The sequence below is a fragment of the Crotalus tigris genome, unplaced genomic scaffold, assembly GCF_016545835.1.
Source record: "Crotalus tigris isolate CLP2741 ecotype Arizona unplaced genomic scaffold, ASM1654583v1 scf7180000023598.3388751, whole genome shotgun sequence".
Lineage (NCBI taxonomy): Eukaryota > Metazoa > Chordata > Lepidosauria > Squamata > Viperidae > Crotalus > Crotalus tigris.
Window position 1 is genome coordinate 1550877 of NW_024100068.1, and position 243334 is coordinate 1794210.

A 243334-nucleotide genomic window follows, 5' to 3' on the forward strand; every position below is an offset into this window, starting at 1 on the left:
GGACAGACTTGAACACTGGGCACTAACTAACAAAATGAAATTCAATGGTGAAAAAAGCAAGGTTCTACATTTAGGCAAGAAAAACCAAATGCACCAGTACAGCATAGGTGGCACCATGCTCAATAGTAGTAACTGTGAGAGGGACCTCGGAGTCCTAGTAGACAATCACTTAAATATGAGCCAGCAGTGTGCTGCAGCTGCCAAAAAGGCCAACACAGTGCTAGGCTGCATTAACAGAGGGATAGAATCAAGATCACGTGAAGTATTAATCCCACTCTTCAATGCCTTGGTAAGGCCACACTTGGAATACTGCATCCAGTTTTGGTCACCACGATGTAAAAAAGATGTTGAGACTCTAGAAAGAGTACAGAGAAGATCAACAAAGATGATTAGGGGACTGGAGGCTAAAACATATAAGGAATGGTTGCTAGAATTGGGTATGTCTAGTTTAACGAAGAGAAGGACAAGGGGGGACATGATAGCAGTATTCCAATATCTCAGGGGCTGCCATAAAGAAGAGGAATTAAGCTATTTTCCAAAGCACCTGAAGGCAGGACAAGAAGCAACGGGTGGAAACTAATCAAGGAGAGAAGCAACCTATAACTAAGGAGAAACTTCCTGACAGTGAGAACAATTAATCAGTGGAACAGCTTGCCTCCAGAAGCAGTAAATGCTCCAACACTGGAAGTTTTTAAGAAGAGACTGGACAGCCATTTGTCCGAAATGGTATAGGGTTTCCTGCCCGAGCAGGGGGTTGGACTAGATGACCTCCAAGGTCCCTTCCAACTTTACTACTATTACTATTACTATTACATTCTAGCGCAGATCTGGCCATTTTATGGCCCATGGGCTACGTCTGGCCCTTTGTCCCTGTCTGGCCCACAGAGGAGGTTGCAGGGGGCTGCAGCCATGGTGGCCCTCCACAACAGTCCCCGTTTCTCATGTGGCCCCTTGGTAAAATTAATTGCCCATCCTGCTCTAGTCAATAGCTCCATTTAATATTTAAAAAAATGAACTGCAGCTGGCAGCACCACCAGAAATAGAAAGAGAGGGGGAGAGAAGAAGAAAAGAAAAAAGTACATCCACATTAATGTACCCATCTTTTTTACCCTGTCACTTCCTACTTTTCCACACTTACTTCTTGGATACTGATTCCCATTACATCCAACTAACTTTTATAATTCTCCTGACATACCCAAATTTCATGAATGAAGTGGGCAGAGCAATACTCTTAGACACAATCATTTTTATTTCTTTCAACAAACATTCATTCTTCACAACAGACAATGTACTTCCTGCAACATTCACCTAGCACATTTTAAAATTTCTCCATCCATTTTTCCATATTTAGTAAACGTTCTATCAAAATACACAAATTCATCTAATTTGTCTTGCTATTCGTGAATAATTTGCAATTGTTTAGTTCATTTTCTGCATTAAGCACAACTACTATTGCAAATCATTTGGGTTCTAAACTGACAACATGGCATTGCATTCAGAGAAAAAAGTATGCATGTTCTTTATTTCCACCATATGCCAAACTTAGGGCATTCAGAAATCACATTCAACTCCATCTTCATGCAAACATGCTGTAATTCAGGCTCTTGACGTTATCATATTCTTCATCTGAACCAACAAAGGAACAATAAATTTTCTCGTATTCATTCATTTCCCATTGATTTACTGTTCTGCACACATTCCTTCTGGCATAAACCCAGACAGTACTTCCACATTGTGCTCTTTGTCACCTCTCATATCCTTTCAGTCAGATTTCTGCCAAATACCTTCACGGCTACACTTAATAAACTAATCCACCTGTAGTTCCTTCACTCATTCTTGTTACTTTTCTCTTTGTATAAGGGAACAATAATGGCATCCTTTCAATCAACAGGTACAGATTCAGTATTCACAAACATTCAACAAAGTAGCATACTGTAACTACCTCATTAGTAAACTACACCCATATTTTAACATAAGTCTTTAACACGACAGATCTATGCCTTGTAGTTTCTCGCCCATTTTTGATTTCCATCTAAATCAATCTTCATTTGAACTCTTTTCATCTAACTATTCCTTGTTTTCAACTACATAGTTTGCAAGTAAGTTTTTTTCTTTCTGCCTTATATATAATCTCTTATATCATTTAAATAAATCATTATATGATTTTTGTCCTAGTCCACAGCATCGTTACACTGCATCATTTCACCAAATTCATTCCAAGAAGAAATTAATCTATCTTCTAATAACTTTTTCCTTGCAGTAAGAAATATGGCAGTCATTCTGTTTTCATTCCAGTTTTTCTCCCACTTCTTTCTTTTTTTGCCCTATCAATTTTTCCTTTATCCATTTTGACAGTACCAAAACCTTAAATTCAAAAAGTTTCATCACTTTTTCAACCTTCAAATTGTCTCATTGTTTTATTATTAAGCAAATTAATAAGGTTTTATTTTTACTGATTCCTTTTCCATGTGTATATATGAACAGACCTGTGCTCCAGCCATGTATTCAAAACTAGAGTTTTTCTAAGATACTCAAGAAAACCTCACCATCTTTATCTATTTGGGGGTCTTCAAATGTCCTTGTTGATTTTTCTATATTTCTATATTTTCTCCTGACACTGAGAACAATTAACCAATGAAACACCTTGTCTTCAGAAGTTGTGGGTTCTCCAACATTGGAGGTTTTTAAGAATAGACTGAACAGCCATTTGTCTGAAATAATACAGGGTCTCCTGCTTGAGCAGAGGGTTTGGATAGAAAACCTCAAAGGTCCTTTCCAATTCTGTTGTTCTGTTATCTTATCTTTATCTCATGGGTCCTCAACCTTGGCAACTTTAAGACTTGTGGACTTCAACTCCCAGAATTCCTCAGCCAGCAAAGCTGGCTGAGGAATTCTGGAAATTGAAGTCCACAAGTCTTAAAGTCGCCAAGGTTGAGGAAGCCTGCTTTATCTTGTTCCTGGCCACCCAGTTATATCATTTACCAGTATATTTTTTCCCCTGGATCACAGATATCTTACTCAAAATCCTGCACAAATTTTCTAAAAACTGATCCATGGTTCTTCTTACATCATTGTTTACTAGAGCACCAATAGGGAGCTCTTATGAATTCTTACTTTCATATGCACCAACAACAACCAAAATGATACCAAGCAATACTTTGATTTATACTTTACCCTTTCAATCCTAATCAAACTTTCACTTTCTCTTCAAGTATTTATCTATCTTACTCTATGCAGATCATCTTTATTCATATATATTGCATCCTTCCCTGTTCTCTTAATTTCACAAGAGCATAAAATATTTTTTATTTATTAAATTTATTGACAATTGTCAGAAGTAAAGTCTTCATCCTGGTTCATCCAAGCCGGGGATAAATAAGCAACATGGTGACTGCTTTGGGAAGAAGGTTACAGTTTATTGAAGAAACAGAAAGATGGTCCTTGCAAGAAAGAGCAGAGGAGAAGAAAGAGGAGTTGAGCACATGGGCAGTAGGTTTTTATACCCCCCTCTAGCCTTTTTGGAATAGTTTCCTGTTCCTATGGCATGAACCTTGAGGCTATTTCTGAGTGTTTTTCTAGGCCTTGATATCTGCGGTTTAATCCTATTATCATATCCTGCTTCCCAGGTGATGGGGCTAATGACTCCTAGAGTTTGGGTGGGGCATGCAGATTTTCTCTTTGTCTTATTGAGTGCTCTGGCTTCAACTTTCTGATGGTTTTACATCTGCATTTGTATGGGGCTAGCTCTTGCTTGGGGCAGAGAGATAGATTTGGCCAGGTTTGGTTTTAAAAAATCCTTTTGAGGAAAAATATATTTTTCTGCCCTTTTAATATTTCCTTCTCTGGGCTAACTTCCCTCACTACCCACCTTACTACAGGGTAACTTTGGGCAGCTTTCCTTAATTTCTTCATTTTATTTAATTTCTTCAATCCATTCATGCTTAATTTTCTTACATTCCAAGTTGCAATCATTTATGTGTATCATGGTTATCATAAAATGGACCCATCAATCATATTTTTGGCCAAATGAAGGCTATCATATTACATTTTCAGATAGTAATGACAATGTGTAGACTACACAGGTATAATTATACCTGTGTTTACATGCAACATTCTCTGCTAACAGTAAGTGCAATACCAACTCGGATTTGAGCTAAAGCCCTGCTTTAGTCCAAGCATATTCATGCTATTCTGTACAAATCGAGCTCTCTGTTTAGAGATCACTTTGCAAGCCAACATACTATTGCTTTACATCTCACCAACCAGGAAGTACAAGCTGGATGTGAAAAAAAATGTACAAACTATTTTTCCAGAATACTTTATACTCAGAAAATCACTTATTTACTTCATGTCCTCATATACAGAAGACTTCCCTGGGGGCCTGCTAGGAATTGCAGTTCAAGAGCTGGAAAGCTACAGTTTCCCCACTGTAATAATGGCAAACAGAAGGACTATTGGTTGAGGGGAATGCTTAAACATATTGTTCAGAGTCATTCCTGGCAGAAACAAAACTATGAATAGAAGCAGTGGCGAATTGGTTTCCTCTTCTGGTGCTTGTCTTCCCCATCGAGTAATATATCATTGTAATAATGGAAGCAAAAGCCTTGGTGTAATGCACTCTGAAGCAGTCGTTGGATAAAATGTCATCTTTGATATTGATTTGCCATTTGATCCATTATCTTTCACTCACCCTGGGATTTATGAAAGTGCCGCTGCCGGAAATCTCTTCATGTCTCTCTTGATCAATGGTCGATAAACTCCAATCCTAACATTAATTTATTGTACTTAATATCCAAGGATAGCAAGGGATAATGGGCGCTCCTACAACTCCACTTGTCCCACAACTCTGAGTGACAGAAGATGCCTCTAATACCAGTATTAAGATCTTTGCTGTTCTCGTTTATTTTGACACCTCTTTGTACCCTCCCAAACAAATTTATGTAGTGCTGAGCCTATTAGAACCAGGACATTTTAACCAACAAATCAAGCCAGAGTTACTAAATCTTGCAAAGCCAAAATGTGGAAATTTGGCTCAGTGCTAAGTGAACTCAATATCTAAAATTGGATTTGGAAATCTGAATCAACTTGTCCAATCAGACTGAATATTTGCACCATCCTTAATAGTAATAAAATAGTAAAAATGGGATTTTGCTATGGTGCTGTGTTCTGGCCAGTGTCAGAAACCAGAGGAGAGACTGGAGCAGATGTGACCCAGGATGACTCCCTTTACCCTTCATGTTTGATATAATCTTTAGACTATAATACTAAATGTGAGCTTTTTCGGCCAGCTATCTTCTGTTGACGTTGGGCTTCAGCAGTCCCAAATTCACCTTCCATTTCTGCCATACAGGCTGAAGTGTGAGAGTTGAGCCTGAGTATAGCTGAAAGACACCTTGATGCAGAAAGCTACTCTAATTGACTTCTCTTGGCTCCCACGTGTACATATAGATCTCTAACCTTGACCTCCATTTTATCCAGGGGGAATGTGCTCAGCAAGGTGTTAGATGCAGGTTTCATCTACAAGCCACTGGGCCAAACGGTGTGAAGGAGAAAAATCAAAGAACTTGGATACATGAGAATACAAGGATAGAATCATTTAAATATGAGGTTGGTGGAGAGTCCTTCTCCAAGGCATTGCTGCACATGGACTAGATTTTTCTTGGACAAATTAGCTCTTCTTCTTTTGAACTTTACCCTTTTGATACTTTTACTGACATCTGGGACTAATGGATGCACTGTTAAGCAAGTGGTTACCAACTCACATTTCATGAAAAATACCTTCAAAAGCAGAAATGTACCATATTGACATGTTGCAAAAGATTCTTGTAATAATTAGCCTAGTCCAGAAAGATGGGGTAAGAAAGACTTTCCATTTCCCACTCACTACTGTTTCCTTCACCCAACCATACATGCATTAAAAACAGTATCACTCAGAAGCACACAAATTGAAATTCTCAAAAGCTCTGGGTGCAGCTCCTAGACAGCTTCGAAACTATTGGCAAATTGTAAACTTTAATGGGACAGAAGAAAAAAAGTATTAAAATCTGATTTAAGTGTAATTATCTTAAATCAAGCAACTTTTAATCAAATTTAATTAAGTAAAGGCAGTTCTATTTTTTTTGTCCTGACCTGACTTACAGTATTTTGGAGTATAGCCTGATAGATCATTCAGTGTCCAAAGCTGGTCGAGGATGTTGAGGAGAATGGAAAGGAAGAAGTTAAAAGTCAAGATTTGACCACAGTTACATAACTGAAGTGCCACTTTTTTTTTTACAATGTAAAATTGTGTACTCCTAACTTTAGCTCAGTCCTTTTTACCTTGCTACACATAGCTAAGTAATGTTGAAGGAAAAGTCTTCATCATGGTTCAATCCAAACCGGGAATAAACAACATGGCAACTATTTTAGAAAGAAGGTTGCAGTTTATTGAAGAAGAGAGCCAGACAGAAAGATGGCTCTGGAAGAAAAGAGAGAGAGCACATGTAGGGAGTGGGTTTTTATACCCTCTGGAACCTTGTTTGGAGTTGTTTCCTGTTCTTGTTTGAGGCTTTGTATTTCCTGTGTCATGTATTCTGACCTGAGTCTGGGTGTGCCCTTTGGCATCTATGAATTAATCCTATTATGTCCTTTGGGTGGGGTATTTAGATTTTAGGTTTCTTTGCCTTTTTAATCTTCTAGCTGGGGGCTTCCAACCTTCCTGGATTATTTACATCTGCATTTGTACAGAGCTGGTTTCTGCTTGGAGGAGGTAACTTGGGACTATTAAGAAAACTGAGCATGCTTTTCTGCCTCTTTAAGATCCTTTGAGGAAATATATGTTTCTGTCCTTTTAATATTTCTTTCTCTGGGGGGGGGATGACTTCCCACAGTAACAAGCAGGTTTATTTCAGAGTTGTTAACATCTGATTTCCAGGATAACACATGCACTGTCATAATTCCTGAATTTAATTCAGGCTTGATTCAGGCATTTTTAAATTTACTAAAACATAGAAGGGAGAATCAGAAGAGCAATCTCCTTCATCTAGTTCCTATCTCTGCCCTGCTGAGCCCGCCAAAAGTCCCATTCTGCAAATGGTGCTGCACCAGTTGAGTAGTCCTCAACTTACGACCAGTTGAGTAGTCTTCAACTTACGACCGGTTGAGTAGTCCTAGACTTACGACCGGTTGGGGGTTGCGGCATTAAAAAGGTTGAGAACCACTGGTCTAAACGTTGCAACATTTTAGGTCCATGCGTAATAATTTCTTGTAATTTTTGTAACCGTTAATAAAGCTTATAGATCTTGCAAGGTTTCCATTTTTTGAGATCGTAAGATACTCATTTTGCATTTCCATAAGACAGGCTGGATAATGTGAATAAATTAATGGATTTAATTGTGGAAAAAAGATATACATTTGGGGGAGAAATAATATTAGGGAGAGAAAGAGGGCAAGCATTTAAAAAGTTAAACTGAGCAATCTTTCCCATCCAAGGACTCAGATCTTGATTGTTGTCTGCCCTGCCTGGTTTGTGGTTTATTTTTGGTTTGTTGAGGTTTTTCTTTTTCAAAAAGGAAACATCTGGAAAAAGTTACACAGGACGGTGTGTAATATGTTATTTAGCCCTCGGGCAGTCTTCCATGTCTGACTACTGGCCAGATCCAAACCTGTTTAGCTGGATTTTCTCCAGATGCTGCACAGAAGACTTGAATGTGCAGATGATACCAAATTCTGCCTCCCCCTCGAGGAACTTTGAGCAGAAACAAATGGAGAATAGAAAGCAAAGAGGCACAGCAGGGAGGAAACCAGTCCTGGTGCTAACGTTACAGCCCATGGAAGAACTCACAAGGAGGGAAGCATCACAACCAGATGCCACCAGGAAACCACAATTAATTGGCCCTGCTTTGTGTTATCTCTACAGATGTGAGGAAATGGGAGAATAAAAACAACTCATACTGTTGACAACTCTATCTGTAGTGTAATCCTTGAAAGAACTCATCCATCATGCGGGTCTCCTGTGGCAAAACGGGGGTGTGATCCTGTTTTTCAGCTGTGGAAATCAACCATTGGCTTGCAGAAATAATTGGTCATTATGGCTGTGTGTGTGTGTGTGTGTGTGTGTGTGTGTGTGTGTGTGTGTTCATCCACACATATAAACATAGACATAAAAGGCCAGTAGAACTCTGAAGAATCTCTCTTTGCTTTTAGAAGGTCCACTGCCATCAGGAAGACTGACCTACTGTTCTAACCAATCCATCTTGACTGTCTTCAACAATGAAGAGAAATGCACTAGCTCTTCTAGTTTATGGCAGCCTTCCTCAACTTAAGGGTGATCACTACTGATCTGCCTTTACAGCAGATCGACACTTACTTTTCCCTTATTCTATGCTGCAGTTATAAGCTCTGGTAGACAGATTTTGTATATCCAGGAGCTCCAAAGGCCCAGCTGGCCAAGTATTTCAGACTTCTTTTCCTTTGCCAAATTTGTGAACAGAAGTAAGTCCAGTTAAGGAGCATTTTTGTGGAGACAATCAGTGGAGAAGAGAAAGGCAAAGCAGTCCTTCCTCCTACAACTCAAAGCTTACTTCTCTATTTAGAAGTTGTTCTTTGACCTGAGGATGAAGGTCATCTAACAGAATTTCCCTGTTGTTATAGAGGCTCCAGCACAAAATTTGTATCTCTGTCCTCACAAAAACAGTGAGGGTTAAATGAGTTTCTAAAAAAAATATATGCAAACTATAATTGCAAAATATTCCAGAGAAAGATAAAAACAGACAACAGAATGCAATTGTAAACAAGCAGTGAAAACAAAGGAGGGTGCAGACAGCAAGTCACCAAGGATCATTACAAACAGGTAGCCGTGGGATATAGAATTTGTGTCAGAAATGGTCAGAATCAGCTGCTTCAATTTGTTTTAAAGAAAAGAAAGAGGGGAAAAAGTCAGTACCACAATTGTTCCATGGAAAAGGCAAAATGTTAACATAGCTTCAACAATTTACACTTCCTACCATTGCCTGAACAAGGTTGTAAAGATGGAAACGTTCTGAGGCTATGCATTATGGTCAATGTTCCTGTAGGTATTGATATTCACATTTATTCATTTATTTAAAGCAGGTTCTACCTAATTTGGGGGTTGGTAGCTACATTTGAGAAGGTGAAAATGAAGGCTCTCCTAGTGCAGGTGCTCCCCAAGTAAAAAGCACAGTTAAGCAGTAAATTGCTCCTCTAGCTTTCCAGGAGACTTCTAAACTTGGCTAATTGTTGTTGATGGGAGGGGGCAGATGACAGTTCTAACAAAGTACTGTAGGATGTGGCCATCCACCATTTTATTTCCACGTATGTCCCAGGGACCCAGAGGTCTTGAAGCATTGTTGGAAAAACAGGCTTGCAACTGGTATTTGCCAACTTCCCATTTTATTTTCTCAAAGCAATCTAAAAAAGATAAAATCAGTCTGTAGGCATATGGTATTTGATCCTGGAAAGCAGGATCAATGGATATAAATTAGAAATGCACATCTTCTGTTTATCTCATTTTTATCCGGAGTGCATGTGTGATGGATAAGTGGTCACCTTAACAAGTCCTGAAGTCTTGTTGATCATACTGTGAGATTAGATCATACCCCATTAGATCATACTGTTTGCGAGAATGCCTTGAAACCAAAAATGAGTTATCCAGAAGGTTGTGTTTTGATGATTTCTAGGGGAATAGATGGTCCTTGGTTTTAAAAAAAGATGCCTGCCTACCCTGTGTTTCTAGTTGAGTAACTCTATCACTTATGTATCCATGATAGAGGCATGGGGACCAGGAGCTGTTGATAGGATAGGTGGAAATCCAAAGCAAATCAACCCATGGCTCACTGGGGAGCTGATCATTCTAATGTGAAAAATAAAGGCTATCTTGGAAACAAGAACATTCCTGCTGTTCCTTAGCTAACAGCTGCAGAAAGAAGGGGAAAACCTGCCGAATTGCATAGTCAGTCACCAAAGGGCCATCTTGTGTCCATCTGAGATAAATCCAGCACTCGTAGCCTGACTTCCCCAATCACCCTTGTAAAAATGGCTTTGCAATCAGAAAACTGAGGGGTGGGACAGGGAGCAAAGATACAAGCAACTGACCGGAGATGCTCACTGACAGTTGTGGCCATGCAATCAGCTGTTATGCAAAGTTCAGCAGGTGCTGGAGACACTGCAGAAGCAGCCTGCTAATCCTACAAGGAAGAAAAATGCTTTCTGGAATGCAAAGGCGGATGAAACCTATTAGGGTCATAGTTTGCCCAGCTGGCAAGCCCAGAAGCATTCCCTACATTCTACTTTCAATTAATCCTAACTGAATCAGAAGGCAGCCTCCTTTGCCAAAAAGGAAGGAGGAGGAGGAGGGTTCTTGATTTGCATATACTGTATAGCTGGGTTGACAAAAACTCCCATGAAGAAGTGATAATAGGGTTTGGGACCATCTACACATTTCTCCTGAAACTGAGGCTGGAACCAACCGTGATCAGGAAAAGTGATTCCATTGTCTGAAGGGATTCATACCTTTTCCCATAAGCCCAGGCACAGTCTGTGAATATATGGACACAAATGTGAGGTGGGGCTACTGTGCTAGATGGCATTGTGAGCTTCAGTATTTGAGCTTCAAAGGAAATGACACTTCCTGGATTTGTTAGGCTGGGGCTCAAATTTTAAAAATTAGCTCTGAGTGGGAGGCAGAATGATCCCTGCAGGACTAGACTAATACAGTAAGTAGTGCATCTCATTTGCCTTCCATGGTAGCCCATACAATTTGTCTCAGGAATCTCACAGGGTAAAATATTTACTAGCACAGAGATTCTGAACATGAAGGCAATCGTAAATGTCATGACTAGATCACACTGATGTCATGCTTCCCCTCTGTTCTTTTCCCTCTAATAGCAGACAAGCAGAGAACTTTTTGTTTTGCATATCTTAAATTGTAAAGCATATGTTCATTGGGTGGGAACTTAGAGCTCCCTAAGCTGCTCTGAATATTGGTGAGTCCCCTCACTGCTGGTCATGATGAGAGGGCTGCTGAAGGTTGTCATTCAGCAAGATCTCTTATAGTTGAAGGCGTGCTAAGTTCAAATTTTAAAACATCTGGAGGACTAGCGGTTGCTTACTCTAAGCTACGCTCACAGAGCTCTATTGAAAATACAATAATAGTTTAAAATAGTCATATGTGGTTGGAGATGTATTGGGATTTTGGTGATAAACTCTAGTTCTCCTAGACATGGGTAATATCAGACTTTTCTCAGAGGAAAAAAAGAGGTCAGTATACAATCCTGTTGACTATTAGTAAACCTTGACTTGTAGTAAACCCAGACTTCGAGTCAGTCTCCAATCCAATACTGATCCACTGGGAAATACAAGTCTGAATGTTGGCTTGTAAAGAAATAGTATATATTTTGAGTCCAGATTTGAATTCTTGAGAGTAGAGGGCAGCCAGCAAAAGACCATGGGAAGAGTGCCAGAGGAGCCCAATTTAAAAAAAAAAAAAAAAGAATCACCTGTCTGTTCTTCAGGCATTCCAAGCACGTCACGGGGGAAATACAAGACTTTCAGAATGTCCCTCTGTTGAGCAGTAACAGCCCACAGGACCGAAGAGGACATTTTCTTCCTTAATCCTAGCAGGTGACTGAATTGTGCAAGGGGAACACTTGCCCTTGTAACTTTATCCCAATAGCAGATACTATTCTTGTTCTCAGCAAGGCCTATGCCTTTTCAGCATCTGCCACTACCATCTATCCCAAGCAGTAAATTGCCAAATAATTACTCTGTTTACACTTGCAGCTCTTTCAATGATTGTGAGCAGCAGGCTAATCCAATGCCTACTCAGGCTATATTTGCATAGCATTTGTTGACCACAACATATCTGATCAGTAAAGGAATGTTGTCAATGGTTTCTGATCACTAAGGCAAACAGTCCTTATTTACTGAGGTATTGCTCTTCCAATACTGGGCCTCACGAAGTGCCTAGTAATAGTCTTCTCAGGTCATCTCAATCCAAACCTGCTGGATTACAACTCCCATCATCACTGCCATGATTGTGTTAGCCATAGATCAGAATAGACTGGCACACCTGGAAGCTGGCAGCTTGCAGAAGCTGGAGTTATATCCTTTTGCCAAGAGTAGCAGGAAAAGAGAAAGTCTCCTAAACATGCCAGCAAAGATTTTGCACTTGCTCTGGTTTTCATTTATATGCCCTCCCTGGTAGATGAGTGAGCATATTGATCTTCACCGCCTGCCAATTCAAGCCAAAATATCCTGCTGTAATAAAAATTTGGACCACTATAACTAACAAATATTTATATTCAATAACAGAGCTCTATTTTCTCAGGTAGGGTACTGCATCGAAGCATTATAGGAATTTGCCAAAAATACAATCCTAATCCTAATTGTGCAAAAATATTATATTTCTGACCTATGGTAGCTGGGTTCATGCACTTCATTAGGCTATATTAATTGGTTTGGTCTTCTCTTTAGATTTGTAAGTCCATGGTTCATGGCTTAGTGCACAGGTCGGCAACCTGCGGCTCCGGAGCCGCATGCGGCTCTTTGAGCCTTCCCCTGTGGCTCCCAGCCTCCTCTGCCTTTGCAGAGAGAGACAGAGACAGAGAGAGGCAATTGCACTTCCCTGCTTCCCTCTCTCTCTCTCTCTCTCTCTCTCTCTCTCTGTGTCTGGGTGTGTGTGTGTGTGTTTTGTGTGTGTGTGTGTAAAAGAGAGTGCACTCACAGTGTTCTCCGAGGAGCTGAAAAGCTTTCTGGACGGAGCTCCTCCCTTTGCTGCATCTCTGAAGGAAGCAGGAAGCAGGAAGGGCAGGAGAGAGCTAGCTAGCCCAGCTAGGCTGACTCAGGAATTCTGGGAGTTGAAGTCCATGAGTCATAAAAGAGACGAGGTTGCCTTCCCCGGAGGTTGTTGGACAACAGTTTGAAGCTTGCCAGGTGAGCAGCAGATAGGAGGGGGGGGGGAGAAAGAGAGAGAGAGAGAGAGGGAGAGAGAGAGAGTGGGGGAAGAGGAGTGGCAGATCAAGGGCAGATAGAAAGGGAGGGAGAGAGAGACCCTTTTGACATCTAAAATGAAGATAACACTGCATATATCCTTTTTTTACCTGTGTGTGTATGTAATTTTATTCTCTTAAAGCATTCTCTTGGTGATCATTGTTTTAATAGTATGGGTATTCCCAAGAGTCATATTTTTTACTTTTATTTTTAATGTGTATATGTGTGTGTGTGTGTGTGTGTGTGTGTATACACACACACACACACATACACACACACATACACACACCTATAATAAAGGTAAAAAAGGATATATGCAGTATTATCTTCATTTTAGATATCAAAAGGGTTTTGCGGCTCCCAGTGTTTTGTTTTTGGTGGGAAACGGGTCCAAGTGGCTCTTTGAGTGTTTTGGGTTGCCTACCCCTGGCTTAGTGTAAAGTGTAATCTCAGGCAATATGGTTCAGTCAAAAACCACCATTTAAAAATAGTTTGGCACCATCCACAAACCTACCACTTAGATGCCAGGCCTAAGCCCAGTTTATTGTGTATAGAGACTGTATCCTAGCATAAGTATTCTTTAGAACTTTTCTCGTCTTTGTAGATACTGGCTAGTAAAAAAAGATTCCAGAGTTTGGCATTAGTTTCCTAACATTTCTCAATTTCATCTTAATTTTTGATGATAAACACAAACAAAAGAACTAAGTTGTTTTAAACAGGCGCTAGCATTATCTGTAACAAAAGTTACTCTGGCCCTGAACAAGCAAAGCTACCAGAGCAAACTTATGACAACATATTTTCAAAAGAAACATTAGCTAGAATTTCCTTCTCCTTTCCAAGAGTAACCATACTATTTTTGCATTTAATGGATTTCTTAGTTAATCCAATTTACCATTTGCAAAATACACTGAATCATATGAGCAAGGCCCATAGTCACATTTGATTAAAATGTAATTGGCCAATTTACAATTCAATGTGGATATTACCAAGTGAGATTGCCTCTAACTCCTGAACTCCATCTAGGTTAGACTGTGCAGCTGCTTTCAAAAAGCTCTTATTACCTGACTATCCTGAACTCTGTTCAAAGAGTCCCCTTTCTCCCATGACAAGAGAATCCTATTTAAAACTTTGATCAGCCATAAAATTGATTGACATACATTCTTTGCCCAACATGCAGGTGTGAGAGAAACATTTGCATCACCTTTGGAGCCCATTCCACTCCTAGTATAGTATGCCCATGCAGTTTTCATGGTGACCAAATTGAAGCAGTTTGCCTTTTTCTGGTATATATTTTTGACTTCCCAGTCCAATCTACAGTCTTGAGATTTTCGGTAATTACCTATCCACACAATCTCAAAAGCCAGGCCAATGGTACTGGCTTTTGAAATTGGCCAGGGGCCAGCTTGGTGCTGCTATCTAGTTGGGTAGATCTCTCTCTGGCCCAGATTCCTACCCTGGCTTTCAAGAAATCAGTGATTTTGGTTGCCGATTTAGTTTAGTGGGTTCTTAGTGCTATCTGAGCTTGGTTGGTTTTCTGTGATCACTTTGTTAGCAAGGTAGATGAGTCATCTCAACAGTGCTTGGGGGGATGGAGTTTACTGGTTGTTTATATCTAGTAGCTTACCCTGCCAGTCTTGATTGGGGTGTGGTTTGTTCCTTGATGGTTCCTTGATTGTTTATCTGATGCTGTTTCCTGCTTATCAGGAGGTTGGCTGCTAGGGAACATGTGGATCTGAAAATATTTTTCTTTCCTTGAAATTTTTTTTTTTAAGTTGCTGCCTGCCCCCTCCCCCCCCAAAAAAGAGGATACAGAAAGAAGGAGTAAAACAAAGCATGCACAGGTACCAGTTCTAAAATTTACTATGTTTCTTGTCTATATCAGCTTGAATGGAAAGATATTCAGAGTGAGAAGGAGCCAAAAGAAATGGTCTTTTCACTCAGCTGTAATTTCTGTTGCCCTGATAGTATGGCTTCATACTTCCCTTTTCAGCATTACTATCTCACCAATAGATTGATGTTGCTTTATGCACACATATTTTGCTGCATCCGACAACTGATTCTGACCTGGTTTAGAAAAGAGAGACAATTCTCTTTCAAACTTCTGGAATATTTATCCAGTGAAAGTAAATCCTGGAACTTCAAAAGGGCTGCTCACCATGACTTAGCATATTTATTTGTTCGGGTTATATTTTATTTCTATTCCTCCAGGTTGCATGATTGAGAATTGGCTAGGTTGATTTATAACCTCCGCTGCCACAAATACAGGAAGCTGACTTGGGCAAGGCTAAGTCCCTTTGGATGTCTGATCCAGCATTTTTTACCTGACCAACAGACGTTCTTCATGAGTTCAGGTGAAAGTCTTCCACTGTTAAATGCTCCCAGAGCTAGATCATACTGTCTTACACAAGGATATAAGAGAGGGAGGATTTCTGCTTGAAATGGTTTATTTTGCCTACCTTCTGACTGAAATCATGTATCAAATGAAATAGATCCTTCAGACTGTAATGGGAGAACATTTTTACCTTCATTTTTAAAATTTCCCTGTAAGTAGAAAACTGTCACACAAGGAAAAGGCAAGTACTTGTCACACTTTTATTTTTATTTGCAAGAATGATATAAACATCATTAAAGAACATGAAAATGAAGCCGACATTTATTGAATGAATGATATATCCCTTTCTCTTGTCTTACCCCTATATATTATCTTTCCACACACATAGAATGTAAGTGCCTTAGTGCATACATATGAATGGGTGTGCATCCACCCTCACACACATATGTATATTTGGGTAGTGAATTCATATAATTTCAGGGGAGGTAACAATATCCACCAGAACTTGATTTCATCATAGATATGATTGCAATTCCCTGCAAATACAGAAAACATTAAATCCAGCTTTCTGCCTACTGGCTGCTCATAATCTCTCCCAGTATCCCTCAGCACCTGCTTTGCCTTTAAAGCTCACTTGAACATGATGTCACTTTTTTGCTATCCTATTCCAGGAAATATTGCCATGTCTCATCTGGGGAAGTTTGCATTGCTGAGCCTCTAAAGGACTGCTCCTGATTCCTTTACCATCTGACTGTTTCAGTTCTCTGGCATGATGTAATTGGAGGCACACAATTTATAATAAACTGAACAGGGAGCTACCTGCCCAGAGGCTAATCAACTTGGCTTTGTAGGTCTGCCTATCTGGGAAACAGATTAGAAAATTACAACAAATCAAATTAATGGTGAAAAGTTTCCATAGCCTGAAAGTTCTGTGGTTGCTTCACAGGATTGAGAGTTTCGGAAAGAGGAGGGAAGCAAATATGATACCATTCAGTGGTGTTTTGAGGGGAGATCCAAGGCTTGACTCAGCATAAGGGACAGGAGTTCCCAAATGGAAATGGCTTGGGAGTGTAAGATTAGACTCATACATCACCAACTGGCTGTAATACATAAGGAAGAAAGGGCAACTTATTTGTGTACTTTAGCAGCCAGTATTGTGCTGTGAAAATGACTTACTTCAAATACAAAGGTTGAATGAAGAGTAATTCGGCCAATGTAATAAATTGACAACAGATGGCAGTACTGATGCACTAGAAATTCTGATATATTCTTTAGCTTCTCCTTTCATTACAATTGGTGGGATATTGCTGAGAAAAGGTTGTATTGCTATTGTTTGTAGTATAGAAGTCTACAGTGAGTACTCATCAGTGATTTAATTGTATTTTGTTTGATAAAGGTGTCCCTCCAATTGAAATTAATTGCCAAATGCAGGTTGTTTAAGGTGACTGTCATGGTTCCGACAGATAGAGATGAATAAAGCAGAACTCCGAGGCTTGCAAATTCCCCAAAGAACATGTTTATTAGTTACAAAATATCAGCATGTCAAAAGTGAAACCAAGTCTGGAGACACACATAACAATTCCCCAGTGCAAAATTAAAAAATCCCACCCATAGAACTATGCAAGCAACTACATTCCCCAATACATCTTCTCAACAGGACGCCCAGCCTACAGTCTTGGGAGCAGCCGATGACCTTGGTTCCCACGGGACAAAAGATTATTTTGACTAGTAAAGCACTTGAGCAACCCCCTCCCTGTTCTATGTGGTAACCAAAAACGAGTAGGAAAAATGGCTGCAGCCATGCTCATTTGTAGAGTTGACAGTGACTTGTGTTAGCATGAGTACTGTGCATCACTAGACCAAAAATGTGGTGAACAGAAAATAACTTATTTGTGAAATAGGAATAAGGTGGATAATCTATACAGCAAGCCCCAAGTTTCAAATGAGAAAGATTTATAAACAAATTAGGGACAATCTGTGGATCAAAGAAATTGCTGTCAAACATGGCATTTCACAAGAACACATGGGTCATATTTTTGATGTTCTCAAATATTTTATCCATTTGTGTGAAATGGATTCCTCAAAAGCTGATGGCAGCAAAGAAATCTTTGAGCATTGAACTTTGACAATTATTATCACATTACATGAATGAAGGCAAGGATTTCTCCAATGCATTGGGTCAGCTCAAAAAACATGGCTTACCATTGCAATGAAGCACAGAATATCATCACAAAGTATCACCTGTGGGAGAAACTACTTAAGCTTTAGCACAAAATCTCATGGATAGTTATTTTTTGAGGGTGCAAATGGTGATAATCACACGTATCTCCTTCAACCTGCACCATTGTGAAGATGGATCTCACCATCTTACACCATCTACCATACTTGGCACTTTGCAACTTCTACCTTTTCCCCAAATTGAAATACATTTGTGGACATTTGTTTGACTCAATTGAAGAGGTGGAAAAGATTATCTGAACTCATTGATGAGATAAAATGTAGAGTTCTTTCATGACAGTATTAAGAAATTTGTCCTTCATTTCAGAAATAGTGAATGGAGGTGCATTGAAACAGCCAAAGACCTATGACTCGTTATTATGATGAAGCATCAGCACAGAATATAGGGAGGACTAGAATATGGGTCTTCCCTCTCCGAGTGAGATTACACTTCAGAATAAGATTGAACAGAATTACACTATAGGTTTAATCACCACATCTCATTCTCATTAGTTTAGCTTATAGTGGCAGTAGCAAATCATTCACTTACGTTAAATTATAAACATTCTTAACAACATTAGAGTCTAACACAGGGGTCCCCAACCCTGGACTGTGGCCCACTACGGGGCCGTGGCCTATTTGGAAATGGACCATACGAGAAGCAGGTTGGTGCACATACATCCGTGCAGCTCCATCCATGCGAGCAGCAGGCCAGTTCCCCTCTTTCCCCCAGCCAGGCTGCCAAGCCGCAAAGGTTGGGACCACTGGTTTAACATACAATTCAGAGATCAGCAAATAATCTTCAGCATTCCTGGAAAGCTTACAAGCTGTAAGAGCCCTCAAGTCTTCATCTGAACCAAATCAAACAAGTTATTCTTATAGAGTTTATGGTTTAATGAATTAATGGGATCCATGAAATAGGGTACTTTCTTCAATAATACCTTTCCCAGGAAAGTACAGATAAGATTGCAACTTTGAAAATGGGGACAAGTTCAGCTTTCGGTTTCTGCCTCTCATTTCTCAATTAAAGACAAATCAAAGAAAAAAAAATAGTTCAGTGTCACCCATGCTGCATCCAAAATTTCCATTGTTAAGCAAGACAGTTGTTTTGTCCCATTTTACAACCTTTCTTGCCACAATTAAGTGAATCACTGCAGTTAATAACATGGTTGGTTTCCTCATTGATTTTGCTTGTCCGAAGTTTAGAAAAGGTGATCATAAGACCCCAGAGTACTGCGACTATCATAAACAACATGCCAATTGCCAAGCGTCCAAATTTTGATCATGTGACCCCAGGGATCCTGCAACAGTTGCATGAAAAATGGTCATAAGTCACTTTTTTCAATGCTGTTGTAACTTCAAAGAGTCACTAAATTAGCATTGAGGACTACTTGTATTTTGTAATCAACCCAGCCAATTTTGTATGACCATCACAAATTTAAAAATTGTCCCTATCCATGAATTTTCTCTGGTTTCTACATGTGTAACTGTTTGTACTGTCAAATCTTGTTTGATCACAGTTGAGGAGCCATTATACTATAGTAATGCAAGCAATACTCCTGATAACCAAATTTCAAGATTGCTTGATAAAGGATATTTTAAACTCATAATGCACACAGAACTCCAGTGTTTGTTTTTTCCCTCCTAGATTACCGTAAATGCCGGCGTATAAGACGACTTCTGCGAGCGCTGAAATCGGCGCCAAAGACAGGGGTCGTCTTATACGCCGAGTCGTCTTATATGCCGGAAATACTGGTAGTTTCCGGCGTATAAGACAACGTTCTAGGAATACGGCCCGGCTATAAAGACGGGGGTCGTCTTATACGCCGGGTCGCCTAATACGCCAGCATATATGGTAATTAAGTCCCAGAAGACAAAGTTAAAAAAAAAGCAATAGCTGATTTACAGCTATCTTTGCTTTTTGCATAAGGTGTGTTCTTCTTCCCATCTGTTATCTGTTTAGGATTTTTATCCTACAGATTCAGACAGCTGGGTATTAACTGCATAACTAAGCTCATGAATCTGGAGAATTAAGAGATCCTGGGAAAGGAAGGCAGTGATGATGATCACTTGTCATGTGTTTATATACTGAGCAATTTTATTCTGGATCAAGAATGCAGCTCATACTCTCTGGCTTCTATATTGGCAAAAGTATTTTAACAAGAAAACCAAGAACCACGGCAATGGAATATATTTTAATGCTTTATTTAAATACAGTCAATTGGAGTCAGACTTAACCATGTTTAAAACAGGTCCTTGAAAATTAAAGACTCAAAATTTCAACTGCCGAATTCACATACTGTGTTTGACTTACTGCAGTGTGTGGGAACTCAGCCAGTTTTAAGACACTGTTTAACAATTGTGCTTCAGGGTGGTGCATTAATTTCTCCAATAAGTCTTCTTTTAAAATATGTCTGGCTCCAACAAAATTATACAGGAGAAAATTGGATTGTTGAATATTTCCAATAGCAGATGGATTTGTTCTGGTGTAAACAGTATGCTGATCATTCTCTGTTATTGGGTTAGCTACTGTGATGTTACAAAAAGACTGAGTTCACACCATATACTAAACAAGATGTTAAAGCAGGGGTCCCCAACCCCCGTCTGTGGACCAGTATCGGTCTGCGGCATGCCAGCAACTGATCCGAACAAACAAGGAAAGCCCCATCCATGAGATGCAGGCAACACACAAAATCATGCACCTCTGGTCTATGGAAAAACGTCACTCCACGGAATTGGTCCCTGGTGCCCAAAAGGTTGGGGACCTCTGTGTAAAAGAATACTCAGGGAACAAACCTACCATACAAATAACTATATTAACTTTTTTATAAGAGGCTTACATCCTCTGAACATACATTATAAAAGGGTTTGGGGGGGGGGAAGGATAGTACAAAGAAAAAACACAAATATCAGATCGGAAAGAAATATAAAAAGAAACAGTAGGAATACAAGGGTATCTATGCAGCAAACGGAAACTAAATAGGCAAAAGGCAACAAAGGACTGAAATACTGATTTGAACTAGACTGCCATATAGTTAGCAGTTCTTTTGCATATATTTTTAGTATTTTAGGCCAAATGCTGATAGACAATATAAACTCTATGGGGAAATGGGTCAATCCGTTTGGAAATGAACAATGCTGGAGCAGACATGGGGCAGGAAAGGTTTCTGCTCTTGATTAGAAGCTTAGGTTCTTCTATTGGTACATGCTTATCCTATCTAAAATCAAGGCATTTTCTACAAAGGGAAGTTCTTCAACTACTTCATATCCAGCCTTCCAAGAAACATTGAAAATATGCATTTTTAAAGATTAAAACTCTATATAGAGAGAGGATTTTTTTTTCTTTTTATCACTTTACAGTTCAGTTCTTTCTGCTTTGCTACTCTTAATTATTGCATTTCTTTTCATTAACTCCGGTGAAGATTTTTCAATATAAAGGGAGGCTTATTATTAACAATTCATTTTCCAACATGTTTCTCCTATTGTCCTGCTTTAAGCATCAGGATAATTGGCACATTCACATTAGATTTTCTCAGATGGCTTCTGTGCGCCCTGATTCTTCCTTAACCCAGTTCCTACCATTGTCAGCAGTATTTATTCCATGATGAATTATGTGGTTCAATCATTTTAATTTTAGTGTACACTGATATTAATTTTGGATTAGGTGCATGTGAGCATCAGTGTCTATGGACACTTTGACATCTGCATAGCTCCCCGTTCCATAGCTCCCTTCCAATTCTTAAAGTATTTTTTAATTGTTTTATATTATTCTAACTTAATACAAAAATAAGCAAATGGAAAGCCTATGATTATACAATTATTCTTACAAATTTAAAAAATGGCAGTTATCTACCTTCTTGCTGATTAAAGTCCTAGCTCAGGGGTGTCAAACTGCCAGCCCATGAGCTGGATGCATCATAGTGAAACCACGCCCACCCCATTGCCGGCAATGGCAAAAAGTTGCAATATGTCGCAACATGTCATGTGACGTTGCGAGTTTGACACCCCTGACCTACCTGTTCCCCAGGCATTTGAATCAGTGTGGAGGAGTTCTCTTGTGATTTTACAGTTTCCTGGGCTCCAGACTTTGCCAAGTGGGTTGTGAGTGGCCATGTACTCTGTGATAGCCATTTTGGAAATGGCAACACTGCCTCCACATGACAACAATTCAGCAATCAGGGTCAAAAAATGCTCTGAACATTTCAGATGTTCATAACTTTGGATAACATGGCAGTCCTAACATGACCCATGATTCTTTTTTTAAAGCACCTAATGTCAAAACAGACCAGGGTGGCTACTTTTCTGCTTCCAGGCACAATTTATTTGAAGAGTTTTTGTATAGAAACCTCTGTTACGACAGGGACTCCACACACCACAGAGAAAATGTCTAAATTCCATCTTATTTCTTTAAAAAAAAAAAAAGATTTTCAGAAAGCAGCAGTGGTACTAACTAGTAACATTCCCTTCTCCAAACACAATCACATTTAGATTTTTAAGAAGATACAGCTTTATGAAATGAGTTTACCAAGTTATAGTCATATGGTTTAAATTAGGTTCTTGTAGACATTACAAAACCCTCTTACAATGAAGATTTCTTAATGCACAATTGTACTTGAAGGGAACTTAACTTTACCATACTATTAATTCATTATTTTTATCTTTAAATATGATAACATATAAAGTATAAAAATGATGGATGTCTTGGAGTTCAGTTTGCAAAATCAGAACATGTTGACAGGAACAGTAACTATTTCTTACTTCTTTACTGAAGTGTAAATTGTCGTGAATGGCAGCTTTAATTAAACTTAGATTGGGCAAGGCGTCATTTTGCAAATCCAAATTTTCTGCAAGTAAGGAGGATGGAGAGGCTCTGCAAGCTTTTTCTGTAAAACTGACAGGAGCAGGTGCAGCAACATTTCAATCAGTTTCAACAAAATGTTCTCAAAAGGCCACCTGTCTTGTTGGATTTTAGCCATAACCTTTCCACATTTGTTCCCCAATAGAGGATTATTCACTAATGCAGAGCAACAATACACAAACTATTTCTCCATGCTGCAATTTTATTTTACTTATCTATTAGATTTATTGGATTTGCTTTTTATTTACTTTTTATTGGATTTCTAAGGTTGTCAAATCATCAGATGACTTAAAGCAGCATGTAGGACAAATTAAAAATACAATATAACAGTAAAAGAAGAACCAGGTAATAAATAGCACTTAGACTTATATACCGCTCCATAGTGATTTACAGCACTATCTGAATGGTTTACAACATCACAATATAACCCCCAGCAATCTGGACCCTTATTTTACTGAACTTGGAAGGATGGAAGGCTGAGTCAATCTTGAGCCAGTCAGGATCGAACTCCAGACTGTGGGCAGAGTTAGCCTGCAGTACTGCATTCTTACTATTGTGCCACCAGGGCACCTGCCCCCAAAATTAAACCAATCATAGCATACCACTGGCCCCATGGCCCAGCCAGCTGGAGGAACCAGGCCTTTATGGTTTCACTAAAGGACAACAGGATTGGGCCATGTGGACCTTGGAGCAGCAACAAAGACATTCCAGGGTCCCATAACATGACATTTCTTTAGCAGGAATCTGGAACAGATCAAGCTTGTTGAATCTTAATGGATGAGCAGAAACAATTAGAGAGACGGTCCTACAAGTAACTAGGCCCTAAGTCATGAAGGGTTTTAAATCATCAACACTTTGAATTGCAACCAGAAGCTAACAGGCAGCTAATGTAGCTCACACAATAGCAGTCTCACATGGGCATACCAAAGTGAGCCCGTAAGTACAAGTGCAACCATATTCTGGATCAGCTGCAGCTCTCAAAGATAGTCCCTTCTATTGTATGTTGCAGTAATGATATACAGGCTATATGACTATGGGAGACAGAGGAAAGAGATGCTGCTTAGGGGACTGTCAGATAAGAGAAGTCATAGCCTGCAGATGAACAACAAGCAAAGAAAGAAACCTCTCTAATTTCTTGGGCTATTAAAAAGATGGCAGGAGGTTTGTATGCAAGATTCTGTTAATGTGACTTTATAATAAAGTAGAATAAGCTCACATGGTTATGATTCCTGTCTAATCTAGCAGGAAGGCAGGCAGTTGCAATAGTACAAACTGTGACTGAGCTATGAGAGACCTTCAATCTCTGGTTAATTGTATTATGACACCAAAGACTTGAAATAAACAACCTAATGTGATATTATGTGCTGTGCATCCCCATACAATTGCACTAGCTCCTGCTTGCAGGGCAAAGAAATACAGGAGATTAATAATGCCAAAAGATAGTGACTGGCCCCAGGTCACCCACCCAGCTTTGTGCTTACAACAGAATTAGAACTCATGATCTACTGATTTCTAGTCTGGCGCCTTAACTACTATATCATTCATTAGAAAGTCAAGCAATGACAACAGCAGCCAGATCAACACTACCTTGGGACCAGAAAGGATTAATTCCCAATTCATGTACATTAATCAAGGATAAATAAGTTAGTTTGTACAGTAGCTGCTTTCTGAGAATATAATGGGAACTTCTCTCACACAGCCCTAAAATACAGCTCCATCAGGGCTATAAACTGAAATAATCTCCTCCAATGGATCAATATTGATACTAAACCAGAGAAAGTTCTGTGAATGCAGCTAGATCTCAGTGCTGCACCCTGTGCTAGATATATTCTGAATTCTAGTAACACTAACATCTTAAATTATATCTTGTAGGCAAAGGTAGCCAAGAGAAATATTCAGTACAGGTATCATATGATTCTGAACCTTGCTGCAATCAGCAGCCTGATTGCTGCATTTTACAAATTGCCATTTCTGGACATTTTTCATGGGTAGCTCCACAGAACCAAGACATGGATCATTCTCATTAAGGCTAACTGGCTCAGGAAGGATTGCATTTGGCACAATGGATCTGCAAATCCAGTAATGTGTGTGTGTGTGTGTGTGTGTGTGTGTGTGTGTGTGTGTGTGTGTGTAAATGTCAGTTCAAAATTTCAAATCTGCTCACTTTAAAGGAGCACAAGCCTATTCAGAACCAGCTTCATTTTAATCACCTTTATGTTTACCTTACCAATATAACCTCCATCTTGTATGGATTGAATTTCAGCTTTGTATTCCTCATCCAGGCAATGACCAATGATTAGACAACAGCACGGTTCTTTTAGAACTAGATGGTAAGATGTAGTAGAGCAGAATGTCCATCAAATAACAAGAGCATTTCATTCCAAAGCTCTGAATTAATTTCTCCAGCTATTTCAAGTAGTTGTTAGGATGCAAAGAGCAGAGTTCTATAGAACACTATCACTCAACTTTCTTCAGCACTTGGCAGAATAATTTTATTTAAGACATTGTGAAAAATTATTCATTTTACTAGTTCTTCTTATGTACAATTCTAGATTTTAGAAGGCAGGAATACTTTCAATGGTGGACCCAACTGTACACGATTACTGATAAACTGAGAAGACCAACAAGGAGGCCAAAAATTAGCAGTGCACAGGCCTGTGAATAAAAGTGAGACAAACAGATGAACCCTAAAAACAGAAATCAATTAATCCTTTGTTAATCAAAGCAATGGTTGTAATGGTATCATTTTGCTTCTTAGATGGTGGCAAAGTTTCATTTACAACACAAATATCAAGATGTTTTCATATGGATATGTGGGTATCATTGAGACGAGGACAACAACCTGCAATAAACAAGTTAGATTTGTGGCTTAGGAAATGATTTTAGCAGATCTGCCCTTGTCAACTGACTGTAGCTACAGCAAGCAGAGCTGTGCAAAACAACTGGCCAAATGCCAAACCAAACTGGACTGATTCCTGCAGATGAAAATCAAAGCAAGCCTCCTCCTCCCCCCAAAAAAGACTCATTCCAAATCTGAAACATGCTGAAGTTTCATTAGCATTTCAAAATTTGAAGCAATCCAGACATGCAGAAAAGCATCTGCCAAAAATTCATAGATACCCAGACAGAACAGCAGCCAAATATTGATACATTTCTCCCTAAACGCTTCATATAAGGAAAACTCCACTACTGGGGTGGGGAAGGCAGCGCACTTTTGTGCCTGACAGTATTGACTTCAAACCAAATGAATAGATTTACTAGGCGTCTCCAGTAACAATGTCTGGGTGAGGAATGATGAAATTATTTATTGCAGAATTATGGCAGATAATTGTTGAACTTCGTGGTCTGAATTTTCTGAATGGTGACATTTTAGGATATAAATTTGACTGTATTTATGTTGGGACAGGAAGAAAATGAATTACAGATTATTGAATGTGCAGGAAGAGAGTCCAGACAAATGCAAATATCTTTCACACAACAAAATTATGTCCCTTTGCACGTTTCTTATAAGTATTTTAGCGCATTTAGCAGAAAGCATACTCCAAATGTAAATTTATGTCAGACCTTAGGTGAAAAGGATTTCAGAAAGAGCAATAGAAAATAGTTTGTCTACAGGCCAAGAATTGTTGTAAATTAGAATAGACAGTATTAGATGTAGAAGTGCATGTTATTATTCTGACTTACAGTACATCAAGCCTTGTTATATCATTAGCACTACCAACATTAATGTAGTTCCACGGCAGCATACACCATATTTTTAAGGTATTCACCAACCAGAAATGAGTTTATTAATTTGTACATGCAACCTAAAACAATGACAAACTTTTTTTTTTAAAAAAAAGAAAAAGTAGATTACCCCAAGTTTTTGCCATGATATAAAGTCCTCTGTACTAATCTTAAGATAAAATAGGCCAGGGTACACAAAGAGCAAGCATGTTGAAGTGGTGGACCCTGGAAAAAGACAGGACGAAAGTCTTTTAGTCTTTGTAAGCTCTATTATGAACAGATCTCAAAATGCAGGAATAGGAAGAAAATCACATAATCTTACCAACTACTCCAAAAAGCTGTCTGATATCAGGCACATACATTGCGAGCAAGACCACAATTGTATTTAGTACTAAAGTGATGAAAATGTGGTGGATTAGGGAGAAAGGAAGATGTGAAAAAAATATCATCATTACAGCTTTTCTTGCCTGTAGAATTCAAAAGATTTAAAAAGCATGTCAATGCAATAATAAAAAAGCAATAGCACAAATAACATTTAATGATTTACTGTGACCCAAAGCAACTGGACTTTGTTTTCCCTTGAAGACGTTTCGCTTCTCATCCAAGAAGCTTCTTCCGTTCAGAACTAGTCTTAATAGTCTTAATTCAGAACGGAAGAAGCTTCTTGGATGAGATGTGAAATGTCTCCAAGTGAAAACCAAGAAAGTCCAGTTGCCTTTTGAAAAAACGTATTTGGGACAACCATGACCTGGATGACTGAGAATCTCCACAGATATTTACTGTGATTGTAACTCCATTTGCATTACTAACTAAACTTACTGATTGACAGCAGGGGTCAACACATTGGAAGAAATCCAACTCTGTATGAATAAAAACTTTCTTGTATGTTAGGTTCTCTCTCTCTCTCTCATGCTTCAAAACAGATTGTATAAATGGGAAAGCGGCCATAGGAAAATGTTCTCAATACCATTTCTGCCTACTGAGCAACCATAACAAATGTTTTACTGGGTTAATATATTGCTTAGTTCCCAAACAGCAAAAACTTCAGGATGAGAATTTGGAAAAGGCCAAGACCAGCAGCAGTTTTGTGGTTTTGTATTAACCCCTGTTAAAAATAAGCTTGCAGAATATCATTAAAACTTCTTTTTGCTGGCTTTCATTTGCTTATTACACTGCATGCTTACTTAAAAACCAAATGAAAAGAAAACACACACAGATGTGCATACCAAATCTATTTTAAGAATATCATATTCTGCAAATTGCAATGCTATAAGTCAGCTCAAATTTAAAACTATTTCTTTTTCAAACAAGCACAAAACAAATTAGTATACTGGTTTAGGTCTCATTCCTCTGTTGCTGTTAATGATCACAAAAGACATGAACACTCTGATCTATTTGAAGTATAAATAAGGAAGCCAAACTGTTTGTAGGGCCTGCAAATAATTAAGAATGACTTCGGCTAGACCAGCAAATCAAATATTTTGTAATACGTACAGGGAAATGAATTAGAGGCACTGTCAACAGCACAGCAAATAAGATTCCCAGTTCTACTGTCAGGATGACTGTATCATGGGGTAAGTACTTGCTGTATCCTTGAAGCAATTCTGAATCCACGTGGTCTGAAATTATTTAAAATATATTAAGTAGCAACACCTAATTCTCACATTGTAAATTGGGGGGGGGAAGGGTGTCAGTCTATTATGCAATATTTTTCTTTGTTTTAGAAGTAGATTTAAAGAAACATCGGAAGACTAAATTTATGCATGATTGTTTTTGACTAGAAAAAAATATTTGAATGACTTCTGCTTGAACAGTTGTTTTATTTAAAAGCAATTATAGCCAAATAATAGCCATGAAATGAAAAACTATTTAAAATCCAGAGATTTATCTGGTCTTACTTAGGTTTAGCTATCACAAATATTTGCAGGCTTTTGTGTTTCCATGATCTCTTCATCATATAAGATGGTTCAAAGTTAAAAAAAAGAAGGGGCCGAGGTTCAAGAATTTAAGAATATAAACTGAAACAGACATGGCTCAAATATCAGTTCTGTATCTGCCACATTCTTCCCCTGACCACCCTGTCAATTTTTTTTCCTGGCTTTTAATCAACTTGTCTAATTAAGAGTTCATGGAAACTCAAAGCTTACCATTATTCTAGAAAATTTTAGTTGGCTTAATAAAAATATCCCTGTATGGATTTTGGAATGTTCTATATAAGCAGCAATAAGTTAATTAAGTGTGTTTGATTGTTTTATTTTTGTGAAAACTGGCTTGATTTAATATATATGATGAAAAAGGTGGTATATATAAACATCATAAAAACATAAACACTTATGTGTGAATGTTGTAGATCAATATATATTTGGATGCCAATTTTCAGGAATGTTTGAGGCTGCCATCAGCCACTAGCCAAGCTCATCCCTTCAAAATCAATTATACTTTGTTAAGATTAACAATGGCTTCGTTGTTATAATGTTTACAATTATAGTATTTCAAATTTTCTACCCTCCCTTGCCACATGAACCCAAACTATCTAAATATTCTATATTATCTTGGCATGCTCAAGATGAGAAACAAAAATAGTTTTGCAGTCAAAGAAAGCGTATGCTGGTGATTGAACTTGTAGCTTAGAGACTAAATGTCTAGAAATTGTTTCTGTTGGTAAATTTAAAAAGTGTGGAGCTACAACATTAGGGTTTTTTTCAATGTTCATTACTGTTATGCTTGTTACTTGACAAATGTTACTTGGAAACCCACTTTAGGGCACTTATATATTTAAGCATCCTTTATATACTGAGAGAAATTCTCTGTGGGAACCTCTTGAAGTGAATTTGCATAAGTAGTTGTTCTAGGTAAAGACTGGTACCCCACTTCTAGTAGACTATGCGATGTAAAAAGCAGGGATAGCTTTTTTTGATTCAATAGGATTGCAGACAATATTGGGCAGAAAGCTAGGGAAGTTGCATCTTCTACCCCAATGTTGTCATAGCCCTAAGAAGGCAATCCAAAAGCCAGCTGATAGCTGCTGGGAACCCAATCATGCTGGGAATCACATTGGGAAATCAATTAAGAGGATCTACCTTTGCATTCCTCATTGAAACTGCAATGCCAGCAAGGCAAAGTAAGCACTTGAGGCAGGAGACCATTAGAAAGGAACCAAAGTGCCTGCATGCTGCCCACTCTGGTATATTGGATCACCATATTGGGGTGTTCTGCTTTATCTCCTATTAATAAACAGAAATTAATATTTGATAACATACTGTAAAAAGTGAGGTATCCAAATAGCGCTGACAGAAAATAAACTAGAAAGCTGAGAGCAATTCCTGTGTTGGCAACCTTTTGCATCCTGCTTTTGGATGGACTACAAAAAGAGAAAAAAGTGGCATTATTAAAGGAATTCACTGAAACACAATTCTCTGCAGATGAATGTTTAATCTCTTAACCAATGGATAACAGTTTCCTTCAACACACACCCCCTTACATCCCACCCCAAGGAACAAATTCTTGGATGGAATATTATAGAGACTTGGAGAACAGCTTTTTGGAACTTTCAGAAATATCACAGAAGTATGTCCTAAGAAGGCTATGGTTTTCTTAGGTATAACTTGTGGCTATGAAAGCTAAATCCTCAAAAAGGATAAACAAAGAAAATTGCCACCTTTCAATTGTGGTTCTATAGAAAATTGCTGAAACTAACTTAGACTGATAGAACACACACTTTCTTTCTAGATGAAGGAAAACATACTGCTCACTGGCTGCAATAATGAAATTAAAACTTAAGTACTTTGGACAAACAATGCAAAGACCAAAGTCAATGAAGAAGTTGGCCCAAGTTGCATGAACGTGGGGAGGGGGGGTGTTTGCAGAGCTAGTCAATCCCTTCTGTCAACTCTGGAGTAGGACTAGTCCATACAGGCAAGTGTTCATAATCCTGCAGGAGCAAGAGACAGAGGATGGAGTCTCTACTATTGATTAAGATAAACTAGTGTTAAGGTTAACTCTATGAGCGTCATTGAGGGAGTCAGGCTGGGACTCCATTACCAGTTCATGGTAATGGAGGGAAATAATTGTTTTAGGTTGTCAATTTAACCACTGGTTCCCAATCAGAACAAACCAACTAGCATTGGAACTAGCATTCCTTATAAATTTACAAATTTAGCCATAAATACACTAAACAACCAAGATTATCATAGATCTATGCCTTATTCTCTGCTTAATGAACCATTCCCTAAATATTTAGTGTAAACTGCCCAAGTAATTTTGGAATCAGGTACTTCCAAACCTCATACAAACATATACACAAATATATTCCATTTTTTACCCATTCAGGCTTGCCCTTACAACTTCAAACAAAATATTCCAGAATTGAAGCCCATTCATAGGCTTTTCCTAAAGCACCAAACATTCAGTGTACTTTCTTTCTCATATTCATATTTTTCTCAATGGTCTGCTGAAAAACAACCATTTATTCTGAATAACTTTGCTCACTATCTCCTATTTATTTACTACTACTACTAATAATTTAATAAATATAAATCTCATAATTTATATACTGTCGATTCCCAGCAACTCTGGGCAATTTATAAATTGTTAAAAACATTTAAAACAAGAAAACAATAGAAAACAAAAAAAAAGCAAAGATGGCAGGAATAACAAGCCTGGGTCAGAACAAAAATACGGTAACTATAAAAAAGAAAGAAATGGGGGCTTCAATTAAGTTTGCCAAAGGCCTGAGCAAAGAGTCAACTCTTTGCGGCCCTTCGAAACACCAACAGGGTGAGAGAGACCTTGGGAGAAACCTCATTCCAGAGGGCAGGTCCTGCCACAGAGAAGGCACACTTCTGGGGTCTCAATAGAGGGTTTAATGCTCTTTGATCATAAACAATCAAATCAATCATAAATTTAGATTCTTTGCATGAATAGAATTATGCTTAAACCATGTATCCTGAAACAGACATTTTTTTTACTAAGCATATAGTCATCAAACAATTTTTTTTTCATTCAATTCTTAGGTCTTTGAGTTGGCCAATCACTTTCTGTATTTTTCTTATTTCACCCTCACCTTTCCAATAATTTTTTCCTTCTAATCACATACATTTAGAATATTGCACAATTTTTTACAATTCAATTTATTCAGCCTTCTTCAACGATTTATCTGAGTTGAAATAAACCTTTGCCTCCATTTCTGCAAGGCAGGTATAATCTATCAATATCACTATGGGGAAGTATTGCATAGTGAATAATCATTAGCTTTTATTTTTTTTTTGTACAAACTATCCAGTTTGGCTTGTGTCTGGTTAAGAATTCCAACAGTGTGTCATAGGGTTGGCCCAGATATTGATGACTTTGATGGTGTTTCCAGAATTCTATATTGTCTTTAGCACTTTTCTCACTTTTTGGATGTATTCTTTATTCATCACATGTTTACTTTTCCATGCTTGATGTTATCAAATTGTAAAATGCCTGAACACTTGTGTTTGCTAATTCAAGGAGCTTCAGCTCCAAGCATGTGGCCCCCCAAAAAGGAAAGATATGGATCTTTTAGCAAGATGAATGGAACACTAGCAGATCCTTAGCTGGAAGCGCCTCCCTTTAATGATATAGAGGGAGATTCAGTACATTAAAAGAAGCAATTAATATTGTCTCATTTTTTAATCACATGGAGGTGGGAGGATCCCCTTCATTTATCTGTAAAGTTCCCTTTCAAGGGGTGCTCCTTAAGTCCAAGAAAACTTGACTTTGCTCCCAAGCTGGGGATTAGGGAGGTTGCTGAGCTCCTATTTTGTTGTGCTGTTCTGTTTGGGGGGAGGGAGGCTATTGTGTTATTCCAGACATTCATTTTCTTTTTATTATGAATGTTAATATGTAAGTGGCCCAGGGTTGTTTTGAGTCAAGCGGCCTCTTAAATTAAATAAATAGGACGTGATCAAATTGAGGTTAGACCATCACCTATCTGGGATGGTTAACTTGGAATCCTGCAAACCAGGGGTTGCACTTAAGAGCCTAAATGGCCTCTTTCAATATTATTCACACTAGATGAAACAGGAAACGATTTTTTTCCAAATGTCAATAGTCCTGCTTTTTAAATTGTTTGCACTTACAAATTAAATGTTACCTTTGGAGCTCACAATAAATTGGCAATACTGATGTATGGCAGAGAAATGAGAAAGCCATAGTTGGAATGGCATAAGCACTCTAATAAAAAATAAAAAAGAAAGATTGTTGAAATAAAGTCTGTAAATATTTGATACTTATTTTTAAACCCTTGCAAAAAAGTCAAGAATTAAGTTGTACTGATTCCACTATGTTTTACTGGCTGCACATTATTAATAAGACAGCAACAGTGGACAATTTTCAGCAGGCAACAATTTCTGAGAATATGTTATGTTCTCTCTTACAGATAGGATGCAAGGACATTTAACTGTGCATTACATGGCTAGATGAGAAATGTTATGCGTTACAAAGCACCCATTTACCAAAATGTTGTGGGGCAGTCTGTTGTCCAGTGAGCCCTATTATCTCTGCTTTTATCTTTTTTTCTGGGCAGGTAAATACAGTTTCAAATAAAATACTAGGCTGCAGTTTCCCACAATTTTTATTTTCTAAGAAAATAAAAGGGCTCAAAGACATTATTGGAAATAATAACAGTTATGAAGACTGTATAGCTTGCAAAGCATCCATTTGAAAAAATAAACTAGAATTCTTTATCAATGTAAAAGATCAGGGGGAAGGGAGCACTAGCTGATATTAAAGAGTATTAGGACACAATTCAAATTATCATCCTTAGGAAGTACTATACACAAAGACAGTCATACTGAGAAGCTTTGGCTAATTTTAATGCTAATTCTAATATGATAATTCTAAGGAACTCCACAGTTCAAGCCTGAACTACAAAATATTCTTTTTTATCAGTAATTCTAATGCTTCAACACATTTTTGTAAACTCTTTTAAACTGTTAAAAGGAAATTTTACATTACCTCTTTGGAGAAATTAAAAAGTTGTGCATTACAGTCTCTAGTAGAATTTGAAACCTATGTAAAAACAAAACCAAAAAAACACACCAGCTGGGTTCAAATTACATAATTTAAAAACTATTTCAAATTCCTACCAGTGAACTTACAAAGAAGATAAAGGCCACATTTATACTAATCACTAGTTTAAAGTAATCCTCAATTACTTTCAAAACCATGTAGCAGCCTACTGCAACTGTCAACAAAACAGAAATGGTTTAAGATATAGGGGAAAACTCATCTTATTCAGTAATAAATTATTCCAGATAATATCCAGATTATTCCAAATGATTCCTTTCCAGATTCTCTCTTTCTTTGTAGTCCAATGCATCCACATAAATTAATGAGGAAAAGACATAGGTATGTTGCATGCAATACCTATAATCTTGAATAGTGTAATTCTAGTGATACAATAATATATACTGTATCTCTAGTTCAGCAAACCATCTGTGCTATTTCAAGGTATTATAAATTATTGTTCAAGTAATCATTTTACTGCATAACAGTTGGTACTATAGAAATAAAAGGCCTGTAGAAAATACAAGAACAATTAATTTAAGATTTAAAGCAGCTTAATACCTGGCAAAATCCTGTAGCAAAGTTTAGTGGCAGAGGACAAGGAATGGACCACTTTTTAATTATTATCTATAAAAAGAAAAAAGTAAGAGTTCAGTTAATGGTGACCATACTGCATCCAATCAAAAATTAAGGCGTATCATGCTAATCAGCATAGTTATTAAATATCTAACCAGAAATGATAAGAATAGTAGATCAACATATCTGGAGAACCCCATTGTAAACATGACTGTTATATTTAAAAATAATGATTTACTCATACAGAATTTTCTTTGGCACTGGAGCACTTGTGATTTGATAGAGTAAGTAAGAATAGTGGGAAATAGCCCTTATGCTCAAAAACTGATTGAGAAGGTCACAAAGGATCGAGCGCTCACCTTTGCTTGCATTCAACTCTTTTCTCCTCAGACTGAGCACAGAAGTCAAATAGGGAAATCCTATGGTGATTTATATATAAAGTCTCCTTCACATCAAGCTCAACTTCTGATAACTACATGGAGACATCCCCATAATTTTCAGTTTGGGAGTGCTATTCTTCCATATCTGAAATACTTTTTCTATCTTTCTACTAATCAGATCTTGTTTACTTTGTTTTGTTCAGACAAGCTCATGAAAGTACTATCTCAAGGGCTATCTCCGAAACGGCAACATGTGCCAGACCAAGCTACAGGACACTGATCCTTGTTTCTACCTTCTCAGAAGTACCAAATAGTGGGGAATGGTGTCCTAAAAGGTCAATATTGCCTTCGATAATCAACATCAATCCAATAGTGGCAAATGGTTTTTATCCAGAGAAGTGAACATAGTTAAGTCTGCATGTTTGCAAATTTCCTTTCAGTGCCCACCTAATTATGAGCACTATACTAACTCTCTTAAGGCACTCTGATGAAGAAGAGACTAAATAATTATTGGGAAGCATTCCTTTCACTTTTAACACTCTTGCAGTTGGCTGAACTTATGTGTAGGTTTAGGTAAAAATCAATACATTTTATGTGTATAATGCAAGTGTAGTCCTTCCTATCATGAACCCAAAATTATATAACGGTTGCTGGAATTGGGTATGTCTAGTTTTATGAAGAGAAGGATGAGGAGTGACATGATGGCAGTTTCCAATATTTGAAGGGGCTGCCACAAAGAAGAGGGAGTCAAGCTATTCTCCAAAGCTCCTGAAGGCAGGACAAGAAGCAACGGACGGAAACTAACCAAAGAAAGAAGCAACCTAGAACTAAGGAGAAACTTCCTGACAGTTAGAACAATTAATCAGCGGAACAATCTGTCTCCAGAAGCTGTGAATGCTCCAACACTGGAAGTTTTTAAGAAGAGACTAGACACCATTTGTCTGAAATGGTATAGGGTTTCCTGCCTGAGCAGGGGGGTGGACTAGAAGACCTCCAAGGTCCCTTTCAACTCTGTTATTCTGTTATAATAACTGTACTCAAACCCAGTAGAGTTCCCACAATAAGAACATGTTCCTGGGCTGTACCATGACAAGCGGTGATGGCTTATATAAGTGCTATTCTATATAAACAATTCCTAAGCACAAAAACCAAACATGTCATGAAGGAAACGTGCTATATTTCTATAGGTAAAGACATTTCTTTTTTTCAGAGAAGAGCAATTTGTCAAGCGAACCTTGAACCTCTGAAATGCTATAAATCCAAAATTCTATTTACTATCCATTGGATGTTTAAGAACTAGATTCCACCTAATTGAAATCATTGGACAACAAAGCAAATCAAAGATCACAATAAACATTGAGAAATGAATATAAAGCCCTTACAACATTATATTTTATTAATTTAGAGTAATCATAGTACATTAACTGATTTGAAAGAGATCCATCATTTGTCAAGTCAAAGTCATCTTATCAGGGGATGGGAAGTATATAAATTTAATAAATAATAATAGCAGTTTGTACTTTTAGAGCATAATAGACTGTGAAGCTTTATTAAGAATTGCAAAGGAAGTGTACTAAGAAAACTTAATAAATTTCTGTAATGTCAAAGAATCCCTAATGGTTGCTTACCCAACGCTGAAAGGCAATGAGGAAGGGGGGGGGGAGAGAGAAAACTGAATACTGAAAAACTAAAAAAATGTTCCATTATAGGACAAAATTCCACACTCCATTCATTATTCTTAGATCACCATTTTAGAGCAGTTTCAGAGAATAGTTTTCTTTCCTCAGATCACTCATTCTCATAATATCCCTATGAGGCAAGCTGTTAATAATGATAAAAAAGAAGGAAAACAGATCAAGATCACCCAGGGAGTCTCTAGCTGAGGCAGAATTTCAATTCTTGGGTCCAAGCCCGTATCTGTAGCCAATATTAACATTTGCCCTCAAAGGCAATAACCTGAGTAGACGCTTTGCCCAAAAACCAAAAGGAGAAAATTATACTACTATAAAAATATTGCTTCCATATGCCCAGGTCAGATTTTGGATTCCTGGAACATATTAAAGGGTATGTACTTAAGATAGCAAGAAAATGATATGCAAACTAAAGTACAGCAGGTATCACCGTGCATTATATTTTCACCTTTCAAGACCCCCCAAAAATAGATTAGGGAAATATAATTGGATTTAATAGATCTCTGAAAATTTCCTTTAGCTAAATAATATGTTTAAACTGAATAATACGCACACACAAACATTTTCAGCTTTATGTGAAACCTTTTCCTTACAAAGAGTAAAGCTAACACTAGAGCTAGTACTAGAACTAGAACTAGTTCTAGTACTAGAAGAGAAACTTAGCACTTTCTCATAATGGGACGGGAGGCCAGCCATGGAAGCAGCCAGAGTGGCCCCCATCCGAACCCAGTGAATACAGGAGCCCCAAGGCTTTGGCCTACTGCTCCAGCTGGGCCGAGGCTCTTGGAGTCTCGGCCTTTCCCTGCCCCAGGCCTTTTCCCTGCTTCCTTCACAGCCCTGTCCACCCCATGTGAGTTCCTCGGAGTTACAACCTGCAGTAGGAGGGCAGCCACCGCTGGGTAGACCTTCAAGGGGTCCTTCCTGGTCTTGGGGCCTAGAAATGTGGGAGTCCTCCCTCTCTGTGAACTCCCTATGAAAGGTCTGCTGCCCTCTGTCTCCCTCTATGAGCAGGGGGCTGGACTAGAAGACCTCTAAGTGCCTTCCAACTCTATTATTCTATGAATTGATCATTACCAAATCAGAAGGCTACAGGAACTAATAGAATTAATTTAATAGATTAAACTATGCCAGCAAATCTGAAGAATGACAAAATGAACAAGAGATTGGAAGACTTCAGTTCACATACCAAAACCAGAAAAAGAAGAAATCATTGTATGCAAACATTGCATAATATCTTTATCCCTGCTAGCAAAATAATACTTAGGATCATCCAACACAGATCAGAGCCCTTAAGAGAAAGGGAAATCCTAGTTATTCAGGCTGGCTTTAGAAAAGGTCAAGGAAGAAGATATATTATTGCTGATGCACAATGGATAATTGAGAAAGGCAAAAAATGACAAAAAGAGGTTAATACGGGTAGTCCTCAACTTACAACAGTTCATTTAGTGATCATTCAAAATTACAATGGCATTGAATAAAGTGACTTATGACCATTTTTCAGTTATAACTTTTGCAGCATCTCCATGGTCCTGTGATTAAAATTCAGATGCTTGGCAACTGCTCATATTTATGATGGTTGTTGTGTCCAATGGTCATGTGATCTTCTGACAAGCAAAAGTCATTGGGGAAGCCAGATTTACTTAACAACTGGGTTACTAACTTAACTTCAGTAATTCACTTAACAACTGTGGCAAGAAATATCATAAAAGAGGGCAAAACTCACTTAATTAATGTCTCAGTTAACAATTCTGGGCTCAATTGTGCCCAGTCAATTGTGTAAGTTGAGGACTTGAGCATTGCTGGCTGTGGACTTCTGGGAGTTGAAGTCCACATGCCTTAAAATTGTCAAGGTTGAGAAACACTGGTGTAAAGGCTTTTGATTATCATGTTTGATTGTCATAAGGTGTGGAATATGCTCAGGAAAATAGGGATCTCAGGCCATTTCACTGTCTTCATGCAAAACCTACACATGAGTCAGGAAGTCATAATCCAGAAAAGACTGAAACAGACTGGCTTCAGTTTAGCAATGAAGTAAGTCAAGGCTATGTACTCCCCCTCCCTTTTTATTCAACGTTTATGCTGAATGTATATTATGGAAGATGTATTGGAAGATGATCAGCATGGTTTTAAAACTGGAGGAAGAAATATCAATGACTTGTGCAATGCAGATGATGTGACTCTGATAGCTGAAAATACAAATGATCTGGAAACTGTAGTAAATCAAGAAGTCAAGGAGCAGAGGTAAAAAAACAACAACAGGACTACAATTATATTTAAGACCAAACTAATGAGATCAGATACAGCAACTGGCTTTAGAACTGATAGTGAAAATATTGGGTAGTGGGTAGATTCTAACTTTTAATATTGATTATCAGAAGTAAATAAATCAGCAGTTAAGAAATATGCAGTAGACAAGCACTTGGCAGAGTAACAATAAAGGGCCTTTAAAGGTTATTCAGGTGCCAAGATGTATTTAGATACCTGTACTTAAAAAGATGAGATTTATTCTTGCAGATGCTATATTAGAATAACATGCTGAAAAGAAGCTATAAATTATTTTTCTTTGGTAAATGCTTTTTACTATTTTACCTGGAATGAATAAGCTCACTTGACTATGATTTTCTATGTTTGGAGTCTTGTTGGCTTTCTTCCTGTCTTTGGGAGCAAATGCTTTTCTTAAAGAAAAATTGCCCATTTCTATCAAAAAACTTGCAATTTCACATTTTAATTTTTAAACAGCCTCCTGACAGATACCATCTGGAGCCAAGGATTTATTTGTTTTTAATTTGTCAATTACATTTATCTCTTGTTACCTTGCGTAGTTTACCCATCCCTTTCCTGAAAAATGCAGTTCAGACACAGTATCTGGCCTGCATCTTCAGAAGTGAAAACAGGGATGAAGAATTCATACAATCCATGGTAATTTCCTCCACTTCCTAAATGCCACTGTTATTCAATGGCCAAACAATTTCTCTGATTATTTACTTCTTTGAAATTCATTTAAATATTTTTGTTGCTTGTCTTAATATTCTTCACTCTTAAGTTCTTCAAAAAAATTTATTGGCATATTTTGACTATATATTTTATTTTATTATATGAACCGAGGTGGTGCAGCAGTTAGAGTGCAGTACTACAGGCCACTTTAGCTGACTGTGTTCAGCAGGTCAGCGGTTCAAATCTCACCGGCTCAAGGTTGACTCAGCCTTCCATCCTTCCGGGGTAGGTAAAATGAGGACCCAGATTGTTGGGGGCAGTGTAAATATATATATATATACATTGCTTACTGGTGTACACCGCTTAGAGAGTGCTTGCACTTAAAGCAGTATATAAGTCTCATAAATAAATAAATAAATAAATAAATATATTATATTCTCCATCAGATTTCCAAAGATTCTGGACTGCTTACAACCCAAAAGCAACGTATTAAAATCCAACTGACCAGAAGAGCAAAATACCAAACCACAATAAAAACAATCCTTAGTGACAACAACTAGTGAGATTTATTTCCTACTAAATGCAGAGAATAATTGTTTTGAATAATCCCTGATTGGTCATCAGTTGGGCACTGAGAGAACATATAGTTCTAGTATTATCAAGCTCACGCAAAATCATTAAATAACTGGGACTTTTACTTGGGAACAGAACTCGGCAAACAAACCAGAATCAAGTAAAATGTGTGTTACAACAAAAATAACTATGGTGAAGACATCATTTAGATACAATGTACACGGCCATCTCCCTCCCAGACTATCTGGTTAAAATCCTTTTACAACAGACAGGATGGTGAATAAGTGATCTGTCACTGGACCTGCCAAGGAACTGAGACATACTGGATGCAGGTAAGCCCAAGTAAGTATTAATGAATGGCAATTTAGCTCACAGAAGGTTGCTGAGCTTGCAGAAGATTATCATCTCCTAGACTTGGCAAAAATATTTTGGAGATCTTGAAAGATGCTGCCCTTAGGGAGAGATTTTGACAGCTTTGAAGTCTGATTTTTATCCTATAGTTCAACTCCTTAATGGACTTGTTGTCTTGCACTCTGGATGGCATTTTTGCAGGACAGCCTTTATGTGATTTTTATCTTCTTAAAAACACAGGAAAAGTAAGGTCTGCCTGCAAGTCAACACAAGACAAGAGAGTCAAGGGGCACTGCTTATTATTCTACAGGGAAAGCACCGAACTTCAGCAAAGCATGCCTACTCAGGTGGAAGGCAGAGAGGGAATAATAATGTTTAAGCATGGCTGTTATTGCTATTTCATTTGCTTTAATGTTTTCTTCCATCAATCTATCCTAGGTCAAAGAGCAACCATTTAAAATAAAATAGGGGTGATGTGAGCATAATGAAATATATAAATTCACACATATATAAATAATTATTATCACTCTATTCTGGTTTTACTTGTACCTATTTGATGCCCTCTCCCAGTTTTCTTTACACATCAATGTGACTGAAAATTAAAACAGCATCAGCATGCATGGCACTCAATTATTACTCTAGTGATTAACATGAGCCATTGAAAGCCAATCTTTGCACTCAAAGGAAGATAAATAGGTACAGCGATAACCTCTTACTAACAGTTAAGTAGTAAAGTAATCTTACCCAGGCCCATGGGTTAACTACCCAAAGAAAAGAGGGGGGGGGTAATAATTTCTTTCAGAGTTGCTTGCTTTGGAAGGACAGTATCACAGAATAATGGGGGACAACCTACCAAGAAGGAACATAGGTGCAATGGTACTCCTGAATATATATGATAGTGGAAGGGAAAGGGAGCAGAAGAACAATTCACTAGTCCTTATTCACTCTCCTCCAGAGACCATGTGAGCATATCTGTGGATTTAGCTCTTAGGGTTTACGGATTCCCTTTTCAATTGAATAGAAGGTACTTTTTTGCACCCAAGGATCAGCAACCTTTCTGAATTATGGAAGTATCTGTAATTTTGACAGCATATGTAGTGGGTTCATGTAGTGGGCCACATTAAAATAGCCTAAGAAAAGGGGAACAGTGACAAAAAAGGAAGACAGTGATTTTTTTTTACATCTCAATGTTCTTCTAATTAAAATTATTCCCTATAATATAACGTATTATAAAGTTTCTATTTTCTCCTCCTTCCCTACCTCCAATATACGTTCTCAAATTGGGTTCAAGATTTTTTTTTTACCAGCTGACCTTTTTGTTAGGCATTTTGCCAATATACTTGCTTGCATTTATTCATATTCCGAAATCTGATGCACAAAATCTCATGAGATGATAGTGGTCATACCTTGTGAGATCATCGGAGATTTTTCTGAACCTGTGAATTCTGAGGAATTGGAGTTCTGTGTGGAATGAGATCTAGGTGGTGAGATAGGGAACAAGGGATTGGATGTAAAAGATAGTGAACTCTTCCTTAAGGAAGAGCGTGATGCCACAAACCTAGCAAGAGGCAATGATACACCAACTCAAGAGACCGTCTCTCAACTTGGCCAATGTGTATAAATATGTCCTATCCCCAAAGCCCCTAACACTAAAAAGTTTTGGCTGGCAGGGCCAAGGAAAAGAGTCTTCTCTGTTGTGGCCCATACCCTATGGAACATCTTGCCCCCAGAGGTCAGGTAAGACCTATTCTCCCACGCTTCCAGAACAGCATCAAGATCAGGCTCTGCCAACTGGTATGGGGGTCTAAGAATGGTATGTATTCCATGGGGGTGGTTGGTGTCTTAAGGGCATTCCCTCTGCCTTTTTATTTTTTTTTAATCTCTGTAACTCTTATCTCTTTAACTCTGTTTTTAATACTGTTTTGAACTATATCACTTTTCATGGTTTTTATTTGTGAACCGCCCTGAGTCACTTAAATGAGATGGGTGGTATATAAATTTGATTAAATAAATAAATACCTCCAAGATATAGATTGCACAGTTGTTGCCAGCATATGCTGGAACTTTTAAAACATATCAATTGCTTGAATACACATAGAGATGTTGGTTTTGAAGATAATTCATTTCTAAACCTATCCTGGAATGTATCCATTTCTACATATTCTTTACTATTGCAGAAATCACAGTAGAAGTAAATCTAAACCAAATGCACACCCTTACTGTTTTCCATAGATCACAAAAGAAGCGATGAATGTAAACATCAGCACTGAATGACCTATTTGACACAGAGACAGACTAGGAAGAAAGTGTTTCTTTCAGTCTGAAAGAATAAGACCTTGATATATTAATATGGATGTTAAATTTCTCAGAAGAGTTCTGCTGCTTTTTGTGCTTTGTGCTCTTAAACTAACACGTAAATTCAATTTATTTGGAAAAGATTATATTTTCTTCTGCGCAAGTTGCAGTAAATGGTGGTTTGAAGTAAGGATGAAAAATTCCATCCCACGCAGACTAATATTTTTCATTGCCCTGTCAGCAAAAACAAATACACTGTACTGCATTTTACAGTCCAAAAATATTAACAATGGTGTTTTTTTCATATTCCTGATTTTTTAAGCCAAAAAACTTACCTACACACACATACACTGCATGTAAAAGACAGGAGAAGGAATACTTTGGTTTTAAAGACAAATTTTTTAAAGACAGACATCTGTTTCAAAGGAATTCTGAAATCGATCAAAATAAAAAGAAAATATAAGCTATGATCTGGATTCTTTTTACTTACCACAAGAGCAAAGTACACCATAAAGAAAAATGATAAACTACTTGTGTAGCCAAGAAAGCCTGTAAAATAACAGTAAAAATAAGAGACAATTTATAAAGAAAGTGATCCTGGTATAAGGTTAAAAGAATTTCACATTGTAGTATGTTTTTCATTATAGAGTTTGGTGTCTGGGGCTTAAATCTCCATCAAAAACATTCCTACTTGCCTGTCACAGACCATTTATGTAGCTTTACAGCATTGAATTAGAACTGGTCTACCAGTAATGACATACAATAAGTAAATGCAGTTCTTTAATGTTTTTCTGTAAATGTTTTATTTTAGTAGAGCAGACAAAATACTGGGCAATCTAACTAATAGGTTAACTAGTCTGGAAGGCAGACTAAGTTGCAAATAAATCTACCCTGCTCAATCTTTCATTAATTTATTTAAACTCATATTAAGAGCCTCTCTGACGTCTCTCAATCAAGCTGCTATTAGAAAGAAAAGTTGGCTGCCAACAGTAAATTACACAATAGGAATATCCTCTTTAAAATTACTCACCAATTTTAGGAAGAAGTGCTAGAGGGAAGATGATACAAACTGAGGTAATCAGCAGCAGTAATCTTCCATCAAGATACCAAGAACTAGTAGAAGATATAATGCAAACAGTTTCAATATGTCTTCACCTACATACTGAGATTGTATAGAGGATAAACATTAAAATCCATATTAAGACGTATTTATCAAGCTAGTTTATGTTTTATAAAGCAGTATGAAGCATCTGAGTTTTCAAGAATACCAAACAAAATAATATAAAGAGGCGAGAGGTATGTGCTTGTGTTATTCCTAAGCTGACAGACAGACAGACAAACATTAGAAAATTCTTGCTATCAATTTTTGATAATGTCAGTCCCTGAGAAATCCTTTCCCTGGATGCCTATCAGCCTCTTTTCCACCTTAAAAAGTAGTTTAGTAAAAAAGCAAATAAATAAGAAACTGGGATGCTGTAAATTTCGTGCAACATATTTATTTGCAGTAATTGCTTTGGAGCTCACTAAAACATTTGGATAATAAGGAGCACCCCAAATAGCTAATTTGTCTCTTTCATTTTGTGAAACTCTACTTTTATGAATAGGGAGATATCCTATGATAGCCATTTTGTGAGTGGGCCCTCAGCATGCTCTCAAAACGTGTTCTTGGCACAGAAATGTTGCTTAACCAATTCAAATTAAGAGCCCACATTTGATTGCAAGCATGATCTTTTGGAGCAGAAGGTATTTTACGCACACAGTGGAGCAGGGATAAAATATCTCCTACGTGAGGTGGTGTATTAACAAGAATATTATTAAAATAGAGGTCTCCAAATTTCTTAGAAAATAACACATCACATATCTCCTACCACCTTGAAACCAAACATTTTCTTTCCTTCCTTGATTTGGCATGCAACTATCTGTTTTTCACTTATAAGCATTTCTTTTATTTTAAAAATCCATTGCAAAAAGGTATATGTGAAAGTTCTGCTCCATCACAGATTAATTTAAGGAAATATAAAGCTCATGGGAACAAGAATCTCTTTTTAAAATGTTATTTAGGCAATTGGGAATTCTGCCCTATCAGCACTTAAGTCTTTGGCTGATGTTGACAAAAGCAAGAAAGATGCTTCTTGCTTATACAGCAATTTAAAAATATTTGTTATGGAAAAAAAACAGTATAATCAGAGAAGGTAGCAACTCTCAAGGTTAGAACTATGCTCTCAAACTCTCTCTAAAAACTGTCCATAAATAATAAAAAAAGATTCCCTCTAAAACAATGATGGACTGATATGATAATTTAATATACAATTATTCTGTTCAATTATATTAGATCCTATATACATGGCATCTAATATATTTATCCTATATGCTTAAAGAATGAGCCATGAACATTTTTTAATCTGTTTCGGTGATAGTTCTTTTTCTTTACAAGGATTTCAACACCATGTCTCCAAAACATTTTCTTTGGCTATTCAGGCCAACTGGTATAGACGATTCTCCAATAAAGAGTTTATTCTTCAGTGTATAACTTTTGGCACAGCCAGATGTCTTCAGCAGACTTGGCACATTCTGTTGAAAATGTCAGATGGGCTAATATTTAGACTTCAGTTCTTATTCTATATAAATCTGTATGTATGCTTTTTGCCTGAGGTCCCAAATATTTGTGAGCCAATGGAACTGCAAGAGCACATTATGAGTATTCTTAAAACAGTTGCCATGGTGGGAAAAATGCAAGATTCCCTCTCACCAATAATGCTTCTGGTTCCCCTGCTCTCCTTGGTTAAAGTTAAGGCCACAGGAGTATTGTTTTCCATTGATGCACACAGGGGAGCTGGCTATTCCTTTTCATGATAAAGAAAGAATTATTACTGGAATCAGTAATCCATTTCTGTGTGCATGAATTTTTTAGCCATAATCCCTTGCAAATTGCTACACCTGATATTGTGTTCTTTGAATGAAAAAAAATATCTTTCCTAGGATGAATTGAACATGAATGCTAACACTTTTTACAATTTATTTAGATTTTCTTTAAAGTTAATTCCTCTGTAACAGGCTTCTTGGAGCCTGGGAGGATGACAGTTTCCAAAATTACAACCACATAACATCTACATATTCTTCCTTCATCATGAAAATAGTCAAGCTCCTTTGTGCATTAACATTTTATTAGTAAGATGGTTAAGAAACCACCTTAATCAACATGGGAATAAGTTGGACACTAAAATAAGCATATCCAGGTACTATGTTTTCTGTAACATAAACAGTTTCCCCTTTCTTTAAATCTACTTAAGGAAGACTCAGAATCCTGCCAATACGTGGCTGCTAAGGCTTGAGAATTTCCTCTGAAAAATAAGGATCTGTCTATAAAACAAAAGACCTAATTATAAGCAAACTCACTGATGCTACTTTCATTATCAGGTCTTCTGCAGAGATCTAAACATCATCTAAGTTCATCTCTCACTACCACCAGCCTGGAGTCAAAATCATTACTTGCTCATCCTCAATATCTGGGAAATCTCACACCTTAAATCCATTGGAAGATTGGAATCCTTAAATCCATTGGAAGATATAATTTAGAGTTCAGAATAAAAAACAAAATTTAGTGCTGCCTTCCTTGCTCTCTGATAATATGTTATCAAAGAACTGTAACAATGGGACTCTTATCTCAAAGAAAAATACTATATATAGCAGGTTGGGCATTGATTAGGTAGTAGATAATGTTGTGCCTATTTGCTGCCTTGCCCAGCAGAGTTGGTACACCTGCACAGGGATATTTTCATCTTGACATTCTTATGGTACGCTTAAACTTTACTCATAATCCCCAGAGCCATGGAGTCCTTTCTGATCATTTAACAAGTAGGCTAATGTTGCTCCTGTGCTTATAGAAACCACTGCTTGAGCTGTATTGTCATTTGTATTCTCCACTTCCATTGTTTTATCCTAAGGTTTTGGCTTTCTCTCCCCTCTTCATCCCTGTAATGTAACGATGTTACAAGGGTAAGAGGAGGATGCTGGAATTTCTCATTGAAGTGGAGCTGGGATTCATGTATTATCTCACCAACAAATAGTCCCTTTCTTTCTTAACAGTATTTGGGGAGGGCCTTTTTGTCTTGTCACACTCTTCTTTTTAATTTCTCTGTTAAGAATTGGTTGAGTAAGTCCAGCATTTTCCTCTACATCTGGCTTCTATTTTGAGGTAGCTCACTTTCTCCTCACACCTTTGTCCCTAGAACAGGAAACAGTTGGCCCTGATGTGCTCACCTGACCTCTGAGAGCCAATAGAAGAAATTCATATTATTCAAAAGAGACAATAAAAAACCTAGGAAGGAAACAAAAAGACTAGAACACATTCTCTCCAGCAGCCACTATTCAGATAAGCAAAGATCAATACCAAATAACTATCAGACAGAAAATAATACTCTAATCCAGGAAAACCAAGGAAGAAGCCATATCCTCACAAAACTGGCAAGGCAAGCTACTATATATAAACAACAGCAAAACAGCAAACCCCATGGTCACTTGCATTGATGATGCTACCTAGTTAGGTAATGACACATCTGCAAGGAAATAACCATGCTGAGAGACCACTAAGGACTCTACAGTTCAATCCTGAATTACATATATTCTCTTCTAGAGGCATAAAAGAATCTGTTGTAGCCTTTCTGGTTGCTGGAGTAAGCTGCCACTTCATACTGAGCCATGATGATGCAGTGGTTAGAATGCAGTATTGCAAACTAATTCTGCCTACAGCCAGCACTTCAATCCTGACCAGCTCAAGGTTGACTTAGCCTTCTATCTTTCCGAGTTTGGTAAAATGAGGACCTAGGTTGTTGGGGGCAATATGCTGACTCTGTAAACTGTTAGAGAGAGCCGTAAAGCACTATGCAACTATTGCTGTTGCTACTGTCTCAGTCTCTTCTGTGGTAGAGCTGAGTTGCTGTATCAGTTGCTGAGTTGCTGTAAAGGGTATCTACAGTAATGGTATTAAACTGACAGTTTTGAGCTTCCTTTTTGTTCAGTTCAGGCCATCACCCAGCAACTTTGCTGCTGTTTCTACTGCCCTAATGAGAAAGGGATCTGGTTGTGCTGGAACAGCATATCCATAATTCTTGAAGGACTACTGATATTAGAATCACCTGCTCACCTCTTAGAGGTTGCTTATCTATTTGATTGATTGACTGATTAATATATATGGCCTCCTATTTTGTGACATATAACTCTGGGCAGCTAACAGTAATACAAATACAAGTAATAAAAAACATGGTGTCTTCCATTTTATCTGTGAAGTGCTGGTGACATTTGATTGCATTCACTAGAGAGATGCAGGACCTTGCATTGCCTAGTTTTCCCAATCTTGGGAATCTTTTGGTTCTGTTTGCTATGTGGCAAGGAGAGGAGATAATTACTTTCTTGTGGTAGACTGTATAATCATTCACTCTTTTATTTCTTTTTTCAGAGTTTGGGGTGGAGGAGGGTTGAGAAGGTTAATTCTGATGCTTCTTCCAGGAAAATGGGAAGGAACCCTTTCATGGCCTTGCCTTCTCATGAATAGGGAGTCATCACATAGTATTAGTTCTCTCAGTCCAAGGACGGACAATGAAAATACTTCTGCTGCTGTTGCCTTTAAAAAAGAAACCTAAAATATTTTTAATTGACTTACCATTCAAAAAGTATATTTTTAATGTTAAAAGTTCAAATTCATGAAACCAGAACACTAGAAAAGTAACCAAATGATAGCCTTAAGATATTTAATTGTACAAGCAGGAACAAAGGCAGCTTATTCAAAACAAGAGCAACATTGGAACATTTTTGTCAGAAAACTAAGCCGCACTATATGTGTGTTTATATATGTGTTCTTCTGTGTGTGTGTGTTTGATTTTGAGTTAATAGTAAAGATATAGTGAACATAGCTACACAGCCAAATTGGAAGAATTTTAAATAAATATGAAACTGGAACAATTCCTGAAGGCAACACTAGGAACTACTCATCAAAAGCAAAAATATTTAAAAATTTTGCTTAGATGATTTTAAAAAAGGTTAATGCGGTAAAATGAAAAGAGTAATTTAAAAGGTTCAAGCTGAAGCACAGGTTCAGTTCTTATGTTTTATGCCTAGTGTGATTCCTTTGGCAAGTGACAAAATCCAATAGAAATTAGGTTTCATTTTGGTAGTATTTTATTTTGCAAAGGGAAAAATATTCATGTCAAATTCTCTCTGTGTGAAATGTATGGGATAAGGTCACCTTGTGAAGCCAGCAGTAAGGAAAACAGAAATACAACTTGGGGCTGTTTCTACAAGAAAAAAAGAATCTATTGGTTTCTTTTACATAAAGTTCCACAGTTGATCTAAAAGACAATTAAATAAGACTTGCATACATCAGACCTTGAGTTAGAAAATTGAATTTTCCAATCAGAAAGGGAAACAATGGAATTCTGTCCAGCTGAACAGGAAGAGCAAGGTAATGGAAAAAGCACTCGATGTAGCCCCAGAAAAAGGTTTTCAATATATTTCAACCTCAGTTTATATAACTATTAGACCCAATCTATTCTTCAGATAGTTTTACCAGTAAGAATTCTGGAATCTTTGCTCGAACTATATGGAAGACCCTAAGTTGGGAGGAATGTAATAGCCATACTACTTCAAAGAATATATGCATGTTTCAATGCTTGTCTACTGAAATATAAAAAGTGACACGTTAGCTATGCTTCTTGCCTTATTACCCTGATTTCCTAATGTACAAGGACTTTTTAAAATATGCAGGTGGAAAGATGAACACATCTAATCATCTATTTTCAGCCTGAAACAGTCCAGTTTGGGAAAAATTGTTGTCACATAGTCCTGCTGAATTTGCAAGCTCACTCCAAGAATTCCTCATTTGGCACAAATAAGAACAAAATATTTTTATAAGAGTTGCAGATATAAAAGATGCTGACAGCAAGCTATAACTTGCAGGCTCCTATTAATCACTATGGACTAAGTCAGCAAGGAATTACACTTGTGAAGAACAGATCACATTCAGACTGCAAACTGGTAAGCACAGGTGTGGACATCTGCAAATTCCCATCTATCTTTTTTTTTCCAGAGGCATGCAAAGGAAATGACTGTATTTCCCCTCATGGAATAATTTTAAATATCTCCTTACCCACTATGGTCTCCATTCAGAAGTCCTGCAATAGCGCCAGGAAGTTCGGATTTAAGAATATAAAGATAAGAAGACATAGCTGCAAATATAGAACCAAGCATTAGTCAAGTGAGATACTGGCCATTCTACATTTGAACCTATTGGTTCAAAGTAAAGGGGAAGAAAAAGGTCTAAAGGTTTCATTGTGTGGCACCACCAAAATAACCCAATTGTTATCCGTCACATATTTCTGATGAAAGTTCAGATGTGCTTATAACATGAACATATTTGTTTAAGAAGCAACTGAACCATGAATTGCTCTACCTTTGAATTAAGTCCTAAAACAATCTTTTCTAACTTAATGTCTGACAAGTTGACTTGGACAAGAAGTTCTGCTGGAGATGCCTGGAATTTCAGATGCACACATAAAGAGGCATCAGATTGGGGAAGGTTACTTTATGTCATTTTATTTTATTTTATTATTTATTTACTTGATTTCTATAGCTGCCCATCTCAGTAAATGATTCTGGGCAACTTACAATTCAAAACATGTATTACTAGAAAAAAAATAAAAAACATTTTAAAACAATAAAAGCAGTAAAAAAATTAAAAACAGTAGAGAACATTAAAACATCTAATTCTTCACTGCTTATACCATATAGATAAAGTAATGCCATTTATTCCTACAAGAGGTAGGGAAATTAAAGGTGCAGCTAAAATCAGCTTGTGACATTGATTATTTACCACTGAGGCTCATGAGTTATTGCAACAGATTCTCTCTCTACCTTCTTTGTCATAATGATGGACATTTTACAAGTACATCAATAACATTTGAGTTTTGTGACCATCAAGATTTATAGTCTTCATTTAATGCCAAGTTTTGTTTTGTCATTTGCACTGGAAAACCAAGGCATTTGAAATCCTTTGGAAAATACTACCCAGATATAAACCAGCTTATTCGTTAAGGAATTTTTCATGGTTTGTGATAATAAAATCATACATATTTATGCTTTGTTATTAGATTAAAACAATAAATGGCAGCTATAAAATTTTGCAGACTTGAAATAGTTGAAGATTATATATTTTGAAATTGCATGAATATAAAAAATGGATTGCATTAAACCAGAATATCATGTACTACAACAAAGTGAAATTAAAAATCGTTGTGAGGTCACTAAATAAGGAAATATTTATTTACTGAATCATAGAGGTTCTCCAAATCAAGCTGACTTTCCCAACTGACAAATTCTTAAGAAGACCTTTTATTTAATTTTGCAATTTGATCCTTTTTTTCAAAAATGAAAATATAATTAGGTGTTATAAAGGTACATAATCTGAAAATTATGAGGATATCTAAAGATAAAACTGCTATTTTCTGATAGTGTGACTAAAAGGCACCAACTAATGCAAAGAGGATTTTTTTAAAAAAAAAATAACAGCAAATAAATGTGAAATACTTTTGTTGCAAAATACCTTTCTCTAATTTCCATTAAGTAGCTATATTGTGCATATCTTGAACTGAAAGATCAAATACACCACAAATATTTTTTTAAATCACATCAGCTTTTTTTAAAGCCTTCAACTGATTTCCAGATCAAATTTCCTGCTAATATACAATCTGTCACTCTTTCCCATGCATGTATTTTAGCCTCTGGCTAGGCATTTGATCATTTTTATCCTTTGTTGTGTGATTGACCCTTTTGTTTCCTAAACAACAGAGCTACTCCTTTGAATACCTCTAAAAAAAAACCTTCATCTGTCATTATATAAACTAAAAAGTATGTGTCTACCTCTCATATACAGTTTTTTATAGACAATAAAGGAAATTAATGCCAAATTAATGAATATAATTTTGCCCTTAGGCTTCCTTAAGGAGATATTCCTTTTTTTGGCTGCTCATGAGCAAATGATATTATTTGGATGAGTGTGTTTTATCCACAAAAGGAAGGAAGGAAGGAAGGAAGGAAGGAAGGAAGGAAGGAAGGAAGGAAGGAAGGAAGGAAGGAAGGAAGGAAGGAAGGAAGGAAGGAAAGCTACTGGGTTGTTGATACTGTTTCTTCCATGCCTTCACATCAAGGGAAAGCTTTTACATATAAAGATCACCTTCAAATAATACTAATAAATATTGGAAGGCCACCATTCAATAATTTGAAACAACATATTCAGAAATAAAAAGTGTAATGAAATGCAAACATTACATGCTCATTAACGTTTACTATCCTAAATCATAATATTCACAGCTGCCCTGTCATTTGCAGAAAGAAGATTCAAAAAATAGTGCAGTCCTAATCTATATGAACTTATTATTCTAACTGCCAGCTGAGAAGTAGTCAGAAATTAACTTCCTTTTATGTGTAATTTTAAATAATTATCAATGTATTATTGAAGATGGAATGTTAACCTATAAACTGCACAAATTAGCTTTTGTTTAAGTTTTCAGATGAAAGTTTTATAGGCAAATGTTGGACTGGTTCTTACTGATGACGAATGCTGGATCAAATTGTTTGCTTTTATGTATCTGTCCTCTAAGTCTGATTTATATATGATCTTAAATTTGCTTTGTTTGCCCTCGTGTTAGCATGATAATGTAAATCCTTTTACATGCTAATTAGGTCACTTTAATTTGCTCAACAAATTTAAGTTTAAAATATATTTGCATAATGCTTAATTCTGCTCCACTCTGTAGATTTATGGTATCTTTTACTCTATTTGCACATGAGGGTTATCAGTGCTTCTTTATTAGCTTTTAGGACCAGCACATTCCATCCTTATATTTTTTTAATTCAGCTTTCATTATACAATTACTTTCCATGTTGCACAGTTGTCACTGAAACCAGGTAATAGTCTAAGTCCTTTTGATGCAAGGTGTGCAAATGAGTCAAAGATGAGTTTGTAGCCTATATTTTCAGTGAGCTTGGTGAAAGCAGAAATCCTACAGTTCCCTCATCTCCAAATTCTACAGCTGAGACATGGGAATGTTAAGCCTGCTGCACTTTGCTCCTGGCAATTTTGAATACATTCACCATCTCTCTAATGCTTAGGATCAGTATGTCAAATATGGTATCAATTATGTTTGTTTCCCAACATGGCTCAAGGTCAGAATGTCTGCTTTTCCATATACTATTTAGAATTCTAAACTGGTAAAAGTGGATGAAGTTTGAGCTTTCTGTGCAACTCCTACTAAACTGCCCTAAACGGATTTCACATATAGTACCACAATCCTGCTATATATCTCCTGGAGAGCCAGACAACCCTAAAGCAACTTAGTGTGCAATGATTTTTTTCCAGTAATAGAATTGGTGGGGGGATCTTAAGGCTGCAGTAATAAGCTTATTTTTATAGATCAGAAACTGACATGTAGACACAGGTTGTAATTCTGTTTCTGATCCTATGAGCTACCAATATATAGCTATACCTACCATATATAACTATACCAACTATAACAAGAAACTTCCATTAATTGACCTGGGTACTCCAGAGAGAAAGTGTAATAAAGCATCTATTATGATTTAAATAACAGCAAACTTGAATCCAATTTTGAAGGACTATTCTCTTGGACTACTAAGCCAACTTAACATTTGTTAATGTTTGTTATTTATTTATCAAGCAGTGATGGTTTTACTTACAATTTCCTCTTTTGAGCATGAAAAATTGTGTCATTGTTTAAGAGCCATTTTAATGACTAGATAACAGAATAACAGAGTTGGAAGTGACCTTGGAGGTGTTCTAGTCCAAGCACTTGCTCCAGCAGGAACCCGTATACTATTTCAGACAAATTGTTGTTCAATCTCTTCCAGTGTTGATATGTAGATGAGTAGAGAGTATGAGCAGAGATGAGTCTAATGTAGATGAGCAGAGGCACCATTTTTTCAGACTAATGGAGAATACCATCTCCATGGTTCTTCCAGGAGATTCCTACCTTATTTTCTGATAACTTCCTCTTTTAGAGATTAACATACAAGAGAATCTACTGTGCTTGATTAAACAGTAAGGAAGACTTAATAAATAAAATGGGAATAGTAAATACATAGGAGAAAACATAAACTAAAGCCGAATGAAGTCAAATATTCATTTTGGACTTCAAAAGAAAATTTCACTAAACTCAGAACAATGATAAACAAAATCCATAATACAGAAGTTAATGGAAAAGAGATTTTCTAAAAAAGAAGATAGATAATGGCAACTACAAATGGAAGGAATAAACGGAAGACAGGAGAAGCTAATATGACTGGGAAAAGCTTGATCAAAATCAGAAAACAAAGCAGCAAAAAAGAAGATATGGGAGGCTGAAAGAGAGACAAGTCACAAACTAAGAGTAGCCTGGAAGAGAAGAGAATCAGCAAAGTTCAGGTTTAGAACCACTAAGGCCTGCAAAACATGCTAAGAACAGCAAAAACGTTTTGTTTTTGCTGATATGTGCAAAAAAAGGAACAAAAAAGAAGTTAAATATAACTCAGCAGTGTGATGTGGTTGCAAAAATATAATTACAAAAGCATGGATCCAAGTCATAGGATATAACAATTTTATCCTGTATTGGTCAAATCTGTGCACCACTCTTTCAGAAGGATTCAGACAAACTAGAACAGGTTTGAAGAAGGGCAATGAGGATGGTCAGGGGATTAAAAGACCTGGGATTGCTTAGTCTTGACAAGAGAAGATGAGGGAATTTAGGGGAGCATTCTTCAAATACCTGAAAGAATATTAGGCACAACATGATTGAGATCTGTTCTCTGCTGTGCCAGAATTTGAGACACAAAATAATGGTCCAATGCGACAAGAAGGGAAATTCCAACCAAATGTTAGAAAAAAAAAGTAGGAGATGACCAGGCTGAGCCCAAGGGAGGGGTCAAACATGTCATTAATCTTGAGTCCCTTCGTGCCCACAAGAGATTTAAGTCCAGCCCACCTTGAATTCTGTTAACTCTTATCCATCACCAATTTGCTTTGACTGTTAATTGTTCAGTAGGACAAAGACCAAGTTTTTTATCAGAGTAAGGATCAGAATGATGTCAATTACATTCATTCATCTTCACTACAGAAATTGTAATCTAGATTTCATTGGTGGAGTTTATGCATGTACATAAGAGGAAATATTGCAAAATGACTGGAATCACATAAGTTGGCTTGTTTGTAATAAGTTATGGGGTCAGTGTTCTTCAACATCTTCATAAATGATCTAGATGAGGGGATAGGAGAGTTCGTCAAATTTGCAGATGATACCAAGTTGGGGGAATTGCTAACACTTTGGAAGGCAGATTCAAGATTCAAAAGGATTTTTACAAATCTGAGCACTGGGTTCTAGCTAACAAGATGCAGTTCAGTGGTGAGAAAAGTAACATCCTACATCTATGCAAAATCAAATGCACAGGTGTAAAATATGTGGTACCTGGCCCAACAGTAGTAACTGGGAGAGGGATCCAGGTGTCCTCATAGATCACAAGGCTAAGTATGAGCCAACAGTGTGCTGCAACTGCCAAAAAAGTCAATGCAGTCCTAGGCTATATCAACAGAGGGATAAAATCAAGATCACAAGAAATGATAATAGTGCTTTATGCTATACTAGTGAGGCCACATTTAAAATTATGGTCACTACGACAGAAAAAAAGATGCTGGACCCTGAGAGAGCAGTGAAGAGCTACTAAGTTGATAAGAAGTCTGCAGTATAAATCACATGAGGAACAGTTAAGTGAACTAGATATGTCTGGCCTAACAAAGAAAAGAATTAGGGATGACATAGCTGTTTTCCGGTACATGAGGGGCTTCCACAGAGAGTTGGGGGTTGTTGACTTATTCTCCAAAGCTCCTGAGGACAAGACAAGAAGCAATGGATGGAAGCCTGTTAAAGAGAGCTCTTTTTACTCCATCCTGGAGCTAAAAAGAAACTTCCTGACAGTGAGAAATATTAAGCAATGGAACAGCTTGCCTCTTGGAGTCATAGTTGTTCTATTGCTGGAGGTTTTCAAGGAAAGATTGAGCAGCCACTTGCCCAGGATGGAATAAGAATTCCTGCACTGGCAGGGGGATGGACTGGAAGACTTCTATGGTCCCTTTCAGTCCTATGATTTTATGATTCTATGATTTTATGTAAGAATAGTGAAAACAAATATAAACTTCAGAAGATGCATTACTTTGCCCTCAGTTTGCACAGTGCTGACACACACAAAGCAATTTTTGTTTTTAAAGCTTCACAATCATACAGTCAGTCTTGGCTCCAGTTTTCCACAAATAAAAGATCAATGCCAACATTTCAATTTGGTGACAAAAGGAGGGTATGTGTCAAACACTTAAGGAGTTGTCAGAGAGTTCATGTGATTCTCTTTCTTTACTGAAGTGTTTTCAAGACACCTTTAAAAACATCTGATGTGTGGAAAGAATGAACTGCATTCCCTCTGACTAGTTGTTCCTACCAATTAGTTTGGTTTATGATGTTGTGTGGAAGTTTATGAAACAAACTAAGAAAGCACAACATAGAATTTTATTTCAGCAAGTATCTATACAAACATTTAGACTCTAATACTCCTATTATCAATCATATGGATATTTAATTTGCAAAGTGATTTGCCCTCTGTGATTGCTCCAATGACTCTGTGAAAAAGAGAGTTCTATTCTTTGACACCTATAAAGTTGAACTATATTTATTTTTTTCAACTCACTGATCAAACAAATGAGATTCTCTACCTTAAGATCCTCTTGTAATGCCAAATAAAATCCATGAAGCGGAACCTAGATAGAAATGTTCTTTACATGGACAAACTAACAAACAATCTTGACTCCACAGGATTTGGAATGTTATATCCTTTGCATTATTCCAAATAATACTCAAAATATTACCAGTTAGTTCCCAAATTCAGAAATATCTGTAATTAAATCATCTAACCTTAGTCTACATAATTTATATAGGTTGAATAATGCAGCCTATAACCAAGTTTTTAAAAAATTCTGAACCCCTCCTTAAAATACAATTCTAAAAACATCCTGGACTATTTACTACATTACAAAAAAAATTCAACAGATCTTAATGGTTCCAAATTGTTCAACTAGCAGATGTCAAACTTGCCTCAATAAAAAGAGAGCTGGAAATCCTCAATTTAAAACAGTAAGGTAATTAGCTTTCTGGCCAAACATAGCTTCTGCTGATGGGGTAAGCACTCAAATTAGTCTAAATCTCTCTGTAAACATTCAATAGTTGTGGAAAATACAGAAGGTATTTCAAAGACTAAATCAGGCCGACCTCTACCAAGAAACGGATGTCTCATGGCAGAGATTGGTGATGTTTGCTCTTAAGTGCCTGTTTATTTCATATGCACTTGCAATTATGTACTGTGGAGAGAAAAAAAAAGTCTACTTCCAATTTTCATCAGCGTTTGTCTAATTTTTTGGACTAGCCTTTTAAAAAATGTGTTACATGAAAAAAAATGTCTTTTAAGAACTGAGGAGTTAGATTCATTTCAATATTATTCCACACCATGCTTTGTTGGTCTCCCAGTCTTAGTATTTAAGTGAAGTAGTTTAAATCTACAATGTTAATTAATTCCAATGTTTCTCTTCTCTTCTCCTATTCTAACTTATCATATTTTACCAAACTTACTAAATTTTGTCTCCCCCCCCCCCAAAAAAATGTAAGCCATTCTAATAGCAAACTGGATGAGCAAAAAGTCAATATCCTTCAATTTACAAAAGCTTTTTCTGTTATCCTAAGGCCAATTTTCTTTGTCTGTACAATCTGGCAAAGTTTATCTGCATGAACAAGATCAAAAAATCAAGATGGTGGACACAATGCAACTGAAGCCCCACCTATATTATTGGCATCTTGGCAAAGCAATAAAGTATGTTCTGCATTATTTTTATACAGAACAAAAGAAGACTTTAGCCATAAAGTAAGCCAGTGTTTCTCAACCTGGGTAACTATAACAAGTGTGAACTTCAACTCCCAGAATTTGCTAGCAGCTGTCTGACAAGGCAGCACTCTGTTTGTCAAGATGAAATATGATCTGCCTTCAAACTTGTTCATGTCCTTCCACCCCAGCCCCCCACTCTCCCTGGGGATTATGACTCATCATTTTCAGAATAATTAACTCAGAGCAAAGTTTCTAAAAACATTCTGCAATTGTGGACTAATTTGATTGGAAATTATAAGGACCATCAGTTAAATAAATGCCCTTTCCCAACACTTTTTGTGAGAGACATTTATGGGAATGCTTTTTCCAATTTATGAGATAATATTGATAGCTGCAATTGTATATGCCTTCCTATCACATCCATTTTAAAGGCCTTTTTGAACTAAAATGTTAACACAAAATTAAATATTTGATGCACCTCATGCCATAAACCAACGGCTCCCAACCTTTTCTAAATCCCACACCCTAGAACGCTTCTGATATATTCTCGCACCACTTACAAAAGTTTAAAACAACAGCAACGAAATATGCATATACACTATAATTTTGAAAACCAAGTTTTCGCACCCCCTGGAATATCGTCTCGCACCCCCAGGAGGTGCAAGCACCCCCAGTTGGGAACCCCTGCCATTTACTAATAACTTTTATGAAAAACTTTCTGATCAAAGTTATTTTTTCAATACAATCTCTGAATACTAAACTTTTCAGACCAGAAATTGAACAACTCACTAGTGATGGATACAAAGAGGAAGAAGCTGGTAGTAAGTAGGCTCTGAATGCTAATTATGGGGATACTACCTGATAGATCTCTATAGGCTGGCAAAGGTTCATAGTTTGAGAATCCCTGGCTTAGAGGTCTATTGAAACCAGCTTGATTCCCTGAAGTATATTTAGATTTAAAAAGCTATCATTCATTCCTCTTCTTGTTCGATAGTTCTAATTAGTCCATTTTATTTTCTTCTTTTTAAAAGAGGAATTTGCTTTAGCCCTTTCGCTTCATGTGATTACTGAACAAACATCACACACAGCAAGAGATCTATTAAATAGCTGATACATCTTTAAATATTCTTATATATGAGCACAAGCTTCCTCTCCAACCTCCCATTACAAATCTGTCAGCTTTGTAATGGCTTCCGCAGACCGGCCAGCTGAATCTAGCTTCATTTCAAGTAAAACACTGAAGTCCATAATTATGCAGGAGCAAATTAGTATGCCGAACTTTCTACGCTTCCTTGCACATACATATTTACAAGAACATCTGCAGGACATTTTACATGAGAAAGGCCAAGGGGGACAGACTATGCCACTTCCTTTTCCTTTAGAAAACACCAGTAGGATGTAAATATATTTGCAGTCATAAATATGAATGTAGCAATCTATTTTCATTTAATTACCAAAACTTTTAATGTTTTCAACATTATTTGAAATAAAAAGTTAATGAAATAAAAGGTCTAATTTTCATATTCCAAGTAATTGTTCTACAGTTCAGATTGGAAATATGCTAAATAGAGTTACTACTGCTTTATCATTTATATATATTATATAACCGCATTAAGTTTTAATGTACATTCTCTCTGAAGGACATTCAGCATTTTAATGTCTGGAAGGGTTTTCCTTACCTCCCATGTTCTGTATAATGATTGTACTGGCCACAATAACCTGCCAAAAAAGTAGATTAGTTTAAGAAAAAAAGAAACATTCTTTTAAACATGTGTTTAAAAACTCATAAGAAATTGCCGAACTAAGAAATAAGGTAGATATCTATACAGCATGGATTTTTAAATTTATTTTAGAACTATAATTTTAAAAAATGGAAGGATAAATCAAGATAATTTTTAAAATATTGTATAACTATGATCAGAAGAGTAACTGCTATAGATTTATATATTTTACATCCACTAGAATGAAAGAGATATTTGCATGCACTACTAATGACAACTTTCAATTTTCTTTTATGCTGAACAAGTCACTAACAATCTCTATAATTACATGGGAAAGTGATGTAAGAAAATTCTATTCTTTCTAAGGGTGAAAGAACAAAAACAGGGGAGGGTTGGGGGAGACATAAACAAAGACATTTCTTCTCTTACATGTACAAAATTCCATGTAAATACAGGAGCTTTGTAGAACTCTAGAGTATGCTCTAATGTAATAAAACTTTATCTTTATTTTCTTGGATTTCAGCATATTAATTGCAAGAGGAGTTTGGAAATTACCTTCCCAGGTGAACCAAAGGCGAAGAGACCAAGGTCTTCATAAGACGTGACAGCTATAAAAAGGGAACAAATAATTAACAATACACATTTAGTGGTAAATTATATATAGTTAAGGGATTCCTACAAAGTATAAACTTTAACTTTCATAGATCTAACTAATATGCTTCTTCTTTAAAAAAAACACCATTGTACCAGACCCAGTGTGTTTTTTCTACTTATTATACATTTGGAACAAATGTATATTTAAAACATGATATTTTATTTATATTTAACATGATAAAAGACCACTGTTTTGCATGTAGACTACCTTATATCAATATATCACTTCACAACCATTATTAAAGTCATATCAATATTCAATCATTAACAATGATACCTGTATTATTAAATAATAACATCTGCCTATTCCAGATCCTTCGGAAGGACTCAATAAGTGATCAAAAATGCCAAATTCAGTTTAAACATCTCATTGGGTGATCAGCTATAATAATAATAATAATGCCTTTCATCCTTTCTATATCCAAGTAAGATATATAACAAATTCCCAAATAAAAAATAACCATTCTATTTACTCATATTGTAATTTTTTGGGGGGGGGGGGGCGGGGGGAAATCTGGGAAATGATCTGGTAAAAAGATTTTGGTAAGTATAACATATGAAGAAAATTCCAATTTTTGCTAACTTAGAATGTTAGGAGCTATATTTGTAAGTTTTTTCAATGCAAAATATAGTTTTATAAAATTTGTGTGTGTGTGTGTGTGTGTGTGTATTTTGTGAAGCTAACAGCCATTTTATTGACCATTTCATTTATTCCAGAAAAAGGAAACCTTTTGCCAAATTGATTTTTTTATGCCACACCAAATCACTTCTTATGTGATGCACAGCCATATGAATGTGATTAACAAATAAATATTATTATTTTTTTAGAAAAATGGTTAAAATGTTCAGAACTTCACATCTTGGGTACAATTCTTTGAGAATGTATTGCAGAGATAGCCTTTTCAATGTAAAACTGCTATTTATTTTGTCATTTTTTTTTTCTTGTATTGTCGCCTGTTAGGTATCCTCAGAAGCAAATAAATCAGAAGTAAATCTTCTGGCATCCATTGGGACTTGTTCCCAAGTTTAGCATGCTCACTGCAAAATCAAGGAAATAAATATATGGGATTTAATATGCCTATTTTTTATCCAAGAGGCCTATTTCACAGACAATTTTTATCAGTCTCCACTATTTGCTGGGTTTTACTTCTAAAAGCATTCTCAGACTGATCCACCAGACACAGTTAAGCTGTGATAGCTTTCATCATAATTGTTTTACTGCTGCTTTTATTGATTAGCTATAATTTTAAAATGTGTTTATTGTACATTAACTGCAGGCTCACTTTACTAAATATTGCAGAGGGAAATATTTACTGAAAAGCAATTGATTGAAGAAATAATAATTTACACATAACAATAGGATCTTACCTCTTGAATATATAAAAGTGCAGATCAAATGGAGAATAGGAGGAACAGCCTTTGAGAAGAACCAAGGAAAGTTGACTAGTCAGAGATAGCTACAGAGAACCAGAAGTATGAAGAAGAGAAGAAAACCCAACTTGAAAAAAAATTCTGTTCCATAAAAAGTAAAGGCACAGAAGTCCAGAAATTAAAATTGAAACAGGAAAGAACAGTATGATAAGATAGCCAGTAACAACTGGGAAAGCTGAATGGGTGAGTTGCAACCATAAAATAATGAAAAAAGCTGAAATAATCCCAGACTGTTTTATCTCTCCTATCACTGACACAGGGATAGGTAAAAGAAAAGAAAAGGACTTGGGTGAAGAAAAGCTAAAGTTCAAAATGTCATCCAAACTTAACCAGTGGCTTGGTATGACTGTGAGTTTTGATGTTTTTAAGCTATGCTTGTCGTGTCATGGCAGTTGTGATAATTTCCCTCCAACATTGGGAGGTAAGGGCAGAAAAGGATATCGTGGGATAGTTTGCACATTCTGTTGAATCACCTTTCTTTGGTATTGGTATGAAGATTAGCCACTTCAATTTATTGGTCACTCTATTGTTTACCAATTTCCTGTCATAGTTTGGTTAGAACATTTAAGGATTCTTCTTCTGTTGCTTACTATTTTTTCATAAATGTTCCACAAATTCCTCTAACCTTCTGATTTCAAAATAATCAAAGTGCTGATTAACTTAATCTTCAAATACTATGGTAGAGGTTCTTGTAAATAAGCAGTATCTTTTATTTCTACACTGAGTTCTCTGTTGTACAGTATTTCAGTATACTCCTTCCATCTAATTTAAATCAGTTAGCGTGTGTCCATTGGAATCTTTTAGCATACCAATTTGAGGTGGCTGTCCTCCTGAGTTTAGAGATACTTTGTAAACAATTGTCATGTTTCTCTGTTTCTTTCTTTGATATTTTTATAGATGTTGAAAAACTGCTTCTTGTCTTTTCTAATAACTTTTCTGATATAGTATTCTTCATGAAATTCCTTCTTGAGCGTTTTGTCTTTCTTGGCTTTGGATTCATTTCTTCTGATATCAAGTTTGTTTTCTTCTGATTATGAACTTTAGAAATCTTTTTTCATAGTCTTCTTTAACAACTCTCTTTATTTCATTGCAGTTCTTGGGTACTTTCTCAGTGAGATTCAGGATTTCCTAGTGATTCCATATTTTGTAGCTTATGCACATGGAAGCATATGGAAATTGTTTTTGCTCTAGCTTGATTTAGAACTTGCCCATGAGCAGTTCATGATCTATTCTATAATCAGCCTCACACAATTTGTTTGCTAACATACCTGAGTTTTTCCACCTCCTTGTACCAATAACATATCCAGTTTAATTTCTGTGTGCTCCATATGGCAATGTTCACTACAGGGGTCATTTTGAAGAACATGTTATCAATGAAGAAATATTTGGATGGACAGAAACTGATTGTCATTCTTAACTTCTGTTTTCTAGGCCATACAATCCAACTTTATTTTCCTGCCCACAATTTCCAACTTTGGTAGTACTATCATTAACTACAACATGGCACGTCTTGTTTGAATGTTCTGCTGCATCAGTGGTTAGGCATAAACATGGATAACCATCATATTAAATTATCATACCCATCCTATTGGATAACTAGTCCAAAATGTGTAATTAATATTATCAGCTCATTAACTGCATTGTACCCAGGTATTTTCTTTGCTATATACAGTATATAGCAAATACTGTAACTGAAAACAACTGTTTATTTTTGTGTCCTGAATAAATAACAATATGACCTTTTGACTGAAAATGTCAAAATTCTATCCATTTTAATTCTTTGATGCATAAATTACCACGTACAGCTGATTCATTTCAGTTTTCAACTTTATTGAGCTTTCATGCTTCTTACATTCCATGTTCCTGTTTCATTTTGTCTTTGCAACTTCAGATTTTCTTTTCTTGCATGTCAACATCAACTAAATATTCAGAAGGCTTTAATGTAGCTTGTCATAAACACATTATTTTATTTCGAAAGATTCTTCACTCTTCTTCAGCAGCACTGAATGCTATTTGATGGGGGGGGAGCTATCATTTGGTACTAAGTAGCAAGTAACGTTTGTATTTCTGATTATTACCTGTCCCCTAAAAATGTATAAGCACAGATTTCAGATGGGCTTCTAGTAGAGGCTAATTATAAAACTAGCAAAGACCCAATGAATAATCAGTTAAAGATATAGGAAGACAATTTGGAAGGGATTGTCAACTGGCTCAGAGTTCAGATAAAAAGAGACACTTTAAAAAAAGACCTAAGTTTTCTGGAGTTTATTCTATAACATCGCATTCATACTTCCACAAAAGATGTGCCCCTCTATGTCTTTTCTTCATATTTCAATTTTTTTCAACATATCTCCGTTTATATGTCTATAAATTTCTGAAATTTGGGTGAAAAATTGCCCAACACAGAGATTATGGGCAGGTTTTGCAAGGTACATGGTATGTAGCAAGTATGTTTAGCTCCTTTCTAACCCAGAGCAGCAAATATAGTTTCTAATTAAATTCTTTAAAAAAGATGTGATAAGTGTATTTTCAAAATGTAGCAAATCCTCTTTTAAGGATCATCCACGTTAAAAGAGCTCTAAAGCATGTACATAATATCACCTCACTGAATGAATACATTAAATAAGAACAAAATTCAGAACTTATTCTTGAAAATATTCCAGAAATAGACTTAATTATCTTGATTTATAAATTACAAAGATAAAGTATTTTTCATCAGATTTATAATCAGCATTAATAATTTATAGTTCTGGTAATCAACAATTGAGACAAACTATGTAGATTTTTAAAATATTTAAATATTTTTAACAACTTTTTAAAGTATAATTTTCAAATTATATCTGTGGGGGAGTACAGGTAAAGAATCTATCAATCAATTTATCTCCTATCAACTATAAAGTTTTGGAGGATGTGGAGAGACCTGGCCTATAGAACTGCCAAGAGTTGGACATGACTGAATAACATGATTATCAACTACACAGATATATCCATACAGTTTTGTTGGCAACAATAATGATGCAATTTGCCTTTTGTGTGTGCGTATGTATGTATATATGTATGTATGTATGTATATATGTATATATGTATATGTATATTTTTAACCTTTTTAATCGTGAATATGTATATGACTATATAGGTGTATGTACATATAAATATACATATATGCATAGCCAGATTTTTGCAACAGTGTCACCATCTAAAAAAGCTGCTGACCCTCGTAGTAATTTTATAAGGTTAAAAATTATTTGCCTGCATTGCACAGACTATTCTAGGAATGGGACTTGTAAAATGCAGTTTGCAAAATCTATTTCTACTTTGCCCCCACTAAAGTCTTACGAAGTTTTATACATAGCTCCTTAAAACTCTATAGCTTTTTTACTTACCAGTATAAATGCACATACTAAGCAACAGAAATATAGAATAAGATGCAAGGGTAGCAACAATTAACAGCAGCATACTAGGACAAAAAGAGAAATAATGAACATCAATGTCATCAATCATTGTTTCCCATTAAAATGGAGAGTTCAGAAACTACATTTTCCCCCAAACAACGAACAAAAAAAATAAATCATAAGACATATTTCCTCGTTTTGTATTTTAAACAGATAAAATATGATGCACATGACTGCTGATTCTTTTTTCCATGTTCTGCTTTTTCTGACTTTTCTCTAATACTGAATTTAGCAACTTTCATGACTCATCCCAATCTAGCAAAAATAACAAACCTTTTATTACAACATACACTTTGGTAACATTTAAAGTATTTTAAATGATTGTATTGTATCTTTGTATCGGTATCAGTAGATACCGATGAGAAGAGGAATAATAAATATCAACTATATGTTTGCTCACTAGTCATCACAGTATCTGGCTCTGGCTGTATAAACCTTGAACTGCAAAGTGAATCGTAATTCCCAAACCAAAAAAAAAAGTATTTCCAATATGCACCCATCAAAATAAATATTTGTGTTATTTGGACACATAACTGAAAACTGATATGTCAAAACCTGTTTTGTTACATAGGTAATTATAGAACTTTAACTCTGAATATTTTTAGTGAATTAGAATAAGAAGAGGGACTTTTCTACATTAAGGCCCCAGACACAATGTTTAGCATTTCTAATTAAAAGAGTGATGGCCTCCTTCAGTCACATAGAAGAGTACCTGGGCTAGCACTGCCAAATCAGACTGGACTGGGTTTATTCATTATACTAAAATATAATTTGATTGATTTGCTACTATTGTAGGGGAAAAGTTATGATTATTAGATATATCTGCAAGGCTGAATTGGCTCATTCAATAAACCATATTTGAACAATGTGAATATAATACTATATTCTGTTGCAGAATATAGGCCTCCTGATAAAATAAATCCCTACACCAATTCAGACAGCAGGTAAGAGATTTATTTCACTGTACTGATTTAATTATTTTCCATTCTATATACATAGGAAAATAGAACACTACTTTATCTGTATCAGAACATCTTGCTCAGTATTGTCTGCAAAGACATGCTCTCTGGAGTTAGATAAGTCTTTCCCATTTCTGGCTATAGATGCTGAGGACTAAACCTCATGGAAAGCATCACAATGCAACTTTCTCCACACTAGTTTCTTCTGATTTTGTAGAGACATCAAAAATAGCATTTATTTATTAAAATTAAGTGCCTGATTTTTGTACCTGAAATCATAATTAGTAATTTCCAATAGTATACCAATAGAGACTAAGTTAAAGAGAGGAGGGATCTGGAATTCAACATTCTCTCGATCTGTTTGTTCAGTTTTAGTTACTTTTATTCTTAAAATAATCAGTTTTATTTAAGTTTTTTAAAAATCCCAACTCTTAAAGTAAACATAAATATAGACCACAATGAAATTTTCAAACTACTCAAAAATAGAAGTGATAATAAAAACATACCTAAATCCAATGATTCCTGTCTTGGACATGACATATGCCAAACCAAGAATCCCACTTCCCATGATAGCATTCATTAAATTAAACACAGAAAAGCCAAAGGAGGTGCCAGTTGATACATGATTCAAGGATGCCTGCAAATGTTAGAACCAAATGCATTGTTACATTCAAACCTCTTAATTAGTTTTTCAAGGCCAAACCAACTATGAAAGAAACCAAGTACTTCACAGGCAGAGATTCTCAGTAATCTGAAATCATGTGTTTGACATACAGATATTTTGCTACAGTTGTTCTAATGGGAGCTGATTTAAAATACCATATGCATTTATATTAAACATACCCTGAAGATTCAAAATAGCTAATAAGAGTTTTGAATGAAATAATTTCAAAAAGTCTATACATTTGGGATATTCATGGAGCAAATCTTTATTGCAAAAGGTATGTCTACTATTACCATGTGTCTACAAGAACATCTACCCATTCTATAGATTGTACAGGCTTGGAAAGTTCTAGGACACCTAACACATAACCCATTTGGACAGGTGGACAGGACATTTGGAAAATTATAAAGGGTGGGGAGGATCTCTGTTGCATGATGTTCTTCTCTAGGGTAACAGGGCATTTCCAGTGAGGCTTTAAGAAGCTGTGAAATAATATACATTTGGTGGCAACAAGGGATGCTATTTTTTTCTCTATAAGACGGTAAGTTTTCCAATGTCTCATTTTTTTTAATATCTTTAAATCAGTCTTGATTTCTGGCACCTTCTTGGAAAAATCCATGTACTTTTGCTTCATGTTTTCAGAAGTGATTTGCCCCTGCCTTCTCCTTCTTAGGGCCAAGAGAGAGCAAACTAGCCCAACGACCTCCAGCTGTCTTCATGACTAAACAGGACTTTAACTCAATCTCCCCATTTCTAGTCTGGTGCCTTTTCCACCAACTGGCTCACCTAGATTAAACGTTTTCAATTGGGAGGACCACTAGAACTGTAGTCCAACACATTTGAAAGGGAGCTCACTGTGAAGACTTAAGGGCAAAGAGGCTTGAGGCAATGAGGTAGTGTGATTTCACATAGGAACCAGGTTATATAGTAATGGCAATCATATCATGTGACTTCTTCACCCTGACTCACCCTGGATGTTTTTCATCTTCTGTTCAAACACATGTTTTTAGCTGTGTCTGTACATTTCTAGAAATTAAGCTTGGTAAGACTTAACCCTTGTTTCTAATGGTTCAGCATTGTTGTGCACACCCAGCCGATTTGCTTAACCTTAAGATGTGTGGACCTCCCAAAATTCCCCCGCTAGGACTTTAGGAGCTGGGGTCCGCACAATCTTAGAATTGCAAAGTTTGCAAACGCTGAGATAGCCCGTGGCTCGGAGCATTAAGCGAACCCAGAAAATGAGTTAATTCAGGACTGGGTTAAAGTGCGGTTCTTGCCGGTCAGTCAGCGAGAGAGGGAGAAAGAGAAAGCCTTCAGGGCTGCCTGCGAAAGTCGCGTCCCGGCGTCCCGAGAGCCCCCAAGCAAGACACGCACCGTGTCCGGGGGCGAGAGGAGCGGGGCTCCATCTTCCAGGTCCTGAGCCGACAAATACCATCCCGGCTCGGAATTGATTGTGCAGATTCGCGGCTGCTCCATGGTGCGCTGGGCGAGCAAAGGCTGCAACAACAGCAGCCACCGCCGCTTCTCAGTCAGCCGGTTCTTACGATCGATCGGCCGGGCGAGGTAGAGAAGGCGGCGCTCGGCCCTACCCAGAGCCAGTCTGTGGGCTGGAAGGCCGGGCCGCTCCGCCCCCTTCCGCTCTTGGCCGCGGCGACGGGTGATGATGAGGCCGGGAAGGCCGGGCTCCTCTGGGGGAAGGAGCGAAGGGAACGCGGCGCCAGGCCGGCATGAGGTGAGGTCGGGAGGAGTGGGAAGGGCCTCTTTCAATAGGGGGCACGAGAGGGGGGGGTCCTGGGTACTCCCCAACGAGGAAACCCTCTGCAGATTGTCCCTTTCTCTCTTTGGATGGTCGCTTTTCTCCGCAGTAAGGCAGCCGCACGTTGCACATGCTGCAAGAGACAGTCCAAAGGATCAGATTTGGAGGGAGCATTGAAACTAACCCCTGCCCGATGGGAGAAATCAGTGGTTGAAACAGCGTTCTTCACTCTGGCTTATAATGCATAGACGGGGCACCAGATTTGTAGAAGGCTCTTTGGAAAAGCACTAACCGCCTACCTTGTGAAAAATCTCCAATAACAGGAAACTACACAACCTTCGATTGTGGATAAATAACAAGACAATCCTAATATTCAGTAACATTATTATGGCTCGTATGCCTTTTGGTATATTTCATTAAGCCGCCCAAAGTCACCTTATAGGGGACATGGGTGGCATAAAAATTTAATAAATAAAAATATTTTTTTAAAAAAAGATGGTGGCTAGCAACAATACAATAAATGAAAAACAAATTTCAATGTGGTAAAATGTTAAAATGCATCATATTTGATCCCATGATGTCCATAAATTTTCTTTTGAAGCCAGCCAAAGTGGTAGCTGGCAGCACATCTCATAATAGTGAATCCAAAAGTTTAATAATGGCAACCACTTCTAAAAATGTGGCTAAGAAAACTGCATAGATTTGTTGGGAATCGTCAGGAGTTAAGACTGACTCAAAAGCATGCATAGACGCATTAACACAAAGTAATGTATGATGCCAACATAATTTAAGAACAGTAATTTAAAAATTTGCCAAGATATAAACAAATTGTTAAGTGAGTTTTGCCCCATTTTACGACCTTTCTTGCCACAGTTGTTAAGTGCATCGCTGCAGTTGTTACATTAGTAACATGATTGTTCAGTGAATCCGGCTTCTCCATTGACTTTGCTTGTCAGAAGGTCGCAAAAGGTGATCACATGACCTTGGGACATAGCAACTGTTATAAATATGAACTAGTTGCCCAGCATCTGAATTTTGATCACATGACCTTAGGGATGCTGCAATGGTCATAAGTGTGAAAAGCGGTCATAGGTCAATTTTTTTCAGTGCCATTCTAACTTTGGTCATTAAACAAGTGGTTTAGTGGACTAACTCCACTTTATAGTATTCTATGCTATAGATAAGTTATAGTTTGTCTGATTTCAGGTACACCCACATGTTTTAGTATGTGATCATGAAACATGGTTATTGAGCTTTTCATTGTCTTTTTTATGCAAGATAACTGGACTATGCTAAGAGCGAGATGAGAAATCTGCGACAGTTTGATCGGCTTTTGGCGTTTCATTTGCAAATTTGTTATTATTTGATTATATATGTATATTTAAATGTATTCTGCTTATACTAAGAGAAACTAATCCAGTCTGACATGTATACAGGTAGTCCTCACTTAAATGACCCTAACTGGGATTGGCAACTCTGTCTTTAAATGATGCATTTGTTACGCTGAACATTAAATGACCACTCTGCTTAGCATTGGCAGTTCCAGTTACTGTCATTGAGCAAATCCCACATGGTTATTAGATGAGGATCCACCAGAATCCAAGCCATTACTGGAAAAAGTTAAGGAACTGTCTCTATTTCAACTCACCTCATTAACCTCTTTTAGCCCTTTGGGTCACCTGCCTACCTGATGTTGCTAGTCCTCCCCACAACACATGCCACTACTCTTTATGCCATCATCTTTTGCACCGATGCAGGTGGGGCTTCTCTCGTACCCTTCCCAGGAGCCTCATTTGCACCCGGCCAGGGCCTCCTTTCCTGAAAGAGGGTCCTGGGCCAGGTGCAGACACTTTGCCTAGCACGTGAATGGAGGTCCTGGCCAGCACACATGAGAAGCCTTGGTCAGTGTGTGAGAGAAGCTCTGACTGAATTGGTGCAAAAAAAAGTGACATAAAGAAGACCCAGCCAGTACAGTAGTGTGCCCAGGTTCGATGGAGGTAGATAGGGCCATGTTGCAGGGGTAGCTGGTGGCAGCAAGTAGCCAAAAGTCAGTTGTAAATGTGAGTAGGCCCATGTTCGCCTGAATTTATTCATGTGACTATGGGGTGCTACAATGGCCAGAAATTTGAGGACTGGTTATAAGTCTGTTCATTCAGCATCATTTTAACGTCAGTCACTGAACAAATGGATGTTAAGCAAAAACTACATTTATTTTAACTGCAAAATGTTTATGAAGTCAATATGTGCAAATTTTTTTGTTTGGGTACAGAATGCTTTATTTTTACCTTTTCTTGGAGTAGATATGCAGTAGATAAACCCAGAAATCCTTTAATAATTGTAATTTTGGGATTACAGAAATTATGACTATTGTGACTATGAGATCTAGAACAAGATTTTAAACCAGTGGTTCTCAACCTTTTTAATGCCGCGACCCCCAACCGGTCGTAAGTCGAGGACTACTCAACTGGTGCAGCACCGTTTGCAGAATGGGACTTTTGGCGGGCTCAGCAGGGCAGAGACAGCCTAGACAATTCCTATTGGCTTTTGAAAGCCAATAGAATTAGACTCTGTTCAAGAGAGTCTATTCTATTGGCTTTCAAAAGCCAATAGAATAAAAGGGAGTAGCACAGCTGAGGAAAAGGGGGGGAAAATGGCAGACTGCGTTGTTTGGCGACCCCCGTGAAATGGTCGTTTGACCCCAAATGGGGTCCCGACCCACAGGTTGAGAACCACTGTTTTAAACCATCCTTCAAACTTGGTTTAGAAATTTGGCTTGTTCTCAACTTGGTAATCATGATTTGCCACTTTGGATAAAAAAAACTATGGTTAGCAGGGAACTTTCAAGAGAATAGAAGAGAATATTTTTAGCTCAGTGTAGAATTGTGGGGTCCTTGGTGTTCTCTGAGCTTGGTGGTTTTCTTGCAGATGTTTTAGTACCAAACTAGCTAGCATCATCAGTGCTAATGATCTCTGCAAGAAGACCACCAAGCTCAGAGAGCACCAAGGACCCTAAAATAAGTAAGCATGATTAGTAGATCAATCTTCTGTGAAGCTTGTTATTATACAAATCTTGCATAACCCAAAGTTTGGTTTAGACTTTCTCATATGAATAGTTTATGACTACCGTACAGACATGCAAACTTGTACCTTTTCTCTGAGTAATATCTAAAAAATGAATACTTTTTCCTTTAGATTTTTAAGGCAATTAAAAAGCGTATTCCCTTGCCTCCTGAAAGTGAAGTATTTTGGATCAGAAACATTATTTCCAAAGGTGTGGATGCTTTGGAACCAGTCTCTGCTTGAACATCTTCCAGGAATTCAGAGACCAAGTTTCTTCACCATGCAGGAGATGGCTGATAAGAAACCTGATCTTGATGGGTTCTTGCCGCATCCCAGAGTACGTGGAATGACCACCCTTGACAAAGCTGCTTTCAAAAATGATGTTATCATCCCAGCTCTTCTAGTTAACAAAGACATAACAAACAATCTGCTGAAGTCTCTTAAAGGAGTACTACTCCAGCGACCGGGTCTCAAGAGAGTCGTTGAAGACCCTGACGATGAAAACAGAAAGTACATTTTGTTAGACCCACATAAAATATCTGCTGACGGTTCCTTGGGTGAATCTGGACAACAGATCTTGAAAAGCTTTGGTATTAAACCTGAAACAGTCAAGTATAACATGAAACTTACTTATGATAATTTCAAGACAGAAGAAATTCTGAAAGCGGTGCTTCCTGAAGGCCAGGAGATCATCACAGCCTTTAGCAGAATTGGCCATATTGCTCACATGAATCTGAGAAGCCATCAGCTGCCTTATAAACATTTAATTGGTAGGTTGTGGTCAGGAATTACTGTGTAATCCTGTGCATCAAAAAACTGTAGAAACGTTTTTAATGGTTTCTAAAGAGATAATTGGGCTAATATTTTAAAACTAGATGTGAAAAATCATTTGAGCTTTTCAGTGCCTAAAATAAGGTGAGTTGTTTCATATAGTTTAGCAGCAATAAATCTTTTGTAAAGATGATGTATAACCTAGTGCATAAATTAGCACGATATGTGATACAGAATTTAATTTAAGCAAGGTCAGTTTCAATGGTTTATGTGTTTTTTAAATGAAGAAAAGAGGAAAATACTTTGTATCAGCTCAGACTGTCAATCTAGCCTTGGCAGTGGCTTTCTAAAATTGGAAGCAGAGATCTTTTCCCGTCAGCTGCTAACCAATCCTTTTAAATAAAGATGCTGGGGAAATCGAAATTTGTGACCTTCTGCTTGAACAGTATGAGTGCAACTGCTGAGCTGTTACATTCCTGCAGTTGCGTATTCAGGGAAGCAGTAGAATGCAATAGAACCTGGAAGAATAAATGAAATATTCAATTTCCCTGAGTTTAAATATGAAGTCATAGAATTGCATATTTTGCTTGACTTTTGGCTATGGTTGAAAGCAACAATGCATCTCTTTCTGTCTGCAATCTTAGGCACGATTGATCTGAATAAAATATTTCCATCAGTTTTGTCATCTTAAAAGCACTGAAAGCAACTTTATTTCTGCGTTGTCATGTGGTTCAGTCCCCTATTTCTCAGCAGCCAGTGAAGGGGTGAGGGAATGGAATGGTGTATGGAATGGCAGAAGTATGGTGTATGGAAGTCACATAGTGCAGTGATTTCATGGCACAGTAAGCTCAGAACGATGATCCTAGCAGCATCCACAGCACGCCAACCATAAAATCCCCTCCCCATCCCTTCAGAAGGTGCAGATAACCTGAGAGATGGTCTCTGCATAATATAAAATAAAAGCATTAATATGTTTGCGTAATGTAAAAAAAAAGAGGTAGTGTATTATATTTATCAAATTTTGTGAACCATTAAGATTCTGGGTGGCATGCAATATTACAGATGGCAGGAGCCAAGATAAAAGATATACGTCTGTCCAGAGGAAAAGACATTCAAATTAACATGTAAAATCCCCCCTCTCCCCCAAAAGGCTCACCACTTATTCTAAACCAACCTCTGGGGAAAAGCCAGGATTTCAAAGACTTGTACATTGGAGATCTGCTCTGATGTTTTTACATCCTAATTCTTGTTAATATCCAAAATTGTCAGTTGGCGAAATGCCAGCTTCCTCCTCTCAGCAGTCCCAGTGGCTGTATACTGGCAATAATCACAGGTCTCTGTTCAATGTCTCTCTGTTTTTTCCTTTGATCATTCCAGTCTCACTGTTGTTGGTTGATGTTTGCTATACTGAGTCAAGAATAGTTTGGCAGTTCTTTCTGTGCTATGGATTGATAGGACAAAAGAATAGATCCTGTATGGGAAAAGTCCCTCCCTCTTCCCTTTAATGAAGTTTTACGTGGAGTAAAAACGCATTTGGATAATATAAATTCTTGAATTCAAATGCTTGAATAATTCATTCAAATATTTAAGAGGATATTCAGGTTTGTTTTATAAAAATATTAGAGACCAAGGTTCCCATCTTCTCTAGCCATTTTTCTTTGTCCATTTTTGCTGCCTTTTTAAAATTGCGTCTTCCTCTCTAATATCTCTTTAAAATAAAGGAATATTGTGTGCCATTTTGCCCCTTAGCCATTCAACAAACTTCCCAAAATGAGGAAAAATGGGTGTTAAATTTTAAGTTTTTTCTGTATAGGGGAGAATATGATGTTAAAAGGTTTCAGAAGCAAGCATTATGGCAGTTCCACAGGAGGATAAGATTACCTTTCTTTGTTAAGAAATGAAGCATTCATTTTATGGAAGAGATTTTCTATGCTTTGCTTACCACTTTTATCTTTGTGGTGTTTTTTGCATATTTGACTTTCAGGACAAGTTATCATTGACAAAAATCAAGGAATAACCTGTGCTGTAAATAAAATCAATATTATAGATAATATGTATCGAAACTTTGAAATGGAGCTACTAGCTGGAGATGGTGCCAACATGATAACAAAGGTACTGAGACTTTCAATTGTTTTTTATCCTAGCAGAAAGAAACTTACCAAGGAGATATAAGCAGAGCAAGAAATAGACATTATTGAATGTTGGACTATGATTTCTTGTCTGCGTCTCAATTCTATAGAGTTTGAAATCTGTGTTTTCAGATATGCTTGTCTAGGCTAAATAAAATTGCAGCTCTGATTAAAAGATTCTAGTAAGAGGAATATAGTTTACCAGTGGCTGAATTTATGTAATATGCATGCACACACACACGTATACTGTAACTGTTACTGTCTGGATTGTTGTTGATTAGCAAGGTAGTCACAGATTGTTGCATTTGATAACTACATCACTTAGTGATAAAAATTACAGCCTCAATTGCCATTGTAACCCGAGGACTACTTGTAAAGCAAATGAGCGAAGTGGATCACTTCAATAAGATTTAGGACTCATGTATACAAAGCTGATCTTGTATATAGGATTCTTGAAAAGGTGTATGTACTGTATTGTTTTAGTATATTATTCTCATTTATCTCAGCTTTTGCCTTCCAAATATATTATAGATATTTCTAACTCCCTGATAGGGACAGTTGATACAATATTATTGTAAATATATGATAAATGTATGTTCTCTTTAAAGATAAGAATTTGTTTAAAATATATATTACTGAAGAAGGTGTAAACCAAACAGTAATATTTAATTTTAAGATACTGATTGAATTATTTTATTTGTATTTTTTTTTCTTTTAAGTAAGACAAAATTAAAAAAAAAACATCTTGAACCTCTGAATTGGAAAGACATTGGTGCTTTAGAGTGTAAAACTGTTTCTTTCAACTGATGAAAACTAGATCTCACATTGATGTAAAATGCTAGTGTTATAAACCTTATTTGTAGCTATGTAGTTCTAAGGATCTGTCCCTTCTTGCACCATAAATGCTTAAGGTTGATATATAGAGAGCTATGGAGTTATGTGTCCTGTCTCTTTTAATTAATTAATCAATCACTTTTATATAAACATGACAACATATTTATTCATTCATTCAATATAAACATCATTGTTGCTCTAGAATTTAGTTACATAACACCGTGTTAGGATGGTTGAAACATAATGATTGGGCCAAAATCATCCAGTGAACTTCCATATTTGAGGATGAATCTTAATTTGGGTCACTTTATTCCCAATCTGATCTTTTGCAAGGACATGGTGCTCAATTCTTTCAGAGCTAGCAAAGGGGAACTCTAATTTTTGGAATAAAATATAATATTCCATTGCATTTCATTCTTCCTGACCTTTGGCAGCTAACAGTCAGCCTATTCACTTGAACTCTTCTAGGTTAAGGAAAACTATATCTCGTATGAATTTGATTTTTCCAAAGTTTATTGGAACCCTCGCCTCTCTACCGAACATTTGCGGATTGTCAACCTTTTAAAGCCAGGAGACCTTCTTTTTGACGTCTTTGCAGGGGTGGGGCCTTTTGCAATCCCTGCCGCAAAGAAGAACTGCATGGTGTTTGCAAACGACCTCAACCCTGAATCCTGCAAGTGGCTCCAGCACAACTGTAAATTAAATAAAGTGGACAAAAAAGTCAAAGTCTTCAACCTGGATGGCAGGACTTTCTTGAAAGGGCCAGTGAAAGAAGAACTGGATAAGCATCTCTCTTCAAAGGAATGGAAGAATTCTGTACATATCATCATGAATTTGCCAGCCATGGCAATTGAATTCCTGGATGCCTTCAGGCATCTCCTGAATGGAGAACCAAGCAGTGCTGAACTTCCTACAGTGCACTGTCACTGTTTTTCCAAACATGATAACCCTACCCAAGATGTTCAAGAAAGAGTGGAAGCTTTACTGGGAGCTTCCTTGTATAGTCTTTGTTCTGTTAAATGGGTGAGAAATGTGGCACCCAATAAAGAAATGATGTGCGTTAGCTTTCAACTTCCAGCTGAGGTGTTATACAAGCCACTGTCTTCTCTGGCAGGTAAATATGTGGGTGAATGGAGGCTTAGTAAAATGTTGCTACCTGACTCTGATTGAGGATATTTCTTGGGTTGAGATCTAAAGAGCACTATGCATCTCTTGTCTCAAATTGTCCTGACATATATACTGCATTAATCTATAATCTAGTTAGTCAGCTTGGTTTTGTGTGATTTATAAAACCAATTGCCATAAATTGTTAATTTTATTTTTGAGTGCTAAGAGCCAAATCATGTTTTAGTAAAATGGGCAGTTACTGACTGCCATTGTATCTATGTATATGTGGGTTTTGATGCTATGAAAATTATTTAGCCAAAACCACACAATTAACAGTGCTTAGAGACTATCTGAGAAACATAAGCTGCTATTATGTTGGGATGGAGGGACAGATAGATATACCAGCCATTCAGAACTAATTATCTTAATCATCTTGCAGATGATCCGGGGGAACCTCCATCTAAACGACCATGCACAAATGAAAATTACACTGAAGAAAATAATCAAACCATCTAGGAGATATGTGGATCATGACTGAATAGAATTTTAATTTAATTTTTCAAGGTGAGGAAAGTACATTGGATCTGCTCTCTGTGTAACAGCAGTTATCTAATCTTTTCTCAGCGTTGATTCACGAGCTAATTATATGCTGATTATGCTTCAGTTCTTTTAAATTCTATTATATATGATTAGTGTCAATTGTCTTATTTAAAGAGCATTAAATTTTGTATTTTTCCATAATTTTGTGTTCAAGCTTGTGTCCAGTTATTCATCCACCAATGAGAAAGTATAAAATTAAATGGACAAGATGAAATATTTCACTCCAGTCTTGAAGTACCCATACATAGGGCATTGGTTGTCATTGGTCCTATGATGTCTATGTCCAGCCACAGATCTTGAATGGCTCCTGAGGAGCTAAGGGAGATGAAGGATAAAGCAATGAAGTATTTGAAATATAGTGTAGGTTACAAATGGCGATCCAGTGACAGTGGGATGCTGCAAGTATCATAATTGTGAGCCAGTTGCCAAATCCCTGAATCATGATCATATGGCCATGGGACACTACAATCGCCGCAACTTTGAGGACTGTATGAGGCTCCTTGTTCAGCACCATTGTAACTTTGAACAATTGCTGAAAGAATGGTTATTAAACAAGAGCATCTGCATTCATAAACTGAGTTTTTCACTTCCTTGTTTATAAAAGCAACTGTGTTTATACACACATATCTGATGATTATATGCTCCTGTTTTAGAGGAAGGAGGAATTCAGGATATGAAATGAAAATATTAGTTTGTAAACTAGGTGTATGTTTCATCTAGAGAGGCCTTCTTGCATTTTGCTTAATTATACTCAAATGCATCTTATATTACAGTTTAAAACACAACCTACCATTTCCTAAATTCATAAAGCAGTTGCTTTGCTGTTTTCAATAACAGCTGATATGTATTTAATTTTGTAACAAAATATAGAATTTTTATGCCCTCTAATGACATACTATCACTCTCAGTTTGTGGAATTCTAAATGTACTTCTGTTCCTGATATTACATGATTATTGAATTCCAATTTGCACATTTAAGCTGGTATGCTTCAAATACATGAAATATTTTCCCAAATTAAATAGTCTTTAAAACGGTATAATATTCTTGGTTTTTTGTCAATCGATAATTAACATTTCATGTATCATATGGAGTGGACTCTAGTCCAGAAAGCTGCTTCTGAAACACAGGTAATATTCTTCCAATAACATAAGAGTTTTCATTGGGGGGAGGGGAATGTCCTAATACAGTTATTTCTTATCCAGTAAACATTAATATAGCTATTGGTTTTATTGCAATAACTACCCAATAATAATCTCTGGAAATAGTAACTAACATCCTCAATGGGAAAAAAATTAGATAAATTTCAGAATTATTATATTGGGATCTTTAAACTTTTCAAGGTTTAAGGTACAAGTTTTAGGGCCATGTAGCAAGCAATTCAGATGTAAAGGGAAAGAGATGATTTGGAGTGCATATTAATATCTGTCAGCATCCACTTAAATCAAACCCATCTTTTCCTGAAATCAAAGAATCTCCACGAATATCACCACGTTCAAAATCATCTTAGAATCTGGGTCGCTCTATAGCCCTATTTATTTTGTCTCTTAAAACCATCCAAAATCAAGCAGATGTAAAAATGTCAGCTTTCTCCATACTGAAGGAAAGCCAATAGTCGCTTGTGGATTGCAGGCTGCTCATCTTTGCACTCATCTTCGCACTTTCTTCTGTATGTGTTTTTGGTATTTTTAGAGCCAGATACATAATTGAATACTTACAGAGTGACATTGTTCCAATCTTCAGTGTGGTTCTGATTTCATTGCTCAGAACTTAAGGTATTATGGAAAAAACATATCTCCAATTCTTATATCATGCTTCAGGGAAGAAAAATATAATTCACAATAGACACTGGTTTAAGAGAAGAAAAGGCTTTTTGGCTTGTAGTAGAATTGTATTATACAGGTTTAATGAAAACAGCATTTCAGTGGTTTTGTAAATAGAAACCTGAAAAGAAGATATAGAAACTATGAAAAATAACAACAACAACAACATCTGGATTTTTTTTTTAAATTACTAGTCTGTTTCAGAAACCTTAAATACATGAAATGATTGCTCACATCTTCCATTAACATCTCAGAAGAGTGACATAAAGCATCTCCCATTCCCATCCTCAAACCACAGAAAAGAAAAGACACATACACACCACCATTTTTTCTAAATAAAGTTTCTATATAGTGAATTTTTAAACTTAAGTATAGCTGGCTTTACAATGTCTTTTTTTTTTAAAGATAGATGATTGCAGTTTAGCCATAGTGCAGACGGCAACAATTTTCACCTGAGTTTTGCTTGCTCTGCTTTGTTGTCTGTTACCCCCCAGCTAGCCAGGATGCCAAAACAGCCCACTGAAGGCTTCTTGAAGGGCTCGATGACAGGCAAGAGAGGAAGTGTAGCCACCAGCAAGATCCTGTGGGGAAGCAGCTCGGACATGGTTTAGATACCTAGAACAAAGAGCAGCATTGTCTGAGCAAAGAAACATTTCATGCTCCACAACGAGAACTGGAAGAAAATCCAACTTCTCTGGGTCCCACTGCTGAACACATTTCTATAGACTGAATCATTCAGTCAAAAGCTGGAATTGGAGACAGGAAAGACTGAACTCAATTTAGAATCCTTGTTGGATTAAATTTATTTATTTTAAAACCTGACCTTTATGCTCTGGCGAGCAGTCAAGATGGCTATAATTCACATAAACTGTATGAATTTGGTGTTTCATCTATGTGGCTTAGAAACTGAATTCTCTATACCAAACCAACCACACCACATGCCTCTCTAACATTTCCTGAACACCTACAAAATATTGTGCAGTACTACAATTTGTTCACATTTGTTCCTATCTTGAGGCTAGAAAAGGCCTAATAACTGAAAACCCGCATTTCTGTTTGTGAACTCCAAGGTATTTCTGCTGAAATGCCAATTAAGTCCAAAATTCAGATACTTGCTGCAAGAAAGGCAGGAAGATGGAATGTCAGCTTCAGTTTTTGGAAATCCCATTGCTACTTACTGGGAGACCAGTGGCCTCGGTCAACCGAATACAGTAGCAGTGGCAAGGCTAAAGTTACGAACTGCCTCTCAGGATTTCAACTATCAATTATTTCTTTAAAAGCCTCAGAAGTCACGTCATGGAAAAATGCTACATTTCATTGAAGAAAAGCAGAGCAGCAAAGATAAAAAATAGGAACTCATTGAAGAAAAGCATAGCTTAGTCTACAGGGTGGAAAGCAAGAATTTCTAAACTTCCTTTCCCAGAAATCCTCTGGGTCTTTGCTCCCTGGATTCATTCTCCTGCCTTTGGATAGTGGCTCAGTGATTTTGGCTGCCACAATTTTATCTTTCAGGAGGAACCTCACCAATTCTGTCATAATGGATCTCACATGCATGTAACTTGTGGATCTTTCTTTGACTTCTTAGATATTGTTTAAGCCAGCAGAGAGCAAAGATTTTGCATCTTGTCCCTCTTCAGTGAAAATTACAAGACGTGGCTTTGGCACACCATTGATCTTACAATGCAATTCAGTCAGTAGTTTCTGCCTTGGCACCATAAAGACCTCAACAGAGCAGCAGAGAGGAAGAACACAATTAAGCCCTCTGCTGTAGTTTATGCTATGATGGAAAGATTAAACATAAGGAATTACTTGGGGATAGGATTTTATTTTTAACATACATTAGGATTAAAATAAGAGAAAAGAAGGCAGGGAGGGCTATCCTATAAACAAAATTTGTGGCCCATGAAATTTCTGCCCTGCCAAATGCTTGTCTCTATGAGCATAAAGTACTATCCTGCTTAAGGGGACATCCAACCTCATTAGGTTTTAAAAAACACTATAGCAAATGAAAACCAGGTTCCAGTGCAAACTAGATTAAGCTATTTTGATTCTGCCTATCTTGGTTCGTTTTGCTTCTGGAAAGGTATAGTCATTTCATACAAATACTTTTATACACTGTCCTGGGAAATTCTGAACAGATGTTTGCTGGTTTGAACACACATGGGACCATCAGTACAACCCAAACAGTTAAATGTTTTAATTTATAACAGCGCACAGTTCCCCAAAAAGATGCATAATGAAGCAAGTCAGCTTTTACTAATATATCCTAATGAAGTTCCCAATTGCAGTTGGGAAGGGAGAAGGTGTTCTGCGTGTGTCTGTGTACGTGTAATTGTGTGTGTAATTGATTTAAGATGGATGATTGTTGTTGTTGTTAATTGCGAAGTCGTGTCCGACCCATCGCGACCCCATGGACAACGTTCCTCCAGGTCTTCCTGTCCTCTACCATTTTCTGGAGTCCATTTAAGTTCACACCTACTGAAGATGGATGATACCTGCCCATAATCCCCCATTTTCAGGGGATTATACATCCATTCTTACCCTATGATTATGAGTCGCCAGAATTCTGATTTTAAGAACTAAGTATTCTATATACTTTTTTCTTCTTCGCAATTTCTTCTAGAATGACACATGGTTGTTGAGATAGAGATGCAACATCTAGAAAAAAGCATTTTCTTTTGCACTTCTAGCTATAGTTTTTTTTAAAAAATGGTTGGCGTTAGCAGTGTCTGTTTTAAGGACAGGCAATGCTTATTCAATTGTAATGCAACTATGAGAAAATTATTCAGATTCTCAGGATAATTGGTCACCATATGCTGCCCATTTTCATTTCTATACTACATGACCCAAACAAGATGGCAAAGCAGTTTTTCACAGGAATGCAGATAATAGCCTAAGTCTTCCTCCTATCCAGTCCTCACTTGTGGTTTGCATTATGTAAATAGACCAGTTGCAATCCATCTGTATGTATTTGGCATACAGATGTCTCTTCTCCAATCTGCTCTCCAGATGTTTTATGAGTAGCATGGGAAAGATAAGATTCATCCATCACTTATTTGATATGAAAGTTATTCATCTATTAAATAACTTTTTTCCTGATCATCTTCAAGAATAAAATTTGGAAGGAAAGGAATTGTAACTGTAAGACAAGATTTGTTTTAAGTAGGAAAGAAAAGATTAAAATATTGCTAAATTCTTAAAATGTAGTCTTCCTGCTTCTTTTTCCCATGTTGATTTGTAAGGAGTCCTCTTTTCCAGAACTCCACTACAATGACTTAAAGAAGATACACAACACTTTTAATTAAGTCAACTATAGATTTAATTCTGGAGCTCAATAACTGAACTGGCAACAAATCTTAAAAACACTTTCAAACAGGACTGGGGTTTGTGCTTTGCCATAATGCAACAGAAGTGAATTCTGCATGTATTGTTACTACTGATGGCTTATAGTCTTCCAGATGGTTTACAGTCTTCCACTATAGCTCCACTGGCTATGCTGGCTGACTATTATGATAGGAATCGGATTTGAGAAGAATGATTTCATAAAACATTATCAATTCATATTACACTCTACACAATATTTTACGTGATAGCCTAAGCTGAAAGATTTGTTTCTGATTGCGAGGCACTTTTCCCACAAAGTTTCAATAATTCAAACAGAAAGAGGAAAAGAACAGATAAAGGTAGAGATGGGTGAACACAAGCAAATACAATGCATTCTTAGATTCCATTTAAATTCTAGATCAGGGGTCCTCAACCCCAGGCCGCAGCCCACTACCAGGCCTTGAGCATTTTGGAACAGGATGACCAGAAATGGGCAAGCAGCCTGCACGCACATTCCCACTCAGGCAAGCAGTTGGTAAATGCATACCCGCGTTCCATTTGCGTGAACAGCGGAGGCATGTGCCCGCCACTCGTACAAATGGAGCTGCATGCGTGCACGCTTGCCCACCATGCATGTGCGGAACCATTCCCAAAAAGTTTGGTGAACTCTGTTCTAGATCATCATTTCCCAACCTTGGTGACTTCCAAGTGTGTGGACTTCAATTCCCAGAATGGCCATCATGGCCATTCTGGCTGTGGAATTCTGGGATTTAAAGTTCTCACACCTGGAAATGAGCAAGTTTGGAAAACATTTGTTCTAGATGGCTATTGAAAAATTAATCTCAACTTTAAGTGAAAATATAAATTTGAGGAGCAATCTGAAGAGAAAAATGGTGCTACACACATTTTACAGGAGAACTTTCTAGGCACAAGGAAATACAAAAGAAATGAGGTAAGGCCATATTATAAAAAGGCTATTGAATGGAACAGCATGGTGACTTTAGAGGAAAGAAAGTTGCAGGTGCATGGCATTACAGAAAATAGACAACCTGGGATTGAAACATTTCAAAGATTAGACTAAGGAGCTTGAATTGGATGTGAAAGGATGGGAATCCAAATAAGGATTGAAAAAGGACATGCAGCTCCCCTAGCCACATCACTGCAAATGTAAACACATTGTTTACTTAACACAGCAAGCCCTAGGTAATCACTTTCTACTGTCAAGAAAAGTATAAATCAAGGACAGATTATTAAAAGTTGATTCCAGCTTTGGGCAGAAATGGCTAACAAAACACCCCAAAAAGGAATGTTACAAAGTTAAATTTTCCTTATATGAATGAGAACAGTCTCAGAAGAAATTGATTCAAGGGTAAGCTGTGCAATGCAAAATATAAAAAAAGAGTAAAAAAAAATAGTATACCAAATAAAGACAAAAAATTAAGAAAAGGAGAAATAACTAAATCCAGATACTATTCACTATTATCTCTCCATTCTTTCTATCTTGGTTTCCCCATATCTACAGTATATATTGCTTCCTACAATGCCTTTGTTTTTTTAACTCCCCTCCCCAAATCTCCACCCTTTCACTCTTCCTTTGTATACGTTTTACTATTCAATCCTTTTCCAATTTTCTACGATAACCAGGTCAATGTACCGCTGTTCTTATATTCACTTATTTATTCTCAACCCTATCCTTCCTTGTTTTACTACACCTCTTCTTAAATACTCCATTCCCACCACACTCAACTAATTTTTTGGTTTCTTCTGAACTTCTGTCACTTCCATATGGCAAAGTGGGCAGAAACACATTCTTTTTCACTCGTTCATGTTACCTACTCCTTTCGTTCCAACATTTGTACCTCTATCTACTTCCACAACTTTTTACCAATGTACAAACATTTCTTTACTTGTTGTAGCTTTTACCCTATAGGTCTATCTATATCTATATATCTACATCCATCTATTTTGCAATGACTCACTCGTTTCTTATTGATTGATTGATTGATTGATTGAACTGATATATCTACATCCATCTATTTTGCAATGACTCACTCCAGTTTCCTATCTGCCTGCCTGCCTGCCTGCCTGCCTGCCTGCCTGCCTACCTATCCATCTATCTATCTATCTATCTATCTATCTATCTATCTATCTATCTATCTATCTATCTATCTATCTATCTATTGAACTGATATAGCCATCCATCTCAGATACATATCTGAGTGGCTCATACAATTAAAAAATAAAAACAATAGTTGTAAGCAAACAACTAAAATAAAAAACATTCAAAACCAATTAAAACAATACAGAACCATAAATATTTGTGGGAGAGTACAATTCATACAACTGCTAACAATAGAACCGTCTGACAGGCTCCATACCACCTTTGGATCTCCAGACATGATGACAAAACCATGTCTTCATGGCCTTCTGAAAAGCCAGCAGGATTGGGGACATTTCAGTTGGGAGGGGAATAAGGGGCCACGAAATACTGTTCCAGAGGGTGGGTGCTGCAGCAGAAAAGATTCTCCTCATAGACATCCACCTTGGTTTTTGATATATCTTAACTGTTACTATACACTCTCCTACTGCAAAGCACTCCAAATTCACATTATTCACTGTATTATATGCTATAAATCAACACATGTAGAATAAAATTCCTTCTCACATTCAAATGTTTTTCAATGACCTGCTGAAGAGCTTAGAGATATGCTGGCTCAGGAATTCTGGGAGTTGAAGTCCATAAGTCAAAAAAGAGCCAAGGTTGTCTACCCCTGGCTTAGAGCATAAAGCCACACTAATTCCATTTTAATCATTTTTTCATATCCTTTTAATCAGAATTCTGTCACACACCTTCCCGAGTACACTTAAACCAATCCCCAATACCTTTTGTATTTATTTATTTATTTATGAGACTTATATACCGCTTTAAGTGCAAGCACTCTCTAAGCGGTGTACACCAGTAAGCAATGTATATATATATTTACATTGCCCCCCTCATTTTACCTACCCCGGAAGGATGGAAGGCTGAGTCAACCTTGAGCCGGTGAGATTTAATCGCAAATTATTTGGAAATGTGTCTTACTAAAACCAGTATACTTATAAACAATACCATAAACGTTAAGAGTGCAATTTTTGTAATTTACTCTTCCTATTTTTCCCTGTATATCTACGGGTATATTAATGTCATCCATCCCATTCTCAGGGATGGATGCAGTCTTCACAGGACATGAAATATTCCCTACTAACACCGTACCAGTCCGTTGTGGCATATTGCAGCCATAACTAGAAGCACAATTGAAGTTCAGTTTTATTCCAGGAATGTTTGTGCTATTGTATGCCAGCGAGAAGTGAGCATTTAGATTAGAATTTTCAAAATTAATACTATGTTATTTTGAAAGACATAATATCTGTAAATGAGTTTTCATCAAGGTCAACCTGTATTTGTTGCACACCAATTTTCAATAATATTATAATTTCACAGTTGAAGCCTTGAATCCATGGGATACTGCACCTGTCATTATCTGGATAATGCATCCTGATCCCAGTGCAGAGCAAATTAGTTATGCCTGATGAAAAAACCATTAACTTAGATTAGGATGTTAAAAATCCTGTGGTACAGATGGTGAAGGAATTTCTTTACCATTCGTACTTAGGGCTCCTCAATAGCAATCCCCTTATCCAAAGCCTGTTCATTTGTCAAGCTTTATATACCATCTCCACCACTTTCCATCCTAAACACAAAGTCACACTGCACAAAGACCGAAAGAGAGGCTTTAGATAAAGTCAAGGAAAATTGCAAAAATTGCACTCATCTCTTAACGTTTATGGTATTTACTTGTTCATAAGTATACTGGTTTTAGTAAGACACATTTCCAAATAATTTGCAATTCAGTGATCATTTGCATAAAATTATTGGTTTGCATGAGTTAATTTAAGAACAGAATTTGAATGTCACTTGGAAATAAATTTGTTTATTGCGCAAATAATATATTTGGATTTTTCTGCACAGGGTGTGTTAATTTTATATTGTTTCATTTCCTTCCAAGCATCCAGAGTTTTCAACAGGTGCACATACATCCTCTTGAGAAAGCGCTAGGTTATGCTGGGTAAAAATGTCATTTATTTTTGTTTTTATTTTTTTTAAGAGTCACTGGCATATTAGATTACTCCAGTGATCTCATCCGTCCACATTCCACATGCCATTGCTTGTCTAAACAACAAGATTCCTTTAACTAGGTTTCCATCACAACAGCAAAAGCACCATCTTCTTCCCAAAGTGCAAGAAGGAATTAATTTCTCTTCGTATTGAGATTAGAATCACAAGTTACTTCTGTTTCCAGAAACCAAGATCTGACTCGCTGGGGCTTTCTTTAACTCCAAATTGCTTCCGCCCTTTGCGTTTCAAGGCAAGGCATGGCTTAGCATGAAGTATTCTGTAATGACTGAGGCACCTGGCCCCATATTTGTCATTCTCTTGAGGTCATCAGCCAGCTGTCTGTCCTCTCAACACTCAGCTTTGCCAAAACAGCCAGCGCATTTTCTGCTGTGCTCAGGTTTCCAGGTCCGAAATCCTCCAGATAGAGCAAATCAATCATCCCTCCACAGAAATAACTGCAAGTAAGCATTTTCGTATCCTTGAGCAACAGCTCTGGTTGGCAAGGACACTGCACTCAGCCCTGAGCCAGGATCCATACAACACACTTGCACTGCATGTGGGGATACATTATACTTGACAACCACAGAGCTGTGGCTACATTTAGGCCATGACTAAATCAGGTTTTGCATGCACTTAACTGAGGGGAGAGGGGAGAGAGAAAGAGAATGTAATTAAACGTGAGGGACACTCTTAATTTCCATTAAACCCCTCTTGGCTGTTTGCCCTTATACAACTGGAATCTGAAGGCCTGGATTTCTCATCACATCAGTAGTGCTTTTGCTACCCTACAGTCCATTGTCTGTTTAATGGAACGCTCGGGAATATGAGCAGTCACAGACACAAGATATTTGCATTCAACATTTTTCAAGCAATCTTATTAATGTAACTGAGAACAGAATGAAAAAGGGGATTGCAGGGAATTTTAGCTTGCATTCTATTGAATTGACTGACTGAAACTTGTTTCATTTTTATTGATTTGAAAGATAAGTATGACACTGAAATGGATTTATTGAAGAACTGTTAATGTAATGTTAGAATCAGAATATGGAGTCCTAAGTCAAATTACCCCACCATCTTTCAATTTATATATTTCAGAGAGTCGTTTGAAACAGCTCCTTCACTTACAGCTAAATCTCTTTAACAGCAACAACATAATACTATTACTGATAATAAGTAGCAGTACCCAGAAATAAGGCAATACTTAAGAACTATAGTCCATAATGCAATGCCATATTTGCCCCAAAAGCAGAATGCAACAGTGTTGTCTGCATATCCACTTTAAGTCTATGAACCATCCCACTTGAAAGAAATTGCCCTGTTCTAATTTCTCAGCAATGCAAGATGCTTTAGAATTTCATAGTATAGGTAAGTCCTCAACTTACAACCATAATGGAGCTGGTCCACTATGGTTGCAAATCATGAGGATCCTTAAGCTAGGCACTCACATGATTGCCTTGCTTAATGTTCCCCATCCGTTCTCCATGATGTAATTCACAGGTGTCAAACTCACGATGTCACATGACATTTTGCAGCGAATCATGACTTTTTTCCCATTGCCGGCAATGGGGTGGGCGCGGTTTTGGTATGATGCATCCGGCCCGTGGGCTGGCAGTTTGATACCCCGATGTAATTTAAGCCACCATTCAGGTCATTAAGCAAAGCATGGGGTGCCTCAAGGGTGGGGAAGGCCTTGAGAGGCCTAGCACAGGCCCAGGCCTGCCTGCTCTGGGTATCCTAAGGTCTTTCCCACCCCAAGGCACCCTGTGCTCCTCTTTCCACCCTTTGGGATACCCACAGGCCTTGGGCCTGCTTCCCACCTCACTGGGTCCCACATCCTCCTCCCCACACATCACGGATCACTCATGTTCTGTAGATCTCCAGAGCTTGCATTGTGGAAGGAGAGCAGGCAGCTCCATCCCTCCGCATCCTTATAAGTCACAAGGTGCTGTCCCAGAAGTGGGTGACATTTTCAGAGTGGCCACACATTGCAGCCACTCTGAAAATGATGCCTGCCTCCAGGATGGCACCATGCAGTCTGTTCTCCTTCTCCAACACAAGCTCCAAAGCTCAGATCTACAGAAGGTAAATGAGTCATTGTGACAGAAATGGGGGAATGACGAGGAGGGTGTGGGACTCAGTTGGGTGGGAAAGCAGACTTAAGGTCTGTGGGGACCCAATGGGTCAAGGTGGGATGGGGATTTAGGTAGAGGGGTGCTGCAGTGTACCTGTGCTGGTCATAAGGATCAATTCACCCAAATTTTGTTCTCGTAACTGCAGGGACACTGAGAAGCCCTAACCTGAAACCAGGACTTAAGCAGCTTTTCAGGGGATCTGTTGTAATTTTGGATAGTTGCTAAGCAACCAATAGTGGGTCAAGGAGTACCTGTACTCTATTAAATTAGAAAGAAATTAACTGGAAACCAATGAATGTTTGTCGGCAGACATACTGTTGATGTCAAATGCTTATCTTAACTCATATTATGAAGATAAGAGTTAAAATAATCAAGAAGCTAGGAATTGATCAAAAAGATTTCAGGATGGTGCACGGATCTCTAGACATGATTTATCTCAATAATATCAAACAGCACATTTGCATATTTGAATCTGACCAGAGCTACTTGATTCCTACTACTTGTTAAGCGGACACTTGATATAAAATTTCCCTACAAATCTGAGTTTGGCACTACCTAAGCGTGGTCCATATGACAGTCATCTAGATTATCTGTTCTTTAATCTTCTCCCAACTGCATATGCTGCATACCAAGAGCTAATTACTCATTTATGAATTTGACATGGGTGATATTATTTTACAGGTCTATTTAAATATATGAGCCAGACCTTAGAGTAGCTTGCAACACTCCAAACTAAATTAGTCAAGAAGTAAAATTCGTTAAAAAGGGATCTGTAGTGGAAAGAAAATATTCTATAATAACTCAGTGTTCCCTGTTACTAATGCACTACTAGCTTCTATTAGGCCAAACAGTGTTCTGTTTTTGCTATTTGTTACAAAAAAAAATTTACATAGCTCATTCCATTTTATTATCCCCTTCATTACACTATGATGAATTGCAGGAAAATGCAGTTTAGAAACAGAGGAGAAAAGCAGAGACAATGAAAAGGCTTAGCTTCTTTCAATAACAATAAGATCTTTACTGAGAAATATTGAATTTGGATCAATGCTACAAATATAACGCTGAGCAGCAAATACAATTTCCTGAAATGGCAGGCGTCATTAAGATGGAAACCTGTGGATCTTTATTTGCAACGTTCCACTTGGGAAAGAAAAGATAAGGGAATGATATTACAAAAGTAGAAGAAAGGCTCTTGTTCCATTTTTTACCCACCAGTGACTTTCACACACCAATCAATTACAGTCGCTTATTTCAGCTGTCTTGTGCTTTCTGCCCACGAAATAGGTCAGGCTTATGGTCATCAATCAAGGCTGACAGTTGTTTCTACAAATTTATGTACCCGAGACATAATAACAAAAAGGATATCGCATCAATTGATTGTATCTGAGGAGGGCAAAAACATTTTGGACATGAAATTTCAACAATATGTGTAAAGAGAAACGAGCCCTGAGAAATATTCTGAATGCAGTTTAATTCTCTGTTCTTGTAATACAAGTATACCGCATCATTAGATACAATAGTTTAAAAGTTTCCTTAGAAATAGAGCGAATTCATTTGTTCGTTTGTTCATTTATGTATTTAAAATTAAATTTATGTAGCTGCCCACCCCATCTTGTGACTCTGGTAGGTAGTAATAGATAAAAAGACTGTACAAAATAAATGTTTCCCTCCTATTCCCCAAAGCAATAAATAAAAAGATTCAAAAAACCAAATCTAATAAGCTGAGAACAGCCCACAAATTCCAGGTAACTTCTGGACCTCCATGCCTAGAAGCATATCCAAGTTTTAAAGCTTTGAGAAGGCCAGCAGGGTTGGGGTAAATCTGATCTGGGGAGGCACGGTGTTTCAAACATCTGGTCTGCTTCCAGGTTCCTTCTGAATCAGAATGTAGACACAAAAAGTCAAATACTTTTTGAGGGTTTTTTTTAACTGATCGGTTGCTCTTACTTTAAGGCTATAATTTTTCTCAGTTTCACTGAGTTTCGCTTACTATCTGGTATGAAAATAAATAATTAAGATACCGCAGACCCATTCAATTAAAAAAAAACCCTAACGTTTTTCTCTGTTCGTAGGTAATGCCCTACTTGATTCAGTAGAAAAAGAAGGAATTCTGTGCAGCCTTCTTTACAAAGAATTCCAATCTATACTGGAACTAGCAGAATTCACTCCAATTTCATTATTTACCTGGCTGGTTCAATCTGGCAGGTCTGGCACACTCTGGGCTCCATCGATTAAACAATGCCAGCTGTCTGGACCCTGAAGTGTGCCTTCTCTGTAAGCAGCACCTACCAATTTGGAATGAGGTTACCCCCAAAATTCAAACAGCTCCACCCTATTGGTATTTTGAGAAGTCTTTGTTTTCTTTTCTTTTTAATTCCACCATAGATTTCTCTGCCAGTTTGGGGGGGGGGGATTTGTAGTGCTTTTGTGTTTTTTATTGTTATTTGTTTTTAAATGTTTCAATATCTGTGTGGCTATAAAAATGTCTTATATAAGTAAATAAATAAAAATCTCTGTCAATGAACAAGTCAAGCTAGATAATGAACTTTGCCAGTCCACAAAAGAATATGTCCCCTAATATAGAACAGGTTCCATGTGTATGCATTCATGGGTATGATACTGTACCTAACGATCATTTTAATATGGGCAAAAATTCAAACTTTTGTAAACTTCAAGTGATATTGTTGGCAATAGATCTGAGGATGCTGATAATCTCTTCCAGCTCTTTAAACATGGTAGATTTAGAAAACAGAGAAAATGGACTCAATTTCTTATGATTCTGATAAATGTCATATGCCTATTTCTTACCTACCTAAAGGAAAATAATACATTCCTTATGACTGAAAACTTTTGTCCGAGAAGATCAAGGAATTGAAACAATTTGGCATAAAAGGATTTTTCAGTAATATATAACCATGAAATTTCACAAGGAAAGAGACATATATCCTTAGGAAAAAGGGACATACAAGGGATAACTTTACAGAGGGAGGATGAACAATTTAACTTGGCTGAGAGCTGCACTTGGTGAGAGCTGTACTCCAACAATAAGAGGAAGAAGTCAGTACAAGAATTATTATTGCATTTACATTCATAATGAATCGATGCTAAATACAGTTTATTTATTTATCTGTAAAATTTATTGGCCATCCATCTTATCAGAGAGTAACAGGTACCTTATATTTAATTATTTGTTGCTTCTGTTATATTAAATTTTATAACCTAGCAGTACCTTCTGGAAGCTTCTGGTTGCTATACACAAAATTTTGGGGAACATAATGTGCTCTGAAGTGTTAGAGTGACTTTATGTTGTAGAAAGCACCCAAATGTAGACACAGCTATCTTTGTACAGTTTAAAAAACCTATTCAGTAGTGGTGTTGTCCCAATATTCTATTCTACAACTCTTTAAATTCCCATCTCATTCAACTGCTGTAGCCCTGCAGATTTTTTTATTGATACCAATTTAGGATAAAGTCTTAAATATTTTGAAGTACACAACATGTCTTGCTAAATTGGTTGTCCTAAGGTTTCAGAAGACACAGAAGCTCTGCATGAAACACTAGATGGCAGGAGGATCTGTCTCTTTAGGGCCACTTGCAAACAGAGAAGATATGGGATTTAAGGTAGAACCTACATAAATGGAAGGATTAAAGGAGGCAAAGGCCACTAGGAAGGGCCCTTTTAATGCTCAGTATCATTTCTTGGGATTTTTGCATGTCACTTTTGTTTTAAGATTTTGTTTTAAGAGTAAAAGTACAGACAGTATGAATAAGTAAAAGTAAAAGTGTGGACAACGTATAAATAAAAGAGTGGAGAGTGGATAAGAATTGCCTGGATTAAAAATTAATATTGTCTTCACAACCAAGCTTGCTTTTCGCTGCCCACAGCACTGAAAAACAGTGACTATCTACACTTTGTTCCCAAAGGCACAATGGCTATATTTCACAATGTGTTCCACTGCAATTTAGAACTTATTTTATTATGGGCAGACAGTGCTTGATGTGAGGTTTAAGACTGTTTTCTTAATAATTAATATAACTTATAAATATATTTATAATTTTATATAAATATAAGTTAATATAACTAATAATTAATTATATTAATTAATTATATTAATTAATATAATTATCCTTTCATCCAATCTACAATATCCAATATTTGATCCAACTATAATACGGGGCTGGAAAACTGAACTCATTTTCTCCAGCTGAAACAGCGTATAAAAATGTCATAAAATCATAAGAAACTATCCTATATCAAGTTAAAGCAGTGATTCATTTAGGTCTGGATGACATAACCCAGGACTCTCCATCCTCTGTGAATTTTAACACAGAGAAATCTCAGTGAAGGTAAATTGACTTGAAATTCTGAAAGTTGGAGAGTTTCCCGTTTTGAAAGATATATTAATGCAATTACTCATAGATAATTCTCCAAATCTTCGGGGAAGGCTCCTTTTCCAATCTTACCTGGATTGGAAAAGAACTTAAAACTTTCTGCCTGCAAAGAGTACACTATACCACTGGGTTATAGTCACTGAGCAATCAACACCTGAGGTACAAAAATTATCTCCTCTGAATGCTCTATTATTTGGGTTCTTTATAGCAGTAGCAGCAACATCCCACACATACTCAGCTAGCCATGCAGTCTATAACACTCAGAGGAAAAGTCAGAGCAAATCTTCAGAGCATGATCTTGTGAAGTGCTGAAGCAGCTACTTGGGCGAGTTCTAAAGCTTCACTAGATAGCTTGTTTGGAATATAAAGGGCCTGATCCCAATTTGCCACCCATTCTGGTCCCCAAAGCAATTGTATTTTATTAGTTGGGCATGACCTGGTTTGGTCCCAGCTCCTCAACAGTTATTGATAATGTTGAACATGGGTGACTAGTCCAGGTCACTCAGAGAGCTTTCAAAGCTAAGAGAGGATTAGAATGTGGGTCTTCCTGATGCCAGTCTAGCACCTCATCTTCTACAGTAGACTAACATTCAGAATAACAGAATAATAGAGTTGGAAGGGACCTTGGAGGTCTTCTACTCCAACCCTCTGCTCAGGCAAATAATAAAATTCTGAAAGAGTATTATGAAGTCTATACCACTTTACTTCCTGGGAAAGGACATACTTTAAAGAGTTGTAGACAGGTGCTGTGTTCACATCTCCATGTTCCTTGAAGCATCTTTATATCATCAAAGAATTGCAGAGTTACAGTATTTATATATTAAAAATAAAACATCAGGCCCACTGGTTGATAGATAGCCCCTGCATTTGTTTCAGCATAGAATACAGAGACACCAAGTTAGAAGGGACCTTAGAGGCCTTCTAGTCCAACCCCTCTTTTTTATAGTTAAAAATACCATTTCAGACAATAGTTGTCCAGTCTCTTCTTGACAACTTCTGGAGGCAAGTCATTCCACTGATTAATTGTTCTAACAGTCAGGAACTTTCTCCTTAATTCTAGGTTGCTTCTCTCTTTGATTAGTTTCCAGTCATTGCTTCTTGTCTTGCCCTCAGATGCTTTGGAGAATAGGTTGATCCCCTCCTCCCTGTGGCAACCTCACAGATACTGGAACACTGCTATCATACCACCCCTAGTCCTTTTCATTAAACTAGACATACCCAATTCCAGCAACCATTCTTTATATGTTTTAACCTCCAGTCCCCTAATCATCTTTGTTGCTCTTCTCTGCACTCTTTCTAGAATCACATCTTTTTTTATATATTGTGGCAACCAATATAAAATACTGGATGCAGTATTCCAAGTGTGGTCTATAAATGAAGATCACAATATTTGAACAAATATATGAAAAGATGAGAAATGAGCTGTCAGATTACATGATAGAGGAGGAAGGAACAGAGAAATTCTAGCACAGGGAGATATATTTTGCAATTAAACAAGATTTATATGGGAGACATATAGGAACTATCAACTTAAGGGTCTCACAGGTAACATATTGCTGGAAAATATAGAGATATGGTTAATACATTTACAGTTATTTTTCCCAGCCATTACTCAGAAATAAAGTAGGGTAACAGAAGAAAGTGAATGTATCTTTTAAAACAATCTGTTAAAAAGAAGGGGTGTTTGGGCTTTATTCTGGCTCCTTTCTCTAACCTGAAGAAGACTCATAAACTTGACAGATCTAATTCTTTATACATGCTGTAAGTTGCCACTTTTTTGTGGCTATGGAAGAGAAAACAGACTGTTTTTTTTTTAAAAAAAAATCATTGCATTTCTTAAATGGAAAACCAAATGAGCCATGTTCCAAAACATAATCCTCTAATTTATGATTTAGAAAGCATTTTATTAGTAGTTTCTCATTGTTTTAGAAAACTGGAAAGCCCCTTGGAAAAATACAAATTGGAAAAGTTTTTAAACCAAATTCTAATTAATCGTTATCACATGCTTTTCTCATAACATTTATTTTATAAAATCCAACTTTTTATTATTTATATTTTTCTTTTTTATAGTTAAAAATTCAACTCTTACTCAATTACCTTAAAGAAATTAAATATTATATATACTGTAAATAGAAAAGAAAGCTTAGTTCTGATTAATCATACTGAATTCTTACATCTGTCATTCACAAAATGGAGTCTTCCAAATGTACCGTAATAAACTATAACTCGCATTGTTGCCAGCCACTTCTAATGAGAGTTATTATCAAAGCAAGAATATCTGTCGGAACCATGACAATTATAGTCCAGCACATTTGGAGAACACCAGTTGGAGAACAGTGACATAACAAACATGAAAAAAGCCAAACAGTACATCACTAAAATGGAAGATCTGGTTAGAAAATAAAATCAGCATGCTAGCAACATATGCAAGCAAGCTAGAACAAATGAAAGATAAAAAGCTGAAGAACAAGAATAGCAAAGATCAAGAAACATCACTGAAAAACAAGGAAGATCAAGGAAGTACTAAAAATAATAAAGCAACAAATAACAGCTTACAACCAACAAAATCAACAGAGGCAGGCAGGCAGGAAGGGGGGGAGGGAGGGACATAATTCTAAACAGGGTAAAAGAGAAGAATTTTCACCAAAAGCACCAAATACAGACATTGATTTCTCTGACTGTGGTTATGTTTTCTCTATTATTTTAAAAAGAGAAGTACTTTGACCGTATAAAAATTTATAATCATTTAGATTAGCTGCAATTTTTATTTGCTGTTTCAGACTTTGTCCTCTTTCTTAGTCAATGATCATAATACAGTTTATTGATTGAATAAAAGTGAAATTCACAAGTCATAATATAAATTGGAACAGAGCAAACTTTAACTTTACATGCTGAATTTTATAGGAAAAATGTTCCATATAGTTATGAAACTGGAAACCAACCATTTTCATAAGTATTTATTTTTATTATAAGACTGCCTTCAGCATTTTCTCCCAGCCACAAAAACATATAATCATAACCCTATCTTTTTGCATTTTTGCTTTTTTTAAAAAAGCCTCTGAAGCAAAAATAAAATAAAATAATATTGGATAAAACATGAATACCCCCCCAGGGGGGAGGGTGGTATAATAAAAATAAAGCAACTGATCAAACAGAAGAAGCACACAACAAAACAAAATGGAGCTCAACCAACCAAAGTAGATTATTACCAACGATTACCAGCCATTAGCAACCAAAGTAGGAAATGATAAACATTTAAGTTTTCTTTAAAAATGAGATACAGAATGATTCATGAGTCAGGATGGTGTCCCTGGATTTGAGATACAATTCCATCTCCCTCTCTCACACATACACAATCATACACCATTCCTACCAAAATGAAGAAAAATGTGTTTGGGGAGGCATGTTGGTATTTTGTGTAATAGATGCTGAAAATGTGTTAATGTAAAAAGTATTAAGATAAATATACTAAAAATAAATCTTAGTTTATAAAGAAAAGTCAATGCATATGAGAAAAATACATGTACCAGAATACAAAAATAACTCTAACTCTACTATTTTAAATGAAGCATTCATATTCTTTGAGGTAATTTTAAATACCGTATATATTTGTTGTTCTCTGTGTATTTTAATGCAATCACTTTAGGGAGTGGAATCAATAACTCTCTTGATGGCATACTTTCAGAGTTTTTGATATTGCTGGGAATAAAAAAATACTTCAAAAAAGTAAAGAATTCAGTATTTTTTAAAGATCATATGCATGCACATGCTTCAGGACTATCAGTCTGAACAGAAAGAACATTTTAGCTCTGCATCATAAGAGCAAAACTGCTTATTAAAACATTAATCATGATTCATTACATTCTGTCTGCCAAATAATTCCCATTACATCACTGAAAACATGCATTAACTAAAATCTGATTTTGACAAGTTACAGAAGTATAGTGTTTCTGCAGATCAGTCATATGCAATCCACTTTTTTTCTTTTGTAAACTTACAGAATTGATTCTGCAGTGGCAAACCAGTAAAACTATTGAGAAGTGATGATCGCAACAGAGTTGATTCAACTTGTGTGCCTGCAAAATACTTCAGAATATTATTCTGGACTTCACTACAAAAGATTGTGTAATTTATCCAAGACTATTTAACAACTTTTAAATCTGTAAAATGACATTGTCTTGTGAGAGTGAGCCTTGTTTGGACCAGTATCTTGCAAAAAATTATAGTGAATAAACCCACACACCACTCATCCAGTGATGAGGTAGGTAAGGTTTTGCAGTTAGAGGCTGTTCTGTAAAGACATAATATGGCTATGCCCCATCTAGACTTGACAATGGTTAATTTTATTTCATAACCAGCTTTTCCTATTTCTTGTTATTATCCGCAAGCATTAGTCCTATCTCTCTTGATACAGATGCATACATATACACAAATGATGCCACATTTTTAATATATAATTACATAAGTTGCTATATAAATACACACACACAAACACATTCAATCATGCACAAAAACATATGAGTCCCTTTTCCAAACTGTTTTAGTTTGGTAAGATTATGTTCCATTTATTTGAATGCAGTAGTTTGCTTTGGATTTATAATGTTTTTGTTCCCTTTAAATTAAAAGTCAGTTGATACTGAAACCCAGGATATAAATACTGCATGTTAGCGATTTTCTTTTCAGGATGGTGGAGAATAAGTTATTAGACATCATTATGAAAAAGACTTTTGTGGGTATGTATGCATAAAGATTACTCAAAACATACTATAGAGTAATGCGAAATATATAATTTATTGTAAAATGGTTGTAATACAGGCCTTCTTAAATACAGAAAGAAGATCACAGGTTGCCTAAATTTCACAATTGCAATGGAAATGGCAGATCTTGCAACCATTTATTCATATTATATTCCACAACTTCCTTAACTACTACAATGAGGGTAGAGCAAAACTCGAAAACCTGAGTCTCAACCTGAAGCAGTTGTTTTCCTCCAATAAAAACCCATTTCAAATAAATACGAAAAAAAAAGTAAAGACGTTTTTTAAAAATATTTCACAAAGGATAGGAGCCTGCATGCTGGACAGGGTAAGAACAACATAAGGCAATTGCATCTTTTCCTGAGTTCCTGAGACTCCAGAAAAAAACGTATTTAACTATAGTACCAGTTCCACTTGATGCTAATAAACAAAAGGACAAAAATGGAATAAAATTGTCTCATTCTCCCATATGTAGCAACCTACCACTAGTACAGGACAAAACTGGTTAACTGAAAAATGTTAACCACTGCAAAGCAGATAAATGAGAAAGAATGAGAAGTTCATCAGTTGTCTTTTGAACCTAATAATAACAAAAAAAAAAAGTTAAAGGTGGGGGGAGGAAAAAATGAAGAAAAGTAAAGCAGAAGGCAAAACATTTTTAAGAATCTCTTTCACTCACTCTCAACAAAGTCAACAAAATCAGCAAAGCTTTCCTCTTAATTATATAAAAGAAATGCATGTATTTATTTTTCCTCTTTGTCTTTCTTTCTGAACTTTCCATAAAGTAGTTAAAATAAATAAAATAACTACACTGTATTCTCCCAGTTGTGCCTTGGCCTCAAGAACAGAGAAACAAATCACCAAAATACCCATCTGTGAGACTGCAGAAAGGGAGATAAGCAACAGATACATGTCATCAATTCTGCTGAAAGACTGAAGTGCTCTTCTTTCTGAAGTGTTTCCATTTTAGTCGTCTCTTTTTGGAATTGCAGTTTATCATTAAAAACTGGTGGCTGATTGCTCCATCTCCAAATACTTTTTCCCGTTTATGTCATATCATTTAGATTTGAAAGCCTGTAGGCATTTGGTCCTGGAATGATATAACTGATAGTTTATCAGTTTTATCCTCACTAATTCTATTAATTTAAAAAATAGTTTCCATATATCAGATGAAAACCCTTAAATGTATTTGCTTCCTTCAGCGAGTTTTCTTTAGGGGAACACTGAATTATGTAGGGAATTATGGGAAATGATGGAAAGTGAACACCCAAATCATTTGAATTATGATGAAGTTCAATGTAACTCCTAGTGTGCTACAATAAGAACATAACATAACACAACATAATACTCATTGGACAACATTAACTCTCAAATACTCTGCAGAACAACTCCATCTTGGCAGCTTTTTAAAAAGCTACCAGAGTTGGCCTCAGACTCACCTCTGGTGAGGAGGTTTACCACATAAAAAGAGGTTATCACATAAAAAGGTGAGATCAGAGATCTCACCTTTCCTAGATTGGATTCCAAACCCCATGGAATCCAAGAAAACAGTCCAGAAGGTAGCTAGGATCCAATCCAATTTGGATTTTAAAATTAACTCTCTGCATTGTATCTATAAATTTATTTTAAACCAACAGTGCCTACAATAGCGATATTATATATTTGAAACTGTTTCTGCTGTGTATGTCAGCATGCATTGTCTACCGGTAGTAACTGCAACTTCCAAGTTGTCTTCAAAAGCAGCCTCATGAAATAACTCTATCTGGGTGCTAATAAGGGCATGAGTTACCATCATTAGTTCCTCTCTATTTCTCAAAAGCAAATCTTCAACATGCCACTACAATTGTCCTGTCTTTCTGGGAAATTAGACATTTCTCATATCAAAAGCCCTAAAAAGTTTTCCAAGAACATCAGATCTTCAAGAGATGATTTTGAAAGGCATTCCCTCCACTTCATTTTATTCAACATACTTCTTTACATTCTGGTCCTGAACATATTTCTGAGTAGTGAGAAAATATAACTATATTGAGAAAATATATCTTTAACAAACATTGCACTCCAGCATTGTGTAAGCTCTACAATTCTCACACCACAAAAAAAGCTATTCTATAATAAAATAGTATAATTACATTTCCTTCAGCGACCTTGTAATCTCTGGAGTATTTACTTTAGACTAAACAACTCTATTCAGCTGCCCTGTGTCTGACTGTCAATGAAAGAAGCTTGTTTGACAACTGCTTGGGGCAGATTTTTTTTTTTTTTTTGGCCCATGATTACATTAAAAAGAAGTTAGAGAATATCACATAAATTATAGGTGAAGTATTCAGAGCACAATATCTTATGTTCAGTCACTGAATTAATTCTGAATCCAAATGCCAAGAAAAGCCATTATTATAGACATTTTGGTGTGAGGTCCAGGTTTCTGAAGTTAATCTAGCAGGTACTTGCACAATTATAGGCAACTTGGAATATACGTAATTGTGCAGCCAAGCAGAAACTTTCTCTTTTTTTCTTTATACATTTCCCATATTTTTTTTTTTGTCTTCATAATTCTCCTGAGACTGTCAACAGCTACAGAGCCCACACTAGACCCACAGGTGGGTGGACAGGAAATAAGAAAGTCTATTTCCAAAGCAATCCAATCTTAACATATTCTGCTAATGATTTTGGCAGAAGTGTTCTTCACTGCAAAAATTCCATATACTATATGGTGTCATTTGAAAAATCTCAGAAGATATTTTGTCAAAACATCCAACTTTTTAAAACAGTGAGGTTTCAGGCTTTCTGCAGGAGGCCAAGTTCTTGTCCTTGATTTTAAATTCAGCTGAAGAAATCTATCTGCTTCCTTCATTCTTTTTTAAAAAATACAATAAACATGTGTAACTAGGCTTTAAACATGAGGGTCCTTGGATAGTGGTGCACTAATCTAGGTGGTTCAGAAGAGGCATCTTTTGAACTTTCTACATTATATGAGGAGCAGAAAATATAACTAAATTCCCTTATCGTTCAGTGTGTCAGTTTAAAATTAAGCATTTCTCTGCTGACTGACCTTAGGGAGCTCTGTAGCATTCAAGTTTCAATATTCTCACTGAGAACAAAAATACTGGAAGATACTGAGAACAAAAATATTGCAGATCAAGTAGCACCATTTTCTTGTTAATTGCGAAGTCGTGTCCGACCCATCGCGACCCCATGGACAACGTTCCTCCAGGTCTTCCTGTCCTCTACCATCTTCTGGAGTCCATTTAAGTTCTCACCTACTGCTTTAGTGACTCCATCCAGCCATCTCATTCTCTGTCGTCCCCTTCTTCTATTGCCCTCAATCTTTCCCAGCATTAGGCCCTTTTCCAGTGAGCACCATTTTCTACAAGGAAGCAAACCAAACTACAGTACATGCTTCAAGAAAACATAACAATCCGTCCCCTCCTCAAAACAGACTCTGGGCTTTAAAGGAGGAGTTAAGGAGGGGCTTACGCCTTCCTTAAACTGCCCATCTGGGACAGTGTTCATAGTCAAGCTTCTCAGTCTATTTCAATTACTATAAAGAGTTACTGTAGTGTACCATACTGGATTCTTATAAGAGGCGAACATATTAAGCGGCTGGCTGGCTGGCTGAGCTGTGTATGTATTCCAAAAGAGTGTCTTTTGCAGCTTTCAGGTCAGCAGAACTGGAACTCTTTTAAACTATCTTAACCATTAACCTCAAAAATTTTCTGGGCTGCAGACTGAAGCTGGTATATGTTGCAGGCCAACAGCAAATCCTACCCCCTCAAAAAATCCAGTCATCAGTCAGGTTTCTGAATAGAGGTAAACCACAAACACTTTCCATAAGAAAAATTAAACTTAGAACAATTCTAAAACAAGCAGTGTTTTTCCTTAGCTGTCCTGTTTCTAATGGCCAGAACAGATCACTAATGCTGAAGAACTAATGGACTGCTACTGAGGGGCCCTAATGGAAACTTCTAATCTGGTATGAGCACCTTTCAAAATTGCAGTATTTACTTGGAAAACAAAACAAAACAAAATCCAAGATTTCTAATAATCAAAACCAGATGCAAAGTAGATGCAAACAGTGGAGGAAAAAGTGAAGCAAATTAATTTTTACTTAGCAACCATGCACTACAATAAGAGATACTCAGCTTTACTAATGAGATCTGAAATATATAAAGCTATCTTCAAGTTACTGAAGATGTCAACCCGGTGTGCAGCTGCTAGGAAAAAAGTCAAATTCCACGGTATATATCTTTAGGAAGGGACTGAAAATAAACCTGTCAGTTATTATAGTGTCCTTAAACAAATCTATACTATGTCCACATCTGGAATATTATATTCCATTCTAGTTGCCAGATTTAATGGAGGATATATGATACAGCTGGAAAAAGGCACAAAAGAGGCAACCAAAATGATTGAAGGGTTTGAACACCTACTGCACTGAGAAAAAGCTAGAATGCTATCATGTACCTATGTTCATTTCTGTAACCTTATGAGAAAAATGGGCCTATAAAAATATACCGTAACAGAAAGTGCTCTTGAAGTTCCAGAAACTAATAAAACATTTTTAGGAAAATATTCTTTTCAAACGATCATTCTCCAGATAATTAAATAATTCATAGAATCACAGAGCTAGAAGAGGGCATTTAGGTCACAAAACCAAAGCTCAGATTGACATAAAACTCCAAATTAAACCATCCATTTCAGAAGGCTGACCAGCTTCTGCCTGAACACATCTATTACAGGTAGTTTGGCACTTCTATGGATAATTGATTCAACTTTCAAATTATTCTTAATTTTAGAATTTTTACCAACAGTCAATTACAAACTGACTTGTTTTTGCTTAAATCCATTTTAACATGTCCTGAACTCTAGGATAATAAAGAACAAGTGTTGACCTTCTTTTGTATGACATATTTTGCAATGTATAAAGATAACAGCACTCCTTTTCTTCCTGGGGCTGAACGTTCTTAAATTCTTCAATCTCTTTATAGCTTTCTGATAAATTTTGTTATTCTTCTCTGAATTTACTCCAGTTTCTCTGAACTCTTCTTAAAGGGCAGTTTGTGCCATCTAAAACTGCTTTTATATTTTTGCAGCCATATCACAATGTTGACACATAATCATCAAGTGTATGATTTTTTATTATTTCCTCCCAATGATGCACCTCAACCACAGGGCACAGTTTCTGCCAAAGTTTTTGCCTCCCACAAGATAGACAACAATGGCAGGGACCCATAGTGCATGACCACTGTGTCAATTCAAGGCAAAAGGCATTCATCATCATTTCAATTGTTTGACCTTCCCTAAAACAATTAAGAAAACTCTAAGAATCTTATACTACCTTTCCATCTCGTGAACTTGAATCGTGGAGCAGCAAGGGGACAAGCAATCAGAAAGATAAAAAGAGACTTTCACCCAGGGACCCTTCCAGTCTGAAAACCTTTTGATTTCCTCATTAGTACAAAAACCCATCACTTTCACATTTATTTTTTCAAAAAAAGTGACCTGTGGCATATAAATGCTTTCTGCATTCTAATAAGTGATAGTGTATTTTATGGGTTTTATGGTTTTTGTAGTTTTATTGTGATTGTGAGTCACCCACAATTTACTCCAAGATAGGCTGCCATATAAATCAAATGAAATAAATAAATAAACAAACAAACAAACAAATAAATAAATAAATAAATAAATAAATCAGGCAGGCAGGCAGGCAGGCAGGCAGGCAGGCAAGTCCTATGAATTTTGTTCATTATATTTTTCTCCCACCCTTCCATTTCAAATGGAAACAAACAAGCTATCCCCACCCCACCCTTTTATTTACACAATACATTTGTGAGTTAAGTTCAACTATAAGCTGGTAACCAGCCTAAGATTGCCCAGTCAGCTTTGTGGTTTGTGGCTGAGTAGAAATCTGAACCCAATTTCCCTGATCTCAGTCCAATAGTCCGGTAATTAATTCACGCTGGCTCTCAAATATAAAATACAGCCTAAACACAGGAAAACAAGCCTGACCTGAGGTGGCCAGCCAGGCACCAAAGCACCGACGGGAACAGCAGAGTCTGTGTGCGCACCTGCCTCGCCCACATCAGCCATGCTTTCCACAGCACTCTGCAGCTGATCTGAGGTGTGGAGAGCACAACTGATGGGTGAGTGAGCAGCAGGTGCGCACACAGATTTTGCTGTTTTCAGCGGCGCTTCTGTGTCTGGCCAGCTGCCTCGGGTCAGCTGCAGTGCACCGTGGAGAGCATGGCGAACGCAGGATGAGCACGAGGCAGGTGCGCACACAGACTCCGCTTTTTTCAGTGCCCTCCCGAGAGGCGGTATGGCGATTGGTCGGCAGACACGCCACGAATGGGGATTCACCATCCCCCAAACCCTGTCACTGCCAAAGTGGATTCCAGGCTGCAATGTATGCTGCAATGGACAGACGGGAAGTCGAGCAGCCGGTGCAAGGAAAGGAGGAACGGGGAGAAGAAAAAGGAAAAGCGGCCAAGTGAAAAGTACCACCAAAAATAGTGGAGTCCGTGTGCCTGCCTGCCACATGCTCACCCTGCATTAGCCATGCTCTTCACAGTGAGCTGCAGCTGATTCAAGGCATGGAGAGCACGGCTGATGCGGGATGAGCGTGTAGCAGACACACACACAGACTCCGCTGTTTTCAGCGGTTGTTCAGTGCCTGACTGGCCAGGACGGCCCCACTTCTCACTCGGCCACTTTTCCTCACATTGCAGCCTGGGATCCACTTTGGCAAACTTCTTTTGTTTGTGGGTCAAGGTTAGCATAGAAATGCTTTGGGAAGGGAAGGCATTTGGGCGTGGTGAGTGGGACACTCTCCTCTGCCGCCATGGGCAGTCCCACAAACAAAATAAGTTTGTGGGACAAAAAAAAGTTGAATCAATCAATTCCAACTTCTCGCAAAAAAAAAAAATCTCGCAAAGTTGGAATTGATTGATTGGAATTTTTTTTTTAGTCCCACAATCTTCTTTTGCTTGTTGGACTGCCCACAGTGGCGGAAGAGTGCGTCAGAGCTGGAAAGGTTAGCAAAGAAATGCTTTGGGAAAGGAGGGGATCTTGGCAGTGGTGGGTAAGGCAAGTTCTCCAGCTCCACAGCAGCAGAGAAATGTGATGCTTTCCGGCTCCGGCACTCCACCTGGCACTTCAGTGGCTGTGTGGGCAGAGCTGCAAAGAGGGGGCCAGGTGGCTGAAAGCGCAAGTAGTCTGACTTGGAAGGGAAGTGAAAAGGCAAACCCAAGGGCACCAAGCCTGAAATGGGTCTCTAGCAGCTGCCCAGGCCCGCCAGAGGAAAGGCTAGCATCTACCAGTACCAGCACTAATGGTAAACATGGCGGCATTCCAGCTCTGGCAGGGAAGGGGCAACCGGCATGGGTGCTGCAGACAGGACTTGGCTTGCTTCAGCACCCTCCCCAACCCTCCAATGCTCTGCTAGCACTTTGGCCTTGGGCTGCCGCCACATGCACAGGCCATGCCCTGCCCCCACGTGCTTGCCACCTCCTGTAATGTAAGACATCCCCCCAAAATAAGATCTAATGGGACTTTTGGACAAAAAAAATATATAAGACCCAGTCTTATTTTCAGGGAAACACAGTAACATAGTCTAGTTTTGTGTGTCTCTTTTTTTGTTCTTATTTAAGTTTTAAATACATTAGATAATGAACTACCTTTCATTATTCTCACGGCTTAAGTTTGACTCAGCCTTCTATCCTTCCAAGATCAGTAAAAGGAGGACCCAGATTGCTGGGGCCAATATACTGACTCAGTAAGCCACTTACAGAGGGTTGTAAAAACACTGTGAAGTGGTATATAAGTCTAAGTGCTATTGCTAGTGTTATTCCTATTTTTTCAACACTGCTATGTAATTATGTTTTAGATTATTAATTCATCCATTCAACATCACAGGTCTCAATAATAATTACAGATGTAGTAGAATAAATTAATGTGTTACTATTTTATTTTTGTTAAATACTTTTTTTATTAATAAGAGCAAGTAGTTTAAAAGCAGTTGATTAATTTCAGTGTTTTGCTGCCAACTTCTGTATTTTAGAATTTATTTCATAGAACTTGCTGAAAATAAACTTGAAACTCCAGCAAAAAAACTTGAAATGACAAGAACCCAATAGGACATGAGGTGTTTAGTTCTTGCCACACATTTTAATCTGACATCAAAACCACATACTGATAATATAGTTAATTCTTTAACCAACTTGGTTATCTTATTTATATTACAGCTGGTGTTATACTGCTGTTAACACCAACATTCTAAATAGCAAGGTAAGGAAAGCTGACTAGTTGAATTTTATTTATTTACACAAAAAGTATTCTACATTTCTGTTTAATCTCTATGATTACCTATAACATTTCTGCTTCAGGATCAGCACTGTACTCCTTACTTAGATTAAAATACTCTTTCAACTATGTACTGTATTTTTTAATGTTCAATATAATCTCTTGACATTTATAGGAGAATGCATTGTATTTCAAGCTGAAGGTTTTCCTCACAAAATTTTTGTGAAGTTTGCATAGAATACATGCCCACAGTACCTAGAAAAAAGTTGTATGAGAACTGCCAGTTATATAAGCTAGATCTTACATTTATACTTAAAAGATACTCAGGCAAAAGATTTGCCCCGACAGAAAGAATCCAGCACTGAAAGTAAAATTTAACTTCTCTCACAATGAAAAGCCAGCCCTAATATTTTTATTGGCCCACCGTTCTTAGACAAATCAAGATCCAAAGCTTTATATGTATATTTTTTAAAACTACATAAATTGAAAATGAACAGCTATTTCTCCTCAACTGCCTATAGCAATCTTAAAAACATTAATGCAACTTGGCAGAATTCTCAACTGATATATAAAATACTAGAAAACCAAAGAAAAGCGTGGAACAAACAAAAATCACATGTGGCTGCCCAAACAAAACATTGGTTTGGACAGGATGTTGTCTATTTTGCTTTAAAAAAAACACTCTGCTTTGAAAAACAAATAAGGTGGTAAGGTTCCCAGTAGGGTGCAATCTTAAGTCAATTTAAACAAACAAACTTACCCTAATTTTCCCAGCAATTCCACCTCTGGAACCAATGGTCCATATGTTTCTACATGCAGTGGATTATAGTCATAGAGTACTTCTTCAATCTTTTGAACAGGCACTAAGGAAATATGCTGACCCTGTTGAAAATATATAGGGAGATATCTAAGTTGTGGCTTAGTTTAGATGATTCATAATAAGAAGCTGTTATTCTTACAAAAGCTGAATTAAAACCTAAAAATTGAACATTCAGGAGTAGCTATTATACAATCTATTTTCTGCTTCTAACATGAAATTCTTTCCAAACATCTTAATGTTAGAAAAATAATGGTTTCTTAGCTATAATTCTTAAAGATGAAGGTGTGGAAAATAAAATTAGTTTACACCAGATTTACACTAAGTGCAGCTATCTCCTCTGTGGCAGATGAATTTAATAGATAAAGTTACATTTCTCATAAGCAATACCAAGTAATAGTGAGATGAGTAGTGAATACATTTAATAAATACATAAATCAATAAGTAAACAGAGTAAAGCAAGACCAAGCTCTAAATGAGAAGTGGAAGCTACTTTTGCATTATCTATCTATCTATCTATCTATCTATCTATCTATCTATCTATCTATCTATCTATCTAATCTCTAAACTACCACAAGTGATGGCTGTAAGAATTGATGTTTGCTGTAACGTTAAAATTAATTCAACAAATTTCTACAGAACTTTAAAAAAATAATTTGCATTTCTCAAATTAGCCTTCAGACAAAAGAGTGTCTTTAAAATTCTTCAGGGTCTGCCATTAAAGCAAGGTACCACAACAGGACCTAAATTTGAGAGAGTTCAGAGTCCACTGAGTTGAGCAGCTATAATGAATTTAAAGAAATAAATAAAATTTGCATTTGTTACAGGCTATACATTTTTCCATTGCTGTTCAGCCACGATATTAACACAAATGGAAGCTTCAATATAACTGTATAAAAATCCAAGTTTATGCTTATCAGAGTTGGGAATAATTACACATATATACAGACATATCGCTCCCCCCAAAAAAACAGACTCCTGCTGCGGTGCCTCAATGTGGCAGAGAGGGTGGTGTTTAAGATTTGTACAGCTGCCCACCTTAGAACACAACTCTGGACAGCTTGCAAGAATAAAACCAATAAAATAAACAAAACCATAAAACAAAAATCTAGCAACTCAGCCCTCCTCCTTGTATGCCTCCAACAAAACCATCCACAAAGTGTCATTTCACCCTAATCCAGCCCCCGGAAAAATAGGTGCAACAATTGACACACTCCTTGAAGAATTAGAAGATCCCTTCCAGTTTGCATTGATTGCAACTTAGCACAGTATTCAGATGCTATATTGTAATTAATTGTTTGATTAGTTGAAATAAGTCAGCTTCAAAATTTTGTTCTGAAGATATATTCTTTCAAAGATTGGATTGCCCATCAAGGTAACATTAACTCTAGGTTGTAATCCCATTTTTGCATTGCTTAATTTTAATCTCTCAGTTCCTATCACTCTGATGAAATCGGGCAGAGTGAGTGTGATTGAAGACAATCAAAAATGTAATCCATCAGAAGATAGACGAATTTACTACAATTTCTCCGCAATTTCCAGATAAATATAATATAGAAGTACCAGTCTACCTGCCTGTGGAGCATGTTTAAGGATTATCTCACATGAAGCTATTAAGTTTTTTCCACCTATTCCATCAATACATCAAAACATTCTGGATTGCTGCTATATTTATAGCAGCAGGTGTTGATTAGGATGGGACAGAAGAGTTAGTGGATGCTTCTTGAAAGAAGACACTTATTATTATTATGTTTTCCAGAAACAGTTGTCAAACTCTCATTTGTATTCCATTCACACTTTAACACCCTGATATAAACATGCAGAATTTAATAATAACTAAAGAAAATATATAACGTATTATGGTGGTCTTTATTTTAATCCTGAAAATAACAAGCTATTTAGGTAAACAGAATTCTTTCCTGGAGATTTTGAGAAAGCTCAAGTTCAATGGTATAGGATGGCTTCAATCTACTAAGTTCCAGCCCATGGTTTGACATTTCTATTTAAGGGGTTCAAGTAGAACTGGAAGAGACCTCTGCCTGAAAACCTGGAAAATCAGTTGAGCACAAATATTGGATTCATCAGTGTCCAGTCTAAAACATCTTCATATCCTGCTAATTAGTTCAACAAATAGTACACACTGGCATTTGAGGACCATAAAAGAAAAGTGATAATACAGATGCTGGTGGAAAATCACACTAAATCTGAAGTAGCAAGCAAATAAAATACATCTCACCTTAGTAGAAATGATAGACCAGTTGATCACATGTGTGCTTGCTCAATCATTATCCAAGTACCAATAACAGATAAGCTCTTGCTTATGCTTCTTCCTCCTTAAACTGGATTGGGCAATCTTACTAAAAGAGAATGTCCCCTGGCAGGACTACACAACAGCAGAATATGACCAATTAAACTTTAAAAAGTGCTTTGCAGTACCTCAGGCTGCCTTAGGAAACTCATAAGGATGCCATATGATTTTATTTATTTTTTTAGACATTCATTTGTGATGTCATATCTTTCCAGAGCTGGGTTTTCAGCAATTTTTTGCCTTGGGGGTATTGTTAAAAAAAAATTACTAGCACACTAATGCCGTGATAATCATTGCAACCAAATGATACTTTTCTGTAATTGATCACAAAAATCAAGTTGCTGACTGCCTTTTAAATCAAAATTAAATCTCTTTCAGATTGATAAACACTAAATAAATGAATGAATGAATGAATGAATGAATGAATGAATGAATGACTAATTAAATAAATCTGCTGAAGTCAGATTTTAGATATCTGGTCTCTTTTTCGAGAATGTTCAGTTGTGTAGGGTCAAATGTTATCAAGGAATAACTTTCCTCTATCTTGTTGAATGTTGAATTAAAACATTAAGATAAGCGTTGAGATTAAAAAATCACATCTAAGGAGTAAAATAATGGAATATCCAATTCTATTACTTATGGAATATATATGCTGAAAACAAAGCTAGACACCAGCAATTAATTACATTTTTGGAACACAATGATAAAAATGATGAATTACTTTTATATAAATGTAAAAAGAACAAAAACCTATTTATCCACACCAATATGTGTCCATTATTTTTCTCATAATAGCTTGGAGCTAAAAATTTCTTGTGAAATTGAAAGGAAATTCCTGATCGCGTAAAAAGCCCCTATAAATTATTCTAGTGTTTTTGTCCTGCTGTACCTCTCCCCCTCCATATTATATTACATGTGATCTCCTTAATTACATTTTGGAAAATATTAATATTGCTCTCCGCATCTGTCTGAACTCATAACATGACCCCAATCAAATTCTACAATTCAGTGTGCCTGTATGTACATGAAATATTAATTGTGGTGGGACCTTAACTTAGTAGGAGACCACAGCCTTTCCCCACATTATTTCATTCTTTTGTATCTCCAGAATTAGGGAGAAAAGCAAGAGGGGAGATCAGGATGCTGCCGGTAGGAAAATTCTTGGCTAGAACCCTGGGAAGTCAAACTATATGCAGACATTTTTATTTTATGTCTAAGCCAATTTTAGGTGTACATAATGTAGTTGGAAACTCCAAATGAAACTATTCATAAAACAAACATTTATTAAGTTCAATAGGATTAAGATTTTATTCCAAACACATATTTTATGCTGTATGAACTATACATTCAGGTCTCCTTTGTGCTATGTTAGAACAAATAGTGTGTTTTTTTATTTCAATATGTGCTTGTACTGTATTCTTCACTATAAAATTTGGAGATTACATTTAATCTACATATGACACAGAGCATGTTAGTAAACTTTAAAAATAAGCACAATAATTTGAAGCAATTAGCAGAGAAATCTGTTTAAAGACTAACATCTCTCTGAAGCCTTTTTGGAAATAGCTCCCCAAACAGAAGCACTCACTTTCCACCTGTTGCTGCCACATATGTTCATGCCACTCAGGCACATTTGCTAGCGCACATTCCTGTGTTTACTAATTAATCTCTCCATTGCTCTTCCCCAATGGCTATCTGCCATTTGCAATGTGTGCCCCTTTTTCATTTAAAGGGATAAAGGAGGGTAACAGTTTCAACTGAATTTTCCTTGTCTTTTTCTTAAAATAAATCAGTGCCTATAAAATGTTGATATTCATTGTAAGCCACCTTAAAATTGAGAAGCCAAGATATGGAGTACATTTTTATTTTATATATGAATCTGTTTCCATGAATTCTGCATAAATCTCATGACTTTTATAGTATTGATAATTTTATAAGCCTCTTATCATGCTGTTCATTAAAATCATCACATTACTAAACTAACCACCCCCCATGCTTTAGAAAGTAATACGTTAGCCAATGTCCTAAGAATTATGTATTTGCTGCACCATTTTTTTAAAAAATAATATTTAAATCTCCAGCAAGTCAGATTTACACATTAACAAAGTAGGTTAGCTGTTGCATGACTGACTTTTTTGACTTTGCCTCCATTCTGCCACTTTCTCTCTTGGGATATGGGAGCGGGGGCGGGGGGATGTCACCTATCAGATATTGCTGGCCAGCTCACACTCAATGTAGGGATTATTTGCCAAGAATATGCTACTCAGTGCTAAGACCCTCACAGGAGATCGGCTCCATTACAAGCAAAATGTTTAGAGGCATGTTTCAGTGATAAGAACTTAGGGAAGTTTTCATCAACTTTCGTCTTTCCTCATGAAAGTGCTCAGGACTTGGATCGTTTTAGTTAGCAATAATACTCTGGCTGAAGAAATTAAGTAAAAGAAGGTTTCAGATTTCTAGGGGTGATTTGCTTAAGAAAGAATGAATTACATTTCACCCATTTCAAGTGAGATTTCAAGTACTCTCCCTCCCCATCACCATAAAGCTGTTCTCATTTCGTAATGCAAACTAGCTCCTTGACCTTCACAACAACCTCTGAGAAAACAGTTGTACATTCTACTGTGGTGTAAATCCTTGCAGACAAGTCAAACCTGTTCTTTCTGGCATCTTGCCCTTCAGATGAGTATTCCCTCTAGATTTTACTGTATTGTGAAAGACCAATGAAGAGGCATTCACTGCACTATCCTCAAGTTTAACCCTAAATCAAGTTTAACCCTATTTCGCTCATAAAAAGTAGTTTAACAAATCAGAAATTGAAATTAAATATTTAATAAAATGACATTTTTAAAAAATGTTCATCAAAGAAGAACCAAATTTAATGTTTAAAAAACTAAATTTCATTACTATAGATGTAAGTAGGTAGAAATGACGACAGTGGTATATAATTACTTTTTCAATTATTTCCAGTCAGGATGTTACATGTTTATTTTTTTTCCCAACAAACTGCAGAATAAAGAATACTTTATTTAATACTGAATAATTAATCTTTATACCTTAACTATCACATTCAATGTACATGTGGTACATTGTTTACTGAAAGCTTCTATTCGAGTGATTTTCCCAAATGTTTGTACAAATATAATATTTCATTTTCTTCTATTCATTCTTCACTATTCCTTTACGGTAGAATTCTCACACACAGTTTGAACCATGGGATTTAATGCATAATATAATATAATATTATTCTATTACAAGACCGTTAGTAATAACCAGTATTTATGAAGTCTGAAAATTAAAAGGAAGCATATAATTATTATACATCATTTGGAAATCCCAACATGAACATGGTTAATCTTTTAGAATTTTCAATAGTGCTGATATTTTACAAAATCAGTAATTTATTAAACGGGGCATTGTCTTACCAGAATGCCTTTTCTCAGCACGGAGACGTAGAATCCACCAATGGGTTAACTCTGCCTTCCTGCCCATTAGACCAGGTCAGCCAACTTGTCACGCCCGTCCTGGGGTAGCCACTCCCCATTCTTGACAAAGGCGAAGCAGCTGACTACAATTCGACGTGATGGCTTCCGGTTCCCTAATACAATCTTTAATTATTTTAAGGGTGGGAACGGATTCTATGTCTCCGTGCTGAGAAAAGGCGTTCAGGTAAAACAACGCACCTTCTCCAGCACTGGAGACGTAGAATCCACCAATGAGACATACCAAAGCCTCACTGTCCCAATGAGTGAGAAACAGAAGAGGTCGAAGTTGTGTTTGTAGAGATTACCTGTTGCAGGACCCTCCTTCCGAAGAAGGCGTCCGCGGAGGCAAAATGGTCTATCTTATAATGTCGGATGAAAGAGGAGGGCGAAGACCATGTCACCATCCTGCAAACCTCCTCGATAGAGGCCTGTGTGGCCCATCCTGCAAACCTCCTCGATAGAGGCCTGTGTGGCCCACGATAGAGGCCTGTGCGGAGGTCACAGCACTGCAAATGGAATGTGCTGTGATTTGCCCTGGTGTTGGTAGAGAAAGCGATTGATACACTTCCACAATGCAAAGTCTGATCCACCTGCCTATGGTTGAGGCGGACACCTTCTATCCAGTCGAGGTGCGGTGAAATGAAACGAAGAGAGCTTCTGATTTGTGTAAGGGTGCCGTTCGTCTGATATAATGTCGTAGTGTCCTCCGGACATCCAGTGTGTGCCACTCTCGTTCCAGGGCATGAGACGGGTTGGCACAGAAGTCCAGTAGGACAATTTCTTGGACCCTATGGAACAGAGTGTTGACCTTGGGGATAAAGGTTGGGTTCAATTGGAGGACTACCCGGTCCCAATGGAAGGTGCAGAGGTCCTCCCTGACCGACAGAGCCGCAAGCTCAGAAATCTGTCTGGCCGAGGTTATGGCGACCAGAAAGGTTACTTTGAGGAATAGGTCCCTCAGAGTGCAAGACTTGATGGGTTCGAATGGTCCTTTGGTGAGAGCCCAAAGGACCCATGGTAGTTCCCATGAGGGGCACCTGTGCACCATGGGCGGTTTTGCATGGGAGGTGCCCTTAAGGAAGGCGCGAATCCTGGGGTGCTGTGCCAAGGGAACTGTATTGGCACAGGTGAGTAGAGTGGATAACGCCACGACCTGTCTGCGAATGGTGTTCAGTGCTAGGTCCCTGTCCAGGCCGTTGAGCAAGTATTCTAGTATGTTTGGAACTGTTAGGCCCAAAACATTGAGTGTCCGCGTCTCGCACCAGCTGCAGAAATTTCTCCATGTGGAGTCATAGATGCGATTAGTTGCCGGTCGGCGGGATGCTTGGATCATGGAGATTACTCTTGGCGGGGACTACTCCCCGCTCAAGATTTGGCGTTCAAGTGCCAGGCAGCTAACTGAAGCCATTGGGGTTCTGGGTATTGTAGATCCCCCTGGCTGAGTGACACTTGGTCTGGGGGTATCCTCCATGGGGTGGACCTAGAAAGATTTACCAGGTCCGCGAACCATGGTCTTCATGGCCAGTGTGGGGCTACGAGTATGATCTCCGCTCACTCCTGCAATGTCTTGCAGATGGTTGCCGGGATCAGCAGAAGAGGAGGAAACGTGTAAAGTAGTCCCTTTGGCCATGGGCAACGTAGGGCGTCCGTTTCCTCTGTCCCCGACGATGGGAACCTTGAGAAGAGCCTTGGGAGTTGGGCATTCGTCGGGGATGCAAACAAGTCTATGACTGGTTGCCCAAACCTCTGTGTTATTTCCGCGAATAGGTCCGAATGCAGACTCCATTCAGCGTGATCCATGGTCAACCTGCTTAGGAAGTCTGCTTGTCTGTTTGCCTCCCCGGAGATATGCTCGGCCCTGATGGAGGCGAGGTTTTCCTCCGCCCAGCCTCCCAGTGCTTGGGCTTCTGTCATGAGAGACCTGGATTGGGTGCCGCCATGCCTGTTCACGTGTGCCTTTGCGGACATGTTGTCTGTGAGGACTAGTATGTGTTGTCCTGCTACCCTGTTTTGTAAGTGTCGGAGAGCTAGGTGTATGGCCCTTAACTCCAACCAGTTGATGTTGTGCTCAGGTCCTTCTGGGACCATTGGCCCTGCACCCATATGGACTGCAGGTGCGTCTCCCAGCCAATCAGGCTGGCGTCCATCATAATTGTGAAACGGTCGGGTTCCTTGAAGTGTGACCCTCTGGCTAGTGCTGGCGATGACCACCACTTCAGGGACCATAACATTTCTGGAGGGACCCTTACTCGTCTGTTGGAGGAGCTGAGTTTCAGCCTCTGGAATGGAAGGTGGAACCATTGAAGGTTCCTGAAATTTCCTTTAGAGAAGCTAAACGGAGAAGGGAGGGAAATGAAAGGGAAATCCCCACCTCCCAGGGGGTTCTGGTAGGCTCCGACTGCAGCGCTGAGCAGCTGGAGATAGATTTTCCTTAGATTAGATTAAGCTGAGGGCTCAGCTATAACTATGGGTCTGGGAGGGAGAGGACCACCTCCCCAAGATTTCCACAGGTTATCTCACACAGCGCTGGTTCCAGCGCTGTAGAAATAACTGTGGAGTGAGATGAGTAGAATCCACCAATATTTTAGTCTCTGTTACCTTAGACCGGGAGCCAATCTAATCACATCCGCCTGGGCTGAAGACCGAGTCAAGAATGGGGAGTGGCTACCCCAGGACGGGCGTGACAAGTTGGCTGACCTGGTCTAATGGGCAGGAAGGCAGAGTTAACCCATTGGTGGATTCTACATCTCCAGTGCTGGAGAAAAAATTTGGTTTTTTTAACTATGTTAATAGTTGCTCAAAAGAGCACATTTTTCATCTGTCATTTGGGACACAAAGATTATAGTGCTGGATAGTATTCTGCAAGTACAACAGGCCTTTTATTAATATATTAGTATTTTATGTGACCCCTTTATGGATTACTGCCTTGTCGTGGCGAAGGGGCTTGCGTAACTCAATGAAGCTATAAGCTATGCCGTGCAGGGCCACCCAAGACGGACAGGTTATAGCAGAGAGTTCTGACAAAATGTGATCCACTGGAGAAGGAAATGGCAAACCACTCCAATATCTTTGCCATGAAAACCCCATGGACAGTACTAAAAGGAAAAAAGATATGACGCTGGAAGATGAGCCCCTCAGGTCGGAAGGTGTCCAATATGCTACTGGGGAAGAGCAGAGGGCTAGTACTAGTAGCGCCAGAAAGAATGAAGCGACTGGGCCAAAGCCGAAAGGACACTCAGCTGTGGATATATCTGGTGGTGAAAGGAAAGTCCGATGCTGTAAAGATTTTTTCTCCATAGGAACCTGGAATGTAAGATCCATGAATCAAGGCAAGCTAGACGTAGTCAAAAAAGAGATGACAAGACTGAACATCGAAATCTTAGGAATCAGCGAACTAAAATGGACAGGAATGGGTGAATTTAACTCAGATGACCATCAGGTATACTACTGTGGGCAAGAATCCCTCAGAAGAAGTGGAGTAGCCTTCATAGTCAATAAAAGAATAGGAAAAGCAATACTGGGATACAATCCCCAAAATGACAGAATGATCTCAATTCAAATCCAAGGCAAACCATTGAATATCACAGTAGTCCAAATCTATGCCCCAACCACTGGTGCTGAAGAGGATGAAATTGACCGGTTCTATGAAGCCCTACAGCACCTTATAGAATTAACACCCAAAAATGATGTCCTTATCATCATGGGGGATTGGAATGCTAAGGTAGGAAGCCAAAAGATAAACGGAATAACAGGCAAGTTTGGCCTTGGAGTACAAAATGAAGCAGGGCACAGGCTAATAGAATTTTGTCAAGAGAATACGATGGTCATAACAAACACTCTTTTCCAACAACCCAAGAGACGGCTCTACACATGGACATCACCAGACGGTCAAAATAGAAATCAGATTGACTATGTGCTCTGCAGCCAAAGATGGAGAAGCTCTATACAGTCAGTAAAAACAAGACCAGGAGCTGACTGTGGCTCAGATCATGAGCTTCTCGTTGCAAAATTTAGGCTTAAATTGAAAAAAGTAGGGAAAAGCACTAGGCCACTCAGGTATGAACTAAATCATACTCCTGATGAATATACAGTAGAGGTGACAAATAGATTTAAGGAACTGGATCTGATAGACAGAGTGCCTGAAGAACTATGGATGGAAGTTCGCAACATTGTACAAGAGGTAGCAACTAAAACCATACCAAAGAAAAAGAAATGCAAGAAAGCAAAATGGCTGTCTGAGGAAGCTTTGCAAATAGCTGAGGAAAGAAGGGAAGCGAAAGGCAAAGGAGAAAGACAAAGATACACCCAATTGAATGCAGAATTCCAGAGAGTAGCTAGAAGAGATAAGAATGCCTTCTTAAATGAACAGTGCAAAGAAATAGAAGAAAACAACAGAATAGGGAGGACCAGAGATCTCTTCAAGAAAATTGGAGATATGAAGGGAAAGTTTCATGCAAAGATGGGCATGATAAGGGACCAAAATGGCAGGGACCTAACAGAGGCAGAAGAGATTAAGAAGAGATGGCAAAACTACACAGAAGAACTATAAAAGAATGAGCTTAACGTCCCAGATAACCACAATGAGATGGTCACTGACCTCGAACCAGACATCCTAGAATGTGAAGTGAAATGGGCCTTAGAAAATCTGAGCAACAACAAAGCTAGTGGAGGTGACAGTATTCCAGATGAGCTATTCAAAATCTTAAAAGACGATGCAGTAAAAGTGCTACACTCAATTTGCCAGCAAATTTGGAAAACTCAACAGGGGCCACAGGATTGGAAAAGGTCAGTTTACATTCCAATTCCAAAGAAAGGCAATGCCAAAGAATGTTCAAACTATCACACCATTGCACTCATTTCACATGCTAGTAAAGTTATGCTTAAAATCCTACAAGCTAGACTCCAGCAGTATGTGGATCGAGAACTAACAGAAGTACAAGCGGGATTTCGAAGAGGCAGAGGAACTAGAGATCAAATTGCCAACATATGCTGGATCATGGAGAAAGCTAGGAGTTCCAGAAAAACATCTACTTCTGCTTCATTGACTATGCAAAAGCCTTTGATTGTGTGGATCACAACAAAATGTGGCAAGTTCTTAAAGAGATGGGAGTACCAGACCATCTCATTTGTCTCTTGAGAAACCTATATGCGGGTCAAGAAGCAACAGTGAGAACGGAACCACTGGACACGGAACCACTGATTGGTTCAAAATTGGAAAAGGAGTCCGGCAAGGCTGTATACTGTCGCCAGGGCTAGATGAATCAAAAGTTGGAATTAAGATTGCCGGGAGAAATATCAACAACCTAAGATATGCAGATGATACCACTCTAATGGCAGAAAGTGAAGAGGAACTAAAGAGCCTCTTGATGCGGGTGAAGAAGGAGAGTGCAAAAGTTGGCTTGAAACTCAACATTAAGAAAACCAAAATCATGGCATCCGGCCCTCTCAATTCCTGGCAAATAGATGGGGAAGAAATGGAGGTAGTGACAGATTTTATTTTTCTGGGCTCCAAGATCACCTCAGATGGGGACTGCAGCCAAGAAATTAAAAGACGCTTGCTCCTGGGGAGGAAAGCTATGGCAAATCTAGACAGCATACTAAAAAGCAGAGACATCACCCTGCCAACAAAAGTGCGTATAGTCCAGGCCATGGTTTTCCCAGTTGCAATGTATGGCTGTGAAAGTTGGACCATAAGAAAGGCTGAGCGCCAAAGAATTGAGGCCTTTGAACTATGGTGCTGGAGAAGACTCCTGCGAGTCCCTTGGACTGCAAGGCGTTCAAACCAGTCAGTCCTAGAAGAGATCAACCCCGACTGCTCTTTAGAAGGCCAGATCCTGAAGTTGAAACTCAAGTACTTTGGCTACCTAATGAGAAGGAAAGCCTCACTGGAGAAGAGCCTAATGCTGGGAAAGATTGAGGGCAATAGAAGAATGGGACGACAGAGAATGAGATGGCTGGATGGAGTCACTGAACAGTAGGTGTGAATTTAAATGGACTCCAGAAGATGGTAGAGGACAGGAAGACTTGGAGGAACGTTGTCCATGGGGTCGCGATGGGTCAGACACGACTTCGCAGTTAACAACAACAACAACATTTTATGGGGGTCTAGAAGAGAAATAGTTCTTCACATTAAATTATTCATCTCCTTATCCAAAGTATTTTTCAAATCTGAAACTGTAAAGATTCCCTAAGAACTTTACAATATGATTCAAGATGATTAAAGAACTGGAAATTAAATCTTAGAGTCAGACTAAGTGACCTGAGTATTCTTAACAGTGAGAAAATAGGGGGGAAAGCTTAGCATAGTGTGTAAATCCTGTTCTCTATTACCTGTACAGTACACAGAATAATCGTATCAAATGACTAGAAGCTAAATTATTATTCAGTATTAGGGAAAATTTCCTGATTGTAAGAACACATCAAGAGCAGAAGTAGTTGCCAAAAGAAACAGGCATTGGATTTGTAAAAAGCCATCCAGATTCATTTTATAGGGGAGAGGGGCCACATAAAAAAATTAATTAATAAAAATTATTTTGGAGAGGAGGGGGACTTTATGGAGAAACATCTCAAAACTTTACATAATAAAACACTAATGCCACAAATATGTTAATACAAATTCTTATGAAATCTGTATACAAGTTAAGTTAAGGGATCATATATTCATTCACATGCCTTTCTGGTAATATAATAAAATACCTCCTTATAGGACAGCATAATTATATTTTTTTGTCAACTAAACTACTATATTACAAGTTTATTCCCACTATTCAAGGATATCAATTATCTGAAATTGTTTTTTTACAAGGCACCTCCAATTACAGAATATTATTACCAGATAAAATGCTGCATGGAACTCTACAAAATAGAAACCAAGTTTCTATGAGCTCCCTCCTCCAATTTTGAGAAAGAAGGAAGCATTCCAACATCTGTACATTCATCCAACAAAGAATCAGTTCCCCAATTAATCACTAGAGGGATAATTTCCTTCATAATAACAGGAAATATTTTTGCAATGTGCTGCTCAAGCTACTGCAAAGGAGTTTCAGAGATATTGCAGGGCAAAATACCACCGTCAAAGATTAGTGGCTCCAAAATGAATAGCCATTTAACTGCAATCATGTTCTGATTGGACTAAAAAATAATTAATACTGAAATAACCATAAGACACAACCACAAGGCAAGCTAATGCATGAAAAACCAAGAACAAGACTGCGGAGTAAGAAAAGACAACATATAGCTCATGAGCACTAAACATAAATTAAAATTAAATCACAGGAACTTTATATTTCTTTATTGATATTAGCTCAAGAAACTTACACCTCAAACATCCTGTTATTTCTTCATTGAAAAAGAAACAAGAGAAATTACTGCAATATCTGGCTTAGTATTTTCAATTAGGGACCTCAGCAGAAAATGAGTTCTACTTTGCCAAAATTAAAATATGTTGATTCAGGTATTATTTTTAGCTTTTTCTTATTTCAGCTCTTTTCTCAAAATAAGCTGTCTCAGGTAATTGAAATTCGTCAACAAAGAGAACTATGAGGAACTAATACTTTCCAAACTAACCTCTACATACACGTACATACGCATACTCCCAGCCTTTTAGTAGTTGACCTTACCATTGACCTTACCCATCATTTCAAAAACCACATTTTTGGGGAAGATCAGAAAATTAACTTGCATTTAACACTTACTGTTATCGTGCCCCTAATGTTTACTAGGCAAAATGCTCAACAACACTTGGAGAATCTCTATTACTCAACACCGGTGTGTCCAATCCACGGCCTGAGATCAGCTAGTAATACAGCTCACAAATCGTAAACTTTTAACATTATGTGATTTTATATTATAAAACCATATTACATATTTTATATCCAGCCCAAGACAATTCCTCTTCACTCAGTGCAGCCCAGGCAAGACAAAAGATTGGACACCCATGATCTAACCCCACAGTCCCTTCCCCTCACCATTTTACTTATTGTAAAGCAAAAGTAGGAACTCAATATATCTTTTTATTTTACTTTATATCTTCCAGAATTAAGCTACAAGGAGAAGTGAGCTTGATTAATCCTTAGAGAACCAATTATATTAGTTTTAAACCAACATATTCCAACAGCATTAGATAGAAAAGGTTAAGACAAATTCTCTCACATTCTATTGACAAAATTTATATCTCCCATAAATTCACTCTAACTTGGTTTGTACATCACACTGTATGTACATCACCCTAAGCCAGTGTTTCCCAAACTTGACAATTTTAAGGCATGTGGACTTCAACTCCCAGAATTCTGGGAGTTGAAGTCCATATGCCTTAAAATTGTCAAGTTTGGGAAACACTGCCCTAAGCCATGGTTGAGCAATAACTGAATTCACATTACCCCCTACATCATGGTTTACTAACTACAATAGATGAGTTTGCATAAAACACTAAGGCAAAAAAAAAATACCTACTACCATTTGATTTAACATGATTTGTGAACAGAGCTCATATGTGTGTTGCAGATTTACACTAAACAGGGTATAGAGTATTTAACTTTATCAGATTTATTTACAGGTACTGAGTTTACAACTATCAGTTGTTATCAGGTGTGAATACTTGAAATTCAAAATGTCCCAGTGAGAATACTTTAAATTCTTGTACAATTTATTTTCATGCAATACTTAAATAAAAAATATTGCATAGGTGTGATTTTTTTTTTTAATGGACCAGCACAACTTCTATTTTTATGGGTTTGGAAAGACCTAATAATATACTTAGAAACACAAAATGCTAGGTTAATTACTTGAAAAGAAACAAGGCCAGTTAACAACCACAAAAAAGAAATAAGCCATTAAACCTTTCAAAATGAAGCATCTTTCCTCCTCCCTCCCGCCCTCCTTTCCAAACAATCAAAGAAGATTCTTTCAACAGTAACTGACAGTAGGCGTTTGTTCCTCAATCCCATCATGATGGACACCCCCAAAACAGCCTGGGTACAACAAGGGGGTGCCAGCTTTTGATGCCAGATGATGGTTGCATGGAACAATAACATCTTCTCCACCTGTGAACACCTGAGCAAATACTCTTCCTAAAAACCATTGTTTAGGACTACTTCTTTATTAGAGTGCATTGTCCCTTTGATCCAAAAATCCTTGCTCCTTATCATATGCAGGCAATCAATGATTATACTTAAACTTCAGGCAATTCTCATTATAAAATAGGAAGCAAAATAAATGCATTTTAATGTGAATTTTTCTTTCATTACCAACATTTTTTTCCATTGGTTAAAATTCTGCTAATCAGTTTTCTGCTTTAATTTCTTTGCAGTTTGCAGTTTTTTAATATATTAATTAGGAGGCAGAAAGAAAAAACTTGCACCAAACAAAATAGAAAGTAGCAACTTACAGTTCAATTTTTAAACTGTTGGACAGCAGCAAGTATGTTACTCATTTGATTTTTAGTTTAGAAAATTATATCTAATTATATTTACTTAAAAACAACTATTCACCATTTAATGATGGCTTTAAAAGCAGAATTAAACAAATCTATAACTAAAACTAATCTTGATGTAAAGAGATAAGAAAAAATAAAGATCAGCTAAGGCTTATAAGGAAAAATGTGCCACAAACACCACTGTGGTAATTAAGCTTTTTTTTAATCAGTTATCAGTCTGCTTTTTTATCATCGTTTGACTATGATAACTCTGAGACCAAAATAATTTTGCTTTGTAAAACCTTTTGCCTTGAGTGATCTGAAACATCTGTCTTTTAATTACTTTTATTTACATTTTAATCCTGTCTCTTTATGGCATGCATGGATGTCTTCTTACCCATTTTACATCATGTTATAAAAATCAAGTTAGACTGAGAGATAATGTCTGGCCCAAAATGTGTGCAACAGCAGCAATCTGACACAATATCTTTCTAGCCACAATCCAATTCTCTAATGTATTTATTTATTCATTTATTTTAAAACACTTGTTTGATTGTTTATCTCATGCACCATAACCCTGGGCAACTAACAAGCAATAAAAGCAGTAAAAAGCATAAAAACCATCACAAAAATTACTGTCACCTCAAAAAGCAACATACCCCCACATATCCCAATTTTATCAGACTCCAATAAATCTCAGTTTATCCACCCACTTTCTGCAAGGTTAGGAGGGTAGAGGCCTACTTGAATCTCAGAGGAAGGATCTTCCAAAGATTAGGAGCCACTATCAGGCCCACCACCAGGATCCTTCTAAACATTTAAGGGAAGGGACTTGGAGTATGTCTATTCTATCCTAGAGAGAAAAGGAGATATCACGAGGGGGAGCAGTCCTACAAATAACATACCTGTACCATGGTATGACCTTTCCCAGTAGTCTCATGTAGCTATTAAAGAAGGGCAAAACCTGAAGCATTCCACCTTGCCGGGACATAGCTCAATTCCCACCCCCCAACTACACCAGGACAATCCGTCACAAGGAAACAATGTCCCCAATTCTTAACCATAACGCCTAAACTCCAGAGCTGGTCCAGGAGGATACCATGGTTGATGATATCAAACACAACGGAGAGATGTCAGGACAAATACATCAACTGTCTCACCCTCCACAGTTCATTCACAAAAGAGGCCAACAATGTCTCATTGCTATCATCCAATCTGAATCCTGACTGAAAAGAGTCCAAATAATCTGTTTCATCTAGGGGCCTCTGAAGCTGAGCACCCTTCATCTGCTCAACAAACATTAATAACTACTTGGACTCAACTGCATGCCACCTACCAAGAGACCTTCACCAACCAGGAATGGCACTGACCAGCACTAAATTGCAGAATTAATAGCCCTAAGGACCCTATCCACTTCCTCTGGTATGGCTGGTTAAATTTTTCCCATATAACAGAGCTCAGACATGACCCATTCACCTCCATAGAACCCAACCAACCAACATAACAATTCTGAATGAAGCTGAGTGACTTTATCCAACAGATATTAAGAATACTCCTCACAGCAATCTAGCAAGGGCTGAACTGGTTTGGCCTTACTCAGAAAGAACATGGTCACCCTAAATAGGACCACTAGCCAGATGTTTGCAGATACAATAAGAGCAGAGAAATGAACTCACTTCACTACTCAAAGTTTTGATCAAGAGCAGTTACCTAAATTGTAGAACTTGATAGGCTTTAGCAACCTGCATTACCAATGTCTAGGAGAGTTGAATCAGTCAAATTTCTGAAATCAAATGTTAGCAAGCAACCAACCTCTTACATTGGGGTGTCAAACTATTGGCCTATGGGCCGGATGCATCATAGCGAAACTGCGCCCACCCCATTGCCAGCAATGGCAAAAAAGTCACAATGTGTCGCGACATGTCATGTGACGTTGCGAGTTTGACATCCCTGTCTTACATCAACCTGGCATCCTCCAAGCATATAAATTTTAACCCTAGAATATTCCACCAACATGGCCAATTGCTGAGAATGCTGGAAGTAGCAATTTATACATACAGGATGTCCAGGTTTAGGAAGTCTTACACTACTGTTTATCCTAAAATGAAACTGAAATGGGGTGTACAATCATTTCAGCTACTAATCATAGCAACATATTACCATCCACTGCAGACTATATTTGAAATAACACCTCAAGCATTTGTTGTAATAATAATAATAATCATAATCATCATCATCATAATCATAGTCATAATAGGAAGAAGAAGAAGAAGAAGAAGAAGAAGAAGAAGAAGAAGAAGAAGAAGAAGAAGAAGAAGAAGAAGAAGAAGAAGAAGAAGAAGAAGAAGAAGAAGAAGAAGAAGAAGAAGAAGAAGAAGAAGAAGAATGAAGGGATAGATGGGGAACTCATCAAATTTGCAGATGACACCAAGCTGGCAGGAATAGCCAACACTCCAGAAGACAGGCTTCAGGTACAGAAGGATCTGGACAGATTTGAACACTGGGCACTAACTAACAAAATGAAATTCAATGGTGAAAAAAGCAAGGTTCTACATTTAGGCAAGAAAAACCAAATGCACAAGTACAGCATAGGTGGCACCATGCTCAATAGTAGTAACTGTGAGAGGGACCTCGGAGTCCTAGTAGACAATCAGTTAAATATGAGCCAGCAGTGTGCGGCAGCTGCCAAAAAGGCCAACACAGTACTAGGCTGCATTAACAGAGGGATAGAATCAAGATCACGCGAAGTATTAATACCACTCTTCAATGCCTTGGTAAGGCCACACTTGGAATACTGCATCCAGTTTTGGTCACCACGATGTAAAAAAGATGTTGAGACTCTAGAAAGAGTACAGAGAAGAGCAACAAAGATGATTAGGGGACTGGAGGCTAAAACATATAAGGAACGGTTGCGAGAATTGGGTATGTCTAGTTTAACGAAGAGAAGGACAAGGGGGGACATGATAGCAGTATTCCAATATCTCAGGGGCTGCCATAAAGAAGAGGGAATTAAGCTATTTTCCAAAGCACCTGAAGGCAGGACAAGAAGCAACGGGTGGAAACTAATCAAGGAGAGAAGCAACCTAGAACTAAGGAGAAACTTCCTGACAGTGAGAACAATTAATCAGTGGAACAGCTTGCCTCCAGAAGCAGTAAATGCTCCAACACTGGAAGTTTTTAAGAAGAGACTGGACAGCCATTTGTCCGAAATGGTGTAGGGTTTCCTGCCCGAGCAGGGGGTTGGACTAGATGACCTCCAAGGTCCCTTCCAACTTTACTATTATTATTATTATGAAGAAGAAGAAGAAGAAGAAGAAGAAGAAGAAGAAGAAGAAGAAGAAGAAGAAGAAGAAGAAGAAGAAGAAGAAGAAGAAGAAGAAGAAGTAGTAGTAATAGTAATAGTAGTAGTAGTTGGAAGTGACCTAGGAGGTCATCTGGTCCAACCCCCTGCTCAAGCAGGAAACCCTATACCATTTCAGACAAATGGCTGTCCAGTCTCTTCTTAAAAACTTCCAGTGTTGGAGCATTCACCGCTTCTGGAGGCAGGTTGTTCCACTGGTTAATTGTTCTAACTGTCAGGAAGTTTCTCCTTAGTTCTAGGTTGCTTCTCTCCTTGATTAGTTTCCATCGGTTGCTTCTTCTCCTGCCTTCAGGCACTTTGGAGAATAGCTTGACTCCCTCTTCTTTGTGGCAGCCCCTGAGATATTGGAACACTGCTATCATGTCCCCCCTCGTCCTCGTCTCCTAGAAAGAATCCTCTCCATGAACAAAAAAGCAATGGGAATGTTGATCTATGAGGAAATTTATTTGGTAACTGGAATTGTAGACCAGCTACACCCAAGAGAAACAAATATGCTAATTAATAATGAATACACAATACACAGGAGTGAGGGGAAGGGAACAGAAAAGAATCAAAAATAAAAGCTCAAAATAATATTGGTAAAACTTTTTCTTCATGGTTCTATCTATATGGCAATCAAAAAATGCTTAGACAATTACACTTGGAAATATTTTTAGAGGCAGGGGACCTACCCAAAACTCAGACAAAGGAATATTTGAATGGTAGTCTCCATAGACACAAGCCCTGTGTAATATAGAGAGACCACAAAGAATAAATAGATATTACTCTGTAATAATGGAGATAGGATACTTCTGTTGTGAATAGCTAGCCAGAACTCACAAAAGTATAGTCTCCTTGCTATTCAAAATGCCAGAAAACATCTGAGGGGGAATACACAACTTATTTCAGACAAAAGTATTAGTAGGTACACTCAGGAGACTTCCTCAACCTTCCTCAGGAGACTTCCTCAACACTCAGGAGACTTCCTCAACCTTTATCCTTCTAAATAGGGGGGGGGGACTCTTTCAGAAGACAGAAACTGTTCTTTAGAGGAAAGGAGACAAGTGAGTAATAGCTCATCAGGGCAGACAGAAGGATAAAGCTAAGTTTACCCTACACTTCAGCCCCAGATTAAAGCTTGTCTCTTAGCAATGGCTCTGGAGAAATAGAAATGTATATGGAATTTAATTTAGGCTTCTGAGACAAAGAAAGATGTTTCAGTTCAAATCCCCATTCTACCAGGAGAAGAAAATATCTAAGGAATAAACTGAAACACAGTTTGATTTTGAGGCCAACTATTGTCAGTTATTACATTTTAATTAAAATGTCTTTTCTGATTTATTTCACTTTGAAATTTTAAACTTAACAACTAGTATTCTAGCCCAATAAAATTTAGCACTAAAGCTGTATTTTTCCATTATATTTATATAGCGCAAGATTTAGCTATTCATGATTTATGCAACACATGGTCAAAACATGGTAATAAAAGGAACACATTACAGACCTCACTGTTAAAAAAAAACACACAGCAGAAATGAAAAGTTATATTGAGATAATCTATAAAATGTGCTTACATTGTATGAATGATGTGCTGTTCCTTCATAAAGCATGTAGGAAGTCAGCATTTCTCAAAAGTGTGAAGTATTTCCATGTGCTTAAAGTGTGAGCTTTCCAAAGCAAACAACTGTGGAAAGACAGAGAAGGGGGGGGGGAGCATATCTCCAGCCAGCCATATTTTGGCTTGCTCTACCAGATATCTTCTCTCTTTCAAAATTTGAATTGCTCTTCTTTCTAATATTCATAAAGAGGCAGAAAGCAGCATATGTACCAAATTAAAGAACTTTAGAAGGAAAATAGCCAACAAAATGTTTAACTATACTAGAGGAAAATAAATACCCCCCCCAAAACAAGATAAACATACAAGAAATAGATACAATGTAGCACAAAAGAATTTAGTTATGGGGTGGGATCCCCCTCAGGATTGAATAGACAAAACAGAATACAGTTTGTTTTTTTACTGGTAGTATTTCCAGACAGAAAAACATCAGGTTCTCTAAGAGGTTGATTTTTTCAGATAGATCGGTCAACAAGTAGCATTCAGCTAAAGCACAGAAACAAATCATTTGCTCCCTCTCATTTCTAATTTCAGAAGCAAATAAAAGGTAGTAAATTGATTTGTGGCCTAATTTGCTCTATCTCCCTGCCTGTAAAAGTGATCCCTCTGCTACTATGTCTATCTATGCCTATTGCTGTATGTTTAGCTATTATTAAATTTCTCCATAGAGTCAATCAAGAGCTTATGTCAGAGGTAGCAGGCAACCTCTTAGAGCTAATAAAGCACTAATTATCTTCTTGATTATATTATCTTCAAATACTCTTCTTTCTTGGGACCTCTGCACTGGGTAAACTGGATCTTCAAAGCATAATTTTCACATCCACACATAGTAACATATACCACAACAATTCTTTGGGGGCAATTTAACTCTCCCAAGATTATGTATGTCCTTAGCAGTCTGAAACTAGTTAAATCTATTTTTGCTTGGTAGTGATCTTCTTTTTCTCTGGGTCCAAAAACTATTTTCCTGCCGACTCCTTAGACCACCTCAGCTTCTGTACCTGCCTCACACAGTAAGACTATGCATGTGGAAATATTTTGGTTTTCTCCCATATCTGTCCCAGCCTCAGGATATCAGCTGTAAATAAAATGAAATGAATCTAAATCTGAATCTGACTCTGGAAGATCATATAACAGAATACAAAACATAGTTTAGTTGGCCCATTCTGTCACAGGGGAATGGAATAAGCTTCCTCAAATGGTGCTCCATTGTTTTGGGGCTACTACACAGCAGATAACTTTTCCTCATTCTCTCACCATCAGAAGGACCTATGAGGACCTTAAAACAAAGATAATATCATAAACAACATTTGTGGAACCATCTGTGGTATCTGCTCATTCTAATGCCTGAGGGTTAGATAGAATGTATGTGTTCCAGGTCCCTTCTCTTAAATCTGGTAATCAAGCAGCACCTACAAAGTGCACTTCTCTATAGCTGCCCTTGCCCAGTGGAACTTTCTTCCCCATGACATCCAGCAGATCCTCCTGGTCTTCTAGAAAGCCTTGAGGAGCTCTTCCCACAAGCACTGGGGTATGAGGAAGCTGGAGCCCAGTGGAAGGTGGAATGTTGATGTGTGGGAGAGTGTTGCCCTGTGCGCTGGTTGTTTGCATTTTTTGTTTTTATTGTTTTGTGAGATGCCAAGCATTATGGTTCATAATGTGGCAGTAATAATATATTATTAATATATAATAGCATAAACAACCACAGAAACCCTTAGATCAGGGATTGAAAAATTTCAGCCTACAAGGCATTCATATTGACATATTTCCCCTCAAAAGCTTCACTCAGACTGAATCAGAGAACAAGATGTGCACAGGCACAACAAGAACATTGGCTGAAAGCCAGAGGAAGCAAGTCAAGAAGAAATGACTTAGAACAAGAACTCCAATTGCATGGACTCTCCTCCAGATTGAGTTCACCTGTACTCCAGATGTAAACTTGGGAAGCATCCAGTCATTTTGCTGGATTCAGTTTTTCATTCTTATCCTAGACAGTGTGGCATCGGTTTTAAAGGTAGGGTCATAGGTCAGTGTTGAACAAATATTTTACATTCACAGCAACCCAGATTCAAGTCTTGCAATTCCAATTTAAGGAAACCCAAGTACTGGAATTGGCAAGACTTCTGTTCAGGGTGAAAGAAAACTAATACCAGCCAGTTAGAATGGATAATGTAACACTAAATGAACCAGTGGTCAGACAGACCAATAGTCTGATTATGAAAACTGACTCATACGTACTCATTTGAGAACCTAAGGAAGCAAGAAAGATCAAATCTACCCTTAAGACTTTTTCAGCTCAAAGTTAAAGAACAGGGAGATGAGTAGAGAGAGAAATACAAATAGAAAGAATCAAAAATAAAAATGTATGTGTATAAATACAGTTTCATATATTTATAATTACTTATAAATGAGGTCCATTGAAATAAAATCAGAACCTTGGTTTTAGCTGAGGATTTTGCTTCATTTGTCTAACTCAAAGATAAATAGCTCATGGCTCTAAGGCTAATAGCATTTTTTTTAATAAAAAGGAAAGTACTGTTCAGAGTAGTTTCAAGCATTACTTTTTACTAAAATATGGAGAAAAATTAGGGATTATGTAAGAAATTTGTGGGCACAATGCAACCTCACATTTAGCCCCCATCCAGCTAGATTAACACAGAAATTGATTCTACAAAATGAGATGTTAAATATCCCTCTCTTCCTTGCATCCTTTTCCTCAACAGAAATAAGAGGCAGCAGGTAAGATGGGAGAAGAGAAATATCAGACCCACTGCAGCCAGGTTCCCTGGCAGCAATTTCACCCCACCCCCTCATTGGAGAATGGCAAGGAGTCCAGATTGGCAAAGCAGCAGACATCTCAGTCCCTCCCCAGACCTAACAACAGGAGGGAGGGAGCTGATTGGGCAGTGGAGTGGCAGTGGCATGGCTGGATATTGACCAAGCTCATAGCAACTACAGGGCTAAAGTGGCTATCAATATTTTCTCCACAAGATAGGCAGTGATTCCAAGAAGGGCAGATATGATGACAGAAAGATGAACATTTTTTTACAACTATAGTATATGTCATGGTTCCGATAGATGAAACCAGTAAAAGAACTTCAAGGCAAGAATTCTTCCTTAAAGAACATTTTATTAGGATACAAAGTATCGGCACTTACATAGTTGAACCCAAGACTGAGCTTCCCTCCCCCCAGATACAAAGTAACAAGTTGCAATTCCCACCCCACAAAAGCTGTCATAAATCACGTTCACCAATTAGCGCAAACCTTGGGCTTTTCTCTCCAGCTCCTCAGCCCACCAAAACCTTATCAGACAATGTCCTTGAGTTCCCACATTTCTACATTGTTATGGCTAGCTAAACCCTCAAGCATTTACCTCATCCCCCCTTCTACATCTGAACTCTAAAAGAATAGAAAAGGCACATTAAAAGCAAAAGTAAAATGGCTGCTAATTCTCAGTCATCAGAGCCCCAACATCCATTGTCACATCATCATTTTTTTAAAAAAATTAATAGTATAGAGAATATTACAGGCTAAGCTATATCTGGCATAAGGAGTTAAGGGATGACATGTGGGGAAACTGGGAAGTGTCCCTGCTCCTACTTTCTGAGGCCCAGTACTACTGCAACACCCTTAAATTGGCCCTCAGAATGGGAAAGAATAGAAGCTAAAATAAGCTAATTGTGTCAACTGCCTTTACAACAAGTTCTAGTAATCCTTAAACTAATTAAACAACTCTATATATTAGTTGGCAAGTTAGCATACATTTTTTTCAAAACTGATCTAATGACACTTTTCAGCATACAGCTCAAATCTATTTATGTATAGTAGTACCTTATTTATTAAAAGAGAGCTAATGTAGTGAGATGCTTAAGTATCAGCCTTTGATCCAGTTATTTTTTTTCAGCCCAGTCTACCTCACCAAGCTATTGTTGTGGGGATGAAATCAGGAGAGACCTCTCTACCTCCTCTCTCATCTAAACTACCACAATCTCTCTGAGAAAGGCAGGATACAAAGGCAGTTAGCAATAAAGAGTTATATTAAACTGAGCTAAGACAAGTAAACACTAATTCTGGGCCTGATCAACAACTTGTCCTGTGTTATCCTTTCTTGGTATTCAAAAGAAAGATCACAAAAGAGAAATGTAAATATGAAATAATACATTTAAAACAGTTCAAAGATGTCAAGGGAGATTAACAGGATGGCGGTTGCAACCATGTAATGGCAGTCCCACCTCTAAGAGGCAGACAGAAGTTATCTTGACTTTTATGACAACCTCTGCAAAGTAAAACTGAGAGAACTGAAGATTATCATCACTGTCATACTTCAAGAGAAATAAATAACACCAAATAAAAGTTTTGTCTTTAAAGAAACCTTTTAAAACAAATCTTCCTCCTAGCAAGAATCTGCTCTTTTCCCGAAAAATGTTCAATGATTCTATCAAAAAACATTTACCAACATATTTTATGACATAAAAGAGAGATAAGGTAACTTTCATTGTCATTTTTTTTTTACTCTGAGCATACTGGCACACATTAAAAATGAAATTCTGTTGCCCACTCTCAAAAGAAAGTATATATATATATATATATATATATATATATATATATGTATGTAGGTCTTTGGTTGTTCGGGTTTTCTCCAGCGTAAAATTGGAAGTGTCTTGGCGACGTTTCAACGAAGTCCCATTCGTCATCTTCAGGCTGGTGTTTTCAGCTTCGTGCTTCGAGCAGCAATGTGTGGTCTTAGCTGTTTCTTCCTTTTAACTGCCAGTGGGGGTATAAACTGATTGGGTGGGAGCTTGGCTGTGTTCTGATTGGGTGGAGGTGTGTTCTGATTGGTTAGGGGCGTGGCTGTGCTCTGATTGGCTGGGGGGTTGGCTGTGCTCTGATTGGCTGGGGGGTCGGCTGTGCTCTGATTGGCTGGGGGAGTGTTCTGTTTGGTTGTGCTCAGGTTAGTCTGAGTTGCAGAGGGGTTTTAGATTTTGGGCTGCCTTGCTATTTTTTGGCTTCGCGTTTGTGGTCGTGCCTCATTTTCATGGAGGGTGTCAGTTTGCTTCATGTATGGATTGGAGGGCTTTAAAGTGGCTAATGATGCAGCTCTGGTCTGGCTTCTGGTTTGTGGTCTCGAAGCACGAAGCTGAAAACACCAGCCTGAAGATGACGAATGGGACTTCGTCGAAACGTCGCCAAGACACTTCCAATTTTACGCGGGAGAAAACCCGAACAACCAAAGACCTACATACAAACACCCGCGAAAACCTCAGAAAATATATATATATATATATATATATATATATATATATATATATATATATATACCCATAAACACATGCTATATACATACACACACATACATACATACACACACACACACACACACAAATATATGTGTGTATATATTAATCCCTGTCCATTTTGAATACATAATGGAAAGAGGAAACTTGAGAGTTCACAAGGTTGATACTGTATGGAAGAAAGCCTTCCTCTTTAACTCAGCCTTTCCCAAGCATAAGAGCTACAACTATTTACCAACAGATTGTTGTAATCCAGTGCAACTGGAGATCACTAGGTTGAAGAATGCCCTAAACCACTGTCAAGATTGAATATATGTCTGCATATCTGTATAATCAAGATTAATTGAAAATAGAAATAAAAAGTATTATTTCTTCATAATTATATCAAAGATTAATGTTATGTCCAAAGCCAGTCAAGAATGAATGTTGATCGTTGATAAGAAAAGAGTACATACAATCTGTAACACAGCCAAGGAACTGTCAATTTTTATGAGAAAATAAACATATATCAAATGTAGTTAAACTCTGGAGAGATTCTTTTAGAGTTTTTTCACAATATTATCATCCATATTTCCTAAAGAATAGGACTGTCAATCCTTCAAAAATGAGGCCAAAATAACAGCCTTTTTTCTGCCTTTTCAATTGCAACTGCTTTAAGGTTGTTGACTCACCAAAATTAATAATAATAATAATAAAGTTGGAAGGGACCTTGGAGGTCAATTAGTATATAATTCTGTTTTCTTTATCCCTGTCTTCTAATCAGTTAATCACAGCTTAAGTGCTACAGTGAATCTAGAATTTAATTTATTGTTCCAAACTCAGATTGGAAAAGGAAAAAATAATTCTCTTATACACAGAGAAAGTTGTTTGTATCTTACCATTTTGATGCCTGTTGAAAATGCCACTGGTTTGACAGGTTTGGGAATCTCCAGTTGCATTTCTAGCTGTGTAGACCGATCTTTATGCTGGGCTAACAGCAAAGAAGCTGGCAGATGAGAACTTTCCTACAATCAAAATTAAAAACAGAAGAGTAAAATATTTAAAAGCCATAAACCATCTACCATTACTGTCATGTATTCCTACCTAGAACAACAAATTGCACCTTTCTCAAAAATGGCTTTCTCTGGCCATTTCCAGAAGAATGAAGCTCAATACTCCCAGTTTACCAGAAAATGGTCATTTTTACTAATAGAAGAAAGCTACATTAGTCTCATTAAATTAAAAAAAAACCTTATAAATATATCTTTATAGATTCTGCATTAACAAAAATGTAATAAAATGTAAGAACCAAAAAGACAAATGTATTAAAATAGAACCATTATTCTAATAATTACATAAGCGTGTAATTAGTATCACTTTTAAAGTCATAATAATTAGAATTAACCATTCTAAAAAGAAACAGCACAGAAAGTCATCTAAGCTGGATCCAAAACTTCCATCCAGTTTGGTTCTTTACTGGATTTTGAGGCTGTTTGAAAGTTACTCTCATCAGTCCTCTCACACAATGAGATTTCTTCTTTATTAGTTATTTTCTCCTTTAATAATTTCTATGCATAAAAGCAAGACAACCTCTTTAATACAAAACAGTGCACCCATTGATTCAAATGGACAACAGAGTTGCTCAAAAACTTACTTAAAACTTAGGACAGCATAATAATATCACCCAGGTTAGCAAAAGGCAAATAAAATTTCAATCAGTGTTTCCTCCGGTTTCCTATTAATTAGTTTCAAGACTTCAAAGTGTTTCCTGAAGTTTTCTTTGAAAAGGGTGGACATAAGCTCAAAATCGCATCATGGAAGGTAGTTGATTTTCTTCTTCCACTTTAGCTTAACTTGGAACTTGTCTATGAATAGATTATGGTGTGTTCTGCAGTCAGTCCCTGGGTACATTGTTGCTGTTTAACTGAGCTCTTCCACCTCCTTGTGTAAATAATATAGTCAATTTGATTTCTATGTACTCTACCTGGTGATGTCTATTTATATAGGTGGTGTCTTGATTATCTGAAGACTGTGTTAGCAATGAAAAAAATCACCAGATTGGCAGAAGCTGTTAAGTCATTCTCATGCTTTATTTCTGTTTCTTAAATCATACAGAACTATTACTTTGCTCTTACTATTTCCAAGTTTGCTAATCTTGTCTCCAACCACAAGTAGCACATCCTGCTTGCATATTGCATCAATTTCAGATTGAACTTGACCATAAAACGTGTCAACCTCTTATTCTGCATCAGTGAATGGAACATAAATTGTATATTAAAGGGAATCCAACTAGTATAATTGTACTGTATCTAAATATTGCTGCTGCTATACCTTTCCTAACTATGAAAGCACCATAGTTCCTTCTTTATTTTTTGTTCCTGAATAGTAAAATGTTTGTTTTCTAAGTGAAAGTGTCCAATCCCCATACATTTCAATTCACTGTTGCTTAAGATGTCAACGAGCAAATTCCTTTCAGTATTTTGAGGTTTCCAATGTTCAGGCTTGTAACATTCCATATTTTCACTTTAATTCTACCTTTACAGTTTCAGATTCTCTTTTCTGTATGTCAACAACAACTAGGCATTCTGAAAGTTGTAACCTATCCATGTCATAAACATGATTAGTACAGTAGTCAGAAAGATATTCAGTTCTTCCTCAGTATCATGATGACCTGATCAACTGAAACTACATTGTCAATGGCTGCTGGTTGATTTCCAGACCCAATTCAAAGTACCAGTTTTGGTCATTAAGGCCCTATAAGACTAGGTTACTTGAAGGAAGATCTTCTTATGTATATACCTACTCAGACCTTAAGACCTTTGTCCGAAATGGTGTAGGGTTTCCTGCCTGAGCAGGGGGTTGAACTAGATGACCTCCAAGGTCCCTTCCAACTTTACTACTATTACATCTTCTAATGAGGTCCTCCTCCAGATCCCACCACCAAAAGAGGTGTGGGTGGCTCTAAAAGTGAGAAATCTTTTTCTATGATGGCAACCTATATGGAATGCCCTCCCCAAAGAGGCTTGACTGACACCCACCTTAGAATCATTTCAATGCCAGACAAATAGCTTACTATTTTCCAAACTCTTTTCATTTTAAATTTTAATTGCACTTTCAACTATATTTTAATTGTTTTTATTAGTGTTATAATTCATATTGTTTTTCATTTTGAATTACTAACCCTTAGTGCTACTTATTATTTTATTTTATATGTCATTTGATTTTATTGTATATGCTTTCACTCAAATTGTATGTTTAGCATGTTTAATATAACTAAAACAAAGCTTTGGCTACTGAGCAGTTAAAGATTATAAATACATAAATATATAAATACATAAACAAACAAACACATAAACACATAAACATAAATAAACTCATACATGCATGCATACATACATACATAAGCTTTACATGCTCCATCCATCTAATTTTCTTGATAAAATACAGAAATGGTATGCCACCTCTTCTCTCATGCAGCATGAAATCATCTTTGCTGTTGTGTGATTATCTTCCTCCTGCTACCAGATATAACTGCCTACTTGATATAGCTAGGCAACTGGGATGACCTTCACACCTTGGGTGATTCTGATGGGAGTATATATTCTTGGCATGGCGTATACTCTTAGTAGTCTTCATTCATACTTTCCAGCAACAAAAACAACAGCAATACACACACACACACACATATATACACATACACACACACACAAACCCATGATGCTGCAGCACAGCAGGAATGGGGGCAGAGAGGAAGGATAGAAAAATACATATGATTGTGTCATTTTTTTATTAGATATTATAAACATTAAGTATCTCTTTTTGATGCCCCTTAAAAAACTGGAGCAATTGAATAAAGATTCCAGCTTACTGAAACAGAATTAGAACCTGACTCCACTTACCATAAAATATTTAGAGTAAGATAAACAAGGGTTTACCATTATTTCAAATCACACATTTCATAATGTGAAAGAATTGGTTGATCTACTTGCTATAATTCCTGAGAGATTAGGGAAGAAATATAATTTCCTGTTCATGTAATGGAACTGTTGGCTTACTATGATTTTTGAAATGCATAAATGATCTCCTTATCACACAACAAATAGAAAATGTGTCCAGTTATGGGATAAATATGTGCTTAGGCTTAGTTGTTTTTAAGGTAATGGGTGATTCTACTTTAATAGCAAAAGAGCACTAAAATACATATATCTATACATTAGTAGGCAGTTTGGTGTAGTGGCATCCAGACTGGAAACCAAGAAAACATAAACTGTAGTCCCTCCTTGGGCACAAAAGCAACTGAGTGAGCTTGGGCCAGTCACTTTCTCTTAGCCCTAAGAAGGAGGCGATAGCAAACCACTTCTGAAAAACCTTGCCCAAAAAACTACAGGGACTTATCCAGGCAGTCTCTGAGAACTGGACAAGAATGAACAGAAAAAAAAAAAATTACTATTATTGAATGAGAATTTGTACTTGAGGAGAATATTGAGAATCCTTACTACTAATACAACTATTTTAGAATATTTAAGCACATTTCAGAATTAGGAATATTCTTCAAAATATTTTTCTTCACAATAATTAACTTTTGAAATTGGCCTTAAACAAAAAAGATTGACAGTATTTGCCTTAGGGGAAGAAAATAACACAAACTCCTGCCCTTCACTTTACCTTTCGGTCATTAACAACGTACTTAGATATGTTTAGTAAAGATGTGTACCCAGAGGTCTTTCAATTACCTATTTTGGTCATTTTCTAAAGATTATTTATAACTGCTCTTTTTTGCAAGGCATTTGGCAAAATGGATTTCCCGTAAAACCAATTGCTTTATAAGAAAATAATGTTCAGTTCATCTAAATTAAAAGAGCATTTAAATTTGAGTTGAAAACACTTTGGTGACTCAGTATAAGCTTTCCCTCCTTTTCCTCTCTTAAGTCATTATAAAAAGTAAACTGTTAGTGATAAAGCTATTTTGAATTGACCTTCATAGTCTAATTATATGTAAGGTACATCTACTTTCAGGAATGCTTCCTATAGAGTTCCTTTCTTGCCACATGAGAGCAAAAGCTATGATCAGTATTCTTCCACTTAGCCGGGATAGAGAAACCCTCCTTTGGGAGGGCAAATATGGTGAGAGACTGTGCTCTCTCTGATTATAGTGTAAGACTACAATGAAGAGGAACTAAAATAAAATCCTCTTTTAGTTATAAAGCAAGCTGAGTGTGGAGCTAGTCACCATCTCTCAACTTAGATTATATAACTTCCTACCCAGAGGTTGGCTCTTTCAAAAAACTAGCCGAGATTCTGGATGAAGTCCAGAGTATATTATTTACTGGCTGAACTTTGGCTAGCTGAACTTTGACCAAACAGATCTTCCCCTTCCCCATACCCTCATGATCTCTTCTAGAGGATCCTCCAAAAGACTGCTTACTGAAGATTTAATAAGTAGATGTAGTATTTTTATTCTTTGTTGAGTATGACTTTGATATACCCCACCTGAGATATTTGCCATAAATATTGTTAATAAATGACTCAGTCGGTCATTTCATTAAAACAAAGCCATTGGCTGGTTTCACCAAAAAATGTTTAATCAAACCTATTAACAATGTGGCAGCTACATTTGCACATGTGCAAAGATGGGGAAATGGTTGAAGAGATTTTAAAGTGCACAATTACTGGTAGAAACCTAGTGGGTAGTTATATCATTTGTTGTGAAGAATTAATGTGGGGGAAAAAATTACTGTGACCAAGAATGTGCTTATATGGAAACGAAAATACATTAAAAGAAACATAAAATGTGGTAAATGCAGTAGGAATCAAGTCCTCAGACCCTTATGAAATGCATCTTAGAATACTGAAAGATGACTAAACATTGACAGGTCCTTTATTATTTAACTTTGAAGAGACCTATGGAATTGGGGAGATGCTGAAGGATGAGAAAAGAACAAATGTGGCCCCTCCTTTTCAAGAAAGGGGAAAATAGAGAATCCCACTGAGCCTAACATCAGTACCTAAAAAGGTGTTACAGCCAGTAATAAAGTAGGTCATTTGAAACCATCGTGATTTCTAAGAGTCAGCAGGATTTTGCAAAAAAAATAAGTCATATTAAATAAAGCTCACCTTTAACAAAGTAAATATTTTGGTGGATAAGAGGAATGCTGTGGAGATAAGCTACCTAAATTTCAGCAAACTTTAGACAAGGTTCTACATAATATTCTCATTGACAAGGTGTTAAAATATGATTTAGATGGTACAATACTAAAGAGACAGCGGTTAACTGACTAATTATGAGAATCAGGATTAATGGTTCTACATCAAGCTAGTAATTAGGGATCTATCTTGGAGCCATATTATTCAACATTTTATTAGTAACCCGGATAATGGAATTGATATCTGCTTATCAAATTTGCAGATAAGACAAAATTGGGAGGTTTGCCAACTCCATTTTGTGATGTTTTAAATATTATTGCATGACATCTTGAGTCACTGATGTTTATGCAGTCCTACAAGTTAAATAAATAAATCCTTATTCCTTTGGCTCTACAATGATGAGACATACCTGGAATACTTTGTATAGTCACTACATTTACAAAAGAACATTGACAGATTAGAACCAACTCAGAGGAGGTTAACAAAATTGATAGAGACACTTAAGAACATGTCCCATGAATACAGGTTAATAGAACATGGTTTGCTCACTATGGAGAAAAAAATGAGGGAAGATCTATTCAGATACATCAAAGAGTACCAAAGGAAAGATGGCCAGGAACTATTTCCATTACCATGGAAAAAGAATGAATAGGCATAAGTTGCAAGAACTTTAAATTTGTTTAAATATAAAGAAAAAAATCTTGATTGTAAAATCTTTTACATATATACATATTAAGTTCCTTTCTCTCTAGCTCGTTTTTCTAGCCAATGATAAAAAGTATCCCATGTTCTACAATAAACTGAGTCTTCTTTTTCTTTCATTTTCAATGTCAATTGATTGTAAGATCTATACAGCAATGGAACAGGCTACCTAAGAAGATTGTGACTTCTTTCTCTAGAGAATTTTAAAAGGAGGTTGGACAGCCATCTCTGGAGCATGACTTAATGAGTTTTTCTGTATATTGCAGACTAGTAGGTCAAACCCTAGGTAGTTGCAGATTGCACAGTGCAAATGAACAATCCCCATCCATCACAATTATACTTTTCCCCCTTTTGTATTGCTAGTTACTAAACATTTCCTGGAACGCTTAGCCTCAATTCAAAATGATTTTTGTGTATCTAACTCTCCTACAAAAGCTAATGGAATTTACTAGTGACTTGAAGATTTCAGCAGATAATGTGGAGTGAGCATTTGATATAAATAGAAAACATCATGAGGCTAGTCAATGGTAAGTTTTCCTAAATGTTACATCAAAGAAAGGACTGCTATTTTCCTCAGCCCTCATACATTCAGTTTATTTTCACTCTATTTTCTCTTATTCTGCAAGCAAAAATTCAAAATCATTTGTTGTTTTGAATATAACTATTTGAGATTTTAGATGTTGGAATAGCCCATTTTTGTTTGCTTTTTTACATTCTTTCAAGTTGAAGCTGATCTGGAAATATTTTATATAAAGAAGGACTGAAGAGGGGTGGGAAATGAGATTTAGAAGAAATATATCCTTCATTTAGTTATTTTAAACTGTAAAAAAATTCCCCCACAGCTTAAAAAAATATACTATGGGATAAAGGCTGGGCCGAGCCAGCATGCAATTTCCCCTTCCTTATTCAACAGGCTTGCTTAAGTTAAAGAGAAGCATTTACCCTTCTAGCTTTGAAACTGTTATTTATAAGAATTCAGCTCCAGATACATGTCCATCAACTTTGAAGCCAAACAACTCCAACTTCTTGTCCTCCTCCTCCTCCTCCTCCTCCTCCTCCCTGCCCTAGCTAACAAAAGAAGCAATCAGCAAACCACTTGGCTCCACTTGGTGTATTTTTCCATGCTATCTGGCTGGTCAGTAGTCTTTCCAAGGATGCTCTTTGCTACCAGGTTACCTACCAACTCCGCCAATTTTGAGATAAGGGTGATAGCTTCAGCTGCCTTAATAGTTTTTATAGATGTAGTTGGCTCCTGCCTTACTCTCCCCCCTTTCAATTTAGGTTTCAAATATATCCATAATCGTGTGTGTGTGTGTGTGTGTGTGTGTGTGTGTGTGTGTATGTGTGTGTGTGTGTGTAATGAACTGACAACTAATTACGAACGAAGAGAGAGAAAAGAGAAAAAGGCAGAAAAACCAGTTCTCAGCAGAAATCCAATATTCTACTCCAGCTCATTCAACCAGTATAGAGTAAAACTACTAGTATTCAAATCCCTATATAGTCTCAGTTTTTGTTAAGCTGTTAATAATCTATTCCACAGGACTGTCTAAGAAATAAAGATTACAGATGTTTCTTGAATTTCATAAGAAAAGAGCTGCAATGATTGCAAGAAATAAAAGAATAATAAAGGAAAACTCTGAGTTAATCCTTTAGTATTATTCTTTGGTGGTAGGAAAAAAGGAATAAACCATACAAAAGAGAAATATAATCAGTCAGTTTCAGAAGTCAGTAATATGTAGTTGCTTATTAAACCTGTTTCTTTCATTACTTACCAACTTATCCAGAAGTTCCTGTTTATTCTTCCTCTTCAACATCTGTTGCATTTGTTCCTCCTTTTGTATAAGAAGCCGCCTCTGTTCTTTCTCCTGCCTTTCAACCTCCAGTGCCTCTTCCAGCTCATCTTGTTCTCGAGACTAAGTAGAACCATAATAATTAATACTTCTGAATTTTAACTTGTTAAAGGTACAAGACTAGGGCAACAGAAAACCTGAAAAAAGCAGTTAGTATCTACACTTAGGAAATGTCAACTATGGACATCAAGGATATTATAAAGTTTCTTGTATCTTGACATAGATGGGGGCTGATATCATCCTTTCCCATAACAGAAGTCATCTCATGAGCATCCTTTTCAGACTAACAAGATAAAGGTACCAAGATCTTATTTACTTTAGAAATAGGCTAAATCTCATTCAAATCTAACAATAGAAACATGTCCAAATGATCTGAACCTCCCTTATTTGTTCAGTTAAAGATTAGATTACATCCATGTTTCAAGAATTCTAAGCAAAGCTGGAAACCAAATATACCAAAAACCAAATATGTTTTTCCTTATATGTCATGGATACTTCAGTCTACTCTATTTTCCCTGGTGGTTTGTTGAAATGACAGTGCAGATATCTATATCCTATATGTTCAAGTCACCAGATAAAGGATCTCCAAAAATGGATGAGCAGATGGAACAGATGCTTTTAAATATTTTGCTATTAATTCCTTTATTTCAATTAATTCAGAAAAAAATGACACAAACAAGCCCTACAAAACTTACCAATTTAATCTTATTTTTATGAATAACTTCTTTGTTTTCTTTCTGGTATATTTCCATTTTCTTTCTTGTGCTTTCTACATCAACATTGTTGGTGAGGTTGAATACTGGATAAATTTTGATTAAAAAAACAATGGGGAAGGGGAGGGGAGGGAAGAGAAAAAGAGAGGAGAGGAGGACAGCTATATATCAGTAAACATTAAAAGCTCTGCCTTTGTTCCAAAAATAATATTTCCCAAAATATTCCTATTTTTAAAATAGTTATTATTAGAAATTTTGGAAGATGTTTCTTCTAAAAATTAGTGGTGAGATTATCTATATTCACATACTTTTATTTCAATTTTGTTTTATCGTAAGTTGTTCCATAATTCCATCAAGCAACAGTCTAGTTATTGTAGTCACTGCTGAAAAGATAGTCACAGGATTATTCTAAGGGTGAAAAATGCAAAATTCAAGCATTATCATGTGTTAATTAAACTGTACAGGAAGAGAAGCAAGTCTCTAGAAATGCAATGAATTCTTCAACAATGCTGAAGTCAAAGTCTAGATTTGATTGTATTTTTCCCCATTATGCTTCTTATATAATACCACGTTATTAATTTTTGGCTCAACCATACTTGGAATCCTGGGTACAATTCTAGACACTGCTCAATTCTTATAAGAATATTGGGAAGCTAGAAAGGATGCAGAAAATAGTTGAGGTATACTACAGGCTGGGGTCAGAATAAGGCAGCCACTTCTGATTGTCAAAGTTTAGAATAAAAAAGCCAGCAAGTTGTTAATGTTCTGTGAAGAGGTGTTTGTTTCATTTTGGATTTTTGCATAAGTATGCTACATATTAGAACTTCATGTGAGCTCTACCAGTATGTAAAATGGAATGAACAGATAAAATAAAGTTTACTCTATTTTATTTCATAAACAAAATAATCCAACATGTGAAAAATACAGAAATGCAATTGTCCACTAGATTCTGTAATGGGTTGCATCACCTTTAATCACAATAACCACCTTCCCCATGTGATTCTAGTTCATTCTCAGCCATGAAAACTCACTGGGTATAACTTTGGCTTAAATAATCTCTTTCACAAAACTAAGATTATTTTTGTGGAAGGAAAAAAAATAAAATTGTGCTACTCTTAGATACATGCAATAACTAAATAAAAATACTGCTAATACCATACTAACTTCCTATAATCTTGATCAATATTGTGTTTTGTTTATGAGTTATGAGTTACCTAGGAATGGAAAAATAAGGCACAGAATAGAATGTATGAGTGAATGAATGAATGAATGCTATCATTTAACCTTTTATCAAGGAACAGCATCTATGGTAATCAGTGGTAATTAACATAACTAGCTTTGGCACCCATGTGACACCTTCTCACAGTTTAGCACCTCCCGTTAAGCTAGGACTGCAATTCCCAGAATGCCCATTTGTCAAGCCGGGACAGGATATAATGCAGTGGACCATGAAGGCCCATTTGTTACTCTATTTCAGGAAGCAAATTTCTCAGGTTGGCATTAGTACAGATGATTGTTATGTAGACAACTTAGAAAAGTTTTTCTTATGTGATCACACTGAAGCACAACATACATTTCCAAATAAACCTGTCTTAGGCCTTCACAATCTGAAGAAGCAAGAAAAAAGGAGGTAGATAAATGTAATTTTGTTCATCTCTCTTTCGTTCTTTTACATATTGGCCTGTTAAGATATAGCACAACAGAAATTGTTTTTAATACTACTTTCATATCTAAAAAAAATCCTCAAAATCAAAAGAAGAAAATTCCAATTTAACTTGTAAGGCCGTGTGGTGTGAGGTAGGTATGTATGCATGCATTCAAAACCACACACACAATCACTAGTCAAATTTGTAGTGCTGGGGAAAAAACCCAGTTCAGCTACAGCACAAATCTCCAGCCACAGAGCTGGCTGGGGGTGCTCAGGCCCAGCTCCCTCACTCAGTGTGCTACCTCACCAGAAGAGGGAGCTGCTAGCCTTTTGTTCAAGCTCTTTGTCACCACAGGTTCCAGAAATGGCCAGAAAGAACTATTGCTTGTCACCCATCAAGACTGGATGACAAAAAGAATCACTGGACTTCATCTCACTGTATAAGGCTTCCCAGGATCTTCAGAATTTGAGCAACTTAATTTTTGATCAAAATGACATCTGTACTTGCTTCTTGCGAATTGGCGTGTTAGCTCACCCTCCTTGCCTGATCACACCTGATATCAGCTTTGCTTCACCCGTGTCAGCTCTCTTGTCCAAAAATGATCAGTCAATGCTTATTTGTTTTTTGTTTGTTTGTTTTGTTTGTCACCCATTTAGCCTGGCGATGACTCTAGGAAGTTTACAATCATTAAGAACCAATAAAAATATTAAAAATTAAAACAATAACATTAGTTTAAAATAATGTTAGGGAAGAGAAGGAAGAGAATACGATGCATATGGGAGGGGGAAGTGAAGGGAGTCTTATCATTCCGTTAACCAGAACGACGTATCCCCATTGTGGTCCCAGACCAGTTGACAGAGCCAAGTCTTCAAGCCTTTTGGGAAGGCCAAAAGGATGGGCGCAGATTTCATCTCGAAGGACACAATGTTCCAAAGGGCAGGAGCCACATCTGAAAAGGCTCTTCCCCTGGACCCTGCCAGCTGGAATTCCCTGACCGATGGAGTCTGCAGCATGCCCCTTCTACCAATGTAACTCACCCATCTAACCTGGTAACCTGGATCCATGCTATGAAGGGCCTTAAAGATGATAACCAACACCTGGACCCGGAAGCAGACTGGTAACCAGTGCAACTCGTGGAACAGCAGTGTAACATGGGCTACCTTAGGGGCTCCAAGAAGTGTTTTTTGCAATTAAATTCTGTGCCAGATCCAGCATCTGAATATTCTTCAAGGGTAGCCTCATGCAGTAATCCAAGCAAGACATGACCAGGGCTTGAGTGACTGAGCACAGGAACTTATTACAGCTTGATTATTTTTTTTGAATACAATAAGAAACAGGACTGTTGAAAGTAAAATAAATAACAGTGGCACTGCAGGTCACCAACCGTGTCAAATAATTTGTACGCACATTAATTTGCTTCTATTACCCACTTTTGGCTTCTTTTTATGATATAGTTAAGAGCAGGGGCAGAAACAAAAAGAGAAAAGTAAAACCAAGAGCAAACTTTAATGCCCAAATAGCAAAGAAAGAGCTAATAGATCCAGGGGACTTCTTAAAGGGAAAGGTTTGGGGAAACTCAGCCCCAAAGGTCATGCATATCTCGCCACCTATACTCGGATAAATGCTGTGCAGGGTAAGGAGAGGAGGATTCGATTGAAATATGCACACTAAAAGCTCACTGGAGTATAGCCATAAATAGAGGGAAGGCATTAAATATTAACAAGACCTCAAAGAGCACGTACATCTCTCCCCTATTAACATGCCTTGGTCTCCAATGGAAGAAAGATCCTATTTCCCACCCAATCCTTTAGGTCAACATTCCCCAATGAGAATGTTGTGTTACAATTGCCAACAAAATGAGACAGCCCCAAAGCTATAGCATCTGTAGGCCTGAAATCCAACAAAGAAGGAGAAAAAAAAGAGACTTCATCTTGCTCTTTAACTTCTGTCCTTCTGCATGAGCCCATAAATACATTGCCAAAATGTATGTAAGGTCAAATGTCTAAAGTCCTCCCAGCTACTGTACTTGAAGCAGCAAGAGGATTACAGGGGGGCCATATGTCTACTGTCACGGTGAATAAAGGCAAATGGAAGCCAAGATTAAGAACTGAATGGTACTCCTTCCCCTTCTTCTTTGGAGGGAGTTTTTCTTTTGCAGTCCCAGCAATAACCTACAAGGCATTTTTATAACCACATCTGCTGTATGTGTTTCCCACCATACCACAACCCATCCTTACTATGACTGCTAGAAACATTTATTACTCAGATGCATTCCTCCAATTGAAGAGCTCTTGATTAAAAATGCAAGGAGAAAGTAATTAGCCAATCAGCAAGTGCTCCAATAAAGATCAGTGAAGAGAGGCTCAGCTTTAACATTCAATGAGGAAATAAAAGCATGCAGGGAATCAAATATGCACACATTAGAACTTACCAATTTCTTCCACTTCTTCCAGGAAATCATTATATTCTCCTAAGCTGGGGAAGTCATCCTCTCTTTTATTGTATCTTTGCAAAGAGACATACAAAAAAAAACATAGGATTGTATCTGGGCATTCAAAAATATAAACTTCTGACATTCTGTCTTCATCCTTTCTGAGAAGCTAAGCACTCAGACTTTATCTAAACTGATCTTTTCTGAACCATGAGTGAGTCAGCAGCTAATAAAAATGCTTCCCCAAAGTCAACAGAATAGAGCAATGACAAATGGATAAAAGGGATCTAAAGAGCTAAGAATCTCAAGTTTGTTATTTCATTTAAAGGTCTTGAACAAGATCATATAAGCCTGAAGCCAGGTAATGACTCATATTTTTAAATAATTATGGTAAGTTAGCTAAAGAGCAATAAGGAAAAAAAGTAAAAATACCATCCTTACTAGTTTTTATGCTCAGCAACTTGGCTGATTTTAGTTAATTCCACATAATAGCAATAACACTTAGACTTATTATACCGCTGCATAGTGCCTTGCAGCTCTAAGCAGTTTACAGAGTCAGCACATTGTCCCCAATAATCTGGGTCCTCATTTTACCGACCTCAGAAGGATGTAAGGCTGAGTCAACCTTAAGCGGATGAAAATCAAACTGTTGGCAGTCAGCAGAATTAACTTGTATTCATGTTAACAACCAACATTAAAACTCCCAACACATCAGAACTAAGAGAAAATATTGAAGTTTCCTGCCTGACATATTGTCATATGGAATGATATTTATGCACAAATCAGGTGTCTGTTTCTTTTTTTCTATGCATTGCTCTGCCCTATTTTGTATTTAAAAACCCAAAGAAAAATACTAGAAAACAAAAAAAATACTTTCCTGAGCAATATATTGAGATCCAAAATAAGAATATTTTGCAAATATTTTAAACAAACCCTTTTCATAAACATGGCTAAAATGAATTTGAAAACACAAACAAAAAAAGAAGTGGCTTCTCTTAATTGAGGCTTTCTGATACTTACATTTTCAGCACCTTCTTACGGATTTCCACCTCCTTGTCAACAGCTGGATCCTCAAAGAGTTGTACTCTGAAGTTGCTCTTCCGCAAAGGGGTATCACACTCTTGGCAATTCCCAGCTCCCCGAACAAATAGCAACTCCACACAGCTTTCACAACTGAAAGAGAAAAATCACTGGATGCTAAAAAATAAATAAGTGATAAAATAGACAGGTGGTCTAGTAGGTAGCTTCATATTCATGTTTTCTTTTTATTTTGAAAGGGGAGGGGGGAGAAAAAAAATAACATATTACAGATGTGAAAGATTCCAGAGAAACAATAATCCAATTACTTGGTATAAGCAGTGACTTAAACATTTATGAAAAAAAGATGAAATCAATATGGCTGATGGAAGGCTCTCTCCCTTTCTCAAGAACCAGCAAAGGGAAAAATCTTCAAAAAGTGCTTTTTACAATCTCCAAACTGAGATAGTGAGGCAAAGAAAGGGAAATGTAAAAGTCAATTCTACAGCATTGTAAGCAGAGATTGTTAAAAATTTCATTTCATTCTCACTGTTAAGCAAGTCAAGCCAATTTATACTTCCAAGAGTATTCTCATTCAAGTTTTTATATTTCTCCAAACACTGTGGTATATTCTTGATTTAAGCTAAATAAAAACAACAAAATATGTACTCAGAGCACAATGGGAATAAAAATGTGTATCTTGGAGGAAGAAAATTGATTGTTCCCACTGACACAAATGGTAGTTTTCATGTTTCACTTCAAAAGAATTTGAGCCATAGTGTTGTTGTTTTATTAAAATAGGTGCATTAACCCCTACTAGAGATTTAATATGTTCCTTGTTTCCTTGGGGTTTTTTTAAGCAAAAATGTGCCTTCATTTTTCAACAGCACAAGGTCAGTGTCTTTGGAAGCCACACACAGTATAATAGTAGGGGCTGCCAGAAGCCCATAGATTATCTATTCCTGATACAGAGGAAGAAATTGAATCTGTATAAAATTTTGCAACTGAGGAGACGAAGAGCACAGTTTTACCTCGGGGAAGTATTTCAGACAGTGAAACCTGAAGTGACAGTGAAAGGGCTACCACACAAGGTCCTCTCCTAAAAGGAGAGGTTGTTCTGTCTTCTAGGTAGTATGTTAAATGGCTTTTTTTGGGGGGGGAGCCAGTCAAAGATAGGGAACGCTCCTCACCTCTGGTCTATAAAATGAAGACATGCACAACAACAGCTAGTTTTAGAAGGTCACCAGAAAGCTAGTTAGACTAGATTTCAGGAGGAAGCAAAACTTTTGAAATATGCGATTACAAATACTCAAATCATTACTGACAAAATCATCATCTACTATTTTGGCCTAGGGAAATGGGAAGGAAAATTGATCCATAAATATCAACATACAGAACTTCCAACAAATTATAGAAACCAAATTGTATACATTATACAAAAGGCTAAATATTGGTAATAAGATGGGAGGGAGGATAGTATGATACAGGACAACCAGGGTCGAAAAGCTAAAACAAGGAAAGCTCAACAACTCGTAGGCTCTAGTCTTCAGGCCAGCTACTCCAGCCTGGTGTCCTCCAAATGCTGCATGCTTGGTTGGAATGGCAGGCAGCATAAAATCATCTTGCCAAGTTCAGAATGAGCATAAGTGCATGCTCACAATTTCTTATACATATAATTTTTAGGAGGAAAAAGAAGCAAAGTTAGGACAAATGCTTGTTCTAAACATGCATATCATCCAAATGGCCAATTGGATATGGCAAATTAAAGCCATTTTAACATCAACTTTGTTATGTAGAATCAAAGACCAATAATACTTAAACCTATACAGAAAAATACACCAATATCTGAAGGTAAATGCAGCCAGATATATCTAAATAACACATCAACAAAATAGTTTTAAATAAAAAATGTAAATGTAAATTGAGCAAAATTCTGCCTTCCCCCAAAAGGATATGTAATATCTAAACAAAAATAAGGTCCCAAATGAATTTTAACAAGATAGGCTCTTCTCTTTAAAGGAAAAATTTGGATCCAGTTATTTCAATTAAAGGCTATGCAAGGGAAAAAAAACAATCTGGAGTTGCTCAGTAAAACTAATTGGATGTACAGTACATCCAATTTTTTAAAAAGAGAGATAATATGTTCTGGTTTATGAAATTCATCACCACAAGATGACTATAGCAGAAGAAAAGACAATGGGATACATCTCTCATAAGAGTTAACTATATGAGTATCAACACTGAGATCAATAATAGTAGAAGGCTGAATATCACTGGCCTCCAAGAAAGAGGGTTAAGAATAAGATTTGCTTTGATAAAATCCAGCAGTGCTTCTTTTATATTGAGAGGGTTTTTTGAATACTGTTTTTCTCCAGACCTGGTAGCCTCATGGATACATCAGCAAGATGTTGAGACTCTAGAAAGAGTACAGAGAAGAGCAACAAAGATGATTAGGGGACTGGAGGCTAAAGCATATAAGGAACGGCTGCTGGAATTGGGTATGTCTAGTTTAATGAAGAGAAGGACGAGGGGGGACATGATAGCAGTGTTCCAATATCTCAGGGGCTGCCACAAAGAAGAGGGAGTCTAGCTATTCTCCAAAGCACCTGAAGGCAGGACAAGAAGCAATGGATGAAAACTAATCAAGGAGAGAAACAACCTAGAACTAAGGAGAAATTTCCTGACAGTTAGAACAATTAATCAGTGGAACAACCTGCCTCCAGAAGCTGTGAATGCTCCAACATGGAAGTTTTCAAGAAGAGACTGGATAGCCATTTGTTTGAAATGGTATAGGGCAGTGATGGTGAACCTTTTAGAGACTGAGTGCCCAAAAACTAGCCCCGCCTTGCTCCCTCACCTGCCCCTGCTCTGCCCTCGTCCTGCCTGCTCTGCCCCACCCACCTCACCCCCTACCCTGCCCACCATCCCACCCACCCGCAGGGCCACTCACCGCCTCCATGGCCCGCCACAGATCACCCAGGCATCCCAGAAGTGCCATGGCGGCCATGCCCCGATCAAAGAGAGAAGCAACTTAGAACTAAGGAGAAACTTCCTGGCAGTTAGAACAATTAACCAGTGGAACAACCTGCCTCCAGAAGCGGTGAATGCTCCAACAATGGAAGTATTTAAGAAGAGACTGGACAGCCATTTGTCTGAAATGGTGTAGGGTTCCTGCCTGAGCAGGGGTTTGGACGATGACCTCCAAGGTCCCTTCCAACTTTATTATTATTATTATTATTATTATTATTATTATTATTATTATTATTATTATTATTATTATTATTGATCATCGCACAGTCAGCCAGATGTTCAGACTGGATTTGGCATTTTTTCTACCTATCGAGTCCTTACCCAGGACCTGGGATAGGCAGATGTGGATGTTTGATGGTATTACAGATATCGTCGCAGGATGGAAGCAGTTCCTAATAAGGCCGCCTTTTGCAATTGACTAATAGTGAATTTGTCAATGCCAATTGTGTTCAAGTGGTGCTCCAGTTGTTTGGGATTGCACCCAAGGAGCCTATGACTATTGGTACTACCCTTGCTTGCTTTTGCCACAGTCTTTCTATTTCTATTTGTAGGTCTTTGTATTTTGTTATCTTCTCCAGTTCTTTCTCTTCTATTCTGCTATCTCCAGGCACTGCCATGTCCACTATCCAGACTTTTTTGTCTTTCTTATCGACAATTGTTAAGTCTGGGGTGTTATGTTGCAGGTGCTTGTCTGTTGAATTCTGAAGTCCCAGAGCAGTTTAATTTTATCATTTTCTATGACTTTCTCTATTTTATGATCCCACCAGTTTTTGCTTACAGGCAAATGATATTTTTTGCAGATCTTCCACTGCACCATTGTTGCTACTTTGTCATGCCGCTGCTTGTAGTCAGTCTGTGCAATCTTCTTGCAACAGCTTATCAAGTGGTCCACTGTTTCTTTAGCTTCTTTGCATAGGCGGCATTTACTGTCTGTTGCTGTCTTCTCAATTTTGACTTTATATGCATTTGTCCTTAAGGCTTGGTCTTGTGCAGCCAGAATTAGTCCCTCGGTCTCTTTCTTCAATTTTCCTGCTCTTAGCCATTGCCATGTCTTGTTATTATCTGCTTTCCCAGCTATTTTTTTAATGTATTGGCCATGTAGTGCTTTGTCTTTCCATGCCTCTATTCTGTTCTTCATTTGGTCTTTCTTGTAGGCCAGTTTGGTCTCTCCAGTGGTTAGTAAGCCTTCCTCATATACTAATTTCAGTGCATCTTCATCATTGTTCTTCAGATATTCTTCCAAAGCCATTTTTTCTTCTTCAACCATCTGATGTACTTGTAGCATTCCACGCCCACCTATTTGCCTTGGTAGATAAAGTCTATCAATGTCCCTGCGTGGATGAAGGGCATGATTCATTGTCATTATTTTTCTGGTCTGCCTATCCATTGCTTTTAGTTCTGCTTGAGTCCAGTCCACTATTCCAGCTGTGTACCTAATGACTGGGATTGCCCAGGTTATTATTATTATTATTATTATTATTATTATTATTATTATTATTATTATTATTATTGGTCTTGCATCACCAATTATGAGCAATGATTTCTAGTCTGATTGTAAATAGAATGATGACTTCTAGGTCATGTTTCATGCTCAGTTTTTTCGTTTAGTTTCAGTGTAATCGTAGTCTGCCACCATAGAGCATTTTACAGCTTAGTACTTTATAGTCTCTTAGTTGATCTTATTTATACTCAATATAAACGTCGTATTAGAACAGCTTTGCTGGCTGAGGAATTCTGGGAGTTGAAGTCCACAAGTCTTAAAGTTGCGAAGGTTGAGAACCCTTGTATTAGAAGGTGAACTTAGATCAGTGCTTCATTGATCATAGAAAGGCTTTTCAATAATGTCAAACTATGGAATGTGTTTATAAAAATGAGAATTCCACAACAACTAATAATCTTCATGAGAAATCTATATATAGGTCAGGAAGCCCCCCTACGGACCAAACTGATCAAAAGACTGGCTCCAAGTTGGCAGAGAAGTGAGATGACTGCACACTTTCCTCTTATTTATGAATATAAAGAGAAGCTGGATTGAAAGAAGCTGAACATGATTTAAAACTGCAGGAAGAAAAATCAATCTGCATTAGGCTGATTATAGTAGCCTGATAGCTGAAAATGCATAGGATCTCCAAGCTCTTGTAAGAAAAGTCAAAGAGCATAGTTTTTTTTTAAAAAAAGGAATAAAATGAATATAAAGACGACCTAATTAATGACAATAGCCTTAGACCAAACTAATGATCAAGCTAATGCAACGAGTCTTATAATTGACAATGAAGATATCAAAGTAGCTTTTGCCTTTTAGTATCAACTATCAATAGTAAAAGAACAAGCAGTCAAGAAATAGGAAGTGGGAATTGAAATTTGAAGAAGCAGGAAAGAGAATATTGACACTTTTGAACTTTGTTGGAGAAGACTCCTGAGAATACTGTGGACAGCCAAGAAAACAAAATAGTGCATTATTAAACAAATCAACTCAAAAAATCTCACTTGAGACACAAATGACCATATGTTTGCAGCCTTTACGTAACTTCCTAAGGAAGTTCAAGAAATGAGATAAAATTAGTTGGCAAAATTATTGCATAGTTCTGGTTATCCCTGTATTGTTTTCACAGTATTTATAAATCAGCTGGGTCATGATGTTATCTGGAAACTTTGGCTTTGAAATTGTTTTTTGAGGAGGGAGACAAAGATTAAATTAAGTTTTTCTTCAATTATCTGTCACTCCGTCTTCATTCTCTAAAGATAATACATAAGGGCTTGGCCAGGTCCTCAGAAAGTTCCTTTAGTATCCTGAGATATGAATAATTTGGGTCTGGAAATTTAAACACATTGAAAACAAGTAGATATTCCCTGGGTATATTTCTGTCCATCTAAAGCTTCAGTTTTGCCTTTTGTTTTGCTTGGCATAATTGCCTCTTGGGACACACATTCTTTCATCATAAAAGACTGACCCAAAATAGTAATTGAATAGTTTTTTTCTTGCTGCTGCCTGCATTTTTAAAATCCTGATTGAGCATCTACTGTATTGATTCGTTTCTTTTCCTTTGCTTTTGATGATACCTAAAAAAGCCCTTTTTTGTTTTTCTTATTATACTTGACCAATATAATTTTATTCTATTCATTAGTTTTTTTCTGACATCATCTTTATAATTCTGGCCTACCTATTTACTCCTTAGTGATCTGTTTCTAGTGTCTATGTGTATCCTTTTGTTTTCATAACTTCTCTAAACTTTTTGTGTAATCCCATTCATTATGCAGCTCTCTTCCATTCTTTCTCCTTGTTGGAATTCTTTGCATTAGTCCTTTTAGTATCTCCTTTTGGGGAATTGCAACTCATCATAAGCTCATTTTCTCACTAGATTCTCCTGCCATGGAGTCTCATTTACATTGTTTAGTGTGTTGAAATTTTTTAAAAAATATTACAGCTTAAATTTTCCTGAAAATCCATCTTCTGCATTTCTTCATTCTGAAAAAAAGTGTCCGTGAGACAAATCAGAAATTTCCTTGAAATACCATACTCAGCAGGAAATTGTTAATTAAAGATCTGTAATTTGCCTTTAGATTTAGAAGTATTATCCACATCATTGGTTGCTGAGTGTTGGTAGATACTAGGAGCAGTGTTGGTTTCCATTTGTTAACATTTTTAACTTAGATTCTCTGTATAGTGCCACCAAGGTTTTTACTTGGATTTCTGAGTATGTTTGATTATGTTTAACATACAAAATAATAACATAATATTATATAATACAAGCGTTTTCTCTTCATTTCTATTACTTCTGTTGCTGTTTTACAGGTTTAATCCTTTAGCTGCTGTATTCCAATAATGCAAGCAATCACAGCAGTTCTATCTTATACCTGTTAAATCCTGTTTGTCTATCTGTACTGATTTCAAGTTTATCTTGTTTATCATATAGACAATGAAGGCAACAGATTTAATGAGTGTTCTTCCTATTCTTTTATTTAGTGGTTAATAGTCTCCATTACAGGATTATACTCCCATTTCTTTCTACAGTGATTATCTGTATTGCAGCATTTTTATCTCCAAAGTCCATAGAATACAATTTGAAATCCTCTGTATTAAGATTACTGTGCTTTATTGGATCACATTATTTACTATTTCTTGGGAGGTATAACCACTCTTATGCCAGCAATCCATCAACCAGACTATGGCCTCAGAATCGAAATCTTGACAATCAGTACCATTTCTGAAACCAGACGTTCTTCTATTCCTTTCCAGTTTTCTCTCATAGATAAGAAGATGGATGAGAATACCACTTGAATCCCTCTATTTTTAAGTTTCTTTCTTAGAACTTCAGTATCTACAATTATATAGATCAGTGGTTCTCAACCTTCCTAATGCTGCGACCCTTTAATACAGTTCCTCATGTTGTGGTGACCCCAACCCCCCCATCCAGCTAGCTGGGGAGGGGGAGCAGGAAGGCCGCTCTGCCGGCTCCGCCCGGACTGGTTGGAGAAGCACCATTCCTCTCCCTCTTTCTCTTTCTTTCTCTCTTTCCTCTCCCTCTTTCTCTCTTTCTCTCTCTCTTTCTTCTCTCTTTCTCTCTTTCCTCTCTTTCTTTCCTCTCTTTCTTTTTCTGTTTCCTCTCTCTTCTCTCTCTCTCTTACAGCAGCACCGTGGGGGGTTCCCGCCACCCCCACTCCGGCCTCCGCCGCGTCCTCAACCGAACGGGCAGAAAGGGAGAGCAGGACGGGAGGCAGCGGCTCCAGTGGCGGTGGCCACTGCTGCATCATTGGGGGTCCCCGCCACCCCCCGCCCACACTGCCCGGTCTCACCCTCTGCCCATCCGATGGAGCCGCAGCGGGGGCTGGTGCCGCGTGGCCCCTGCCAGCCCCTCTGCCAGCCCGGCTGCTCCCCCCCAGGCACCACTTTTGTCCCAGCGCCCGCCCGAGCCACCTTGGGAACACTAGGAGGAAGAACGGGAGGAGGAAGAGGATGGCAAGGAAGCCACCAGCACTGGGCCCCAGGAGGCGGCCCTTCTTTCCTACCTTTGCTGAATCTCCTTCTTCCTTCCCGGCAGCCTGGACTCTGGTGCATCTTCCTGGCCAGTGGGTCCAATGGCCAGGCTGGCCGAGGATCTCAGGGGCTGCTCTCCCTTGGGCTGTGGCTTGCGGGAGGGCTGGCCCGCTCAGCGGAGCCTCCAGTGGGCCGCTCCCAGCAGGGATCCCAGGGCTTTCCCAGGCGGCTCCAAGGCCCTGGCCGCGCTTCTCCCAGGGGGTGGGGCACTCAAGCACAAGGCCAATCAGGAGCCCTGTAGGAGGTAAGTCCGCCTGAGAGAGAGAGAGAGAGAGAGAGAGAGAGAGAGAGAGAGAGAGAGAAGGGAAGCAAAAGTTCCTCTCTGTCTCTCTCTCTCTGCAAATGGCAGAGGAGGCCATGTGGAGATGGATGCGGAGCAGTGTCTCGGTTCCTAAGACCATCGGAAGTATGTGTTTTCCGATGGTCTTAGGCGACCCCTGTGAAAGGGTTGTTCGACCCCCAAAAGGGTCGCGACCTACAGGTTGAGAACCGCTGATATAGATGGTTGCAGTTACTTTTGACCTTATGCTTTTTCCTTAGATGGATTAGTAGGAAGTTATAATTGTCAATAGACTTATTGCTTTAAGTCTTTAAAATAGTTCTGCCATATTTTTAATCTGTGCTTCTGGAAGATAGCATACTTAATAAGACACTATGTGCAATCAGTAGTATATCACTAACAATTATAGTAGTAAATCACCCACAACTATAATTCTTCTTGTTGTCTTCTTCTATGAGTACAGGTGCATCCTCTCTGCCCTTTGGAGATCTCTTGTCTCTTATCCAGCATTTTTTTCTTTTTCTCTTCCCTGAAGTTACAGACTTTTTTTTTTATAAGGATCTGAAAGTTCTTCTTGGGTTTCAGAGGTGCCGACTGTTTCAAAATATATGGCACCTTCTTTATCTTCATTATAAGCATCATCGTCATCTGTAAGATTCTCTTGTCTGTGTTAAAGCTTCAACCATTGTACTTTCTCTTCAAATACTGCTACATGCTTGCAGTTGCTACAGGCCTATTCCTACACTTACTAAAAAGGAAGAGAATTTAAATAAGAAAATGTTTCTTTATTTTCTAGGTAAATAGATTTGCATTAAAATCTCTCTCTCTTTCTCTCTCTCGTCTTTAGTAAAGATAGAAGAAAAGAAATTGTTACTGTATTCAGTCTCCATGTTTTGAAAGCCTTGCTAGGGCATTTTATTGCAGTGAAAAAATGTCATGTATATTTATCCTTTTGTTTTTCTTTTGGTCCCTTCATTCAAGACAGATGAAAGTACAAATAGTGAAATCCTGTGTTTATGATAGTTTATTTGTAGACGTGGTAAGGACTTTATTGGAATTTAAAGCAGCCATTTAGTAGATAAAAATATTCCTCCTTTCCAATGAGATAAACTTGAGGTGGGTGCAACCCCAAACCATGGATAAATTTGTTTTGTCACACTTATCAAGACATTTTATTTGGAAATACCAAGGAGTGATCAGGTAGTCCTTGCTGAACACCTGTTCAGTGTCTGTTTGAAGTTACTTAAGGCACTAATGACTACTCCTTGAAGTTGCACCACCTTCACAGTCACATGATTGTAATCTGAGTGCTTGATATCTAGCTCACAGTTACAATGGGTGCAGCATTCTGCCGTCATGTGATCATGGTTTGTGACCTTTCCTGCCAGCTTCCCACAAGCAAAGTCTACAGTGGAGCCGGCATGGAATCTCGCAAGTTTCTCAGGTAAGTATCTCCCACCTGGCAGCAACCACTCCTAGAAATGAAAATGCTTGCACCTGCCACTGCAGCTACCGATGCACCCTGCTTCCCTCACAGCAGCCACTTATCTGCCAGCTGGCCTGCTTGTGAACTCCGTAAAACCTGCAACTTCCTGCTAGCTTTTCCACTGACAGGTTGTTGGAAGCTGCCAGGAAGTTGTGAGAAGGTCATGCTTAATAATACACAGTTCTCACTTAATGATGTCAGTGGGGACTGCATTCAGACCATGAATGCATCATTTAGTGATGGAAATTCTAATCTCAATTACAGTGTTAAACAAGGACTACCTCTAAATCAGGGGTCTTCAAACTTGGCCCTTTTATGACTTGTGGACTTCAACTCCCAGAATTATATTCTGTATTATCTATCCCTTAAAAATGTTAGAGATTTATTATTATTAATGAGGTACTGTATATAACAAATAATTTTTAAAAAATCAATGATACTACATATAAAAACTATATTATAGGGATTAAAAGAAGCTAAATACAAGGGGAAGGGAAGATACTGAGGTCCATATAATGTTAATAGAAAATTAATATTGTTCCATTTAATTTTTAGAATATAAAGGCATTTTAAAATTTGAGAAAGAATATATATCTTGCACCCCTTCTTTAAGTGTAGATTTTTTTTCTATTTATGATGATATATTTCAAAGTTTTGTTCCCGGACTTTTCTGAATTGAGTCCTAATTTGTCAGAAGGGATAAAAGTGCATTGAATTGACTATATAATCACAATTAAGCTTGCTTGTAATATCCTTGAGACTTCCCCATTCAATATGAAAAGATTGGAAGTGGAGCGGATGGATTTGTACATCTACACCCTGCATGAGTACAATCAATAATAATAATAATACAACACTGCAATGTTTAAGACCAAATCTGTGATTTTGCATGTGGCCCCAGTGGCTTTGCACACTGTTTGGAGGGTATGTGTGTAGAAAGAATAGTTGAATAAAATATGTCTCTTGTTAAATGAATACAGTTCGAGTATTTGAAAAGGCCAAATGTATTTGATGATGGGAAAAAGTGACAAAGAGCTTTGCTGGTAGAATTAAAAAATAAACATTGCTTTGTTTCTTTCTTAAAAAGAAAAGCCAAATATGGAAGACGTTATTGAAAATTTAATGACATTTCCATCAATATTGTACAGCATCTCTGCATTTTGCAATGATTTATTTATATTTAATGAGTCTGCAGTTTCTACTTTTAGGTAAAAGAAATAACTACATATTGCTTTGACTTATGTGTTTACAAAAAGCATGTCCTCTTGCCTGTAATTTGATTTTTTTAAAAAAACAAATCTTATGGTAGCTTTTTTAAAAATACATTTATTAAAATTCTTGGGTTGGGTAATTACTTGACATAAATCCAAATATCACTGTGTTTCATCAGACTAGGGTTAGCTTGATGTAGTACTTAAGAGTTTATAGTCTGAGTAGTAAGGAGTATCATTTGCCTACTGAATATTGTTTTTGCAGCCCTTTTTGCTATTCTAAATTGTGCCGATTATTGCCAAAACTGTTGTTGAAATTAGATAATATGGCTTCTACTACTTTGAAGCAGAATATACAGTGCACCCTGCATTGTTGCTCTGGGCTTGATGAATAGCAGCTGTTAGCACTGATTCAGTGCTTGTTGAAAATATGCTTATGAAAGATTCTCGCTTTCACCTAAGAATGGGACAAGTTTAGAAAATAATAGTTTTCATAAGATCTTTAGGCAAATCTTATCACGGATATCAAATTCCATACTCATTTTGAGCAGGAGACAAATAGAATGCCTACTAGTGATGTATTTTCTTACTATTACTCATGCCGAATAACATTGCTGAAGATTGGGAGATGTGAATTGCTGAATTTAACTCACATATACTATGGCTTAATTTGCAGTTCTTGGCTTGCTAATTCATAATTTAGCAAGTAAGAGTGAGCGATAAGAGCTTGTTTGGGCAGACCTTGAGATTTTATTAGGTTGCAGATTTATATACATTTACATGGGAATTCAGGTAGTCCTCGACTTTTTAGCAACCATTCAAAGTTATGGCACTGAAAAAAGTGACTTATGATCGGCTCGCACTTATGACAATTGCAGCATTCTGCAGTCATGTGATTGCCTTTTGTGACATTTCCAGCCTGCTTCTGATAAGCAAAGTCAATGGGGAAGCCAGCAGTGAAGGTTGTACAGTCACGTGATGTCTCAGTTAATGACTGCACCATTGAATGATGAATTTTCTAGTCCCAGTTGTGGTTGTAAATTCAAGGATTACCTATAAGCCTCATTGAAATCAGTGAGGTCTATTTTTTAAGAGAAAAGTATGGACTGTTCATTATATATATTTCATTCCTGGCCTAATAGGATGTCTTAGAGTGCTAATTACAGGTTGTCCTCAACTTATAACAGTTTCATTTAGTCACAGTTTAAAGTTACAATGGCATTGAAAAAAGTGACTTATGACCCTTTTTCACACTTAGAACGATTACAGCATCCCCATTATTACATGGTCAAAATTCAGAAGCTTGGCAACTGATTCATATTTATGACAATTGCAATGTCCTGGGGTCAGCTGATTCTCATTTGCGAGCTTCTGACAAGCAAAGTCAATGGGGAAACTAGATTCACTTAACTACTGTGTTACTAACTTAACAACTGCAGTGATTCACTTAACAAATGCAGAAAGAAAGGTTGTAAAATGGGGCAAAACTCACTTAACAAATGTCTTGCTTAGCGAAGTATTTCTTTCCCTATTCTGTCTGTCTCCCGTAAGTATTTGTCCCAAGGTTGATTTGGTAGGGTTGGTACACTCAAGCATCAACTTCTGAACTGAACCTGGCTGAAGCCATTTTTGTCATTCTCAGTTGCTACACAGGTTGGGAGGAAGGGGGGAGGGAAACTGAAAGGATTGCTAGACTAAACATAGAGCAATCCTGTTGGAACCAAGGTCATTCCCACAGGTGCTGGAAAGTGGAGAGAAGTGTCACGGAGCCCGCCAATTGAGTAGCATGATTAATAGCGTAGTAGGAGGAGGGAAGTGTTACATTTAGTTACATTGAATTCCTGGGGGCAAAGTTCAGAGTTGGTTTCACTTTTGACCATGCCGATATTATGTATCCAATAAACATGTTCTTTGAGGAAACTTCCAAGCCTCAGAGTTCTGATTTGTTTGGGTCCATTAGTTGGAACCTTGTCATCAGGATTCCTTCAGTTAAATAGTGTCATCTATTGGGACCCTGGGAATGCACCTTCTCTGTAGCAGTACCTGCCCCTCTGGAATAAGGTTCCCACCAAGACTTGAATAGCTGCTACCCTGATGGTATTTCAAAGGGCTTTGAAATCCTTTCTGTTCATTCAGCCTTTGGTGAACATGACTGAAGCCTTCTTTATTTTCTTTTCCTTTTCCTTTTCTTTCTATTTAGGTTTGTTTTCTCTGCCATCTTTTTTCCTTTTGTTTTGTGGTCTTTAACTTTTAAATGTTTCTAATAATGTATAAATGGTCCAGAATTGCGGGGAGACAGGGGGCCTATAAATTTAATTAACCAGATGTTATTAAAACTAAAGGTGCAGTTTAAATGAAATATAGTGATTGGCTTCAAAGACAAAATTGGAAAGTGGACCCATTAATCCATTTGAAATAACAAACCCTATCACAAGTTCCAGAAAGAATTTGGCTTGTTGCTAGTGTTACATCTGAATTCTACAAACTAACTGGGGGCTACTCTTCATGGAATGTACTCAAGCAGAGGTTGCCCATCCATCTGTTTGGGATGTTTTAATTTGCTACAGTGAAAGTTTATGATTTTATGATTGTCAGTAGTTTGAGGGTAATCCTTGAAGTAGGCATTAGTAACTAGTCATATTAGTAACTAGTCATATTAGTAACATATTAGCTACTTCCTCTGGATCCTGCTACTCACATTTGTTTTAGAGAAGACACCAAAGAAACTTGGAGCAATATGGAAGCTGCTCAGAATGCCACTGTACGATATTACCATAATACTATATTATTCAGCCTTCTCTAATCTGGGATCTTCTTTATTGTAACTCCAGAATTCTTAACCAGTGTAGCCAAAGACTAAGGATACTAGAAAGTCTGGCTTAGGATATCTGGATAATATAAGAAGTTCCTATAATTTCCATAAGGTAAGTCAGTCAACTTTTCCTTCAGATGGTAATTTCACAACAGCACTATAGCCAAAAATTTTCCTCATTTAATGTCTGGTACATTTTCAGAAAAAAAGGAACAGATTTGAAGAGAAGGACAGTTAATAGATACCTTCTGATTTACTAATTATGTTTTTATTGTACCCTTTCTACAAGTATTCCATCAAGGATTCCATGTGTTGAACTTCCATCTATTTATCCAAAGGCAAGGATTCCCTCCAGGGCATATATACGGTGAATATCTTTGAAAATAAATTGTGGAGATCTTTTTTTGTGTGTGTGTGTGATTTTGATATTAATGTGGGAGAACTAAAATCATTTTTGAGTCTAATTAAGATCCTTGCTAGTTTGTGGTCCCTTAACAATAAAAAGTTATAAAGTATCTTACAGATTAATACATTTATTAAAACACAAATCTCATTTAAGCCATAACCTATAATAAATTAATCTTAAAGATCATGTAAGATATTTTGTGTTGAGTTATACATAGACTACTTTATTTATTAGTAAAAGAGAAAGCCATTCTCTCGACTCCAAAGACCACATTATTTAGCTCTCTTACGGTTTCTCATAATTGGCATGCATCCATTATTCACTACTTGATTTGTATTTTGGAAAAGGATTCCAAGAAGAGGCCCGTATAAGGCAAGGCCACCGAATGCAGAAACATAAAACTTAACAACCAAGAACATTCTTTTCTAATGTAGCCTTTGCTGATATCTCAAGTGTAATCTAGAAAAAGAGAGGCTTGTTCTTTTCTTAGCAAAATTCATACATGTGTTTCTACTTGCCCAGTCTTCCTCTGCCTTTTTTTTGGTGTAAATATATATAAAAAAGTTGAATGAGGCATTAAGAAAAAAATGCAAGATTGCAAGTAATATTTTATTATAAATAAATGTTTAAAAGATGTATTGGAGTGCGTACTGCAGAAATTCTCCAAGTGTAGACCTTGGACTTTGGCAAGTATAGGCAAGTTACAAATTTGAAACAATTTGATTTATGATTTCTGATAGTTCACATATATTGCTCTTTCCCTAGTCCTACTTTTTTAACTTGGCAATACTAACTTTCTTTATAATTTTGCCTAGTTTTATGGCTGCTATTTCTTCAAACTGGTGTGCTTTCTGTTTTAAAGTTTCTGGCATTGGGTTTATTCAAAGAGGCATACCTCTATTATTTCACTATTGCCCTATCTGAATTTTGAGCGCCCTAGGTCATATTCATATTGGCTTGGTTCAGTAGAAAGGAAAAGGGTGTCTTTAAGGGATGTATTTGCCTACCATTATGAATCTAAAATAACAAAAATAGCATGATGATAAGAATAATGTAATTGTGGAACTAATTGCATGAAAGCAGTCTGTCCTTTTTCATGTTAAATATTTGGGTAGTAGGGGCTGGAGTACAGGGCCCTTGATTTCTTTCTGTTGGAAAGAAAGAAAGAATTCTGTTGGAATTCTTGAAAAGTTTCTGAGGGAACACAGTTTTCTTTAAACAAGTTTTGAACAATTCTGCAGTATTATACAGAAAAAGAAATCTTCAGAATAAAGGTCTTAATACGGTACCGACAGCCATTTGATAATTGTCTTTTACAGATGGTCATATTGTTTCCTCTTGTTTTAAAGAAAGAAAGCACAGGTTTGCCACATAGGAAAAGTGGTAATGTTTTATCTTCCCTGCACGCCCCCCTCCCCTTTATTAGAAACCCTTCTTTCCTGGAAATGGCTGTATGTACAGCTGTACTGGCTGATACTGGAAATTGTTCTACCTTTGAGAAGTACATCATGTCCTTGTGTTCCCATTCTAAAAGGGTAATGAATGCAAAGCAGGTGAGTCAGCCTTTTGTGCTTAGGACCAGGTGCTTTTCCTTTTTTCTTTTTTTGGGAGATGGCATGCTAAAACACACCCTGGCAGTCATCCTTTTTGCAAACACTTCAGAATATTGAGAACAGGTAGGGATATATTTTATGAGTGGGTTAGCCAGTTTTATTTAACTATACAAGAGAGACTAGCTTCTATGTAGTTCCTTTTTATAAGACTAGAACAAAATTAAATTCTAGGATGGTTATTACACTATATTAGCTGCCCTCTGACTTAGTTGGACTTGGTTTTGCCACAGACTGAGAATCAAAAAATTAGAACATCTGGAGAGCATCTAGTACAGGGGTGTCAAACTGGCAGCCAGCGGGCCGGATGCGTCATGCCGAAACTGCGCCCCCCCCCCAGCTCCAGCAATGGGGAAAAGGTCATGATATGTCGTCGTGACACGTCACATGACGTTACAAGTTTGATACCCTTGATCTAGTATATAGGAAGCTTAGGGAGCAAAAACTATGCTAGTTTCTTACCGACTTATATTCTATTGTTGACTAAAATGGGATATATTACATGAATGTGGTATTTGTGACTATTATTTCATCATCTAAATCCAGCAGGTAGCTGGAGCTGGATATCTGATAGCTGGATTTGCTAGTAGCTGGATTTGCTAGTATTTCTGGTAGCTGGATTTGCTAGTACACATATAGCAAATTAGATAATGAAGTAGTAGTCACAAATACCACGTTCCTAAAATACATCCCATTTTAGGAATGTAGTATTTGTGACCACTACTACTACAACTACTACTACTACTACTACTAGCAAATACAGCTACCAGAAATCCAGATTCAGTTACCTGCTGGATTTCATATTTATTTGAATGCTCTGATGCATTTTTAAGCTGTTTAAATCTAATAACCCTAAGACATAAAGATTTTGGGAGTGATTAAAAGATACAGATTAATTTGTAAATGATACAATGCTGTTGTGAGGAAAACCTTGTACAGATGATGTCAAAAACTCTATGAAACTGCTAAAGTTGAAAGAATTGGCCCGATTCATTCTATAAACATATTGATAAATTAAAATTAATTTTAATGACATCAAAATCAAAATGACTTTGTTTTCTTTCTGTTTTAAGTTTGTAATCAATGTTACAGTATCTCCTGATATTCCAGGAGAAAATCCAGAGAAAAGATTTTCACATTCATACAAACCTTTCTTAACTGGGTTAAAAGTTCCAGTACTTTACTGCAGTGTTTTAAAAAAGATTCCTTCGGCTTCCGGTACGGAGCGACAGCGATGGCGGCTATCTTCTAGCCGTCCAGCTGGGAAAGTGTCAGAGCCGCGGAGCGCAGCGCGCATCAGCTGGCCCGCGGCTCGGAATTCCCTTCCCGGGCAAAGGGAAGGGACAGAGAGTACAAGAGTAGAGGTAGAACCCCTGAACCCTCTCTGGATTTAATTCTAGAGGGGTGAAAGGAGTGTTCCCTCGGAGCTCTTGTTGTCTCCGCCTCCCAGCTGTTTTTGCTTCCTAGGAAGCAAAAGAAACTGCCGCTTCTATCTCCGTGCTTATAGAGAGTTGGTGAGTAATTCTTAAAAAACGGACAGAACAGTTTAAAGGATTTTTTTGTATATAATTTAGGTGTTTATTTTTTTTATTTAGTTCTGATTATTTCTCCTTTTTTTTTTTATTACTGTGGAGAAGGAATTAAGATGGCGTTTTGAAAGTGACTGAGGTTTTTTTTCCCTTGTCTTTTGTTTTACTTTCTTCTTTTAAGGACTGGACTTTACTTTTGCTTTTGGTATTGAATCCTCTTTTTTGATTTTTTTTTTCTTGGTCTTTTTTCTCTGGATTTTCAAGGATTATAGTGTTTTTGCTGCCTCTTTTAAAAGTAAAAATTTCTCTCTTTCCCCCTCATCTCCTTTTTTTTGGGGGGGGGGAAGGGAAGTGAGAACTGTGTCATTTAAAATGGCTTCAAAGAGACAGCCGCCTTCTACAACATCCAAGGTGATTTCCTCCCCTATAACTTCTACTGCACAACCACAACAACAACTTAAACACGCACCACCGGCACAGCCACCACCCTCCCCTCCTTTGCCTGGACTTTCAGCACAAGAGGCTAGAGGTATAATGGGAGAGGCTGTAGCTCAAATGAGAGAGGAAATGAAGCAATTTTCTACACAGCTTAAATCAGAAATTAAATCTGACTTCAAAGAAGAGGTAAGTGGGATAAAGGATCAATTGGAAAATAACAATAATATTTTGCGACAAGATATACTTGCAGCAGTCTCAGGTTTGGCTACAGTGGTGGTTAAGCTGGATGCAAGACTCGAGGAAGTTGAAGATAAAGTTGATTCCTTTGATGATAAAATTCAAGATGTGGAAAGGAAGGTGGAGACTTCACAAGAAGATATTCTGATGTTTCAGTATAGGCAGATGGAATATGCCTTGAGGATTAGAGGCCTCAAGGAAGATATGAATCAAGATCTGATGGAGGTGGTCCTTACTGATTTGGCTGTGGTTTTGGATATGGACAAAGGAGAATTACGCAGAGAAGTTGAAAAAGTGTATAGGCTTAACTCTTGGATTGCTAAGCAGAAGAATTTGCCTAGAGATGTGGTGATTTATTTTACGAAGAAGTCTCTGCGTAATGAGATCATACAAGCCTTTTATAATAAAAGATTTCAGATAGCTGCCCAAGATGTCATCATACTAAAGGAAATCCCATCAAAAATTTTAAGAAGCAGGAAAGATTTTGCTTTCTTAGCTAATGAGCTTAAAGCTAGATCGATGCCATTTAGATGGGAAATCCCGATGGGTATTGTTTTGAGCCATGCGGGGACACGTTATAGATTGAATACGGTTGATAAAGCTAGAGAATTCTATACTTCAGTCCTAGGTGCAGGCTCAACTTTACCTGTTCAGAAATCCCTGAGTGGCATAGAGGCGGAGCAGCAGTCTGAGGCATTAGGTTTGGTTTCTGCTGGGATGCTGCAAGCTGAATGGCAACGCCAGACGGAGGTTAAAGAGCAGAGAATGACTCGTGCAGCTTATAAACGTAAAGAGAAGGAGCAACGTAAGAAAGAGGCCAAAGAGATTTCTCCTGGAAATGTATCACCGCCGGTGGGAGGAGCAAGACCCAAGAGTCATGCAACACATGTTGCAATTTCAGATCTCCAAGGTGTCTTCTCCAGGCTGCGGGCCAAGGGAGATGGCAAAGTTTTTGACCTGGAATGTTAATGGATTGAATTCTCCTCAGAAAAGGAAAAAAATCTTTTATTATTTGAAGCAACGTAATAATGATGTTATTTGCTTACAGGAAACTCATATTTTACTTAAGGATCAGAAATATTTAGTTAATGCCCGTCTGGGATCTCACTTCGTATCTTCTGTTCCCGGGAAGAAGGGGGGAGTTGTTATCTATGTTAAGCAAAATCTACCAGTTTGTCTGGTGGAGTCTGACCCCCAAGGGAGATATGTGATGGTTGAATTGGGCTTATATGGTAAGAAAGTACTTATAGTGGGACTATATGCACCAAATCAGCAACAGGAACAATTTTATAGACTCTTACATGAAAAAATAAATCTGCTGGACTACAGATCCGTGGTACTAATGGGGGATTGGAACGGTGTCTTAGATGTACAAAGGGACAAAAAAGGTTCCTCTCCTCTTCTTAAGCAGGCAAAATTACCTAAAGCCTTTTTTGATATGAAAGAGGACTGGGAATTACGGGACTATTGGCGGGAATGTAATCAAGAGGAGAAAGACTTTACCTTCTTTTCAGATAGACACCAATCCTTCTCAAGAATTGACTTCTTCTTGATTACAACGGACTTATATAATAGAGTAAAGAATGTCAAGATTTTCCCTAGGTCTTTGACGGATCATAGTCCAGTCTGGATGGAGTTGACTCAAGAAAAAGAGGAGAGAAGATCCTGGAGGGTGAATGAGAATTTATTTAGACAAGAAAAAAATGTTCAGAAACTAAAGGAGTGTTTAAAGGATTATTTTGCTTTGAATATGTATAAGGGGACTTCAATGTCAATGGTATGGGATGCAGGGAAAGCATTTATGCGTGGGATTTTGATAAAAATGAATAATTGTCATAAGCAAAAACAGATTCAGAAACGTAAAGAATTGGAAGATGAAATTAAATTAAAAGAAAAGTCTTTGATTTTAAATCCTTCTGATGAAAGTATTAAAGAATCCTTAAAGTTGTTAAGAACACAATTTAATATGTTGTTAGCAGATCAAGCTGCAACCAATTTATTGTTTATGAAACAAAATACATTCTGTAATGCTAACAAGCCAGGGAGATGGCTGGCTTATCAATTGAGAAAGAAACAGAGACAGAGAACAATAGATAAAATAAATTACAAGGGTAAATTAGTTTCTCAGAAGGAACTGATTAAGAAATCTTTTTTGGATTATTATCAAAAATTATATAAATCTACTAATGTGCAAATTTTAGAGATAAATAAATATCTAAGCGAGGTTAGTTTCCCTAAATTGACAGAGGATCAGAAACATGAAGTTAATGGTTTAATTACTAAGGAGGAAATTTCGCTAGCAATTCAACAATTGAAACCAGGGAAAGCACCGGGTACGGATGGGTTAACAGCTGTTTATTATAAAGCCTTATTGGAGGAGATGACTCAACCATTAGGTGATCTTTTTAATGGCATTTTACAGGGTCAAGAGATTCCTCCCTCATGGCGTACTGCTTTTATATCATTGATTCCAAAGGAAGATCAAGATCTTACTTTACCAAAGAATTATAGGCCTATATCTCTTTTAAATGTGGATTATAAGATATTTGTAAAAATCTTAGTAAATAGGCTTATGAGGGTTGTGCACCACCTTGTGCATAAAGATCAATCTGGGTTCATAACTGGAAGGTACATGAAAAATAATGTCAGACAAATTATTAATTTATTAGAATATTTAGATAAAAACAACCAAGTTCCTGCAGGGCTGATATTTTTAGATGCTGAAAAAGCCTTTGATCAATTGAATTGGCATTTTATGTTAAGAGTAATGGAAGAGATGAATTTTGGTGAAAAGATATTGCAAGCTCTTATGGTAATATATCAAAAACAAACGGCACAACTTATCGTTAATGGAGGCTTGTCAGAGGTTTTTACAATAGAGAAAGGTACTAGACAGGGTTGCCCATTATCACCGTTGCTGTTTGTCTTAACACTGGAAATACTGTTGATCAAAATTCGAGAGTCGCAGGAAATTAAAGGAATAGAAGTTAATAAAAAAGAGTATAAGTTAAGAGCTTTTGCGGATGACTTGGTTATCACTTTGTCACAACCTACTTATTCTGTAGTAAAATTATTACAGTTGATTCATAATTATGGTTTGGTTTCGGGTTTTAAGATTAATGTTAATAAGACTAAAATTTTACCTAAAAATATGACTAGTCGGGAGAAGCAGACTTTGGTTAATTTGACGGGTTTTGAAATTGTTAATAAGGTAAAATATTTGGGGGTGATGCTATCTGTTTCTAATGCAAAATTATTTAAAAATAATTATGAAAGGTTGTGGGTTAGGGTACAGAGAGACTTGAAGAATTGGGAAAAGTTGCAATTATCCCTCATGGGAAGAATTGCAGTGATAAAAATGAATATTCTACCCAAGTTTCTCTTTTTGTTCCAAATGATACCGATTTTGAAGAATGCGATCAATTTAACTGAGTGGCAGAAAGGCCTTAATAAATTTATTTGGGCAGGGAAAAAGCCAAGGGTTAAGTTTAAAATTATGCAAGATTTCCGTGAGAGGGGAGGACTCAAGGTGCCGAATTTGAAATTATATTATAGGGTGGTTTTAACATTAGTTAGTGACTGGGTAAATTTGACAAATTCTGATATACTTCACTTAGAGGGATGGAATCTACTTTTTGGGTGGCATGCCTATTTAATATTTAATTAAAAAATGGATTTGGCTTTTAAATCTCATATCTTAAGAATTTCTTTACTTAGGGTTTGGAGAAAATATTATAAAAGTGATTTCAAAGTACCATTATGGGCTATACCTTGGCATGCAATAGAAGGAATAAAAAGAGGGGTTAAAATGGATATGGTGTCTTATAGACAGTTACTTAAATGGGATGGACAAAACTGGCAGTTAAAATCACGGGAAGAGTTAGCACAAGAAAATATTATTTATTCTTGGTTCCAATATAGGCAATTATTAGATAGATGGAAGATGGACTGTAAGGTGGGTTTTCTCAGAGAAGATGAAAATCTTATTAAGCAAGTGAAGGATCAAAGACAAACCCACATTAAGAGGATTTATGGGGTTTTAGTTGAATTGGATTCAGAAACGGAACTAATTAAAGATTGTATGATTAGATGGGCGCAGAATTTTGGTGAGCCAGTTCCATTGGACACCTGGGAAACTATTTGGGTGAGAAATGTCAAATTTACACAAGCACAGAACTTAAGGGAGAATTTTTATAAAATGTTTTATAGATGGCACCTTGATCCACAAAAAATGTCTTTTATGTACCCTGACTTACAACCTAAATGTTGGAGATGTGGTTGTATGGACGCTACTTATTATCATATTTGGTGGTCGTGCAGAGAGATAAAAGCATTCTGGATTAAGATATGGTGGAATATCCAGAGAATTTTTAAAAGGAGGGTAAAATTTACTCCACAATTATTTTTGTTAGGTATAGTTATTGATTGTGATACAAAGGAGGTTATATTGATGTTAAATTTGATTACAGCTGCGAGGCTGTTAGTAGGACAATATTGGAAGAAGGAATCTTTGCCTACATTGCAGGAATGGTTTCTTAAAGTGTCTCATTTGGCGGAAATGGCAAAGATTTCGGCTTTCTTAAAGGGACAAACGCAAGAGAAATTTCTTGCTGTTTGGGATAAATGGATAAAATTCATACAATTTAAATTTGATATAAAAAATACTATATAGTTTTTTCATAATTTTTAACTTTATATATATATATATTTTCTATTTTATATTCTTTTTTTTATAAATATAAATTTTTTTAACTTTTTTTTAATTAAGCCTATATTCTGCTCTGGGAGGCCCTGGGGGGGGAAGGGGGGGTTTGGGTAGGGGTGGGGGAAGGGGGGTTTTGTTGGGTAATGTTTGTTTTTTATTTGTATATGTTGTTTTTTGTTTTTGTATTGTCTTTTATTTTCTGTAAAATTTATAAAACTCTTTAATAATAAAAAAAAAAGATGCCATTATTTCAAAATTAAAGGTAAAGCCTCTCTTTCAGTTGAGTTGAACTCATATGAGTACATGGAAATGTCCATATAATTTTCTTGGCAATTACATGCGAAGTTCAGTGGTAATGAACTTCTGGTTGATAGGCTATGTTCTAATTATTTGATATCCAGATGTTTTGCCAATAACTTTGGCTGACATCTTTAGAGGTGAAAATATTTGGTATCAGAACATGCCTATTAGCACAGAAACTTATCACCACTGGACTGATGCTGATTGTGAAAGCCTTTATCAAAATAAATTGTTTGGCATTCCCATCCTCTAGCTGATTTTTTGACTTCTTAGCCTAAACTAATCTCCAGGCTTTTTCTAATGGTCTATCCAAATATTAATCAGATCCAACTTAGTTTCTATGATCAGCTGAAGTTAACTAGGAATTGCTGTTCTATAACTGGGCTGTTCTACAGTTGCAGCCTAATTAATTAGAATAAGAATCAAACCAGTTTAAAGATTACGCCACTGAGAGAGAGTTGGATTCAGTGAATATAAATAGCTCTTCTCTGTTCTGTGAAATTATTTATTTATTAAATTTAGAATAGTTTCAGGGGGATTTCCTTATCCAATTCCTCTGGCTCTTTTGTAGAAGTTGCTGGGAAAGAGAATGGGGGGGGGGGGGAAGAGAGAGGAAACATTTTCTTTTTGTAGTTTCCTGGTGCTTTTACAAAGATTTTTAGTCTCTTTTTTTACTACTAGAAAAATAAAAACAAGATGGTGCTTTATATTTAGCTGTGTGTTAGAAATCACCAGATTAAAAATATCCAAATTTATGCTTTTGTTCTCACTAAATCAATTTTTTGGAAGTATCTGGTTTTTTTAAAAATAGTAGTTGATTGGAAAAGGAAATAAATGTTTATATCAAATTCAAAAGAGGAATCCTTTGGCTTTTTATGTTTTTTTAATTAATGTGATGGTGGATATACACATTTTCAAAAATATTTTTCCACACTGGGAAGACTGGTTGATCACATCAGCTGGAATTTGCAGATACTGGAAAAAATAGTATTTCAGGTTTCCAATAGAGCATCCTATCCAAAGAAGAAGCCTAACTATTTCCTTTGCAGGAAGGGGAGAATTCATTGTGAGTGACAATAGTAGAAATTATCCAAACCAAATCTCCATTAGACATTTCTATTATATTTGCATTTCTCACTTGTAGTAGTGAACATCTAAATAAGCCCTGGGAGACTGCACATAACCAGCTTAATTGAATATGAAAGCTTTTCTCCTTAGACCAGTACATGAGGCATACAGTAAATAAAACAGAGCAATCAATAAATAAGTGCAGTAGCTGAATTTACAGAAACGAGCTATGAAACAATATTGTTTTTAAGCAGCAGAAAGATATTTTTTGGATGTGTTTTGTGGAGTGAGTTTCTTTTCAAAGAATATACCGAAGAATCAGAGATCAGACTGTAAGTAAGGGAGACAGGGTGAAAGTAATATGCAAACAGACAACTAAGGGCAACTGTGCCACAAGCATTACTGTAAAACGAATCATTTGAGTGGAGGTGGGGATTCTATTAAGTTCCAGATTTTTAAAAAAAGCTTCATAGCCTGCTGGATATTTGTGATAATTGCACTTCAGCATGGAGATTATATAGATGTGAAAATACAGTCACCATTCCAGCCTTGTTTTCTGCTATGAATTTAGCCTTTCAGCATCTTTAATGATTATGATGGCCCTTCCTTATCCTTTTTTTTCAGCAAAGCATTTGATAGAATAGCCCTAGACATTCTGATTTATAGGTTGATTAAGAATGGAGAATTACATGTCTGTTAGCTGATAGCTTCCACAGTTGGCTTAAAAATTGCACTCCAGAGAGTGCGGATCAACAGTTCCTTGTGGTACTGTCATAAGATAATGATTAGGTATCACAAGGTTTGATTTGGGTCCAGTTGCTCTTAAACATTTTTTATTTATGGCATGAACACAAAGGTGAAGGACATGCACATCAACTTTGATAACTCAAGAGACAGAAATAAAATGCAAAATAATATTGATAGCTTAGAGAAATTAGCTAAAAATAAGCAAATCAAATATAGTAGAGACAAATGTAAAATTCTTCTTGGGGACATGTAGCTTGGTAATAATGCTTAAAAGGATCTTAGAACAGTAATTAATTATAGCTAAGTGTAACTGCGAAAAGAAGAAACAAAATTTTGTTCTTCACTAATGCATAGTTTATAAATGAAAGAAATTACTTCTACTTTGTTCTGCCTTAATCAGACTCTACTTCAAGCAGTATGCCCAAATTACTACATTATAAAATAATTTTAAAAACTAGATTTGGAGATTGCAGCAAGGATGATTACAAGTTGGAAACTTAGTTGGAGTCATGGCCATGACACAGCAAAGAATATTTGAGAGCTTAGTCCAATACCAAATGTACAAAACAATGCCACTGCTGTACACCAGGAGGAGGCATGGTGAAGAAACCGATAAGTCTAAATAAACAGAATTTCCCAGGGAGTCCAGCCTTAAGTCTCCAACTCTTGCACTGGTTTTGGTTTTGTTTTTGGTTTTTTGCTCCTTGACAGTCAGTGTTCTTGTGGGTTCAGATGCAGAATTGTGTCAGTATCAGGTACTGGAGTAGCAGGATTTATAGGTATATTTGTAAGGATCTGGGCTTGTTTCTAAAATTATCTAGTGGTATATTTTCATTGTTACATTTCATACATCAAATTATTTTAAGGCATCATATTTGATACGGATGACAATTTTTATATACAGAACCAGTGAAATGCTGATACCCTTTCCCTAGTTTTTCCCCATCTTTTGTTATTTGTTGCCAATATGCTTGAAGGAATTGATTTATTGATATTGGAATCTAACATATCAGTTTAGTATCAGGATGAGGAAAACTGAAGTAAATCTGATGTCTGAATTCAGAACTAATATTGATTATCAGAGGAACCAATGCTATCTCTCTCATTCCATAAGACCAATGCAACAAGAGAAATGTGTATAGTAATAACTTAGAAAAAACATATTAAAGATAAAGAGAAGGAATAACATGGAGAATCTATAGTCTGTATTACCTTGCCCCAAAGCCAAATATTATTTTCAAAGTATTTTATGTCTTGTCTGCTCTTTTTCAAATATTCAGGCTGAGATTTAGACATATTCTTCCCCATAGTCTAATTTTCTCATTTTAGAATTGTACACAACTGTGTAAATCCTCACACCTTTCTTCCCTCCCCCTGTTGTGTATAGAAGATTGAAAGCAGCTCTAGATAAAAGCCAGAAAATTAAGAAAGCAGGCTCCCTTAATGGGCATCTGAAAGATTTATGAAAAAGCTCTTTGAAACTGCAATGTTAAAAGAAGGCATGTGAGAGTTTGAGCTTGCTAATGATGATCGACATGAGTAGAAGGGCTTTCCCTTAGGCAAGGATTGCATATGGCAAGAAATACTGTGGCAAGCAGTAATGGATGAATTATGTTACATCAGGGAGGGGCAGCATATGGCTTCTAAATGGCATGAGGACTCAGAATATTTTATGTGACTCATGCACCTGTCCAAATGCTGAAAATGTCCAGTTTCCTTTGGCAAAAGTGGTGTTGTTTAGATAACTATTGAACAAATCTTTACAGGGGATTCATCAATAATATTAATGTAATACAGCAGTTTTGCATGGTGACCCATGTCATGGCGGCTATATGACTAAAGAGATCAACATCTAGCAATTCATTAAAAATGATTGTGGGGCTGCACTTGGTTTGGAGGTCACATGTTGGGCAACTTGTTACATAGGTAATGTAGGAAATCTGTCAGTTGGATTTTTCTGAAGTTTATGTAAACATATCTGAATTGGGCTAATTGCTCATGCCCTTTTAATTCACTGCTGAATTCAGCAAGTAAGCAGTGTTTTCAAAGTAGTGTAATTATTTTTATGCCTAGTGGGGACGCAACTGTGTATGATCAAAGTCAATTTTTAGGTTTTTACTTTTTTTACATTTCAAATGTGACCAAGTGGAGAAAATCTATGTAGTTGCTAAGTGGCAACATCAACTTGATGGCACATAATCAGAAGTATAACCAAAGAAAATACTTGAGCTACAGCTCATATAATAATGTTGTAAGCTGCCCAAGTTATCTTTGTTTGAATTGGGCGGCCATGTAAAGTTGTTTAATAATTAATAAATAAATAGGAATCAATTTAAGACAAATCATAAAAATCATGGTACTTGAAAAGTTCATGAAGTTAGGGTCTTCTGGGTGTCATAAATACATCTCTTGGACACTGAAATGTTGGAGCAGATCACCTTGAGATTGATTTATATCATATTTTTATGCTTCCCTGGCAAAATCTGTATTGATTGTAGGTCTAAAATAGCATCATGTCCTCTCCTTGTATAAATGTACAAATGATTGTATAGATATCTGTTTTTGGTCTGAAATTAAATCATGTAATGGTTGAACCAACAAAATACCTTTTACTAGGAAAATGTTTAGTCTAAGCTCTCACCCTTTGTCACATGCACTATTCTCTTTTAACGGTAAGGACAATAGCAATCAGTTTTGGTATGTTTTGGCCAATATAACCCGAGCACAATCAAAGCTCAGTTTTATCCTAAAAATGCTTGTATTATTCTGTGCAAACTAGGATCTCTAATCCACAAATACTCTTGCTAGCCAGCTTACTATTGCCTATATTATCTATTAGAGATATATGCAATATACTGACAAATTCAAATTCAAATTCAATTGCAAAGTAATGTTTATTAAAATGTAAATTTTAATGGACAAGAATGCACTGAGTTTGGTTCCAAGAAATCATATTCCTTGTAGCTGATGAAGTGAATTATAAACCATAAAAAATCAACCTGGAATTAAGAGAAACTTCCTAACAGTTAGAACAATTAACCAGTGGAACAGTTTGCCTTCAGAAGTTGTGGGTGCTTCATCACTGGAGGATTATAAGAAAAGACTGGAGAGCCACCTGTCTGAAATGGTATAAGGCACAGGTCAGCAACCTGCGGCTCCAGAGGTTCCCTAATCCAAAGGGAAACACCCCCCAAGAACCGAGACTTAGAACAGTACAACGACATCACCCTCCTCCCCTACATCAAAGGCACCACAGATAAAATCAGCAAAATTCTCCACAAACACAATGTCAAGACAGCCTTCAGCACCAACCAAAAAATAGCCAACATCTTAAAAAACCCCAAAGACATGATCCAGCTAGAAAAAACCAAGGAGTCTATGAAATACCATGCAAAATCTGCCCAGCCACATACATTGGACAAACTAATAGGAGAATAAATGCACGCATCGCAGAACACAAGAACGCAGTCAGAAAAGAAGAAAACACTGCCTCCCTCTTCCAGCACCTTAAAGCTACTGGACATGAAATTAATTTTGAAGGAACCAAACTAATCTCCAAAACTGAACACCACAACAAGAGAATAATTATGGAAGCCATCGAAATAGAAAAACATCCCCACAACATGAATAAACGTGATGATACCTCCTGCCTACCAGACATCTGGAAACTAGCCCTAATCAACAAACGAGTCCCAGCCACAAAAACCAACACCGGACCCAGAACAACACAGGACGCCACCACCATTCACCCTCACCAGACCCAAACCCAATCACAAACCCATCCCTCAGACAAAATGCAACCACCATCCAGAAGCCAAACCACGACGACATCACCAGCTGCTGCACCTCCCTCCGACCCCCACACAAAGCAAATGGACACACGCCATAAACTCAGAGCTAGACCGCAAACTCGGAGCCAAACCAAAGCCCGGTATGTTACATCACAGCCTTCTGCTCTGGACATCACATCACAGAACTCAGGAGATTACAGCGCTAAAGCTCAGAATGTTACAACACAGCCAACCACCCAGAATGTTGCAACACAGAACTCAGGATATCACTACACCAGATCTCAGGATGTCATCACACTGCCCATACCCAGGTCATTACAACACAAAAGACTAATGGGCACACAGCCAGCACCTCAACTACTCAGGATGTTACGAAACAGCTGAACAATCCACAAACAATGACTCCAACACAGCCAACCAATCCACCCGCAGCAACAAAGCCAGCACTCCACACACACACACCAGTATTTATAGAGAGACGGCAGCTCCGATCATACTTTGCTCGCCCAGGCACGAAGCCGAAGACCCCAGCCTGAAGATGACGAGTGGGACCTTGTCGAAACGTCACCAAGATACTCTCAATCTTACACGGGAAAAGACCCAAATACACCAAGACCTGCATATATATATGTTTTCTGAGGTCTTTGTATGTAGGTCTTTGGTTATTCAGGTTTTCTCCCACGTAAAATTGGAAGTGTCTTGGCGACGTTTCGACAAAGTCCCATTCGTCATCTTCAGGCTGGTGTTTTCAGCTTCGTGCTTCGAGATGTCTCCTTCTTGCACGGGCAACGGTGCACTGGGTTGATTTACGACGCACGGAACAACAGTGCGCCATTGCCCGTGCAAGAAGGAGACATCTGGATGGACACATGAGAAGGAGACATCTAGACGGACATGTGAAAGAGATGGTGGGGGGAGGGAAAGGTAGTGTCAGTGATACGGGACTGGTAATTATTGAGGAGGATAGTGAGGTGGAGAATAAGAAGGATGATGGCACACCCTGACCAAAAATGGGTGGGTTTAACGATGAGGGGAAGAGAGAAACTCCCCCCTCAGCTCATGCACAGGGGCGCGAGGGAGGAGGGAGACAATCAGCATGTGAAATGAAGGGGATTCCTCTCAGCCCCAGGGCTAATGGGAAAAATACTTGCGGTTGGATGAAGAAAATGGGACATGATGACGTATGCGAAACATCTAAGGCACGGCACGATCAGCTGGGCCCGTTGACACGTTCTAGAAGCCGGATGCAGGCTACTAACAGCTTATAAAAAACATATCCCCCAGCGCCTACCTTTTAGAACCCTGACGATGTTGGATGACTCCCAACGAAAGCTCGGTTATTAAACTCTTTTATTATTTCTCTTGGTGATTGACTTGTTTTTGGATTTTATCATATATATATATATATATATATATATATATATATATATATATATATATATGTAGGTCTTTGGTTGTTCGGGTTTTCTCCCACGTAAAATTGGAAGTGTCTTGGCGACGTTTCGACGAAGTCCCATTCGTCATCTTCAGGCTGGTGCTTTCAGCTTCGTGCCTCGAGCAGCAATGTGTGGTCTTAGCTGTTTCTTCCTTTTAACTGCCAGTGGGGGTATGAACTGATTGGGTGGGAGCTTGGCTGTGTTCTGATTGGGTGGAGGTGTGTTCTGATTGGTTAGGGGCTTGGCTGTGCTCTGATTGGCTGGGGGGTTGGCTGTGCTCTGATTGGCTGTGCTGTGCTCTGATTGGCTGGGGGAGTGTTCTGTTTGGTTGTGCTCAGGTTAGTCTGAGTTGCAGAGGGATTCAAGATTTTGGGCTGCCCTGCCATTCCTTGGCTTCGCGTTCGTGGTCGTGCTTCCTCTTCATGGAGGGTGTCAGTTTGCTTCATGTATGGATTGGGGGGGTTTAAAGTGGCTAATGATGCAGCTGTGGTCTGGCTTCTGGTTTGTGGTCGTGCCTCATAGTCAGTGTGGCTTTGGGTTTGTTTTTTGCGTGGATGTTTGGTGGTGACCTCCTGTGTGGTTTTTGTGAGTGTGGGTCTGGTATCATTTTTTGTGTTAGGGAGTCGTTTGTCAATGAGGGCGGGTTTCCAAATGGCTGGTAGGCGGGAGGTATCATCTCGCTTGTTCATGCTGTGTGGGCGTTTTTCTATCTCGATGGCTTCTCTGATTATTCTGTTATTAAAATGTTCACTTTTGGCAATGGTTCTGGTATTTTTAAAGTCAATTTCATGTCCTGTAGCTTTAAGGTGTTGGACCAGGGAAGATGTTGGTTCCTCTTTTTTGATTGAGTTCTTATGTTCTTCAATGCGTGCACTTATTCTTCTGTTGGTTTGTCCGATGTATGTGGTGGGACAAGTGGTGCATGGGATTTCGTATACTCCTTGATTTTCTAATTCAATTTTATCTTTGGGGTTTCTAAGGATGGTGGATATTTTTCTGTTTGTGCAGAATGCTGTTTTGATGTTGTGTTTATGGAGGATCTTACTGATTCTGTCTGTGATGCCTTTTATGTATGGGAGGATGGCTTTGCCGTTTTCTTGTTCTTTGTCTTGGATTTTAGTGGGGGTTTCTTTTTGGATTAGGTTTGTAATCTTATTTCTATGGAATCCATTGGATGTTAGTACATTGGTGAGAGTGTGTAGTTCGGGTTTTAGGTGTTGTTCGTCAGCTAAGCGTTTTGTTCTGGAGATGAGTGTCTTGGCTACAGAGTTGATCTGTGCTGGGTGGTGGTGTGAGAGAGCGTGCAGATAGCGGTTTGTGTGTGTTTTCTTCTGGTAGATGGTGTGTCCTAGGGAGCCATTGGATTTCTTGTAGACTAAGACATCCAGGAAGGGAAGTTGGTTGTTAGCTTCTGTTTCCATGGTGAACTGTATTTTGGGGTGTAGGCTGTTGAGGTGTGTGAGGAAGTTGTCCAGTTTTTCTTTCCCATGTGGCCAGATTATGAAGGTGTCGTCTACGTATCTGAGCCAGAGTTTGGGTTTGTGATCCGATTTTTCTAGAGCTTGGGTTTCAAAGTGTTCCATGTAGAGGTTGGCAATGACAGGTGAGAGGGGTGATCCCATGGGTGCTCCTTCTGTTTGTTTGTATTTTTGTCCATTATAGATGAAGTATGTGTTGGATAGGCAGTGGTTGGTCAGATCTAAGATGTGTTTGGGGGGGTTATATTTGTTTTGAATAGCTGTCAAGGCTTCTTTGATAGGCACTTGGGTGAAGAGGGATATGACATCGAAGCTCACTAGTAGGTCGCTGGGCTGTAAGTTTTGTTTCTTTATGATCTCTATAAACTGGAATGAGTTTTTTACGTGTGAGGTGATGGATTCTGCATAGGGCTGTAGTTGTTTGGCGAGAAATTTGGCTAGGTTTTGTAGAGGTGAGCCTATGGAGCTGACTATAGGTCTGAGTGGGGTTCCTTCCTTGTGTATCTTGGGGAGACCATAGAGTTTGGGGCATCTGGATGATTTCTCTCTGGGAATGATTCTTTGCTGGATCTCTTCGCTAATGGGGGAGGCTTTTATTTTGGATCTGGTGGTTTTTTCCAGGTAGGTGGTGGGATCTGTATTTAGGGGTTTGTATGTGGAGTCTTGGAGTAGGTTGGTTAATTTGGTTTGGTAGTCAGATGTGTTCATAACCACCGTGGCGTTGCCCTTGTCTGCTGGTAGGATTATTATGCTGGTGTCTTCTTTAAGGTTACGTAGTGCTGTCTGTTCCTCTTTGGGTAAGTTGCTTTTGGGTGGCTTGCTGGTGCAGAGGATGTTGGTGATTTCGAGTCTGATTCTGTTGGCGTCGTCGGGGTTGATTTTAGTCAGGCTGGTTTCAACTCCACATATAATGGTTTCAGTGGGGATGTGTTTGGGAGCGACTGCAAAGTTGAATCCTTTGGAAAGGACATTGGTTTCGGCTTTGGTGAGGATCCTATCTGACAAGGGCAACGCCACGGTGGTTATGAACACATCTGACTACCAAACCAAATTAACCAACCTACTCCAAGACTCCACATACAAACCCCTAAATACAGATCCCACCACCTACCTGGAAAAAACCACCAGATCCAAAATAAAAGCCTCCCCCATTAGCGAAGAGATCCAGCAAAGAATCATTCCCAGAGAGAAATCATCCAGATGCCCCAAACTCTATGGTCTCCCCAAGATACACAAAGAAGGAACCCCACTCAGACCTATAGTCAGCTCCATAGGCTCACCTCTACAAAACCTAGCCAAATTTCTCGCCAAACAACTACAGCCCTATGCAGAATCCATCACCTCACACGTAAAAAACTCATTCCAGTTTATAGAGATCATAAAGAAACAAAACTTACAGCCCAGCGACCTACTAGTGAGCTTCGATGTCATATCCCTCTTCACCCAAGTGCCTATCAAAGAAGCCTTGACAGCTATTCAAAACAAATATAACCCCCCCAAACACATCTTAGATCTGACCAACCACTGCCTATCCAACACATACTTCATCTATAATGGACAAAAATACAAACAAACAGAAGGAGCACCCATGGGATCACCCCTCTCACCTGTCATTGCCAACCTCTACATGGAACACTTTGAAACCCAAGCTCTAGAAAAATCTGATCACAAACCCAAACTCTGGCTCAGATACGTAGACGACACCTTCATAATCTGGCCACATGGGAAAGAAAAACTGGACAACTTCCTCACACACCTCAACAGCCTACACCCCAAAATACAGTTCACCATGGAAACAGAAGCTAACAACCAACTTCCCTTCCTGGATGTCTTAGTCTACAAGAAATCCAATGGCTCCCTAGGACACACCATCTACCAGAAGAAAACACACACAAACCGCTATCTGCACGCTCTCTCACACCACCACCCAGCACAGATCAACTCTGTAGCCAAGACACTCATCTCCAGAACAAAACGCTTAGCTGACGAACAACACCTAAAACCCGAACTACACACTCTCACCAATGTACTAACATCCAATGGATTCCATAGAAATAAGATTACAAACCTAATCCAAAAAGAAACCCCCACTAAAATCCAAGACAAAGAACAAGAAAACGGCAAAGCCATCCTCCCATACATAAAAGGCATCACAGACAGAATCAGTAAGATCCTCCATAAACACAACATCAAAACAGCATTCTGCACAAACAGAAAAATATCCACCATCCTTAGAAACCCCAAAGATAAAATTGAATTAGAAAATCAAGGAGTATACGAAATCCCATGCACCACTTGTCCCACCACATACATCGGACAAACCAACAGAAGAATAAGTGCACGCATTGAAGAACATAAGAACTCAGTCAAAAAAGAGGAACCAACATCTTCCCTGGTCCAACACCTTAAAGCCACAGGACATGAAATTGACTTTAAAAATACCAGAACCATTGCCAAAAGTGAACATTTTAATAACAGAATAATCAGAGAAGCCATCGAGATAGAAAAACGCCCACACAGCATGAACAAGCGAGATGATACCTCCCGCCTACCAGCCATTTGGAAACCCGCCCTCATTGACAAACGACTCCCTAACACAAAAAATGATACCAGACCCACACTCACAAAAACCACACAGGAGGTCACCACCAAACATCCACGCAAAAAACAAACCCAAAGCCACACTGACTATGAGGCACGACCACAAACCAGAAGCCAGACCACAGCTGCATCATTAGCCACTTTAAACCCCCCCAATCCATACATGAAGCAAACTGACACCCTCCATGAAGAGGAAGCACGACCACGAACGCGAAGCCAAGGAATGGCAGGGCAGCCCAAAATCTTGAATCCCTCTGCAACTCAGACTAACCTGAGCACAACCAAACAGAACACTCCCCCAGCCAATCAGAGCACAGCCAACCCCCCAGCCAATCAGAGCACAGCCAACCCCCCAGCCAATCAGAGCACAGCCAAGCCCCTAACCAATCAGAACACACCTCCACCCAATCAGAACACAGCCAAGCTCCCACCCAATCAGTTCATACCCCCACTGGCAGTTAAAAGGAAGAAACAGCTAAGACCACACATTGCTGCTCGAGGCACGAAGCTGAAAGCACCAGCCTGAAGATGACGAATGGGACTTCGTCGAAACGTCGCCAAGACACTTCCAATTTTACGTGGGAGAAAACCCGAACAACCAAAGACCTACATACAAATACCCGCGAAAACCTCAGAAAACATATATATATATATATATATATATATATATATATATATATATATATATATAGAGAGAGAGAGAGAGAGAGAGAGAGAGAGAGAGAGGTAGGTAGGTATATGTATGTATATATATATATGTATGTATATGTGTATGTATGTATATGTATATATATGTATATGTACATATATATGTATATATACTTGTAATAAAGGTAAAAAAGGATATATGCAGTGTTATCTTCATTTTAGTTATCTTCGTTTTAGTTATCAAAAGGGTTTTGCGGCTCCCAGGGTTTTGTTTTCTGTGAGAAATGGGTCCAAGTGGCTCTTTGAGTGTTTTGGGTTGCCTACCCCTAGTATAGGGTCTCCTGCTGGGGCAGAGGGTTGGAGTAGAAGACCTCCAAAGTCCCTTCCAGCTCTGTTCTGACTGACTGAAAATTATGCCACAAGTAGGTAATATTTGAGGGCCACGACACTGCCTCTGAACTTTTTGGAGGACCATAGACCATTCATTGTCATAGTGTTGTCTCTGCAAGGAGCAGGATAATGTTTTTGGCATTGTTAGTTTTGCTTTGCATGGGTTTTAGAAGAGGGAATGTAGATCAAAATTATTAAAATTGTTATTTTTGGTAATTTTCTAGAAATTTTAATAGTTTTGAATATGCAGAAGGGGTGGAGTTCCTTCCAGAAGTTTCCCACTCATTTTATACCTTTGGCTCAAAAAGGCAATTGAAGGGGATTAAGTATAGGAATTGGAAGCTTTTTGGAGACTCTAATTGTCATTCCAATTCTTAATCATCAACATTTGGCTAATTTTGATTTTGTGAATTCAGTGTGCTGGATGCTCTCAAGCTATAGATTGCCCATCCCTGTTTTGGGAATAAATATTATAGTAGTCTTTAAGATACCATAAGATTCTATGTAGATTGTTTGAGTAACTTTGCTAAATGTATAAGAAAGGACGCTTTCCATACTTAACTTTTGGAGACTGTGAAAATAAAGGGTCTCAATATGCAGAAGTCTTTATTTGAAAGTGTCTTAGATTCCATTATAGGCTAAAAGACAATTGGTACAAAATGTTTTACAAATGGTGCATAATTTTATCAATAATTAGCATGAAACTGAAGGAACATTCTATCACATGTGGTGGACATGTAAAAAGTTCAATAGTACTGGAAAGATATATATAGTAATGTGAAAAAAATTGGAAATTAAATTAAAAATGAAATCACAACCATTCTACTAGAAATCTAAAATAGTTCAACAAGAAATATCATAAATGACTTCCGGTTCCGGATCGCAGCGTGTGCAGTCATGCGAAGAGACTCCTCTCTTCGCTGACTGCTTTCCCTCTGCCGGTAGACCCTTAATCGGGTCGAAAAGTCACCCTGGAGGGGCGACTACCGTTGAGGAGGCCCTCGTCGACTGTGGAAGGGCGGCAGCTCCTTCCGCAGTCCGAGATTGCTCCTTAGGGCCGACGGAAAATGGCTGATCACTTTGCTGCTGTAACTGAAAGTCAGAAGAACATCTAAGCATAAAGAACCACCATGGTTGATCTGGGTGAGACTTTTTCCCCCCCTCTCTTAGCCCTCCTACCTGTAAAAAGCATTTTTGGAATTATTTCCCTCCTTTGAGAGAGCGGCGTTTGTCAATGTGGGAAAAGAAGCTTTGAAAAGAAAAAAAATTAATTTCATTGACTATTTTTTACTTCTATTTACTTTGGGGTCTTAAAAAAAATTTATTATTGAATTTCATTAGTGAATTTAGTTTATATGTGAAGAATACTATTTTTTCTAGATTTTCTTAATGTTATTTTTGGTGTCTGGGAAGAGATTTTATAATCTACTGAGGACACCCTGTGTAGAAATTTAAAACTGCAACTGTTTTTTTTCTTGTTTGATGCTGAGGTTGGTTTTGACTTTCAGATCATCATAAAAGGGAAAAAACAAAGAAGTTCAACAGCTGTTAAATCTGTGGGGGTGGACGCTGGCTAACTGTTATTAAATATAGCCTCCACTAAAAGATAACAGGATTATTTCTAGTTACAATTGAAATGGAGAAACCCTATTTACAACTCAACTGTAAACTTATATTAGAAAAAATCTATGAAGCCACTGAGCAAGTATGTGTTAAAATAAAGAGATTACTACAGAAATAAAAAACAGAAACTCTGCTTTGAATTTACAAACCGACCTCCAGACTTTATTTGACTATCCTACAGACCAAAAAACAACAGAAGAGGAATCAATCAATACCAAAGAAGATTCTATGCCATTCTATATTGAGACTCCTGATGATCAAAAAGTGACTTTAACTAAACCATATACAATTTCAAAAGTAACAGGAATGGATGCGCAAATACAATTTATTGAGAACTATGACAATTTTGATAACCAACTACTAACCACAAAATTGGACATAATTGAGTGTCTTACTCAGCAGCATCAAATGTCGAGATCTGAATTTTTAAAGCAACAAGGGATCAATTACAAAGGAGTCAGGTTCCTAAAACAGAGGATGGGATGTTTTTTTTTTAAACTCAAATGATACTACAAGGAATAAAGAGAGATTTATTTGTTGACATAGAGGCTGTGTTATGGAAACCTTCTTGCCACAAAAAGAAAGCTAGAATAAGACTTAAGAGTGTGACCTAAAATTGTATGCAATGGGTTAAAAAGGCTTTTTAGACATGGATTGACTTAAGGTTTAAGATTTAGAATTATAAGTAGGAGGAAAATTTTTGGTTAGTAGAATATATATATCTGAGAGATAGACTATTTTTTGAATTAATGTGTCTACTTTATATATGATCATTATTTTGTATTGGAAGGAGAATAAGAAAATGGATTGTGTTAATAGAAGATATGGTATTAGTAAATGAGGAGATACTAGAACAAGAATAGAATATGTTTAGGAAATATAAGAATGTAATTGTGGGAATAATATGCTTTTTTTCTCTAGATATTATAATTATTATGTTATGAATAGAGGGAAATTACGGATACTCGAAGTTTAAATAATAAGTTTAGTAATGGCTAATTGAAATATGGTAATTGGAATTTTGTAAAGCTTAAATACAGGATTGGGATTTTTACAATTAATGGCTTTTTATAAATTTTATTGATTGATGGATTTGTATTAGAAATGTATTAATCTGAATATGTTACATGATTGGTGGGAACTAGAGAGGGAATTTTTAATAACTTAATTTGAATTATACATAAATGTGTTTGTTTTTGGATAATTGACTACCCCATCACCACGCTGTTTCCTAAGCACTGAAACTGTAAACTGTAAAAACTGAAAAACTTAATAAAACTTGTATTTAAAAAAAAATATCATAATTTACTGAGATACAAAATTTGCCAAACACTGAAAATAGCATGCAATTCCGATGATATCTGACTAGGAATTTAAACTTGGAATATAAGCAACAATGCCAGAATTAGAAGTTTAATTAAACAGAAGTTTAATCAAACAGAATTAAACAGAAGTTTAATCAAATTCAAGAAAGAATGGTTTCTACCACCAACCACCTACTATTATTATTACTAATTTGTATACCACCCAACTCCCAATGATTCTGTGAGTGGCATATATGTACAATAGATTAAGCAGCATGGCAAATAGAGACATACTGCTTCTATGGAAGCCTAAATGCTTATAAACACAAACACTTGGTATCTGGAAGTTGAGTCAGCTCCCCTTCCTCCAGATGTTTTGGATACCAAATCCTAACTTGTATAGCCTGTATTATGGTTGTAATAGTTTAATCCATCTAAATGGTTCCAAGTTAGGGATACCGAATTTACCATCCAGGTTCTCTTTATCTGTTTATAAAGAGAACAAACCTATCTTTTTTCTATAATCATTTAGTACACATTATTGTTTACAATATTGTTTACAGAATAATAGAACATTTATAGCTATAAATGATAAAGGCAATTTTAGTTTAGTACAAGTGGAAGGTATCAGATGGATGAAGACCAGAGTAAGGTTAAAAATAGACCTTTTGCTTTACCTCAGAAAATTGCATGGTGCATGAAGCTTTTCATTATTTTTATTTCGTGACAGAATAAAGGAGAGGTTTACTAAGAAATATAGAGGGACAGGCTATAAGTTTCTCATTGTGAAAAAGGTTTGTTGTTAGAAGCAGCATTCTTGATTGTTGAATTCATCTTTCATCAACACTGTTAGTCTTGGCTTGTGCCAACTCTGAGACAACCAATATTGGACTATTTCAGATGAACTGAAGGAGGCATGTTTAAAGACAAAGGTGCAAGATTTTGTAATGTGCTTTATTCATTTTTAAAAGTTCCATTTTGTAGCCAACACTCTTTTCTGTTCCAGGAGGATATACTGTGTTTTTCCATGGGTGTGTTACTATATTTGTTTGCCCAATCTACTAATGGATTTTGAAGTGGTCCTTCTTGTAAGTTGGGTAAATTTTGTGTTTGACCTGGCATTGCTTACATATTGTGTAACTACTTGTTTTTTCTTTCAAAGCAATAGCTATGTTAAAAAAAATGGGGTGAGGTCTTTGAGTACCCCATGGGATCACTTCCATGGACATTTGAAATAATTGGCAGAGAAGCAATTCTGATCCAAACTGCAGTTGATAGATTGTAAAATACTGCCAAGAGGTATTCTAGGGGTATATTTTGGCATTCTATTTCTTTTTTATTTTAACAAATATTTTTAAGAAATAATGCAATTCAGATTGAGCTTTGGCACATTCTGGAAGATTAATGATGGACCTCAGACATCAAGCAGCCTATTCTTGATTTAGTCTTAAATACCATTCACGTTTGTTGCAAAAGTCAATATGCTAATTGTATGTATTTGTTTAAAGACTTCTTAACCTTGCTTTTTAGGTAAAAGAGCTCATGGAGTGATTTGTAAAGTTATGTAGTATGACTCTTCCTGCCCTCTGACTCACAGTTCTGGTTATCACATACAGTATATAGAGAAAAAAGAGACTAGAGGGAAGAGGAACAAAATGAAATACAGTGGAAAGGAGTTCAGATTGATAGGTAGATATTGCATTGTTTTTTTAATAATAGTAATAACAAAGTAACTTCCTTTTCCTGTCTCTTGAAAGAAAAATCTGATAACTTTTTCCCATGAAAAGACTGAGCTTTGTTCAGTTCTGGAGTCATTCTAAGAAGTATGTTTTTGATATCAGGATCTGGTTGGTAGCTCTCAGAATTTTAGTAAAATCATAGAAGAGTGTGTAAGCTTGAAGTCTACATACCATGTTTTCCTGAAAATAAGACCCAACCAGAAAATAAGCCCTAGCCTGATTTTTAGTGTGCTCCTAATATAAGCTATACCCCCAAAATAAGCCCCAGTTAAGATTGTCATCAGCCCTGGTGGTGGGGGTGGCCAGCACAGGAGACAATAAGTGTGTAGCAGCCACAACACGTGCAGCACAGGTGAGTCCTAATGCAGCAATCACAAGACTGGCCCTCCAATCAGAAGCATGGGGGGAAAGCAGATGATCCAAATGTGCAGCAACAACACTAGCAGCTGATGGAAACAGAGGTAAGAGGTGGAGGCAGGTGATCCTGACGCTCCACAGCTGCTTGGACAGGTAATCAACTCACCTATGCTGTACGAGCTGTGCAGCCCCAGAGTGCGCCGGCAAAGGGGCCTATGTGCTGCGGCTGCTGCCGGACACCATTGGCCCCTGCATGCTTGCCACCTGTTGTGCACACACTGGGGGGGCATCTGGCTTGGCTGATCACCCTGATATCTTGTTCTCTGAAAATAATCCCTAATGTGTCATTTGGAGCCAAAAAAAAAATTAGACTGGGTCTTATTTTCAGGGAAACATGGTAGTATCTGCCCAATCTACTTGATCTTGCAGATTCCTTTGATGTTATGTAATCTATTTGGGCCTGGAAGTGTACCTTCTCTATGGCAGATGGGATCTTCCTTGAGATCCAGATGGCTCCAACTCTGCTCTTGTTTAGAAGAGCCACGAAGACCTGGCTTTTAACCCAGGTCTTTGGCAAAGGAGAATGAGATCCTCCACTTCATTCAATCTGATCTGTTGTGCTTGCTGTTTTTTCCTTTATTGATTTCATTATAACTACTTTGACTGTTGTGAGCTGCCTAGAGTATAGGTAGTCAGGTACATACAAGTTTAATAAATAATGATAATAATAACTGGGCAATTACTTGCAATTAGAATATTACAAAAAGCCCCAAAGGCTTAATTTTGACTGCTCAAGAGCAAGCTATTTGAAGTAATGCAGTCAAAGCCAGAGTTAAAAAAATCATCAAGATTGTTTCCCCTCCTGACACTACATGATGACTGGTTCAAGCATCTTTATGCATTTGAATACTAACATTAGTTCGTCAGAAGATCTCAACTATGGCAGATAAAAATGAAATTAGATGATTATGGTAGGCTTATATAGGCCTTCCTTTTCTGTATTGTATCATAGTTGTAAAATGTGAGTCTGATGTCATTTGCAAAGCATTTTGCTGTTTTCATCTGAGGAATTTATTTAGTGGTTAGCTAGACACAGATGCATCTATTTCTGTTATATCATTTATCAAGGAATGATTCCAAATGGGATGTCTCTGTGTATGGCATAATATATGGAAATACAATTATATGTCTTCAACTGACTTGAATAATTCTCCCCTGCAATAACAACTGATTGCAGTAAGAATGATGTATTGTTTTTAATTGTATTATAATGCCTTTTCCCCTTGAATTTTCCAGTTTTAATTATAATTCTACAGATAATTGAGGCAGTAACATTATTCTTCTTGGTATTCTCATATCAGTCCTATGAGTGGGTTAATTTGAGAGATACAGTAATCACTGCACAGAATAATATTATGCCTTGATTGAGTTGAGATCTGAACCCAAGTCTCCTTGGCCAAAATCCAACGTTATCCTTGTTATCTTCATTCTTCTCACTGGTATATATGTATATATGCAATCCATTCTTTTCTGGAATACTGTCACTATATCAAAAGATACAAGGCAGCACTTGCAGTGATTATTTCTGGTTTGTTGGACTGTGTAACGTGAAAGATAAGAAATATTCCATTGCAGACTAGAACTACAAATTGGTGCAATGGGATTTTTTTTGGGGGGGGGAGGCTACCGCTCAGCCAAATGAAATATTTACAAACTTTTCTAAATGAGACTGTTCCATGTTCCCAGTAGATTTCCATGTTCCCATTTAAAAACTATTTGTTCTGGTCTTTAGTAGCCAGCAGTCTGGATGAAAGAGGTTGCAATGTACTTCAGACAGGACTCATTTCAGCCAGACAGCAGGGGGGAAAAAGAAACATAATTTTTCTCCTGCATAAATTCCATACTCACAGATCTAATAATAATAATAATAAAGTTGGAAGGGAGCTAGGAGGTCATCTAGTCCAAACCCCTGCTCAGGCAGGAAACTCTATACCAGTGGTGGCGAACCTATGGCACGCATGCCAGAGGCAACACTCAGAGCCCTCTCTGTGGGCACGCGCGCTGTCGCCCCAGCTCTGGTTCCCCCTCTGGCCCCCTCCTCACCAGTAGCCCCCCAGAAGAGAGTCGCCCCAAAGCGCGGCCCATGTGGAGCAATTCAGCCAAGGACATGGCAGCCAGGCAACGGGGATAAGACTCCACCTTCACATCCCATCATGCGCAGTTGATGCTGCAGGGCGCGGGCGGAATTTCCATCCGTTGCTTCTCGTTCTGCCTTCAGGCACCTTGGAGAATAGCTTGACTCCCTCTTCTTTGTGGCAGCCCCTGAGATATTGGAACACTGCTATCATGTCCCCCCTCGTCCTTCTCTTCATTAAACTAGACATAACCAATTCCAGCAACCGTTCCTTATCATCTTTGTTGCTCTTCTCTGGACTCTTTCTAGAGTCTCAACATCTTTTTTACATCGTGGTGACCAAAACTGGATGCAGTATTCCAAGTGTAGCCTTACCAAGGCATTGTAAAGTGGTATTAATACTTCACGTGATCTTGATTCTGTCCCTCTATTAATGCAGCCCAGCACTGTGTTGGCTTTTTTGGCAGCTGCAGCACACTGCTGGCTCATATTTAACTGATTGTCTACTAGGACTCCGAGATCCCTCTCACAGTTACTACTATTGAGCAAGGTGCCCCCTATACTATACCTGTACATTTGGTTTTTCTTGCCTAAATGTAGAATCTTACTTTTTTCACCATTGAATTTCATTTTGTTAGATAGCGCCCAGTGTTCAAGTCTGTCCAGATCCTCCTGTATCTTAAGTCTATCTTCTGGAGTGTTGGCTATTCCTGCCAGCTTGGTGTCATCCGCAAATTTGATGAGTTTCCCATCTATCCCCTCGTCCAAATCATTGATGAAGATGTTGAAGAGCACTTGGCCTAGAACAGAGCCCTCGGGCACCCCATTACAACTTCCCTTCATGTAGATGCAGTTCCATTGAGGACCACATGCTGAGTACGGCCGGTCAGCCAGCTACGAATCCATCTGGTGGTGATGCTGTCTAACCCACATTTTTCTATCTTATCGAGTAGTAAGTTGTGATCTACTTTATCAAATGCCTTACTGAAGTCCAAGTAAATTATATCCACAGCATTCTTCTGATCCACTAATTTTGTTTGGTCAAAGAATGCAATAAGATTTGTCTGGCATGATCTGTTTTTGACAAACCCATGTTGGCTTTTAGTAATGACTTTGTTTGCCTCTAGGTGTTCCTTGATTTGTTGTTTGATTATCTTTTCCAGAATCTTCCCAGGTATTGAGGTCAGGCTGATAGGTCTGTAATTTCCTGGATCCATTTTTTTTCCTTTTTTGAAGATGGGAACTACATCAGCTCTTTTCCAGTCCTCTGGTAGTTCCCCAGTGCTCCAAGATCTTTGAAAAATATAGTTCAGTGGTTCTGAGATCAATCTGCCAGTTCCTTGAGAGCCTTGGGGTGTAATCCATCTGGTCCTGGTGATTTGAACTCGTCTAGGCTGGACAGGTGCTCACTTATCATTTTCTTGCCTATCTTAACTTGTGTTTCTATACTGTTTTTTATAGCACTATTTTTGATAGGTTGGTCTGTTTTTTCCCTTTGTGTAAAGAGAGATGCGAAAAACAAGTTAAATAGTTCTGCTTTCTCCCTATTGCTAGTCACCTTCTTACCACTTTCACCCACTAACGGACCAATCGTTTCCTTCACTTTTTTCTTGTTTTTTACATGTTGAAAGAAGCTTTTTTTGTTATTTTTGACTTTGGTCGCAAGCCTTAGTTCATTTTGAGCCTTGGCTTTCCTCACTTCATCTTTGCAGGCTCGGGCAATTTATTGATATTCTGATTTAGTTATGTGCCCCTCTTTCCACTTTCTATACTTGTCCTTTTTATCTTTCAATTTGTCAGAGAGTTCTTTATGCAGCCATGCTGGTTTCTTTTGAGAGCTGTTATTTTTTCCTCTTTGTTGGTATTGAGCTAGACTGGGTTTCTATTATCTTGCTTTTCAAAATTTCCCAAGCTTCTTGCATTGTTTTCCCCTGGAGGATTCTCATCCATGGAATCCTTCCCAAGCCCTCTCTAAGTTTATTGAAATTAGCTCTCTTGAAGTCCAAGACTCTAGTTTGACTATGTTCTATTGATTGTGCTTCCACAATGTTGAATTCCAATATTGCATGATCACTACCTCCCAAGGTTCCTGTGGCTTCAATCATTTCATCTCTGTTAGTGAGAATTAGATCCAAAATGGCTAATCCCCTAGTTCCCTTCTCTACTTTTTGGGAGACAAAGTTGTCTGCTAGGTTTGCAGGAATCTGTTTGATCTTCCACTTGGTGCAGAGTTTGTCTCCCAGTTGATGTCAGGGTAATTAAAGTCCCCCATTACTATGGTGATGTGCTTCCTACATACCTTAGTTAGCTGACTAGCAAAAAGTTCATCTATTTCCTCTGTTTGGTTGGGTGGCCTATAGTATACACCTATGGTAATGTCATTTTTCCTCCCTTTTATATTGACCCAAATGTATTCAAGACAGTTTTCGTCATTGTTGTGCTCTATTTCTGTGGAGATGTAGTTATTTCTTATATAGAGAGCAACTCCACCTCCTCTTTTATTTCATCTGTTTCTTTTAAATAATTTAAATCCCTCTAGCTGTGTGTTCCATTTTTGGGTTTCATCCCACCATTTTTCTATAATGGCAACAATATCATATCTGCCCTCATTAACCTGAATTTCTAGTTCACCCTGTTTGCTGTTCATACTCTGTGCATTGGTGTATAGACATCTGAGTCCTTTATGACCGACCCGGTGTTTACTTTCTACATAACCTGATTAGTGCCTGAGTTCCCCTATTGTCTTACCACCTATTTGATTAGTGCACTTTGTGTGGCACTCATTATTAAAGTTGGAAGAGAGATACTCTCTAATAGATAAGTATGTGCAACAACCATCATTCTATTAATTATTTGGATAAAATGGAGGGAATTCTTATCAAATTTGCTTTTCACATAGCTAATGCCTTAGAAAACAAAACTAAAATTCTAAACAATCTTGTTAAATTAAAGAAAGAGGTTGGAAAAAAACCATAAAAGAGAAGCAAATGCAAAATTCCTGACTTTGGAAACAGAAACACTGGTGTTGAATGAAAAAAGATCTTGGAATTAATCCTGATCACAAACTGAATGTGAGTCAGCAGTTTGATGGCCTACAGAAAAAAACAAAAGCAATTTAGGATGAATAAAGCAAAGCATAGTTTCCAAATCAGAAATTATTGTTCTTCTTAATTCTGCATTAGTCAAGCCACAACCTGAACATTTTGTCAGGTGTGGGGCTTTAAAAACAATTCAGAAACATTGGAACAGCTTCAGAGAAGGGCAAGAACCACCAGAAAAAGGTAAGCTTATAGAGAAAGTTTAAAAACCCTTGGCCTGATCCAAAGAAGATGAAGGACACAATAACAATTTTCTTGTATTTAAAACGGTATCAAATACAAGAGAGCAAGATTTTTTTTTCTCTGTCTTCCAAAAAAGCCAGGAGATATTGTAGAATAATTGTCTTAAGTTACAAGAAAGCAGCTGAATGTTAGGGATAAAAATAGGAATTCTTACTAATGTTAGAAATAATGTAGGATAAAATTGTAGGAAACTCTAGCACAGACATGTCAAACTCACGACGTCACGTGACGTCGCACAATGTATCGGAGCTTTTTCACCGTTGCCAGCAATGGAGTGGGCGCGGCTCCAGTATGATGAAACCGGCCCGCAGGCCAGCAGTTTGACACCCCTGCTCTAGCAGAACCAATTATTGAAAGAGGTTATGCATCACACGCAGGTCACGCCCACCCCAGCTCCGCAAAGGCAAAAAACATCATGATACGTCATGTGATGCTATCAGGTTTGACACCTGTGATCTACAGTATGAGGGATGTTTTAATATGAATTCCTGCAGTTAATTGCCATTTAGAGTTAATAGATTCAATAAGCTGTATTAACTCTATGGTTTATAACTAATTTAAAACTAATTTTCAATGTTGAGAGGTCATGTTTTAGTCAAAAGATGAAAATCTATTTAAGAATATCTCTGGGTAAACCCAACTCAAGGCACTTCTAAATAAATATCATATAATGGATTCTAGATTTTCCTATAACAGCCAGCCTATTGCCCCTGGATATAGTGGTAAAAGCTCTAATATGATTTATCACTAGTATTTAATAGGATGCTATATCTTAAAACATATGTTTCTGTTCCATTTAAATTTTAATTTTCTGTTTTTATCTTCTGTTTTCACTGCCAGAGTTAATTGTGGTAGCTGGGCAGTTATAAAAATTTGTTAAGTAAGTAAGTAAATAAGTTATAAAAATCTGTTAAGTAAGTAAGTAAGTAAATAAATAAATAAATGTGACCACAGCCACTGGTAGGTATGTCCTCCATAAAATTATTGGCTCAATTAATGCAATTATTATTATGGAATAATAATATTGCACACAGAGTAATATTATTCATTTTTAAGACTACTCATTCATCAGATTAAAACAACAGATAAAGAAAATATCACATAATAAAAGCAACCACATTAGGGACAAAAACCGGCTTCAAGTATACAGTATTAATGGGTTCATATACACTATTATAGCCCAATGCTAACTGAACAAGCTAGCTCTTTATCACAAAAGGACAACAAACCTAGCTCCATATATGAGGGGGCTATCTATTAATAATTCATTCTTAGGGATCTCAAAATACATCTTAAATGTTTTTTTTACAATGACCATAATACAAAAGCAAATACCCCTTTGAGTGCACATTAAGCTATTGATAAAGGAGAATATGTGTAGCTCAGATTGAAATGAGGGTTCCTTGGTGCTCTCTAAATTTGGTTGGTTTCTTGCAGATGTTTCATTACCCGAACTGATGTTACCTAGGAAACATCTGTAAGAAGCAACAAGCTCAGAGAGCATCAAGGAACTCTCATTTCAACCTGAGCTACAAATATTCTCCTTTATCAATACCTTAATGTGCACTCAAAGGGGTATTGGCTTCTGGGCTCAGGTTTTCAGAAAGAGCATTTCTTTTTTACTCCTAGCCTGGAGAGTCACTGGGAATAGCAGCATATAAATTTAATAATTAAAAATATAAATGAAAACATTTGTTATGAGATGAACTTTGGCAACCATCTTTTTTTATAATCTGTTATTTAATAATAATAATAAAGTTGGAAGGGACTTTGGAGGTCATATAGTCCAACCCCCTGCTCAGGCAGGAAACTCTATACCATTTCAGTCAAATGGCTGTCCAGTCTCTTCTTAAAAACTTCCAGTGTTGGAGCATTCACCGCTTCTGGAGGCAGGTTGTTCCACTGGTTAATTGTTCTAAATGTCAGGAAGTTTCTCCTTAGTTCTAAGTTGCTTCTCTCCTTGATTATTTCCAACCGTTGCTTCTTGTCCTGCCCTCAGGTGCTTTGGAGAATAGCTTGACTTCCTCTTCTTTGTGGCAGCCCCTGAGATATTGGAACACTGCTATCATGTCCCCCTTCGTCCTTCTCTTCGTTAAACTAGACATACCCAATTCCAGCAACTGTTCCTTATATGTTTTAGCCTCCAGTCCCCTAATCATCTTTGTTGCTCTTCTCTGGACTCTGTCTAGAGTCTCAACATCTTTTTTACATCGTGGTGACCAAAACTGGATGCAATATTCCAAGTGTGGCATTACCAAGGCATTGTAAAGTGGTATTAAGACTTCACATGATCTTGATTCTATCCCTTTGTTAATGCAACCTAGCACTGTGTTGGCTTTTTTGGCAGCTGCAGCACACTGCTGGCTCATATTTAAATGATTGTCCACTAGGACTCCGAGATCCCTCTCACAGTTACTACCGTATATTCCGGCGTATAAGACAAGTGGGCGTATAAGACGACCCCCAACTTTTCCAGTTAAAATATAGAGTTTGGGTTATACTCGCCGTATAAGACTACCCCTCTTCCATGAGGGAGGGGGAAAGGGAGCACAGTTTCTGAGTTCTCATTGGCCACCTGTAAGTCCAAATGAGTAGCTCAGAGTGTGTGCGTGCACGTGTAGGCATGCGTGTGACTCCCCGGGTCCCTTCCATTGCCCCCCCCCCAGTAGCAAGCTTTGGCTTGGAGCAAGCAGGCTGCACACAGGGATCTCCTCCTCTCAGTCTTCCACCCTGCGAATCCTCCACAGCCTCTCCAAGCTGAGTGAGCAGAAAGCCTGCCTGTTTGTCAAAGGCTCTGCCTTGTCAATCGCACACACACCTTGATGAAAATTGCCCTGCCTGCAAAAGGACTTCTCAGCAGTTTTTTAAAGCAACACTACCAAGAATAAAATTGGAGACAGCCAGAATGTTTAGGGAAGAAGGAAAGGAAGCAGTTAATAAACCAAGTAAGAAAGGCATTCGCCCTTCGAAAACTTGCATTTCCACAAATGTGATAAGTTGCCCCCTTTTCAGGTAATGGGGGGGAGTAAATGCTTTCCTTTTAATTTGTTATTAAAACTCAGTGCACTACAGTACTTATAGATGGGAGCCAGATTGACCAGCCAGGATCTGTCATAAATAACACCACAAATGCACCATGCAAGTTTATTTAGGCGGGGAGGGGGGGAAACTGCTTGCATAAGCTCGGTGGAAGTCGACAGGCGAAAGGATTGTGTAGCTGTTTTCTGTCCCCACTCCATTCCTGCTTCGTAAATCCGAGAGGAATTTAGCTGACACCTCTCCCCTTCCAGACCCATAAGCTCCGCCTCCCCCAAGCTACTCTCACCGGCAGTGAGAGGTAAACACTGAAAAGCCTGCATGAAGAAGCACTGAGAAGTGCCTCGAATGGACGCAGATGCTTAGGTTTGTTTTCATTATATAAAAAAAACCACCCTACAACTCTTTTCCCCATTTCCCCATTACATGGGCCATCCCTTTCTACTTCCTTTGAATGAATTAATCGGGATGGCCACTACCAATCCGCAGTTCTGGAGGGGTGGGCAAGGAATTGGGATGCAAAAGGGAGGGAAGAAGAGAGGAGATGGTTTGCAATGTAGCATTATAGAATGGGGATTAAACCTCCAGGAAATCTTACTGTCACGACAGCCAGATAATGCCTATCGTACTCCCAGTATAGAGGCTGGAAAGAGATATCTTTAGTTGATCGGCTGGTTTTAATAATAACCCTAGGACTCTTTTTGAGTGAGAGAGAGGGGGGGGAGAGAAAACTTGCTGAGTAAATATTTTTCCGGCGTATAAGACGACCCCCGACTTTTGCGAAGATTTTAAGTGTTTAGAAAGTCATCTTATACGCCGGAATATATGGTACTATTGAGCAAGGTACCCCCTATACTATACCTGTACATTTGGTTTTTCTTGCCTAAATGTAGAACCTTACTTTTTTCACCATTGAATTTCATTTTGTTAGATAGCGCCCAATGTTCAAGTCTGTCCAGATCTTCTGTATCTTAAGCCTGTCTTCTGGAGCGTTGGCTATTCCTGCCAGCTTGGTGTCGTCTGCAAATTTGATGAGTTCCCCATCTATCCCTTCGTCCAAATCGTTGATGAAGATGTTGAAGAGCACTGGGCCCAGAACAGAGCCCCGGGGCACCCCACTACACACTTCCCTCCATATAGATGCGGTTCCATTGAGGACCACACGCTGCGTATGGCCGATCAGCCAGCTACGGATCCATCTAGTGGTGATACTGTCTAACCCGCATTTTTCTATCTTATCAAGTAGTAGGTTGTGATCTACTTTGTCAAATGCCTTACTGAAGTCCAAGTAAATTATATCCACAGCATTCCTCTGGTCCCCTAATTTTGTCACTTGGTCAAAGAATGCAATAAGATTTGTCTGGCATGATCTGTTTTTGACAAACCCATGTTGGCTTTTAGTAATGACTTTGTTTGCCTCTAGGTGTTCGCTGATTTGTTGTTTATCTTTTCCAGAATCTTCCCAGGTATTGAGGTCAGGCTGATAGGTCAGTAATTTCCTGGGTCCTTTTTTTTTCTTCCTTTTTTGAAGATGGGAACTACATCAGCTCTTTTCTAGTCCTCTGGTAGTTCCCCAGTGCTCCAGGATCTTTGAAAAATATAGTTCAGTGGTTCTGAGATCACATCTGCCAGTTCCTTAAGAACCTTGGGGTGTAATTCATCCAATTGATCAGAGAGTTTTTTATGTAGCCATTTCATATTTAATAGACAATAATACATGAATAATTCCGCCATTCTAGCTTGCTCTCATTATATCCAAACAAGCTGATTTAATGGATTGTGTCTGAAAAATTCCTTATGTCCAGCATGGAAGAATCTACCTTTCTTTGGGGATGGGCTTTTACATATGTTACATGCTGGTTTTAATGATACTTTAAAAAGTGTAAACAAACCTCCTTTAAGTAATCATCAGTTATTACCCAACTTCAAGTTTCATCAACAGCTCTCCCCAATAATGACAACAAAACAGGTTGCAGCCCTTTTGTGTACATAACACTATTCTTTTATTGAACACACTTAGGAGAGCAAGAAAATTGCAACTTGAGTCCTCAACGTATGATCAATCGTTTAGCAGCTGTACAATGGCATTGAAAAAGTGGCTAGTCCTCACACTTAAGAGCATGTCAGTCTCCCCGCAGTCACATCATCAAAATTCAGGCACTCAGTAAGCGACATGTATTTACAAGAGCTGCAGCATCCCAGGCTCACATGATCACCATATACAATCTTCCCAAGGGGCTTCTGACAGGCAAAGTCAATGGGACAATCGGGATTCACTTAACAACCATGTGATGGGCTTATTGACTGCAGCAAAAATAGTTGTAAAGTCAGGCATGCTCATGTGATGATTCATTTAAGACAGATGGTAGTCATAAGTCGAGGATTACTTGTACTACTATTACAGAGATTCCAGAGGGGTTAATAAGGTTGCATAAGTAAATATAGTTTGAAAAGCTCCCAAGATGGCCTTTTGAAATAAAAATTCAAATTTAGGTTTCAGCGTAATCAGTTGCTACTGCAAAATTTCACCCAAGTTCATCAGACAAAATAAAATCAGGTCTTGATGATCTCTCAGCAAAAGTACCTGCCAGCAGCATCACTATTATAGTGGGCCAAAAATATCTATTCTGTATTTAAGACATAACTATAGTGTGAAATCCTTTTCCTAATCTGAAGCCATCGAGGGCTAAAGGGGTTGTAAAGGCAATCCAATTTTCTATTTTTAAAACTGTACATCATAAAAACTGCATTCCCCCCCCTCTCTCCCTGGATCATATTTGCAGCTGATATAGCTTTGCTGAAAACAATAGTGCTGCATCTGCTTTTGTTGGCAGGGTGTTTGACCTTCAAGGGATATAGCTGAAGTACATTTTTCTTCCTTTCTCAAAGTATGGCAGGCATGCTTACAATCAAGAAAAGATTAAGATCTGCAGGAAAGCTCCTTTTGAGGACACACGGACACACACACACACATACACACACATCCAATTTGTCAAGCAAATAAGAGACATCCCTACAGCAATGCATTTAACCCCAATCTCTCTGCCTTTAAAATAGCAGACAAAACACATTTATTACACCTAATCTTTACCTGTTAATCTTTATAGTACTGGATTTAAAATGCTTTTGTAATTTTTGTACTTTGCATTTGAAGATTTTTTTTAGCCACCTTTAATATTCAGCAGGACTGAAAAACAAAATACAAATTGGCTGAATAAATAAACAAGCAATCAAGGAAGAGTATGAGGACCCAGAATGAGGACCCAGATTGTTGGGGGCAATGTAAATATATATATACATTGCTTACTGGTGTACACCGCTTAGAGAGTGCTTGCACTTAAAGCGGTATATAAGTCTCATAAATAATAAGAATAAAACTTAATACCCTCAGAACTCATCCGTTTCTACATAGCAATCCCAGTTCTCATTGAATGGAGAGAACTGGAGAAATGAACTTTTTGTTTATCTAGCCTAGCATTATTTATTGGCAGCAGTTCTCCAGGAATCAAGCTGAAATTTTCCTAATCATTTGCTCCCTGATCTTTTAAATGAAAGCAGGAAAAATCAAACCTGAGTCCTTCTGTATAACAGCATGTCTACCAATGACCTATAATTCCTCCTTGCAGAGTAACCTCCCAGCTCTGGGAGCAATTAGCTCACCAATGAGCTATTGTCTTTTAAATTGTAATAAACCCTAAATATAAGCAATCCTTGTCAACCACTTTATTCCTCTGTGTTTTTTTCCTTTTATTAGTCCTACTCCTTGGAGCAGGAACCTGTCTTGCTGCATTTTTGAAATATTATCTATAGCACTAAATAAGTAAAAGCAAAAGCAATCACTTTATATCTTAGCAGATAGAGAAAAGAATTTCTTACTTCAATAATTACATACATGCATTCAACTTCATAAAAACTTTTAACTGATTCATTAATTTACTTCCCTTTATTCAGGTTATGTGCTTCAAAAATATGGATTCGCCACGAGTTAGTAGCAAAGAAATACAGAATAGAATTTTTTTAATAGCTCGTATCTTATTTGGAAAATTATATTTGGAAAATTATTGCAACAGTTTTTTTAATACAATAAAAAAGATAAAAAAGTAGAAAGGAGTTTTTGGTTGTATTTTAAAACATATTTTAACTTGAGTAATCTTTCCTTTATGATCCAATCTGTAAATGGAAGCTTACAAAAAGCTTCATTCATCCATGCTACCATATTTACCAGAAAGTTTAATTAGTTATATTTGATTTAATTCTAAGTTAAAACACCTTCCCCAGCATGATTGTCTTTAAATGACTTGAACTGTAGCTGTTATCCACTATGGATATGCAGATAAAATATACTCACACACATACAAACCATCACATGATTCTCTTTCAAGATAAACAATGTTATGCATAGCTCTGGAAAACAGTATATAATATTGAGCAAAACAATTAAAGGTGGGAAGTAAGAGAAAAAGAAATTTAAGAGAAAGAAATTTAATTAAATCTAGCTTAAAACAATGCCATTCCCTTGACAAACCATCCTTGGTTACACTACATCAATTAAATTAATCATATACTGCCTTTGCTTTCCACAAAATTGGGCTCCATAAGAGAAAGCAGAATTTCTTTATTATTACCGTATCTAGTGATCATCTGGATTACTATAGCCAAATGTGACAGCCCTGGTTCTCACCTTTCTCTTTTTGAAAATCTTGTCAACTTTGTCCAGCTGTATTCTTCTTCTGTGTCTTCCCCATGCTCAAGAATAAATAAAAAGGCTTTCTACTAGTAATTCCTCAATAAGTAAAGACAGAGATAAATGGGCAGAAATCTGCAATTATGAGCAATAATGCTTATGTTTGTGCTCCAGCTTGAAAACAATGTGGCATATAATTGAATATATAAAAATTTGCAGTAGTGCAGTCCTTGTAGAAAAAAAATCAAAGGACCATAACAGTGAATAGCCTCATATTAGCTTCTGAGGAAGACAATCACAAAGGGAACCCTCCTAGAGTAACAACCAGAATAAAGAAATATAGAATATACTCTGCACTTCTGGAACCCAGAAACAGTTTCCAGGCCCTGACAGATAAAACAGTTCTGAATTTGAGGGGTGAAAAAGAGGATGCAGAACAGGCGACATAATAGATCCTTAAAAAATAGAGAAGATGAAATTAAACTCCATCAGAAAGTGAAGAGACATGATAGCTACTAAGACATTGCTATCTGGAAATGAAATAAACATTTACTGATGAAACTCATATGTCATGGACTGTGCTATTTGCTGGGAGCAGAGACTCAAGAATGTAACAACACAACATTCAAGACTTACCACTGGATGAGTTCAAGTGAAGAGTAGACAGGCATTTGTTGGGATACTATAATTTAGTATATATTTACCAAATTTATAGTATAAATATAAATATACAAATTCCTTTGCTGAGCAGAAATGGGATCTTTTTATAACTTTATTATTCTATGTGCAAAAAGACAATATTAATAGAAGCATACAGTCTCTGACTTATCAAAATAAAAAGTCCACAAAATAGTAGAGCATTGCTAATAATCTATGTCAGCACAAATCGCTGTATTTTGCCATAATTGAGCCATAGAGGAGGGTATCCAAAGTCACCCTAGGGCAAAACATGCAAAACTAAGTTTACCTAACTATGAAAAATATGTTGTCCTGAATTTCTAAGATGCACTGCAGGGGGCTGGGGTTCTACCTGTTTCCCGTTCCCCCAACACTGACTGAAAGCCACATACAAAGGAGAACTACCACAAAACAGGGTTTCCGAATCCCGGCCCAAAAAATCTGTCCAGAAGATACCAAGATCCAGGTATTGAAAGCCACTGAGCAATCCAGGAGAGCCCAGGATAATTGCACCATCCAAGTTCTGAGCTCTGCAAAGATCATCAGTAAGTATATACATTAAGAATTAAGACAAAAAATCAGACTATAATTTTCTTCTGTTTCATAACTATGATGTAGTTTTTGAACAGTGAATTAAACCTAAACAATATGGATTTGCCCCAAATAAGAGGCAAAACTAACAGTATAAATTATTATATAATTCATAAGGAGGCTCTCTGCTTGGTCACTCATGCTCTGTGGCCATCTCCTGTTTGGACTATTGCAATGTGCTTTACGCAGGACTATCCTTGAAAAATATTTGGAAGCTTCAGCTAGTACAAAATGCTGCCACATGGACAATCTTTGGACCAAAGAAATGGCACATGTAACACCTCTGCTGCGCAACCTGCATTGGGTGCCAGTTTGCTTCTAGGTCCAATTCAAGGTATTAGGACCGTTAAAATCCTACACAGCATGGGGCCAGGTTACCTACAGAACTGTCTTCATACAGCTACATCAGTCCTTCCCATTGCAGACTGTGGAAACTTCAGATTGCAAACATAAAATAAATATTAGGATGGTCCATTATAATTTCAAATTGTACCTTAGCAACTGGTCCTTCCCACCCAGTTAGGCAGTGAAGATATGTTGCAGACCCTATCAACCAAAGAATTCTAACTGGTGGAGTCCAGAAGTCTTCTCTGTCATTGCCTTCACCCTGTGAAACATGTTTCCTCCCAGGTGAGGTGGGCTTCCATTCTCTTTAACTTTTGTAGTCCAGACAAAAAACACATTCAGAAGTACTATATTTTTATTGTAAGCTTACCTTAATAGATCTCGCAAGTCTGAAAGTATGCCCCCCCTTGCCCTTGTAGTCCAAGAAACTAGAGAGAGTCCCTTTTGAGAGGTTTGCCATGCTCCCATTCCTTCTGCATGCTCAGCTCGCTCTTACCCGACCATTGACAAGTCTGTGATTCATCCTCCTGTCTTCCAAAGTCATTCCTAAGGTCAGGGGTGTCAAACTGCCGGCTCGCGGGCCGGCCGGACGCATCATGTGGAAACTGCGCCCACCCCATTGCCAGCAATGGCAAAACCGGCCTGATACATTGCGCGACGTCACATGACGTCGCGTGTTTGACATGCCTGAATGAGGGGACTTCTATTTAGTTTGGGAGCAGGGATTCCCTTGGATTATTCTCCAATGTTTTGCCTTAATATTTTTATTCTCACAATCTAGTCCTTTTTTAAAATAAAGTCAGTTTTATAGTATACAGTTTTTATACAATAGTAATGTAGCTTTATTTTTATTTAGGATTTATTAACCTTTTCCTTCTTCAATGAAGCTTAAAACAATAACAAAATTAAAAAATAGGATACAAACTGTAGAAAAAAGAGATCCAATCCTTTATATAAACCCACATTTACAGACCACTCAAAAGAAACAATACAAAAAACTAAAAAGAAAACAAGAAGATCAGAACATATCTTCCCCAGCAAACAAAACCCAGATAAGCAAGGATTAATACCAGACAAGCAATCAAGCAAAGTACAATATCCTAATCAAGGAATTAAGGCAAAAACCACACCTCCACCAACACTGGCAGGGCAGCTCCTGTATATAAACAGGCAGCAAACCCCATGCTCTCTAGCACTGATGATGTTACTAATCAAATAATGAAATATCTGCAAGTAGCAAGCAACCAACCTCAGAGAGCACTAGGACTCCATAGCCAATGTCTCCTTTCAAATCCAGTAGGTCAAAAAATAGTTAAGATACCTGTTAAGTGATTATCTACTACCATCTTCAGTCACACATTTCCTTGGCTTCAAATGCCCTCATGAAAACAGTAGCATTCTGGAAAGTAGGTGTTATGCTAAACAAATAGTAAAGATTCTTCAAAGTAGATTAAAGATAAGCACAGTAAAAAAATGAGTATGTTCAATTGTTTGGATACAGCATACATCTACACTTGTAGATTATATAAGGAAATAGGTATATTTCCTTATAAGAAATAAACGTTAAGAAACAAAATGCAAAAAACCTCACCATTTATTATAGTAATAAATACATTCAACATCAGGAGAACTTTGAATATTTTACTGCACAGAGATCCTCTGAAATCCTCTGTATTGTTTAAAACTCATCTAGGGCTTAAGACCTGATCTCTTAGCATGTTAACAGGGACACCTCTAAGCACCTGCAAACTGCATTTATATCACTACGGCCTATCTCCCTATCTCTAGATAATAAATAAGGTGCTCAGGGTGTAGGAATGTAACTTCTAGAGCAACGTTAGCTTTTGAAACAGGCTTTCCCACCCTCGGGTTCTGCTGAGACTCGGGACGCCAAGCCCTAACAGCTAAGCCCCCTTCCTTTCTCCCACCACTCCTCTGCAAGCCAGAAACACTTACAGCGTGTGTCCGCAAACGTTGACCATCAGCTTGAGAGAAGGGTTCCTGTATTTGGTGGTCTTGCACCGGGGGCAACCTTGGTCATCCATGGCAGCAAGCTTTCGACTAAATTTGCCGCCGAAGACGCTGCTACCCTCATTCCAGAAAGGCGGCGTCCTACCGCTAAAATCGACCGTCTGGCTCTCTAGCGAGGAAAGAATCGTTCCGCTGTGCAGCAGGAGTAAAAAAAACCTTTAAGTATCTTGCGCCCTTTTGCTAATCACTTTGCGTGTGCTTTGAAAAAAGAAAGCGGATGAGAAGCGGGGAGGGCAAATTTGAAGCAAATTTCCTCAGCAGGTATTTAACCGTAATGTGAAACACTGTTATCCATGCTTACTCGGAAGTAAGTTCCATTCATCCGATGGATTTATTTCATTAAAAAAGCAGCTTCAATGCTTACAAAAGCGCCACTTGCGGCTTTAGAGCTAACATCACTTCACACGATTCCTTTCCCTTGGGACTTGCAGGAACTACTAGAGACAGCAACCGCAATAGCATTAGGAAAATCATATAGTAACAGTGGAATATGCTTCCTAATTCGATATATACCTTCCAAAAGTGAAAACCTCAGTATCTTCAGTGAGTGAGCAGTGGATCACTTACAACAAGACCCTACGCATAAAATTATTCATAAGTAAGTCTTCTGCATTGCATTGAATAGCATTTATTCCCCCTCAAATGTCTCTGAAATAAACCTGAAGCCTGTTGATGGGTTCCTATCACTTCGTTCCATTTTGTTTTGATACTGTAGGTCCTTCATAAACATAGCCCATTGATTTCAATAGTATTTACCCAAATCATTGACGGCTATTTTGGGTCTAGAGCGACTCTCAAGGATCGTATTGGAAACCAGTTTTTACAGACACAATCGAAGTAAATGTTCAAGAAAAGTTGCATTAGTCAGCACGACTCTAAAGCAAACATTGCTTCGTTTAATACTGTTTTGCGAAATCTCACTGGAAGAGAAGCACATAAATATTTCTTCAATAAGTATGCATAAAGAAGGAGACCCAGGGTTCCTTCATGTGCGCTTCTTTGGGATGAAATGAATGTGGCCATTTGTCCTAGCTCAAATTTACGTCTGAGGAAACATATATAGGGATCAGGCTACAAGTCTATCAGTGTTTTTGGCTTGGAGGAATGAATGAAGTTGGTAATGACATTGGCATTTATTTTCAAGCAAGAGAAGTATCCAGATAGTGGTGATGTGCAAGTGATGGTGCTGGAAAAGGAAAGGAACTGACCTATAGAACGACAGTGCAGCTTGATTGAAAGAAGCTGGCCAGGGATTCCTGGAAGTTTCTGAGTGAAGATTCTCACTGCACAGGCTTATACCTCCGAACCCCAGAGAGTTAGTTAATACAGTTGTGAGTCTCTCTTTGAGGTCAGACGAATGGAAGATTGGTATATAGATGTGCTTGGGGCCACTGAGACAAAGTCTAACTCATCCCAAGATTCCGGAAGTCTTCTTAAAAGCAAAGCCCATTGCTTATTTCCATTGAAATTAAACTAATTGAAAAATGTACCCACTTAGATGCTTCGTCTATCTAATTTGAGTTTTCTTTTTGAATGTATGGGATGGCTTCTGACATCACATTAGACTCTGACTATAGAATAAGCTTGGATTCGTATTAAATGGTGCGTGCGTGTGTGTGTGTGTGTGTGTGTGTGTGTGTGTGTGTTTTCAGAAAAGCCGGAGCTTCCATCGCACCGACATCCAAGTCACCGTCGACTATTATGGTCAAGGGCTGCCAGGCTCGAAGAGGACCGTATTGATTTCGTCAGCCAATTGGAGTAGAAGCGTTCCGAGACCGAGGTGGACGTACGGTAGATTTCTAGATTTAGACCCCCATCCTCCAGCTCCGTCCCTTAGCACAATTGCTCCCATGCCCGGACTTGCGCCTGTACAAATTGGCCACGTAAATTGCGCTGTACATGGCTCCAAAACTCCGGATAGCCGCTGAAAGACACAAAGGAGCTAAGAGTTGTCTGTATTTCCTTGTTGCCGTTTAGAGGTTACCCCAGCTCTGTATGGACTGAAGACAGTGACTCCTTACCACCTGCCACTCGGCTCCCGCGTCCGATGGTGAGCAAATACAGTAACTGAGTTCCGGCCGCTGAAACTCCAGCAGACCAAAAACGGCTCTGCTTTCATTTCCTTAAGGCTGAAAGCCTTGGGGGGGGGAGGTATGCCTAAGCACCAAGCCGGTCGTTCCACCTGCCTTGACTGTATTTGCCTGGGGTTCCCAAATCTAATTGCCCAGATGTAAACCGGGCATTCGGCTGCCTGCAAATGACTGACAGTGACTGAGCCATTCTACCCCTATATCTGTTCCCTTTCAGCGTCCCGGCAGCCAGATGTGTGGAAAAGGAAACTTGTTTCAGTCAGTCCTAGTTGCTTCTGAGCGACCGTTCTGCTCTAAACTTTTACATAAAAATATGTAAAAGGGTTTACCCAAAACCACTAACTCGGATTTAATTTTATTTTTCGGGACCAAAGAGGATCAACCATGCTGGGAGAGACATCTCCAGGCAGGTTAGAAGATCACTCCGATCAAGTTACAGAGGTATTAGGAATGCGGGGCGTGCATGTTGTTGAGGGCATAGATGCAAAGGAGCCTGGAACACACAGGTGATCCTTATAATACCCTTCTACTGCACTGGTTTGTAGGCACATCTCAAAAGTAGGATGTTTGCACTGAACCTCAAACCAGCCACACATCATTTTACACCTGATGTAGCTGTGATCCCGACTGTGTATGGTAACGTGATTCGAGGCTGACAAAAATCATTAACCTGTAATGCGAAGGCAAGCTAAGGTTGAGCCCGATGTCTGAAACAGGCTAAGGTTGAGCCCGATGTCTGAAAACAGCTTCTTCGAAGGTGATCCCGTTCTGATCAGGTCGGTAATGGGATTGTGCTTCCTATCCCTATTTCCCTATTTCCTCACCACAGCAAAGCCCGATTGTGGGGACTTCCCCGAAGTCAGCTGAGAAGTGCAAGTGCAGCTTGTTAAACCCTCATAATAGATTCAATCCACCTTGAAAGAAAGAGTTTCCATTTACAGAGAAAAATAAATTTCAAAGCTTCCCATCTTGATTCAGATTTCTTAAAACTTCCTGAATGCCTTATGAAAAAGAATGATATATTTATTAAATGTATTGCCACCCATCTCACTGTTAAGAGACTTTGGGTGTCTTATAAATATAATGCTACCTATAATGCTACCTACCTTGAGGAAATGGCAATAAAACTCTGAAATCCCAGCTCAGATTAGTGCCCTTCCAAAGAGCTGCAAAAGTTGTGTGGCTTGGCAGCGATGCTCAAAAACCAGATATGGCAGATTAAGATTCTCCTCACCCCATCCCCAAAACCAACCAGTACATTGATGCCTTGAATCAAAAAAGTTGCTTTAAAATAATTACATACCTTAACATTGCATTCTCCAATGTGTGTGTTGTGATGTTTCCCCCCCCCCCCCCAGGCAAGTCCCACTAAATTAAATGGGATGTGTCTTCATATAGCATACAGTAGTGTTGCTTGTGGAATATTGTTGCCTATTCCAACAATGGAAGAGAAATATTTGTATCTATTGATCCCCATGTCCTAGTCTGTGATGCTGAGGTGGACTAAAAACAGGTCATCCTAAGTGTTCTAAAACAAAGATAATGCCTGCTGTCATAAAAAGACTGCAGAAATAGCCTCATAGGAAAGAAACCATGAACAAAATAGTCTTTATCAGACTTTTTCATTTTCTGTTGTTCCTGTAGAAATCTATCAAGAACATCTTCTGGATGAGTCAGACCTCACCTGCACTTACTCAGCAATAAATCCAATGGTTTTAATTGGATTTACACCTAAGTAAACAGCCCTACAATTACACTCTTGTAATGTAGATCCAATCTCCTTTTTTGGCTTAGGCTTCCCCAGGCTGGTACTCTCCTAATGTATTGAACCATGAAGGCCATCATCCATAGTCAAAAATGGCTACAGCAGTTGAAAAATGTTCATAGTCCAGAAAAGAGAAAGCTTGGAAACTTTGTTAGTGGGTAAAGATGAAAGCTTAAACACACAGATCTGTGTATGCAAAATCTTGGAATCAATGGGGCTTCCCACTGAGCAAAGGTACATAAAAGTGAGGTTTAATTCCATTGAAGATAAACAAGCTTTTGGTAGAATGCAGGCAGGATTGGATCTGGAGAGCCAAAGTAAGTTTATTCCAAAAAAGTTCAGCTAAAATTCACTCATTTCAAGAGAATTGATTCTCATACCAGCATCCTTAGCATTATTCATTTCAGAATTAAGAAAAATTCTGAGAATCAAATAGCTCAGAGAGTATTGTAAAATTAACAATCAAACCATCCCATTCCATTATATTCTAATTCTACTCTACTGGGTTGTCCTTCTCAACCCAGAATCCTCTAGAAAGCTGGAGCTACATCCTCATATTTCTCAGACAGCATCGCCCAGGTTGCTCTGAAGTCTTCTTTCTGATATCAAGACAACCTTTGTTTATATCTTTCCCATATTACTTTCCCATTAAGAAGGAGTGCTTCTTACTCCTTCCTAGAAGAGCAATTGGGATTTTACCACTAGTTGTTGATTCTACTGAAAGGTGAAATGTTTTTGTAAATTAATGATGACATTTATAGTAAAGTGTAATTGATAATTTCCTGGAAACACAGAGAGCATTGTGAAAATGCTTACCTTCTTGTCTTGTCTAGTCAGAAGTCCCATTATGTGTTCTGTGAATCCAGTCACAAAGTGTTTATACTTTGACTACATGGTGCTCAATCTCTTATTGATTTGTTATTGTCATTTGGTTTTAATTATTGTTTATTCAGATGACTGTACATAAGATATTTATTTAAAACAGTCCAGCAACCCTACACCTTTCATACCCATGATCCCTCTAGGTATTTTAGATTTTAATTCTCACCCAGAATTATGGGAATGTTTATCCAGAAAACCAGCTGTGGAAAGTTGATCTATCCCACCACTTTTTGGAATATATTTGTTCTGTACCAAGTTACTGTTCCAACATATCAGGACATGCTTTTGTTCATACTTGATTATTTATCATTCACTAATATGTAGCTATCACCTATACTTGTTTAATGCCAACTTTGTGCTAGGCCATGTACATTATGGCTAATATTATGATTTATAATTGAAGAGCTTTCAGTTTATTTGCCCATAAAACATTTAAAGACATGGTGTAGAACAGACATGTCAAACACAAGGGGGGGGGGAGATGCGGCCCGGGAAGTGGTTTCACGTGGCCTGCGAAGCCACCCTGGAAACAGTGAGGGAACAGCCCCCCCCCTGCCTTGGCCCTGGCCCAGGTTGGCCGGGAGCCAATGTACAATTTTGTGGTAGCCATCTATGCTGAAATGCATTCAGTCTTAGCTCCACAAGGCAGTCTGGAAACAGCAAGGAACCAGCCCCTGCCGTGTCAGCCCCACCCCCTGGGTGCATGCTGGGAAGGTGTCACCCTTTGTGAGGAATGAAGAAATGCACCATCGTCTGGAAGTGGCCAGCAAATGGCCCTCGCCTACTTCACATATCCGGCTTGATGGGCTCTGCTCTGGTCCCATCCTTCTGCCAGAGACCCTCAAATCTGTCCCACTCCTGCCCAGGCCCCCACAGGCCCCCTTGACATGAATGATGTAGAGCTGGCCATGTCCACCCAGTAGGCCACACCCACTCCATCCATTCCCACCCAGTAGGCCACACCCACCCTGGCCACACACCCCCAGGGCAACTGCAATGCTGATGCGGCCCTCAATGAAATTGAGTTTGACACCCCTGGGGTAGAAGAATGGAAAAAGACTGAACTCCTGTGGCTCTGGTCCTATAAACTCAATATTTCTGAGAAATTAAAGTTATAATTCTATCAAATGCTGACCTGGAAGTAAACATAACTGAAGAATTTGCATCTAAGGAAAAGTTAATATCAGTAGCCAGCTCTGAAGAAAAAAAAGTGCAGAAAAAGCAATTACCCTTGACAAATCTTTCTCCCTCATCAGTTGTCATCTGTAAAATGGGTATATACCAATCACATTTCATATAACTGTTATGGAAATGAATACATTTTTTAAAACTGAATTTGAATCCTAAGCACAAATTCAAAGTAATTAGAAATAAATCTCAACGTGTTCAGTTCCTTCCTTTCAGTTAGGATCCTTGTCTTCTAGTACTGAGTCTGAGCTTACACATCTGGATGTTATCTGCCAAAAATGTCTTATTGGTTTTTGGGGCAGAAGAATCCTTCTTTTGTTTGTTTGTTTAAGCAACAAAAGCAACAGAGCAAGTCTAGGCACTTACAAAAGAAAGTCCCATTGAGTTCAGTAAAGTTTATTCCAAGATAAGAGTGCCTGCTTAAAGCTGCAGTCCAATGTGAAGTTCCACTGAACTCAAACAAGTATGCAAATGCTTGCAATCATAGCGTGAATAAATCGAACTGGCTTCTCTCCAAAGTAAACTCGCTCAGATTTTCAAACTTCTGCGAATCCCAGTGGGTTCACTGAAACTCAGTACCAGCATTGCAGCCTTAATCCGCTGATCAGCTGACGCGCATTGTGTCTCTGGCGCAACCTGAAGTTGCATCTCTACTCCATCGCTGCCCGGTACTGGTTCTCCGTTCAGAACTGCCCAATCGGAGTACAGTCAATTCATTTGAAAATTCCCAAAAATTGGATCGTGCGCCCGTGCGTTTAAATGTCTCTCCTACAAAGTGTAAAAACAAAACTGCCCACACAGCGAGCTTAAGATATCAGTATTAATATTTTGTTTGGCAACTGGAGCGGAGAGAAACGAGAGCACGGAGCCAAATCAAAACGCAGCATAAGCCTCCAGGTAGAGGTATTTCACATTTAGAGGAGGAAGTCGAGTTGAGCATAAAGCCGAGAGAGAGGGAGGAGTTGATTGACGGTTTCTATAGAAACACCAGATCCTCCGCCCCCCCACAGGAGTCGGCCAATCAGCGATCCCTCTCGAATCCAGCCGACTGCTTGCGCTGTGAAGAATATGTAGCAGGAGAGAGAAGGGCTGAGGAGTCACGTTGGGGAGGGAAAGAAGGAACGAAAGAAAGAACGAAAAGGAGGGGGAGAGGAGAGCGGCTGGCAGGGGGGGAAAGAAACCCCGATCCGTTTACACGAGCTTTGCTAGAACAAGCTGTCTTAATGGTTACTACGTGGCGGAGGGGAAACTTGATCAGCTAAACGCCAGCCGGGTGGCGGTCCGGGAAGAGGAGGAGGAGGAGGAGCGGCGGCGGCAGCAGCAGCAGCAGCAGCAGCAGGAGGGGTGTGTGAGCACTTTCCGGGGAGGGGGGTGTAAAAGAAGAAAAAAAAGGGGGGGGGAGAAAGCCGGGGGAGAAGCCCCTCCACCTAACACCAAACGCAGACGGGGGGGGGGGGAGATGTCTTCTGTCTCTCCCACTACCGCGATTCCCAGCGTGGTAGCGACGATCAAGCAAGAGAACGTATTGGAAATGTTCTGCGGCGGGGTGACGGAGAAGGTAACCTCGGACGGCTCGGCTCCCGCGTCTGCACCACCTTCCGGACTTGCAGCGGCAGCTCCTTTTGCAAGGAAGGAAGAAGCCGGGGAAGAGGAGGACGACGAGGAGGAAGCAGCCGGTCGGGTTGTGGGTCAGGTTCTACTCCACTCGGAACTTTTGGGGCGGAATCCCGGCGCTGTTGCCGCCGCGTCTCCCTTGTCCTTGGCTTCGCCTCGGTCCTCCTCCTCGTCCTCGTCGTCGTCTTCCACCTCGCCCCAAGCTCTGCTCGCTTTCTCCCCGGACCACGTCGCTTGCGTCTGCGAGGCTTTGCAGCAAGGCGGGAACCTCGACCGCCTGGCCCGGTTCTTGTGGTCCCTGCCCCAGAGCGACCTGCTACGTGGCAACGAGAGCCTGCTGAAAGCCCGGGCGCTGGTGGCTTTCCACCAGGGGCTGTACGCGGAGCTCTACGGGATTTTGGAAAGCCACAGCTTCGACGCCGCCAACCATCCTCTCCTGCAGGAGCTCTGGTACAAGGCGCGCTACACCGAGGCGGAGAGGGCCCGCGGCCGAGCCCTGGGCGCCGTCGACAAGTACCGCCTGCGCAGGAAGTTCCCCCTGCCCCGCACCATCTGGGACGGCGAGGAGACGGTCTACTGCTTCAAGGAGAAGTCGCGCAATGCCCTCAAGGAGCTCTACAAGCAGAATCGCTACCCTTCCCCGGCCGAGAAGCGCAACCTGGCCAAGATCACCGGCCTCTCGCTCACGCAGGTCAGCAACTGGTTCAAAAACCGGCGGCAACGGGATCGCAACCCCGCGGAGCCGCAGTCCAAAAGGTGAGAGACGCGTGTTCGCGGGAACGGCTCCCTGGAGCCTGCAACTTCCACGAGAGCGGAGCGGGGCGGGGGGGCGGCGTGGCGGGAAGCAGAGCGGCTTCTGTGTCTGGAGATTCGCCGCGTAAATTCCGTGGAGAAAGGAAACTCACTGCACATGTTCGGAGTGCTCTGTACATATGCTTTAAACGTTGAAACAAATTCTGTTGCCCCCCCTTCCCAACAATGACTCTAGGCAGCGAACTGAAGTTTAAAACTAGAACAGAGTGCAAAATAACAGAAGCAATGTACCATATGTAGGAAATCTAAAATCATTTCACTACTAGATTAGACTGACCAACCTCAGGGTCCATTTAACCTGCTGGGGGAACAACCAAGCTTTAAGGCCTTGTGAAAAGCCAACAGGGTCTGAAATGGCCAGCATGGTTAGCAGATAGAATCATGGTGAGAGTGAGCATGAGTCCCATCCTTTTCTGAGTTTAGTAAATTCCACACTTCCCTTGGTTTACATCCCCTGTATCTCCGTCCATTGCTTCTGCTATCTTCTCTAACACTTGATTTCTGGCTTTCATTGGAGGGATAATCCTCCTTTGGCTTATGCCATCTCTTCCTTTGCTGGCTTCCTGCCATCTGGGTCTGGATTTCAAAGTGCTTCCTATATATTCTCGGTAAGCCTCACAACATCCCTGCAGTGCAGGACATCATTATGATCCTTCCTGTATTGTTGGCTGAGGTTTCTGGAGTGCAAAACAGTGCATTCCTCAAGGCTTCCTATGGAATTTGGGGCCCTGGCAAGATTAAACAACATGGCTCCAAGGAAGGCACCTGGTTTGTTGCTTCTGCTGCTTTCCCAAACTCTGTCCTTGGGCCTCAATTCCTAGGCCTCCCAGCTGCCCTCCTTCTGCCCTCCTGCTTTCTAACCTCCTGCTCTGGCTTTGTTTCATTTCCATCAGAGCAATTTGCCTCAATCTAACACCTTGCTTCTTTCTTGCTCTTCCTGTTCCCCTCCCCTCTTGTCTGCCTTTCTCCCCTCTTCCCCCTCCTTTGCCCTCTATCCTTGCCTGGCTTTCATTGCTAACAAATATGGCGCTTACCTTCAGCAGCCCCTTTCTTTCCAGTCTCCCACTTCCCAACAACCTTGCTTTTCTTTTCCACGTTGCTGCTTCTTAGGTTGCTGGATTCAGGGAAGGGATTGTTGGCTGCAAACTAAAAGGTTGTTTGATCCTTTAGACATAATTTTCTCTCCATCCTCTCTCACAATCTGTCTCCAAAATCTCCACCCCCATTTTTCAGCTCTGGTTTCTCCTTGTAATCTTAAAAAAAGAAAGAAAGAAAATCTATGCCTGGGGGCATAGCTTCCCCAGACTTTCTGAAACCTTCCTCTCCCTAATCCTCAAGAGTTCTTTGTAGCTCAGATCTTCTTGGGTCTATTGTTTACGCCCAAGATTTGTCCTCTTTCTGCAAAAAATTAAAAACTTTGTACCCCCTGGTGCTTTGTCCCAAGCATCTCATTGCCAGGCTCTGCAACATAGCCTTATTCCCTGCTATATGTCCAGCCTAGTATTTTGGGTCTACCTCTGACAGAAGGAAGGCCTTTTCTCTAGGTCTTCAGCCTATCTTCTCCTTAACAGAGGTGAAAAATTCTGTTTCTTCCTAGGATGCCTCTGTGTAGATCTGGCATCCTTTATATACTTCCCTTTAATAAAAAAAATTTTTCCTATTCCTTGACCTGCTTCTTTGTGTTTGGAGATTGTGAGGAAACTGTTTCCCCACACATTTTGTTTGACAGCGTTAATTATTTCCCCAGGTTTTATGTCACCGAGGGAGGAAAAAAAAGTGAAATTTGAGGCTTGGCTAGTGAGCTATCTCCCTCCCTCCCCCCTTTTGGTTGGTGCCTTGTTTGCTCTTCTTGTTGTGAAACTTGATTCTGTGCTGATTTGGATCAGGTTTATGTCCTCAGAAGATGGGAACGAGGTCTTCCCTAGTTTATGATTCTAAGCAACCTGCCAGATGTCTTTTCAGCTGGTCTCTCCACTGGAGCCAGAGTCCTCTGTGGCTGGGGGTTTCACATCATGCTGAGCCATAATGAGGTTTGATAATTTATGGTGTGGCAGTGAATCCAGCAGTTGTGAATTTGCAAATGGAAGACTTGGTACAATTTGTTAATTCAGTCTTCCTTTGGGGAATCTTACCTGTTAGAGCTCTTATTTTCCAACTAAATTCATGGGCATAATCCCTGATGCTGCAGAAATCCCTTCTGTAGCTCCAGGGAACTGCTTACTTAGGGCCTTCCAAATGCTAACCTTTTAAAAGGAGGGAAAAGTTGTCTGACAAGAGGTCATCCCAGATGGTCATCTGTCTTGCAATAGCCAGGTGAGGTGACCTGCCTCTGCACAAGGTGCCTCCCTTTCTTCTTTTTAGAGGGACTGGTTGAAGTCAAGAAACGTTGCTGCCTGCTTCTTCTTCTTCTTCTTCTTCTTCTTCTTCTTCTTCTTCTTCTTCTTCTTCTTCTTCTTCTTCTTCTTCTTCTTCTTCTTCTTCTTCTTCTTCTTCTTCTTCTTCTTCTTCTTCTTCTTCTTCTTCTTCTTCTTCTTCTTCTTCTTCTTCTTCTTCTTCTTCTTCTTCTTCTTCTTCTTCTTCTTCTTCTTCTTTTTAAAGCCTCAAAGACCTATTTTCAAATAAGGGCACATTTGTGCTGATCCAGCCCCCTTTTGTGCCCTTGGAGCAAAGGCACCAAATGCACAAATGGCAAGTGAGAAGTGGGGTGGAGGAGGGCCAGTCAGCAAACTGTAGCCAGGTGGAAGTACAGAATACTGAAGGCATGTGTGGATGTTTGGACTTGCTACAGCTCCTAAAGAATAAAGGGGCTTGGGGAGGGAATGTGTTATGTTATGAAATAATTACCTTCTGGGCCTTGCTGTGCTTTTGAAAACAGTTTTTCTTTGGTGGGTAAAATGATTGTTAAGATCCCGGATATTTTCCATGTTAAAAGGATCCTTGTTTTTTTTTTCTTTCCAAGCTTTCAGAAAGGAGCGTAAACCAAGACCAAACTTTATTATGTAGTGTAACTGTGGGCTACATTGTATTTTTTTCTCTTTTTATAAACATTTTTTTTGTTTAGCTAGAAGCTGCCAGGTTGGGTTTGACTCATAGTAACTACATAGACTTCCTAAGCCAGGATAAAAGAGCCAAGGTGCCTACCCCTGGCATAGACAAATGTTTGCCTTCCTGTCCTATTCTTTGTAATAATTCCTTACTTTTCCAAGGGCATCTCTTTGATCTTTTTCATCCATTTTATCAGTTGTCTTCCCCTTCTGTTTCCATCAATATTGCCAAGCATAATTTTGTGTGCTGAAGAAAGTTCATTTAAAAAAATTAAACAATTTCAAATTGTTAAAATTAAATTAAATTAAAATTAAATTCTGGCTAGCAAAGCTGTTTATAGAGGTTGGGGCCAGTTTCAACTTGCTTTAGATCACAGTAGATGGTTTACAGCAGGCATGCCCAACCCTTGTCCTACAGGCCTCATGCAGTCCTAGACACCTACGGTAGTAAGATGGCCTCACAAGTTCATCAACTTTTATTATTATGTGATTTATCTACATTAACTATATTATATATAGTTAATGCAGCCCAGGCAAGCCAAAAGGTTGGACACCTAACTTCTATAGCATCTATAAGTTCAATCAATTGACTGGTTCACTGATAGTAATGATCACCAGCCAATAAATGTTGGCGTGTGCACAAGGTCAAAGACACAAATTCTTTTTATGTAAAAGCATCATCTCTGTGGCTGCAGCTCTGAAATTTAAAAAGAGTAAGCAATTACTATCCCTGAAACATCTAATCTTGGTTCATGCACTGAGCAAAGGAATAATGTTATTCTATCAAACCCTATTAGTTGTGCTCTGATTAGTTAATGCAGACATGTCAAACTCGCGACGTCATGTGACGTCGAGCAACGTATCGGGACTGTTTTGCCATTGCCGGCAATGGGGTGGGCGTGGCTTCTGTGTGACGCGTCCAGCCTGCAGGCCGGCAGTTTGACACCCCTGAGTTAATGTGATAGATAGACCAAGTCAATAATACTTTGCATTCATAAAATAGTAAAAATATTAGCTACAAGTTATTAGCTATGCAGTTCATAGTGTGGTTTGTTGAATCATGATTTTTGACTAAGCTACCACTGATTGGGTTCAGACATTCTGAATCATAACCAATAAATTAACAATTGCAATAATAGCAAATTAACAATTTAAATTTAAATTTAAAATTAATTCTCAAAAGCTGAACCTCAAACTGATCTTTGTACATCATGCAAATGAATTGCTATGTTTATAACTGACTTATTAATTGTATTGTGTGGATATATATTCAATAAGTTTTGTGGCTGGATGGGAAATTCAGCCTAGATTTCCCTGGTTTAATTTGGAGAAGTTTGTACAGTCCAAGTGGCTAAAATAATGGTTGGCTAGTTTGTGGCTTTATGTATGTTGGAAATAAACCTGTATGATAAGTTTGTAGTTCTGAGAGTTCTCCAAACTCAGACAGCTGGATTAATTTAAACTATAGTTCACCTAACCATAGATTAATAAGTTATATGAACATATCCACTGTAATCATGATAATTAACTGGCTCTTTTTGCCTTCCTTATAGAAATATGAACTGTTGCCCCTGTTCCTATCTAAGAATAGACTGCTTTCAGCTGTTAGCATCATTCATGAGATTATGAACTCTTGGAATACAACCAACTTCTCTCTTTCAAGAGAAGATACCTACTTATTTTGCAATGCATTAATTACTGCTTATGGATTAATTTTTGTATGTGTCTAGTATACCAGTCCTTTTAGAAATCTTCCTTAGTCCTTTCTGTTAAGTGATTTCCCAAAAAAAAAGGTAGCTTCTTGTAGAGATGTCTATAAAATATCCTTTGTTTTATCTGAAAGAATTGCATATATGAGAGTAATCAAACAGAAACAACTAATCCCTCTTTATTTGCAAGGGTATCCTCCCTCTGATCAGCTTTGGCTACAGTAACTTTTTTCTTCCACTCTCCTGCTGTGCTGTTTCTTCTTCCCTTGAGAAATACCCAGGATTGAAGGCAGCTAACACAATTTGGTCCTTCTCTCACAATGGTGGTAAATTCATCAGTTCAAGTTGCCATTAGTAGACTGTTGTGTCTGAGACCAACCACTGCCATTTGGGGCAACTTGATGATCAGGATATTGCCTTACTATACATCACTAGATGTCTATTATGCTTATTACAGGAACGTTCTTGCTGCGGTTTTCCTTTGGTTATACCTACTCAAAAAAAGGCTTTATTTATTTATTTATGAGACTTATATACCGCTTTAAGTGCAAGCACTCTCTAAGCTTTGACTTTTTAATAGTAGAAGCAATTCATCTTAATATTGGAACAAAATGCTAGTTCCAGATTCTGCCTTGGTGTCTCCTGATAGGCTGGGAAAGAGATCTTTTCTTCCTCCCCTTGATCCTAGAACATGGGAAAACCTAGTAAAAACTGGCAGATGCAAAGTTGAGCAAAACAAAAACCACCTATTTCACAGAAGTTTTTATTTAGTATTCATTTCTATTCCACCTTCATTAGTTTTATAAATAAGGCAGCGAAAATGCCTAATACTACTTTTTTCCTCCTATTTTTCCCCACAACAATACTGTGAGGTGAGTTGGGCTCAGAGAAGGTGGTTGGTCCAAAATCAGCCAGCCAGCTTTCATGCCTAAGGCATGACTAGAACTCACAGTCTTCTGTTTTTTAGTCTGGAGTCTTATCTGCTTGACCAAAAATGACTCTCGGTCATGCTGAATTTACACAATTTGCCATTGAGAGTTGTGATGATCTGGTTGTTTTTAAAAATACCTTCTTGTAGTTCTTAAAGGGACCAGATCAAATCACTGATCTAATTGAAAAACTGTTACCTTGAATATCTGTGTTACATCTCCATTTATAGACATTTTCTACTACTGAATGGCAGATATTGCAGCATTGGCACCATTTCTGCAGGCTTTCTAAAAGCACCTGGACAATGAGACAGAAGACAGAGTGATATGAACTTTGTTGTATTGTACACGTGTGATATTTGACAAAGAGCACAAGCTGTGTATGCTGGACAGTTCTTTCCATAGTGAATAGAAGAGCTGATAGATTTCACAATACTTGAAAGATTTGACTAACATTGGAACCAATGCATTTAAAACTCTTTAGAATTTTTCTCCCTATGGGCAGGAAATTATCTATCAACAATAGAGATACATGTGTGGCTGGGCATTAAATGCATTATATTATGATCCCTACCAATCTATTATTTCTTTTTTCATACCATAATGGGATCTTGGTATTTTTGCATTTGGCTTACTCTAATATTGGCAGAATATATATATGGTGTTGCTAACTTTTGCCTTACTTAATGGTAAGCTCAAAGTCAACCTGCAATAGTGCATTGTAACCACTGTGTCACCACAGCATAAATCAGCAATTTATTTTTGCTGATACACTAATAAAGTTTGCAAAGATCCAGCAACACTTTTGAATTTTGGAACAGCAGATCACTACAAATTTTGAACAATGATTAATTAATTAATTAGAATAATTAACCAGTGGAACAACCTGCCTCCAGAAGTGGTGAATGCTCCAACACTGGAAGTTTTTAAGAAGAGACTGGACAGCCATTTGTCTGAAATGGTATAGGGTTTCCTACCTGAGCCAGGGGTTGGACTAGATGACCTCCAAGGTCCCTTCCAACTTTATTATTATTATTATTATTATTATTATTACTATGCATCACAACTTCTTTGGATTCTTAATCTGAGAAATCTTGATGAGCAGGCAGAATTTATCATATAGTTCCCTGAACAATAGGTAGAAATACTTCTGGAAGTATTTTTGTTGTTAATTGCGAATGGAGGTATATGTTAATTTAAAAACTGTAAAATACAGTACAGTAGCAAGAAATGCCGTTTTCATTATTGAATAGCAAGAAATGTATCCTAGCATTCTAAGAATACAAAAGTGACTTTAAATCTTACTAAATTAAATAAGTAAAATTATCTAATTTATTTATTTTTGTTTATGTCCAGAATTACTGTTTTTATCATTTTTGCCCCTGTGTGGAGATATGCATTCAGGAAACAAATAGAGAAGAATGAAACCAAGCTGTATTACTTCATTTATTCATTTGTATTATAAAATTATTTATCCTGAAAGGATGTGGAATGATTGGTATGTATATATTACATTCGTCATTTTTCTCAGCTTTCTGCCACAGCAGAGGTTCACGTTCTGATCCGGGCTGTGGATTGTTTATACTTTATTCAACAAATCAGTATCCAGTGAATTTTTGCAACTCATTAAGACATAACCCAGGTCTTTTTGTAAATCACAATTTCTGGATTCACACAGCATACAATCAAAACTAAACAAGCTATAGTATGATTTATCACATCATGATTTATCAGATTAGGTTCATACACTGTGCTTGATCAAGTGACTAATTTGGTCTTGAGTTAGCTACATATTGTATGAATCCACCCATAGTGGATAATCAAACCACATAAAAATAACTGCAACATACATTTTGTCAAGATTTTTAGTGAGGGAGAATGCCAGCTTATTCCTTCATGAAAATTGCCTAATGTAAAAGCTGCACACTGCAGTAATTAGAAATCTTTCAACACTGTTGAAAGAGTAATAATGATGCTTTGTCTTTGATGAAGATACTGTAGAAACACATTAAGAATGTTAATCTTTGCAGCTCTTTCTTTTCCATGTATATACAAACAAGTGGTCCATGTCTAATGTCTGAAGCTGATTATGAAGAAAGTCTTTCTTTTAAATGAACCTATTATCTAAATAGTTTGGATATAATCCAGTCAAAGTTAAGTGCTTTCAGGTTTTTATGGACCTCAGTGAGAGAGTTATGTATGTCCTTAAATCATTCCTTAAATCAGTGGAACTTGCAAAGTACTTAAATCAAACAGTTTAAAAACCTGTTTTAATAGCCTTAGAAGAATAGGAATCTTCCCATGCATTTTAGCGTAAACTTTTAAAACTAGAAGTAAAAATCGCATTTTAAAATATTTAGCATGCTTGTATTCTAAAATAGTGATCTATCCTTTGAAGCTATAGTATTATTTTATATGCAAACATTCCTTGAGAATTCTCTTTCTTTAACTTTTGGTCCAGATATCCATTTGTTTTTACTTGGTTGTAAGCCAGCTAGAGTATCTCTAGGCGACATGGGTAACATAGAAATTTAATAAATGTGTATTGAAATTTCAAGGATATTCACACCAGTTGTATTTGCAAAGTTGTGGCTGCTACAATGTAATTGTAGTCGGCCATATTCAGGTGATTGTGATTTTCAACACTCTCTGCCAGCTTCCCATAAACAAGAGCAATGGGAAAGCCAGCAGGAAGTCACTTTTGTTCTCACTGCTTGTTTGCCTACCCATGGTCATTCTGTTTATCTGTTTAGCTAAATTGGTTTTCTAGTATATATTTCATTAGGTTTGCATTAAATATATTGTCCTAAAAATATGACCCAGACATGTTTCAGTTTCTGAAATTAATATAACTTGAATATAATACCTGGCAAAATGCTTGCACACATTCTGCTCTATTTTAAATGAAATGTTTTATCCCAAAACATGTGGAAGGGACTTTGTTGCTTCAGTGTGTCCAGAGTAAAGCTTTACCCAACTTAAAGGAGTCTTATTCAACCAGTTGTATGGATTTTAGCCAATTCATGGATTGATTAACTGAATTTCCATATGAATCAAAAAAATTGAAAATTTATTTCATCATCTTTTAAATCCACCTAAATTGGTGACTATGATAGTGTGGGGAGGGACCATTTACACTATCAAATCTAACTACCTACTTGGTTCAAGAATCCTAGAATCTCTAACAAATGGCTGTCTAGCTTCTGCCTTTGAAAGGTTGGCCACCATTCCTTTGGTGGAGAATTGGTTCAGTTAAATAACTGCTTCCAACTATATTTTTTCTGATAATCACAATTTGTCTTTCTATAATTTAAAACTATTTTTAATCTTGAACACTGGAACAATAAGGAATAAGTAGTCCTCCTGCCCTATGTGTGTCTTCATGTCCTGCTCGAAGTTAGCAAAGCATTCCTAGATTTTTCATTCTCTGTCTTCATAAGCCTTTGTTTCTAATTCTCTCATCTTCTTGTTGTCTTTCTCTGAATTATGCAGTATTCTATGCATAATTATGCTATGTCCAGAAGTGGACATAGTACTCAAGGTAAACAATGTAATAGTTAATTTCAGGGTCCTGAAGTTCCCTAAAAACCATCTAACATTTTTTTGGTTCTTCTATAACAATTACCCTTGCATTCTTTTCTAATGTTAAGTACTATATATTATTGAATAAATTCCCCTTAAAGGATAGTTATTTTCTGCTGTAGCAGAATATTTTGTTCTATAGCACCAATTACATATCATATTATAAGTTTATAGGAAGACAAGCATGATAGGTCTATGAATTTACATGAAGAAAAAAATAGTAATATTTCCATGGCTTTAAAAAGGGTGGGGGATGATGAGAATCTCAGGAAGGAGACCAATGACATTAGCAAGAGGATATGCTAAAAGGCTAACATAAAATTTGCTTTTTCCACAGTATTGGCCAATATCTTCATTGGGCTTTTCATCACAATACCAAGAAATGTTTTCTGGTCAATCCCTTACTCGTACATTAGTGAATAAGAAAATGTAAGATTAGTGACTACTACAAGAATAATTTTATGTGATTGTGCCTGTGCCATTTTGATACCCATTCCCCCCTATTTTGATTATCTAAATTGGAGTTTCTTTTGAAGTTCTTTGCAATCTTTTACTTTTCTTCTGCTTTTTCAAAACATTGTCAGCCATACTACATTTTGCTTCCCTGAGACATAATCTAGAATCAACATTTTTGGCCTGGTTGGACATTTGGACTTTTGAGGAATGTTGGGGACAGTAAATTTAAAGAGTTATGTTCAGATTTGGCATATTCACCTGAACATACTAAACAGAGTAAGTCACTTTGCATACAGTGGTGGAACCTCTGTATAATATACTTACTGTATAGAATTCCGCTATAAAGGTGTAATTCTGGACACAAGAATTGCTTGCTTGCTTGCTTCTTTGTTTGTTTATTTCTGAGTAGACATGTCTCACCAAGTGGCAGTAACTGACTGATGTTGCCTGGGCTTGGAAACTAAAGTGGCTCAGACCTGGTTAATATCATCAGGAAGCATCAGCATTGTAGGCTAGACTGGGAAGTGACAAACATGCTGGAAGAAAGCAATGTGAAACCATTTCCATATTGTTGCTAAGAAAACCTGTATGGATATTTGCATTTGGTCACTAAGAATCAAACAATTTGGAGTCTTTTTCTTTGCCTTAGAAATATACAGGATGGCAATACCTATACCAATACATTGGGAAATTTTTATTTAATTTTTCTTCTCATACGCAGCTTATACATGGAAAAGTGGAATCCTCATAGGGACTAATCTAGTGCTTTTTTCTTTGATCTGTTAGTTTTCTGTGGGTATAATAATTGTTTCTCCCATCAGTAAAGTGTTGGAATCCAGTGAAGATATCACATCAATTCACTGTTGCTTCTCTCTTGATTTGTAGTGAGTCGGATGGTAACCCCAGCACAGAAGATGAATCCAGCAAGGGGCAAGAGGACTTGTCTCCACGTTCTCTAGCAAGCACCTCCGATGGCGGCGCCAGCTTAAGCCTTCCTAGCCCAATGGAGCAAGTATATATGCAGCAACTTGGAAACTCCAAAATATCCTTAAGCTCTTCAGGAGTTTTACTGAATGGAAACCTAATGCCTCCCAATCCATCTGTTTTTCTTAATGGTACTTCTTTCATTCAGGGCCCCAATGGTCTCCTCCTCAATGGTCTCAGTATGGGAACTTCTCAGGCAGTATCATCAAGTCCACTCAAAACATCGCCCAATGCTTTGAGCAATGGAGTCTCTATGGGTGACATGTTAGTCCCTTCTGCAGAAGATGTGAAAGACTTCAAAATCCTCCAGACTTCTCTGTCCAATTCTGTTGCATCATCAACACCCACAACAACATACAGCCCCAATTCTGGGCCTGCCTCTTTCCCAGGCTTGACACCAAGCATGGAAGTAAAGAGGGAAGAAAGCGAAGAAGCAATAGCATCGCAAGACAGTGGCTCAGTAGTCACTTTTACCACTCCAATCCAAATCAACCAATATGGCGTTGTCCAAATCCCTAATTCAGCAAACAATGGCCAGTTACTTAATGGAGGCCTCAGTTTTTCCCCAGTGCAGCTTCCCCCAGTATCGGCAGCAACTTCCCGAGGTAAAAACCCTTCACTGTATTAAATTATTGCTTTTTTGTTGTGAAATTAAGAACGTTGGAGATATGTAACATGCTCCTTGTGTACAAAAGGAGCCTTTCCATGAAAAGAAGACACTTTGACCTGGTGAAGACTTGTACTGATGGGAAAACATCCAAATCCAGCAAAACAGGTTTTTAGATGTATACTGATGGAGAGTCAATGAAAATTCAAACTTTTTCCCATATCAGCAGGCTTCAGCAAATTATGATGTACACTATTTTTCATTTGCCTGTTTTGGCTGTAGGGCTAGCTTTGTCTTTGAGTAAAGGGAGCCATATAGATTAAAGTTCAGCCCTACTTAGCCTGCTGCTCTTAGGTGTGGCAGAAGATACTGTCCAAGAGAGTAAATCGTTGGTTTAACAGATTTCATTTTTACACTGGATGTAGTTTCTGTTTGGATGCCTTATCAAAATAACAAAGCCCATTGTATTCAACGTAATTTGAGTGATTCCTCTCAATGTCTGTCATTTGCATTAACTTATATAATGCACATCATTATTACCCAGGACATTAATTCATGCAAATGATATAAAGCCAGGTTTAAGGTGATTCTCTTTCGCCTACAAACCTTCATTAATATGAGGTTTTACTGTATATTATTTGTTAAATGTCATTTCCACCAGTTTTTCCATTCAAATATTTAGTGTGTGCTAACATTTTTATTATTTTTTTAATAATTGGAAAATTGCAGCTTACACATTTGAAATGTATAAATATTGACATTCAGTTTACTACTTATTGTACTTTCATATTTGGAAAGTGTGAATTTGATAGGGATATATTAAAATGTAAAGCAGATAATTTATAGAGTTAGCACACATAATATTTACAACTATGCATGATGGGACAGTATAATAATCCTTCCATTGCATGCCCATGTTTGATCACAAAAGAGCTGGACAGGATCAGACCTCATTAGTACTTGGATAGGAGATTATCAGATGAAGATTAGAAATTGAAAAAAAATATATCCTGGAAGAAAATAATCACTGACCACTTCTGTAATGTTGCCAAGAAAGTAACACAGACAAATCCTGTAACTGCTAGGAGTAGTAGTAGGTTTTACTTTAATCCTTGGCAGATGAGATTTTAGCCAGGATCGTCTGGATAGAACACCAGTTTGCTATTACTATACAATCCTATTTGGTAATGTTTCATTATTTTTAAATGATCATGCTTTTAGGTGAGTATAAAATTACAGTATAATCATTATACTGAGATCCCTAGTTGACATTGGCTCAATTTTCCCGAGTTTCACTTATGTATCATTCATATATAATGTCTTATTTGAGAGCCAGTCCAGGAAGTCACCAGGAATCAATGCTGACTCAAAGGCGTACACATGTGCGCACACACAGAATCTTATCCTCTGGAGATGACTTCTAAGCTCTAACATTCCCTATGAACAGCTGAAGCACACTTGTGTATATACAGTGAGCATTTGCATTTATTCACTACTTTACATAACCCTGTGCTTGATAATCATGGAAAAAGGTAAACTATGTACTATGTAGTATTAATGTCCAGTACTATCTCTTGTAAATCTCACCAATCTCTCTATTTTCTGAAAGCTCATTGAGATTTGCATATGTTCATATTTATCTTCTCCCTTTATATATCATGGCTGACTCTGCTTGAGCTTTACCAAGTATCACATATTGGCAGTGTTTACTGTCCTATCCCATGTTAGTGGAGTAAGCCATACACCTCTTTCATACCTATGTTTTTAATATATCATGAGAGCAGTGTTTAAGATGAAGATCCATGACTTTATTCCCCATATCAGTTGTTGTCTTAAGCTCTCATACTTTTGGCCAAGGTTAAAGCAAGAACTGGATGGAAAGGACATTTTCCCATATGCTACTAGACCATGAAACCATGACTAAATAGTTCCCACTTCACCATTAATCTGTTAAAATATCTTGAAGATATTCAGAAAAAAAAACAGTTTAACTCATAATCTGTATTTTTATAGAACATAGAAGGGCTGAAAGGGAACTTGGAGGTCCAGCCCCCCCCCCCGCGCTCAAAGCAGGATTTGTACCTTGTGGCCTTCCAAACACACTGAATTGTTGCCTTCAGCAATTATGAGAATTAGTTAGAATTGAATTACAATTCCCACCTACTGTCATAATTGCTGAGAGTACTAATTCAACAACATCCTCAAGGCTGCCATAGGTGATCCATGGGCTTTGCACAAATAGACAAAAGCCTGCAAGAAAAGTATGATTGGCTTTTTTTGAGATCTATCTGTATTTTGAACATTAGAATAACAACTAGATTGATGGCCTATATTTTCATTTATCAGGAACTACATGGTTGATTGCAGAGTTAGCTGGATGTTTAGGCTAGATGTGGCATTTTTGTCCACCTATTGAGTTCTTCCCAAGGGCCTGGGATAGGCAGATGTTGTTTAGTAATATTAAATGTATTGTTGCAGGATGTAAGTTCCAAGTAGACCAGTGTTTCCCAAACTTGACAATTTTAAGGCATGTGGACTTCAACTCCCAGAATGCCACAGCCAGCGTTGCCAGGAGTTGAAGTCCTCATGCCTTAAAATTGTCAAGTTTGGGAAACACTGAAGTAGACCTTATTATTACTATTATTTATCCGTGTGTGTGTGTGTGTGTGTGTGTGTGTGTGTGTGTAGAACAACTCAAGGTGGCAAACAAGGTTGTGCTGAAAGAGAGTACCTGGCCCAAAGTTATCCAGCCAGTTATCCATTATGTGAATGTTATGTGAATAGCAAAAAAAAAAAAATCTCCTTTTTAAATAGACATTATTGGATGGAAGTTTTGTTTTAAAACCATGGGGGAGATGAAAATTCAACTCTTAGTTTAATTTTATGCTGTGACTGAGTGAGAAACCTACAATTATTAATTTTATACTGTGCCTTTAAAACTTTCCCTTGTTTTTACTTGTTTGTTTCTCTCCCACCACAGGTAGTGTTTCCATTAACCAAGGCACAACAAGCAATGGCACATTTACTACTGACTCTACAACAGCACAACAAGGGAAAGTGTTTTTCAGCTCCCTTGCTCCCAGCACTGTGGTGTACACCATCCCAAACACCAGCCAGGCAGTTGAGCCAGTGAAACAGGAAGGACTGGAAACGAGCCTGGTGTTTTCTCAAGTCATGCCCCTTGGTCAAAATGCCCAACTTCATGCTAGTCTACCTTCAGACAACTTACCCAATGGGGTCCTCCAGCCAGGAGGAACCTCTTCCTTAGTTAACGTGACTATATCACATAACTTTTCCCTTGGACCACCTTCTCTTTTAAATGCAGAAGAACTCAACTCAGCCATTTCTGAGAGTCCACCAATGCAACCCTCCACAACAAGTGGAGCAACTGTTGTTTCCATTAGTAATGCAAACTATGCAACACTTCAGAACTGCTCCCTCATCAGCAGCCACGACCTGGTGTCCATATCTCCAGTGCAGCCAGCGCTAACAGGGATCGGTGGGGTAGCAGGCAATGACATGGGATCCCACCTCTCTTTGCAAGGACATCCCCATTTCACTCGAGAACAGCGGCTGATCCTGCAATCCATTCCCACTCTAAAGGAAAACTTTTTATCTGATTCAGAAAGCAGATCAGGAAGCAGTTCGGTGATGCTGGATCCCAAAACCAAGTATGTTACTAGCAATATAGTCGATGCACTCTGTGAAGAACTGGGGACAGACAAGAAACAACTGGCTAAACTCCAGACAGTACAGATGGAAGAAGATATGCAAGACTTGTAAAAAAAAAACCCTTAAGTTTAATAATCTTGTATTTGCATTTCAGTAGAGAAATCTCTCCCTTTGAAGGCTAGAAGCACAGCAGTGGATTTTTTTCCCCATAGGCACATAGAACAGTAAAAAATGCATAGTTGAAGAAGAATCCAGTTACTAAAAGGAGGTCTTCACTAAGAATACAAAGTTGCCATGCAAAGTTTGCATGAATGCTAACTTTTGTTACAGCCTGATCAAAAGGAATTATACATGGATGGAAAGGAAATGCCAGTCAAATATGAGATGGTTTGGCTTACCCAAGTAGCTCCTTTGGACAGGGAGAGTTTCAAGGTAATTTCAGAATGTTTATTAACCAATAGTTATTGGTTAGGAACAAGATTTTCTTTCTAAAAAAAGACTGGAACTAAAAGAGAAAATGCATACTGTTTTTGGGTCTAGATTCAATTTTACTTACAGATGGTGGGCATTGAGAAAGTGATATTTCAGTTTTCAACTTTAAAGGAGTACTTTAGGCAATACCTCACAAGCTACTATTACCTTCTTTTGCGAGCACAATTGCAAATACTCTCTTGGGTGTGTGTGTGTGTATGTATGTGTGTTGTTAAAAGTTTTCCATCAGAATACCAATGTTCTGCATTCTCAATTTTTATAGTTTTTGAAATGGTGCAAGTTTTCTTTGTCTGATTTGAACTGGTGGGGGAGAGGAAGAAAACATTTTGCCACTTGAAATTATGCAACCCAGAATCTTTGGCTCTGCCACCTATGTAAATATTGTTTTAATTGTGCTAATGAGAATTGTTTTTATTAGTAGGATGATTCTATTTATAATCATTGGTGTCCATTTTATCATTTTGAGATATGAGCAGTTTAATTTATTTTTTTTCTTTCTGTATTTTTGAACAGGAAATTATTTCTGCCTAATTTTAAAGATTTCTTTCCCTGATAAAGCTTCGTTAATTGATTTTCTTTCCTTTTTTGGTAACAATTTGGACTAGACTTATGTTTGGCTATGAACAAATGCATTTATAGATTTTAGAACAAACCCTCATAAAAGTTATTTCTGTTTTAGCTTTAGATAATTTACAAAGTTTGAGGATGGCTGCTAATTGGTTTTTTTTTTTTTAATCCTATGTGCCTTTCTTCCTAGTGGCCTTAAATCCTTGTTCTAACCAGCACAGTTGTTAAGCAGTGAAAGAGTCTGCCTAGAACAGTAATAAATTCCTCCTCGCTGGAGGTTTTCAAACAGGCTGGATAGTTATCCTCCAAAGATGATTTAATTGAATCCTGTACTGAAGGGAGGGTTGGACTAGATGATCCAGAAGGTCCCTTCCACATATATTCTATGATTCATCAATATAGGAAAAGAAAAATCTGTCTGACAGCAATCAAAACAGTGGTCCTAATTCCTTTACATATGCAAGATTCCCTTGAAAACTCCATTGCTCTGATAAATCAGGGATGAGATTTCCATACTAGTAGGTGTGAAATAAATGCAGGATACCTCTGATAGATGGTATGTTGCTTATAAATATTCAAAGTATGTTCCTTTCTTCCTCCATATTCCATACCCAACTTGTTGAATTGCAATGGTTTGGCAAAAAGAGATTATGCTGCCATTCATTCAGCCTTTCTGCATGTAGGACGTGCCTACAGGTCTAAGAAAGGATGACTGCAATATACCAAACTCAAAATAAAATCTTGCTTCATCACTTTGAAGGTAATAGGAACCCTTGAGAATCTTTTCTTTTGGAGAAAATCCATTTTGATTAAAAGAATCTCAGATGTATGAAATATTGTTAGAAGCTAAATTTCAGATAAACAATGCTGGTAGTATTTTAGTATATTGGATTTGGGTAAAAATCAGTGATATAACTGAATGTAAGACTCTCCTTTGACTAAGTGCTTTTTGTGATAGTGATCATGCACAAAAGCATTCTCTCAATCTCATTTCTACCTTGTCTCTTTTTGCAATATAACAAAGATGAAGAAGAATGATCTAGTCAGGTTATCTCAAGAACCTCTGCAGAAATAGAACAAGTACTTTCCAAATCCACCATATAGTAAGAACCTGAAAGATAATAGGCTATTTGTTTTACGTCCTTCTTCCCTCTTGTTTTATTTAATGAGGTGAAAAGGATTGCCTTACTAGCTTTTAACAGTCTGCCTGGATTACCAGTTAGTGCAATTTCCATCAACTGAAAAATCTTATCTTTCAGCAAAGGCTGACAGAATGTGCATACATTGGAAGAAAGCTTTTGAGGTATGAATGAGTACCACCATGTAGTCGTCTTCTTGAGTTGTTCAATACAGACATCCTACTTGGATCTCTCATGTTTATTGCTTTTCCTGCACATAGAAAAAATAAGTTTCATGGCTATTTTGATTTGGCAGAGAAATTGCTTTCCTATCAATATCTAATTTTCAAACACAAAATAGTATAATCTACACAGGATTCTGCTGTGTATGTAAGTGCTCTGCTTAAGTTGCTGAAATGTAGAGATCCATCTTAAATGAATAAGACAGTAAGTTAAGTGGTTGCACCTAAGACCGTCCTGATGAAAAGCATCTCTGGCTACTTTCATTTAAAAGAATATAGTAGCTGCAAAACGGGGGCTGGTTGGTGGTGATGGTGTAGTAGATATAATTGCTCCGATCAGTAGTATTCCTACTATCAGAGAGAGGCTGAGCCACATAGTTAATTGATCATCTGTTCTGAGAAGAGTAAGTTGTCCTTCTGTATGTGATCTAAATTAATACAATTTTATAGTTTCAGGAAATGTGTAAGAACAGTATCCAAGTTGTTGTCTAGTCTGGTATTTTGAAGAGATTCACACTGTTTCTCTAGTAAAATATAAAACTGCTTAGCAGAATTGTGGAACTCATAGGCCTGTAATTCAGAAAAATTATCCTTTTCACTTTAGCAGCTCTTCCTTTTCAGAAATCAGGATAGCTTCCTAGGATTTAAAGGAATCTATTTATAAAGGAAAAGCAAACTTATGAATTGCTGGTTCCCACAACCATTTTTGAAGTGAAAAAATGTATTAGGTAGTAGGCTACTTTGCTGTGCAAAATGTGAGGGGGAAAAATTGCCCACAGGATGGATTTTTCATTTCGGAAATCTGCATGCGTTTTCCAATTGCTATGAATGCATCCTAGAAACTATGATAAAAGAAACCAAACAGGTTTGAAATTCCCAACTTGAAATAATTGTCTTGAAAAAACAGGGATCCAGTTTCAAAAGCACTAAGGTCCTCTCCAAATGTGGCATTCCCACCACATCTCCCCACCGATGTGATTGCATACTGCCTTCAATACTGTTGGGCCGAAGAATTTCTGGTTTAGCAATGGCACTGCAGATATTCTTGCCTTGGCCCAGCTCTCTTCCTTTCCCACCTGAGGTTAAAAAGACATCAGGCCACAGCACTGTTTCCCTGTCTTTGTAACATGAGGGGGAACCAACTTATGAACACATACCTGTGAAGTTAGGAAGCAAGTTGGGGGATGTGTTGGCTGAACACAGGTTTCTGCATTCGCCAGTTCCTTAGCTGAAGAGGATACAAGAGCTGTTCAACTGAAAAAATCACAGGGCTCTATGAATTGGTTTGTGATGGTTTGGAGGTGATCATGATGACTCTGGAGAAAGGCTCTGTGATAAATGATAAATGTCTTGGTTTCATGTACGCATGCTACTTTCTTCCAGGTTAAACATTAAATCATTTTGACTGCTTTTTATAATTATGCCTGCATTTCTGTTTGTAACAATTGTGTATCCAAAAGTGAACATCCCCTCATCTAAACCAGTGATTCCCAACCTTTTCTTCACCACGGACCACCTTTAAATACCTTTTGTGGCCACAGACCCCCAGGACCTAACTCAAGATTTAAATCATAACATTTCTTCAAGCCTTTGTGGACTACCTATGACGCATTGTGCGCCTCCCCCAGGGGTCCATGGACTACAGGTTGAAAACTACTGATCTAAACAATTAGAAAAACCATTCATTCTTTTTACATGTTGATGGACGCATAAATCTATCTATACTATATGAAAAACTGGAAGAAATTGGGTGACATGACAAAAATTGAGCTTTGAATCATATTTTTGTTCTAGATTTCTCCAGTATACAATATTTTAATTCGCATTCAAGCTACTCCCCGTATGATGTCATGGTCATCAAAAATTACTTGGAAGAAGTGTTTCACAACTCACAGGAACGTAACATTAAAGCTATCTTACCTCTTTTCCAGCCTTCCAGGTAAGGCTGAATAAAAGGTGACACTTTTTAAAGAGTGAAAACTTATTGGGACACTTAAATAATCACAACATTTTGCCAGACTTGTATTGACACCTAAAACAGTTGAGTTATTTTATTGTATAATTTATTTTCTCTATTATATTTTGCCCAAATGAAAAAGAAAAATTGAACAATTTTGGAATTCTGCAGCAAAGATATCAATAGAGTTGAAAGGAACCATTTGGAACATCAATTCCAATCCTATGTTTAATATAGTGATCTGGATTAAAATATCCCTGACAACTGTCTATTCAGCCTCTGCTTTAACTAATCCTTCCTTGATAATCGGAATCAATATTTTTCCTTTTAATGAAAACAGAATGCAAGTTGAACATGTTCATAAATTTCTAATTTTCTGATCTTTCTTAGTGCCTTTCTCTAAATCTGTTCCAGTTTATCTAAATCCTTTATAAAGTATGGTGCCCAGAACTGGAGACATTATTTAAGATATGTTGACCAATGCAAAATAAAGAAAAATTGTCAGTTTTTAATTTGGAAACTTTATTCTTTTGATTCGGCCTACAAGGGCCTTTTGTTTTCTTTGCAGTAATATCAAACAATTGTCTCATAGTGTTTCTTATCAATTGTAATTCCAAGGTTTTTCTCACAAATAATATTGCCAATACTACACATTTGATTTCTGCTTCGTCTTCTGTTACATTTCACTCTGTTGTTTTCAGGCCCATTTCCCTAACTTTTTCAGATTATTTTGAAATTTAGGGGGGGGTTTTGGGAGGATATTAGCTTTTTTCTACAACCTACTGTTGTGTCATCTACAAATTTAACAAGCACCGCCATCTCATCATCCAAGCCATTCATAAAAGTATTGAACAGTTGAGGGCCCAGTGTGAAGCCTGTGGAATCCTATTCAGCTCCCTTCAGTTTAATGTGGTTTGCTAGTAAAGAATGTAAGTTATCCTTTGATCATTAGGTATATCTCATAGTAACCAGCCTTCAGTAAATGGCTATTGTCCAACTTACTACAAGTAAGCAAGAATCTGTTTGTGGGAGGAATAAAGCAGTCTTTCTTTGCTGTTATCAGGAGAATGGATGTTACTCAAGGTAGTGAAGGTTTTGAACTATGTCTAAGCTGTTTCCGCAGTTCATCACTCAGCAGTTGTATCTTAAAAGGATAGATTGACATATGTTTTCTAAATTTCTTGTAATATTTTAATAACTTAATTTTATACTTCTCAACTTAAGAAAGAAAAGCATGTGAATATTTCAGTCTTTGGCATTCAGCTTGGACAGTGTCCATTTGTTGCCCACACTTGTATGCTTGGAACAAAACTTATTTTGGTAAATCAATATGGTTTTGATTGTGCCTTATGACAAAAGAAGAAATTACATGGAATGTAGATATTAGGAGGCAAGGGTGTTGCTGCACTGTTAAGGAATGATATATTGCATTTCTGGAGAGATTGCTGTACTTTGCTCTCAAACCAAAGAGATTGGAAAATATGTATGTATGTTATACTGAATAGAGCAGTGTATCTCAACCTTCACAACTTTAAGATGTGGTTAGGATTTGAAGACCACATATTTTCAAGTTGTCTCAGTTGAGAAACACTGATGTAGAAGTTTGTGCCTGGAAAATTGTGTTTTTGTTTGTATTCTAAAATGTGAACTTATTTTTCTAAACAATATATACTGAATAAACTTTATATTTATAACTGGCTTGTGTTGCTATTTTCCATGGTAAAGCAGGACATCTGCTTTCTTAAAGAAGCTCTTTGTGGGATCAACTCATGCAACAGTTCCTTCTGAGAAAAATGAGCAAGAGAAATTGTTCACCAAAAATGTTTTTATTTGTCCACTGTTCAGCAGAAGAACAATAGTATAATCTGCTGGGTGTCAAAAGTTATTAGATCATTTATTGCAGCATTTTTAACTGTTCTTATAGAAACACTTCTCACAGCAGTTATCTACTACAAATCTCTGATATATTCTCCAGAGTTCCGATCTGTACATGTCTAAAAACAGGCAACTTCAAAAAAGAAATCAAAGATCTTGTTAGTTGGAAAACAATACATTTTCTCTGAGAAATATACAAAGTACTAATATAGTACAATCTGACAGGAAACATTTCCACCATTTTTTTAAAAATTAAGGAATCGCTATTTTTAAGAAATCATGGAACACTCTGGATCATATATTGAAAGCTGCCACTTTTCATTTAAGTTGAGTGACGAGTAAAATCTCATACAAATCTTCCATAACAACCATTTCTTTCTCTGTGTGTCAAACATGAAGGGCTTTTTTTTTTTTTAAACAGAATGGATGGGTTGTGCAGAACCTCGTGGGTGATTTAGTCCAGCCTCTTCATTTGCTGGGATTGACTAAATCATTCCTGACAAATGGCTATCTGACTTCTGTTTGATAGAGAGGGTCTATCATTGCTCTAGCCAATCTGTTCCACTGCTTTACGGCTTGTGCCTCTTTACACTCAGGTTGATCTTTTAAAAGATGGGATAATATAGATAGATAGATAGATAGATAGATAGATAGATAGATAGATAGATAGATAGATAGATAGATAGATATACATATACATATACATTATGGTTATAACTCCCTTAGTCTTACAAGCAAAATGTGTCCATCTTTAACTGTTTCTCAGTGGAAAGTAACTTCCGATTCTCTTAATCATGATAGCTCTCTGAATCTGTTTCAATTTCTCCGTGTCCCTTTTAAGTTGCAATCCCCAAAACTGGGTAGAGTATTCCTAGCATGTCTAATCAATGAAATACATAATGGAATTAATACCTCCTGTAATCTGGAAGCAATGCTTTTGTGAATGCAGTGCCTAGACTGGATTTTATTTTTTAGTTGCTGCTCGATTGCACTCAGTTGTATGCTGGAGCCTGCTCATATCCAATCACAGGAGGAGCTGATTGTTAAATTTTAAGGAATTGAGAGCAGAGCTGGCACACCAATCAGTTGTTGGTAGCTTGCAGTGCTGCTGCAGCACTGAAGCCGGAGGAGCTGTTGTTAAACATTCATTATTTTACTCTATATTTATTTTACACCACTAATTACATTGCCCATATTCATCTGATTGGTCAATAGTATTCCAGGATCGTTATTACCTAGAAACATAAAACTGCTCTGCTGGATTGAGTCCCTAGCCCACTGGCCCCCAAACCTTTGGGCACGAGGGACCGGATCCATGGAGAGGGGGTTTTCTGCAGACCAGAGGATGTGTTTCGTGGGCTACCTGCATCCCACAGATGATGCTTTGCTTGTTTGTGTAGCCCAGTTTCTGGTATGCTGCAGATTGATGCCAGTCCATGGACTGGGGATTGGGAACCCCTGCCCTAACCCATTTAGTTCAGCAATCTGTTCTCACAATGGCCAAACAACTGCACAAAGAAGCCCTAGTCTGCTGGGAAATAGCTTTCAAAGACAGCCACACTTCCATTATACTTTCATGAATTGGTAACCCTTTTTGAAACCAGCAGATCTGGTAACCAGATCTTGTGCACAAGTAACATGCATATTAATTTTTTTCACCACCAACACTGTAGGATCATATATTTGTCATAGTTGAAATCAACCTATTGAATTTAGGCCAATACTCAAGCTTGTGGAAAATTCAATTTGAATTGAATTGTGCTTTTATCTCTTAAGTATTAGTGAATCTATCTAGTTTGAATTTAATAAGCATCCTTTCCAGCCTAAGCCATTTGCAAAGAATTTGAATAACCTTTGGCCAAGAATGGAGTTTTAAGAAACCCATCCAATATGTCTCTTCGGGAAAAGCAGAACCATTTACTGTACAAGCATCTTTAGATGTAAGTTTCTACCAGTTGGAAATCCACTAGACTGCAACATTGTCTATTGAATATTACGCTAATTTGTCTACAACAGTGGTTCTCAACCTTTCTAATGCCGCGACCCCATAATACAGTTCCCCATGTTGTAGTGATCCCCAACCACTTATACATCACTGGGTGCCAGGGGCGTGGCCAAAGAAAAGGGGGAAAATGGCAGACAGCCTTGTTTGGCGACCCCCGTGAAATGGTCGTTCGACCCCAAATGGGGTCCCGACCCACAGGTTGAGAACCACTGGTCTACAAGCTATTAGGAGTAATATTGTTAGATTCTTACTTGATCAGGGTATATATAGCCTCAACATTCTCTTGTTCTACTAAGCAAGTTTTTTAAGGGTACTCTGAAATGACTTGATCTTGACAAACCCTAATGATTCCTGATAACAGCAATATCATTTCCTAAATTCTTACTGACATGTTGCTTCATGTGTTTTGCTGGCTGGGGAATTCTGGGAGTTGAAATCCACAAGTCATAAAGTTGCCAAGTTTGGAGACCCCTATTCTAGAACTTCGCCCAACCTCAAATCCTTAGGAAACTAGTTTATAGTTTCCTGGATTTTCCCCTTTCCTGGTCCTTTTGTTTATTTCATATTCAAGGTTATTCACAGCAATTTTTAAAAAGCAAGTGTAAAACTAAACACAATATTGAAATCATAATTAAATCAATGAGATAATGAAAAATTAAAACCTTGATGAAATGTATTTTTACTATCTGGAAGAGTGGAAACCAAAACACATTCCTATCTTGAGAGAACATTCCACAGTCATAAAGCACTCTTGGTTAGGGTCTGCTCCTATCACGATGCACATGCTCATCTTTCACCTATGCTTATTAAAATTTGGCTTCCTGAAGACCAAGTTACATTACAGATTAGTCTCAACTTTTTCACACTATTCTTTTCTAAGCAGAATCCAGAGCTAGCAAGTTATCTTTAAAAGGAGAGGACATTACAAGAAATCCTTGACTTACAATCGTTTGTTTAACAAGGACTTTAAGTTATAAGATCCTTGGAAAAAATGACTTATAACCTGTCCTTGTTATGAATGTCATACCACAATTCAGGCGCTTGGCAACCAGCCTGCATTTACATTGGCTGCAGTGTATTGCAGTCACATGATCACAATTTGTGACTTTCCAACCAGCTTCCAACAAGCAAAGTCAATCGAGGAAGCCAGATTTGCTTAAAAACCATGGAGATTCACTTAATGACTGTGATAAACATGATTGTAAAATTGTGTCTAGTCACATGATGATTCACTTTATGATCACACTGAATTACAACAGAAATTTCGGGCCCAATTGTGGTTGTAAGTTGAGGACTACCTATGGAGTCAAATTCTCCTAAACTAGTGTCTCCAGATAAATTGATCAGTAATTCCTGCTATGTTTTAGAATTATATACTTTATTCTACTGGTGTTTAGAAATCTAGTCTTACATTGAAAATAAAATTGACTCGATGTCTTACTGGGGTTTTGTTTGAAGTTTACCTTTTATTGTAGGTTGAATGTAGCTTGGGATTATTGGGCAGTATGTTGGTTGAGGAAATATACAGTAATTCAAAAGTAGACCACATGTTTTGATTGCTAAATTCTTTAAGCTAGCCATTTACTTGCAAACAATGGATTCAGATGTTTCTCAAGCAATAGATACAGAAGTTTTTTACACAATCCTAGGTTTGCATATATTTAAAAAAATCTACTAATTCCACAGGCTTTATTCTAAAACACAGTTAGTATCAACTCTGCAACGAACCTGGCTGAAGCCATCTTGCTCATTTTCGGTTGCCACAAGATTGGGGGGAGGAATGGGGAGATTTATGCTAGCCTAAACAATTCTCTGTCCCATGGGAACCAAGGTCATTTCTGTTCCTTAGGCTGGGGGTTGTGCTAAATGTTAGAAAACAGCCAAACTATTTCATTGGGAAACATAGTTGATTGCATAGGTTATGGGGTGGGAAATTTAACTTTGTAATACTGTTACTTTCTGGAGGGAACTTTGGTTTTGCTTTCACTTTTCATTTGTGCCGATACTTTGTAACCAATAAACATGTTCTTAGAGGAAAATTCAAGCCTCGGAGTTCTGCTTTAATTGGTCTCATCTATCGGAAACCATGACAGCAGGATTTCTGATGAGGGTAAGTTCCAAGATCACAAGAGAGGAGAACATATCTCTCCATCCACATGATCTGCAGATTTAACTCCTCAAAGTAACTACTTCCTCTCACTTGCTAAGTTTGAACTGCAGAGGTGCTTTGCTTATAACGGTACAAAGACTTCTTCCAAATCATTTTCAAAGTGTTACAGAAAAGAAATCCTTCTCTAGGAGCTGTTCTATCACATGTAAACCAAGAAGGAGAATCACAGAATGTCTTGAGAAGATTCTCTAAAGCAGTGATGGCGAATCTTTTAGAGACCGAGTGCCCAAACTGCAACCCAAAACCCACTTATGCATCATTGGGTGCCGGGTGACTGTGGCCCATTGGGTGGGTGTGGCCCATTGGGTGGGCATGGCTGCGCTGGTAATGGCAGACTGGGTGGGACTAAAAAGTTCAATCAATCAATTCCAACTTTGCAAGATCTTTTTTTTCTGCGAGAAGTTGAAATTGATTGATTGAACCTTTTTTTTTTTTTGCACATGGCGGCGGAGGCCTAAAGCAAAAAGGTTTTATAAAACGCAGCTGAAGGCCTAGGACTGGGGTGACGGCACGTGTGCCCGCAGAGAGGGCTCTGAGTGCCGCCTCTGGCACCTGTGCCATAGGTTCGCCACCACTGCTCTAAAGCACAACTCTTTAAATCAGGCCTAATGCTTCAGTATCAGTATTCTTAGTTGGGTCAAAAACGGACAAGAAGCAAGTACCGTGCAGAGGTCAAAACACTGTAAAAATGTGTTCATATTTGTTACACCCATTTAAGTCAAGTATTCTTGCCCAGGCTTGTGAATAATCTCTTAACCTCTCACTTATGTATCAATGCAACTGTAGGCAACAAAGAAAGGAAGAAAACTCTTGAAACTGATAGATTTTTTTTAAAAAAACCATCAATGCACCAAAATAAACAATGGAGATTTGTGAGAGCAGGTGGGTTTAGAACAATCTGTAGTCTTATTTGCAAGTGTATTGTAGATTTTTTCCTATTCCTTCTAGTTAATAGGTACAGTACCTGATTCCTGTCTTCAATATGGCATATTGTCTACCAAAACAAACACCTCTGAGAAACTAGAACAACATTTGATTTAGTGTTCAGGGCGTAGCAGGAAGAATTGAGCAAACCATTAATCAATAAAAAGCCTTTAAAAGCAACCACAGTAGCAAGCCAGCATTTGTGCCTCTTCTTTAGTGACTATAAATAATCTATAGTTTTCCAAAGGAGTAAACTCCATTTAACTGCAAGTTACAAGAAAATGAAAGCAAAAGATTGGCTCTGTAATAGCACTTAGCTTACTGATGCTGATGGGGAGAAATCTATTAAAGTACATAAAGTGGATCACAATGGAATAGGTTTTAAACCACAAAGTTTGACCTATATTGAGCTTTCTAAAAGCATTCAAGGCCTTCCTTTAAGAGAAAGAGATGCAAAATTTAGATCAGCCCATGAATTTACGTATACTCCAGATTCTACCAAAGAAGATACTGTTCCACCTGAGGGGAACAAGGTTCCAGGAAAGTAGGCCTATGATTATAAATTGAGTATCTTGATACTCAATCTCTGATAGTTGCGAAACTCCAGGGAAAACTTCATTTTTCTAAAGAAGGGTTTACAGTAACAATAAAAATAATAACAGTAGTACAGTAATATATCATTTTTTCTGCGGACATGAAGTAGTACGACCATATCCAAATTGACATAAAGATACTGATCTTTGTTTTAAAGTCTCATTTTAATATGGCTGCTGTTACCAAATAATTGTTATCAGTAATTGATTAATTTGTTCTGTCTTACTCTAATCCAGTGGATTCACAAGAATTCTATGTCAGCCTTGACAGCTGGATGCTTTCCACATGTGTTGAACTGCAAAATCCAGAATTCCTTGACATGTAAGAGTATTGGAAACTACAGGTAAAAGGCACCAGTTGGGCAAAGTATTTCATTAATTTTTTGGCAAAGGAGATTATGATGCCAAGGGGAAGGGGAATCAACTGAGGCTAAGGTGGTAAGGAAATGCTCCTTTTCTAGTAGTCATGAAGAGTAGATACTTTACCCTAGAAACAAATGGAACCAATAAAAAAAATTCCATTTAGGAGTTTTCTAATATAGATATGTTCAGGGAACTAAGAGAAAGTTTTATATATTTACAGCTTGGGTAATCCTCAATCTGATCTTCCTCCAGTAAGTGTGGATATTAATTGCTAGAATTCTCAGTTGTGACCATGGTTGCTGTGGAATTTGGAGGGTTGGTTTACATACTGGGAATGACCAGTTTTTTTAAAAAAAAAGTTGATTTAGGTAAATGAGGCATTTATGCATATGTTATACTTTTTAATATTTAACAATAAGTGTCTATTGTATGAGTTCTCTGAGTATATGATTATAGATCAACCCACATTATTTTGAAAAGCCTAGATAGAAAAAAAATCCTAAATTTTGGGAGGGAAACTTAAAGTGGCACTTAATCTCTGATTCTTCCAAGTAAAGGGAGATGTTGCTTGTCTTGCCAGTAGAACTACATGATTCCTATAGATCTCAAGAAAGACACCAGCAGAGACCAGAGCTCAGCAATAATTTAACACCCATTGATGTCTACCAACTTAAGTCTTGAAGCAAATTCCTGCTGATTATTTTCATTGCTTGCTGTCTTTTCTTTTCTTGTTGTTAAAAATTTAAATTAACCAGTTAGCTACTCTGGTCTTGGGAGACTCAATTTTCCAGGATCAGAAAATCTTTGAAGCTGTGTCATAAAAACTCTGATAGCTGAATGTATCTAAGCTAAAATTTTGAAATAGGACAAGTGTGTCAAGATTTTAGCTTAGGAAGCATCAAGAAACCTCTTGGTTTGACTGGCCAATATTACTCTAAATACTAGCCTTTTTGGTACTCTGTACTCAACTGTACTCAGTATATGTTCTCTCTATATATAGCTGTGACCTCTAGCTCAATATTCATGTCCCACTTCCACGAATAGAGAATATATTGGAAACCTAAATTCAGAAATACCTATTCCATGTGTCTACATTAAATTCAATCAAAGTGTTTTCTGATTAGTTTGTAGGATACATATGTTTCAAATAGGTTCAAATGATTTTCAATAGAAATTCCATGGAGCTTTGGCATCCAAATAATTTTGACATGTTGACGTTCTGAAGAAAAAGTAAAAAATCATTGTCATCTCATTTGGAGTAACTCCAAATTGGTTCTATCTGATCTTATGAGTTGCTCTCTGGTTTTGTTTTTTCCAACATCACATGTTATAGACTGAGAATAGTCCTGTGGGCAATTGTAGCATTTAATGTATCCCTTACAGCATCAGACTGGCTCTGTAAGAAGGGGTGGAATGTACTTACAAACAGGTGCCAATAATGCCATTCTGGTCTGCAAGAGGGGAAGAAGTAAAGGTCAGGAGGGATTACATCAAAGGAGAGTTCTAAACCAGGATTTGCTGAAGGCTGTAACTTGGCAAGCTGAAGATCTGATAGGAAGCCAGAACAAAAATAAAGTCTGTCTCAATCAACATGGTATTGACAATTGTTCTGCTATGAGCCATTGATATTATTCACTGCTTGAAAAAAGAACTCTTCCTCTATATTTGACAAAAAAACGTTTGTTTTATTTTTTGAAATGATTCAGGCTATAAAGAACATGCAGTTTCCCCCAGTTTGATCCCTCCTATAGTCACTGGAGCAGCAATTTTCAGGTTTTATGAAAGTATAATCATATTGGTTTCTACCTAATCTTTCTGTTAGCTGGAGTCTCAATACATCTTTAATGGGCATCAGCCACCACAGTGAGGCTTAACTAAAATGTTGCTTGTGTGTGATATTTCTGATACCTGACATTTTGAGACATCTAGGTCCATTTTCAAAAAAGTGCTCATTAGTAAAGTAGCTGCCATAGTTGGCTGGGCGGCAAATTACAAAATACAATTTACTGGAAAGCACATTAGCTACTTATCTGCCACTCTTTTTAGTTCTTCCCACAAAAATATTTCCGTCAGCACCCAACTGACCTTTATCTTTATTTTACGGCTATTAGACTACAATCGTTCTTAGAAATAAAGATGATCTTGGTGCTTTGATTTTCAGGATGCCAGTTTCTGCCTGTAATTTGTTTAAAATTAAAAGAATATTATTTTAAAATAAAATATAGTGGGAGAGGCTGACAGATGCTAAGAGAAGTATCTGTGGGTGTATTGGTGATTGTGGATATATCACTCTGGGGATCCCTGGAATATGATATTGAAAAGTGGCAAGCACTGAAAAAGATTACAAACCACGTGTGGAAAGCATTGAAATTTATCTTCTATTACTGAAAGATAATACATACATAATACATATAAGAATCCTATTTGATTTTCTAGCTTTTATTCATTTTAAATGTAAATTTATTTATTTAGCTTATTTATTTAATGTAAACAGTAAATAGTTTCATATTTGCTCACTGAGAATGTAATTGTGATGTGCTTTTTAATATTTGCCATAAAGAAATAAAGCTAAATGTAAATATTTAATCCAGATGACTCCAAATGGTGTTTTCAGATATCTTGGATTGTAATTCCCATCATTCTGCAACAATCTGAATGAAAAGAAAACCTGTTTGAAATCTCCTGAGAAATTAGTTTAGGCATTTGAAAATGGAAGAAGCATGTTTAAGAAAACAAAAGTTTTACTATGCCATTAAATACAAGTACTCCATTACTAAACTGGGGAGAAGGGCAGAAAGAGTACTGAGCAGTTTTCATGGGAAAGCTTGTTTTTTGCTACCTACAGGAGTCATTCATGCCTAAAAGTGATACTATACAACAGTGTTTCTCAACCTTGACAATTTTAAGGCATGTGGACTTCAACTCTCAGAATTCTGAGAATTGAAGTCCACATGCCTTAAAATAGTCAAGGTTGAGAAACACTGCTATACAGGCAGCCTTCAACATGGAACTCCCCAATGGTATACTTACAATCCAGTTCTGATGTTCTCATGCCATTTACTTATGGTTTGGGGCAAATGATGGGTTCGCTTTACTACAATGGTTATTACTTTATGACCACTGCAAAATTGGTTGTAAAATTGGGTTCGTTATGTGGGTGACCCACTTTATGACCGTCAAGACTTACAACCAGTAAGTCTAAGACTCCAGTATGATCATAAGTTGATCATAATCATTTCCAGCATCCAGCTGAGATGTATTCTTTGTGCTTAATGTTAGATTTCTTTGATACCTGGGTCATACACGTACACACACACACTTTTTTTGTTGGTGTTGGAGGTATGTTTTTTTGTTTTTCTATTTTGCATTTTATTCTTGTTGATAAAACAAACCAAATAGAAATAAGTTGAGGGCTATTGTGTCTCAGGTTGACCTGCTGTGATGATAATTGTGTGATAAGAAAACTATAGGCAGTGGAATTTTAAAAATAATATTTTAAAACGTAGAAAAGTTTTAAAACAAATATAAAGCCTGCATAGTTCTGTCCCACTGTTCACTAAGAATTGCATCTGTGGTATACCTCACCGTTATATCCTTTCACTATAAAAGTAAATTACCAATGAAACTGGCTTATAGGCCCATCTTGCTGAATTGATCAATAGGCCAAAAGAGGAGGGGAAATCTTTTTTTCAAATTTAATTAATTAATTAATTAATTAATGGACTTGTTTGCTGCCCATCTCACCTAGAGCTGACTTTGGGTAGCTTATAAACACTGAAGCTACAAATAATCATAATAGTAATAATTTACAATTAAAAGATGGGGAGGAAGGGAGCAGGATGCATACAGGGTGGGGGAGGAAGTGGGATCTTGTCTATTTTGCCAGCCACCTCCACTGTTTTGGGTCACCATTGGGCCCCAGGCCAACTGGCAGAGCCAGTTGTTCAGGCCCTTGTGGAAAGTCAGAAGGATGTGTGTGGATCTCACCTTAGAGGCACAATGTTCTAAAGGACAGGAACCATGGCAGAAAAGACTCTTCTTCAGGACTCCCCAGCCAAAATTCCTTGACCAACAGCATTCGCAAATGCCCCTTCTGCTATCATAGGAAGGGTAAGCCAATTCCAATGAGGTAGGATGGTTCCTCAGAGAGCCCATACTATGAAGGGATTAAAGGTGATAAACAACCCCTTGAACTGTACCCAGAAACAAGCCAGCAGCCAATGCAGCTTGTGGAACAGCAGTGTAAGAAGGGGCACTTCTTACACTGAGGGCACTAAGAACAGCCCTCGCTGCCACATTCTGCACCAGTTGTAGTTTCTGAATATTTTTAAAAGGTAGCTCCATGTAAAGAGCATTGCAATAGTCCATGAAGTTGTGCAAAGTCTCTCCTAGCCATGACCATCACCTTCTCTTTGAGCAGGAGTTGTGCATCTAGGAGGACACTCCTAGTTGCTCAGTGAGTCTGTCTGGGGTAGTGCAAACCTACCCGGAATTACAGATGTTCCGGATTTTGAAGCTCAATGCAACCAAAGCCATTCACTCTTGCCTGGGTTCAGCCAAAGCCTGTTGTCCCCCCCATCCAGACCCCCATGGCCAACTAGCCACAGCCAACTTGCCATGGCCAACTCACCATAGGACAATTCGCCATGGCCAACTCACCACAGAACAACTTGCCACAGGACAATATCGAAGAAATAATAGAACAGAATCATTAAAAAAGGATGCCAAAGGAGGGACAAAATGAAATCTGAATGACAAAAATTAAAATATTTTTTAAATTATTTTAAATAATTAAATTGAATTGTTGAATTGTCCCACCATAAGTTGTCCTGTGGCGAGTTGGTCCTGGCGAGTTGTCCTGTGGCGAGTTGGCTGCGGCAAGTTGTCCCATTCCGCTGTGAGATGGTCACAA

General features: G+C 37.8%; 4 protein-coding genes and 1 long non-coding RNA gene across 9 annotated transcripts; 3 read left to right on the top strand and 2 right to left on the bottom strand.

The window, feature by feature from the left end:
- Positions 1–24505: 24505 nt before the first annotated feature.
- On the bottom strand, positions 24506–67385 carry SLC38A6 (solute carrier family 38 member 6). Of its 4 annotated transcripts, none has more exons than XM_039319493.1 (16): positions 67163–67385; positions 65631–65761; positions 64097–64170; positions 59184–59236; positions 58587–58626; positions 49091–49169; positions 42980–43062; positions 42440–42498; positions 33711–33776; positions 33099–33152; positions 32236–32315; positions 29381–29481; positions 27615–27739; positions 26443–26587; positions 26251–26345; positions 24506–25236 (listed from the first exon to the last, which is right to left on the bottom strand). In XM_039319493.1, exons 1-16 carry the CDS (start codon positions 67262–67264, stop codon positions 25171–25173), a joined length of 1353 nt encoding a protein of 450 aa, XP_039175427.1. In that variant the 5' UTR covers positions 67265–67385; the 3' UTR covers positions 24506–25170. The 4 variants fall into 4 exon arrangements, with proteins under 4 accessions (XP_039175427.1, XP_039175426.1, XP_039175429.1 ...); XM_039319492.1 differs by having other exon boundaries at positions 24865–25049; XM_039319495.1 differs by lacking the exon at positions 24506–25236 and having other exon boundaries at positions 26149–26345.
- On the top strand, positions 67385–77079 carry TRMT5 (tRNA methyltransferase 5). The gene is made up of 5 exons (XM_039319491.1): positions 67385–67520; positions 70737–71374; positions 73360–73487; positions 74807–75452; positions 75885–77079. Exons 1-5 carry the CDS (start codon positions 67516–67518, stop codon positions 75959–75961), a joined length of 1494 nt encoding a protein of 497 aa, XP_039175425.1. The 5' UTR covers positions 67385–67515; the 3' UTR covers positions 75962–77079.
- An 834-nt stretch (positions 77080–77913) lies between these two features.
- MNAT1 (MNAT1 component of CDK activating kinase) lies at positions 77914–202873 on the bottom strand. Of its 2 annotated transcripts, XM_039319497.1 has the most exons (9): positions 202707–202873; positions 145684–145836; positions 144664–144737; positions 140566–140669; positions 139793–139933; positions 132074–132199; positions 105686–105807; positions 78319–78481; positions 77914–77987 (listed from the first exon to the last, which is right to left on the bottom strand). In XM_039319497.1, exons 1-8 carry the CDS (start codon positions 202793–202795, stop codon positions 78361–78363), a joined length of 930 nt encoding a protein of 309 aa, XP_039175431.1. In that variant the 5' UTR covers positions 202796–202873; the 3' UTR covers positions 77914–77987; positions 78319–78360. The 2 variants fall into 2 exon arrangements, with proteins under 2 accessions (XP_039175431.1, XP_039175430.1); XM_039319496.1 differs by having other exon boundaries at positions 77933–78481.
- Positions 83297–98926, top strand: LOC120297174. Its single transcript, XR_005553711.1, has 2 exons — positions 83297–87428; positions 95871–98926. It is a non-coding gene; the product is annotated as an uncharacterized LOC120297174 (long non-coding RNA).
- A 7241-nt stretch (positions 202874–210114) lies between the features above and the next one.
- Positions 210115–232168, top strand: SIX4 (SIX homeobox 4). The gene is made up of 3 exons (XM_039319490.1): positions 210115–211076; positions 221739–222442; positions 225425–232168. The coding sequence occupies exons 1-3, from the start codon at positions 210166–210168 to the stop codon at positions 226225–226227; spliced, it is 2418 nt and encodes an 805-aa protein (XP_039175424.1). The 5' UTR covers positions 210115–210165; the 3' UTR covers positions 226228–232168.
- The last annotated feature ends 11166 nt before the right edge of the window (positions 232169–243334 follow it).

Bases quoted from the DNA above. Each gene is read 5' to 3' on its own strand.
- SLC38A6 (XM_039319495.1), bottom strand. From the start codon at position 67,264: ATGGAGCAGCCGCGAATCTGCACAATCAATTCCGAGCCGGGATGGTAT. The intron at 58,627-59,183 runs GTAATTTCCAAA...CTTTTTTGGCAG, and splicing joins CCTTTGGTTCACCTGGGAAG to GTTATTGTGGCCAGTACAAT. The intron at 33,777-42,439 runs GTAAGTAAAAAG...TTCTTTTTATAG, and splicing joins TGGTGTACTTTGCTCTTGTG to ATAATAATTAAAAAGTGGTC.
- TRMT5 (XM_039319491.1), top strand. The intron at 71,375-73,359 runs GTAGGTTGTGGT...TTTGACTTTCAG, and splicing joins GCCTTATAAACATTTAATTG to GACAAGTTATCATTGACAAA. The intron at 73,488-74,806 runs GTACTGAGACTT...GAACTCTTCTAG, and splicing joins GTGCCAACATGATAACAAAG to GTTAAGGAAAACTATATCTC.
- MNAT1 (XM_039319497.1), bottom strand. From the start codon at position 202,795: ATGGATGACCAAGGTTGCCCCCGGTGCAAGACCACCAAATACAGGAAC. The intron at 139,934-140,565 runs GTAAGTTTTGTA...GGTTCTACTTAG, and splicing joins ATAAAAATAAGATTAAATTG to TCTCGAGAACAAGATGAGCT. The intron at 132,200-139,792 runs GTAAGTAATGAA...TTTTGATTGTAG, and splicing joins AGGAACTTCTGGATAAGTTG to GAAAGTTCTCATCTGCCAGC.
- SIX4 (XM_039319490.1), top strand. From the start codon at position 210,166: ATGTCTTCTGTCTCTCCCACTACCGCGATTCCCAGCGTGGTAGCGACG. The intron at 211,077-221,738 runs GTGAGAGACGCG...CTTGATTTGTAG, and splicing joins GCGGAGCCGCAGTCCAAAAG to TGAGTCGGATGGTAACCCCA. The intron at 222,443-225,424 runs GTAAAAACCCTT...CTCCCACCACAG, and splicing joins ATCGGCAGCAACTTCCCGAG to GTAGTGTTTCCATTAACCAA.